Source organism: Bos indicus x Bos taurus, chromosome 21, assembly GCF_003369695.1.
Source record: "Bos indicus x Bos taurus breed Angus x Brahman F1 hybrid chromosome 21, Bos_hybrid_MaternalHap_v2.0, whole genome shotgun sequence".
NCBI lineage: Eukaryota > Metazoa > Chordata > Mammalia > Artiodactyla > Bovidae > Bos > Bos indicus x Bos taurus.
Window position 1 is genome coordinate 63,945,970 of NC_040096.1, and position 253,165 is coordinate 64,199,134.

Here is a 253,165-nt window from a genome sequence, read left to right on the forward strand (position 1 = left end):
CCACATCTCCTGCATCTCCTGCCTTGGCAGGTGGATTCTTTACCACTGAGCCACCCATGAAGCCCTCTAATGACATTACTGATTTCTAAGTTAGTAACGACACATTGTAACTTGCACACTCCATCCGCACCTTAACTCAAAGTTGCGTCATAGTGCTTATAACTCAGGGCTCTCAAGCTCCATCTCATTTATAGGAGCATGGTTATTACCAGGGGCCATTGGCCTAGAGGGCTGAAGCTCACCTCAAAGGAGATTTTATCCAGGAGCTTCCTAATGCAAACACTACAGAGGGACTCAGTAAGTATCTGTGGGTGGAGAAGGAAACAGCAACCCACTCAGTATTCTCTCCTGGAAAATCCCATGGACAGATGAGCCTGGCGGGCTACAGCCCATGGGAACATGAGAGTCAGACATGACTTAGTGACATAACCACCACCACCGAGTATCTGTTCCAAGAATGAATGAATTAGCACTATCATATATTTCATATCATTTAATAAGAATGTTGCTCATTATCATCTCTGGGCTTCAGTTTCCTAGCCTATAAACCAAGCATACTACCTACCTAAGAGTGTTACAAGATTGTTGCTGTTGTCCTTCAGTCGCTAAGTTATATCCGACTCTTTGAGACCCCATGGACTGCAGCGTGCAGGCCTCCCTGTCCCTCCCAGAGTCTGCCCAAGTTCATGTCCATCGAGTCCGTGATGCCATCCAACCAGCTCATCCCCTGCCGCCCTCTTCTCCTTTGGCCTTCAATCTTTCCCAGCATCAGGGTCTTTTCCAGTCAGTCAGCTGTTCACCTCAGGTGGCCAAAGTTTTGGAGCTTCAGCTTCAGCATCAGTTGTTCCAATGAATATTCAGGGCTGATTTCATTTAGGATTGACTGGTTTGTTTACCTTGCTGTCGAAGGGACTCTCAAGAGTCTTCTCCAGCACCACAGTTCAAAAGTATCAATTCTTCTGCACTCAGCCTTCAGGAGGTCATATATGTACAAGGTCTATGCATCTTCAACAATCAATATATATTCAACTAAGTTCAGCAAATATTTAATCACCATCATCATTGTTATTAGTGATCATTTGTTTAGCAACTGCTAGAGGCTTCATACGCTTTCTAATCCTCATAACAATACTTCAAGGTAGAGAGTAGGCTCAGCTTTATTATGCAGTATTTATGAGAGCTGAGGAAGTAAAGAGATTAGCACAGAATAATAGAATAATTTCCGCTCTGGGAGTATGGCACACCGAGTCCTCCATGGCACCCTCTCATGTCAAAAAAAACAATTGTCCTGAAAAATGTTCACTTTTGACATACTGCTAGCTGGTAGGGCATGTGGAAGCCTCCAGTTACTCCCCAGAATGTGAGCTAGACCCCAAGGTAACAATGCACAGAAAGTAGGAGTTTGCTCGCCTCGAGAGTGAGCATCAATAATCATACTGCTTTTGGAATCCTAACACTAAGGCCAAGAGCAAGACAGAGGAGGTAAACGTGGGAATCTTGGAGATCTGAGATGCTCAAAGGTGACATCCGTGTCTCCAAGTCTTTGGTAATCCAGGCTCACAAATGTCCCAGGGATTAGGACTAAGCAATGACCTCACAATGAAAGGTCACAGAAACAGAAGGAAGTAGGTGTCCATGAGTGTCTCAGTGGTAAGGAATCTGCCTGCCAGTGCATGAGACACAAGGGACATGGGTTTGATCTCTGGATCATGAAGATCCCCTGCAGAAGGGAATGGTAACCCACTCCAGTATCCTTGCCTGAAGAATCCCGTGGACAGAGGCGTCTGGCAGGCTACATAGTCCATGGGGTCACAAATTCAGACATGACTTAACGACTGAGCACGCACACACAGAGCATGCCCATGAGTGGCAGTGAGAACAAACGTGAACACCCACAGATGGTACAGCCTGGTACCCAGTATATAACAGCAGTGGCTGAAGTGTATAGAGAAAGGTTAGAGTCAGGAAGGTGAACGATCCACAAAAGATGATCAGCAATGACCAAACAGGTTTGAAAACTAATTGGAACGTCTAAAAATAAAAATGTTAATTAATTTTCAAAAAAAAAACCTCAATGGGTGGTTAATTATGCACAGCTAAAAATAAAATGTGTGAACCCAAGAGTCTGACTGAATTACCAAAAAGCTGTACCAAGAGTCAAAGAACTAGAAAATATGAAGGAAAATGTAAGAGTGATGAAGAGGAGAATGAGCAGCTCTAACATAAACCTAGTCAGAGTCCCAGAGGACAGTCCAGAGGTATTAAATCAGAGATCATATTTGAAGAGATAATAGCCAAGAACTTTCTAGAACAGATGGGAGATGTAAATCCAAGATTCAGGAATCACCATGTATTCCAAGTAAAATTAAATCTCTTAAATCCTCTCCGATATCCTATAGTGAATCTCCAAAATACCAAAAATAAAAATAATATTTTAAAAGCAGCCACAAAAAGAAGAGGTGATCTTCAAAGGAATGATAATAATGCTGAGACCAAACTTTATAATGCCAAAAATGCAGCCAAAAGTCACAGAATAGAGCTTTTCACAAGTGGAAATGCATTTATTGCTAACCTAGAATTGTGTACTTCACAAGACCATGTACCCAGAAACAGTAAACCTGAAACAAAGTTATATTCAGATATATTCAGTTGGTGGTAAACCAGCAGAACTTCCCTAAAGAAGGAAAGAAAATGGTTTTTTTAAAAAGACTGAGATGCAAGAAGAAATAGTGAGCTAAGAAGCTGGTGAACATGTATGAAAACTTACAAACCAATGTTGTCTAAAATTACAATAGTCTTTTTTATAAATTTAAATAAAATAACAGAAGTAAGTGAAAGCAAAAGTCACTTATTCATGTCCTACTCTTTGCGACCCCATGGACTATACAGTCCATAGAATTCTCCAGGCCAGAATACAGGAGTGGATAGCCATTCCCTTTCTCCAGGGGATCTTCCCAAGCCAGGCATCAAACCCAGGTGTCCCACATTGCAGGCAGATTCTTGACCAGCTGAGCCACCAGGGAAGCCCAAAATAACAGAAGGAAGATATTAAACAACAGTAACATATATATCTTGAGAGAATGGTGATCTTATTCTGGATATTCCAAGGTCCTTTTATTCCACAAAGGAGTTTAAACACATTTTTTAATTTAGTACATTGTCAAGTTAAATATGCATGGTAAAGTGACCAGGGAAATCAGAAAAACAATAGGAAAAAAAATAATAAATCTGAAAGCAATAGAGGGAGATTAAAAATTAAATAAAGAAAAAGCAAATGGAAAAATTTTTAAAGATGATCAAAAAGCAAGAAAGAAGAGAATCATAGAAAAAGTGGAAAAAGGGAAATCACAAACTAAGACAACTAAGAAATAATAAAAATAAATCAATAATCTAAATGAACATAAGTGGGCTAAACTACCCAATTCAAAACAAGATTGTCCAAAAGACCTTTCAAAGCACAATATGCAGGTATAACCACCACATAGTTTGAGAAGTAAACTATTATCAGCAAAATTGAAGGATCTATGTACCGCTTCCTAGCCCCACTCTCTCCTCCCAGAAGAACAGAAAATGCCTGATTCATTATTTATCATACCATCCACTCCCATTTATTTTACCACAACTGTATATATCACTGGGCTCCAAAAGCACTGCAGGTGGTGACTGCAGCCATAGAATTAAAGGACTCTTGCTTCTTGGAAGAAAAGCTATGACCAACCTAGACAGCATATTAAAAAGAAGAGGCATTAGCTGGCCAACAAAGGTCCATCTAGTCAAAGGTATGATTTCTCCAGTAGTCATGTATAGATGTGAGAATTGGACTATAAAGAAAGCTCAGCACTGAAGAATTGGTGCTTTTGAACTGTGGTGTCAGAGAAGATGTTTAAGAGTCCCTTGGACTGCAAGGAGATCCAACCAGTCCATCCTAAAGGAGATCAGTCCTGAATAGTCATTGGAAGGACTGATGTTGAAGCTGAAACTCCAATATTTTGGCCACCTGATGTGAAGAGCTGACTCATTTGAAAAGACCCTGATGTTGGGAAAGATTGAAGGTAGAAGGAGAAGGGGAAGACAGAGGATGAGATGGTTGGATGGCATCACCGACTCGATGGACATGATTTTGGGTAAACTCCGGGAGTTGGTGATGGACAGGGAGGCCTGCGTGCTGCAGTCCATGGGGTCGCAGAGTCGGACATGACTGAGCACTGAACTGACTGACTGACTGACCGATTGTATATATCACTACACACACACACACACACACACATTTTTTCTGCACATCACATTTTTTCTCAATATTGTGTTCACAAGGCTTGTCCATTGTGATAAATGTAACTTTAGTTCATTAACTTTTACTCCTACATTATTTTTTGTAAGATTATCCACTCTCCTGTTGGTAGGCATAGCTATTATAAAAAACTTATTTTGCCAAAGTTTGTCTCCAAAGTAAATGTGCTTAGCTGTGGAATTTCTGGGTTGTGGAGTGCAAATATCTTCAATTCCCCTAGATATTGACAAGTTGAACCTAGTACCAGATTGCCGCATTTTTGGCAATGGAAGACGAGGTAGGTAGGACAAACTTTCCCCCTACAAAACCTGGAAAATGTGGATAAACTTTCAAATTAAAAATTAAAAGCCCGAAGGTATTGGAGAGTTTTCAAGACAATGAAGAATTATAACTAAGATCCAGGAGAAGAAAGAAACTCAAGGAGACAAGCTTAGCATTTAGACAGTTTTTCCCTGTAGGTGCTCCCTGGTTCTGGAGGAAGAGGCAGAAAAGCTGAAACTTTGACAAGTTCATAGAACTATGGGGACAAAATTAAAGTTCGGAAACCATTAATAAGGGGGATTCATGAAACCACCAACACCAAAAGCAGTATCCATTTTTTCTGATTCTCTTTTCTTTCTTCCCTCTTGTGGAGGCATTGATTGGGTTTTCTTCTTAACTGACTCTAAAAGGATATACTTTAAGAATAAGGGCAAACCAGAAATATTTTGTCCTTCAGAGGATGGAAGCCCAGTTTAAAACTTCTCCATCACTAATTAGATTAAGGAGCTCTGACATTGCTAGGTCTCCTAGCGGGCCTGTGTCAGAATCAAATATTACACCTAGTCCCCAGTTTAGCTCAATAATGTTTCCAGCACTCAGTCAAAACCATGAATTCATGGAAACAAAATAGCATGTCTGAAAACAAAGAGACACAAAATGGTAATATGGAAACTTCCCACAGGACACCCAGATAATGGAGGTGTTAATATTAGACCTAGATTTTAAAAACAACTTGACTGATCTCTTTTATATCTTTATTTCCTTAGGTATTGTTTCTGTCTCACTCTTTGTCCTGTTCATCTGGGATTCCAATTACATATATGTTAGACATATTTGCAGGATCTCCTATGTCTTCTTTGAAAGTGAATGTGTTAGCCACTCAGATGTATCCAACGCTTTGCGAACCCACAGACTGTAGCCCACCAGGCTCCTCTGTGCATGGAATTCTTGAAAAATTATTATGTTCAAGGAAATAAAAGAAAAATTGAAAATTACATCAGAAAACCAGAAACTATAACAATGAATCAAATATAAATTCTAATACTGAAAAATAGAATAACTGAAATTTAAAATTCAATGGATAGGTTTAAAGCAAATAAGATGTGAAAGTGTTAGTTGCTCAGTGGTGTCCGACTCTTTGGGACCCCATGGACTGTAGCCCACCAGGCTCCTCTGTCCATGAAATTCTCCAGGCAAAAACACTGGAGTGGGTTGCCAACTCTTTCTCCAGGAGATCCTCCTGACCCAGGAATCAAACCCAGGTCTCCTGCGTTGCAGCCAGATTCTTTACTGTCTGAGCTACCAGGGAAGCCCTAAATCAGATATAGCTTATTAAATAATTTGTAAGTTGAAAGATACCTCAGAAGAAAAAATCTAGAATGATGCGTGGGAGACATGGGGATAGAGGAAAAGTATGGAAGACATGACTCAGATGGTAAAAATCTGCCTGCAATGCAGGAGACACAGGAGATGGGGGTTCGATCCCTGGGGCAGGAGGATCCCCTGGAGAAGGGCATGGCTACCCACTCCAGTATTTCTTGCCTGGAGAATCCCATGGACAAAGGAGCCTAGTGGGCTACAGTCCATGGGGTTGCAAAGAGTCGGACACAAGTGAACAACTAAAACTTTCACTTCCGTGGAAGCCACATGAGATCCTGCAGAAATGTCTAACATACATGTCATTGGAATCCCAGATGAACAGGACAAAGAGAGAGAGACAGAAAGAAGTATCTAAAGAAATAAAGATATAAAAGTGATCAATCATATTTCGAAAGATTCAAAAAGCACTATGAATCTCCAAGCAAAGTAAATACAAAGAGAACCACACCTAGGCACATTATACTAATGCTACTGAGAGCCAAGGAGAAAATCTTAAAACTGGGGCAAGGGATTGGGGAAAGGCATTACCTTCAAAAGAACAAGAATAGCACTGACATCTGCCTTCCTAACACAGACAGCAGAACCAGCAGACAATAGAATGCTATCTGCAAAGTACTGGAGACAAATTCACCAACCTAGAATTCCCCAGCAAAAACACCTTTCAACGATAAATACGAAATAAAGGCATTTTCAGATTGGGAGAAATATATTTTCAAGCTGAGAAAATGCACCCCAGCAGTCCCCCACAAAAGGAAATACTGAAAGGTACTCTTCAGAGAGAAGCTTAGAAATGTAGGGAGGAATGAAAAGATGACAGAAAGGCAAATGTGGAGATAAATTAAAACGAACACCAACTGTATTAAAGCAATACTAATGACTTGTAGGGTTTTGAATAGATAGATAAATACAATAAATGAAAACTATAACATGTAAGTAGAAGTAAATGAAGATGAAGCACTGGAAGGCCCTTGCATCATTCAGGAAGTGGAGTGGGTACTGCCCCACTAATTTAAAAAAAATTAGACTGTTAAAAAAAATTAAAGATACTTTTTGTTGGGAGTGGGGAGAACAAATTGGGAGATTGTAATTAATATATACACATTAGTATATATAAAATAGATAACTAATAAGGACCTACTGCCTATATAGAGCACAGGGAACTCTACTCAATGCTCCGTAATGACGTATATGGGAAAAGAACCAAAACCAGTGTGGATATCTGTGAATGTGTAACTAATTCACTTAGCAGAAACTAACGCAATATTGTAAATCCACTATACTCCAATAAAAATTAGTTTAAGAAATGAAAACAAAAGGAAGAAAGTAAAACATGTTAAAGCGTTGACTAAGGAAATATAAAATAAACATAGAGTAATAATAATCCAAAAATCAATAATCCAAAAAAAAGGATGCTTGTTGTAATCTCTGTGCAGCAGTTCTCAAAATGTGCTTCACCGAGCCCTGGGAGTCCCAGAGGGGTCAATAAGTAAGGCATTATTTGATTCTTTGTACATCTGCACCAATGGTGCAAAATTACAGCAGATGAAACTTCAAATGCTGGTTGCATTAGTGCAAGTCATGGCCATGGCAAGAAAACACACAACTAGTCGTTACCATCTTCACTGCCATGCACTTGCAGAAGAAAAAAAAAGGAGCTCATTTCATTTGACTATCCTTGATGGAGCAGCATTCTTTATACTCTATTTAATGAAGCGGAACACAGACATAAACCTGAGCTACTGCATCTCGAAACAAAAAGTCAGGACAAGGAAAAGCCCTTAAGCAATTAGGTCATAAGGTGAACTGGCCACCTTTTAATCCAGCACCATTTTCCCTGGAAAGAACAACTGACAGACAAACGATTATTCCAACTTGGGTATTGGGTGGGCATCCCCTCAAAACTTAACAAAGTGACTCTGTCACCTGAAGGGAAACAACTTACAGTATGTGTTGCTGGTGATACAGTTTGAGTTTTCAAAGAAAACTTAGAATTTTGGAAAATCTGTATTGGCCATCTAGAGCTTAATGGCTTCCTGACATGTAAAAATTTTTCTAAGGACTCCCCCAATGGTCCAGTGGTTAAGAATCCACCTTCCAATGCAGGGGACATGGGTTTGATTCCTGGCCTAAGAAGATGTCACATGCCTCAGAGCAACTGAGTCCGAGCACCACAACCGCTGAGCTCAGGTACTGCAACTGTGGAAGCCTCTCTCCTGGAGCCAGAGAGCCCGAGAGAAGCCACCACCATGAGAGTCCCTGCCCTGCAGTGAAGACCCGGCACAGCCAACAGACAGACAAACAGATCTTTTTAATAAAGACTTTTCTGATAAGATCAATGATGATTATAAACAAAAATAATTATCTCATCTTATATAATCAAATGTGTCAACAGTTGGAAGACCTACAGAATACAACAAAATAATATTTTCCAAATGACTGATACACAGTGTTATGTTTAGAAATTATGCATAAGAAGGATCTATTCAAATTGTAAGAGAGACTAATGGATTTAAGAAACAGAATATGAAAAGTTTATTGATGTGGTTTCAGATTCCAAATTGTAAATAATATTTAAGAAACTTTTACTTGTTAAGTTTTGATATAGGATCAAAGAAGAATATCTATAACACTCTGAAAAACCTGTTAAAAAACTCCTTTTCTTTCCAACCACATATTTAAAAGAGACTAGATTTTCTTTGTGTATTTCACCCAAAGCAACATAGCACAAGAAACTGAATGCAGAAGGAGATATGAAGTTATAGCTGTCTTCTAGTAAGCCATACACTTTTTAAAAAGCCAAACTAGAAAGCAATTTCTATCTCCCCAATTTTTTGTTTCAGAAAAGAGAATTTTCATAAAATAAGTTGTTTCTATTTCCAGTATTAATTACTATAACTTCTAATAAATATTTTAATGTTTAATTATGCTGCTGCTAAGTCGCTTCAGTCGTGTCCAATTCTGTGCGACCACATAGACAGCAGCCCATCAGGCTCCCCCGTCCCTGGGATTCTCCAGGCAAGAACACTGGAGAGGGTGGCCATTTCCTTCTCCAATGCGTGAAAGTGAAAAGTGAAAGTGAAGTCGCTCAGTCGTGTCCGACTCTTAGCGACCCCATGGACTGCAGCCTACCAGGCTCCTCCGTCCATGGGATTTTTCAGGCAAGAGTACTGGAGTGGGGTGCCATTGCCTTCTCCAATGTTTAATTATAATGCAATAAAATATCAGTAGGTACATAAAATCACCTTGGAGTTCTCAACAATTTTTAAGAGTGTCAAGGAGTCCTAGGACCAAACACTTTGAGCATCATTATTCCAGGGTAACTATTAAAAGAATAGAAAAAAAATGTATTAAAACTATTAAAAGAAGCTGGGAGGGAGAGATAATAGTAATAATAAACTCAGTAAATCCAAGAGAAGGCAAGAGAAAAGAAAAAATGACATAAATTACAACATCTATGTCAGTCATTACATTAAGTGTAAATGGCCAAAGACTCGGACTGATCCAATCATATGCTGTTTAGAAAATACACACTGAATATATCAGGTTACAGAAAAGACGAAAGTAAAAGAATAGAAAGATATCTCAATGCAAACACTAACCAAGAGAAAACTGGTATAATTACATTAGTATTAGACTATGTACACTTCAGGGAAGAGAAGTAACTAAACATAAAGAGAGGAATTTATGAAATGCAAAGTTTATCAGAAAGGTATCATAATTCTAAATGTGCGCACACCTAATAACATGGCCTCAGAACACACAAGGCAAAAACTGGCAAACACCAAAAGGAAAACAGACAAAACCACTATCACAGTGAAAGCTTTCAGCACATCTCTCAGTAACTGATAAAGCAAGTGAACCAAAAACCTTAGCAAAGATTTAGAAGTTTTGAATAACATAACTGATAAATTTGACTTAATTGATGTTTGTAGAAGACGGCACCCAATAACTGCTGAGGATACCTTTTAAACATTTACCAGAATTGACCAGATGCTGTTTCAACATATTTGAAAGCATTAAAATCCCACTGAGCAGGTCTTCTGACCAGAGTGGAATTCCGCGAAGCATTAATAGTAAGTTTAAGTAGAATATTTGGGGAAATTAAGAATTCTGGAGAATTAAGAGAAATGCTTCTAAGAAATATTCCAGGTCAAACAAAAAAAAATCGTAACAAAAATCAGAAAACATTTTAACTAAATGGTAACTACCTTATATGAGGCTCAGACACCGTGTTGATAGGGAAATTGGTATAACCTTAAGTCTCTCTAGTTAAGGCTATGGTTTTTCCAGTAGTCATGTATGGATGTGAGAGTTGGACTGTGAAGAAAGCTGAGCACCGAAGAATTGATGTTTTTGAACTGTGGTGTTGGAGAAGACTCTTGAGAGTCCCTTGGACTGCAAGGAGATCCAACCAGTCCATTCTAAAGGAGATCAGTCCTGGGTGTTCATTGGAAGGATTGATGTTAAAGCTGAAACTCCAATACTTTGACCACCTCATGCAAAGAGTTGACTCATTGGAAAAGACTCTGATACTGGGAGGGATTGGGGACAGGAGGAGAAGGGGACGACAGAGGATGAGATGGCTGGATGGCGTCACTGACTCGATGGACGTGAGTCTGAGTGAACTCCGGGAGTTGGTGATGGACAGGGAGGCCTGGCGTGCTGCGATTCATGGGGTTGCAAAGAGTCGGTCACGACTGAGTGACTGAACTGAACTGAACTAAGTACGTATGGGCTTCCTTGGTGGCTCAGTGGTAAAAGAAACCGCCCGTAATGCAAGAGACCCAGGTTTGATCCCTGAGTTGGGAAGATCCCCTGGAAAAGGGAATGGCTACCCACTCTAGTATTCTTGCCTGGAGAATTCCATGGACAGAGAAGTGTGGTGGGCTAAAATCCATGGGGTCACAAAGAGTCAGACACAACTGAAGCAACTGAGCATATCTTTCATTGAACAGAAGATTTAAAATTTTTAAGGTGATCAAATATGTCAATGTTTCATTTGGTTTTTATGTCAAGTCTGTTTCTAAAACTCTTTTCTATACCCCTAAACTCGGGAAGATATTCTACTCTATTTTCTTCTCAATGTGTTAAAGTTTCTCTTTTCCTTTATAAGTCATAACCCACCTGAAAGTTATTTTGGGGACTGGATGAAGCACAAGCTGGAATCAAGATTTCCAGGAGAAATATCAATAACCTCAGATACATAGATGATACCACCTTTATGGCCGAAACTGAAGAGGAACTAAAGAATCTGTTGATGAAAGTGAAAGAGGAGAGTGAAAAAGCTAGCTTAAAACTCAACATTTAAAAAACGAAGATCATGGCATCTGGTCCCATCACTTCATGGCAAATAGATGGGGAAACAATGAAAACAATGAGAGCCTTTATTTTCTTGGGCTCCAAAGTCACTGCAGTTGGTGACTGCAGCCATGGAATTAAAAGATGTTTGCACCTTGGAAGAAAAGCTATGACCAACCTAGACTGCATATTAAAAAGCGGAGACATTACTTTGCCAACAAAGGTTTTTCAAAAGTTTTATGAATTGGAAGACTATCTATTCTGGATGCTAAACATCATGAGAAATGCTGTGCTGGAAAAGGCACAAGCTGGAATCAAGATTGCTGGGAGAAATATCAATCACCTCAGATATGCAGATGACACCAGCCTTATGGCAGAAAGTGAAGAGGAACTAAAGAGCCTCTTGAAGAAAGTGAAAGAGGAAAGTGAAAAAGTTGGCTTAAAACTCAACATTCAAAAAATGAAGATCATGGCATCTGGTCCCATCACTTCATGGCAAATAGATGGGGAAGCAATAAAAACAGTGAGAAACTATTTTTTTGGGCTCCAAAATCACTGCAGATGGTGACTGCAGCCATGAAATTAAAAGACATTTGCACCTTGGAAGAAAAGCTATGACCAACCTAGACTGCATATCAAAAAGAAGAGACATTACTTTGTCAACAAAGGTCCGTCTGGTTAAAGCTATGATTTTTCCAGTAGTCATATATGGATGTGAGAGTTGGACCATAAAGAAGGTTGAATGCTGAAGAATTGATGCTTTTGAACCGTGATGTTGGAGAAGACTCTTGAGAGTCCCTTGGACTGCAAGGAGATCAAACCTGTCCATCCTAAAGGAAATCAGTCCTGAATATTCATTGGAAGGACTGATGCTGAAGCTGAAGCTGCAATACTTTGGCCACCTGATGCGAAGAACTGACTTATTGGAAAAGACCCTGATGCTGGGAAAGATTGAAGGCAGGAGGAGAAGGGGATGACAGAGGATGAGATGATTGTATGGCATCACTAACTCAATGGACACGAGTTTGGGCAAGCTCTGGGAGTCGGTGATGGACAGGGAGGCCTGGAGTGCTGCAGTCCACAGGGTCTCAAAGAGTTGGACACGACTGAGCGACTGCACTGAACTGTGAGGCTGCTTCTGTTTTTACAGCAGGTGAAGCTGAGGTTCAGACTGGTGAACAGACTTCTCAAGTTGTAAATGGCAGAGCCTGGAAGCAAAACCCAGACCTATGGGGTCCAAACCACACGGTCTTTCCCGGCAACCCTCTGCATCCTGCAGAAGGCTGTTCTGTGCTGGGCTCCTGGCGCTGTGGACACAGACATTAGTTGGACCTGGGCTTGCTTGGAGGAGCTCAGTCTGCTGGGGCCCAGGGAATTCTTAGATTATTATTCTTGGATTCCTGAAGGGTGAGAAACGCCAAGGCCACTGCAGGACCAATTCAAGGCCGACAGGGGAGGCTGGGGAATCCCGGCCCCAAAGCCCAGACAGCACAGAGAAAGTGCTTATTTCCTAGTTACCAATGACACTCAGAGGGTTGAAGTAATCCGCCCAAAATTACACCTGGAAGGAAATAGCAGAAGTAAGCACAGAAGTTCAGGCTGTGGAAATCAACTCTAGCCCCTCTTGCTCTTTCAGCACCACTGTGCAGAGAGAAAGAAAACAGCAGAGGCAGCAGCTGCGGGGCAGCCCACCCACCCCAGCTGCCTAACACCCACCCGCAGTCTGGAGCCCAGGGCTTCCAGGTTCCACGGTGCCCTTGCAGCCACATCGGAGTTCTCACGTTTCCCAGCAACGCCCGGCTTCGCCAGCTGCAGCCAGGTGTTCCCAGCAGCCCACCCCCAACACACACACACACACACACACACACACACACACACGCACACGCACACACTGCCCTGAGATCTTCTGCCAGAGCCACACTCTTCCGGCCTTAAACCCTTAGCTCACAGGTCTGAGCCTTCACCCATCAGTTGCCCCTTCTGTCCAGCTGCCCAAGCTGCTCCCTGGCCAGTGCCAGGTGACCCCAAAGGCAGATCAGGCGCGTGTCTAGGTCAACAGGGACACACACACACAGTTCAAGTTCAGAGGGCTTATCAAAAGTTTGCAGACAGAAAACCTAACCAGAGGTCATTTTAAAACTCACCATACATGTAAGGTCTGTGTCGATATGAAAAGTGGACTGTGAGCTGGAATCACGTTGAGCTCTGGGAAGCATTTTTTCATCTCAGCTTAGATCTCAAGGGCTGAGTTTTGCCCTGCTGGTGGCTCAGCCCACAAGAATTTTTCCTGGTCTGCTTCTGAATCATTGCCTTTCTATTTTTCTCTGACCCTTCCTTTCAGTAACTTGCTCTCTGTTCTCTCCTTCTCTCTCTCATCGCTTTCACTCAGAACCACACGTAATCATCTCCAGCCCTAAAGCACTTCACCTTTGGTGCAGAGCACTTCACTTTCTAAGTGATTAGAGGTTGAAGATCCCCCGTTTAAAATTTAAATTAAACCAATTTAAATTACAGGAGCTCTTCGTGGGTTTTAAGCAAATAATTATTTTTTACATAGATCAGAAAAGTTGGGCCCAGCCAGGTACTAAACAGGAGTGAGAAGGTGGTGAGAGCTGACCTCTGGGGGAGCCAGGCTCCAGGGCTGAACCGCCAGGGCAAGCCCTGCACAAATGGTTCACAGCAGTCGCCCCACGTTCTGGGATAATGAAACCCCAGCCCACAGCAGTGCTCTTTGTGGTTTCAGAAACCAGCCTGAACTGGGCCTTCTTTCCCAGGTCTCTCAAAGAGTAAGACTTCAAGCACCTATTGGGGGCTTCCACGGCAAAGAGGTGCGCCTCATTCCCGGAGAAAGGGAGGTTTCACTCAGCTCTCATGGTCCCCACCCAGTCGCCTACATTCCCCTGCTATTCTCACGTGTCCCAGCAGAGAGGAGGTAGACCACAAGGTCATCAGAACGCAAAAAGGACCTCCCATTTCTCGAGCACGTTTTATATTCTGGACTCAAGAATGAATTAGCCAAGTCCCCACCCTCAAAAAGTTTACCCCAGCAGAGGTATAAAAATATCAATTACAGAAGAAGGCTGTGAGTAATACAGAAGATTGTCTGAGGGGTAAAAATAGCATGAAGATGGGAGTGATTAACTTCTGAGATCCTCTGGGTTGGCCTCACACACAAACGGCTTTGTAAGCAGGGGCTTGCAGGGTGAATAGGAGTTTTCAGCTGGACAAAGAGACATTTAAAAAGACCTTGACATCATATTCCTGCCACAGAAGGAAGAAGAGTAGGATGAGATACTTGAGTTTTCTTCTCTTACCACATTGGAAACTGAGTCTCAAAGGTTTGACGTTCCTGTCTGAGATGACAGCTAGAAAGTTGAAAGCTCAAATCCACATCTGATTCCAACATCTCAAATATCATTCTTTCCTCCTTTGTTGACATCTAGGCCAGAGATCAATATTTTAAGCCTTTTTTTTTTTTTTTCCTTCTTTTTCTTATTTTTGGCCAAGTGGAAGCCTAGGATTAAGACCATGAAACTGACCTGCCCCACAGCCCTGCCTCCCACCAACCCACATCCATACCCAGGCTCATGGGACAGGGAGTTGGTGGTTAAGCCTGGAAGGCAGCTGGAACAGAGAGGGAAAGAAAACAGTTCATGGTCGGCCTGGCCAAGGGAGACAGGCAGCCCAGCGGCGTCCAGGAGAGCCAGGAGGCCAAGCCCAGCCTAGACATTTCGAAAACAAACCTCCGTCCAGGTTTCCATCTCCTCAGGCGGGCCCCACCCTCCAGGAGGAAGGTAACTAACTTCAAACCGCTCAGGTTCCTCTCCTTCGGAATCTTTGTTTTGTCATTTTCCCTTTTCCCTAATTAGGTTTCAGAGACCAGAATTATCTGGGCTGTTACATGTGCTCAGCTTGGTTGGATGTGTGCTGCGGTGTTTATTTAAAAATATTCCTGAAGAGGGATCATGGTGGAGGGGCAGAGAGGGAGGCATCTGAATGAGGATTAGCCCTGGGGCTGGGGGGTGGCGATGGAGGCTAGTTATTATTCATAGGTACCCGGGTGTCTGATGGGGATGGCGGAGTTTTGGGCAGAGATGGTGGTGAGAGTTATGCAACAGTGTGAATGTACTTCAGGTTCCTGAATTGAATACTTCTTGTTACTGTTCAATTGCTAAGTTGTGTCTTCCTCTTTGCATGTCAGGCTCCTCAGTCCTCCACTGTCTCCCGGAGTTTGCTCACATTCGTGTCTATTGAGTCGGTGATGCCATCCAACCATCTCATCCTCCACTGCCTCCCTTCTCTGTTGGCCTTCAGTCTTTCCCAGCACAGAGTCTTTTCCAATGATTTGGCTCTTCACATCAGGTGGCCAAAGTATTGGCACTTCAGCTTCAGCAACAGTCCTTCCAGTGAATATTCAGGGTTGACTTCCTTTAGGATTGACTAGTTTGCAACTTAGGGATGGTTAAAATGATAAATATGACGTTGTGAATAGTTTACTACAACCATAACTGATCCCGCGATGCCTCGTGAATGGGTGAGAAGTGAAAAAGTCTTCAGTGATAGTTATTTTGCCACAACAGCAAGGGGGAAACAGTTCCTTGTTTTATTGATTATTGATTAGGTGATTGATTGATTGACTCTTTGGGGAATGGCAGCCACCAGCTGTCTGTACAATCTGGATGAGGCTGTGAAGCAGAGCACCTCTGGAAAGGCCTCGTGCTCTGCAGACACCCACTTAACCTGGAGACCAGTGGAGCCATTTCTCTTCTTTCAAGGAGCAAACCACTGTCTGTGTTCACTGGGCAGGATCATGGCTCCTGGACCCTTCCTCCAAGCCATGCCCCTGCCTGCAGAGTAAAGAGGGAAGTGGAGGAAACCTAACTTCATTGTGCTGTGCAGAGCAGTGGGAAGGAGCTTGGCAGATGCCAGCCATCCCTCCAGGCCCAGCACCAAGATGGCACGACCTTGAAGAGGTCAGCAGGTGTCCCTGAACCTCACTCAGCATCTTCATCTTTTGAATGTGACTAGAATCCTTGAAGAGACTGAGTTCACACTTGGGTGTGTGCCTGGCACATGGCAAATGCTGAGCCAGGACTGCTTTTCCTGCTGATGCTCCAAAGAGGAGCCTCACTGGGCAGCGCCACAGTTCACTCTTGGGCACCAAGAGGGAGCCCCACGGAGGCGCAAAGCTGGCAGGAGTCCCAGGCAGGTTCAGGAGCCTCACTCTCACCCTTCCATGATCTGTGTGATCCTGAGCCCAGGGTAGGGTGAGATGGGAGGAAAGAGGATCGTAAAACCAGGAAGGAAACCACTTCTGCTGGGCCTGGGCTTCCTGGTAGTGAAGGATTGGCACAGCTACTCAGAGGGAGAGAGGCCTTGGGTGACAGGTCAGCCACTTGGAGGCCCCTGAAAGTTCAGCTCTGAAATCAGAGTGAGACGGGGAAGGTTGACCAGCAGGCAGGATGGCTCCCCTCCTGCTGTCCCTTCTCCCCTGTACAGGAGGAGCCACTGGCCCAGAAGGAGGGCCATCTGTCCCGCCCAGTCCAGAGGGTGCTAGAATGCCTAGTCACATTGCCAGAAAGACTTACCACCTATCCCCATCCCCAAACAAGCTGGGTCTTTCTCAGCCAAGACCACCCCCTTGTTTCAAGGATGGGGGACAGGGACTGTTGGAAGTCCACCCAGAAGCCTTCTCAGACGCTGTCATCTGCTGCCCCTCTGCACAGCAGGGTCCACTGGAGCCGTTGGGACAGTCCCAGGGGAGGTGACCCCTGCAAAGCATTTTGCAAGCTCATTTGACCTAGGAGTCTTTTTACCCACACTGTCTCAAGTTCTAGAGACATATTTTGGGAAATGTGGCCTTTATAGTTTTTTAAATATTTATTTATTTGGCCATGTCGGGTCTTAGTTGCATGATGTGGGTGGGATCTTTCATTCTGGCTCACAGACTCTCTAGTTGTTGACACAAGCTCCAGAGTACACAGGCTCAGTAGTTGTAGCTTAATTGCTCCGCAACATATGGGATCTTAGTTTCCTGATCAGGGATCCAATCTGCATCCTCCATGTTGCAAGGCAGATTCTTAACCAGTGATCAGGGAAGTCCCCTTTACAGTCCTGAACTATAGCTTAATATGGCAGAAATTTTTCTAAATTCTTCCTGTAGATGTGAGCAGCCTTGACAACTGAAGTTCTTGGAGCCTTGGTTTTGCCATCTGTAAAATGGGTATTATATACATATGGTATCCACAGAGACAACTGTTGCAGTTATAAACAAAAGTGTTTCACAGAATGCACAGATCAAGGTTGCCTACAGCTGCCTGGGGAATAATCCAGCACCTATCTGTTACCTATTGCCTATTCCTCTTACTTATTTACACAGTTAACAAATACTTACTACCTGACAGAGTGAGACAGTGTAATTGCCCCATTTTTGCCATTGCTGTTTGATTTGGGATGCAGAACGCTGAGGTCGGGGTGGAGTTGAACGTGCCTGGTGTGCTACAGCTATAAAATCCAGGGTCAAAATCAGAATCCTGGTCCATCTGAGCCCAAATGCGGGTGTTCTCCACCACACCAGCTGGCCTGGGCTCCTTCAGCCAGCCATGCAGATGCCGTGAGGAATGCAGTAAGGGGGACGTCAAACGTCCTTCTCCAAGGAGGCCACAGCTCCACAGAGACATGGAAGTCACCGTGGGGCCTGGGGGAGGACCAAGCCAGGGGGACAGGCAGGTTTGGAAAGCCCAGAAGAGGAGGGGCAGGCTCCTTCATAGAGAAAAATCTGAGTAAGGAAGGACCAAAGAGGAGGACCACATGCGGGGGAGGAAGAGACGGGGGCGGGGGAGGGGGGGAGGTGCTGAGCACGCCCATACATCAATCAGGATGGAGCCTGATGCTGTGGGTCTTGGAGACCTTTGGAGATTTCTGACTTGGGTCATCAGATATTGCAGGGGACCAGAAAGGCTTCTCTGAACACCGTGTGGAGAATCATCCTACATAGCCTGTAGGAACCCAAAATGGTGCAACCACTTTGGAAAACAGTCTGGTGGCTCCTCAAATGATTATACAAAGACTTACTGTAGAGGACCTTCCCTGGTGGACCAGAGGCTGAGAATCTGCCTGCCAGTGTAGGGGACAGGGTTTCAATCCCCAGACTGGGAAGATTCCACACGCCATGGGGCAACTAAGCCCAGGTGCCACAGCTAATGAACCCGTGCTCTGCAATAGGAGAAGCCGCTGCAATGAGAAGCCCGCCTCCTGCAACTAGAAAGTGGCCCTACCACCACCTGCTACAGCTAGAGAAAGCCCTAGTGCAGCAATGAAGCCCCAGGGCCACCAAAAATAATAATTATTTTTAGAAAAAGATCTACCGTATGTCCAAGTAATTCTATTCCCAGGTACATATCTGGGAATAATCGAGATATACAATCCACAAAATAGCCAAAAATGGAAACAACCCAAATGCCCATCAACTGATCAATGGATGAACAGAACATGGTCTATCCCTGGAACAGAACGTTATCCAGCCAGACTAAAGTATGGAGTACTGACAGTCGCTGAAAAATGGATGAACTTAGAAAACACTCGCTGAGGAAAGAAGCCAGTCACAAAAGACCACAAATATGATTCCATCCATGCATGTGAATATGGCCAGAATAGGGAAATCAATCAAGACAGAAAATAGATTAGTGGTTGCCAAAATTTGGGAGAACCGGAAGATGGGCGTAATAGCCAACTGGCTTCTTTCAGAGGTGGTGAAAATGTTCTGAAATTGACTGCAGTGGTGGCTGTACGTACCTGTGAATATACAAAAGCCATTAAATTGCAAACCTTGAATGGATGGACTGCACGGTGTGTGAATTAGACCTAGTAACGCTGTTTTTAAAAAATTTATGTTGTTATTGTTGTTCAGTTGCTAAGTCATGTCCGATTCTTTACAATCCCATGGACAGCACGCCAGGCCTCCCCATCCTTCACCATCTCCAGGAGCTTGACCAAGCTCATAAACCAAAATTTTATGGAGCCACAAAGAGTTTATATGTTAGCTTAGTTAAATGTGACCTCTGCGTGGGGAGGTTTATCTCATTTCCCATTTTAGAGATATGTAAAAAAGAAGGTTCAGAGAGGTCAAGTGACATGTCCCAAATCAGGGCTAGAGAATGGCCACTCCAGGAGTCCAGCCCATCCCCCAAAGCCCACACTCCGCCCAGGACAGTCATTTCAGTCCTTTAGGACTGCTGCCCTGTTTGCTGAAGGCCAAGGTCAGCAGTGATTTGCTAAATCCCTCCTAAATTCACTCTGTCGCTCAACCTACCTGGAGGTTTTCCCCCTCTTACTCCTCACCACACCCCAGGAGACGGGCTAGGGTGGGCTTTGCTTCTAGCTCAACTCTTTATCTTCAAAGGCGATTTCCGCTCCAAATATTTATGGCAAAATACAGAGCGAGCCTTTCGCTGGGGGCCCACGTTTGAAGCTGTCTTCCCAGTGTGCGGTATTTGACAGTCAAATCCCTCTGAGGACACATTAAGATCTCTTGGCGGCTGGTGCGCTGCCCTGGCACCCACCCACCCCCGTGAAGTGCCCCACCCACCTTCAAGTGGGGACACTTCCCTGAGTTTCTAGGATGCCACGCCCAGCGTGTTCCCGCGCTGACTCCGTCCGCTGGACCTGGTGGACCCAAGGTCAGGCCCTAGGCCACATGTCCTCTCCACGGTGGATCTTCAGTGCCCGTGAGACATAAACTCTAGGGCAGCCGATGGGAATCTAACTCCTCCATTTACCCGGGGTGTGACGGCACGCAAAACCACCTCACCCGGCTTACCTCATTCCTTAAGTGGGAAGTGGGGGCAACAAGAGTAACATCAGGATTTACAAGATCACGTCAGGATTTAACAGGATCCTTTCGTAAAGGGGTTAGAGCTTTGACTGTCCCATGTGAAGAACTCAGGGAATGTTATCGATGATCACTTTCTCCTCTTCCTTCTCTTTTCTTCCTTCCTTCTTTTTCATCACCAAGCAGGTACAAATAGACACACACGTTTACTACATGCCCGGTCATCCACATGTGTCCCTGCTTCTCAGAGGACCCTGCCGCAGAGGCCTCTTTAGCGGCTTCATTTGGGAGGACATGGGCTCAGAGAGGGGCAGTCAGTTGCCCAAGGTCACACAGCTAGTCACGCGTCCAAGGATTCAGAAGCACAAGTTGGTTCACCGTGGCTCCTGAGCGCCTCTTCCCCAAGGGTGACCACAGTAAGCCGGACTTAGAAATGGCCGTGGCCCGTGAAGGACTGGTCGGCCTTCTGAGTTTTGGAGCATATTGTGAACTGCCCATGCGGGTTTGGGGGACACGAAATTCCGAGCTGTCGGCACATTCCTGCGGTGGGAGAAGTCAGCCCCCGCGGATGACACAGCATGCACGGCCCCACCCTGCACCCCTCCCAAGGCCCCCCTCACCCCGGTGGCCAGCCCAGGTCAGGCGGGGCCAGGCCACTGTCTCAGAGGGCCCTGTGGGAGCAGCCAAACCCAGAAGATTTTCCAGGAGAGGTGGCCCAGGTCCAGGGAATGGACCAAAGGCTCCACCCCAGCCTCCGCGTGTCCAAGATCGCATTTTTGAGGACTGGTCAGGACAAGGTTGGGGAAGCCGTGCCAGTTCTCCCGGGGCTTTCGGAATGCAATGGAAAGAAAGCTCTCAGGCCCTGGAGGGCAGGGGTGGGACCTCTCATTTATGGAGAAGATTCCCAGCGCCGAGCCGGGCGCTGAGCTCTCCAGGTGTGCTGTTCAGGCAGGGAGCCAGCCCGTCCTTCCAGCGGGGCCAAGCCCCGAGGACAAGGGCTCCAAAGGGGCCGCAGAACAGCCCACAGCGGAGACCCAGTCACGCCATCTGGCCCGACCTCGCTCTGTACTTGGCTCCCAGCGGCACGGAGGCCACTCGACCTCAGGACTCCACTTGGTCCCCTCTTCGGTAGAAAGGGGTCACTGACAATCGACCACCTTGGGCTTGTGAAGACAGGCGACCCTCCCCAAGCCTCTCCCTTGCACTCATTCAGTCATTTAACACCTGGTCTAAGAACCACCTACCCTGCGCAGCTTTCTTGCCCCTCCATCGAAAATCCCCTCATTCAGAAAATGACTCTCACTTTCAACATTTCTCGAAATGCCCAGGCCCAGGGTGACTTCCGCTCCTTCTAAACTTCACTCACTTATTCATTTATTCATTTATCCATTCACTCAACAGAGATGTTAATTACCCCAATGTTTAAGTTTTTTCCTGTGTGTGAATTTCAAGCTAAGGGAAAACTAGAACTATGGTGATTCCTATGTGTATCTACGTGTAGGGAGCAGTAGCACACAGAGGTGGGTGAATTTTGAACTCATAAGGGAGAAGTTGGGATGACTTGACAGAGTAGCTTGGGAACATATACATTACCATATACAAAATAGACAGCAGGTGAGAATGTGCTGTATGAGGCCGGAACCCAAGGCCTGGTGCTCTGTGACAACCTAGAGGGGTGGGATAGGGAGGGAGGCGGGAGGGATGTTTGAGAGGTAGGGGACACCGGTATGCCTGTGGCTGATTCGTGTTGATGTATGGCAAAATCCAACATAATGTTGTAATGTAATTATCCTCCAATTAAAAAAAAAAAAATTTCCTAAATAAATAAACTCTAGCTTTAAGGGGCTTTATTGTCAAACTTTCTGCGACAACCATACCTCTTGACCCCGTGGCCCTGGATTGCCATCTTCTCTTCCTAAGTGGGAATCCACCTTAGAAATGTGTTTGGACTGGAAACAGACTTGAGAATTTCTCTTTTACAGGTACATCCTTTATGAAGACACACAGGGCCATTGCTCTTAAAAAAAAAAAAGTGTTTTTCCAAAGAAACTTAATGGCTGCAATAAATGTGTGCAAACAAGATCCTCGTATCTTAAAAAAAATTTTTTTAATCATAATAATAATCCCATTCACCACCTGTATCTGAGTCAGCATGCCCATTTTAAAGTGAGAATGCTGTGGCCTGAAGGCCCAAGCGTCCAATTCTATAAATACAGACAGAAGCTGCAAAGTCAAAAGGCCAGACCATCCCAATCTGTCACCCTTTCCAAGTTGATAAATTATGTACACCCCTTGGATGGATGCGCCTGGAGGCCTCAGGTCCTGTCTGGGAGTCAGCTCCCCGGTCCCACCCCCCCTGCCATCCACTCCCCACCCACCCAGCGCCCCCCACCCCCCCACTGTCTCCTCTGGGCAGACCAGGTGCGCTCCGTGATGGATTTCCCGCCAGGCCCCTGCATCCCTGAGGCGGCCAAGCCCGGGTGGCAGGAAGCAACCTCCGGCTCCATTTGACGGACAGCAGGCATGTCAACACTGGAAGGAAGCCTGTCTCGGGAGGACACTCATTTTATTTGAGTTGCAGGGGCCCCTCCCCAGCTTCTTCCTGACCACACCCTCGGCCCCCAATTCTCAGTCCCCCTCAGCCCTGTTCTGCCCTCCTTAGGGCCCTGAATGCATTGGGTGCGCATCTGAGAAGCTCATTTTAGCCAAAGAGCAAGAAAAAGGATCCAAGTTTTCTCCCATTTTAGAAGACTTTTCTCTGTGATCTTAAGACGAAATCAGAAGGGTGCCGTGTCTCCAACCAGCTCCTTAGAATTCAGAAAGACGGTTGCAAGTCATTTAAAAGGAGACGCAGCATCTTTAATAAATTTAATCCACGTCTGATTACAGAGCAAGAAAGCTCTCTTTCTCTCTCTTTTTCATCTTCCAGAGCCAGAATATTGCAATAACTGTTCCATCTGATTTTTAAAAAAATAAGATTTGCTAAAGGTCAATGTATCTCCTGGCCACATATGCAGCAACATTCAAATTTCCCTGGCCCAAGAATAAAAAGATTCTATCATTTAAAATAAAAGCATGAGGACCTCTCCCGAGCCCATGGGGGATTTTAGAAAGAGGAGACATTTCCTTATCAAGGCGCAATCACGAGATTTTTTAAGCAGTATCTCTAATCTGCTTCCCCCTCCTGCCCCCCACAACCCATCCACCCCCTGCTCCCCTCACATTCCCCCCTCCCTCTTTTCACATCAAGGTCTTTTTATCTTCCAATTTTGCATCTAAAGATGAGGTGAATACCATTAGCTCAATTCAACCTCAAGTGTAGTCAGATGGGCCTGTGATTTCTGAAAAGCACTCGCTAAGGTCACATTAAAATGTATAAGAGCATTTCGATTCCTGAGAAGGGGGCTTATTATCCACCCGTGGTGTAAAAGAGGAATGTCAGTGGCCACAGACTTGGGTGAAAACAAAAGAGATACCAGGATTTCAGTCTTTTGTCAGCAAGCTTCTCTCCTTTCTTTGCACAGCCTTCCCGACAGCCCTGCAGATAGCTCTGCAGACTGCAAACTTAGGCCTCTTGCAAAAAAAAAGAAAAACAAGTTTAACTGGCTCCCCTTGCCAATTTTTGTTTTAACCCTTCCAGCTACAGTCAGTCATGTCACTTGCTTTCAAATTATAAATGTGAATTTCCTTGAGAGAGAGAGAATTTGATGTGAGCTATTCTTGTGGGTTGTTTTTTTTTTTTTTTTTTCCCAAGTCTGTCCTTTCAGTAGACAGGAGTAAGCATGCAGCTGGAAAAGCATAGACTTGGGAGTGAGACAGACCTGAGTAAGAAGCCCAGTTTTGTCATTCATGAGCTATGTGACCCTGGATACTCACTCGTTCACTTATTCAGCAGAGATCTGTTGATCATCTGGTATAGACCAGACATGGTTCTGGGTTCCAGAAGCACACAGATGAACCAGACAGGCATGAGAGTTTGCATTCTCACCTAGGCAGGGCTTCTGTACAGAGGTAAAGCAACAAGGTAGGTGGAGATGGCTATTTTTGAGGAAATAAACAGACCACTTTAAAAGACGGGGCTTGAAGAAGGCCAACATTAGGTACGGTAATTGAGGAAGACCCCTCTGAGGAAATGGAATTTAAGGGCTTCCCAGGGGGGCCCTAATGATAAAGAATATGCCTGCCAATGCAGAAGACCTGGGTTCCATCCCTGGGTCGGGAAGATCCCCTGGAGTAGGACATGGTAATCCACTCCAGTATTCTTGCCTGGAAAATTTTATGGACAGAGGAGCCTGGTGGGCTATAGTCCTTGGGGTTGCAAAGAGTTGCACACGACTGATTGACTAAGCATGCACACTTCCAAGGAAATGGAATGTGAAGTGAGACCCAGAAGTCATGCCTATGCCAGCAATTCAAAGGCAACCCAGGCACTGGCTACAGGAAAGAAAAGAGTTTGTGTCTTGATTATCCATTATTTTGCCCACCAAGCACCCCACTCCTCCTCCTTCCTATCAGCTGTGCTCTGACCTCATCCAGCAAAGAAAAGGGTCCCTGACCCAAGACAGGCTGTCAGACCCTCACCTGAGGAGCGTCTGTCTTGCACACAGCACATACGATGGAGACAGAGGCAGCTGGTCCACCCCTTGGTGGTGCTCTGATGAGAAGGCTATTTGGTTCTGACTCTAAACATCCCTCAAACGTCTCTGGCTCCTTATTGTTCCCAAGTTCGATCCTTCTGCTTTCCTTTAGATTCTACAAGCCAGTCAACCTTCCAATAATACTCGTTTTGCTCGTTAGTCAGAATTTAATGTATGATTTGAAAACAAACACCATAACCAACATAGAAATCAATAGCAGAGAGTGAATCTTTAAGGAAAAGAACCTCTGGGAAAGGTAGGGTTTACCGTTGTGACTATCTGGCCAAGAGGATTCTGACTTACCTTGAGAGTGAGAACTTAATAACCAAGGGCAAGCAGAAATAAAACAGCTAATTAAGTTACAGCTTTGAGACTGTCAAAGAGAAATCAGCAAAGTGAAAGAGACTGGGTTAGTATTGAAAGTGTTGCTCTCAATCCATGGTTTTCAATATATCTAGAGAGATATAACCATAGACCTGGACATGGGTTTCTATGTGTCCACTAAGTGGACCTGGGAACAGTGACACTCAGTAGCAGTGAGCACACTTACACCCAGATCTTGGTTTCTAAATACCGTTCTCCACACAAAGGAACAAGGGAAATGCATGATCCCAGAGGTATGACGGGGAAAGTACAGGAGATACCTGGAACATCTTTTGCCAGAAAACAAGGAAGCATTCAAGGAATGAGAGGAACAGGTAAGAACAGAGACCAACCAGAAGAGGCACACACTGACCAAATTTTAAAATTCTTTTTTAAATTTACTCAAATTTACTGATGTAATTTATATACAGTAAAATGCACCTATTTTTAAAATTAACTTTATTGGAGTATAGTTGCTTTACAATGTTGTTTCAGCTTCTGCTGTGCAACAAAGGGAATCAGCTATCTGTATACATACGTCCCCTCTGTTTTGGATTTCCTTCCTATTGAGGCCACAGAGTATTGAATAAGGTTCCCTGTTCTATACAGCGTGTTCTCACTAGTTATCTATTTTATTAATAGTAGGTGTATATGTCAATCTCAATCTCCCGCTTCATCCCGCCCCCACTTGCTCCCTTGGTGTCCATATGTGTGTTCTCTACATCTGTGTCTCTAGTTCTGCTTTGCAAATAAGTTTATCTATATCATTTTTTTATAGACTCCACATATAAGTGATAGTATATGATATTTGTTTTTGTCTTTCTGGCTTACTTCACTCCATATGACAGTCTCTAGGTCCATCCACATCTCTGCAAAGGCGACAGTTTCATTCCTTTTCCTGGCTGAGTAATATTCCACTTTACCTGTATACCACGCTTTCTTTATCCATTCCTCTGTTGATGGACATTTAGGTTAAAATGAATCTATTTTTAAATTATAGGTCAAAGGTTTTTGACAAATATATGACTATATACAAGCATGTGGTCACCATTTTAATCAAGGTACAAAACAGACTCATTAGCCCCAAGATTCTTTCAGGGCCTTTCTTAACTCATCCCCTCCCCGAGGCAACTACTGATTTGATTTTTGTCACTATAGGTTAATTTTGCTTTTTCTAGAACTTCATATAAGTGGAATCACCCAGTATTGTGGAGTCATGCAGTATGGTTTTTTTTGGTGTGTGTATGTACTCTTTGGCTAACATAATGTATTTGAGATGTATTCATATTGCAGTACAGATGAGGAGTTTTTTCATTTTTGGTGTTGATATTTTTCTAATTTATGAAAAATACAACTGGTGTATTCAGCCACTTTTTGATGGACTTTTACATTGTTTCTAGTGTCTGGATATTATGAATAAAACTTGTGTGAATACTCATACATATGTTCTTTGTGAATATATGTATTCATTTTTCTAAGGTAATACCTATGAAGGTAATTCCTGGGTTGTATGATAAGATTATATTTACCTTCACAATAAATTTTTGCACTGCTTTCCAAAATGATGGCACCACTTCACATTCCCACCAGCGATGTTTGAGCGGCCCAGTTGTCCCATATCCTCACAGATATTTGTTATGTTTAACTGTTTTTATTTTAGCCTTTCCAGTCGATACATGGTGGCATTTCACTGTGGTTTTAATCTGAATTTTCCCATAAGCATTTTTTCATCACTTTATTGGCCATTCATGTAGCTCTTTTGTATAGTGTTTGTTGTTCAAATTTGTGTACATATTTATTGGGTTGTTTGTCTTGTAATTAAGTTGTGAGAATCTTTCTGGATACTAGTTCCTTACCGAATAAATTTGCAATATTGCAAATGTGTCCTGCCAGTAGAAACATGCTTTCCTTTTCCTTAATGGCATTTTTGAAGAGCAGAAGGTTTGAATCTTGTTGAAGTCCACTTTACAAATTTTATTTTGCAGTTTGTGCTGTTTGGGTCCTGAGTAACTATTGCATACTTCAAGGACAGAAATACAGGCCCTATGTTTTCTTTAGAAGTTTATGGTTTAAGTTTTTGTGCTACAGAACATAATCAAATTGGCTTTCATTACGATAAATGTAGTGAGATGGAGTCAAGCTTTATTTTTTCCATGTGGATATTCAGTTGCTCCAGAATGGTTTGCTGAAGAGATTATCATCATGAAATTACTTTTGCCCCTTTGTTAAAAATCAGTTAACCACATATGCATGATTGCACTCCATTCATCATATGTTTACTCCTGCTATGACTCAAATATCATACTTTTGTATTATAAACATTGAAATTAAGTTATACAGGCCCTCCAAATTTGTTCACTTTTTTGAAAAGTATGTTGGTTACACTAGGTCTTTTGTATTTCCATATAAACTTTATAATGTCTATCAATTCCTCCCAGAACTACACTGATGCACTGATTGAAATTACATTAAACCTATTAATTCTTTGGGTAGAAAATGATATTGTATTACGATAAGAAGTATATGTAGCTTTTGTCCCTGATTCCTGACACAGAGCTCCTAAAATTATTGGAATTCCCTGAGTGATACAAATGTCTTTTTGTCATTCGTAATATTCCTCTTCTGCTCACTCCAAAGTTTATGTTAATGGGGTAACTTAGGGTGGACCAGAATGGACGGGTCTAAGTCATCAGAGGATGGGAATTTTCAGCCCTACTTGTCTACCTCCAACCTCCAGGAAAGGAATGGGGGGAGAGCTGGAGATGGAACTCTATAAAAGACTCAGCAAGGTGATCTGGAGAGCTTCCAGGCTGGTGAATCACGTCAGTGCATTAGGTGGGTTGGTGCACAGGGAGAAGGCATGGAGGCTTCAACATCCTTCCCCTTATTTCTCCCTGTGCATCTCTTCCACCTGACCACCCCTGCATTGCAGCCTTTATAGTGTGAAAGCTGCTCAGTCATGTCTGACTCTGCAACCCCAAGGACTAGACAGTCCATTCTCCAGGGCAGAATACTGCAGTGGGTAGCCTCTCCCTTCTCCAGGGGATCTTCCCAACCCAAGGATTGAATCCAGGTCTCCCGCATTGCACGTGGATTCTTTACCAGCTGAGCCACAAGGGAAGCCCTATAGCCTTTATAATAAACCAGTAAATATAAAAAAGTATTTTCCTGAGTTCCATGAGCCATTCTTGCAAATTAACAAACCTGAGGAAAGGTTGTAGGAAGACCCAAATTTGCAGATGGCAGGGCAGAAATGTGGGTAACCCTTTTGCAGCTGGGGTCTGCAGGGCAGGTTGTCTTATAGGACTTAGTCTTTAACTTGGGGGGCCTGTGCCAATTTCAGGAGTTGGTGTCAGAATTGATTTGAAGTGTTGGACACCTAGCTGGTCTCAGAGAACCAGAAAATTGCTATAGAAAACCTACATACATTTAATGTCAAAAGTGTTGAGGGAAAATCCTTTCAGATACCTTAACACTGAGTCTTGCAATGTATCTCTCCATCATTTAGTATCTATTTCCATATATTTGTTGCTGTTGTTGTTGTTCAGTCGCTAAGTCACGTCCAACTCTTTGTGACCCCATGGACTTCAGCAGGCCAAGCTTCACTGTCCTTCACTATCTTCCAGAGTTTGCTCAAACTCAAGTCTATTGAGTCAGTGATGTCATCCAACCACCTCATCCTCTGTTGCCTGCTTTTCCTCCTGCTTTCAGTCTTTCCCAGCATCAGGGTCTTTTCCAATGAATCGACTCTTCCCATCAGGTAGTTAAAGTATTGGAGCTGCAGTATCAGTCCTTCCAATGAATATTCAGAGTTGATTTCCTTTAGACATATCTCTCCATATATTTCAGTTCAGTTCAGTCACTCAGTCGTGTCCGACTCTTTGCGACCCCATGAATCGCAGCACGCCAGGCCTCCCTGTCTATCACCAACTCCCGGAGTTCACTCAAACTCACGTCCATCGAGCCGGTGATGCCATCCAGCCATCTCATCCTCTGTCGTCCCCTTCTCCTCCTGCCCCAAATCCCTCCAAGCATCAGAGTCTTTTCCAATGAATCAACTCTTTGCATGAGGTGGCCAAAGTACTGGAGTTTCAGCTTTAGCATCAGTCCTTCCAAAGAAATCCCAGGGCTGATCTCCTTCAGAATGGACTGTTTGGATCTCCTTGCAGTCCAAGGGACTCTCAAGAGTCTTCTCCAACACCACAGTTCAAAAGCATCAATTCTTCGGTGCTCAGCCTTCTTCACAGTCCAACTCTCACATCCATACATGACCACAGGAAAAACCGCAGCCTTGACTAGATGGACCTTTGTTGGCAAAGTAATGTCTCTGCTTTTCAATATGCTATCTAGGTTGGTCATAACTTTCCTTCCAAGGAGTAAGTGTCTTTTAATTTCATGGCTGCAATCACCATCTGCAGTGATTTTGGAGCCCCCAAAAATAAAGTCTGATACTGTTTCCACTGTTTCCCGATCTATTTCCCATGAAGTGATGGGACCAGATGCTGTGATCTTAGTTTTCTGAATGTTGAGCTTTAAGCCAACTTTTTCACTCTCCTCTTTCACCTTCATCAAGAGGCTTTTTAGTTCCTCTTCACTTTCTGCCATAAGGGTGGTGTCATCTGTATATCTGAGGTTATTGCTATTTCTCCCAGCAATCTTGATTCCAGCTTGTGCTTCTTCCAGCCCAGCGTTTCTCATGATGTACTCTGCATAGAAGTTAAATAAGAAGGGAGACAATAGACAGCCTTGACGTACTCCTTTTCCTACTTGGAACCAGTCTGTTGTTCCATGTCCAGTTCTAACTGTTGCTTCCTGATCTGCATATAGGTTTCTCAAGAGGCAGGTCAGGTGGTCTGGTATTCCCATCTCTTTTAGAATTTTCCACAGTTTATTGTGATCCACATAGTCAAAGGCTTTGGCATAGTCAATAAAGCAGAAATAGATGTTTTTCTGGAACTCTGTTGCTTTTTTGATGATCCAGCGGATATTGGCAATTTGATGTCTGGTATTTAGCTTTTCCTTAATTTCCTCCAGAAATATTTTGTAGTTTTCAGTATCACTTTTATTAAATTTAGTTCTAAATATTTTGTTTCCAAGTACTCTTTCTATATTTTTTTTAATGTTTTATTAAAGTATAGTGGATTTGCAGTATTGTTTCGGGTGCACAGTGTAGTGATTCAGTATTTTTATAGATGATTCTCCATTAAAAGTCATTACAGGTCAATGGCTGTAATTCCTTGTGCTATACAATAGATCTTTGTTACTTATTTATTTTATATATAATAATTTGTATCTCTTGATCTGGTATCCCCAATTTGCCCTTTCCCTCTTAAGATGGAAACTTAGATCACTTATTTTCAATCTGTCTTCTTTTCTAATGTATTTTTTAAGAATTCTTTCCTCTCAAAAACATGACATTTTTTAAATTAACATTATAAATATTGATATGTTTGTTTTTATTTTCGTTCCATGCAAAAATATTATCTAATATTTCCTTTGATTTTTCTCTGACCCATGGGTTATTTAAAAGTGTTTTGTTTCATTTCCAAATATTTGAAGATTTTGCAGATTTACATTTCTAATTGTATTCTCATTTAGTGTCATTGTGGCCAGAGAATATACTCTATTGATGGCCATCTCTTCAGATTTACTAATACTTACTTTATGGTACAGCATATGGGCTCTCATAATGCGTGTTTCATTTTAAAGCATGCATTTGCTTTTCTCCAGCTGCGTGGAGTAGTCTGTAGACGTCAGTTAGGTCAAGTAGGTTGGTGGTTCAAGCCAGTTCAAGTCTTTTTTTACTCACCAGTTTATTTTATGTCGTACTAATTACTGAGAGAAGAGTGTTCACAATTTTCAATTAAGGTCATAGACTTGTCTATTTCTCATTTGAATTATGTCCATTTTTTCCCCTCATTTCCTTAGAAGTTCTGTTATTCTGTTATCAGTTACTGAGGTCAGCTTCCTCATCTGACTTAGCACAGTGCCTGGCATCTAGAAGGTTCTCCATATGTCAATGTATCTGGAACTGCATTTTTATATATGCAAAATATATAAAAGCATTTCAATTGCTACCATACCTTGGCTATTGTAAATAATGTTCCAATGAACGTAGGGGTACATGTATCCTTTCTTATTACTGTTTTCATGTGGAGTAGAACTGGGCCATATGGCCGTTCTTTTTTAATTTGGGGGGAATTGGCATGATGTCTTCCACAGTCACTGCACAATGTACCCTCCCACCGACAGTGCATGAGTGTCTCCTTTTCTCCACATCCTCACCAACAATTGTTATTTGTTGCCTTTTTTGGTAAAAAAACAAACAAACAAACAAAACCCATCTGGCAGACACGAGGCGTCAGCTCACTGTGGTTTGATCTGCCTTCCCCGATGGTTACAGATGCAGAGCGTCTTTTTGTGTGCTCATTGGCCATCTGTAGGTCTTCTTTGGAAAAACGTCTATTCAGGTCTTATGCCCAGTTTTTAATTTTATGTTGTTGTTTTTGTTGTTTTTAACTTTTTACTGTGTATTGGTGTATAGCCAATTAACAATGCTGTGACAGTTTCAGGAGAATAGCAAAGGGACTCAGCCATATAAATACCTGTACCTGTTCTCCCCCAAATTCCCTCCCATCCAGGTTGCCACATAACATTGAGCAGAACTCCATATGGTATATGGCTTTTTTGGTGTAGTTTGGATATTAGCCCCTTGTTAGATATATTGCCTGCAAATATTGTCTTCCACTCACTAGGTGGCTTTTTCGTTGGCTGAGAGTTTCCTTTACCATGAAACTCAAAGCTTTTGAGTTTCATGTAGTCCCATTTGTTAATTTTTGTGTTGTTTTACCTGAGGAGACATATTCTCAAAAAGTATTTCTAAGACCTATGACAAAGAGCATACTATCTATGCTGTCTATATTTTCTTCTAGAAGCTTTATGGTTTCAGGTCTCACATTTAAGTCCTTAACCCATTTTGAACTTATTTTTGCCCATGGCATGAGAGTAGTCGAGTTTGACTCTTTCACATGTAGCTGTTCAGTTTTCCCAATACAGGCTATTGAGTAGTTTGTATTTTTCCCATTGTATATTCTTGCCTTCTTATTTTTGTCTTAAGTAATTCATTTAGTAATTATAGTAGACAGCAACTACATGTAGTTTCTATTCTATGTTCTGGTTTATCTAAAAATATCTTTGCCATCCTTGCCCTTAAAGTATAGTTTGGCTGGGTATAGAATCATAGGTTCACAATTAATCTCTTTCAACTTCAAAAATATTTTTTGATTTCCTTCTGGTGTATGTTGTTGTTCATGACAAGTTGGCTAATAATCTGATTTGTGCTCTGATTTGTTGAGAGAAATTTATGCTTCATTCTCTGGTGATCTTCAGGATTTTTTCTCTTTGATAGTCTGAAATTTCACCATAAAGTCCCTAAGTGTGGAGCTTAATGGATATTTCTACACTTCTGAAAAATGTTCAGATGTTATTGTTTAAATTATCACTTTGCTGTTTTTTTACCCATCTCTCTCTTAAACTTTGAAGAAGTTTTATTTTCTATCTTCCATGAGTCTTAAGTGCTCATTTGTATTTTCTATTTTAATAAATTGCATCCTGTTAGATTTATGTTGAAGCTTCTCATTCTGTATTCCATTCTCTTTATTTCTGTCATAATTGTTATTTCTTTCATATTTGCCATCTCTTCCATATTTTCCATGCTATTAGTCATATGCAGCCAGTCCTGCTTTGGTCAGGTGAATGCAAGACACTTTGACTGATGGCCCTGTGCTTCATTCTGTCTTCAAATTTTCTTAAGTTCTCTTTTGCATTTTCTGTGCCTTTATTAGTTTTTAGCTCTAATTCCATTGGGCTAGATTCTGAAAGACTTAGTTTAATCTTCTAATTCATTTGTTATTTTCTCAGCTGTGTCTGGTTGATCATTTATTCATCTACTGAGAAGTTCTGGTTTTAATTCCAATAAATATTTCTAGTTTTCACCTCAGATGCAAGAGAGAGTTGTGCCAATGGTGATCCTCATTTGAAAGCAGGTTGCTATCATGCAGTTTTTACAAGGCCCTTGCTTTATTTTTTCCCTTCATTCCTGATCTCAAGTACCATTTTTCCTACCCACTGACAATCACTCTTTGGTATATAAAACACAGAATGTAATTTGGTTGGCTCATGATTCTGGGCAAATAGCTTCTGTTGAGACTGGTTGAATGCTCTTTAATCTCATTTCCACATCCTGAGCACTTCATTCCCCAGCTTCCTTGCAGTTAAGTCAAGGTCCTACAACTTCTTCTGATCAATGAAATCTGGATGGAAATGGTGCAAAGTAAAACTGTAGGCATGGGGAAAGGGGTGTGGGGGATGTCGGTTGCTGACAAGGCTGTAATTAACATCCACTGCCTTTGCCTAGAGTTTGCCCACCTGGCTTTCAGCCCCTTTCATGTGAGGGCATATCCTTAGTAATGCTCTAGAAACCCACCTGATCACCACTGCATGCAATCTTGACAGGACCATCTGTCAAAGTGTCTAGCATTCACCTGAACAAAGCAGGACTGGCTACATAATTTGTGGGGCCTCTTGTTCAAACATTATTAAGAATTTCAATATGATAGCAACAGAGTGCTGACCCAAGTGCAGAGCTCTTCTAAGGGCAGGACTGTATGAGACCTCAAAGGCTATCCACTCAGGAAAATTACCCCAGAAGCATCAGAATCTCCCTTCCAAAAGTGTACATCTTGACCAGAATGACGAGTTGGGAAAAAAGCTATAACTAATTTTACCTAGAGGATACCATTGGTTTCTGCTACTTGTGTCCCCAGGGAATTCCTGATTCCTGTCTTTTCTGAATCTGATTCATTTGCTTCTTTTCAATGGCTATCAGCCCTTCTGCCATTTCTTTCTCTTTGCTTCAATTAACTCTGGTCAATTTCTGATGGCTAAATGAAACAATACATTGAAGGTCAGGAAGGGCAGCAGTGAGGAGATAACCCTCGTCCAAGATAAGGAGCAGTGGCTACGCTTTGCTGGAGCAGCCGTGAAGAGATACCCCACACCCAAGGTAAGAGAAAACCAAGTAAGATGGTACGTGTTGCAAGAGGGCATCAGAGGGCAGACATACTGAAACCATACTCACAGAAAACTAGTCAATCTAATCACACTAGGACCACAGCCTTGTCTAACTCAATGAAACTAAGCCATGCCCGTGGGGCAACCCAAGACAGGCGGGACATGGTGGAGAGATCTGACAGAATGTGGTCCACTGGAGAAGGGAATGGCAAACCACTTCAGTATTCTTGCCTTGAGAACCCCATGAACAGTATGAAAAGGCAAAATGATAGGATACTGAAAGAGGAACTCTCCAGGTCAGTAGGTGCCCAATATGCTACTGGAGATCAGTGGAGAAATAACTCCAGAAAGAATGAAGGGATGGAGCCAAAGCAAAAAGAATACCCAGCTGTGGACGTGACTGGTGATAGAAGCAAGGTCCAATGCTGTAAAGAGCAAGATTGCATAGGAACCTGGAATGTTAGGTCCATGAATCAAGGCAAATTGGAAGTGGTCAAACAGGAGATGGCAAGAGTGAATGTCAACATTCTAGGAATCAGCGAACTGAAATGGACTGGAATGGGTGAATTTAACTCAGATGACCATTATATCTACTACTGTGGGCAGGAATCCCTCAGAAGAAATGGAGTAGCCATCATGGTCAATAAAAGAGTCCAAAATGCAGTACTTGGATGCAATCTCAAAAACGACAGAATGATCTCCGTTCGTTTCCAAGGCAAACCATTCAATATCAGAGTAATCCAAGTCTGTGCCCCAACCAATAACGCTGAAGAAGCTGAAGTTGAACGGTTCCATGAAGACCTACAAGACCTTTTAGAACTAACACCCAAAAAAGATGTCCTTTTCATTATAGGGGACTGGAATGCAAAAGTAGGAAGTCAAGAAACACCTGGAGTAACAGGCAAATGTGGCCTTGGAATATGGAATGAAGCAGGGCAAAAACTAATAGAGTTTTGCCAAGAAAATGCACTGGTCATAGCAAACACCCTCTTCCAACAACACAAGAGAAGACTCTACACATGGACATCACCAGATGGTCAACACCGAAATCAGACTGATTATATTCTTTGCAGCCAAAGATGGAGGAGCTCTATACAATCAACAAAAACAAGACCAGGAGCTGACTGTGGCTCAGACCGTGAACTCCTTATTGCCAAATTCAGACTTAAATTGAAGAAAGTAGGGAAAACCACTAGACCATTCAGGTATGACCTAAATCAAATCCCTTATGATTATACAGTGGAAGTGAGAAATAGATTAAGGGCCTAGATCTGATAGATAGAGTGCCTGATGAACTATGGAATGAGGTTCGTGACATTGTACAGGAGACAAGGATCAAGACAATTCCCATGGAAAAGAAATGCAAAAAGCAAAATGGCTGTCTGGGGAGGCCTTACAAATAGCTTTGAAAAGAAGAGAAGTGAAAAGCAAAGGAGAAAAGGAAAGATATAAGCATCTGAATGCAGAGTTGCAAAGAATAGCAAGAAGAGATAAGAAAGCCTTCTTCAGTGATCAATGCAAAGAAATAGAGGAAAACAACAGAATGGGAAAGACTAGGGATCTCTTCAAGAAAATCAGAGATACCAAAGGAACATTTCACGCAAAGATAAGCTTGATAAAGGACAGAAATGGTATGGACCTAACAGAAGCAGAAGATATTAAGAAGAGATGGCAGGAATACATAGAAAAACTGTACAAAAAAGATCTTCACAACCCAGATAATCACAATGATGTGATCACTGACCTAGAGCCAGACATCCTGGAATGTGAAGTCAAGTGGGCCTTAGAAAGCATCACTACGAACAAAGCTAGTGGAGGTGATGGAATTCCAGTTGAGCTATTCCAAATCCTGAAAGATGATGCTATGAAAGTGCTGCACTCAATATGCCAGCAAATTTGGGAAACTCAGCAGTGGCCACAGGACTGGAAAAGGTCAGTTTTCATTCCAATCCCAAAGAAAGGCAATGCCAAAGAATGCTCAAACTAACGCACAATTGCACTCATCTCACACGCTAGTAAAGTAGTGCTCAAAATTCTCCAAGCCAGGCTTCAGCAATACGTGAACCGTGAACTTCCAGATGTTCAAGCTGGTTTTAGAAAAGGCAGAGCAACCAAAGATCAAATTGCCAACATCCGCTGGATCATCGAAAAAGCAAGAGAGTTCCAGAAAAACATCTATTTCTGCTTTATTGACTATGCCAAAGCCTTTGACTGAATGGATCACAATAAACTGTGGAAAATTCTGCAAGAGATGGGAATACCAGGCCACCTGACCTGCCTCTTGAGAAACCTGTATGCAGATCAGGAAGCAACAGTTAGAACTGGACATGGAACAACAGACTGGTTCCAAGTAGGAAAAGGAGTATGTCAAGGCTGTATATTAAAAAAAAAAAAAAAAACTGAACTGAAATGAAACAATAATTCCTCTTGAGTACTCTGATCCTTGGTTTTCCACCTGAAAAATAGGAGTAATGACATATACCTGTGAGGACTCTAGTTACAATTAGAAAAAGGTAAGCAAATGTGATGTGCACAGTACAATCCCTTGCATATTCTAAGAACTTATTAAATGTAGATGTTTTTCTTCACCTTCACCTTTACTTCAGTTCAGTTCAGTCGCTCAGTTGTGTCCGACTCTTTGTGACTCCATGAATAGCAGCACACCAGGCCTCCCTGTCCATCACCAACTCCCAGAGTTCACTCAAACTCATGTGCATTGAGTCAGTGATGCCATCCAGCCATCTCATCTGTCATCCCCTTTTCCTCCTGCCCTCAATCCCTCCCAGCATCAGGGTCTTTTCCAATGAGTCAACACTTTGCATGAGGTGGCCAAAGTACTGGAGTTTCAGCTTTAGCATCAGTCCTTCCAAAGAAAGCCTAGGGCTGATCTCCTTCAGAATGGGCTAGTTGGATCTCCTTGCAGTCCAAGGGACTCTCAAGAGTCTTCTCCAACACCACAGTTCAAAAGCATCAATTCTTTGGTGCTCAGCTTTCTTCACAGTCCAACTCTCACATCCATACATGACCACAGGAAAAACCATAGCCTTGACTAGACGGACCTTTGTTGGACAAGTAATGTCTCTGCTTTTGAATATGCTATCTAGGTTGGTCATAACTTTCCTTCCAAGAAGTAAGCGTCTTTTAATTTCATGGCTGCAATCACCATCTGCAGTGATTTTGGAGCCCCCAAAAATAAAGTCTGACACTGTTTCCCCATCTATTTCCCATGAAGTGATGGGACCGGATGCCACGATCTTCGTTTTCTGAATGTTGAGCTTTAAGCCAACTTTTTCACTCTCCACTTTTTCATCAAGGGGCTTTTTAGTTCCTCTTCACTTTTCTGCCATAAGGGTGGTGTCATCTGCATATCTGAGGTTATTGATATTTCTCCCGGCAATCTTGATTCCAGCTTGTGCTTCTTCCAGCCCAGCATTTCTCATGATGTACTCTGCATAGAAGTTAATTAAGCAGGGTGACAATATACAGCCTTGACATACTCCTTTTCCTACTTGGAACCAGTCTGTTGTTCCATGTCCAGTTCTAACTGTTGCTTCCTGATCTGCATACAGGTTTCTCAAGAGGCAGGTCAGGTGGTCTGGTATTCCCATCTCTTGCAGAATTTTCCACAGTTTATTGTGATCCATTCAGTCAAAGGCTTTGGCATAGTCAATAAAGCAGAAATAGATGTTTTTCTGGAACTCTCTTGCTTTTTCGATGATCCAGCAGATGTTGGCAATTTGATCTTTGGTTCCTCTGCCTTTTCTAAAACCAGCTTGAACATCTGGAAGTTCACGGTTCGCGTATTGCTGAAGCCTGGCTTGGAGAATTTTGAGCATTACTTTACTAGTGTGTGAAATGAGTGCGATTGTGCGGTAGTTTGAGCATTCTTTGGCATTGCCTTTCTTTGGGATTGGAATGAAAACTGACCTTTTCCAGTCCTGTGGCCACTGCTGAGTTTCCCAAATTTGCTGGCATATTGAGTGCAGCACTTTCACAGCATCATCTTTCAGGATTTGAAATAGCTCAACTGGAATTGCATCACCTCCACTAGCATTGTTCATAGTGATGCTTTCTAAGGCCCACTTGACTTCACATTCCAGGATGTCTGGCTCTAGGTCAGTGATCACACCATCATGATTATCTGGGTCATGAAGATCTTTTTTGTACAGTTCTTCTGTGTATTCTTGCCATCTCTTCTTAATATCTTCTGCTTCTGTTAGGTCCATACCATTTCTGTCCTTTATCGAGCCCATCTTTGCATGAAATGTTCCCTTGGTATCTAAATGCCAGTTTCTCTGTTTTCAGGAAGAAGCATTACCCATCTGATCTAGGTTTGAAACTCAAGTGTTTCATATCCATCAGTTATTATGAGAACTTCTCTTGGGTAGACCAAGAGGGGAGTCGTCTGGGGCTCCAAGGAGTAGAAAGGAAAAAGATCCAAGAGTGAGTATGGTGGATTTGCAAGAAATTCAATTGCTCCATAGCTAACCCCACTGTCTAACAGCACATCAGATTTCTCTGGGGAAACCAGCTCTTCTTCACTGTGTGTTCTCTGAGAGGGATTACAGAACAAGCTTCCACTCTGGAAGCCTAAGGACCAGACCCTACATCTCCCTGCTCTGATCAGCCAGTCAGAGCCTGCCTTCCAGGATCTGAATCTTAAACCATCACATTAGAGTGGTGTGAGTAGAGAAGGGAGGTTTCATTGTAGTTGCAACACCGTAAAGGGGTGGCGGTGGCCTCTTGGCCAAGCTGTTTCAATTCTAACAGGGCATTTGTTCCTCGCTTCCTCTGCTTTATCCTGAGCCATCTGGTTTCCGCCCATTCACAAGGCTGGTTGAAGGGCTTCCCATCCATTTCAGGAGCTCCTCCATCCCCAGCACACAAGCACCCCATAATATCCTCTCACCAAAGCTCCCTTTGCTTAGGATAACCCAGTAAGTTTCTCTCTCTCTTGCAAGAAAGACCCCAGATTACTACAGAGAACCTACTCTCTGTCCTCCAGAAGAGACAATCTTAGCGAGCCAAGATTAGAAGAAAATCCAAAAGAATAAAGTTCAGGAAGGGGTAATGGAGCCCAGGGTCAGCTGCTAAATAGGACTGGACCCCACAGCCCCACCAGACACTTTGCAGGGGTGAGCTCACAGCTTCCCACTGGAATAGACAATATGATACCTATTTTTCAGAAAAGGAAACTAGACTTCATGAACTTGGGTGTTAACGCCAAGAGCTTGGAAAGCTAGGATTCTAACCAAAATCCCTGTAAGATGTTCTTATGTCCATTTTGACAGCTGAAGGATCCATATTTCCAGATGAAAGGTAACTCAGATCTAGTAAGCAACAGCCAAGTGCCAGGCTCTGCCCTTGAGCAAGTACTTCCCATGTGCTATGTCATTTAATTCAAATAACTCTAGGACTGTTTTTTTCTGTCTCTTCGATCACTCTGATGTTGTTGCTGTGTTTCAAATCTACTCTTTAAATATGGGCATATATAGTACCATAGGGTGTCCAGAGGAAGTTCAAATGGTTCTGTGCTGTTAGGAAACCATCCTGCTAAGAAATCCATGTTGTTGAGTCCACGCATGACATCTTTGGGGCCAGGAGTATAACTTCCATATCGAACATAACATTTATTGAAGGACAAGTCATAAAAGCATGTGAACTGAGAGAGACTGTGCTTAGACTCACCATTAAATGCAGCAATTGTTTAAAAACTTAGACCAACAAAAGAACATTTCGGGGAGAACTGTTCTATCCCCGACATTGTTTGGAATTGTCAGTGCACAGTGGTAATTAAAAAGCCAACTCCAGTTTGAGTCGCTTTTATTAGTTTGCTGAAATTCCCTGCAGACAATGCATCCCCTTCTTGCCTGCTCCCCCAAGCCCTGCCCCAGGCACCTCCTTTCCACTTCACAGATAAGAAAAGTAGGCTCTGGATGGGCTCTGCAGGGGAAGTCACTAGGACAGAGGGGAGGCAGAATCCAAAGCCAAGTGTGTAGGGATGCCAAGGTCGCCTTCTTTCCATAAGTAGCTCAGTGGTAAAGCATCTACCTGCCAGTGCAGGAGAGGAGGGTTCAATCCCTGGATCAGGAAGATCCCCTGGAGAAGGAAATGGCAACCCACTCCAGTATTCTTGCTTGGGAAATCCCATGGGCAGAGGAGCCAGGTGGGTTACAGTCCATGAGGTCGCAAAGAGTCCGAGGCAGCGAGCGACTGAGCACGGAAGTAGGTACTTCCTTCCACTCCGCCCCGCTGCTGCAGGCCTGAAAGCAGAGACTCCTTCCTTCCGGGCAAAGATGAACACCCCGGCCCATGCTCTCTTTGGTACCTTTGAGAGGGGTGCTCGGTGGAATCCTCCCAAGAAGGCACGCTCTTCCTGGAAGGAGGACAAGCTTCAAGATACAGAAACCCAAGAGCTGGGTTCCAGTCCCAGCCCCACCTCGGCGTCCTTTCGAGGGTCCCCTGGAGGTGCTCCTGCGTGCACCCCGTCTCTTCCATGCTTGTGCCACAAGGTCCCAGACTGGAGAGCAAGCGGTGAGTGGTGGCCCCGCGAGGGTCCGAGGGACCGACCGCCTCTGACCTGACCATCCGCATCTGCGTCCCTGCGTCCGCATCGTTCCTCTTCGAGGATTCTCCAGCCTGCCATCTGGAGGGAGAAAGCCGGACCCGGGGCGCCAGGCCAAGAAAAGCGTGGATGCCGGAGCCTCCCGGGAGCCAAGCAGCACCATGTGTCTGAGCATTATCATTTACACTGAGGAAGCGGGTATTTAGAAAACAGGGCTGGTCCCAAGCACGCCATCTGTGGCCAAGCTTTCCCGGCCCACCGCACCATATTGTGGAAGGCGCCAGCGGAAGGAAACAGCGGCCGTGGCGCGCAGTGTTTGTTTGGTTTGGGGCTTTTGTTGTTTTTTTTTGTTTTTTGTTTTTCTAACAAATTCAAATGTGGCTTCCTCACTTCGCGAAGGAGGCTGAATGGCCCCGCAAATCAGAGTCTCTAGAGGGAGAGAAGGACTGAGAAGCACGGGGTGCTCCACCGGCTCGGGGAGGTAGAGAAGCGCCCGCCCTTGGCTCACAGAGGTCTTGATCTCTGTCGGGCTCTTGGCTAAGGACGACATGTTGAATATGTATACATATTTTATGTGTACATCTAATTTCTATAATCTTCACAACAGACGTAAGTGCTAGATACTCTTCTGTTACTACTCCGTTAGGCAGACATGGAAAGGAGAACCCAGAGAGGTTAACTAACTCGCCTGTGGCCACGCGGCTAGAGGTGGAGCCCAAGCCTGGAAATAAGTTTAATCTGCATCCACCCTGGCCTTCCTCTGGGGTTCTTCCGGCCCTAAGATACACGGAGCTCGTTTCCAGGTCTTTCTGGCAGCTTCCACACCTCACTGGGTCCCTCTCTTTGACGTGGTCCCGCTGTATTTTGCTCGGGACACTCATCAAATGTGAAATCATCTTCCTGATGGATTTGTTGTCTTCTGTTGGCCTCACCAGACCATCGGCCCCTGACAGGCCAGACTGAATTTTTCATCACTGTATTCCCTGTAAATGGGGGTGCAGGGGCCACCCCATTACTCCAGATAATTTTCCTCATCCGGGTCTGGGTACGTGTGTATGCTCAGTCGCTCAGTCATGTCCAACTCTATGCAACCCCATGGACTGTAGCCCACCAGGCTCCTCTGTCCATGGAATTTTCCAGGCAAGGATATTGGAGTGGGTTGCCATTTCCTATTCCAGGGGATCGTCCTGACCAGGGATCATCCAGGGATCCAATCTGGGTTTCTTTTGTCTTCTGCATTGCAGGCAGATTCTTCACCTCTGAGCCACCATGGAAGCCCCTTTCTTACCTGTAAACTGAACACAATACCCATAACACACCTGGGCTTCCTCATCTATAAAATCAAATACCTGCCTTCGGGGCTGGGAGGGTTCTTGGTATGGGGGAGGAGTTCAAGGGCGGGCGCCCACTCTCACATAGCCCTTGAATGTCCACTCTCCAGTCCCTTGTCACCCTGCATTCACATATGCTGTGTACCTGGCTGTCCCCCACCCCAGGTGGGCAGAGCCATGTCAAAGCTTTTTGCTCCTCAGCACATAACATGTGCTCAAGAAACTACCACTGAATAATGACTAAAGAGCCCTCGTTCCCTCTTCCTTCCCTCCGCCTCAGGTTCCCCATCTGTAACATGACCCACTGGTCTTTAAAGCTCTGTGGGGCTCTGGTACCGTCTGGCCCAGCTCCTCCAGCCCCACAAGAGCCCTGGGCAAGGGTGATGAGAAGACCTGTTAAATAATGCAGGTCCCAAGGGACTGCCTCCCCCTGCCCCCCCACCCCTCCCCACACTTGCCAGGCAGCCACCCTCGGGAGGAGCCAGCCCATTAAAGCACAATTATCTCACCACTGTTAAGTGGCTGCATGAGAAATTGGGTCTGGAGAGTGGCAGGCAGGCTCTGCTTCTGGAGCACATGGTAAAATTTGGTTCAATTAGCAGCGAGGGAACACACATTACCACTATTATTATGTTTTCTTGGCACTCTGGCCCTGTTGCGGGCTGTCTCCTTTCTTTAATTTTTTTTTTTTTTTTTTAAGGAAGGGGGAAAAAAATGCTATTTGGGAAATGAAGCAAAATAAAATGCCAAGAATTAAAAATGCAAATTCATCCAAGATGTTTTCTGCCCAAGACGGCAATGGCCACATGGCTCGATAACATTTTAAATGTTAAAAAATGGGTAATTTTCAGTAAAAATCAAATTTGCCAGAGCCCAAGTTTAAACGAATCCCATATAGCACTCGGGCACCCAGCCAATATTCATGAACAACGAGTCCCTTCAGAAGGTTATGTACTATTAAAATGAGGAGAAAACACAAACTTCACATATGCACCGCTGGTCTTTGGGAATCCGAAAAGCACGGGTGGCTGGGTGTGGATCCAGTCTCGGAGATTTCCCTCCCTGCTCTCGGTTGTCCCATCTGTAAAATGGATGTAAAGAGAACCTAACTTTGGGCTTTTTAAAAAAAGAATATTTACTGTATCTTGATTAATTAATTAATTGGCTGCTCTGGGTCTTAGTTGTAGCACTCGGGATCTTTTTTTTCCTTTTTTTTTTTTAAAGTTGAGGCATTCCAACTCTTAGTTGTAGCACATGGGATCTAGTTCCCTGACCAGGGATCGAACCCCAACCCCTGCATTGGGAATATAGCGTCTTAGCCACAGGACCATCAGGGAAGCCCCTGGGCTATTATTAAGAATAGTAAGACTGTAGTAAACCTCAAATCAGATTTTCTTAATAAACGTTTGAGAAATGGAGTGTTCCTACCACATCAGTAAATAAGCAAGTCACAACCATCAGAGATTCCTGCCCTCCAAAAGTGAATTTCTGAGCCCTGAGGGCACCCAGGAAGGAGAACAATACCTGCGATCTGTCAGCCATTAGGCTGCAGCCACTCCCTGCACTCCGGGTGTGAAGAACTGCAAGATTCTGGTCCCAGACAGCTGAGATACACATGAAAGGAATGATTTCACTGAACCCAGACTCCTGCTTCTCCCCATACAGAGAAAAACACTAAATTCCTTAACTTGAGATATCTGGTTTTCTTTAATTCCCAAAAATACCTTTGCTATTCAGACTACCTGCCCCTTGTTGCAAATTTCTATATAACCTGACTCCTCCCCCCACCTCCTGGGAGCAGTTCTCTCAGGGTTACTTGAGATGGTTGGATGGCGTCACCGACTCAACGGACATGAATCTGAGCAAGCTCCAGGAGATGGGGAGGGATAGGGAGGCCTGGCCTGCTGCAGTTCATGGGGTTGCAAAGAGTCGGACACGAATGAGTGACTGAAAAACAGCAATGACAACTTGAGATGCTGCCTCCAGGGCTTAAGTCCTAAAAGTGTAAGTCGCTCAGTCATGTCCGACTCTTTGCGACCCCATAGACTATACAGTCCGTGGAATTCTCCAGCCAGAATACTGGAGTGTGTAGACTATCCCTTCTCCCGCAGATTTTCCCAACCCAGGAGTCAAACTGGGGTCTCCCACACTGCAGGCAGATTCTTTACCAACTGAGCTATGCAGGAAGCCCACTAAGCCCTAAAACTTTCTGCCAAATAAAATAGTTCTCAGCTGCTAGGTTGTGATTATGTGTTTTGAAGTCCACACCTTGAACAAATACCTTGCTAAGCAGAAGCTTCCAAGGACAGAGATGGGAAATCTGAGTTGCACTCCTGCCCGGCCTCAGTGATGACACTGCCCAGGCAGGGGTCTGGATCCTAAGCGATGGTCCGTAAGTGCATTGAGAGACATAGGGGCTCACCGTGTCCAGTACCCAGCCCCATGGTTCAAAGAACCCCCTCTAGCCAGAGGGACCAGGGCTTAAGACAAAGGCAAACGCCTCCCTCACCGTCTTCCTCATTATTTCGTGGCTCAGTTAGTTCCACCCACTGGGCAGGATGGGGCTGGGAACACTGGTCTTACCAGTGGGCAGGCTTGGACTCCAATCCCCCACTGTCTCATACTGGCCATGGGATCTTGGTAAAAGCAGTAAATCTCCACAGGCCTCAGTGTCCCCACCTGGAAAATGGGGACCACAATGGACCCACTGTTGGCGCTGTTATAAGGATGACTCACAAAGCTTTGAATCCCTGCTTGGCCCATGGTAAGTACTCAAGGTAGGAGGCTGTTTTAGTCAGTGTTAATGTCCTTCCTCAAAGTAACTGCCGCCCTGCTGTCCCTTAGTCCAAGAGGAATCTTGCATCTAACCTAGATTCTCCCCCTTAGATGGCAAACTAGGCGGGGACCATTCCCCAGTTACTGGGTCCTGGTCAGGGTCCAGGGGGAGACAGGACAGGTGCCCCTTCCACCTCCCTCGTGCATGTATGCTAAGTCGCTTCAATCATGTCTGACTCTGTGACCCATGGACTGTAGCCTGCCAGGCTCCTCTGTCCGTGGGATTCTCTGGGCAAGAATACTGGAGTGGGTTGCCATGCCCTCCTCTGGGGATCTTCCTGACCCAGGGATCGAACCCACATCTCTTATGTCTTCTGCATTGGCAGTTTTTTTAGCCCAAAGTCAGATTTGCCCCCTCCTCTGCCTGGAACCCACCGCCCATCATGTCGAATCTTCCAGAGCCAAAACCAGCCCTAACCTCAGCCTTCAAGGTCTTATTTGCTGTGCCCACCACCCTACCCTCCCTCTCCCATGACCCCCTGACCTCCCCTCCCCCACTTTCCCACACCAACCCTATGCCCCTTTGCCAGCACACCAGTCACCACCACCACCTCCCAGCCCTTGTCCTACATCCTGTGCTGGAACTCTCTCCCCCAGCTACCCACAGGGCTCACCTTTCGCTGCCTCCAGGTCACCTCCTCCAAGAGGCTTCTCCCACCCAGCTGGGTAAGATCGCAGCCCCACCTGCTCACGGCTGGTCAACAGCCGCCCATCATCTAACAGCTACTGGGGGTCCAGTTCCTTCCTCTCCCACTGCAGTGTGCGCTGGGAGGGCTGGGTCTTGGTCACTTAAGTTTCTTGGAAGACTGAAGGTGTTGGGGGAAAACGGAGTGATCTGCACCAAGGTGGGCAAGCGGACCTGCCTCATATCAGATTGGGGAAACGCGGGTGCAGAGAAGGAAAGGGACCTTTGAGACCGCACGGTGGGTCAGGGTCAGCCACCTCGTATTCAGTCTGTCTATGAGCTGATGCACCAGACGGACCAGGATGCAGGATTCACGGGGCACAACCATGAGGCAGCTTGAATTTGCCTCCATGCTACGTGCTAAGTTGCTTCAGTCGTGTCCAACTCTTTGTGATCCCCATGGAGTGCAGCCCACCAGGCTCCTCTGTCCATGAGATTTCCCAAGCAAGAATACTAGAGCGGGCTGCCATTTCCTTCTCCAGAAGATCTTCCCGATCAGGGATTGAACCCCTGTCTCGTTGGCAGGGGGTTCTTTACCACCAGCACCACCTGGATTTTGCCTCCAGTCGTACCTTTAAGACGCATTCAACAGGAAAAGCACTTTCCCTGCTCCTGGACAATCCTCAGAAAGCTCATGACGTCCCAGTTCCCTTGGGCAAGGAAAGCGCGATTGTCACTCTAAGTCACAAAATGCTGTGTCACTTTGGTTTTGTTGTTCATTTTTGTTCATTTGGCTGTACTGGGTCTTAGTAGCGGCACGTGGGATCTTTAATTGTGTCAAGCGGGATCTAGTTCCCTAACCCCTGCATTGAGAGCGTGGGGTCTTAACGCCTGGACCACCAGGGTCCTCCATGTGGTGTGGGGAGGGCAGGGTACAGCTCCTACCAGGCAGTCTTTCCCCCATATCTCTCCCTTTATTCCCCCCGCAAACTCTCAATGTGAGTGAAGAGTTTTACCCACTCAGATCAATTTCCCTTTGAAAATGTGATCTTGTTCTAGGATGCCTTGGGAGAGTGATATCTATTACACTTTGATGCTTGTGTTGAAACTTCCAATTTAACAACTTGTCTTCCATTGGTTGGTGTGTTTTTTGAGGGGGGAAAAATTTTCTTTTTGATGAAAAAGTTTATGACACTAACTGGGCAGATAATTTTTGCAAATTTTCTGAAATTAAATAATACCTGATTCGATGGTAGAGGAAGGCATGGCCACCCACGCTAGTATTCTTAACTGGTGAATCCCATGGACAGAGGAGCCTGACTGGCTACAGCCCATGGGGTCACAAAGAGACAGACACAATTAAAGCAACTTAGCATCCTGGAAACTCCCATGGACGGAGGAGCCTGATAGGCTGCAGTCCATGGGGTCGCTAAGAGTCGGACACGACTGAGCGACTTCACTTTCACTTTTCACTTTCATGCATTGGAGAAGGAAATGGCAACCCACTCCTGTGTTCTTGCCCGGAGAATCCCAGGGATGGGGGAGCCTGGTGGGCTGCCGTCTATGGGGTCGCGCAGAGTTGGACACGACTGAAGCGACTTAGCAGCAGCAGCAGCAGCACGCATACACATGATACGCTGGAGATGTGGCCTGAACTGGAGCATCCAAAAAGCTGCTCTGGTGTCCAGCTTGGAAGCATCTTCCCATGAACAGAAGTCCAAGCTGCAAGGGGCTCCCTTCCACCCCTCTTCCCAACCACAGGGCACTGGAGAGCTGCTGTGAAAACAATGGCATGTCCTGGGTACCCTGGGTGGGAGCGCGGGTTTATACACACTCACTTCCTGGGTGGTTACAATCACTCTCCTTTCACAGAGGAAACTAGAGCAGCAAGAGCTTTCTCATGATCACATAGCCATTTAGTGGACGTGCTGGGATTCGAACCCACAGCTCTGGGACCCCCAAGCCTGTGCTCTTTGCCCATGTCCTACTCCTCCTCTGCCTCAGAGGAGGAGGCCAGCAGTCCAAGAGCACCCTGAAATGAGATGCCTATTTTCTTGCAAATGTATCTAGGCCCGCCAGGTCTGGAGGTGACATCTCATTGGGAACCCCGCAACGAGAAGGAGGAGACAGGGAGGGGCAAGTGTGGCTGAACTTCCTTCTGCAGACCCCAAGGTGGGCACGCCTGTTCAGTCTACCAGCCCTCCGGGCCCCTCGCTGGGCCGGGCTATGTGAATATCATGGACAGACTGTGGTCCCACCTTTCAGAAGCCACATTCCAGTGGTGGCGTGGGCAAGTGAACCAAGGATGCCAGTTGATGGGGATTGCTGTCCGGGGCCCTGCCAGGTCTGTGAGTTATCAGGGCAGCCTTCACAGTGTAGAGGTCTGAGCTGTTGTGAGGGAAAAGCAGAGCTGGGTTTGCAGATGGAGGAGGTGGGAAGGGCCTTCCAGCATGGGGACAGTACTTCCAAACTTGTCCACCTGGGTCCCTTTGGGGGCAGAGGAAGGCAAACCTGGGGACATAGCTCAAAATGAACCACTGCCCCGGGAAAATACATCCAACTCCATTCTATAGCTGTGCTTGTCTTACTGTAAAAGCAGTACTTTACATGCTCTGAGCGTCCAGGGTCTGCAAGTTGGCTGGGCCAGGACAGGTCTGCTTCTCTGAGCTAAGAAAACAGGAGCAACTGGGGAGAGATAACGTAGTCACATTAGCAACTCAGAAAACAGACTTTTTAGCCACAGCCACAGCCACAGGGAGAGACTGGGACACAGAGACAGGGGAAGCAGTGAGGGGGCTGATGCTGAGGCTAAGGGCCCTCAGAATGGATCTGGGAGCCACAGCCTTGGGAGTGACAGGAGAGTGTGGGTACGGGGGCACCCACCACCTGAAAAGTCTGGGAACCCCTGACATCAAGACATGCCTGCTGCTTGTCACTTCCGGTCCTCCTCCAACTCCCAGCTCAGGCCCCACTTCCAGAGGTGTCTTCAGGGACTCCCAGCCAGGTAAGCGCTCCCAACCCCTTCCCTGCATAGGCTTTCGTAGTCATGTGCCTCCCAGAACTTACCCAGGGGGTGTTTCACATCTATTCTGTGAAGATCTCTCCCCTACAAGATGACAGGCTCCATTATTTGGCTGGTTATTCATTGGTAGATTGATTGGTTGGCTGGCTGGTGGGTAATCTAGATGGTATGTTAGTTGATAGATTGGCTGGTTGGTTGGTTGGTTGGTTGGAATGTTGGTATGTTGGTTTGTTGGCTGGTTGGTTGGTTGGTGGATTGGTTGGTTGGCTGGCTGCTTGGTAATCTGGATGGTATGTTGGTTGGTTGGTTGGTAATTTGGTTGGTAGATTGGCGGGTTGATTGGTTGATTGTTTGGAATGTTGGTATATTGGTTGGTTGGTTGGTTGGTTGGTTGGGTTTTTTTCATCATCTAGTAGAGCACCATGTACATAGTAGGCTTACAATAGGTATCTGTTGACTTCTCTCAGATCTCTATTATCTCACTTGATTCTTACAATATCTCAGCACTCTCAGCACAGGAGGACGAGATAATTTCTAAGTTACAGATGTGCATGCTACAAATCCAGACAGACAGACCTTCAATCAAAACCAGCAAAGCTGAGGCCGAGCCAGGCCCTGTGGAGCTCCGACTGTCAAGAGGCTCTCCTGCTGATGAATGAGAGGAAGCCTTCATGGCACAGTCAAAGAAAAAAAAAAAAAGGAGGGCAAATAGCATGTTTGTTCCTTATTACTAATCGTGCGGCCTTTGGGTTTTCTTAGTCTGTATTTTTGGTCCACTGGTTTTACATAAGCACATTACCCTCACACCACTTTGCAAATTCGGTTAGCTGGCCTGGCCCTCTGTCCTGCATCCTCACCACACACCGCTACCCTTGCAGCCTCAATGCCAAGGAGTGAATCCACCTAGTCACTGATTTCCTCCTGCCCCCAGGAGCTCCTGACCTCCTCTGCCAGCTGGAAGCATGCCCCCTCAGCACTCGCCTTGGGCTCACATGAAGTCAGCGGGCCTCACAGCGCACGAACACAGTCCCCTTGGGCCATGACGTGGAGGTAGTGAGCGCTCCCAGCTGAGACCCTGCAGGAAGGGATACCAGCTCCCCTCCCCTGGGGATCTTGCTGGCTTCGGTGAACTCCTGTCCTTCCTCCTCCACCAACTAGTCAGATGGCCTCGAGCAAGTCACTGGCTCACGCCATCTTCATGGGAATAATGAGAGTGCCCCCAGCATCACATAGCAAGGATGCCAGGGAGCTGTTTCCCACAGAATCGGGCGTGTGGTGGTGGTAACAGCCATCACTTTCTAAGGCTGATGGAGCACTGGATGCTTCTCTAAGAGCTGTCCATTCCTTCTCTCGCAAGATCCATGCCACGTTCTTACGTGGCCGGCTCTAACGCCTCCATCTCTGCTTTTCAGAGGAAGAAACTGAGACGCACAGTAACTTGCCCAGGATTTCATCGCTGGTGAGCGAAGGATCAGGCTGGTGCTGATGTCCAGGTTCACGGCCACTGCACTGCAGGCCCAGAAGAGACAGACCCGATGCACGGCCACTGTCGTTATGCCTTTAGTGTGGTCCGTGTAGCTGTCGGTTGGGCTCTGATGCTCTGAGTGGGGTTTTGATGAGGGCGTTCGGCTCTCTCCCCGTGAGGGATGAGAGCCTCTCCCTGGCACGCCGCCTTGTAAGCTGAGCTTACAAAATCAACCTTAAGAACACTGTTTCCCGAAGTGGAAACGATCAACAAAGACCTCCAGTGACGCGCTGCCTCAGCCCGGTCCCTGCCAAGCCCAGCCACCCAGCTCGCGAGCACACACGCTCACTGTTGCAACTTGCCCTCCGGTTCCCCTCCCCTCTGCCCATTAGAGGAGGGGAGACTAATCCTGGGCCCTTTCTTCCCAGCACGCGGGCTCCCAGCGCCAGGGCTACTCAAGGAGGGGAGGGTTCACTACCTCCAGCCGGTTCCAAGATAAACAGAAAGCTCCCGCCCCTCCGTCTCCCACGGCCTGTGAGAATGAGACATGCTTTCTCTTTTGCATCGTGTGTGTGTATGCGTGCATGTGTGTGTGTGAATGCAAGTGTATTTTTTGTGTTTGTGTATGTACATTTGTGAGAGTGAGAGTGTGGCTCAGTGTGCATTATTCATATGTGTGTGTGCCCGTGTGTATGTCGTGTGAGTGTGTAGGTGAGAATGTCAGTGCAGGGGCAGGGTTTGGAGAACTCCACCTGGAACACCACCGCTAAGGATCAGGAGCCCAGGGGTAAACCTGGACACTCTGAAGAAAGGCTCTCCCCGGGGAAATCCCCTCTCCTCTTCTCATTTCCATCTGTCCCCAAGCCCTTGGGGTCGAAAACCCTGAGCCCCTCCCAGCTTCTTTGTGCTAAATGGGCAGAGATACTGGAGAATAAATCTCTGCATGAGGATGAAGACTGTGCCCTAGGTCCAGCAGCTGAACTGGCCCAGCAGCTGATCCGGTCCAGCAAACCCCTCCGGGGTCAGTCGCATCACTCAGTGTCAGAGTCTGCAGGAGCATGTGCGGTCAAGCTGACCCATTTTACAGACGAGGCCACTGAGCGGGAGATGAAAAGAAAACTCAGCCCAGACCCAGGTCCTGCCAAGTGTCCGGACACCTGCCATCCCCCTGAGCCCTGAGACAGTCCTCTAAGACCAGAGTCCACTGCGTGGAGGAGGAAATGTAGACTCAAAGAGTTAGTTACTTGCCTTTAAAGTCACAGAGCCGAGAGGTGACCAATGGGAAGCCAGGCCCCTTGAATGCAGACCTGTCTGTGCGTTGCTCCCGGTGCCAGGGAGGCCCGGGCGGGGGAAGAGAGAGGCCAATGCTCTTCACCCGGCTTCCTGCAGCTCAAGACTTTCTCTTCCATTGGTGGTACAGTGGGTGTTCTGACTTGGGGCCTGGGTGGGGGGTAGGGGAGAGCACATGCTTTTGGCACGGTGGCTTTTATATAGGTTGGCTGTCCATGCAGAGCCACCCTGGGCATTGAAGCCTGCTGTCCCATCTCTGCCGATGGCCCTTTGGCTGAAGGTCCCAGTCAGTCGAAGCCGAGGACTGTGGGGTGGGGGAAGGCAGGTCCCCATGTGCAGCCCTGGGCCAGCTTCTCATGACCCCGCCTCCCTGGCTACTCTTCCAGCCCCAATTCCTGGCAAAATCCCCTCTGGAAGGCCCATGTGCATGGAGCATGGAGCCCTTTGAAGAACAGGGGACCACACAGAGGAAGGAGTGGACCGGGCTGACTGTGGGGTGTGGGTCCTTCTCTAGGATGGTCCCTGGGCCACATCCTCGCTTCTCAGGCCCTGCTGTGCTCCAGCCCTCTGCCTCTCTCTCTCCTTCTTTATCCCTTCTGCTCTGTCTTAGCATTTCTCTCTCTCTGACTTCTCCCTTCCCTTGGTTTCTCCCTGCCTCTGTTTCTGGCTTCATCCCCACCTGACTCCACCTTTACCTCCCTTCTGAATCAGGAGCTCTCGTCTGCTCCTTTCTTGGTCTCCACCACCGTTGTTTTTGTTGTTCAGTTGCTAAGTCATCTCCAGCTCTTTGTGACCCCATGGACTGCAGCACGCCAGGCTCCCCTGTCCTCCACCATCTCCCGGAGCTTGCTTAAACTCGTGTCCACTGAGTCTGTGATCCCATTCAACCATCTCATCCTCCACTGCCCCCTTCTCTTCCTGCCTTCAGTATTTCCCAGCATCAGGGTCTTTTCCAATGAGTCAGCTCTTCACATCACGTGGCCAAAGTATTGGAGCTTCAGCTTCAGCATCAGTCCTTCCAATGGATATTCAGGGTTGACTTCCTTTAGGATTGACTAGTTTGATCTACTTGCTGTCCATGGGACACTCAAGAAGCCTCTTCAGCACACTGTTCAAAAGCATTGATTCTTCTACCACCATTAGATGGGCTCAAGTTCAAATCCAGGCTCAATCACCTCCTAGCTATTTGACTAAAGGTGAATCGTTTTACCTGAGGGCCTCTGTGTCCTAATCTGTAAGGTGGAGATAGTCACACCAATCTCCCTGGATTCTTAGGAGGGCTCGAGAAGAAACAGGTAAAATACGGAGGAAACAGGATGCAGTTACAGCAGAGGAAGGCCGAGGCTGGTGAGGGGGTCCAGGCTGAGACTAGCAAGGCCTTCCCTCGGCTTGGAGTCCCGTCTCTGGCTCTGCCTCTGGCCTCCTCCTGCTTCCCCCTCACCACCTGTGCCTTCACTCCAAGGGGGGGACTCCATAAATGCCAGGCCATTGCCCTCTTGCTCATTGTCCTTGTCCCCAAGACAGAGCGATGCCTGGAACCCATTCAGCATAAAGCTAAGCCAACGGAGATTTCTCGAAGAACTCCTTTGCCCCATGGAAGGAGCCACTTCTTTACATCTTTACAGTTGGGAAAACTAAAGAAGACATTGTTAACACCCAGCTTAAGAAAGGGAGCAGGGGTGTGCAGACTCCACGCTCCTCCTGGGACGAAGGACCAAGACTGCTTTTACATCCTGCCGTGCTGTGTGCTGGCGCTTACTAGTGAGTGAATGCGACAGCAACAGCAAATAAACAGCATCACAGTATCAATATTTTGATAAAGGAGTATCCAAATAAGATTTTGTCCAGTTCTTATCAAAAAGCATCATAAAAAGATTTTTTCAATTGTTATTTAAAAAAATATCTTACGCTATACTTATTGTGTCAGCAACTGCCCTAAGCACAGAAAGGTTAAGTAAGTCTCCCAGAAACACACAGCTAGCAAGGCGCAGAGCTGGGATTCAGCACATACACGGACAGTACGTACCCTACACGCGAACCTTCAAGTTTCCAACAATGATGTGAACATGCATTCTCATGTCCAGTAGCATAACTTAGCTCATCTGTCTGGTGTACTTTTCAAGGCACTGAGCTGTAAGATTAAAAATGTTTTCTCTATCTTTTGTGTTTATTTGTTATGTAGTATTTGTGTGAAAGTATTATCAACCTATTACAGTACAGTACTATGTATAGCCGATTATGTTGGCTGGGTACCTAGGCAAACTTTGCTGGACTTAAGAACAAATTGGACTTATGAATGTGCTCCCAGAATGGAACTCATTTGTATTTAGGGGGCTCACTATGCAGTCATACAGTATATATAATATATAAAGCATATATCTAATTTTACATATTAACATCAGATCAGATCAGATCAGTCACTCAGTTGTGTCTGACTCTTTGCGACCCCATGAATCGCAGCACACCAGGCCTCCCTGTCCATCACCAACTCCCGGAGTTCACTGAGACTCACGTCCATCGAGTTAGTGATGCCATCCAGCCATCTCATCCTCTGTCGTCCCCTTCTCCTCTTGCCCCCAATCCCCCCCAGCTTCAGAGTCTTTTCCAATGAGTCAACTCTTCACATGAGGTGGCCAAAGTACTGGAGTTTCAGCTTTAGCATCATTCCTTCCAAAGAAATCCCAGGGCTGATCTCCTACATATTAACATACATATGTATAAGAACACAGAATGGACTACATATGTATAAGAACACATAGAGCATATATCCAATCATTAATATTTTATATATAATATATGTGCTTCCCTGCTGGCTCAGATGGTCTCTCTGCAATGCAGGAGACCAGGGTTCAGTCTCTGGGTCGGGAAGATCCCCTGGAGGAGGGCATGGCAACCCACTCCAGTATTCTTGCCTGGAGAATCCCATGGACAGAGAAGCCTGGCGGGCTACAGTCCCTGGGGTCACAAAGAGTGACTAAGAGACTTAGTCACTTAGTCACTTAGACTGAGAGACTAAGCGCACATACAACATATAATCTCCATATAATTTATAAACATACATACTTTTCTATATGAACAGATACCACTTTATAACTATGTATATATAAGATACATGAAGCATACAAAAATTTGCAAATGAGAATACTATAGCAGTATAAACTGGCTGGAAATGCCAACTTGGAAAGTAGTGAGCTCCCCATCACGGGAAGTGTGCAGACAGAGGCTAGAGGATTGCCTACTGGAGCTGCTTGAAAGGGGAGCCTTGTCCGGGCAAGGGAGGAATAGGGGACTGTGTGCTCAGTGACGCTGGACACTCCATCTGCGCAGCTGGCCTGCTGGGGTGGGCCAGGGAGGTACCCCTTGAATGCTGGGTGGGTCTGAGCCCAGGGCAGATGGAAGAGCAGAAGAAAGGTCAGGAGCCTCAGGAGCTGCCAGCCTGGTCTTTTAGTTCCAAGTCAGGGGCTTCAGGCCACCGGGGAACCCAGGCAGCAAGGGGATGGTCAACCTTGCTGCAGCATTCACCCTGCAAAGGGAGAAAGCGCTGACCACGACACCAGCCTGGACCCTCCACCCCACGGGGAACCCCACCCAAGCTCCCTGAGACTGTGACATCAGCTGGGAGCCCTAGGCCCCGTGGGGAACCCCACCCAAGCTCCCTGAGACCGTGACACCAGCCGGGAGCCCTCCGCCCCACGGGGAACCCCACCCAAGCTCCCTGAGACCATGACACCAGCCGGGAGCCCTCCGCCCCACGGGGAACCCCACCTAAGCTCCCTGCTCACCACGCCAGCAGCAGAGAACTAGTTCATCTCCACGGAGTCAGCCGAACACAGATCAGAGGACAGGGGACAGAAAATGAAACTGACACCAAGTAGGGCAGGCTCTGCTGGGAACCAGAGCTTGTGGGAACTACTGCTTCCTCGTTCTCTCTGTCTGGGGAGTCAGAGTCAGAAATACCTGGTTCTGAATCCCAGCCTTGCACCCATTGGTCTGAGTGAGCCCCTTGCTCTGTCTGAGCCTTACTTTTCTCCTCTGTAAAATGGGATAACACTAGGCCCTACCTCGCAGGGTCCTTGAGAATGTTCAAGGAAATGCTGATGAGATGATGGCCCGCTCGGAATCTGACACTACGGGTGCCCAGCAGATGTAAGCTTTCTTCCCTGGCTCCTGTGTGAGCCTGAGAAGAGGCGTGAGGTCCCTGATTATGGTGGCCCCCAAGCAGACTAGAGTCAGACATGGTTCTGATCCTAGGCTGGCATCTGTCTGCCTCACAGAGTTGAGTGACTTCGATCAGGGCCTTTCCCCTCCCTGGGCTTCACTTTCCCTTTGGAGGCTCAGACCTCAGGACTTCCCACAAGCAGCCCCATCAGGAGGCATCTATGGTGAAAGAAGAAATCTTTGGAATCAGTCCTTACGAAGCAGGACAGGGGAGCTGACTCCCAGAGATATCTGAGACTCACTGCCCGAGAGGATGCCCTGCCTGATATTTTATACCCGAGAGGCAAGGGGGCATGGGGCTTATCCCATTAAAGACAGGGAGGCAGAGGCCCAGGGAGGCTATTTCACCCCCCAGGTGGTTGGGAACACCCTTCTGTTGGCTCCCAGCTCTGCATTTCCCAACCCCTTTCTCCCTTTCCCAAAAAGATAAATAAAATCATCATAAGGTCATGACTCAGACACTTCTCTCATCCCCAGCCATAGGGCAGGGTCTCGCCACCTCTCAGATCCATCAGGTCAGCTGTGCAGCCTCATCCCAGAAGTCCTGTGGCCACAGCCTTCACTCTTCTCTGGGTGTTTCTGAGAGAGACAGAAGACAGGGCTCCTGTAACATTGGCGTCTTCCCTCCCTTGTCTCCAGTCAGAAATAAAAGTCCTTACTCGTTTTTGTAAGACAGAACCAAGGCTGGGAGTCACAGCTGAATGGGGAGGGGGGGGGGGGGGGCAGGGAGCAGCCTATTTATTTTCCAGTGGGGGAGGGTCCCAAAGAGGTGAGCACTGTGAAACCACCCACTCTGTCTCCCCCCAAAGCAGGTCCTTATTTGGGGAGCTTTTGACTGTGATCATGGCTCCATTTGCACAAGAAGTTTTGGGGAGGGAAGAAGGACTTGTCACATTTCTCCCACAAGAGTGTGTTCACACCAAGAACAAGGGAGACGCAACAGTGGCCTTTGCCGTCACCAGAAGTGGCAGCTGAGTTGAAGAATTCCTTCCTCTAGGCACAATTCCCCTGGTCTCCCGATGAACCGACTTCTCTCTAGGGAACGTGGAACTCACTGTCACCAGCGCAGCCTGCCCACGCCCGCCCTCCACGCTCAGCGCTCCAGTTAAAATCACGTCCCGTCTCTGCTACAGGTTTATGAGGCCCTGTTTCAAGGATGACAGGCTCCTCTCCGGGTGAGAACAGGAGAGCCAGGGCCAACTGTTACAAAACAAGCCTCTTGGAGGGAAGCCGGCGGAGGGGGTGGGGAGGGAGACCCACAGTCAAACTAGGACAGCGTTTCCCAAGAGGAGCCAAGCAAGACTCCACATGATTTCAATCAAGGAAGGACACCCGCCTGCTAGCCACTCCACCTCCCAACCAGAGCCAGACACATCCAGATGTCTGCATAACATCCTGTCTCCCCCAGGTGCCTGCCTCTTCCCACTGCTGGCCTTGCCTTGCCCCCGCGGGGCACACCTGAAATGCACTCCAGCCCTTGCTGCTCTCCAAGGCCGGTCGTAATTGCTCAAAGCACTCACACAGGGGTGCAGTTTACAGGGCAGTTTATAGCTCTCACAGCGTCATCCATGAAGTAATGAAACAGCACAGGCCCTGAGCTGCTCCCGGGCTGCTGCTCCTGGGGGGACGTTTCAGGGTGTTACACAGGAAGTGGCATAGTGGCCCTGTTTGCACTCAGTGGGGGGATGTGTTTCCAGACGGAACTCCCAGCAGGAAATGAAGTAAAAGCCCCTCCCAGTCAAGGAAGGGTTTAGAAGCCACTGCCACCAGCACAGCAAGAGGAAACCCTCCAGGCCTAAGAGACTGGGCCCTCAGCTCCCAGAGGCAGGGAGCTACAGCAGCACGCAGCCTTCCGAGCCTCCATGCTGAGACACTGCTGTGTATGAGGGGGTAGGGGATGAAAAATGAGGTTCAAGGGCAGACCCATGCCACTGGCTTGAGGCCAGGGCTACAGAGCTGATCCTGATGGACTCAGTGCAGTTTCTCCAACCTCTTAGGGTTAGCACGTCTTGATGAGGACAGACAGGAGCTCTCTGTGGAGTCCCCTCAACCCATTTAGAGCCTGTCATAACTGCAAGAAGTTCTCATTCTGGACAATGGAGTTTGGTCAAGGTCCACCCACCCTTGAGACATTCTTGTTAAACCCCCAGATTGAGAGCCCACCCAGTATTGTCCAGACGGGCAGCCCCTCAGAGGATTCCAGTGGCATGGCCTCTGCAGTGTGGCTTGGTGTCCACCTTTCTATTTGAACACCCAGACACTGCTACTCAAAGAAGGTCCTCCAACTGGAGGGAATGTGGGCTGAGTCCTTTCTCTGCTTCACTGCCTGCCCTCAACAGACCCCATCCTGTCTATGGACCACATTGTCCATGCCTGGTCCAGAGAAGCTCTGCCAAATGATGTCTGAGGCTGCTTTCTCATGGAAAACCTCCAGAACTCTGCCTTCTGAATTCAGCTGTAGGAGGAGATGGTTTCAAACCTCTGGCTCAGAGTAACACCCAGGGATAAGACAAGTTCAGGGCAAGGCAGATTCAGTCCTTTATCTCCAAGCAAAGGCAGGGGTTTTTTTGGACCATAAAGCTAAGCACCAAACAATTGATGCTTTCGAACTGTAGTGCTGCAGAAGATTTTTGAGAGTCCGTTTAACAGCAAGAAGATCAAATCAGTCAATCCTAAAGAAAATTAACCCTGAATATTCATTGGAAGGACTGGTGCTGAAGCTGAAGCTCCAGTACTATGGCCACCTGATAGGAAGAACCAACTCATTGGAAAAGACCCTGATCCTGGGAAAGATTGAGAGCAGGAGAAGAAGGGAAAACAGAGGATGAGGTGGTTGGATGGCATCACTGACTCAATAGACATGAGTTTGACCAAACTCCAAGAGATGAGCATGCTCCAGTCCATGGCGTTGCAGAGTCAGATATGACTAAGCAACTGAAAACCAGCAAAGGCACAGGCCAGGTCTCCCAAGAAGCCGCTCTCATTTTACACCTCTGGCCATGGACACTGGAAGGAGTGTCTGTTTTCTGCTTTGTCATGATCTCCTGTCCCCTCCGGTCTGTAACTCCCTCTTCTTGACCTTCGTCCATTAGAACTTCCCCAGAATGGCCCTGGGAGCACTCCCTCCCCTCCAAGATGAGCATGGAGGATGAACTCAAAGATCATAGAGGATGTCAATAGGGCTCCAATGGAGCCCAGAGCTTTTAGACCAGAGCCCCTTGACCTGGGGACTGGCGACAGCTCCAGAAAGGACAAAAATCCCCATGTGTGATTATGCCCACATGCATCTTCCTGGAGGGCTTGAGTCAAGTTCTGAAAGTGTTCTGTGACCCAGAAAAGCCTCGAAGTCAAAGCAGAATAAAAGGAGGAGGAGAAAGTTGGGAGTGTTCATACATCTGTTAGTTGGCCCATCATTCCCTTCTACCTCTGGAGGGCCTGCTGAGTGCCCAGGCTCTGTGCTGGGTGCTGAACATTCCATGGAGATTAAAAACCATGTTTGTGGTGCTTACAGGCTCCTATGGGGACAAGTATTAATCAAAAGCATACAAATGTAAAATGGCAACTCTGCCCAGAAGAGGTCCACCACGGAGCCCAGGAACTGGTGAGCAGCCTGCTATGATGGAGGTAGATTCAGGAAACTGAAGACAGAGAAACACCAGGATGATGCCAAACCTGAAACCAGAAACCTGAAACCAGAGCCTAGAGTAGCCAGCTCTGAGCCCGGCCTCTAGATGGCTTAGTGTAAAGAGAGAACAAAGGACTATGACAAGGCTGTATGTTGTCACCCGGCTGATTTAACCCCTATGCAGAATACATCATGAGACATGCCAGGCTGGATGAGTTACAAGCTGGAATCAAGATTGCCAGGAGAAATGTCAACAACCTCAGATATGCAGATGATACCACTTTAATGGCAGAAAGTGAAGGGGACTAAAGAACCTCTCGATGAGGGTTAAAGAGGAGTGTGACAAAGCTTGCTTAAAACTCGGCATTCAAAAAACTAAGATCATGGATTCCGGTCCCATCACTTCATAGCAAATAGAAAGGGGGAAAGTGGAAGCAGTGACAGATTTTATTTTCTTGGGTTCCCAAATCACTGCAGACAGTAACTGAAGCCATTCATTGGAAGGAAAACTATGACAAACCTAGACAGCATATTAAAAACCAGACATCATTTTGCTGACCAAAGTCCGGATAGTCAAAGCTATGATTTTTCCAGTAGTCATTTAGGGATGTGAGAGTTGGACTGTAAAGAAGGCTGAGCACCAAAGAATTGATGCTTTTGAACTGTGCTGCTGGAGAAGACTCTTGAGAGTCCCTTGGACTGAAAGGAGATCAAACCAGTCCATCCTAAAGGAAATCAACCCTTTAGGTGAGAGCTACACCAGCCTCTCATCTGAACTTCAGATAACATACTGCTTCTCAGGAAGCTCCACTGGACCGTCCACAAGTGCCTCGAACTCAGTATGGCGGACTAAACTTGTCACCTCATCCCCACCCATCCCAAACTGCCCTCTTTCCCTAGTTCCGTAAAAGTCCCACCTTCCAGCTGACCAGGATCACCTCTCAGTGGGCAGTCAAGACCTGCAGTCTTACCCTCTAACCTCGGACTCCACACTCACCCCTCTCTCCGTCACAGGATAGAATATTCACAGGAAGGACTGATGCTGAAGCTGAAGCTCCAGTACTTTGGCCACCAGTTGCAAAAAGCTGACTGATTGGAAAAGATACTGATGTTGGGAAAGATTGAAGGCAAAAGGGGAAGAGGGCAGCAGAGGATAAGATGGTTAGGTAGCATTACCAACGTAATGGACATGAATTTGAGAAAATTCTGGGAGATGATGAAGGGTGAGAAGCCTGGTATACTGCAGTCCATGGGGTTGAAAAGGGTTGGACACCACTTAGTGACTCAACAACAGCAAAACAAAGAGAGAGGGAACAGGCAGAGAACTAGCGGGAACATCATGGAAAGTTACACTATGATGGCGGGGTGAGTGGCTCCTGCCCTTGGCAGGAGAGAGAGCAGATGCGAACTTGGCAGATGAGAACACTGAGGCATGGGAAGTTTAAGCATCTGGAAAATGTCACGTGGGGTCCTGTTGCCATTTCACAGGGATCTCCAACTTCCAGGTACCCCCATAGTAGAACCTGGGAGAAACCCCACCCATCTAAATAAAAAACTCATCACCCAACCTCATAACCTGCTCCTCCAGGCAAATGTTGGGTCTGTAAACTTCTCAGAGGCAGGGCTTTCCCAGCAGAGTGTTAGGCACAAGATAGACAACACAGAGCTGCCTGGATGAAGAAAATCATTGTGGAAAGGAAGGTGGCTGTGGTCCCATCAGTGACACCCAGGGCCTCCCTCCTCACCTGAGGGCTGGAGATGACACAAGAGATTAGGTTCTGAATCTCAAATCAAACCCAGCCCCCAAACCACAGGATGGGAAATCAGTTCAGAGACAGACAAATTCATAGTCAAGAGGTGGACGTTAAAACCCATAGCTGAGTTCACGTAGCTGTTTTCAATGGACAGAGCCTGGAAGCATTGCTTTTTTCATTCAGAAAATATGGCCGCCACCAATTTCTGGAGAGTGGTTGCCCATTGGAACCACAGAATGCCGGTGCATTGCTCTCCTCACACGAAACGAGCAAACTCTTATGATTTGGAGAGAGGACTAAAAGCTCCAAATATGACATGTGAGAGTTGGACCATAAAGAAATCTGAATGCTGAAGAATAGATGTTTTTGAACTATGGTGTTAGAGAAGACTTGAGAGTCCCTTGGACTGCAAGGAGATCAAAACAGTCAATCCTAAAGGAAATCAGTCCTGAATATTCAGGGAAGGGCTGATGCTGAAGCTCCAATACTTTGGCCACCTGATGTGAAGAACTGACTCCTTGAAAAAGACCCAGATACTGGGAAAGACTGAAGGCAGGAGGAGAAGGGGATGACAGAGGATGAGATGGTTGGATGGCATCACCGACTCAATGGACATGGGTTTGAGCAAGCTCCAGGAATTGGTGATGGACAGGGCAGCCTGGCGTGCTGCAGTCCATGGGGTCGCAGAGTCAGACACGACTGAGCAACTGAACTGAACTGAACTGACTGAAGTATGATATGTACAAACAGCCATGCTCTGCCAAGATGCCTGCGGAACCCATAGTCAATAAACACCTAGAGGGTATCAGGAGGGGCTCCAAGGAAAGACCTCCTCTAAGGGATTAAAACCCAGCAGTCTGTGAGCTGGAACTCTTCCTCTCCATCCTGCTCACTTCCTCATCCATCCCCCAGCCCATGAAGCCAGGTATTCAGGGTGGATTTTGTCTCCATCTCTCACCTGCTCCCCCTTCTACATCACCATCTTCTCCCTGTTGCAGGAGCATCCTTGTTGCAGGGGCATCCTTGTTGCAGGGGCAGGCCACCCTGCCCCTAGGCCCACCCCTCTGCTCCAGGCTCCCTCTGTCTACTACACATGCAAATCCGACCACAGCACTCCCAGCTCAAAGCCCACCAGTGCCTCCTTGGTGCCTTCAAGATTAAGGCTGCAGCATCTCACCCAAGACTGGAATTACTGCAGCAACGTCCCAGCTGCTCTAAGCTCCACCAGCCTCTCATCTGAACTTCAGATAATGTACTGCTTCTCAGGAAGCCCCACCAGACCGTCCACAAGTACCTTGAACTCAATATGGCCAGACTAAACTTGTCACCTCAGCCCCACCCACCGCAAACTGCCCTCTTCCCCTGGTTCAGTAAAAGGTTCCCACCTTCCAGCCAACGAAGACCACCTCCCAGTGGGCAGGTCAAGACCTGCAATCTCACCCTCTGACCTCCGACCCCACACTCACCCCTCTCTCCATCAGCCCAGCTCCTATCACTTCCCGAAGCCCCACAGCCTCTCACGTGACTTTCCTACTCACAACTGACCCACTTCTTCCCCACAGCAATGCCAGCTGCTGTTAGAAATAAAAGCCACGATTTCAGAGGTCTAACATAATAAAACTTTATATTCCCACGTAGTTAAGGGGCCGGGGCCAGGGCTCCTGGTTACAGCAGGTGCTTTATCTGTAAATGGTGACTCAGGGGCCCATGTTCCTTCCATTCTGTGCCTCTGCCAGCCCCCAGGACTCAGACTTCTCTGGAGACAGTGGAGGAGCCCTCTGAGGCTTAGAGGCCAGGTTTATCTCCAGCATCCCAACCCGTGATGGACTGAGAGCCCATCACCAGGCTACTCCTGGAGGCAGGGGCTTCTGGGAAATGTAGTTCTTCCATAAACAGCCTCATCTGAGCCCTAACACCACACAGTGGGAGAAGGAGCTTGAGTTTCTTGGTCCTCGACCATCTCATACCCCACCCCCACCCCTGTGTAGAGTGAGGCAGGTCCAGCCTCCTTGAGGGGATAGGGGGTTCTCTGGACAGTGAGGCTCAGCTCCCCAGCCCCAGCCCCACTGCACATTTGCCCAGTGCCCCTAGAAGGTCCAGGAACACACTGACCTTCTCCTCTCTAGACACAAGGCTCCCTCTGCAAACGCCAGAACAGAAACACGAGCTCACTGGAGTGTGACGGTGGGCCTTCAGAGAGCAGACGTGGCCCCCCGAGCAGATCTTAGACCTGGAAAGAGCTGGATTCCAAGGTACGGCCCACGATGCTTTGTCGCACTCCTGGCAGGGCCAGCTGTAGGCAGGGCGTTGACACACCTCACCAGGGTCCAGGAAGCTGAAGCTCTGGAGGGCCGGGGGCAACCTCAGTGTCGCACCCATTTCCAGGGTGGCTTCAACGTGCTAGGAAACAGTGAGGACACCAGACTCAGGGGCAGGGCGCCCTCGGTCGGCACCGCCACCCCGGGGCTCAGCCCAGAGCCCGGACCCTACACTCTGTTGCCCGAGGCAGCCCTTTTCACCTCTATCACAGGCCCATGGGCTGCTGCTGGTCCACCCTCCCTGACTGACTGCTGCAGGTTTCATCCAGAAGGGTGGAACCACCTCTACCTGCTCCTGAATCCCACAGACTCAGCAGCATCCTGGGGCCAGAGACAGGGGAGATGGCACACATAGGGGCCCTGCAGCAGGCTGGGGGTTCAGCTCTACCTGAAAGCCTTTAACTTTAAGAGGGAAAGACCAGAAAAGTGTTCCGGGTGGAAGAAAAATGATGAAGGATGAAGGGAACTCAGAAAAGAGGCAGGATGCAGAAGGCCAAGTGTTGGAGAGAAGAAGCCCTGCACCTGGGGAAGGGGGAGCCCAGGACTGGAGGCCAGGTGTGGGGGCGTCAGGAAGGAACTCCGTGAAGCTGGCCAGCGCCCCCACCCCCAGGCCAGCATCATGGCTTTAACCAGAGCAGCGACGCGGTCACCACTGAATTTGTGGAGGAGAACAGACCAGGGGGCAGCTGGCCCCCCGAGCTCCCAGCCCTCCTGGCGACGATCAATCTCCACACCCCTCCCCCTCAGGAAGCCAGCCTGGGCTCGCTTGGAACAATCCCAAATCAATAATACATCTTAATCAAATAGTAGCAAATCTTTAATTGAAACCAATCATGGAATTGCATTCTCCTCCCATCCAAAGAGCTGTGCTTTTGATTAGGCAGACCGAAGACAGCATAATTTCCCACCCAGGGGCTCGGGGTCTGCCCCGGCCCCCCTTCTCTGCTCCACGGCTGAGGAAGATAAGCCCAGTTGGGGGATTGCGGGCGCCCAAAAAGCCCGCGGTCTGGGGCTGGCTGTGGTGTGGGTTTCCCTGTGTGGTCCCAGAGTGCGGACTGTTCTGGGGACATGCCTCAGATGGGGAGAGGCTCCGGGATGAAGCCTGGCTGGGGTGGCCACCAGATGGGAGCTGCCCCCACCTGGGCCTCCAGGCGCCCGGGGTTGAGTGTTGCTGTCTTTATGTGGTTGTTCAGTCTCGCAGTCGTGTCCGACCCTTTGTGACCCCAGGGACTGCAGCACGCCAGGCTTCCCTGTCCTTCACCGTCTCCCAGAGTTTGCTCAAACTCATGTCCATCGAGTCGATGATGCCATCCAACCATCTCATCCTCTGCTGCCCCCTTCTCCTCCTGACTTCCATCATTCCCAACATGTGGATCTTTTCCAATGAGTTGTTGGCTCTTTGCATCAGGTAGCCAAAAGGATTGGAAGGACTGATGCTGAAGCTGAAGTTCCAATACTTTGCTGTCTCTATAGCCCTAGGGTGAAGGACGGATGAATACCGTAGGGTCTGGAGGAGCTGGAGGGCCGCCCTGGGGGAATCTGCAAGTGGCCGGGAGGCAGAGAGCTGAGGACCTGGTGGACTGTCAGTAACTGGACAGGCCTCTGTGCCTCAAGGCCACTGTCCAATCAAGGTGTTGTCACGTCTCCCTGCTACCCCTGCCATGAGCATCCCATACACCAGATGCAGCTCAGCATCTTTCCAGATGTGAGGGGGTTGGACCTGAGTCATTTACTCTTTTGCAGGAAACTTTTGTGACCAAGCCTGCCCTTGGCTCTGGCTCTGGCTTTGGCAAGGTGACCCGTCCTCTAGAGTCCTGAGCCCCTGCACAGCCACAGTCCTGGGCTCACCATCCTCACCTCCATGGGGACCTTCCTGGAACTGGACGTGTGTGTGTAACCACTTGGTGCCCATTTGTGGAAATGGGTCTCCCCAAGCCAGGTTTCTCTTAGGCGTCCTGCTCACCTAGGCACCCATCAGGACTGCTGATTCTTGCTTTAGACAGTCAGGGACCCACCTGAGGCTGCAGAATAAACAGGGTTAGTTTGTGCTGGGTCTACACGGCCCTAATCCCCACCCCTCTTTGGCATTCCTTGGGAAGACTCCCCAAATCCATATGATACTATAGGATGACTAGTCATAGGTCCAGTCCTCCATCCATCAGAGGGGCCAGGCTGCCAGAGTACCTCACCCCAGGCTATGGCAGCTGGTTCAGGGACACACTGAGCCAGATGAGACCAATCATGGGCTTCTGCCAGGGCTGCTAAGCTTGGAGGATGTTGGAAGATGCTGCTGGGGTAAGCACCATCTCACCAGCTGGATGAAGTCAAGAAGTGGCCAACAGAATGAAGACATGCTCAAGGTCATGGGGAACTTGACAGCATTGCTTGAGGCCTTGAATCCAGCTGCACCTGGAGGCCCAAATGAGACATATCAGTTACCGGGACAATAAAGTCCATTTTTGTTTAAACCCATTTGAGTTTAAACAAAAATGGACTTTATTGTCCCGGTTGTCATCAAAAGACTTCTACCTAATATTCATGGAGGGACTTCTAACCTGATCCTGATAAAAATGTCATGAAGAAGTGTGAGCCAACGCTGGACTTAAAACCACCCAACATCACTACCCTCACAGTGAACTCCAGGGTCACTGGTTCCCAATCCCACTAAGGTTGAGGACCCCTTTACAATGTCCAGAAAACCTCACAAAGTTCCACAAAATAATACCTGCACATTTACTATCCCTGGTATGACTGCAAAAACACACAAATAATTCAGTGAACTCTCTAAATGAATTTGGGTTTTTTTCCCTATACCAACAGTATCTGTGTATGTCAGAGAAAATTAATCATGCAAGGAGATCAAGCCAGTCAATCCTAAAGGAAATAAATCCTGAATATTCATTGGAAGGACTGATGCTGAAGCTGAAGCTCCAATACTTTGGCCACCTGATGCGAAGAGCTGATTCATGAAAAAAGACCCTCATGCTGAGAATGACTGAAGGCAAAAGGAGAAGGGGGCAGCAGAAGATGAGATGGTTGGATAGCATCACTGACTTGATGAACATGAGTTTGCACAAACTCCAGGAACAGTGGACAGGGGAGCCAGGCATGCTGTAGCCCACGGAATTACAAAGAGTCAGACACAAGTTAGTGACTGAACAACAGCAACAACTCATAGGAGAATGTTCACTGTTATGAGTCCTGAGTGATGTTTTTGATCACATGGACTTGGGTGGGAAGTCTCAGTGGCTTCTGCCTCTCAGTCAGCCAGAATCTGAGTCTCCCAAGTCCTTCAGGGAGAGGCTGCCCATCTCAGGCTCCAGGCCCCTGCGCTGGGAAACTAGAGGATCACCACACTCTTATTCCTCTTAAGAAGCCCATGCTTCCCACAGCTCAAGGTCTGACAGCAGCATCAGGGGCCTGCTGTCTCATGCTTGTTTAAGGCAGTTCTTCAGGATTCCTGTCTTCAGCTGGTTTGTGCAGGAGCTTCATTTCCCCCCGACATGCTGTACACCAGGGCTTCTCGACTGTGGCATCAAATCTCGTGGGAGGTCACTGGAAATCCCAGACCAGATCCTGTATGGCCAAGAACTGGTATATCTATCAAGTGTCCGAGGAGGCCTCACAAATAGATGAGAATCAAAAGTCAAAAAAAGGAAAGATATACCCATTTGAATGCAGAATTCCAAAGAATAGCAAGGAGAAATAAGAAAGCCTTCCTCAGTGGTTAATGAAAGAAATAGAGGAAAACAATAAAATGGGAAAGAGTAGAGATCTCTTCAAGAAAATTAGAGATACAATGGGAACATTTCATGCAAAATAGGCACAATAAAGGACAGAAATTGTATGGACCTAATAGAAGGAGAAGATATTAAAAAGAGGTGGCAAGAATACACAGAAGAACTATGCAAAAAAGATCTTCACTACCCAGATAATCATGATGGTGTGATCACTCACCTAGAGCCAGACATCCTGAAATGCAAAGTCAAGTGGGCCTTAGGAAGCATCACTATGAACAAAGCTAGTGGAGGTGACGGAGTTCCAGTTGAGCTATTTCGAATCCTAAAAGATGATGCTGTGAAAGTGCTGCACTCAATATGCCAGCAAATTTGGAAAACTCAGCAGTGGTCACAGGACTGGAAAAGGTCAGTTTTCATTCCAATCCCAAAGAAAGGCAATGACAAAGAATGTTCAAACTACCGCACAATTGCACTCATCTCACACGCTAGCAAAGTAATGCTCAAAATTCTCCAAGCCAGGCTTCAACAGTACATGAACCATGAACTTCCAGATGTTCAAGCTTGATTTAGATCAAATTGCCAACATCCATTGGATCATTGAAAAAGTAAGAGAGTTCCAGAAAAACATCCATTTCTGCTTTATTGACTATGCCAAAGCCTTTGACTATATGGATCACAGCAAACTGTGGAAAATTCTTCAAGAGGTGGGAACACCAGACCACCTGACCTGCCTTCTGAGAAATCTGTATGCAGGTCAAGAAGCAAAAGTTAGAACTGGGAACAGACTGGTTCCAAATTGGGAAAGGAGTATGTCAAGGCTGTATGTTGTCACACTGTTTATTTAACTTATATGCAGAGTACATCATGTGAAATGCCAGGCAGGGTGAAGCACAAGCTGGAATCAAGATTGCAAGGAGAAATATCAATAACTTCAGATGTGCAGATGATACCACCCTTATGGCAGAAAGCAAAGAAAAACTAAAGAGCCTCTTGATGAAAGTGAAAGAGGAGAGTGAAAACACTGGCTTAAAACTCAACATTCAGAAAGCTAAGATCATGGTATCTGGTCCTGTCACTTCATGGCAAATAGATGAGGAAACAATGGAAACAGTGAGAGACTTCATTTTCTTGTGCTCCAGAAATCACTGCAGACGGTGACTGCAGCCATGAAATTAAAAGACGCTTGCTCCTTGGAAGAAAAACCATGACCAACCTAGACAGCATATTTAAAAAGCAGAGATATTACTTTGCCAACAACATCCTAACATCCAACAACATCCTAACATCCAACAACATCCTAAAGGAGACCAGTCCTGGGTGTTCATTGGAAGAACTGATGCTGAAGCTGAGGCTCCAATACCTTGGCCACCTGATGCAAAGACCTGACTCACTGGAAAAGACCCTGATGCTAGGAAGGACTAAGGGCAGGAGGAGAAGGGGACAACAGAGGAAGAGATGGTTGGATGGCATCACTGACCCGATGGACGTGAGTTTGAGCAAGCTCCGGGAGTTGGTGATGGACAGAGAAGCCTGGCATGCTGCAGTCCATGGGGTAGCAAAGAGTCAAACACAACTGAGCGACTGAACTGAACTGAACTGAATCTGACTGTGGCCTTGGCCACGTGATATTGCAGTTCAGCCTCAGGAACCTGAATGTTCCTAATATGCCACACCTTAGGTTCATCTGTGCCACATCCACTGTGGTGATAGGAAGGACACACTTGAGGTAGGGAAAATCACTTCCTGGTTGGAGTCCAAACAGGAAATGGTTCCGCAGCTTCCTGGGATGCTTCCTGTGCAACATCATGAACCTTCCCCTGGAAAACTGCTTGACCATGTCCTACCCAACACCATAAGCGAGGGCTGCCAGGCTCTCTAGGTCTCCCTCACCCACCACCAGACCTTATCTCTACTCCTTCACTCCTACAACTTGTTTGCTGCTGCTGCTAAGTCACTTCAGTCGTGTCCGACTCTGTGCGACCCCATAGACGGCAGCCCATGAGGCTCCCCCGTCCCTGGGATTCTCCAGGCAAGAACACTGGAGTGGGTTGCCATTTCCTTCTCCAATGCATGAAAGTGAAAAGTGAAAGTGAAGTCGCTCAGTCCTGTCTGACTCTTAGCAACCCCATGGACTGTGGCCCACCAGGCTCCTCCGTCCATGGGATTTTCCAGGCAAGAGTGCTGGAGTGGGATGCCATTGCCTTCTCTACAACTTGTTTAGCCAGAGCTAAACAAGTTGATTTAACAGCACTTTTACATTTCCAATTCCTGTGCAATGCCAGGCTTCCAACCTCTCTCCCCCTTATCCACCCCCCACCCCCACCTCTTTACTTTTCTTATCAGATTTCACCTCCTTGAGAAGCTTTGGCTCCACACACCATCAGAGTTAGTCTTTCTGTCCCCCTTGCTTCCTGGCCTTTGCACTACTGGGAATTCACACTGAAGGGTGAGGGGCTAGAAGGCGGGGATGGCTTTTATCCACTTCCACCGCCTAGCACACTGCCTGACCTGAGGTGGGGACTCAGAATCTGTTGATTTGAAGAGAACAGAGTGTCCAAAGTTTTAAGGCAGGGAGTTCTAGCTTTTAGAGCGAGAAAAGTGTGGTGCTCTGAGGACAGAAGAACAAAATAAGCTCGAAGGCCCTCAGGATGTAGGAACAGAAAGCACCTTGCCCTTTCCGCCGTTCCCACCGTGTTACAATTGTTGCAGAATTCTTGAGCCTTCCCTCCTGGAAAGCATAGTCTGTCCTTTACCTATTTGGTATTAGGAAAGGTATTTGTCCCGTTCTTCTCCTTCCCCACATAAGGCAAATATACGTAGCTTACCCAACCAACAGATGACTCACAAGATTTCTACCCCATTCCTTTGTTCTCTGGCTATAAAAACAGGCAGATGACCCATGTTCCTTGTTGGCTCTCCCTGGAGCCAGCCCTCTGTTCTAAACAGCATCTCCCACTCTGATAAATTCTGTTCTCTTCTCATCCTTCCTCATGTCTGGAAAGTCTTTTCCAATCCACACACGGACCATGACAAAAAGAGCAAAATCTAAAACCTTCATCATCAAGATGAAGCCACAGAAGCTCAGAGAAGTAAAGGGACTTATCTAAGTCACCCAGCAAGAATCAGAGCAGGGAGTCAAACTCAGATCTGAGTCCAGAGAACTCAGACTCTTCTGTCTTTCCAAGGTCGCCCCCTTGAAATGGTGTTTTCTGAGAAGGGATTTTAGTGTTGGGTCCCTGAACAACTGTTTTTACTTCTGATTTTAATCTAGAGGACACTGTAACCTGAGGAGGGCTTGTTTTGCCCTCTTTGCTTTGGCAGCTAAGAAGCTCAGAGACAAATTTCCAGCAATATAAAGGACACATGCCAGCATGTCATAGACGGGCACTTCTCTTTTTCCTTATCACCTTCCCACCCTGGTATCCTGTTTTACAATTCTTTCCTCTTGTACTGATTGTTGCACACCTCTAGGTAGAAGATAAAAATACCTGAATGGTGATGTCACACATATGGCAGGACTGGGATCAGAGCCTCCCCTCTACACCCCACCCTGGCACCGCTCAGGATCACCAAACATCCCTTGCCCTCAGGGAGCTGATGATCTTGGAGATCTCCTGACCAAATCCTGGAGAACTTTCAAAGGTCTCTCTGTCCTCATTTTGTTTATCTCAAACCTTGGATATTTCTCCGAAAACCTGATTAAACATTTTCCCTACACGCAGCACACAAAAAGCAAAACCTCCCCAGCCATTCATTTTGCCAGTTATTCTGGGGGAACAAGAAGAGTTCAAGGGGAAGAACACCAGTGCATTTCATTACCATAAGAAGACAGCAAGACCGGAATATGATTCACAGAGGTCCCTGAGTTCTGACAGGCACATCCAGCTAAACAATTACCTGTTTTGTGCATTGTCGTAAACCACGGCATCTTCCATAAAATGTCCAAATGTTACCGAGGGTGGAATTGGACCTTGGGGCCCTATTTCCTGCCACATTACAAGACGGTAATTAACTCAGCTCAGAGGTCCCGTTTCCCCCTCGGCACCTCCAGGTTCTGCCTTTCCTCGCTCCTTTCAAGACAGCTCAGTAGCTCACAGACTCAGAGCCTCAGGACTGTGTCTGTGAGAAGCTCCCCACCTTCCCAGACATCACACCTCCAGGCGGCCTGATGCACCCCAGTTACCTTCCACCTGGGGTCACCCACGCGGCAAAAAGGTTCTCAGAGGTACCATTAAAGGAACGCACACCAAGATTCCTGAGGAAATCCTATTCTCTTGGCAACACCAGGACACCAGACCCTAGCCCCTTGTGCTTTCAAGAGCCAGTCAATGATTCCCTAACCAGAGCCTGAAACCCAACCCCAGGAGAAGCATTCCAGCTTCCTCCACGACCTGATGGCTCCCTGTCTGTCTTCTTGTCCCACAAGTACCTACATCCAGCCTCACACAAGTGCCAGCCAGTGCTCTGAAGGTACCATGATGTCTATGCCTCTACCCATGTTAGCCATCCCCCATCTTCTCTTGACAAACTCACGCTCATCTGCAAGAATCTGCATCATCACTCGCTCCTCCAGCAGCCTCATGCCCATCCCCAACCATCAGCCAGGTCCTCCTCCTCCTCCAAGTCCCAGCTGAAGGCAGGAGAGGTTAATTCCAATCTCAAGCCTCAGAAGGAGGCAACATGGCTTGGTGTCCAGACCGTCTCATTCCCACTCTCACCAGAGTTATGGTTGGTAAATTCCATCCCTCCACACACATACAACAAACGACAGCTAACAAGTCACACTTTTATCAAACTTTTAACTGTTTTAGCTGTTGGGGTTCCATGTCAGATTTGTTTGTCAACAAATAATAAACACTCAAATCATCCCACCCTCTCCTCACCCACTGAGTCCAAAAGTCTGTTCTTTATGTCTGTATCTCCTCTGTTGCCCTGTACATAGGATCATCAATACCATCTTTCTAGATTCCATATATGTGTGCTAATATACAGCATTTGTCTTTTTCTATCTGACTTACTTCACTTCCTGGAGGGACAGGGTGGGGAGGGAGGTAGGAGGAGGGTTCAGGGTGGAGAGGACATGTGTATACCTGTGGCCGATTCATATTGACGTATGGCAAAAAAACAGCACAATATTGTAAAGTAATTATCCTCCAGTTAAAATAAATAAATCAATTTTTAAAAAATAATAAACCTATGTTAGTTCCTATCATATGACAAAGTGAATCAGCTACACATATACAGAGGTATTCTCTTTTGGGGATTTCCTTCCACAACTCTATAAAGCAACTATATGCCAATAAAAATTAATGTTAAAATGAAGCTAAAATAATAAAAATAAATTTGTTTTATGCTTAAAAAAATTATGCTATGAATTTGATGCTGGTTTTCCCAGAGTGGGTGGAGAACCACGCTGTCTGGGGCTACAGAGCAGAGCACCTCTTAGATGAGAGAGCGTTGAACAAGGCCAGCCTGGGGGAGCTGGGAAGGGCATTTAGAGTAGGAGGAACAGCATGTGTGAATACCAGACTTTGACACAGTGGTTCTTCTGCCAAAGGCCACAGCCTCTGTCTCTCTGCCTCTCTCTAGGGGTCCCTGTCCCCTTGCCCTCCCAGGCCTGGCAGGGGCTGCTCATCACGGGCCCCTGTCCTGGGACACTCACCAGCCTGTATTGGTTTCATTTAGCTTTGCCCACAACTCTGTAAATGTCCTCTCCTTAAACTCTCTCCAGCCCTTCTTCTGAGGGTGTCAACTGTTTCCCACCAGGACTCAGACCTTCATCGCCCACAGTCTTGATTCATCTGCTTAACCATGGGGAAGAAAAGAATGCGAGTATGGGGTATGCAGAGCACCCCCATCAGGCCAGATGCCTTGCCTGGGGCATCTCATTTGATCCTCCTAACAAGTCTGTGATACGTGTCATCGGTCGGTTTAAGTGAGGAGGAGACAGAGGCATTGAAGGTGACGTGACCCATCTGAAATAGCATGCCTTTTTTCTTTTAACCTTAGAAGCATCTTTCTAAACCTCTCTCTTTCACTATGAACTGACGTGGCTAAGGACCACTCACTCTTCTTCCTGGTTTTTGTATAAAGAGAATCTTGAATGATGGCCACAATGTTAATGATGCTTGTTTGAGGGTGGGGTGAAAGACAGAATTCATGAGGTCTGAGATTGTATTCCTTTTACGTTTGTACTTTTATATATTGCTTACATTTTCAAAATAATGAGCATGTGTCATTTTACAAAAAACCAATGATAATTATTCTAAAAAATAGAAACTGGTGCCTAGGAATCAGTGCATAACAGTCAGCCCATAAGGAGCATTTCATTCATTTCTCTCTCATGACTGCCTGCCTGGAAAGGTGGGGTGTAATCCCAGCATCACCCTGTTATCAGACATTGAATCAGTCCACCCAAGTCTATCCCACACATTGACATGGGTACCAGGGCTACACTTGTTTATTTTCATCTACTCCAAAGTAATTTCATAACAATATTTATGAATTAATTTTATGATCTAGAAATTTTCCTAATTAATACAAGGTCATAAAGATGTTTCTCCTATTTTTTTTTAAGTTTTATAATTTTAACTCTTACATTGAAGCCTGTGATCTATGGTGTTAATTCTGAGGTGGGAAGTAAGAAATGAGGTTCGTTTTTGGCATACGGATATTACCTTGGGACCAATGTCAAAACCTGAGTGAATATGTATGTGTGGTTCTATTTCTGAACTCTGTATTCTATCCCACTGATCTACAAATCCACTTTTATGGCAATACCAACACTCTTGATTATCATAACTTTAGAGTAAATTTTGAAATCAGATGATGTGAGTACTCCCAATTTTAAAAAAAATATTTAAGCTGAGTCCTTAATATTTCTACATAAATTTTATTTATGTATTGTTTATTTTGTTTCTAAGAGTTATATTGGCCAACAATTTTTTTTGAACATTTACAACATGCCGGGGAAATGTTTTAAACCTAATACGCTTAATTCTGTTATCTTGGTCGGTAGTGGAGTAGCCAGCCTTCAGGAGGGCCCCTATCTTGTAATAAATTTTTTTGGTTTTGGTTGCACTGGGTCTTCTTTGAGGCACGTAGGCTTTCTCTAGTTGCGACTCTCAGCAGTTTCTCTCGAGTTCCAGTGCAAGGCCTTCTCCTGTTGGAGAGCACAGGCTCTAGAGCGCGAGGGCTCTGTATCCGTGGCGTGTGGACCTAATGGCCCCACGGAAATGTGGGATCTTAGTTCCCCACCAAGAATCAGACCTGCCTCCATCGCATTGGAAGGAGCGTTCTTAGCCACTGGGCCACCAGGGAAATCCCATCCCAGTCATTTTTTAAATATTTATTCATGTATGTATTTGGCTGTGCCAGGCCTTGGTTGCTGCTCACAAGATCTCCGATCTTCACTGTGGCATGCAGGATCTTTGAGCTGTGCCATGCGAACTCTTGGTTTCAGCATGTCGGTTCTAGTTCCCTGACCAAGGATTGAACCCGGGCTTCTTGCATTGGGAGCGCGGAGCCTTAGCCACTGGATCAGCAAGGAAGTCCCTTTACATGAATCTTAGACTCAGTTTGTCAATTTCTATTTTAGAAACCCTGCTGCAATTTCAATTAGGATTGTTTTGAAAACAGAGATACATATAGGGAGACCGAATAGTGAATTTTGCCATCTGTGACCATAGTATATTTCTTCATTTATTTCAGTCTTCTTTAATGTCTCTCAGCAGTGTTGTGTAGTGTTCAGTGTATGCACATGCATTTTTTGGTTAAATGTATTCCTTGAAATATCTTGGTTTGATATAATCGTACATTGGCAGACCTCGGAGATATTGCTGGTTCAGTTTCCATACCATCACTACAAAGCAAACATCGGAATAAAGTGAAGTCGTGTGAGCTGTTTGGTCTCCCAGCGCAATACAAAAGCGCTGCTGACACCATACTGCAGTCTTCTCGTTATCGTTCAGTCGCTAGGTTGTGTTCCACTCTTTGCAACCCCGTGGACTGCAGCACGCCAGGCTCCTCTGTCTTCCACTATCTCCCGGAATTTGCTCAAACTCATGTCCATTGAGTCGGTGATGCCATCCGAACATCTCATCCTCTGCTGCCCCCTCCTCCTCCTGCCCTCAACCTTTCCCAGCACCAGGGTCTTTTCCAATGAGTGGGCTTGTCACATCAGGTGGCCTAAGTATTAGAGGTTCAGCTTCAGCATTAGTCCTTTCAATGAATATTTAGGGTTGATCCTTTAGGATTTAGGATTCTAAATTCCTTTAGGATTCACTAGTTTGATCTCCTTGCAGTCCAAGGGACTCAACAGTCTTCTCCAGCACCACAATTCAAAAGTATCAGTTCTTCAGCACTCAGCCTGCTTTACGGTCCAACTCTCACATCTGTACATGACTACTGGAAAACCCATAGCTTTGACTGTCCTGTTCTTGGTCAGCAAAGTGATGTCTCTGCTTTTTAATACACTGTCTGCGTTTGTCTTAGCCTGTCTTCCAAGGAGCAAGTGTGACCTGCGTGGTGTGACTCAGCTTCGTTGAGTTATACAAGACCCTTCACCATGACAACGCTGTGATTCATGAAGGGGATACTGTAGTCTAGTAAGTGTGCAATAGCATTATGTCTTTAAAAAGCACATACTTTAATTGAAAAACAGTTTTACTGATGAAAAACGCTAACCATCATTTGAACGCTCAGCAAGTCATACTAACATCAAACATGACTGATCACAGATCACCATAACAGATTCAATAAGAATTTAAAAGTTTGAAATATTGTGGTAAGTATCAGAATGTGATGCAGAGACTGGAAAAGTGAGTAAATGCTGTTGGAAAATGGTGCCTACAGACTCTCTGGGTGCAGAGCTGCCACAAACCTTCCATTTGTGAATGGTGCAATGTCTGCGGAGTCCAATAAAGTGAAGCATGATGAAACAAAGTATGCTTGTATTGCTTCTTAAAATTTAAATGGCAATTATTCAATGGTATTTATAGAAGTATATTAACCTGATATTCTGCAACCCTATCCTTCACTATCTCCCAACGTTTGCTCATATTCACGTCCATTGAGTTGGTGATGCTATCTAGCCATCTCATCTTCTGACGCCCCCTTCTCCTTTTGCTTTCCATCTTTCCCAGCATCAGGGTCTTCTCCAATGAGTCAACTCTTCACGTCAGGTGACCAAAGTATTGGAGCTGCAGCTTCAACATCAGTCCATTCACTGATGTTTTAATTCCAGGTATAAAACCCACTTGGTCACGATGCATTGTCATTTTATGTATTACTGGAGTCAGTTGGTTAAAATTTTGTTAAAGATTTGTATATCCAAAAAGGATATTAGTCTGTAGTCTTCTTTCTTGTAATATCTTTAAGTAGTTTAAGTATCAGGGTAAAGCCGGTCTTATGAAATAAGTCATATTATCCCCTCTTCTATTTACAGCAAGAGTTGTATGCAATTAATATTATTTCTTTTTTAAATGACAGAATTCACCAATGAAGCCAGCTGAGACTGGAGGACTTTTTGTTTATTTTTGTGGAAAAGGTTTTAACTATAAATTCAATTTATTTACTAGATGTAGAGTTATTTAGCTTGTCTATTTCTTCTTGAGTGAGTTTTTGTAGCTTGTGTATTTTAAGGGACTTGTCCATTTCATGTAAGTTGCGGAATATGTTGGCATTAAGGTGTTAAGGTGCATTCTCTTGTTATTATTTTAGTATCTGTAGGACATGTCGTGATGCCTTCTCTCATTCCTGATACTGGTAATTTGTGTCTTCTCTCCTTTTCCTAATGAGTCTAGCTACAGACTTACCAATTTTATTGATCACACAAAGAACTAGATTTTGGTTTTCTTGCTTTTTCTCTATTGCTTTTCTATTTTCTATTTCAGTGCTTTCTGCTCTTATCTTTATTTTCTTTTTTCTGATTATTTTTTGTTTAGTTTGGTATGCTTTTTCTAGTTTCTTAAAGTGGAAGATTAAGTTGCTGATCTGAGAAATTTTTCCTCAAATAAATATTTAACACTGTAAATTTCTCTTTAATCACTGCTTTAGCTGTGTCTCGCTAATTTTTATGTTTTGCTTACAATTTTATTCATAGCCAAATATTTTTAAAATTTCCTTGTGATTTCTTCTTTGATACATGATTCCTGAAGTGTGAGATTTACTTTCTATGTATTTAGCAAATATTCCAAATCTCTTTTTGTTATTAACTTAAATTTAATCCTGTTGTATTTATAAAACATATTATTATGTTTTATAATCACTAAAATTTATTGGGACTTGTGACTATAGCCCAGGATATCTTCTATCTTCATGAATATTCCTTATGTTCTAAAAAAGAACATGTACTTTGCTTTTGTTGTCAACATGTTCTACAAATGTCAGTTAGGTCGAGGTGATATTATTTGTTAGTAGCAAAGTCTTCTACATCCTTTTTCACTTTCTATTTGTTCTATCCAGTACCAAGAGAGAAGTATTAAATTTCCATCATAATTATAGATTTGTGTATCTTTTTAATTGCTTCAGGTTTTCTGCACATAAAATTCTACTGTTAAATACATATGCATTTAGAATTGTTACACCCTCTTTATAAATTACATTGCTGTGCGTACACTGTTGGGAACTTCTCTGGTAGCTCAGTCGGTAAAGAATCTGCCTGCAGTGCAGGAGACCCAGATTCTATCCCTGGGTTGGGAAGATCCCCTGGAGAAGGAAATTGCAAACCACTCCAGTATTGTTGCCTGGAAAATCCCATGGACAGAGGAGCCTAGCAGGCTGCAGTCCTTGGAATCACAAGAGTTGGCCATGACTTAGCGACTAAACCACCACCACCACAGTGTTGAGGGCTATCATGGACACATTTATAGATGACTGTCAACTTTTGTCTGAGGTCCACTTAGGTGGAATAAATGATCTTGAAATTCATTACCCTTCCCATTGCCATCTTCCAAAGCAATCACCAAGAAAAAAAAGATTAACAAAATGAAAACCTAAAAGCTATTCTACCAATATATTTACCAGTGTGAAACTAGAAACCACTGAAAAGAGCATGAATTTAAGACCACACTGATAATTCACAATAAAAAATGTATCCGGCTTGCTTAGTCACTAAGTCATGTCCGACTCTTTGCAATCCCATGGACTGTAGCCCACCAGGCCCCTCTGTCCATAGGATTTTCCAAGCAAGAATACTGGAGTGGGTTGCCATTCCCTTCTCCAGGGTATCTTCCCAGACCAGGGATCAAACTCTTGTCTCCTGCATTGGAAGGCAGATTCTTGGCCACTGAGCCATCTGGGAAGCCCAAATTAAGGAAATTTCAACTCTTTACCTAAGTTTGATCTACAGGAATTTGGAATATTGGTGGGAAGTCAGGCTCCTTGATGGAATGCTAAGCTCTTAGTCAACTCCAAAAATGTACTAAATTTAATTTATAAGGACTACATTTGGTAACTTTTAAGAACTCAATGCATTACTGATAAGTAAACATCAGCCATGCATAACAACAAAAATAAATGGGCTTGTGCATCATTCATGACTAAGAACTGGACTAGAATGTGCATTTCAAATTCGTTTGAGACATTCCAGGAGCCCCTTGCTTCCCACCAATGGACAGTGGACCACACACTGAGAAACACAACTCCATACAAGGATTCATTAGAGAGACTGTTTTCAGGTTAAGGTACAGGAAACACTCTGCTTACCTTGAAACACTACGATGGCTCTTCTCACACCAGCAACACCAATCAATATACGCCTTTTCTCTTTGGGAGCCAGGAAGCTCAGAGACAAACTTGCCAATCAAACTTTAGAACCCTGTGTCTTGAGTGTTTTTATTCTCACTTCCTCTTTTTAAAGCAGCATTTGCCCTAATTTCATTACTCATATTATTCTAGTTTACTAAATGTCTTTCTTATCATCCATCTCTTTATTTTTTTTCTTATGTGTGTGTGGAACAGTGCACTGAAATGAATAAATCATTGACTGTCTGTGGGTCACATCAGATATTCCCACTAACCTTCCATGCGAAATTCCTGACCTCAGCTTTTCATTTTGTTTATCCACTCCAGCCCCTTGCAAGCTACTAAAAATACCATTGGGTATTTAACAAGCCTAACTCTTTTAAGTTAGAAGAGCAACAAAGTCAGCTCCCTGCCAGCCATCTCTGAATTGCAGACTTGGCCAGCACCTGGTGGGCATGAAAGTGAAAGTGCCAATCCCTCAGTCATATCTAACTCTGTGACCCCATGGATTGCATGCAGCCCACCAGGCTTCTCTGACCATGAAATTCTCCAGGCAAGAATAATGGAGTAGTCTTGGTAGCCATTCCCTTCTCCAGGGGATCTTCCCGACCTAGGGATCGAACTTGGGCCTCCTGCATTGGCAGGCAGATTCTTTACCATCTAACCCACCAGGGAAGCATGGTGGGCATGAGACGATGGAGAAATGAGAACTTGTCCTGGCCCCACCAAGACAGTCATGCCTTAGATATGACTGAGGCATGGCAGTGGAAGCCGGCTGCCGGGGGAATGCCTGGTGTGTTGTGCTAGAGTGGTTACCGGGGTCTGGAGTCCCAGCAAACATGACATTGTAATCTCAGTTATGTTTTATTTATGGGAAGTGGTGGCACAGCGAGGGTGTGTTAACAAACAAAGATGATTGCTTCTGAGCCACTCTCGTCCTGAGGTAATTAACACACAGTAATGCACCAGTTGGGGGATTCAAAGAGCCGACAACCTTTTCCATAGGAAAATGATCTGCAACACCCAGGCCGAAAGGGTGGAATCTGGAGGAAGAAGGACGTGTTTTATCTTTGGTTAAAGGTGTCTCATTAAAAAGCACTGGCATAAATTACCCTTCCTTTAAAAAAAAAAATCCATATAACATTAAGAAAACTACAGAGTATAAAATGTCAGAGGCAGAGATGTGTGGATTTGCAGCTGTTGGTAAAGTGGGCCGGGGGCTCCCTGTGTATCTTGCATGGCATAAATTAAAAATATTGACTGCAACCCAAATAGCATTTGCAATCAGCTCAATGTGGCAATGTGTTATACAGACCATTTGCTTTTAAAAAAATTAAAATATGAATCAAACTTGGATGACAAAGAAGTTCAACTTCTCGGGAAAAATCAAATACATCATCAAAAGGTCACAATTCGTAGACAAATTGCTGTTAAAATTTATGACTTGTTTGCAAAATGTACTGTTGATCATTGGTAACTGCTAAATGCTTGGGCGCCTTCTGACAAAATAAATAAATAAATAAAGCACTCTGCATTCATTAGGGAGAAAAATATGAAAAACTACCTGGGATGCTAATACCTAGCTGAGGGAGGGTAGGATGAGGCTGCTAGTCTGGGCGGAGGAGGAGGAAGGAATCCAAAAACAAAGAGGAAGGAGCCACGGTCAGGCGAACACACGATCGCCCCTGGGGAAAATCTGAGATGGCCAATTGTCTACAAAGCACAGAAGTCAGAGCATCCGAACATTAAGCAGCAAGGTTCCTTAGGCCCCAGGGGACGTGCTTAGAGATTCTGTGCCATTCTACCCTTCCCAAGGGTGCCCCCGCTGACCCTCGTCTGGGCCGGGTTCTCCGACGTCATTCCCTGCAAATCTCCAAAGTCGCTGGTGGCAGAGACCATGCCCAGGTCAGAAGGATTCCCCACCAAACCCAGTGCCCAGCAGAGGACCCAGCATGGAGCAGGGCACACCAGAGGGCTGTGGGATCTCTCGCCAGCGTCTTCCGCCCTTCCCTCACTGGGTGGCACCTATAATCTGGGGTGGGGTAGAAACTGCCCCCCTCCATTCCCATCCTAGCCTGCCCCGCACCTTGCCAGCTGACTGATTTAGGAAACCAGGATTAACCAGCACCTGACTTTCTTCTGGCCCAGGAACTGATTCAAGAACCACCACGCGGACCGACGGCTCTGCCTTCTCTCTCAGGCGGATGAGAATGGAGGGAAAGGCGGCTGGGGAATTCTAGGAAAGACGGTTGCTTCCTCTTCTGAGAGAGCCCCTGGGAATCTGTGCTCTCCCTCCTGGGGACCACGTGAGGTGAGGCTGAGAAATGAAAGGGAAGGGGGTGGAATGGGGCAGGTACACGGAACCCAGCAGTGACAGAGAACTCCACAGTGAAGCCCCCGCGGTGCCCTCTGAGGTTAGGTTGAGGCCGTGTCATTCGGCCTGCTCAAGGGGATATGGGGACAGAAATGATAGTCTCCACCCCCAGCCCTGACCCAGCGGGGCACCTGTGTGTCACTCTCCATATCTCCCAATGCTGATGGCTCAGCACCGAGGATCCAGCAAAGACCCCTGAGATCCAACAGAGACCCCTGAGAAGACTAATCTTCAGAGGTGGACATGTCCTGTGTAGGCTGCCCAGTTTGATGGCCACTGGTCACCTGTGGCTACTGAGCCCTTGAAAGGTGGCCAGTGCAACTGAGGAACTGAGTCTTTAATTTTATTGATTTAAAAAATTAATTTGGATTTAAGCATTTGCCGGTGGCTACTACAGTTCTAGAACATGTCAGCAAAGCGAGAAAGAACGGGCTGGAATCCCTGAATCTCTCCATAGGAAGCTGCCCAGCAGCCACTTTATGGGACTGTGACATTAACAAGAAATCAACCTTAATTATAATAGAATGAGTCACTGGGATTTTGAGATGGTGTCAGCAGTGAATGGTCCTGACTGATGCTTATTGAGTGTTGACTCAGTGCCCTGTGTGAGCACCTTGCATGCCATATCTTATTTATGCATGGGGCTCCCCTGGAGGCTCAGCTGGTAAAGAATCCACCTGCAATGCAGGAGACTCTGGTTCTATTCCTGGGTCAGGAAGATCCGCTGGAGAAAGGAAAGGCTACCCATTCCTGCATTCTTGGGCTTCCCTTGTGGCTCAGCTGGTAAAGAATCTGGCCTCAATGCAGGAAACCTGGGCTCGATCCCTGAGTTGGAAAGATCCCCTGGAGGAGGGAAAGGCTACCCACTCTAGTATTCTGGCCTGGAGAATTCCATGGACTGTATAGTCTGTGGGGTCGCAAAGAGTGGGACACAACTGAGCGAATTTCACAGCTCACAGCAACAACTGGAGGACATCAGTAGCATTATTACCCACGTGTTACAGATGAGGAAACTGAGGCCCCAGGTGGTCACTCGTATAGAAAGAAGCTGAATGGGATCCCCACCCAAGTCATCCAGCCTCAGAGCTAAAATCAAGGGACTCATGATGGATGCTGTAGTCGAGGCCCAGAAGGAAGGTAGTGGCTACAATGGAGATGATCCCCAAATGGTTCTATCATCTAAGGGGGATCAGAGAAGAAGGCTCATGGCAAAAGAGGTGCCAGGGACCTGGTAGTCTCGGCCCTGGCTTTGACCTCCTCCCTGCTGCTGCCTCAGAGGGACAGGCAGCTGATTCCTGGGGTTTTGCACTCCCCCTACAGCAGGTGGGTGTCCCTCCACTGAGGACAGTGGGACACCTCCTCCTTCCCGAACCCATAGCCCTTCAGGACTCAGGGTGTTAACCGCCACAGGGGACCACGCCAGGGCTTAGGTGTCCATAGGTGAGAAAGCGTCAGGTGGTCTGCCAAGCAGGAGGTCCAGGAGGGGGCCTTGAGCCATGAGTCCCACAGGACACGGGAGGGAGGAAGGGACAAGAGGATGCAGGGACATCATGGGAAAAGACTGGATGTCTGGGAAGAGCCTGCGGTGTTCCCAGGGGCAGGAGGCTTCCTCTGAGGGATGCACAGAGGCCAGTGAGGTGGACTCGGGGTTGTCATTCAGTTGCTAAGTGATGTCCAACTCTTTGCAACCCCACGGACTACAGCACACCAGGCTTAGGGAAGCCTGTCCTTCTCTATCTCCCAGAGCTTGCTCAAACTCATGTCCATTGAGTCAGTGATGCCATCCAATCATCTAGTCCTCTGTCGTCCCCTTCTTCTCCTGCCTTCAATCATTCCCAGCATTAGGGTCTTTTCCAATGAGTCAGTTCTTCGCATCAGGGGGCCAAAGGATTGGAGCGTCAGCATCTGTCCTTCCAGTGAATATTGAGGGTTGATTTCCGGGACTTGGGGTAGCCATTATTTATGTGGTTGTTTATTTAATACATCTGGGCTTCCCAGATGACTCAGTGCTAAAGAACCCACCTGCCAATCAGGAGTCCTAGGAGATACAGGTTTGATCCCTGAGTCTGGAGGCTGTCCTAGAGGAGGGCGTGGCAACTCACTCCAATATTCTTGCCTGGGGAATCCCATGGACAGAGGGGCCTGGTGGGCTATAGTCCATGGGGTCGTATAGTCGGGCTCGACTGAGCACACACATTTATCATATCCATCACTTCCTACCATATATCTAGGAATGTAAATCCTTCAGAGCCTTTCCTCAAGCATCAATTCATCAATCCTTCAACCATGCTGTGGGGGGAGGGGACACACATCCACCCAGTTTGCACAGAAGGAAACGGGCTGATGGGACTGGCTGGAGCAAGACCTGGGAGAAAACACAGATGAGGAGCCAGGAGGCGTGAGCTGGCAGGGGCGGGGTCTGGGGAGAGGTCAGCTCTGAGGATGAGCACTCATTTGACCCACACGGGGCTTCTCACCTGTGAACTCCCCCAAATATCCTGCATCAGAATCTCTCAGGATTTATATTTAAAATGCACATTCCAGGCCCCAAACCTGCTGATAGAGAATCTCCAAACAGCGTGAGCTGGGAATCTGTATTTTAAGTGCAAGCTCCATGGGTTTTTGTGTGGGCGCTTTCCAGGTGGCACAGTGGTAAAGAACCGCCTGACAATACAGGAGACACAACAGTCGCAGGTTCGATCCCTGGGTCGGGAAGATCACCTGGAGGAGAAAATGGCTACCCACCACAGTCTTCTTGTCTGGAGAATTCCATGGACAGAGGAGCGTGGCGGGCTGCAGGCCCTGGGGTCACAAACAGCTGGACACACTGAGCGACTGAGCACCACGGGCCATACTCCTACAAGAAAGAGTGTGAGAACTGGCATGTGGACCAAGCTTGGGGGCTCCATGTCCTCAGGGAGCCTGTGGGGCTTTTTCCAGGGAGGAGCAGGCTTCTGGACAGGGCCACCGGTCCCTAGAGCCCTCAGGATGACCCAGATGGGTGTTGCGCAGCGTCTTTGCCCAGAGGGACGCTCCCTGAGGTGTATGCACTCTGGGTGTGCGGTGCAGGGGAGGGAGGAAAGAGCAGAGATGCAAGAACAGAAAGAGAGACGGAGGCAACTCAGCAATGACAGACAGAGCAAGAAAGCGGAGGGCGAGGGAGGCGGGGGAGCAGGAGAGAGACAGGAAGACAGAGGGAGACTGTGCCACGTGATGGCTCCCATCTGCCAGGCCCCGGCCCCTCCCACGAGCAAGGGCAGGCCAGGCAGACCCGCACCCTGCCCACAGAGCAGCCCCCACCCCACATGCCAGCCACCCCCTGCCCAGCTGCCAGGCGCTCAGGACTGGGCCACGTGGGTGTCTCCATGACTATGCCCAGCGAGGCGCCCCCAGACACACACACAGTGGGGGCGGGGCAGGAGGGGGCAAACCTTCCCAGAGCCCAGGAGTCTAGGGTGGGAGACTGCGGATTCTCTGCAGACTGAGGAGTGTGGGCAGGGGTGGGAGGCAGGGGGCAAAGAGGCTGGGGTGTGACAAGGGGCACGGTCGAGCGCCTGCTGGGAAGCTGAGACCATGACCCAAAAATGAAAGGGACAGCAAGTGGAATTTTGTTAGCCACCTTCAGGTATCAGGGGCCTTGGCTACCTTATGCTATTCGACCCTCACAGTTCTGCAGTGAGGAGATCTTGTCCCCATACTGCAGATATGAAACTGAGTCCAGGAGATCACAGACCCCAGAGCCAAGACTCAGTCTCAAGTGCTTCCAATTCTAAATCCCACATTCTTTCCACTGCACGCAAGTTTCCAAGTTCACAAGACAACAAGGAACAGTACAGGAGACTTTGGAAACAGTTGCGATTCACTATACCAGGGCGATCACAAAGTAGTCAGGACCAACCATAGACAGAGAAGTTCAGGGGTCTGGGGAAGCAAAGTAGTTTCAGCAGAATGTCTTGGGATGGCCCCAGGGGTGGAGGGAGTTATCTATTTATTTATTTACAATTCTCTATCTTACCATCTTCTAAAAAGTATTGAGGAGGTTACAATAAGATCACATGTCCACGGTGCGTGCTTAGGCATCAGTCGTGTCTGACTCTTTGTGACCCCATGGACTGTAGCCCACCAGGCTCCTCTGTCCTTGGGATTCTCCAGGCAAGAATGCTGGAGTGGATTGCCATTTCCTCCCCCAGGGGATCTTTCTGACACAGAGATGGAACCTGCGTCCCCTGCACTGGCACTCTGATTCTTTACCACTGAGTCCCCTGGGAAGCCATTACATGTCCAGTGAGGCTACCAAAATAGAAACTCCAAAATAATATTGAAGGAAGGATATGTTTTTACATCACCACATGGATCAAAGGAGGAATATCTTTTTAATCTCAACCTAATACCAACTCTGTGACTGAACATTAAATTTACACGGAGCTTCCTGGCAGCCGTGGCATGAAAGGAAATGCAACACTTCACATGATTCAAATACAAATGAACTATATGGACTTATCAAAAGAGATATTTATTTCCCAATGCTAAGTCCCAGAAATCAGGGATAAGGGTTCCAGATGAATAAAATGTCACAAACATGTGTTTTCCTGTTACATTTTTATATACACAGACTTACATATACACAACTACATACATAAAAGATATGTATATAACAATAGAGTAGTTATATACTTGTATATATAACTCTGTGTATGCTTATGGTTTCATATATATGATCGTACAGACCTGTATAGCTTTATATACAGCTGTAGTTGTAGAGTTATACAGTATATAGTTATATATAGCATATGCATGCATCTGTGTGTGTGTATCTAAACTCAAATAAAGGGAATCCTTTCACGATAAACCATAATAGAAAAGAATATGAAATGAATACACGTGTGCTGCTCTTAGTTGCTCGGTGGTGTCTGACTCTTTGTGACCCCACGGACTGTGGCCCGCCAGGCTCCTCTGTCCATGGGATTCTCCAGGCAAGAATACTGGAATGGGTTGCCATTTCCTCCTCCAGGGGATTTTCCCAACCCAGGAATTGAACCCAGGTCTCCCTCATTGCAGGTGGATTCTTTACCATCTGAGCCACCAGTGTGTTAGTTCCTTGTGTGTATATATAAATCACCATGCTATACACCAGAAACTAACACAATAAAATCAACTGTAATTAAAAAAAAAAAAAAAAGAAGTTGGATGTAACTTGCCTTCCCTTGTGGCTTAGTGGTAAAAAATCCATCTTCCATGGAGGAGATGCAGGTTGGATCCCTGGGTCATGAAGATCCCCTGGAGGAGGCTATGGCAACCCACTCCAGTATTCTTGCCTGGAGAATCCCATGGACAGAGGAGCCTGGCAGCCTACAGTCCATAGGGTCTCGAAAGAGTGGGACATGACTGAGCAACCAAACAACAACAACAAAAATCGGGAATCCTGGAAAGCAAAAGGAATCACAGCCAAAGCAGAGAGAGCGGACTCCACAGCAAGTGGGTTGCCAGTCCAGGAACAGAACCTGAACTAAGGGGTTAGAGTTCTGGCATCCGTCCCCATGACACTGGGCACCTAGAATGGATCCTTCTTCATAAAGCCTGGATTCTGAAGAACTGCTCTGCCAACAAAAGCTGGACAAGAAATGCTACACCGTCTGGAACACGAGGAAGAAGTGTGCGATCTCTCTGGACTTTGGGTGGAAGAAGTCACTGGGGCCAAGTGTATGTGGGATCCAGGTTTGCACTACCTTTCCAGACCAGCTGAAGACACTGGGGCCCTGCAGAAGCAGCCATGAATGTGTGCTAAAGCAGCTTTTATAGCAGAAGTCATCAGATTCACCCAGAGGGGAACTCACAAAGATGAACTCAGTCGGAAACCACAACCACCGCGGAATCGGATCCACACCGACACTTAGCTAGATCATTTGGAATCACAGCATATGAATGTTTTCTCTTCTTCTAAAAGTTGACATCATCTCAACTATTACCAAAGTCTTCAGCCCCCTCATTTCCAATGGATATAAATATTCCACTTGAACAAACTCTTTTTCATTCTCTCACTCCTTTTTTGTTGAATACAGAGGCTGCTTCTAACATCTTGCCATCGTGTATGTCATTCACCAGAATGCCTTCTCCTCATGAATAATAAGCGACGTGTCTATGTTTCTTTTTTCCCTTTAGGTACCAAGAAATGTGGATTCAGATCTATGATTTGAGTGTAGCAGCATATAGCCTGCTTCTCTAGGCTGTAATTTTACATAGGTGTATATGCCTAGCTCATCGTTTCATCTCTTATTTATTTATAACCCTGCTGCTTATTTATATTTTATTATGCTTCCTATTGGCCTCCTCAGAAGTTTGTGGACCTGTTACAAAAGAATTTAATGAAATGTCAAAGTGACCATCTGTAGGCATATAACTCTTCCTCTCTCTAGGAATTGTTTGGTGGTTCAGATGGTAAAGAATCTCCATGTAGTATGGGAGACCTGGTTTCAGTCCCTGAGTTGGGAAGATCCCCTGGAGGAGGGCATGGCAACCCACTTCTGAATTCTTGCCTGGAGAATCCCATGGAGAGAGGAGCCTGGTGGGCTATAGTCCACAGAGGCTAAGCACAGCACAGCACATACTTAGTACAGTTGCTGAGAATAACATGACCAGATCAAATGACCACAATATCATTTACCTCTTAATACACACAACCCCAGAGCTTTCAAAAGAAGATAGAGGAACATGGTTGAAACATGATAGAGGCAACAAAATGGAACCCTCAATTACAGCACCAAATGCAGGCCCAAAGCCTGAGTCAGGCTGGTCTCAAAGATGGGGTTGGAGGGCTGGGAGCCTCACCTGTGGTCTGCCTCTGAATTTCTCTCTTTCATTTACCAGCTCCTCACCGTACCATGGGGCGTGGAGTAGATGCTTTGTACAATCTTGTCAATGGAAGGAAGGAAGAAGAGCCAGGAAGAAAGAAGGGGAGGGAGATACCATCTCTGATCCGCAGTAGCTCCTGGCTTTCCTGCACGACCTGCCTACCCTTTGGAAATTTCAGCCTGCAATGCATTTTGAGCCAAAGACATTTCACATGGCTTGTCCCATGAGCGACATGTCAGGCTCGTTATAGCATCGTGGGGCTTGAACAGAGACAGGGACCACCCACTTCTAGACAGGACCTCTGGGTTCACCTCCTGGGATATGTCCCACACTAGACATTTCTCAATTTCATAGTTACACATTAAACCTCTCTTAGCTCCAGAGAAATGGCACCCTACTCCAGTACTCTTGCCTGGAAAACCCCATGGACAGAGGAGCCTGGTATGCTACAGTCCAAGGGGTCTTGAAGAGTCGGACATGACTGAGCAACTTCACTTTCACTTTTCTCTTTCATGCACTCACTGGAGAAGGAAATGGCAACCCACTCCAATGTTCTTGCCTGGAGAATCCTAGGGATGGGAGCCTGGTGGGCTGCCATCTATGGGGTCGCACAGAGTCGGACACAACTGATGTGACTTAGCAGTAGCAGATGTTTCTTATTTTTTACATCTTTGATTATAGAAGGTCACGGGACACAGGTATATTTCGATCATGTCCTGTGAGAAGGAAACCACAGTAAAGGGAAACAGTTTGGATGGCGGCAGGACACATGGATGCCTGGGACAAGGACGGGGTTTCCTAACCTGTAACGAAGGACACGTCTCCTCCAGCCTCCTGCTGGACTCTGTGCTCCCATCCGAAAGACAGAACTCTTACTGTCGGTTCACTCACTGCATCCCCAGCTAACTGGGAGTCATCCAAGCCCTGGACTGCATCTCCAGGGCCTAGGAGTATGGAGCACTCAGGAGGAGCTCTGGGATCATTAAGGAAATAAACAACTGAATAGATGGGTGGATGTCCCCTTCTGCCCACTAAAAGGTAAACCCCAGGAAGGCAGGTGTGAGTCTTGATGATCTGTAACTTCTGAGCAGAGTCTCTGACACAGCATAGATCTTTGATAAATGTTAATTAATGAACAACTTGTAGATGGTTGGCTGGATGGATAAATAAATGGATGGATGATGGATAGAATGGTTGGATAGATGGACGGATAAAAGGATAAGAGGGTAGGTGGATGGATGGATGGATGGACAGGTAGATGGGTGGATGGATAGATAGATAGATGGGTGGATAAACAGACAGGTAGACAGACGGATGGCTGGATAAACAAACAGATGGATGTACTATACTTTAGGGTTTGGGAGAAGATACCTGTATTAGACGGATTTGTACTAGATGCTTTTCAGGGTCCAACTAACTATATGACTTTGCTTCTCCGTGGGCTTTACTGTACTTTCCCAACAACCATGTATTTTCCTGTGCCATAGCCTCTGCAAGACAGGCCATTTCTCCTCACCTGTGCTCATCTTCCTGGTGAACCCTTACACGTTTTTCAAAGAGCAGCACAATTTCCCGAATCCTCCCTCTCCACAACTGATCACTGCCTCCCTCCTCCAGGCTCCTCTCTGCCCACGTTGCCCCATCCTGCAGCCTTGTTTCATAAGGCATTTCTCTCATTAAACAAGGAGGCCCCCAAGAGCAAAGACCAGGCCTGACCTCCTGTGTGCCCAGGCCTGACCTGCAGCTCAGTCTTGGCTTTGGGAACTAAATAGACTTTTAAGCTCGCTCTGCTTTGACTTCTTTAGCACATCCTAAACGGTCTTTAACCAGAATCCTATAAAATTGTTTTGAAGGTTAGGCAGAGCAGGCAATTAGTGACTAAGATTTTACCGGCACATAAGAAAGTCAGAATTTCATCTTCCCTGGCTTGAAAGTCACAAGTTTCATTATCTGTTTCATCACATTAGCGTTTTTTATAAAAGCTCTATTCATTTTGTTTTACCTCCAAAGTAGAAGAGGATGTTTTCCAGCTTTAGTTGCTGAACTTACAGCTGAAGAGTGAGCTGTTCAGCAGCCTGCTCTGAGGTCCCTGTCATGCTTGGGACCACCTGGAAAAAGAGGAGACGAGACTCTATGACTTGAGACTGGCGACTCCGGGGTACAGCCACCAAAACCACGGGATTTTCTGTTGAGAACCCATTCTCACCCTGATTTTCACCAGCTAAATACGGAACATTTCGGACTTTAACTTTCCCATCAAATTTTGTTCCTCTCTGTGCACACGGCATGCTGATCTGAAGGCTAAACGGGTCCTTCCAGATGACCTTAACGCTCCATTTTACAGATAGGGAAACTGAGGCCCAGAAAAGGGAAAGGATTGGCCTGAGGTCCCAGAGCCACTGGTGAGACAACGAGGACTGAGTGGAGCTTTTCCTGTGTTTGCCCTGCTGGTGATCTCTAAACTGGGCTTCCTTAGAAGGGCTGGGCCGGAAGGGCCCTGCTGAGTGTGAATGACACGTCATCCCAAGCACTTTTTGTGCTCAGATTAGGTGCTTGTTCCTCAACGTTCAGATGGAGGTTCTTCCCCAAATGAGCACGTTCCCTCGTGCCCTAATCAGAAGGCAGCTTAGCATTTCAATTCTGCTATTTGCTCAGTTTTCTAGGCAGGAAAAATCACATGGCTCAGACAGGCATCCTAAAGCCAGTGAGAGATAGACTTGGAGCCCAGGACCTACAGAAAAGAACATAATTCTTCACAGGGAGTTTTTATTCTCAACACCCTAGAAATTTTGTTCATTGGAGGGACTGATGCTGAGGCTGAAGCTCCAATACTTTGGCCACCTGAGGCAAAGAGCCAACTCCCTGGAAAAGACTCTGATGCTGGGAAAGACTGAAGGCAGGAGAAGGAGATGACAGAAGACAAGATAGTTAGATGGCATCACCAACTCACCAACGTGAGTTTGAGCAAGCTCTGGGAGATGGTGAAGGACAGGGAAGCCTGGCGTGCTGCAGTCCATGGGGTCACAAAGAGTCCGACACGACTGAGCGACTGGACAAACAAACAAAACAAAAAAACAGCCTAGAAATCAGGGCAGGGCTTCTCCTGAATGGTTACCCACTCCATTTTGGGTGCTGGACTTTAAAGTTACCCAGCACGTGCATCTTTAACCCTGTATCTGTCCAGTGCTTAGATATGTTGGGAGAATGGTGACTTTCTGGAGACAGGACACAGAGGCACATATGGCCCTCACTCCTGCGATCACCTCTGTGGGCAGAACCCACACGGCATCTTCATAAACATAGCTCGGTGTTGTTTTCATTTTTTGCAAAGTCTTTTGCGAAGATTCCCAGGCTGCCCACCTGGTTTGTGAATGGCGTCCAGTGAGTTTGCAGAAAAGTGACTTGAGTGGAACATTTTTTGTGTCTTAAAGAGCCAGAAACCTGAGAAGAGTAGTCAAGGGGGACTTCCCTGACAGTCCAGTGTTTAAGACTTCATGCTTTCACTGTGGAGGCCGCAGGTTCGACCCCTGGTCGGGCAACTGGGATCCCACATGCCTTGGGATGTGACCAGAAAAAAAAAAATAGTCGAGAACTCAGTGGGTCTTTGATCCCTTTTCACTCAGGGCTGGGCTCTGCCTCTCACTCGTAGAAGGAAAGCAGTGGTTTATTAAGTGGCTGAAACCCAATGGGAAGCTGTCATCTTCCCCTTCCATCTTGCTGACTGCTCCAAGCCCAGCACTGGGAAAAGCCCAGTGAAAGGCTATTTCCTTCCAAAAGACCATGCCTCCTCCTCTGGATCTGTGATATTATCCCCGAGAAAAGCATGCTCCAATCTATCAACCTGTCACACAGCGGGCAGGAAGAAGGTGGTGCTCCTGTGTGATTCCATTCAAACTCATGGATGGGTGGAGATGCTCTGTACTCAAACAGCCTCCCTTCACGATGGGGACCCAAGGGTACCAGACCAAGGACACAGGGCAGCCAGACCTCTGTCCCACTCATTTCTGACCCCTCACCCAGTGGCTCTCCCTGGAAATTCAGGAAATGTTAGCTGAAAGAAACTAGACCCAAGTCTTGTCATTCCCAGACGAGGGCTTTTACTTTTATACCACTTGGTCTCAAACTTGGCTGTTTGCGAGTCACCTGGGTCATTTTCAAAAATACCGATGCCTAGATCTCGCCTCGAAAGAATCGGATAGAAATTGGTCTGGGGCGGGGCCTGGACACAGGGATTTTGAAAAACTCTCACGTGATTCCAATGTGTAACCAGGAGTGAGAACCACTATTCCGAATCACAGCCTCACAGAGGTCAAGAAAAAAGCACAGCTGGTCTCTCAGGCCACTACTGCCTGTGCTCTCGGATACGAGAGTAACGGGCCTGCGTCGGGAGAAAAATGGAGAGAGACCTTTAATTCACCCTTGGAAATAAGCTGTCCATCCCCTACCCTGGAAAGACACAGAAAAGGACAAGGTTTGGAGATCAAGTTAAATGTCCAATTTATTTTTATAACTTGAAACCAGAACAAACTTGGTTTTGAACAAGCGTACAAATGAAATGGCAGACACATGCTGAACAGAACATTGTGACATTAAGGGAAAAAAAAGAGGCCCAAAATCTTGTACAGAGAATAAAAGGAACAATAAATATTTTACTAAGCCATATTGAAATGACCTCCTGTCATCTCAACATTTTATCCATAATAAAAAAAAAAGTGCCCGTTTCTTAAACAGAGCACAAATACCAAGCAATAATAAATAGTTCCAAACTTGTAGTAAAAGACAGAACCTCCAAGTAAACAACAAAAGCTCATACAATAAGTAATAGAAAAGGTAATAAAAATATTTCGCCTTGCCAGTACAAATGCAAACAACTTAACTCAATGTAACTTTGCTTCGCAGAGCTGATACAAGGAGCACCAAAATTCATGGGTTTGCCTGTGTTCCACAAAAATCCTTGACCGTCACTTAGGACCAGAACGAAAGGCTGACTTCCCTACTTTTCACATTTTTGCTTAGAGGAAGTCAGCCTCCTCCTCCTCCCCCATGAAAGACCCTCAAATGGCAAGTGGCAGGTTCCAATTGGGGGCATCTTTGAATCAAGTTGTGGCAGTGTGGAAAACCGGCCTGGGGTCGGCGGGGTCCCCCCAGGGCCCGGGGCCTCTCTCACTGGGTCATCTGCTTCAGTGTTGGCTTTTTAAACACAAAAAAAGAGAAGCAAAAATGCTCATTTCTCTGCAGTCGACAGAGACACAATCTTTGTGCTTTAGGATGGCTTGATTCTGGCATCGTGGTGACTTTGCGGAAGCTGGTGAGAGCTGGCTAGCTTTTGTAACTACAGGAGGATTGCCTTGGAGGCTGCTCAAGGACCTCCCCAGGGCACCCGGAGAAAAGGGCAGCCCGTGGGGCTTCAGGTCAAACAGGCAGGAAACAAACATCTCAGCTTGATCTTCTGCCTCCTCCCCCCTTCTTTTTACTTTGCAAAGGTAAGTGGCAAGGAGGAAAAGCATATTAAACAGAAAAGCGCCCAGAAGAGAGATTTCTGCATTTGGTAAAGAAATTGCCCGAAAGGATGCTTGCTTATACTTTCATAACCTGAAATATAATGGTTTCTTAGAGTTCCTGAAATAAAAAATGGCTTCCTGATATAGGTATTTTTTTAAAAACGTATTATTCCCTCATCCAAAAAACCACCACTTTATTATCTTAAAGCTACTTGGCTTTACAAAAAAAAAAAAAAGAGGGGCAGGGCTGGGGGGACAGAGAGGGAGAAATAAATCTGATAAACATGAGCACATCGAGGACCGACAGAGGTGGGAAGATGGAAAGGAAACACGTGGGAAGGAAAGAGAAAGAACTATGGAAAGGCACCGAATTCGTCCCAGGCCCTAGGCATTTGGAGACTGACGAATGTAGGTTCTGGAGAGAAAGCAGCGGAGCAAGTAAGAAAGACAGCAGGCCACCACTCTCCACGGATGAAAAGGTCCCGGCTGTGATGGGGACCCCTTCCTGAAATTCAATTTGCACTGGTCCCAGCCGCAGACCACGTCACCTGCGCCTGGCTGATACGCCAGCTCCCTTTATCACATTTTGTTTTGTTTTGTTTTGCTTGCTTGTTTGACGTTCTCTCAAGGACTAGAGAAAGCTCGGTTTGCATTTCTTTCTGCTCTGAAGGGTGGGAGAGGTGGTGGTGGTGGTGGTGGTGGTGAAGAGAAGGCGTGCGCTCTCTCCCCCACGTCTGACATCTTTACAGATGCCTCGTAGAGAAGGGAGGGCTCTGTGAAATGGTACCGACATCTTGACAAAAACTGATTTCTCCACTCAACGCGAATAAAGAATTTCCCATCCGGTCTGCTGTGGCCACACCAGGGAGCCTTGATGCAAGGTTCAGGGCATTCAGACTGAAGCCCTATTTTGAACAGTCCTTGGTAGAGGCCAATTCTGACAAAAATATATACAACTAAAATGATTTGTGAACCAAAGCATTTAGCTACTTCCTTTTGTTTCTTTTCCTCGAAGGTTGTCAAACAACCCTTTTTTTTTTCCTCCTGTACAATAGGACTTAACATACAAATTTTTTTTTTGCAATATTTTATCCTGCCAAATTAAAAAAATATATTATGGCAGCCTGCTTGTTTTTGTTTTTTTTTTTTCTTTTTATTTCCAAATTCACTAACAAAAAGGTACATTAAATCCCTTTAAAAGGACAAGCTTACAGTTAAAAAATTACAAGCTCCAGTAAAAATACAGCAAGTGCCTACATCATATGAACCAACCAATATATCCATTCCAGAGGGAGGTGGGAGGAGAGAATTAAGCACAGATCAGAAATGTGGGGGTTTTTTTCTGCAAAGCAATAACAATATTAAGCACTTTTTTTTCTACATACTTTTTCTACATGGTGTAGCAATCCCCTTTTAATCCCCAAATACAAGTTTCTATACATTTTTTGAAATAAAAATTCAACACCCAAGGCAGAAAAAAATTTACTAAAACTCCGACTTTACAGTTACTGTGACAAGAACAAATTATTATAGACCCACCATTTAAATTTTACTGCAACATTTTCAAGGAAAAGAAAAGGGTTTTTTTTTTTTTCTTGTTTTGTCAAATGCCCAGGCATTCTCGATTATTACAAATACTGGTCCACTTTTACAGTAATCAAGAAATTTTCATATATATAATATATACTAAAACCCCGTCACCAAAAAAAAACAATATACACGCAGCCACTGTGGCATTTTTTTTAATAACCTATTAAGCAAACTTTGAAAAAAACGATCGCTCCAACACACATACACACAATTTTTTTTTACCCTTGTATGTATCCAATACTGTAAACGTATTTTTAAGACAGAGTGCACTAAATTTAACTTTAGAAAAAAATTAGCCATTGTTCCTGAATTGTTTTTTCATTCAACAATATCAACTTGTACCTTGTGTCACTTGAGTTTTAATTCAGCAGTAAGTCACCTCCACTCCACATCTAAGCAGCGTTGTCCCACAGGCAAAAGGGGCTGAGGTTAATTCAGCTAATGGATATCCAGGGTTGTGCTGGGTTTATTTCTTCATTTGATTGGGTCTTATGGCATTTTCACGTCTTCAACCAGGATTTTTGAAAATTTATTTAAAGTAAATGTGGCTTTGTTTCTAAAGAAATGTACTTTTCTCGTTTTTTTTTTTTTTAAAGTCTTTTCATTGCAAAAGAAAAAAAAAAGTTTTGCATTTGTCTCAAGAGACTCAAATAGGAAGATCAGTTTTCAAGGCACTCACATCAAATTGAATGGCAGTAGAAACACTGTCCAATAAATTATTATTTTATTTTGTTCTTTATAGTGCCAGTACTGTGAATGCCACGCTTAGCAATACTGACACTCAATCTCAGCCATCCCTTACAGTTTAACCCACCTCTGGGCCAAAAAGAAGAAGATGCTGCAATTTCTTGTTGAGAAGCCATTTAATTTAAATGCAAACAAAAGCTTTAAAGTGCGGGTCAACAGAATTCAAATGTCTAATCTGAACAGTCCAATGTTTAGTACCTTCCAACCTAAGGGGATAGAAAAAACAAACAAAAACGAAGTAGCGCTGGGCACCTTCAGATGGAACTCTTCCCACTTTGCAGTAAAAGGGAACTGAAATTGGCAAGATTCCCCCCACCCCATCTGTATAATGTCATCAGTGTGCAGAGGGAATACTAACTCCCCTCCAGTCACCATCAGGACATTGTCTGCTTGAGAAACGGTCTGTTGTCACTGGTAGCAACGTATGACTTAGGATTTCTGTGGTGAGGGTGATAAAAAGAGAGAGAGAAACTGTCAAGCCAGAAGAAGCCTGAAAGAACACGGCTGGTTTCTTTCCTTTCTGTGTTATTGCAGGCCACCACCATCTATCTACCCCCCAAAGTACCTTCAGCCTATTTTATTTAGTCTAATCTATGGCAAATAGCAGAAATGGCATTCCACGGCACACCGACATTCCAAGAAACGGATGGGATCTGCTGGGAATGCACAATTTTAGACTGCTCTTGGGCCATTTCCTGGGGCAAAGTCCTCAAAAACTCCTGTTTCTCTGGCAGTGCTGAGTATTTTGTTGTTGGGGGGCGGGAGGGGGGCGGCGGGGAGGGAAGGCCCACCATTCAAAGGTTTCCTTATGTATGGCAAGGTTGAAGTCAACATAGAAAAGGCCTCCCTTACTCAGGACATCATCAGTGCTACATCTCCATTCCAATTCTGAAACAAAGTGCTACAACTTTAAAGATTGTTATCCGCTGTACATCCACCCCCCTCCCCCCCAAAAAACGCATGCCACTTTTTATTTCAGGACAAAAAAAAAAAAGAAGGAATAAAAAAGTAAACAACTTTAAAAGTCATTTAAGTGTTGGCTTCTTCACAAGAAATTACACATGCTTAGCTTAGATTTCAAAAAAAGCAGCGCCCTCCCCACCCCCCAAATTATAATTTAAAATATAGCTTCCCCTCTACAGAGCTCAGGAGTCATCGCTCAGGCTACTACTGGGTTAAAGGAAGGAAAAAAAAAAAAAAAAAACTAAAGAAGGGATGGATACCCAACAAAATCTCTTAAAGGAATTTCAACAGAAAGAATAACAATAAAAAGTACCTGCACATGCCAAAAAAATTACAAAACCCAATAAATACAGAAATTATTGCACAGTTAAAAGGCTCCACAATTTTTTTTTGTTTTTACTGCCTTAATCAACCCTCGGGTTTCCATAGGACTTCGCAGACACAGGTTAGGTTGGAGGGCCACCTCCCCTGGGCCCCGGGGACCCGCGGGGGGCGCCGAGCGGCGGTGACGCGGAGGCAAGTGTCAGGTCAGCATTCTCTCGCTTGGCGACGGGGCGACTGTACAGGTGCGCAGGGTGGGGCCCGGGCCCCCGCGCGCGCGCGCACACACACACACACGCGCGCACACGCGCTTAGCTCCTCTCCGCCTGCTCGATTTTGACGTCGTTAGTCAGCAAGTGCTCGCCGTGCCACTTTTTCATGTGTTTCTCCAGGGTGCTATAGACGCTGAAGGGCATTTGGCAGATGTCGCAGCGGTACACCTCCTTGCCGATCTGCCCGTGCGTCTTCATGTGGCGCGTGAGCTTGCTGCTCTGCGCGCACGCGTAGTTGCACAGCTCGCACTTGTAAGGCCGCTCGCCGGTGTGGCTCCGTCGGTGCACCGTGAGGTTGCTGCAGTTCTTGAACACCTTGCCGCAGTACTCGCACGTGTCGCTGCGCCGCCCCTCCTTGGAGCTCGGCCGCCCGGGGCCCGGGCCGCCCAGATGCGGCGTGCTGCCCCCGCTGGCCGTGCCGCTACGGCCCGACAACCCGCCATCCAGCAGGTCCCCGGGCGGCGTGGAGAAGCGCAGGCTGCCGTTCTCGGACGAGTGCTCGGACGACGTGGCGAAGGGCGACTGGCGCGCGTCCGTGAAGCCCAGGAAGGGGTCCTTCATGAAGTGCCGCGACGCCGCGTAGCCCACCAGCCACTGCGAGTACACATTCTCCGACGGGATGAGCGCGGCAGGCGGCAGCTCTAGGTCCTTCTCCACCTTGATGCGCTTGGCCGCGCTGTTGAGGCCGGGGCTGGGCAGCGGTGCCGGCTTGCGCGGGAAGAGGCCCGGGAAAGGCTCGGTGCCCGGCGCGAAGCCACCGCCGCGCCCGTTGACCGCGCCCCCGGGGCCCGCGTCGCCGCAGCCCCCGGCGTCATCGTCGTCGCCTGGGTCCCCGCCGCCCCCACCGCCGGCCGCGCGCTTCAGGAAGGCGCCGCGCTTCTGCTTGTCAGCCAGCAGGTCGCCATAGGGCGGCAGCGCGCCCAAGCCCACGTTCTCCATGACCTTGCCCAGCACCAGCGCCTTCTCGTCGGCCAGCGCCTTGGCTGCGGCGCCGCCGCCCGCGCCCGGCACGCCCGCCACCCCGCCGCCACCGCCGCCGCCACCACCGTTCTCCCGGTTGCGGCTCAGCTCCGAGTCCATGCTGAAGCTCGACTCGGGCCGGCTCTCGTTCTCCAGCAGCAGCTCCTCCTCCTCCTCCTCCTCCTCTTCGTCCTCCTCCTCGGGCTCATGGCCCAGGGAAGGGTCGCTCTCGTGGTGGCGGAAGTCACCGTCGGCCGCCTTGAGGCCCTCGCCGGTCAGCTCGCTGGTGCCGGGCTCGGGGGAGCTGGCAGCCGAGAGCCCGTCGTCGGAGCGGCCGGCCAGCGAGCCGGCCTTGTGCATGTGCGTCTTCATGTGGCGCTTGAGCTTGCTCGCCTGCGAGCACGCGTGGTCGCACAGCTGGCACTTGTAGGGCTTCTCGCCCGTGTGGCTGCGCCGGTGCACGATGAGATTGCTCTGGAACTTGAACGTCTTGCCGCAGAACTCGCACGACTTGCTCTTGGCCGGCGGCTGCGGCGGCGGCGTGCCACCGGGGGGCATGGGCGGCAGCGGCGGCGTGCTCAGGAACGGGGACTTGGGGCTGGGCTGGAAGGGGTTCAGGAGCCGGTGCATAGGGTTGCCACGGCCCGGGGACACGGGCGGCGGCGTGGAGCTGTTGCCCGCCAGCTCGCGGAGCCGCCGCGAGAAGTCCATGGCGGGCGAGTCGATGGCCATGGGGTTCAGGCGCATGACTCGGTCGAAGGCACTGGGGTGCTGGGCGACGAGCCCCATCTCCTCGGCGCTGAGGCGGTGCGGGTCCAGGTGGTGGCGCGGCGGCGGGCTGAAGAGCGGCGGCGTGCCAGGCAGGCGGCCCTCACCGAAGCCTGGGTGGTCCCGCAGGATGGGGCCCGTCATGCGCAGCAGGTTGAAGGGGTTGCTGTCGCCCAGGAAATTCATGAGTGGGGACTGGGCCACGGCCTCGGGTCCCAGCGGCGGCGGGATGGTAAGCCGCGGCGTGAGCGAGCTGCTGGCCGGCCCGGGCTCCAGGTAGATGCGGAAGCCGTGCGTGTTCTGCGCGTGTTGCAGCAGGAACCACGCGCTGTTGAAGGGCTGCTTGCATGTTGTGCAAATGTAGCTGGAAGGCTCATCTTTACCTGGGGAGACACACGGACAGAAAGAGGCAAGAGAGACGTGAGATGCCGGCGGCGTCGCAGCTCTCAGGGGGTGGCACCAGACCACTGCAGAGCAGGCCCAGGCCAGCGACCCCCTGGCAGACCCCCTGGCGGACAGGCTAGAGAAGCCTCTGTGTGGCTGTTTCTCCAATTGGTAGACCTCGCTCTGTGCCCTTATAACATGGTGTCTTTAAACCCATCATCTCAGAAGCCAAAGGAGATGTTATTTGTGAGAAAGCCTGATTCCAACAATGGGAAGTATACAAAGGCTGGGCTGCCTAAAAGATAGCAAGGCAAAGTTCAGCCATCATATAGATCCTGATAATTCTTTGGGGGTGGGTGGGCCACCTCATGCCAAGAGCTGACTCATTGGAAAAGACTCTGATGCTGGGAGGGATTGGGGGCAGGAGGAGAAGGGGACGACAGAGGATGAGATGGCTGGATGGCATCACTGACTCGATGGACTCGAGTCTCAGTGAACTCCGGGAGTTGGTGATGGACAGGGAGGCCTGGCGTGCTGTGATTCATGGGGTCGCAAAGAGTTGGACACAACTGAGCGACTGATCTGATCTGATCTGGGGAGTGGGAGGGGTACTGCCCTGGGCCTTGTAGGATGTTTGGAGGCATACCCACTAGAAGCCAGTCACACTCCCTCCCCTCCCAGTCATGAGGATCAAAAATCTCTCCAGGCATTGCCAAAACTCTTTGGGGGCCAAAACAACTCTCCCCCTCTCCACCCAGTCATGACTAGGCAAATCTTCGATCCAAGGAAGTTCTAAGAAACACAAATCAAACTGAATCACCTAGCAAACATTTTAAGAGCACTAGCTGATAACCTCTGCGTCATTTGGGAGTTGAACTACCGGAAATCGTAGGGTTTCATACACCAGTGTCTGTGCAGAAAGCACCGTCCAAGTTAAACAGGGATGCGTGTAGGAACAGGACTTCAGCATCGTAAGAACATCACTACTGGCGGACAGCTGCCCACCGCCCCCCCCCATCACTGCCCTCGTGGCCTCATACACCCACATGCACATACACACACACACACACCTAACCACAGCATGGAATCTGGCCTTGAGACCCCCCGGGGCGGGGCACTGGCCTATATGAGGTCCCTTGCCAGAAGGCTGAATGAAAGAGTGTCACCTCCGACAGGGCGATCAGGATGAACAGTGGCAAGTGTGAGTTTGTGACAAACTGGGCTCTGGCATTGGGAGCCCAGTGTTCGTGGACGCTGGTGGCATGGAGCCGAAAAACCCTTGTCTTTGTCCATCATTGGGGGCGGTCACAAAGTGGGAGCCTGGACCTTCCAACCAGCACCTATTTCGTGGCCGACATCCTCAACTTGCGGGTAAAACTGGCTGCTTCTCCAGCCTGAGGCTCTCCTAACACTCCACATGAAACGGGACAGGTATGGGCAGGCCCTGCCCTGCCCTGCCCCCTCAGACTCGCTCACTGGCCGGAGAAGGGAAAGGGAATATGGCATCACAGCCGAGGTCTTGAAAAAAAAAAACCCTTTTTGTTTTTTCAGACTTCCTTGTACCTGGAAGATTTTAACACTGATAAAGTACAGTAGCTGCAAACTCCCCAGTGAAGCCAGAGGTGTGTGTTAGTTTCCAAACCCGGGATCAGGAAGGGAAGGGGAAGTACAGTCCCTCCTCAAAAGAGGGATTTCCGAAATCCCATACAGAGATGGAGTTTTTGTTTCTTTGATTCCCACCCGAGAAGAATGTTTCTTGGGGGTTTCACCCTTAGCAGTCAAAACTCTATGGACTCTGAGAACAAATACCCCAAGTTCCTTATGGGTTAGACTTGATGGCTTCAAAGGAGCCTGGACCTCACTGAGCCATGCAGTGTTGGGGGGGCCTCCAGGAGTCAGGGGTCCGCGTGGAGATTCTCTGCAACACAGAACCAACTGGGCCAGATCACCCCCGCTGGGAACTAAGACATGCCTTCCAAGCCTGGTGGTCCACAGTCATCACTGCACACTCGTGTCCAACAGGACATGTGTCTCCAGGTTTGGTAGTGCGGAGACCAGTGGGTGGGTGATGGGGGAACGGACAGAAAGGGAAAAAGGATTCCAAAGCTCAGCTTCCCCTCGTTTTTAAACCCAGCTCCAAGAGAACTTCTGAGGCCATTTTCTTTCTCCAGGGTGTCTGGGAAACTTCCTTCTCCCAGCATGTCTGCATTAATTCAGTTCCCCGTGCTGGAGCCCCTCGGGAGAATCTCCCCCCGCCCCCCAGAAACGTGCAGGGAGGCCTTCCCAAGGCCCTGGGCAGCTGTGTTCCTCACTTTGGGAGCAGTAAGGCCACACCGACACTTCAGCCTTCCCTTCCTGCATGCCTCCCCACTGTCGCAACCAAAGGCCATTTTTTGGGGGGTGCATTTCATGGTCACATGACCACTGAGGGAGGCCAGGCCAGGACCACGTCCCTGCTGGCACATGATGATGCTACAGCCCAGAGATGCACAGCCTTCTTGGAGGTGCCATCTCCTGTCCTGGCTTACTAGGTGATATATGTGGGGAACAACAGAACGGTTCACCTCAGTCTCACGGGAGAGCTGGCCAGACGCCATAGTGTTTTGTCCTCCTCAAATCCTTTTCTGGAAACAAGGCAGAATAAATAAGTAATAAATAAGACGATAAAGAAAACATCCCTCTCTGACATCAGGAGCTAATAACACAAATGAAGCACCACCTCCCACAAGGCCATAGATCTTCCAATTAAAGAGCCCTGGACTTCCCTCGTGGCTCGATGGTAATGAAGCCGCCTGCCAGTGCAGGAGACGTGGGTTCGATCCCTGATCTGGGAAGAGCCCACGTGCGGCAGAGCAACTCAGCCCGTGCACCTCAACTACTGAGCCTGTGCTCTGGAGCCCAGGAACCACAAATACCTACCGAGCCCATGCGCCCTAGAGCCATGCTCTGCAACAAGAGAAGCCACCACAGTGAGAATTCGGAGCACCGCAACTAGAAAAAGAGCGCACACAGCAGCAAAGAACCGGCACGGCCAATAAACGACTTTAAAAATCCATTGGTTTCAACTGTAATTCAATAAAAATAAAATAAAAAAGAGCACTCTGGACTCTGCACCTGGGCTCCAGCTACTCTCAGTAACCGAGTTCCACACACACAGCAGCTCTGGTTCCTTGTATTTTCAAGTTGGGCCACCTCCCTTCCCCTAATCTCTTTTTTCATCATCTTCATTTCCTTGGGTCTCTCTGGAGCACTTCCTGTTTCTTGTTCTGATGGCCACACACTTTCTAGAAAGTTCTATTGCCCCTGAGGAATGCGGGTATCAAAAGACAGTGCAAAATTCTCAGGCAGGCCAGGAATGAAATGGCTGATTAAAATATATTTTTTTAAACTCAAGCAGCAGCTGCTGAGAAGCATGTAGCTGCACGTTCTGAAGAACTCAGAGGTTTCCATTTCTTGTATTTTTTTTTACAGACAAAACAAAAAGAGTGGAAGACATTTATAAGACTCTATCTTAGAAAAGTCTAAGGAGGAAGTTTTGCTTGCTGTAGTTTCGTCCTTCAGTCCTGTCCAACTCTTTCGTGACCCCATGGACTATAGCCAGCCAGGCTCCTCTGTCCATGAGATTTCCCAGGCAAGAATACTGGAGTGGGTAGCTATTTCCTCCTCCAAGGGTTTCTTTCCGACCCAGGGATCAAACCTGTGTCTCCTGCATTGGCAGGCGGATTCTTTACCACTGAGCCACCAGGGAAGCCAGAGGAGGAAGTTAACCTGTTTGGAATTTATCATCAGGTGGGGAAGAGCTCTGTGCACCCACCAAATCGGACTCCAGGGTCCCAGATCATGCCAGGGTAAACGCTTTTCCTTGCCTTTGAACAATCTGGTCCCCTCACTTCCCTCCACACCAGGGCAAGATTCACAGCAGGGGACAGTCTATCCCAGGATCTGACAGCTTCCAGTGTTTTTAAATCTCCCAGTCCTCAAAGGCCCTTCCTATACAATGCTCTTTCCACTCTCCCCCGTAACTTTCTTTTTTAAATAAAATGTTCATTTCCATACTTCCACTTCACGGTTATCTGTTGCCTAGAAGTAGCCTTGAGCACTGGGACTGCTCACTTTTGAAAACTGAACAATGTCAGAAAGGCTTTGAAGAGCCACTCAGAACATTCTTCTATTCAAAAACTCACTAAATATTTTAAAAGGCAACACACAGTCACGGACGGCTCATTTTTAAACATGGCAGAAGCCCCTTGGTGAGAGGGCTGCTTCGGATGCGGGGCTGTCCCTGCTCCTGGAGCTCAGGGCCACTTGCCCAGAGGTGAGTTGGAAGCTCCAGCTGGTGCCAGCTTTGCTGATGGCCCAGACAGGGGCCATGCCCCAACACGCTGCCACCGTGGCTGCCACCAAGGTTCCAACCGAGAGGTCAACGCCTAGATTATTTTGAAGCAACTTGGAAGTTGCAAAGTGTTAGTTGCTCAGTCGTGTAGGACTCTTTGCAACCCCGTGGGGTGTAGCCCGCCAGGCTCCTCTGTCCATAGAACTCTCCAGGCAAGAATACTGGAGTGGGTTGCCATTCCCTTCTCCAGGGGATCCTTCTGACCCATGGATAGAACCCACATCTCCCGCAATGCAGGCAGATTCTTTACCATCTGAGCCACCAGGGAAGCCCTGAAGCAACTTACCCAGCAACATCAAGCCTGGCCTACAGACCTAGAAATGTCAGCTGCATTGGGATCACTACATCGGGCTTGGCGACTCAGAACCCAAGGCCAGCGTGTTTCCTTGTTTGCTTCCTTCCCTTTTCCTTCCTCAGACGTTTTTGGTATCCGTTGGCAGAAACCCACACCGGATCTTCTTTGCTGTACTGGCTTTCAAGAGAGACCCTGTGTTTTTCTTTAATTCAAAACCCTCCCTGAGATCACTGTTACAAGAACCCTGAACAGCGGCACGAGTTCATACCTTGCCATTCCCTGCAGGAAGATGTCAATCAAGGGGCTTCCCAGGTGGCTCAGTGGTAAAGAATCTGCCTACAATGCAGGAGACACAGGTTCAATCCCTGGGTCAGGAGAAGGAAATGGCAACACACTCCAGTATTCTTGCCTGGGAAATCCCATGGACGGAGGAGCCTGGCAGGCTATGTGTGTTGTGTCTGTTAATTGCTTAGTCGTGTCCAACTCTTTGCAACCCATAGACGGCAGCCCACCAGGCTCCCCCGTCCATGGGATTCTCTAAGCAAGAACACTGGAGTGGGTTGTTATTTCCTTCTCCAAAAGGAACTATAGAAATAAAGAAAGTGAAGTCGCTCAGTTGTGTCCAACTCTTTTTGACCCCATGGACTGCAGCCTACCAGGCTCCTCCATCCATGGGATTTTCCAGGCAAGAGTACTGGAGTGGGGTGCCATGCCTTCGTCCACGGAGTTGCAAAAAACGAGTCGGACATACCTAGCAATTAAACAACAACGACGTCAACCAAGTCACTTTACCTCTCTGAGCTTCATTTCCTCATCGGTAGAACTGGAGAAGGCAATGGCACCCCACTCCAGCACTCTTGCCTGGAAAATCCCATGGATGGAGGAGCCTGGTAGGCTGTAGTCCATGGGGTCGCTAAGAGTCGGACATGACTGAGCAACTTCCCTTTCACTTTTCACTTTCATGCATTGGAGAAGTAAATGGCCACCCACTCCAGTGTTCTTGCCTGGAGAATCCTAGGGACGGGGGAGCCTGGTGGGCTTCTGTCTCTGGGGTCGAGCAGAGTCGGACACGACTGAAGCGACTTAGCAGCGGCAGCAGCAGAATGGGAATAGCATGCCAGCTTCCGAAGAGGGCTGGGGGAGCAAATGAGATCCCACGCGATCCCTATAAAATCCACACATCCCCACGCATGCACGTATTATGGTTGGGCTTTGTATGTTTCGTGTTTTATTATCTACCTTGCACCTCGCAGTGGATGTTTCAGATGGTGCCCTTCTGTGTAACTCTGGCTGTAATAAAACCCTGGAGGAATTTTAATGCAGCCGGCCTAATGCATTAGAGGTTCCAGGGAAACAGAAACTTGCAAACGTTGAGGAAACATCATTTTTTATTGTGACTCTTGGGAACCAACACACAACTGGGCTCCTGCAATGAAATGCTGCTCTCCCTCTGCTAGCAGGGGTGTGTGTGTGTGTGTGTGTGTGTGTGTGTGTTTGTGTTAATAAGCACTGAAATAATTGTTCCTATTATGCTGGTTACTCTAATAATACCAATAAAGGTATCAGGGATGTTCAATAAAAAGCACACCTTTAATTGAGTTATTATTCAATAAAAAGGCCGTAATTGAGAGCAATAGTTTAAAAGGGCTCTCCTAAGGCCGAGTGATACCAGCTAGAAGGGTACTGCTGCCTGCGGGGGATTTAGTGGTTCAGGGCTTCTCCAGAGCCACAAGCAGACACCGCCACCCAGCTCAAGTGGGGCCTGCAGTGATCGTCAGCCAGGGCCTTCCTCTACCCAAAGGTGGAGGCAAAAGTGAGAGTCCTGACACTGAATGCTGAAGAACGAACTGAGTCTTGGCTTCACATGTCCCTCTATGGCTTGTGAAGCATTTGACAGTTGGTTTGGCATTTTAACAGCCATCAAGGCATTTCGCTCACATATGACCTCTGAGGGGGCCAGGCCAGGTCCACATCCCTGCCGCACACAAGGATGCTGCAACTGAGAAGCAAGAGCCCCCTCTCCCCTCAAGAGCAAAGGGAGGGCCACGCCCCTGCATAGGCTTCCCCACCCCTGGCTCCATCCCAGCTGCCCCCCAGCAGCACCTGAGAGATGGACTGTTCTCTGCACACTTGTCGGGGCCTGTTTCACAATGAAAAGGTCCTCCTGCCACACTGTGTGTGTCCTCCCAGTGAAGGACATCAATTACCCTTTGGTGGAAGCCAGTCAGGTCCACTACGGGCTTGTCCCGGGAGTGGAGATGTTTCACAAGAGCAGGTGAGTCCCCAGGACAAGAGGCCACTCAGGACCTGGAGAAGAGGTGATGAGATGCTGGGCAGTCAGACGGAAGGGCAGGCTGCTGGATCCAGGGTCCCCCACCCTGGCTGCTTTCCCTCTCTGGGTTTTACGATGCCCAATGCCCAAGAAGAGGGCTGGATTTACTGGCCAACCACCTAGTCCTCCAACAGAATCTATGCCTGCTAACAGTGCCGTCTCTTCAGTCCCAAAATGATAATAATTATTATCACTATTATCAGATCCCCTGGATGAGGGCATGGCATCCCACTCTAGTATTCTTGCCTGGAGAACCTCATGGACAGAGGAACCTGCTGGGCTACAGTCCATGGGGTTGCAAAGAGTCGGACACAACTGAAGCAATCAAAGGACATTATCTCTAGATACATACACCCCTTATTAAAGAGTGTCTCCCCTTTCATGATCCCAGAAATAAAACTGTCAATTGGTTTCCTTGGGTCAGGGGGAACCTTTGTAAGTTTCATGTTCATATCATTTCTGAGCATAGTCATCTACAAAATCTACAAGCATCCCTGCTCGTTCTGAAACAGTTCGGTTCAGTCGCTCAGTCGTGTCCAACTCTTTGCAACCCCATGGACTGCAGCACACCAGGCTTCCCTGTTCATCAGCAACTCCCGGAGCTTGCTCAAACTCATGTCCATTGAGCCGGTGATGCCATCCAACCGTCTCATCCTCCGTCATCCCCATCTCCTCCTGCCTTCAATCTTTCCCAGCATCAGGGTCTTTTCCAGTGAGTCAGTTTTTAGCATTAGGTGGCCAAAGTACTGGAGCTGCAGCTTCAGCATTAGTACTTCCAACACACGCTACCAAACAAACCTCAGCCTCTCCAAGAGAAGTGGTGGAGATGGGGGGAAATAACGGCAGCAGTAACAATCAACCGTCGTTAAACCCTTCCATGAGCCGCACACAACTAAGGCGGACTGTCTTCACAACAACCCTTGAGGTCAAGGACTGTCATCAGCACCACTTCACAGATGAGGAAACTGAGGACTGGAAGAGAGAAGGTGATCCGCCCAGAGCCACACAGCCAGCTGTGGTCTGGATAAAGGCCTGGTCATGAGAGGAAAGGGTGCAGACTATGGGGTCGCACAGAGTCGGACGCGGCTGTGCGACTTGGCACACACGGCAGTGGTGCTGCTGCCATTACCACCAACCGGCACCGACACCCAGCAGAGCACACCCACTGCTTCTGCACTCGATAGTCAGCAGGGTTTCACTGAGCTGTTGCAGTTCTCGCCAAGAACAACACGTCTCCACATCGCCTAGCATGTGGCTGGGAGGAAAGGTAAGCGATCCCAAGGTGTACACGGCTGCCCTGTCTCCTGCCCCGGGTCCCCTGACTTGGGACCCTCGGAATCCTCTTGAACCCAGAGCTCTGGACAGCTGCGACTGCCATCCCTGGACCTCAGCTCACACAAGCCCAGGAAGTGGGGAACCAGGATACAGGGCTGAATGGGCAGGAAGCAGGGTGTGGCCTACACTTGCCTTTCATTCACTCACTGAACAAGCAGGAGCTGGCCACCCTGGATCCACCAGCTATTCTGCTGGTCTCCAGGGATGCAGCTCTCGAATCCCGGAGGAGATGAGAGTGCCTGGTAACCCTCTCGATCATTTCATGAAAAATATGAGTGCTAGGGTCAAGTTCAAGGTGCCGGGAGAGAGAAGCATGCAAGGGCTTGGCTGACTTGGGGGCTGAGAACCTGCATCACTCCATGTAGTCCGCCAACTCTATGCCTGTGATCATTTGCGATAGAGGCGGCTCAGAGAGCGCAAGCAAGCTCTGCGAGGTTATTTAAAATCCATCACCGGAACGGGAGTCCAGGCTCCCTGAGAACCGAGCTGACCCTGTCCACTGCCAGGACTCTGGCCACGCACAGGGTGATGAACGCACACGTGCTGCAGAGTCAGGCGTGCCTGTGTTAGCTGGGTTCTGTCTGCTTGCTCCCCTGCAGTCGGGGTCCCTGGAGTCATCAAAGGTAGGAGAAGGGCATCTGCCCGGGTTTGGGTGAACCTGCCCTCCAGGTGAGGTCCTCTGGGCGAGGCCGCCTGGGGAGCAGGGCTCAGCTCAGCATTCAACAACACCCCGCTCCCCTGGCTTGCCAGGCAGAGCCCCACCCAGCATACCCACGCCTCTCTGCTGGCTGTGTTCCACCCACCGGAGCACGCTGGGATCCAGGTGACTCCAAAGAATCTAGACACTCTTCCATCGCCCCGACCCACCTCTGAGCCACCCCAGCAGAGTGGGCAGGTAGGCGGGCCAGCAACCCTCCTGAGTCACAGCCTTGATGGTCCTGCTGCCCAGAGGAAGCACCAGGCACTCAGCCTTCAGCATATGGCTGGACTCACTGCCCACCAGTGCCCTGGCCCCCCCCCCCAACCCTCCTGGTGCTTGCCTTGCCCGTGCGTCTCACAGCTCCGTGCAGCTGCCATCCCTGCCACCTGGAAGACCTGCCCTTCCTTCTCACCCTGCAAGCATCTTCTGAGACCCGGCCCCAGGACAGCCCCTCTGTATCCCCACAGCCTTGCAGGTTTAGCTGCTCAGTCATGTCCAACTCTTTGCAACCCTATTGACTATAGCCTGCCAGGCTCCTCTGTCCATAAGATTTCCCAAGCAAGAATACTAGAGTGGGTTGCCATTTCCTCCTCCAAGAGCTCTTCCCAACCCAGGGATCAAACCAGGGTCTCCTGTGTCTCCTACTTGGCAGGCAGATTCTTCACCGCTGAGCCACCTGGGACGCCCCCACAGCCTCAGGGGATTGCTACTTGACGTTCATCACTGCCTGCCATCACCTTTCCTTGACTTTGGTGGGCTTGACCCACATACAACCCGCACGAGCCAGTGGTGGCCTTGTGCTCTCCAAGGGGCACTCACAGAGACTCTGAAAAGTGGGTTCTAATCCAGGTTCTGCATAAAAAAGAAACTCAGTCTCATCACAGTTAAGTGAGGGGCCCCAGGGCAGACAGCTGGGTCGCAGAGCCCAGATTCACACCTGGGTCTGAGCCCCGGGCCTGGGTTGTATCCGACACACACCTGGCTGCCCCTCCACCGGGCCTGCAGACTCTGCTGTAACCCGCCTTGAGGTGGGGCCTGAACCCACCACGGCAAACCATTCCACCGGCTTCCGTGCACCCCGGCGAGCTGACCGGTGCCGCAAGCTGCAGGCTGTGTGCAGGAAATGCCACGCGGAGCCTGGCTGAGAACAGAGCGGCCTAACATGTGAGAAACCTCACTCCACCGCAGTCCACTCACTCTGAGAGCATCCTGTGGCAGAGGTCACCTCTGTGCTCCAGGTGCCCGGAGTTACCTCGGGCTGGGGGACTGGGCCTCCAGCCTCCACCACAGCCTCACACTGAGGCCCCACCGTCCCGAGACGGCCCAGGTGCACAGAAACACCAGCGGAGCGAGAGCGGCATCTTGGGAAGTTACTCCACCCAAGGAAATCTAATCTTGTCCCAAACGGTTTAGGGACAGGCCTTTCCCATGCATTCATTCATTCATTCGCTCATCCATCCAGTCGCCATGTGCTGGGTGCTAGGACCCACAGCAGGACCTACTTGGAGGGATCAGCCGCGACCCCTCCCCACCCCCAGGAGACCATAGGTGGGGACCGGGGAGCAGGAGTGTGCTAAGCAGTGACACAAAGGATTCTGAGGCACACCAGGGCCTGCCGAGTGACCTCAGAGCATCCAGGGAGCAGGCAGGCAGGAAACACCACGTGGAGGTGAGTTCCAGACAGACAGAGGGAAAGCGTCACCTGCCCAGATCCAGGGTGGGGGGCCGCGCACGAGTACCTTTGGGTGAACTGAACAGAAAGCAGCTCTGGTGGCTGCAGACGGAGGCAAAGGGGAGCACCAAGGGAGAGATGATGAGGAAGGCCAGGCTCTGCGGAAAATTCTGCGGGCGTTTTCATACGAGGCATCCCCCGCTGGCTCTGCAGGGTTCCAGCGCAGGGCTGTCTGCCCTCACCCACACACGCCATCCAAAGCCAGGGCTAAACGGTCAGTGTGAAGAAGGTGCCCAGCTTTCAGTATTCTTAGTCTCCTCCTAAAAAGCCAGGAGCCCTTCAGGACAGCACCCAGAGTCACACTCCATCTCTACCCAGAGACCATACTGAGGAAGCAAAAGCCAGGAGGCTCTTCTCAACACGTCTATCCCTTTGTTCCTTCCTCCTTTCTTTCCTTCACACAGGCAGGCAGTATGTTCTGTGTGCCAGGCCGAAGCTGAGCAGAGGGATGCCCACACAGAGCCTGCACTCCAGAGCAAGAGGCTACTGACTCCATAAGCATCCACTAAGGCTTAGACCACTAGGTCACCAAGAAAACATGTGCCCGGACCCAGAGGAGGAGAAGGTAACAGGCTGGGAGGACGAGGGGGACTTCTCCCGAGAGGAGACCCTGGGGCTGATCTCAGAAGGAAACGTGAGTCCACGCTGCAGAGAAAGAAAAGAAAGGGTGTGCCCCGCAGAGGAAACTGCAGGCCCGAAGGCATGGCGGTGGGACCCTGGATTGACGGAGGGGAGGGCCTGGATGTGGAACTGAAGAGTGGACGTGGGAATCTGTCTGCGGAGGCTCTGAAAACAGGCAAGACACTGAGCTGCAGAGAGACCACATTCTACTGCAGCGAATTCCATCACGATGAAAACTTTTTTTTTTTTTTAAATGAAGATTTTCAAGCCCATACTAGAGGCCTTACTCAAATCACAAACTGTTCAGTATAACAAAATCTCAGGGCAACGAAAGGATGGAGGTGAACCTCTGGGAGAGTTTGGTTTCAGACCAGACCTGCCCAAAGTATCCAACCGTAAGGCATAAAGACATGAAACTGGGGCGGGGAGAGGGGCGGGTAGAAAACACAAAGAGAGAATTTCAAACCCCATCTGTGAGAATCACTAGCCTAGGAAGCGAGGAGGCTTCTAAATCAGCCTCCCCCGTGTCAGTTCTGTTATGCCAGCCAGCCACTTATCCGAGCACCAAAGCCTGTGAAGCCACCTTCAGGAATGGCTCGGTCCAGACTCTCAGCGGAACAGGGAAGGATGAAAATTGAACCACAGCTGCAAGCACCATGCACCCCAGATTTTCCCCAAACAGTCTCGATTTCAACTGCTCGATTTTGTGGTCACACCAGGTGTGCAGTTCAGGCTCAGGAAGCAGCCGGCCGGCCCCAAAACAAAGCGACACGGCTAACTGTGGGGACATCTTGGGGCTGGGTGAGACCTGTGGTGTTCGCTCTTCGACGGAAGAGCCGGAGGCAGGACCCACGGAGTCATTTTGTACGTGGCAACTCACTTACAGCATTCTCAGAAACCTGTGGCCCGTTCCCCCAGACCATCTTTATACAGTACCCACGCCCCACGTTGCATAGGCATGCAAAGGCATTGGGAATAACATGTCTTCCCTGAGACAGACGAATACATCATCAGACTCCCCTGAAATCTGCTTTCTGTAGACTTCACTGCAAAGAACCTACACTTTCCCAGTGGGTGCTGATAAGCTGACAGATGTATATATTCTTCCCCCCACCCCAATATAAGGTTTTCTGAAAGGATTCTAGAATGCTAGGGACAGGAATTTAGCACAGAACATGAAGAGGAAGCATAGAGCAGATCATCCTTATCACTTAATGAAAAAATACAGAGCAAATTAAGAAATTAAGAGGCAAAACCAATCATGCGGTGAGCTGCTTGCATGCGTGAATGCTAGCATGTACACACGTGTGCACAGGCCAAGCACATCTCACGCACACGTTCTGGCTGACACAGGAAGTCTCCTCTCTCTGAAATTCACGACTTCCTTCATGCAGCAGGCCTCCATCCTCCATTTCCTTAAATCCACAAAAATCTCCACATTTCACCCCAAGAAGTATTACAGGGGCAGTAAATCTCATTTTAATGGAGTGTACATTTAGCTCGGAGGAGATAATTGACGTTATGGAGAGCCTCGACGCTGAGCTATATAGGTTAGCTGACGCAGAGGGGACTCATAGCCACACACCACAAACAAGCAGTAATATATGTATATTGTTCTGAGTGGCGTTACAGCAAAAGTGTTCGGGTCCGCGGGGATTGATAAAACACAAGGAAACAGCAGACACGCACTTGTAAATTTGCCTCATTTGTCTCTGAAGTTAAAGGTTATTCCCTTGTTCTGAATCTGTAATAAAAACACGCTAGCCCAAGGTTTGTGGAGAATGTTTGAATATTTAAATTGTGTATAATGATGGGCAATTATAGGGTAAAAACTGGACCTTATGAATGGGGCAGCGCTGTCTGGATCACCAAGTGTTTCCCCAACCAACGACTCATTTATATTTAATGCATAAGCACTTCCAACCCTCCCCCTTCCACCCCCACCCGTCTCCCCCACGCCCACCCCACCAAAGAGCTTGGAGGGACTGTTAACAGATCTCACCACCACTAACCGGTAACCAACCAAGCTGGGCTTTGCCTGGGTGAGCAGATTCCTTTCTTTCTCTTTTCTTTTCTCTTTTTAGTTCTGTTTTCTTAAGTATGCCTAGTACGTCCCTGCAACCAAGAGCTGAGACTGAGGTCATGACTCTCCAGGACAACTTCCGAGGCCTCATCTTTCCCGGGCGGCGGGTCAGTGCCTTTGGGCTGCCTGGGAGCCAAGGCCAGGAGGGTGGTGGGGGCGGGAGGTCTCCACCCCAACGTGGGCGCCTACTCCCCGGCGCCCTCCCTGGAGGAGAGCAGGGGGCCCTGCAGGGAGCCCCAGCTGTGCTGCCCTCTGAGGAGGCACCTTGGCTTCTGGGCTGGAACCGAGGTGCCCGGCTGGCCCCAACCAGGTTAACCAACTGCAGTGTTAGAGTAACTGCAGCCAGCTTGTCACCGAGCACAAAAGTCATCAGCAAGTGAATGTTCTTTTCTGCACCACAATTAAGACGAATCAATACGACGTGCCACAAATGGTATTTTACTCTCAATAAGAACTCGAGCTGAGTTTATTCAGAATATTTTAGCGCTTCCCCGGGGGATTTTGGGCCGACGCAGATGGCAAATAAAGTACTCAGCCTAAGGCTACAGCACATTATGGTAATTCTAATGTCAGATGTACTTTAATATACAGCTCTATTTAATCACCCCATTATTTCACATTTCCATATGAAAAACCTGCGGCACTTCTGCGACGCCTCGCCTCTGCCACAGTGCCAGCTCCCTCCAACCTGCGGGCAGCGGGGAGATGGTCATCCTCGCCAGGCCCGGCTTCCAGCGCCGGGGTTTCCGGATGCCCTCCGCACAGTGGAGCTGCCCGGCGCGATCGGAAGTCAGAGGGTTCGGAGAGGCGCCAGACACCTCGGGAGGTGAGGGCAAAGAGGAGGCCAGCTACGCACCTGCTATACACAGGTTCACGCAAAAATGCAGGTGTACACACACACACACACACACACACACTCAGGAAGGGGACAGAATTATACCAGGCTAACCCTCAGCCACTCTCCAAACACCAGCATCGAGGCTGGATGGCCCAGTAGCTAGACCCAACCAAGGCTCTAGCAAGGAGGCTGGCAAGACATGCCTCCTGCCCCGTGGCTGGCACAGCACCGCCCACCCACCGGCCCCACGAGGGCAGAGGGAGGCAGCAGCAAGGCCAGGGGTGAGAGGAAGTACGCAGGGGCGAGTGGAGGCTGTCTGGTGACAAAGGAGGTGGGGAGAGCGAGCGTGAGGCAGGCATGTGGAGCAAGGGGGCTGCCGCCCAACCCGCCTGTGTGCCTGCAGGCACGAGGCCCCCAGGACAGTCCTGTGGGCTTTGCGCCGGACAGTCTGAAGCGGAGGAGCCCAGGCCCCAGGGGAGGTGGAGCCCCGTGGATTCTGAGTGGCTCGGCACCTCAAGGGCTGGCTCGGGCGGCCAGCTGGCGGGGAGAAGCCGGCGGAAGCCTGGGCTTTGGCTGAGCCCAGGAAATCGCTCACACGCTGTCACATGCAGACTTGGCCACACGGCGCTGCAGAGAGGCCCAGCACGAAACCCGCTGCCGGCCCAACTCGAGATTTCTCAAAGATGGGCTGCTGATGGGCGAAAGCAAACCCAGCACCTGGCACCTGACCCTATTGGGTGCCCCGTGAACGAGTCAGCATTTAAAGGCACAGCACAGGATTCCTGGAGACGGTTACAACAGATGTATCCACATGAGACTCCAGCCTGCGAGCAGGCGAGGTTCCACTCCTGACACGTGCATGGGAGGGGTGGGGGGGAACCGCCTCTCAGGGAAGGAGGGAGGCGAGCAGAGAGGAAGAGGTAGGGGGACAGAAGAAAGAAAGAGAGGCAATATAACTGAGACAGTCCTAGCATGTATCACCAGAAACACTAGCAAATTCCTCAGAACTGTCCATTTACCAATAAGGCGATCAGATACCTAATTCTAGCAGATATGCCTCGTAAGCGCAGTCAGCGAAAATTTTTTCTCGAGGAAAACTGCTCGATGACTTGAACGTGCAGATTCTGGCTATTCCAAATCCTGCAGGTACCAGTGTGACCACAGCTGACCCGCCGTCCACCACCTACCATCCACCACCCCTCAGAGTGGGATCATCCTGTGACTTCTTTATAAAACATACTTCGAGGGGGGAAATTCAACAGTGGGAACTCACTCTCGATATCCAAGGCCTTTGATTCCACCCTATTATTATTGGTGATTCGTGAACCTAAAAATAGATGCTAATATTCCCCAGTTCTCTTCCTGGTTGCAACAACTGCCGGTTTGGGGGTGGGGGGGAAGAGCTAGAACAGTGGTTCTAAGTGACGACTATTCTGCCCCTGTCTAGGATTTTGGCAATGTCTGGAGATATTTTCGACTGCCGTGATTAGGAGGCTGGGGGTGCTACCAGCATCTAATGGGCAGAGGCAAGGATGCCGCTAAACATCCTGTGGCAAAGAGCGGTCCAGCCCCAAAGGACAGCAGTGCTGGGGTGGCCAGTCCTGAGCGAGATGCTCCACCTAGGTTAACAGGGCTTCCCAGGAGCACCGTGGCTGCACCTAGGAAAGCTGACTGCAAGAGCAAAGTGGGAATCAGGGTGGGGCAGAGTGAGCAGGGGAGGAGAGGGAGGGTGCAGAGAAGCTCTGAGACCGGAGGGGAGAGAGAGGAGGGGCCCCCATCACTGGCTTTTGGCAGTAAGCAGACTTGTGGAATCCCAGTCAATGTCATCATTATAGAAATCATGTGAATTCCAGAACTGCCTGGAGAATGCAAATATCCGGGGCTCCTAGGGAGCTCTGTGCCTCGAAAAGGGGAAATGCCACCCTGGACAGGCAGAGGGAGAGCAAGCAGCCAATGTGTTAGCATCCTCTCCCCCCAGCCCACCACCAAAAAAAAAAAAAATCCATCAGTGACGGACACCTCCCTCCAGAACAGGGCTCAGCCACCGATGAGTGCCAGGATGTCAGGGGCTGCCCTAGATTCGGCTGCTCAGACGTGAGCCTTGCAACAGCGGCTGCAGGAGATGAAAACCCAAATATACTTCCTGAAGTCAAAGAGATAAAAATACAATTTCTGCTGCGTACACCACTCTTTAACGCCGGCAGCAATCCTGACACGTGGGGAGCAGGGGGAGGGGGAGCGGGGAGGATGACCACGCAAGCTTAAGTCCATTTAAACACATACACACACACGTACGATCTGGAGAGATTAAATAAAAAGTACAATTAAGGACCACTCAGAATCCCAAGGCCTTAGAGGACGTGCTGCCTCCAGAATATTTTTAGAACAATCACTAGAGTGATTCTTCTTAGTTGCAGAAACACTCCAAATCAGAAAGTCAATTTTTCCTCTATTTGCAGAAGTGAGCTGGCTCCACTGGACAGAATGTGTGTGTTTTGCTTGGCGGCTGTTCACAACGCTGTCTTGGCAGCGTTTCCTTGGAGCGCGCACGGCGAACCTGGCGCTCACACAGTAGCACTTTCATCTGAAGCGCCCGGGCCACGCTTCCCTAATAACAGCCTGGGAGCTGCAAAACCCCTGCAAGCCCAGCCCTTCGCACGGGGAACAGAGCAGGGCTTTCGGGGCCCCTCTCGCCACAATCGGGACTGTAAACTGGGGCTGGTGCTTTGAACAAAACTACTAAAAGGCGGAAAAGAAAACAATGCCAGCGCATTCTGGCTACCTTTCGCCTCACCCCCTGCCACACACACACACACGCACACACACCCAACCCCAGTGGTTTCTCCGTCCCTCCCGCTGCCCACACAGGCACCAGATTATCTCTGGATCTGCTGAAGTTTGGATGGGAAGGGACACGGCCGCTGCAGAACCACACTGAGGCTGGGTCCTGGGGTCTGACAGATCTGGTTCTCCTGCTTGGTGGCCTTGGCTGAACATGAATGCGTGAACTCAACACTGAGCTCTGGTTTCCTTCTCCACCAATGGGGTTAATACCTGTCTTGAGGATCTAGAGCAGGCGTGTCAAGAATCTTAGCATCGGGTCAGTGCCCAAGAGAGGAAGCTCTTCAAGGGTAAGGCTGTGAATGGGTGAGTCAGGGAATGAATGGAGGTACAAGTGAATTTATGAGGGAAAGAATGAGTGGGTGAATAAATGAATGAATAAATGAGTAACTGAACGAATGAGTGAATGAGCAAACGAACGAATGAGCGGGTGAATGAATAAACCAGTGAGTGAATGAATGACTGGGTGAGGGAGTGAATTGAGTGAGCAGTGAATAAATGAGTGAGTGAATGAATGGCAACAGGAGGGGCCAGGGGGAGGAGCAGGAGGAGAGGGAGTCCTCAGGAGCCCACCCTGCTCCATCACTGATCAGGAGCCAGGGTCCCGCCCTCCCCATCAGGGAGCTGCCACTCAAAAAAGGGACTTCAGGTACCATTTCCGCCCTGCCCTGGCTTCAAGAAACGTAGTTATTTTGGCCTCTTAGAACTGGCTCATCATCACTGTCTCTGCTTCACACGTTCCTCTTTCTTTCTCTCTGTGTTGTTTACAAAGGTTTCATTATGTTTTCAACTAATCAGAAAGGCCCCGCTAATACACAATTAACATGTGATTATAAAAAAAAATTAAAATAGCTTCCAGAAGAAGGAAATGTAATTAAGTAGAGAATGCTTTTCAATAAGTGCTTGCTTTAACCCATTGTCAGAACACAGTCTACATTCGTCCACAATGCCTGGAACAGATGCCAAGGGCAGAATGTTAAAAGCAAGTTTAAAAAAAAAAAAAGGTCATTATTTTCTGGGGGAATAATAACCATCAACTTGGCACAACATGCTAGAAAACTCAGATTCTGGCTGCAGAGGGCTGACCTCCCCCCACCCCAAATCCTCTCACCACCCTTTTCTGCAAAAACGCTTCCCTTCTAAAATATAAGATAAATGATTAAACCCAAATCTAACATAATAAGTGAAACGAAGTGAAGAAACAATAGCCAAACACACACATTTACAAACTCCACCATTAACAGAAGTTCTGGTCCAGACCCTGAAGAGAGCTTGACATCAGCACTTTTTAATCATGTCTGGGATCATTTTATTTCAATTATTTCAGCCAAGTTTCAGAAGGAATCTGTCTTTTAAAAAAAAAAAACCCAAATCTAAAATGGATTTTTAACCTCACGTTCAAGAAGCAATCTGACAAATCAAAGGGTTTTGTCTTCTCCTCCTTTTCCTGCAGCCACCCCAAATAATTTCTTTATGTCAATTTATTGGCCCCTATTGGAAAACTCCCTGATACTGGGAAAGACTGAAGCCAGGAGGAGAAGGGGATGACAGAGGATAAGATGGTTGGATGGCATCACTGACTTGATGGACATGAGTTTGAGCAGGCTCTGGGAGTTGGTGATCGACACGGAGGCCTGGCGTGCTGCAGTCCATGGGGGTCACAAAGAGTTGGACACGACTGAGCAACCGAACTGACTGACTGATGGGCCCCTATGTTGATGGTTTCTGCCGACCAAAATGGCGCCCCAGCAAACTGGAAGTTCAAAGAGTTCCCTTTTCCCTGAGAGGTCTGAGAAACGTGCATGTCCCTACACATGAAGCACCTGGTCCTCACCATAATTCTCCCAAAATAATGGAGAAGCAGCAACATGGGAAAGCTCAGGGCTGGTGGCAAAGCCAGCACACTGGTCACCTGCCCTCCCTCCTTCAAACCCGAGCACAGAGCAAACGCTCCCAGCCCCAGACTATGCCCAGATGCGGGGCAGGCAGGCAGTGAACAGCCCACTCCCAACCTGGGCGGCCAAGGGGCTGGGGCTTCTGGACATGCATCCTACCACGGAGGTCGCCTCTGGGCCCTTCTGGGCACCGTCCAGTGCTGCCCCCTGTACCCTGAGCTAAACACGAGGCACCAGGCTTCTTCTACTGGCATGGCAGCAGTTAGCTGGGCGACCCTGGGCGAGGTGCCCGACTCCTCTGGATCCAGCATCCGGTGAGACAGCCCCCATCTGTGAAACGGCCCCAAGAGGAAGCAAGTTTCTCTTACAAGAAGAAAAGTGAGCATCAAAAGGTTTAGGTGTTTGACCCGAGGTCCTGTAGGAAGTGAGGAAATAAGAGACCCAGGCCTGGACGATATGGCCCAAGAGCCTGTCTTCTTAACCACGGGGCCAACTGCAGCCCCCTGGAGCCGACAAGACCCTCGGGGGTGCTGGGCACCCACGGGCACCACGTCAGCAGAACCTCACGTCATCCCACGAGGTTTGTGCTCTCACTACAATCCATGGGTGAGGAGCCCGCCCCTGAGGGTTTATTTGTGTCTGCCCAAGGGCCACCCGAAGTGTACAAGTAAGGAGGTGACCGCAAGGTCACTCAGCCCTCCCCATGGTACCAGGTGGGGAAACTGAGGCTGTCCATTGGAAGAAAGACTTCCCAAGTCACACGTGTGTTCAGCGAGTCAAGCCCTGGTTCCTAACCTGGCCTTCTGAATCCCTTGGCAAACTCACCCCAGGCACCAATAGGCTGGTCCACTCTGACCCAGGGCTCCCTTCAAAGAAAAGGAGGTGAGGTCACCAATGGCTCCCCACGCCTTTTCTGTGAGGCTCCCCTCAGCACTCCCATTTCACAGGTGAGACATGAGAGAAGAAGGCGCACAGCAGGCCCACAGCCTGCGCTTCCCACCCAGCTCCCTGTCACCACCCCACTCCACACCCACGGAGACTCAGGACTCTTCCCTGGAATCCCTGAGACTATGACCTGCATTATCTTCACATTTCTTCACTAACTCCTATTAGGGTCACTGCCTTGGGTTCAGATGGAGAATTCCAAAGCTCAGAGAGGTAAAGCAACCTGCCTGAGGTCACACAGCTGGAACCCATCCTGGGGCCAACAGCCCGGATGACGCTCAAAACCAAATGCAAATACGTTTCCCAATAACAGCACTCCCAACTCTCCCCTAAAGGACAACAGGTCTCTCCAGAGTGGGAGCCTCGATCCATCCATTCCTGAATCCCTTCATCACTCAGCACCATCTGACACATAATAGGTGCTCTTCCAACACTGGCTGGACCGAATCCTGCCCACCATCCAGAAGAGCTGTTAAAATTCTGCAGCCGGCGCCTGCCCCGCGCGTCTGCACAGCGCAGCAAGAACTGACAATTCTTCCTAGATAAATATCTGGAAAGAAGTCGGGAAACAATTAAAACTAGAAGCTAATAAATGATGGAGAAGCCCAGGAGCCAAGTCCTGGCCCACGTCCCAGTCTTCATTCATGCATCAAAAATACCCCAGCAGTCCGAGGCTTCGAGAGGGCAGCTGGGCAGTGGGGCTGTCCAGCGTAATATAAATGGGAATTAGATATGATCGAACGTACTCATTGCATTCCCAACGGCAGACACTATCTCCCTACTCCCCCTCCTGTCTCTCCCCAGCCAAGCCCCCTCCTCGGGAACTCGTGACAGATGATCTTGTAACCAGGCAACCAGGAGGAGGAAAGGGTCCCGAGTTCCTCCACTGGGACGCGGACGGCTGCGTTCCGCTGAGGGCGCTCCTGGGATGCAGGGCCGTGACACCCTTTTGTGAACTTTAAAAAGTGGGGGGGAGAGGGGTGCACAAGCTATCCCCCCACCATGAAAACTTTAGTGCTCTGGCTTCCTCCTTCACCTCCTGAGCCAGGCCAGCTTTGCAGGGAGACAGGTTTCCGTGTCCCCCACCCAATGACAAGCATAGCTACTGACGGACTGGCAACAGAAGGTCCCAGGCCACACTCCTTCCAGAAAAGACTCTTGCTCTGCAGCGGCCCGGCCACCTGCAGCTGTCTTGACAAATGCTCCCAAGGATCCCAGGGAGCCTCAAAGGCTCAACCCAGTCAGCTGCACTCTGAGCAAATACGTGACTGCAAAGACAGCACTCTGTGTTCGTGGGAGCACGCATGCTTACTCCCTCAGTCGTGTCCAACTCTTTGCGACCCTATGGACTGTAGCCCACCAGGAAGAATACTGGAGTGGGTTGCCATACCCTTCTCCAGGATTCATGGGAGGAGACAGAAAAAGGCTCTCGGGGTTCTAGACCGATGAAACGGAAGCTCTGTGAGCAGGGCGCACATATGCCCATCCGCTCTGACAAGTCAAAGTACTTTTGAGGCTGTGTTAGACACCTCGAGAGCTCTTTCGCTGGGCATCAGCCAGGTGTCTTCACATCCAAGGTGATGTTGGTCCTCACGGGTTAGGTGGGTGTCGTGGTTATCACGCTGATGGTGCTAACAGAAAGGATCGGGGCTAGAGAGCAGAGAAGGAACATGTAGCACGAGCTAGGAACTGGTTAGGAACCTGGCTGGAGGGATTTGCATACATAACCTCGTGGACTTTATTCTCAGCCTGGGACGATGCTGAGACCCAAGATCTACAACCAGAAGGCAACTGCATGGCTTCCTGCCTTCCTCACTTGTGCCCTTCCCACGGTTCAGGACAGAGCTTTTTGCTACCAGTCAGTCATCTTGGGTTAGGGAACTGTGCAGGTTTATCGTTGGTGGCACCGAACAGAGGAGTGAGAAGAAGACCACGGGCAGGCGGGCACATGTACACAAAGCCCAGCGCCCGCCAGGCACCACCCCAGGGTCTAAAGAACCCTCAGCCCCTTCCTGCCAGCTAGCTGAAGTCGGTATGCAAAGCAGGGTCCAGATGCTCGGAATTCAGGGCAGAGCTGTCATTTTCCTTCTTTCTCTCCAATAACCATGGTGCACTTAATAAAGAAAAGGAGTGAAGTCGGAAAATTGAAAATTGGAAAAAGAATAATTTTTTTCCAGGAGGCAAGCCTGTAGGAGGTTCCTGTGGGTATCAGAGGGTAAGGGGCACTCAGGGAGGAAATGAAGACCCTGTCTGGGGGGTGGATATGATCCAAGTATCTAATAAGGCTCTTCTGACGATGCTAAGATACACACACAGCCCCGCACGCTCCCTCTTCTGAGCTGCATGAATAGATGCGAATCTTTCTAACATCTCTATCGAAATGGAAATGACCAAAGACTGAGCAGACGCTGGAGCAGAGGGGAAGCAGAGACTCGGGTCCATCAACTCCACAAATGTCCTCACCATATGCGCCCCAGTACCTCTGGACCAGACAGCCCCAGAAGAGGAGGCCCTCTGACTCCCAAGTTGGGGCCACAAGAAGGGAATGGAAATCATGGCAATAAAAAGAAGATACCTCCCAAACGCACATGCCTCCAAGCCTTCCGTGTTGGTGAGCCATCCATCACCACCGGGCTGACACGAGTGTTTTCAGCTTGTATCCCCCTGTTTCATCTAAGGGCTGGATGGTTTTCTGGGAAGTGGGAGGAGCTAATAAAACCACAAGCTTGGCAGAGCCTGAGGCAGGGTGCCCGGCTAAAAACTTCTCTTTCCAATCAGCCAAAGCCACCACAACTTTAAATCAATGTCACTGCATCTTCTGATTTTTAAAGGGACACTTTTTTCTTGTATTAATAGAAAACTTTACAAATATAGACCAGATACAGAAGAAAAATAGAAACCATCAAAGTAAACTGCCGTTAACAATTTGGCTGTCCCTACAGGTCCATTTCCAGTGGACTCAGACACACAGACAGCTACCGATTGAGCGCTTACTGTGTACATTTTTGGTCTGTGCTTTTCTCTCTTGATATTACATTGGACGCATTTCCCCCACATCTCTGGAAACACTGTGATGTCATTACTTTTCATTGCTACGTGATGTCCTGTCGTATGGCTGGAATGCTCATTACTTTTCATTGCTACGTGATGTCCTGTCGTGTGGCTGGAATGCCGTTCATGGAATTATTCTCCTCCTTTTGGAATCCACTTGCTTCCAAAACTTTCCACTATGCCAGGTGGAGCGAGTGGTAAAGAATCCACCTGCGAATGCAGGAGATACAAGGGACGCAACTTCAATCCCTGGGGCTGGGATGATCCCCTGGAGAAGGAAATGGCAACTCACTCCAGTATTTCTTGTCTGGAAAACTCCATGGACAGAGCTGGAGGGCTACAGTCCACAGGGTCCCAGGGTTGGACATGACAAGGACACCACAGGGACATGTCCACGTTATCAGGCATATCCCCGGTTAGTCTTCAGGATGGTGGCCCTGAAGTAATAATAGAATTCCTGGTTCCAGGGGTTTAAGGGATCTCGTTTCTTATTCCCAGTTATGCCTCCGACCCTCCAAATACTGCCCTGCTTGTCAACTCACCCTTAAAGGGCACAGGAATACCTACACGTTCTCAAGTCAAGAAAGCTTTCCGTTTTTTAGTGTCTTTTTTTTTATGGCTGCGAGACATGTGCGATATTCATTCCCTGATCAGGAATTGAACCGGCAACCCCTACATTGGACGGCAAACTCTTAACCACCGGACCACCGGGAAATCCCTGAAAGCTTTCCATTTGATGGAAAATTTGGGAGAAAAACTTTCCCAGCAGGGCTGGCAGGCATGCACGCACGCTCCTGGTCCCTGCCAGTCTGACATCTATGGTGCGGTTGGATGGCATCACCGATTCAAAGGACATGAGTTTGAGCAAACTCCAGGAGATGGTGAGGGACAAGGAAGCCCAGTTGCAAAGAGTCGGACACGACTTGGCGACTGAACAACACCACCACCACCATCGTGCAGGACAGCTGTCTTCCCCAGGGCATCCCGGAAGCATGCCAGGGCACCCCGGAAGTGTGCCAGGGCACCCCGGAAGCACGCCTAGCCCCAATGACCCACCAGTGTGCCTCTCCGGACACCCTGGACACTGCCTCCCTCCCCACGGAATGATACCATTGTCCACAAACAATCACTTTTCAAAAAACAAACAGAAGGAGCATGTCGGCCCGATACTTTTGCAAGATAACTCGTCCGCTTCCTGAAAATGCGAGATAATGAATAAAAATGTTCATTACGGAATTATTCACTTTCCTCCCCGATTCACGTCTTGGTAATTACCGTGACCAGCCTAATAAAAACTGCTACAAACCGAAGGTCAACTGGCAGTTAGAAGTGTTCATTTTCATTTCAATGTATTCATCTCTGGCTCCTAATGGCCTCATTTTCTCCCATGCTCCTTAATAAATACCACTGAATTACAGGTTAAATAGCTAAATTAAATTATTGCAATTACAGCGTGCAGAGCCCTGAATCTGGGTTTACCTTTCCCAGTTCAATTAGAGGCGAAGTTTCAACAGCCGCGGAATTCTGATTGCTGTCAATATTCTCAATTGCTGAGAATCGCGCAGATGCCCAGATATTGGGTGAGAGGGGCTTTTTCCCCCCTGTTGTTTCCAAGGGGCTGACTGGAGCGCTCTAGACTGAAACAAAATCACACCATCAAAAGTGGTTTTTGGAAAGCGACCACAAGGCATAATTGATTCTTTTCGAATGAAAAGAGAAAAAACTTAGCAGGGTTCTGGCTAAATGTTCTGTGTGTGTGTGTGTGCGTTTGTGTCTGTGTGTGTGTGTGTACACAAAAGAAAACCCCATCTTCTGAAGGGGAAAAGTACATTTCAATAAATCCTGACCCCCCCATCCACTGGCCCACAGTGATTTTACGGGTCCACATTAAAGAGCCTCCTCATTATTTAAATATATTCGAACGCTTGTTGCTATTGTCTTGCCACAGGATTAATTATCCAACATCCCTTATAAGACAGAGTGTCTTAATAATACGGAGTGCCTAGGAAGGAAAAAAAAAAAGCCCTCACCAGTTCCGTTTCCCCAAATCCCAAGATATGAATGTCTATTTCTTGTGAAACAGCTCCCCCTTACTTCTCCATCCCTCTGCTTCGGAAGGCACCACATTCCACCACGGACAGGGACTCTCAGCTCAGTGGGTTTGGTTTTGTTTTTGAACAGTCTTATTAACACACAGCACGGGTGAGCTCGGAAACCCGCTAGGCCCACCCATGAGTGTTTAGAAACCTGTGACACTGTGGGGGTCCGCGTCACGGAGAAGAAAGCCCACCCACTTCCCTGCCCCGCTCCGAGCCCAGGGATGGTCAGACCTGAAGGGAGGACCAATCCCACCTGGGTGGGCAGGTGGGCAGGGGAGGGGGATGGGGGGCGGCTGAAATCCCATTTGGAGCTTTCCTGTCCCTGTTCTGAAAGCCCACGGCTGAGTGGGTGCCAAGCACCGCCAGGACCAGGGGGTGTGGGTGGCGACTGAGACCCCACCCACATCGGCTACCAGGGCCAGGGGTCTGCTCCCTGCACTTGGCTCGAGAACCCACATCTGGAAGCCCTCCCACCACGACAGACGTCCTCCAGAGGCCTGGGCACTTGACGGACGAAGCTCTGCCCAGGGCCCCAGGAAGACACCTTGCCCATAAAGCTGGCATGGGGGGTGGGGGTGGAGTCTGTGTTCACACCGCAAGGCCCACCCCTCCACCCAGGATCGTGGTCAGGACTGCCCTGCAAAGGCCTGGGCCTCAGCCCACCGGGGCCACATGCCCCAGGGCACAGGGCAGGAGGCTGGCATGACCGCTTCCAGGTCAACCCAGAAAAGAATCAGAAGCAAGGAGTCCAGACTGGGAGCTCCCCGAGGGTGGGCCTGCATGCGGGTCACCTCTAGGGCCTTCCCCCAGGCCTGGCACAGAGAGGCCCTCGGTCAATATTTGCTGACCCATACTGAATGGGAAGCAGCCTCCCAGCTGTCCACGGGCCGGCCAGACGGAGCCAGGCCTCCCTGCCCACAGCCAGCTGCCTCAGGCAGGCCCTCCACCCACACCAAGCTTTGCTGACATAGGGAAGTGGGCACAGCCAGGCCCGGCGTGGTGAGGAGAGGCCTGGGCACTGAGACAGATCAGAGAATGGACACACATCGTCCCAACTTTCCAGGCCTCCAGCACTTTCCTAAGGATGGGATTAACACCACAGAGCATCCAGTTTCCCAGGAGAGGTGGCCAGCGGCCCAGGCAAATATTTCTACAGAGGAAAACATAACTCCAGCCAGGGATTTCTAACCCTAGAAGCCAAACCAAGACTCATTTTAAAGAATGCCTAAAAAACAAATTGACCATTCACTGCTTAAAGCGGATCAGTAGTTGAAAAGTCGTCACATATAATTAACACGTGAAACACTGGGGCTTTGCAGGGGCAGAGGAAGACACTGGAGATACAGCAGCTCTCCCGTGTACTAGGCTGGAGCCCACCTAGACCCTCACTCGAGCCTTGCAACAATCTGAGGACGCATCACCATATCACCATCATCCTCCAGTTTTCCGACGACAACCTAAGATTCAGAGAGGGGCAGGGACTTATCCAAGGTCACACAGCTGGGGGCACCCCATCTCCCATGGGAGGGCTGCCCCCTGGAGCAGAACCCCCCAAGCCTGGAACCTGGGTACCTCTTGATGTGCTGCCAGCAGCCTGCTCCGCCCCCTCTGCACCTTGGCCGGGCCCCGGAGTCAAGCAGGCTGCATGTAGAGTAGGAGAGCCTTCTCCCTCATACCCGGTGAGCCGTCACTCATTCCCTCTGCCTCCAGCGGCCTCCCATCCTCCGTGCAGACTGGGGAGGGACTCATGGCTGCCTTCATGTCCCAGGTCAGACATGCTTGCAGAGCTCTCAGCCTCCCTTGATGGTCTCTGGACCCATCACACAGTTTCTTGGTCCTGTACCTGCTGTCTCCAGGGATCACATCCCTTGTCTCCGCATCCCACTGCCCAGAACACAGAGGGGCCTGAGCAAGACCCTTCCCCTCCCTGGGCCTGGGTCTCTGGCTGCAGAGGGAGCCAGGCAGACGAACCCAGGGCCCCACAGCCCAAGTGCTCTGGGGCAGGGGCAGCCACTGCAAAGCTATGTCCAGGGAGAATCACGGGGGCACCCCTGGTCCCTGTCCTCTGCTGGGTCTTGGACAGAACAGATGACAGCTGCCTTCCCCAAGCCTCCAGCACGCCCAGGCACCAGGCTGGGCCCTTCCATACGTCATCTCAATTAACTCCCCACTTCCTGGAGGAGGAAACTGAGGCTCAGAGATGGGAAAAAGGTTCCCAGCCACCGAGGGGGAAGGCAGCGGCTGCTCCACTGCCCAGCAGCCCCCTCTCATCCCTGAGGCCTCAGTAGGCAGAAGAGGCCTCGACGGCCACGTGAGCAAGGACCCATCAGACGGTCCGCCTCCGCACATACCACCATCATGGGTGTAGCCAGTTAATTACTCAGTTCAGTCTCGCAGTCGTGTCCGACTCTCTGCAACCCCATGGACTGCAGCACACCAGGCCTCCCTGTCTATCACCAACTCCCGAAGCTTACTTAAACTCAGTTCCATCGAGTCGGTGATGCCATCCAACCATCTCATCCTCTGTCGTCCCCTTCTCCTCCCACCTCCAGTGCTTCCCAGCATCATGGGTATAAACCGTGTGTAAACAGCACAGACGTCCCCAGGCTCTGAGCTGGGCAGGGCATGCAATTATACCAGGACACCCCCCAACACACACGCATTACACACGCGTTACAGCACGGCAGGAGGCAAGCACCTCTGCCCCTGGGGACCTGATACATCCTTCTGCCGCACCCCCACCCCAGCGCCTCTCACCCCCATCTTTGGGCCAAAGAACATGGCCAAAAGGTCCCAGGTACCACGCAGCCACCCAGTCTTCCCAAGACCCTGCAGATGGAAAGGCTTCTTCCCCCTGGTTGGGATCACTGGCCCTGCCCCCAACCTCCAGGCTCTGCCCAGTCCTCAGAGCGTGGGCCCTCTGGGACCCCACTCAGTCCAAGCTAACCTTGGAACAGAAAGTCTGCATCGGGCAGGATGGTGGGGTGTGCGGATAAAGGAGGGGGTGATAGTTCGGTCCTGGGCGGTTGCTGTAGACAGGATCCAAGCCTCAGCTGTGGAGTGGCCCCTGGGGAACTCTGGAGAACTGGCCATTCCCGGGAGTCTGGGGGTGAAGGCTGCATGCTCCCTGGCACAGGACAGAGGTTGAGGCTCCGGTGAAGCCCCAGCTGGCCTGAGCTGAGTGCCCTGGGCTGAGCGCCCTGAGCTGAGTGCCCTGAGCTCCCCCTGTCTGCAGTGACAGAAGGCATCTCACCCTACAGCGCAGGGTGGGCACAGAGGCGTGGAGCCAGGGAGGCAGGTGGGGGACCAAGGAATTTGCTCCCCCCACCCTGGCATTTCATCCCAGCAGCACACAGGTAAGGGCTACACGGAGACCCCTTTCCCCGCCCAACAAGGCTCCACACATGTCCAGCCAGTGCCCACCTTGACCCCTGAGCTGCTCACCCCAGAGCTGCTCAGTGCATCCTCAGTGACGGGGCCAAGGCTGAGCAGCTAGGAGCCAGACACGGTCATGTGCCTAACAGAGTCTTGACCCTTCTCCCTGAAAGGTGACTGACTGCCTTCCTCCCATGAACCCAGGCAGAGGGAGAGCTTGAGCCCAAGTGGGGGAAGAAATGTTTCAGACTAAACTGAGAGTTAACATCTTCCTCACTCCCTTGGGCCCCTGAAGATGGTCATGAAGTACATTCCTTGTTCAAAAAGGTCAAAAACGCTAAAAAAAAAAAACAAAAAAACACCTTAATAAACTCATGAACTCATCCCCAGTAAGGCCACACGGGGAACATGAACAGTCACCTGAAGAGAAGTCGCTCAGTCGTATCCAACTCTTTGCGACCCTGTGGACTATAGCCCACCAGGCTCCTCCGTCCATGGGATTTTCCAAGCAAGAGTATTGGAGTGGGTTGCCATTTCTTTCTCCAGGGGATCTTCCGGACCCAGGGACTGAACCCATGTCTCCCACATTGTAGGCAGACGCCTTTCTGTCTGAGCCACTAGGGAAGTACAACAGTTACTTGGTTTGGGCCCTAACTTAAGCCCACGTGGTGTGACAGCCTCTCTTATCAAGGGTACCTGGGACAGGACAGGTAAGCCAGGCCCCAGACCTGCGGGCAGGTGTTCAGAAGATGCACCTCCATCAAATTACTTTTAAAGGGAGGATGAAATGATTGTTGCTTAATGAAATGTGATTTTTCACAGCAGCAGAAAGGGGGAATTAAAACAGGTCCTTGAAGGAACAGTGGGATTGTCCCGGGAAGGTGAGCGTGAATTCTGGGGCTGGTAACCCTGACTGTGCTTTATTCTCGGGCTTCTCTTCAGGGTGGTGTGGCCAGTGGTTCTCCAGACCCCGAAAGTGAGAATCGGGGAACAACTCTTAACACAGACACCAGGGCCAGCTGGGCCCACGGAGAGCTCCCATCCACTCTGGGTGCCCCATCCAGGTTGCACACAGTCTGGGGGAAATTCACGGATTTTCCCCAAAGCCTGTACCAGCCACTTCTGACAACAGTTAGCTAAAAGCAGCCACTCTGCAGGGTGTCGGCCACACGGACATCTAGGGAAAGGGGAAAAGTCAACTCCCGCACCTCCTATGTGCCAGGCCCCACCCCAGAAGCTTTACAAACCTCCACTTTCCAGAGAAGGAAAAGGAACTCAAAGTATATCTATGCAGTCCTGCCCCTTCGCAGCCCTTATAGAATGAGGTCAGAAATAAGTTAATAAGCAAACTGAGTGTAACTGGTAATGAGCAGAATTCACAGAAATCTATTGCCTCTAACCACCAAAAAAAAAAAAAAAAAATACCAGCCCAACTACCTCTTAATCGCTGTGGAGCCATAAAGCCAGCCCCAAGGTCTTCCTTCAAACACCTTTCCTTTGCAGAACAAGTTGTTGAAGGAACGTCAAGGTCACCCCGCGAGGGGAGCCAGGAAGCAAGCCTGTAGGACCGGGGCTGCAGCTCTGGCAAGGGAGCACACGAACCAGCGAGGTTCACCTGCCCGGAGCTGGAGCCACTGGCGTCCTTCACCGGATTCTCTCTCTAGGGACGAAGAAGCAGAATGGCGTCTGGGGATGCGGAATAAGAGCACCAGACCCCCCAGAACACGACGGCTCTGACGGTGCCATTTAGTGTGTGCATAACGTTTCGTCTCAACATCTGCCGGCGTCAGTCTGAGAACGTGTCTCCACTTCTGTGTGCAAAAATGCCATCGCAATCCGTCCCTGTGATACTCACTGTTCCTTATCTCGGGGATCCTCGAACTACAAGTCATGGACTGGCTGCTATTTTTGCAAATAAAGTTCTATTGAAACAGCCACCCTCATCCAGTACACATCATCCACGGATACTCTTGCCCTGTGATGGCAGAGCTGAGTAGCTGCAGCAGAGACGGTTGGGGCCTACAGAGCCTAAAATACATACTATCTGGAACTTTATCTCAGATAAAGCCCTATCTTATCTAAAAAAAAAAAAAAAAGCCCTGTGATCAAGTCTCCCAGACTTGAAGTTGATGCAAAAAATCTTTCTATCCTAAACCATTATGCTTCCTTACATAAACAAATCAGAACTCATGATGTCTCCCTTTTTGCCAAGGCTGCCAGGAAGCTCAGAACTAAAGTCTGTGCTCCACTGAAGTGTGGGTTACTAGAACAACCTTTCCCATCCCTTGAAGGTAGGACTCCTGTTGTTTCATCATCATTCTAACACTTCTGTTACTGGTTTACTTACAGTAAGAGACTCCATATTCCTTCGTTATGGAAGCAGCTATGGTGTAAATATTAAACAGAGAAGGAGCATGGGGACAGGAAGACGCTGCAGCACAGGGGTCCTTCTGCACCCCATGATAAGCCTTTGCAGAGACCCCATTCTCAGAATTCACCCAGGGACAGGAACCCCATTCCTTCCCTTTGAATCTCAACTCCCTCCAGCTGAGTCTGCTGGACCAGGAAACCCTGCATGAAGCTGGGTGAGCTCCGGGCACTTAGTGGTCTTTTCCAGTGCCCTACCAGCTTCTGAAGGGCACACTCATGCACTCAGACCCTCCTGGGCAGGGCCTGGGGGATAAGACCCGGGGACAGACACACAAAACACAGAGACACAAACACAGCCCACGCCCTGGGAGCCTCCCGCTCCTCCCCACAAGGGCGCACAGTGAAGGGCTCAGTCCAGAGGTGTGTATTGAGTGCCGCCCAGCGGAGCCAATCCCATTCCAGAGATGCGTGTCTGTGGGAGTAAATGGGTTGCCCAGAGTGACTCCGGAGCTCGCCGGGCAGAGTGCAGCCAGGCCAAAGGGCAGAGATACCCAGGGCCCAGAAAGGAGCCCCGGAGGCCAAGCTCAGACACTCCCCAACCACCACCAGTGAAGAACGATGGGGTTCTGGCCAAGCTCCAGCATCTCACAGCTCCACTTGGAAACCAGGTGCATGGATGGGGTCACCCTGAGCTAACGCCCTCACACCAATGTCACAGCAGCAGCCTTCGGAACACTAGAGTATTTCATCAAACGAAGCTACAACAGGCGGCCTGGTACGAGGGGTGGAGCCCAGCGGCAGCTCTGGGAGGTGAACTCCAGAGGCTCCAGAGAAGTTTACTTCCCCCTGAGCACCCTGGAGGGTCCTGACACTTAAAAGCAAGAGCTCAGGGTCCAGTCCCTTGTCCTCCTAAGCAGTACAGTTTGAACCTGAGCTCAGCCAAGGCTGCCATCCCTTCCCCCTGCAGAAAAGCCCATAGGGAGTCACGAGGGTGTCAGCCACAGGCCCTGGGACTTCACTGAGCCCCGGATCCCAGGTGTGGACAGGGGCCTACCCCCCACAGAGGCCAGCGTCTCTGGGGCCATCGTCCACCAATCACCGCGTTGCTTACTCGGAGTTTATCAGGCGGTTGCTGCCACTGCTTGCTGGCAGGCTCTTCTGTTTACACCTAGCTTTCTCCAGCTCTCCCCAAGTGCAGAGGTAATAAAAGAGCCATTCCTTCGCAACGGAGACAGGGAGACTAACCCAAGCAAAGCCTAGCATGGGGCTGTGTTTAACAAGAGGAGAGGGGCTTTTGGGCTCCTTCTGGCTCGACTTGGGAATTCTGGTTAATAGCGCTTGCCTGGGAAGTGACCTGCCCAGCTGCCTCCATCCCATCCAGGGAGGCTGGGGGCACAGCCTCCACCCAGAATTCAGCCAGACTTGTTTGAGGCACTCCTGGCCCAGGGCACCATGGGTGGGAGAAAGGGGTGTTCGATGGAAGGACCACTCTGCCTGTCCACCCACTCGTCCCCCAGACCTCAGCAGGCCCCTTCAGTGAGCCAGGCAGGATGCTCACGTCGGAGAGGCAGAAGTGACTGAGTGGTCCCTGCCTCAGTCTTGGGGCAGGGGGCGGAGCGGAGATGGGACACACAAGCAGGAACCTACACTGCAGCCAGCAGCCAGGCCAGGACACCCAAGAGGAGAGAAGGAGCGGCTCCCTGCAGGCAGAGAGCAGAGACAGCTGCACAGGAGGGAGGCGGCTTCAAACCAGGTCTGAGTGAGTGAGTGAGTGAGTGTGTTCTCAGTCGTGTCCGACTCTTTGCAATCCCATGGACTGTAGCCCACCAGGCTCCTCTGTCCAAGGGATTCTCCAGGCAAGCATACTGGAGTGGGTTGCCATGCCCTCCTCCAGGGGATCTTCCCAACACAGGGATTGAACGGGCATCTCTTGTGTCTCCTGTGTTGGCAGGTGGATTCTTTACTACGTCTAGAGGGAGGGAAAGAAGGGCTGGGGCCCTAGAAACCTGGGACGAGCCTCCCTCTGCTGCTTCCTCATACCCTTGTGGTTCTACAGGAAATCCTTGACCTGTCTGAGCCTCAGTTTCCACATCTGTAAGATGGGAGTGGCCACCGCATCTCAGGGAGGCTATGATGAGGATTCAGGAGGTAGAGGGTTGGAAAGATGGGCCCCATGGAGCCCCCATCTCTCTCAGCTCACATTCCTACTGGACCCCAAAACTCTTCTTGTTGATCAAAACATACAGCCTCCGCTGACATCAGCAGGGAATTCTCAGGCGACTGAAGAGCAGGCCACAGCTCTGGGGTGGAAACCCCTGGAGACCATGGAGGCCACGTGACAGAACAAGCCGAGTCCCAGACCAGGATCAGGTCAGTGGCAGGGCCTCCCCAGCCCGCAGCAGCTATGACGAGCAGCAGAAAGAAGCAGGAGGCCGCACTCCCGCACCCGCCCCCTAGGGCTCATGGTAATCTCAATCAGGGACCGGCGAACACAGGTCCCCAGGTGCCGGGTCAGGGGAATCCTCGGCCTCGGGTGGATTCTCCAGGCCTCCCACTTCTCCAGGCAGCCGAGTCAGAGCAAGATCCGGGAGGGCAAGGTTGGGGCCAGGACGCCAATGAGCTCACCTGCAGCTGAGGAGAGAGGCCCAGGATTGAACTGGCCAGGTCAACCATCCTCTCTGCCTCTCGGTCAGTGCCCTTCAGAACATTCAAGTAATTTATCAAACGAAGCTACAACAGGCGGCCTGGAGCAAGGCGTAGAGCCCAGCGGCAGCTCTGGGAGGTGGGAGAAAAGGCCAGGCCTTTCCCTCTCTGCATGTTGACCGCATCGCTGCCCCAGAGGGTCAGACTGGCCCCAACACACGCCGGCCCACAGCGGGGCAGCCATCATCTTTACAACTACATTTAAGCCAAGGCCTCTCAACTACCTCCTCCAAGATGTCCAGTGAACCCAGAAAGACCCACAAGACCCAGAGGTTCCCCTCAGGCAATGAGGAAATGGGGCAAGGTGCATCTCCTCTCCCATCATATTCCCTCACAGCAAACTCATGCCAGGGTGGAAATGAAATTTCAACTTCTGGGCTGATGTGGTCAACTAGTAGTGACTGCCCTTCCAGGCCCAGGCCCAAAGGACAGAGGTGCTATGATTGACTAGTAATGTCTGCCACGGGTACAGCAAGGGGCAATGCAGGCACACGTGCTATATACACACCTGATCTTAACACATCTCTGGACAACAGCATTCCTTCAGGGAGAAATAAACACAGACAGAACACGGATAACAGAAAATAGGAAAGCTGGGACAGCTGGTCCAGAAGAATGGCCAAGACCAGGGAGGGGAGGAAGAAGAGTTGCCTATAATTTTCATAAATCTCTGAACGACTGTGGTTCAGTTGCTCAGTCATGTCCAATTCTTTGTGACCCCATGGACTGCAGCACACTAGGCTTCCCTGTCCATCACCAACTCCCAGAGCTTGCTCAAGCTCATGTCCATTGAGTCAGTGATGCCCTCCAACCATCTTGTCCTCTGCCCGCCCCTTCTTCTCCTACCTCAATCTTTCCCAGCCTCAGAGTCTCTTCGCATCAGCTGGCCAAAGTATTGGAGCTTCAGCTTCAGCATCAGTCCATCCAATGAATATTCAGGACTGATTTCCTTTAGAATTGACTGGTTGGATCTCCTTGCAGTCCAAGGGACTCTCAAGAGTCTTCTCCAACACCACAGTTCAAAAGCATCAGTTCTGAACTTTACCAGCCAACAATAAACGCAAGGCCACGGGTTTTCTAGTCCATCTTGCCTGCAGAGGTGTTTACAGAGAAGGTTTTCTCCCTGGAGAATAGACCTCTCTGCTCAGCTAGCCACCTCCCTGGCTCCAGCCCCTTCACTCTGGGTCTGGAAGAGGCTCCCAGAGGAACTCAAGCAGCTTGCACCCAAGGACCAAGAAACCACCATCCTGAGAACTGGGCTCATGGCAAAGTACAGATGGCCTCTCAAGGGTAGAGACACAGGCAGCAAAACTGGGAAGCTGGCAGAGGGCAGGGGCTCCCAAGCAGGGTACTGAGGGCACAGCTTCCCAAGGGGCACGAGGAGGTCCAGGCGAGCCCCTCAGAGCAGCTCACATTGGTCCAGCAGGGGACACTTGGATACTCTAAAGCCTGGAGTCTCCACACACAGCATGGGGGCAGATTCCGGGGCAGCGGCCCAGCCTTCATCACCACGCCCTCCCTCAGCCCAGCTACCCCCAGCCAGGGTCACTGTGGAGAAAGAGAAGACAGCTTCCCCTCTACCGACAATGACGATGATCATCCTAGGAGAACGGGCAAAGATGCCCTTCCTGGGGCCTCAGTGGCAGGCCCCGTGCTAAGTGCTGTGCACACACTGGAACCTAGGTAACTCCCTCCCCTCCATTCAGTAAGTGAGGAACCCAGGCTGCAAGACCGAGGTGAAGGGCCACCCTCACCCAGTTAGCAAGGGGCAGAGCTAGGACAGGCCCACGCCTGGAGACTCCCCGGTAGGGCTCTCTGCTCACCCAGCTCTGCCCCTGAACACACCAGCAGGGTGCTTTCAGCCAGCGTGCACCAGGAGAGAAAGATCCAGGGTTCCCAGGAGGGCCCGCGGTCGTGCACGAGGGCATCATCTGGGCACCTCACTCCCTCTTGGTCCTGTGCTTGTCTCACTGCTCCCTGGCCCTTCGCAAAGCATCAGAGAAGCCGGCAACGGACCCTGGTCCTCAGGGTGGAGCGTGGACGCACCATTCATGCACACATACACATCCATGCATGCAAACACACAGACATGCACACACACGGATACACGGATACATACGCTTATGTGTACATGCAGCACACGCACATGCCTCCTTCTGGATACTCAAGTCCACAGCCCTTACTCCCCAGGCTGACCTTCCTAACATAAATAGACCTGCTGCTTTGGGTCCAAAGGCTCTGACATGCTGGCCTATTTCCCACCCAGAGGTTCTCTTCAAACACTAACCCACCGTTCCATCCTCCACCGTGGGTACCTCCTTTCTAAACCCTTGTTTATTTTCTGGGAAATTTAATGGATAAACAACCTGCTTTGCCAGCCTGTGCTTCTCATGGTCTACATTTCTTCTTACTCATAAAACCAGGAAACTTCAACTTGACAGAGATAAATGAACTTGAACCTGTGCCCACTCTTACTCCACCACATACATCCCCCCAAAGATGTGATGATTCCAAACTTAAGAAATCATACTCCATGTCCAATTCCAAAGCAAGAATCTTCCCCTATGCTGGTCACTAACTTCAGGTCCATCTTCCCTGTCCCCTTCCATCTCGGTCTGTCTCAAATGTGTCCCAAAGCACCATCCTCATACCCGGGGGTTCACCTGAGCAGTGGGCAGGCTGGAGCACCTTGCAGAATAAAGGGAAGCGGAAGCAGAATGGACCCCTCACACACACTCACACACACAAAGACTAAATTTCCAAAAAATCAAGCGGTGCACCCAAGCCGGAGACGCAACTCCAGGTTGGTCTGACAGCTGCACCCTACGGGGCTCAAATCTCAGGTTTCTTCAATATGCAAGGTTGCCGTTTACCCGGCCCGGGCCCAGCCAAGACTCCCCCGAGGACCCCGCCTCCCTCCCTCCCTGCCCCTGCAAGCTACATGTGGGGCTGGAGGCCAGCCCGCCTGTTGCCCGGGCCCCTGGTGAGAGGGTGAGCAGGTGGGCAGCACAGGAGACCACAGCCCGGGTTGCTAACCCCAGCCTCACTGCATTCTCCATCCTTCCCGCCCGCCTTGGTGTTGTTCCCCCAAAGTGGGGTGCAGACAAGAAGTCTCTGGGTCCACCCCTTCCCTCCAGGGACACCTCTCCACCTTGGTTTAGGACTTGAACACTGGAAACTCCCAAGAAAGATATACCAAATCCAGAGGCCAGTTTCTTGTTCGCTTTCTCTTTTTTACTTCAGGCTGCGCTTGGAAGCTTGCATGATCTTACTTCCCCAATCAGGGCTCAAACCCAGGATCCAGTGGTTAAAGAGCAGAGTCCTAACCACTGGACCACCAGGAAACTCCCAAGACCAGTTTCTTAGAGGGAACAAAACCTAGCCTGTTTTCTGCACCCACCACCTGAGCAGGAAACACATGAGGGAGAGGGGACCCTGAGATTCTGTGTCGGGGCCAGGCACGGAGCAGGGAGCCCACTGCACCCCACGCCCATCTGCTTCCAATTCACATAAGCAGACAAGATAGGGAGTCTTTTCAACTGGACATTAATCATTGGCAGCAATTAGATCCCCGAGACCTCGCAGTGGGTGTGCAATGAGTCCAGGAAAGCAGGAGGCCCTGGAGCGCTGAACAGCAGGGCCGTGCCAACCTAGGTGCCCTGACACCCAGGGAAAGAGGGGCCCCGGGTCTGCTCTGCTCAGGTGCCGCCTGCAAAGCCCCGACTGTAATCAGATGGCAGAGGGCTGCGATGCAGAACGCCCGGCGGATTATTCAGCAATAAGGTGTAATTGAAAGGATTAACGTGAATGCGAGGTTTCCCTTCCAAAAATTCGAGGAACGCCAAAGCAACTCTCATCTGGGCTGGTATGACTCATGATTTAATAGAGGAACTTAATTTTCACTTCTGAGGAATCTGGGCTCCGGGAAACATTGTCTAAGAAACACTCATTTTGCTCCGCTGACAACAAGTACCGCCACCTCGAGAGTAAAAATAAAGATTTCCCTAGCTGGTCCCCTCCCCGCCGCCTCCCAGAATCCACCGTCAGCCACCGGGTGGACCCTCCATGGGCCTGGGCAGAGGCCAGGGTGTCAGAGGAAAGGGTGCGGTCTGAGGTCCACCAGGCAGGTCCTAACTCGATGGGGTGGCCGGGGACCAAGCCCTTCCCGTCTCGGAGGCACTGCTCAGGCTGGCCCGCCTGGAGGCACCTGGCAACCCTGCGCAGGGAGGGCCCCTGGCACAGCGCACCGCGTGGGCAGGATGCGAGGCTGCCCACCAGCACGACAGGCACAAGGGCATCTTCCTCCTGATGCCCGAAGGCTCCAGATGATGCAGCTCCCGGCACCTCCTGAAGACAGAAGGGCTCAGTGCCTAGAGCCCGAGGCACCGTCCTCCCAGCAGCACCGGCTCCAGGAGACAGAGCCCAAACTCCCCACCCCCTCACTGCCTGACACTGGTCCTCACACACAACAGGGGCCCATGGGACCAGGGCTCAGAGGTCAGAGTAACCTGTCACCACCCACCAGCTATCTAGTTAGTGGAGGTGGGATTTCCCACCTCCATGACGAGAAGCTGGAGAAACGCCCAACCCCTCCCTCCTGGCTCAGTCCCTGTGCCCACACCCACAACGTCCCTGCCTCCCAGGGACCTTCCAGACCGGCCCAACTCTGCTCCAGATTCCAATGAGCATCGAATTTTACGGAAAAACTGGACCCATGGTGAGCATCTGGGGTGCAGATTTCTGCAAGCAGCGGTACCTGGCAGGCCCCTGTTATCCTGCCTCTTTACCATCCCAGCTGTATGTTCTTATTTACATGGCCCCAGCAGGTCCCCGTGCCCACAGCTTCCAGCTGAGGGATGGTTCCTGAAGGGGAGGAGAGATCAAGCGAGCTAGCTTGAGGCCACAGCACCCGAGTACCACCATCACACCACGGAAGGGCCCCGCAGGTGAGAATTTCCCATCAAGCATGACTAGACACAGGATGCTCCAAGATACCACAGGTCCTCAGATGCTCACTGCCGCATCCTGGCAGCTCTGTCACCCGGCCAGTTGCAGCCAGGGTCCCTTCTATATCCTGTGCACCACTCACCGAGGTTTCCACGGGACCCAACGGTGACCAGGATGGGGGCCGCCACCCCTGCCCCGACCTTGCAACGGAGAACAGATACCCAGACCCCCTCCCCAACTCTTCCCCACCTCTGCTCAGGCCAAGGGAGAGGCACTCATTTATAAGTTGCCGATAATGTCACCCACCATTCATCCAAATGTGTCACTTACATCCCATTAGACTGTAATTATTTTTTAATTAAAACTAAGAAAACTGGCATGCCTGTGCCGACTTTATGCATCTGTTATGGGTTAAAATAGCTTTTAAAAAATGTTTCGGAGACCGCAGTCTATTGTGGCCACGGCCTCTGCCAAGGAAAACGCAAGCTTGCTTATTTTCTCCGTGGGGCGCGAGAGCGCCTGTGTGCGCCGGAACAGAATCGGCTGGCCGTGAAAAGAATTCTAAATAAAACACAAACATGGAATTTGGCAACGCCACAGAAGCAAGCTTAAGACTAATTCCAGCATGCGGACGGCTCTCACATAGTAAGTCTGGCTCCAGCATAAATGAAACCAGGCACTGTAAAATACCAAGCAAGTTGGAGTCTCAACTTAAAGAGACAGAACGCTGGTTCCAGGTATAAAAGCTTATTAAGCTGGGCTTGCGCTGGCTCCATAAATCCATAGGTTATTAGCTGTTTGCTTTCAGCCAATCCCTCCTTTCAGAGATGCATATGAGGAGAGAGAGAAAGAGAGAGAACAAGAAATGAAAACCATCACTTTGCACTTGACTTTTAGTGCAGCGGTTCTGGAAATACTGTGTTCATTATCTCGATTAGAGGAGAAAGATTATCAAACCTCAAATACACACAGACTGAAAAGGGAGGTGGAGACGCAGGAGGGACTGAGCGATGCAAGGGAAGAATGCCCGTTGCACTGGAAGGATGAAAACGGTCCTCCTGGAAACCAGAGGCAACAGGAGGCAGGACTCGGCCACCGGGGGAAAGCCACGTGGGTGCTGGAGTCCCTCCACCCGGGGAAACGGCAATGGTAAGCCTTGTGATAATAAGTAGAGTTACAGCAACAATAAAAATAGTAGAGTAATACCTGCTACTACCCCTCCCTTTCATATATCATCTGCAGTTGAAGCCAGTATAGAGTTGATAAAGCAGGGATGGTTCTCAAGTCTAATCAAGCGGTTAAGGGCTCTGAAGTCAGACTCGCCTTGGTTTCCAAGTCTGCAAAATGGGATAACAGCTTGCCCTCCTCACAGGGCTGGGCTGAGGGATACTGAGGATGGAGCCCACAGTGAGCATTTAGCAAAGCACCCCTAACAGAGTCGGGACTTTGAACCCAGCTCTCCAAGGGCAAAGTTGGACACCCCCTTCACCCCAGCACGCTCTCCTGGATGGGGCACCCTCCAGACTGGCCAGGTTTCCCAGGACTGGGAACTTCGGGCTCCCTCTGAGACTGGGGTGGGGCTAGGGACGCAGTCTCCTCCATAAGGCCCAGAGAAGGGCACTTCATCCACAGGGAGAGACTTGCCCTCAAAGTCTTCAGCGGGCCTCACAGCTGAAACTTGATCACACACACCGCGATCCAGGAAGAACTGCAAAGTTCAGGGAGGAAAAATAATCAGAAATGTCTCCACCATAAACACCCAGTCCTGGGCGAAACAGGGGCTCAGGGGAGGGCCCTGTTCTATGCTGACAGTGCTTCCATGCCACCACACACACACACATATGCACAGACATGTACACACACGCACACATATGTACAGCCAAATGCACGTACAGACACATAGACTCACATATGAACACACACGTATACACTTACCTACCCTCACATATAGGGCTTCCCACATGGTTCAGATGGTAAAGAATCTGCCTTTCAATGCAGGAGACACAGGTTTGATCCCTGGGTCAGGAAGATCCCCTGGAGAAGAGAATGGCAACCCTCTCCAGTATTCTTGCCTGGGAAATCCCATGGACGGAGGAGCCTGGTGGGCTGCAGTTCAACAGTCTCAAAGAGTCAGACACGACTTAGCACTAAACAACAACATTCACGTGTACACAAATACACGCGTACCCATGAACACACAACGACACACATTCACATACAGGCACATACACACAAATACACACCAAGGCACAAACACTCAGGGCCTTCTATTACGGAGTCTGTGCCAGGCCCCAGGACCCTGGCAGAGGCAATGGGAAAAACCAGGGAGAAAATTACATGAGGCAACGTTTGGCTCTGAGTGAAAACGCCACGGAACGTTTTCCCTCTGGTCTTGGTGATTCCTGCAGGTCCACTCAGACCCGGATTATCACAGCCCTGACCATCTTGGTCCCAGAGCTGAACCAGCGTCAGTCCTCCCAGTGGACCAGGTGTGGTCACAGTCAGGCCACGCAGGGACTATCCTCCCAGCAAAGACCCGCACGGCTACACGGCTGGGCTGCCGACGCTCTCACTCACCCACGACCCGCCTTGCTCCCAAGGCCCCTGCAGCCTGACATGGTGACATCACACATGTGCGTCTTCCTAAAAAGATGCTGGACGTCTTAGAAGATGCACACTAAAAATACTCCTGGCTTCTTAGAGGCGGTTTACAAAAATAATTGTATTTTCTTTTAAAAAAAAATAATAAGATTATAGGCAAGTATGTGTCCAGCTATTTTTAGCTTCTATTCAACTCTACTAATTTTTTGTCTCATAACAGTCATTGCAGACTAGTTTTTAAAGCCACCCCCTCTGTTAATATGTGTGTTCTGAACTGGCATGAGGCCAGAATTGGGGGGGGTAGGGGGCAAGGGGCGCACAGCCTTCCATAAACCACGAAGGTCTGAGTGCTGTCCAGAGAGGACCCTGTCAGAGAATCATCGCCTCCTGGGGAAAAGAACATGTGGTCATTCCACTGAAGGTCAGCTCCAAGTTCAATCCACCACACATTTGGGGGGGGTGCCCTGCCTGTGCCTGAATCTGTGCCAGGCATTGGGAGTTCACAGAGGGCACCAAACTGGGGTTCCTGCCCTGGAGGGGCTCACAACCCGGGAAGGGGACGTGTTGTGGGTTGCATGGCCACCCCTGAAATGAAGCGTTCTTAGATGTTTCTAACCAAATCCTTAGAATCTGTGAATGTGACCTTATTTGGGAAAAGGGTCACTGCAGACAGAATTAAGCTCAGGATGTGAGACGACATCATCCCAGATTATCCGGGTGGGCTCTAAACCCAATGACAGTTGCCCTTTTCATTTTAATTATCCCAGAGAGCAGACAGATCCCCAAGGAGGAGGCCACGTGACCACAGCGGCAGAGACAGGAAGGATGCGGCCACAAGCTAAGGGACGCCTGGATCCCCCGGAAGCTGGAATATTCTCCCCTTTGGAGGGAGCGCGGCCCTACTGACACCGCGCTTGTGGACTGGCAGCGTTCAGAACTGTGAAATAACAAACTTCTACTGTTCGAAGGAACCCAGACTGTGGTCATTTGCTTCAGCAATCCTAGGGCCACAGAGAGAGATCACAGCTCTGCGTGATAACCCCCACCCTATCCCACCAGGGCTTCCCTGGTGGCTCAGGAGGAAGAGAATCCACCTGCAATGCAGGAGACCCAGGTTCGATCCCTGGGCCCGGGAGATCCCCTGGAGGAGGGTATGGCAACCCACTCCAGTATTCTTGCCTGGAGTATCCCCATGGACAGAGGAGCCTGGCAGGCTACAGTTCACGGGGTCACAAAGAGTCAGATTCGACTGAGAGACTAACACGTTCACTCTTCCGCCTTTAACAAGGACCCGAGGCCTCTTGATCAGAGGAGCAGACGCAGGGCGTTGCCCACAGTCCAGCTCAGGATGCCTGTTCTTCAACCCCTCCCATGCCAGCAAGGCTGGTGTGACGAGGACCCCTGCAGACAGGAGAGGTTCAGAGAGGGGCCACGCGGACCCTCAGACACCAGCCGGCTCTCCCTGGCCCCCAAGGGTCCCCACCCTAAATACACGCTCTTCCTGCTGACCTGAACCCAAATCAACACCCTAAGGACACAGCAGAAAGGACAGTGTAAACTGTCCATTTGCAAATCTTCCCCCCAAGGCTCAAGCTAACAGAATGCGTAGCTGACCGCTGAAAACCAGCACCCGGGCAGATGGGGCCACTGTGGGGAAGCCTTTACGAGTGACGTTAGAGACCCTCAAAGGGACCGAAGACACTGGCCCAGGACCACAGCCGCAGGCACCAAGTCTGAGTCCGGACGCCGGTTCCTGCCCGGACTCTCAGGTTTACTAACCACATAACCTGGGCCAGCTGGTGTCCACATCCCTGAGGCTTGGAGTCCTCAGCTATAAACCCCAACGGTCAGCTACGGGTGAGGAGGTGGAAATACTGGGCCCCTTGAGCACTGCCGGCGGGAATGTAAGAGGATGCAGACGCCGTGGGAAACAGGTGGGTGTTTCCTCAATGAGCAGAATTACCGTGTGATCCAGCAATTCCACCCTGGGTACTCGACCACCCTGAAAGCAGGGTCTCCAACCATTACGCACACACCCGCGTTCCCAGCAGCACTATGCACGGTAGCCAGAGGTGGAAATAAACCAGTGTCCAGCACAGGATGAATGGCTCAACCGTGGTCCATCCACACAGTGAGTATGAGTCAGCCTTCAACAGGAAGGTTATAACACATACGGGAAAAGAATCAGAAGGAGAATTGGTATAGGCATGCACTCAACTGAACCACTTAGCTGGACACCTGCAACTCAGAGAACATTGTAAATCAACTATACTTCAGCAAAGCAAAGTTTAAAAGGATAGATAAAAAGCAAGGTGATCCGAACACATGCCGTAACATGAATGAACCTTGAGGACACGGTGCTGAGTGACCCGCAAGACCAGTACTGCATGATTCCACTCACGGGAGGCCCGCAGAGCGGTCAAGTTCAGAGAGACAGGAAGGAGTGAAAGGTGGTTGCGGGCTGGGAGCGGGGCGGATGGGCAGAGTTTCGATCTGGGGTGACAAAGTGCCCGCGATGGACAGCGGTGATGGTAGTAGAAGGAGGTGAATGGACTTAATGCCACTTGACTAAAAATGATTAAGATGCTAAATTTCATGCTTTGTGTCATTTACCACAATAATAAAAAAATATTTTCAACACACACAGCCTCACACTGTTGTGAGAAAGAATCGGTGGAGACGACTGTATGCAGCCCGAGCACACAGTGGGTCCTCAGGCCATGGTTTCCCTGCTGTTAAAGCAAGAGAGAATTGTGCATGCCAGCTCACTGACTAAGTCACATCCGACTCTTTTTGCAACCCCATGGACTGGAGCCCACCAGGCTATTCTGTCCATGGAGTTTTCCAAGCAAAGAATACTGCAGTGGGTGGCCATTTCCTCCTCCAGGGGATCTTCCTGACCCAGGGATGGAACCTGCATCTCCTGCATTGGCAGGCGGATTCTTTACCACTGAGCCACCAGGGAAGTAAGAAAAAACTGGATGCTGGTTCATAAAACACCAGGAAATTCACGAAGAGGGCGCCTGCATCAGGAAACACTGGTTACACACGGCTCCAAGGCCGACTCAGGCGCCAAGAGCCTGGTCCCACCAGCCCTTCCTCACCTGTCGTGAACAAAAGGCCATCATTAAAAATGTCTGGGCTTAGGAAAAGATTCCAACTGCTCCCGTCTCTGCAGGGAGTGACTCCATTGTTGCATTGACCTCCTTGGAGAAGAACTCCCGAGCCCTCTGACCCCTCGTGCTGAAACCATAAAACACAGGTCCTCCAATCGGCCCAGGCTTGGGCCAGCCCCGAGCGGCTCCCCTGATTCATTACCTTGCCCCTCTCCCTCACACGTGCCAGGTGGAAGGCCAGAGGGGTGGGCAGTCCAGAGCCAGAAAGGGAGAAGAGCAGCGTGTGGCCCCCACACCCAAGGAGACCTGGGTTCAAATCCCACCTCTGCCCTCTGGCAGCTGTGCTATGTGAGGCAAGTCAAATCACCTCTCTAGTCGAGGTCACCTCACGGGTGACCTACAGAGTAGGTTACCTTCCTAAGAGAGATCCTTAAGTGTGTGGGAAGGCCCCCAGCAGAGAGCCTGAGGCTGGGGAGTAGGGGGGAGGGACACACAGAAATGATGACCTGGCCGTGACCTGATGGCCCCCTGCTGCACGTAAGGACCCCAAAGGGAGAGGAACTCACCGTGGTCGCCTCCCCCACCCCGACCACACACATGGTCACACGTCATCCCCCACCCCGGCTCTCGGATTATTATTAAATAACGCCCCCAAGGAGGGGGTGGGCGCCTCGGGCAGGCTACAGATTCCACCCCCCCACCCCCGCCGGTACAACGCTGGGTGGCAGAACACCACAGAGGGACCCCTGCCCGCCAAGGGTTTCTTCCCACTGCTTTTTGGATTAAATTGGCCAGCCCTGATTATGTTTGGATAAACTTTATTTCATGGTTTAGACGATTTTGGTTTGATTGTGAAATATGTACAGCACGCAGTCCCTCCTCTGCCCCGCCCGGCCCTCGGGTTTGAAAAGTCAAGGACATCTTGTTCCCCCTACCAAAAAAAAAAAAGCAGCCACGAACACCTCCAGCTATAAGGACGACAAAAGTGGGTTTCTTCTGGAGGAGAAATTGCTTCCAGGAAACCACGTGCAAAAACAGGAGCGCATCGCACTCGCGCGTGCCTCAGTCTGCTTGCGCTCACAGATGTGAGCACGCCTTTGTGGGGTCTCAGCGTCCACCAGCTCCAGAGGGCCGGGCCAACTCAAGTGCTGGGAAGACTGAGAAGGGGCTCCAAGCCAACCTGGCACGTGAAGGAACTCAAGGGCAATCTGATGACACAATCTTTCCCCACACTCCAGGCCTCGTCTTCAATGTCAAAACTTCCCCATGGGGGGTCTGAGGGTTCGATACTCTGTGCTTTCATAAGTCACTAACAAGTCGGACCCCTTGGGGGCCAGCTGGGGCTACAGGGGGGCTCATGGGGTCAGTGGGATCCCCACGCACACATCTGTCACCCGGCCACGCCTGGGAAGGAGTCTGTCCCCACCCACCTCACCTCCACGAGGAGAACCCAGTGGTCCTCCGAGACCCTCCCAGCTCCCACGAGCCCAGTTGCGTAATTTCCCTCAAGCAGAGAAAGGCCTTAAGGAGGGTGTGCCTCCCAGTGTCTGTCCACCCCCCACCACCACTGTGAGGTCCTCCAGGGCAGAGTCCCCAGGGCGCTCATTCCTGGACCTCCACGTCCAGCCCAGATCAGGCAGCGGCATGACCCTCGGAGGAAGGAAGACACAGGGGACTCTCCCAGGACCATATCCGAACGCGACCTGGCTTCCCATGGGTGACCTGCCTTTCTGTCGCCTGCCTCTGAGCCACCAAGCAGCCCAACAAGGCAAAGCTGGAGGGACAGCCCAGAACACGACTCCAGGGTGGGCCAGACCCACGTTCCAGTCTCAGTTCGGCTCTTTGTGTGCTGTGTGAGCCCTGGTGCGTTGCGCAGCCTCTCTGAGCCCCAGTATCCTCATGAGCAAAAGGATGGGGCTGGACTCCCTGTGGCCCCGCGGTTAAGACGCTGCACTTCCACTGCAGAGGGCTGCAAGTTCAGTCCCTGGCCCGGGAACTAAGATCCCACATGTCACATTAAAGAGAAAAAAAAAAAATCTGCAAAACAGAAAGGATGTGGCTGCCTTTCCTTCCAGGTGTCACGAGGATGGGTGCCTGAGTGAGGTACATACGGTGCCCAGAAAGGTGCTGGGTCCTGTCAGGCCCCTGAGACACAGTGGCAAGTCTTAGGGGCAGTGATGGCACTGGGCCTTCCTCCTCTTTCATTCCTGCTAAGAAAACCTCCCAGGACAGACGTTCAAAGAGATAGCAACCAAGTCACCGGAGTACAGAGCACCCAAGGCCAGGCTTCTCCTTCCTGCCCCCCAAACTTCCCTTTGTCTGTGCTTCCCCACATGCTGGCAATCAGCTGTGACCACCCCAGGATGGAGGCCAATCAGGGGACCCTCCAAGGCAGGGATGAAGAGTGGGTACTTCTAGGGTTCCCATTTCTCAGATGGGTAAACTGAGGCTTGGAGAAAGACAGCGGCTAGCCCAGGGTCACATAGTAACACCAGCGCACCTTGAGAACAAGGAACGAGCGCGGTTCCGTCTCTGGAGCCTCCCACGATGCCTGCAGCACTTCCACCAATGTGTGTCCACAATGGCATTTAATTTCAAGCATAAATCCATGCCACAGAAGAGATGAGCCACAGAAGGGACAGGGCAGCCAGCAATCAAAGGACAATGACAGAAAGTCTCAAAGCTGGGACGCATGGACGCAGGTCCCCACCGCAGGTGGCAAAACTGGGGGTCCAAGAGGCTAGGTTCAGGGCTCCCCAAAACAAAAATTCTAGCAGCTGCCAAATCTAACTGCACGTATCACATGGCTTCAGCTAGATGATAAGTTTCCCTCTCCAGTTTCCAATATGAACTCAAGACGGGCAGTGATGTCTAGTGGGCAGAGGCTGGGGAAGGACAGAGCTGTGCCACAGCACATCTTGTGGCCTCTTCCCCCATCTATACCTCGGTGCCCCCCCTCCGGACGATGAACAGGTTGGGTAAGATGATCTCTCAGAACCCCTGGTCCCAGATCATTAAAAAATTAACTCAAGTCTTCAGGTCACTGGAGGCAGACCCATTTCTGGGCCACTCCATCCATGCAGAGGGCGCCCAGCCTCCTCCGCCCTGTTTGGATTTCCTTTCAAGCTGCAGAACGTGGCCGCCCTGCTCTGAGATCTGTGATGTCGGTGGCCAGTGCTGGTCCTTCTCATCCACTAACAGCTTTAAAGCGCTGCACCCAGCGCTGCATTAAAAATTAATTACACATGCTATTTTATTGCCAGTGCATAATGTAATGAGCACCAGCTGTGCTAAACAGCCAAACTCCTTTTTAAGACAGCTATAAAAAAAAAAAAAAGGAAAGAAAGAAAGAAAGAAACTGCACTTCCAAATGCCTCTCCTGTCAGAGCAGAAAAACAGCAACATCTTGTGCGGATTTTGAACAGAATTCTTTGATTTAGCTCTGCCTTCAGAACGTCTGAAGGGCCGGCTCGGAGAGGCAAGTGGAATCTGGCGAGGCAGTGCAGCAGTCTCCACTGGGGATGTTGCTGGGACCCCCCTTTTATCTAAGGACAGTCACATGAGTAGGTGCCCCAGACCCCTACTAGGCAGCATGGGCCCCTCCTGGCCCTCAAACCCCCTCTGATGCCTGGTGGTGTCGAGATCTGGGTCTGCAGCTCTGGGGGACAGGGGACTTCCCTGGAGTCCACTCAAGCACTGCTGCCCTTGGCCACCTCCCCCAGGCTGGAGGGGCGGCTTCCTCTGACCGGGGGAGCCGTGCAGCCCCCAGGAAGCCGGCAGACAGACACCAGAGCAGACGCCAGTCACCACTGACGGTGGGACAGCCGGCCCCCTCCAGCGATGGAGACATCAGCGCAGGGCATACAGATGACTCTTTACATTTTTAATAACTCCCCTGAGAGCCCTTCCTCCAACAGTGAGCCAACCCCACCACAGCCCCTGGGACCTGGTGAGCCCAGAAAGACCCCACAAGGCACGTGACTCTGCAGCGAGAATCAGGAGAAAGGCAAAGGTGTGTCTGGAACCTTCCGGGACAGAGGGCTTCTGTCCACACACGTGCACCCACACTCAACTTCTCTTCCTCATCCCATACTCACCCCTCCCTCCAAGGTCTCCATGGAGGCCCCCATGCCCCAGCAGTGCGCCTCTGCACCCACCCCCGCCCCAGAATGGAGGCGGTGCCCCAGCGGGGGCCTGATGAGCACTGCCATCTTGGTCCACGTCGCCCTGTGGCTGCCCACTGATCCTCCGGTGTTAATCAAACCCAGTCCGAAATGAAACTACGGCTTGCTTCTCGTTCTAGTATGAAATGTGCAAAGCGCAGACCATATCATTAACATAAAACTTCCAGAAATAAGGCCACTTTCCAGACAGACTGTATTAATTGCATCAAGCTTCCACAGCTAGGGTGGTCTCCTTCACGGCGTCCCATTGGAAGGCTCCAGTTATAAAAACCAACACAAAATGAACACTGGGATATAATTGAAGGAGGAGAAAAACGATAGATTCTACTGTGAAACCCTACTATTTACTTACAGGTATTCTTTTATCTTTATTGTCCTTTTAACCCATGCCAAGAAACCCCAGACTGGTTAAATAACACAGCAAGCACAATTTCAGTAGAAAAGTAAATTGAATTTAACTTTACAAGATTGCCCTGTGATTTCAGCATATACTAATGACTGCAACTGACTCCTTCTATTAAATCCAAACACTTCACTTCCCCGAGCCGGGATCCTGTGTGTTCTTGCTGGAGACCTTGAACTTCACCAAGCGCATGTATTAATCACTGTGGCTGATGACCATTTGCGGCTTTTAAATATGCAATGAAGTTTCTCGGTTCCTTCACCACCTCCCAAAGCTGGTACACCGCCTGAGCCAGCCAAGAGGCTAAATGCCTTTAAGAATGGAAACTAGGGATCCAGCTTCAAGTAAGATTCCAAATGGAGCCAGGCAGGTAATGATATAATGATGTGAGACTCATCCTGCTTGTGCATGAATCAGAATGTCTGGAGGGTTCGCTCAGCAAGAGGCATTGTTCTCAGCACCTGGCGAGCATGACCTCATCCAAACTTCAGAACATGCTTTCAATGACCCCATTTTACAGGTGAGGAAATTGAGGCAGAGGGGTAGAAATGATTTGTCCAAGGTCACACAGCTATACAGGACAAAGCAGTCTTCACTCTGCAGTCTGATACTCTCTCTAATGACTGCCTCCCCATCATGGAAGCCTCAGAACAGGGAAAGGTTTGGGAGTCCAAAACCCAGTGGTTCTCTGAAAACCCCAGCCCCACCTCGGGAGCCCTAGCCAAATCCCACACAGGCAACCCCAGCATCTCAGGAATCGAAACTGAAGATCAGTATGAGAGAGGAGCCTTGCTTTTAAATGCTACACATGTACCACATGCAGAGAAGGCACTGGCACCCAACTCCAGTACTCTCGCCTGGAAAATCCCAGGGACGGGGGAGCCTGGTAGGCTGCAGTCCATGGGGTCGCAAAGAGCGGATACGACTGAGCATCTTCACTTTCACTTTTCACTTTCATGCACTGGAGAAGGAAATGGCAACCCACTCCAGTACTCTTGCCTGGAGAATCCCAGGGACGGGGGAGCCTGGTGGGCTGCCGTCTATGGGGTGGCACAGAGTCAGACACGACTAAAGCGACTTAGCAGCAGCAGCAGCAGCAGCAGCAGCATGTACCACATGGGCTTCCCTGGTGGCTCAGTGCTAAAGAATCTGCCAGCCAATGCAGGAGACACAGGTTCCATCCCTGGTCTGGGAAAGTGCCCTGGAGAAGGAAATGGAAACCCAGTGCCTGATTCGTGTCTGGAAAACCCCATGGACAGAGGAGCCTGGAGAGCTACAGTCCATGGGGTCACAAGAGTCGGACACATATATACAAACATATATATATATATGTATATGTATATATATGTATATATATGTATATATATATATACACATACTAAGTCACTTAAGTAGTGTCCGACTCTGCCAGGCTCCCCTGTCCAAGGGATTCTCCAGGCAAGAATACTGGAGTCGGTTACCATGCCCTTCTCCAGGGGATCTCCCCGACCCAGGGATCAAACCCACATCTCTTATATCTCGTAATTGGCAGGCGGGTTCTTTACCACAGGCGCCACCTGGCAAGGCCAGAAGGGGAAACTGACGTCCAGAGAAGGGAAATGACTTATTCAAGGTCACCAGCCAGGTGGAGTCAGGGTCCAGACCAGAGCCCCAGACCTTTGACTCCCCAGGCACCTTGGAGAAGTTCGTATGTGGAATTTCCCAGGGAACACATTTCAGTTTCCAGGAACACCCCCAAGTCAACAGGCATAAAGCAAAGGGGACCCCTAGTCCCTTCTCCTTCCTGTGACGATCAGAAGGTCTGGCATTGGGGTCCTGGGAGGCAGGGCTGTTTAGGATGCTCCCAGAGGGAAAGGTACACACACACACACACACACACACACACACACACCTGTGTGGTTTTCGCCCCCATAAAATCTCATCCTCCTATAAATAACCTTGAATGCATTCACAGGCATGCGATTAACCTGGGTGAACACAGTTACACCAGGGTTTCCCATATTAATTTGAAGACAGAGGTTCAGTGCATCCTGATCCAAAAAGGGACAAAACAAAGTTAAGGACGGCAGCCCCTTTCCGTCTTTACAGAGGACCGCTTCTTCCTAACGGGTTACTGGGAATTTAATGACTCCTTTCAAACTACTAATTAAACAGGCACTAAAAACACTTTAGCAAACAGTCCAGTGCCAGGGACAGAAGCCACAAAGGGACAAGCATCACTGGAATAGGATATTTTTCAGGTACTGACACTGATCTGAAAACATGATGGCACAACCTGACCCAGGCTAATTACCGAAGATCCAAGGAGGAAAGAGCGGGACTAGGGATCGGGGCAGAGCGTCCGAAGCTGAGAGCCGACCCCTGAGCAGGCCATGAGGAGAGGCCCAGGGATCCAAGGGACAGACACGGCCCCATCTCGCCCCGCCCCCCCCCCAGCACTGCCAACAACCACAGGGGCTGCTCCCAAGTTCTGAGCCCTGATGGCATCAAGTTCTGAAGTCCAGGAAGGCCTCTGAGCCAGGTGAGCCAAGGCCAAAGGGGAAGCGGGTGCAGGATGGGCGGCCGGGGATCAAAGCCCACCTCTGCCCTCCCAGCCCCTCCCTCTGGTCCCCATTCCCGCTCCACCACCTGGCCCATCACACTGCAAAAGTTACAGGAGGGCTGGGACCCGCCAACTGCACCTCAGTTTGCACAAGAATGAGTGAACGAATGAGTGAACGCATGAATGGGAGCCTCGATACCTCACGTCTACGGGGCTCATCCACAAAGTGGGAACAGGAAAGCTACCTCCTAAGGTGACTGTGAGGATTAAATTCAAGAAGGCACACCACATGCCTAGTACAAGGCAGCACACAGTAGGCCCTCAGTTCACGTTCCCTACAAGGAAAGCAGGCTGCACTGTGGCTAAGCGGGACAGAGTAAGAACATTCCCCAGGACGTCAGCAGAGGGGCATGGCCCAGTGGGAAGAGGGGTGGCCTTGTTGGGAGACGGCCTGGTGGCAAATCCCAGGTCGCAGCCCGGCCCAGCCACTGGCCCCCCCACCCCTGAGCCTTGGCTTTCCCATCTGTAAAAAGGGATTAATTAACTCACGCTCAGCCATAGCTTCTAAGCAGAGCCAGAGATTAAGCACAGCGGAAGGCTGAGCCAAGCCCTAGGCAACTCCACTGCCAGGGAGAGCCTGTTCCTGCACCAACTTGACCGAGTCCAGTCATGAACACTCAGGCTGACCGTCAACAGTACGACCCCCCGCCCAACAGCTGCAGCACGAATTACGGGAAGTCAAGAGAGCCATGCAGCCACCCAGACGGAGTAGGTGCCCTGCACTCAGCAAGCAGGGGTCACAGCACAGACCCACGGAGCTAGGACAGAATGCCCCATCGCCCTGGGCACCCGGGCGGCTCGGGACAGGGAGCCACCCTCTTTGCAAACTGTGCAGATGCCTTCCTGGGTGATTCAGTCTCTGCTCTGTGCATTCAGGACCCAAGCCCAGTACCTATGACATCAGCATCTGTCACAGGAAGGGGCACCGAAGGCTTCAGGCCACCATCCCACCAGCAGGAAGGCCTGGGGCTGGGCTGCCCACGGTCCTCTGCAGAGCTGCGTCTCTAACAGGGGCCACCCCTTGGGACAGCTTCAGCTAAAAGTAAAACCTGCCCCCCAAAAAACACAAGTCTCTTTTTCAGTGCTCGAGTCAAGAGAAAGCCAGCAACACGCCTAGTGCCAAAGCAGGGACACACGGAACCTGCCCTGGCGGGGCACTCACCCTGTCCTTTCCTGGTCCCTGCGGGGCACCCGCCACCACCCATGTCTGTATCAGCATCAAGGCTCCTGCAGCCTCAGTGTCTTTTACATCAGGCTCTGCCGAGATATTAAGCAGGAGAGGCTGGGATGAGGGGTCCCCGCCTGCACATTCCAGGGACCCCAGGCCGGAACAAGAGTTTGGGTTTTGTTTGTGGAGGGAGAAGGGAGGTATCACAGCACAGGTCGAGTAGCTGCATTGCCCTGTCTGCCCATCTGTATAATAGGTGGCTACGCCAACCCCGCCCCCTGCCCTGTGGGCGCCGCCCCCCTTACTCCACACACCCCAGAATGTTTCACTCCCTCCCAGAGCCGAAGCTAAAAGGCTCCTCCAGATAAACTTTTTTCTAAAAGTTAATGGGCAACATATTCTCGCAAAGAGAAACTCAGCATTTTGGAGGGCTCCGGCGATGTACACAGACAACCAAAGGATCATCTCCTGACCTTGTATTGGAGGGAGGGGCGGGGCGGGGGCGGTGGGTAGTGGCTGGAGTGGGGAGAGCAGTGGCGAGGGCAGAAGAAAACCTCAGATGTTGAGCGTTATCCAATTAAACTTTAGCTAAACAGCCGGAAGAGATGAAATTTGGAGACTGGGAGTGAGATCTCGGAAGGGGAGGAGGCATGGTTCGGGGGGAGGACCACCTGACCAATGGGGACCGGGGCTCCGGTGTAGAGTTGTGTCATCAGCCTTGGCATCTCTCCCCTGGGCCCCCACACCTTTGCCCCAGCCCACCTGCGAGAGAGGCAGCCGACAGCCCTGCCCACGGCATCCCCGCACCCCCGGGAGCCCGCCCCTACCCCACCGCGGCGGTCGGTTACCTGACAACTGACACTGACATCCAAAGGGAGCCTCCGTCTGACCCTCACCCTGAGTCCCGTCACCCGAGCCAGGGAGCGCGCTGCAGCACGGCAGGGGGACGCAGGGCGGCAGAGCGCCCAGGGCGCGCAGAGGCGAAGTAATCGCGGATGGGTGAGGGTGGGAGGAGGTGGCAGCTATGGGGGCCATCGCTGGCAGCTGGGCAGGCCTGCACGGCCCTGGAGAGAAAACAATAGAAAAGGCTGGTCAGTCGGACCCTGGACTGTGCGAGGGCTTCGGGGAGTGGAAGGAACGGGGCCCGGGGCAGAGAGGGCTGCAGGCCGCCCTTGCAGGGTAAGGGTGCAGGGTGCCAGCCCCTGCCGTGGGGGCGGGGTGGGGGGGAGCAGCCAGGACTAGGGGCGGGGTCAGGGAAGTGGGCGGGGCCTGACGGGGTCCTGCGGCTACAGCTGCCATATGGGTACCAGACTCCCATCCCCGGGAGGTCTAACGCCGGGGCTGGGGCACCCAGGGGCCATCAGGACCCCTGATCCCGGGAAGGTCTCCCCAGGTGGGGGCTTCTGGTGTGTCCCGGAGCAGACTCCACTGGGATACTGTTTTCCCCCACATCTGGGCCACCCCCTCTGGAAGAGCCAGGAAGTCCCAAGCTGCCACTGTGCGCTCTGTCAGGATGGGCTGTCTGTGCAAGCCTGGGGCACCCCCAGGTGGTCCCCTCCCAGTGCCTGGGCACTGCCCAGCCTCCCGCCTGGAGGAAGGCCAGCCAGTGCCCTTTCCAGCCCAGAGCAACTGACACCAACACACAGCACCCAAGCCCCAAGGTCTTTTCGAAGGCTTTGAACCCCGTCCACCGCCTCGCCCCAGAGAGCCCTGGCACCACTCAGCACCCCCTCTTCACACCTCCCCGTTTCTGACAGTCGAGACGCCCAGCCAGGGGCCTGCCAGTCTCCACCCAGCCCCACAGCTAGCCCGGGCTCCCCGGCAAGGCCTGCATTTGATTTGGCCGTTTATCTTAAATGGCTAAGAGACCACCAGGGCAAAACATTTGTGTGAAGCCCTTGCCAAAACCACAAGTGAAGAAGCCCAAATTCCCTGGGTAAATAATTGAGCGGGGAAGCATCAGAGAAACAAAAGGGAAACATCAACAAGATGACGGGCAGCTGGGCTCCAGGGCCGGCTCTGCCAGGGACGCTCCCCTCACCCACAGGCTGCTCTGTGCCCTGCACAGGTCTAGGGGGGTGGGGATGTGCCCACTCTACAGCCATCATGAGGGAGCCACAGAGCCCTGCAAACCCTCTGTCAGCCAGCAGCCTGCCAGTCTTCATCATGAGGGAGCTTCCCAGCATGCCCTGGGGGCAGGGCTCAGCAGACCCACTGCACAGACCAGGAAACTGATGACATGACCACAGAAAACTGCAGACAGCGGCAGCCAGACCCACCAAAACCCTGCTGGCTGTCTGGCTCCAGAACCAGGGCTCTTTCTCAGTACCTCATGGGTCTCCAAAATAGGTATTATCTTGGACCAGGGGTATCAGAGCACGTGAAGACCGCTTGCACGTGTTCTGCCAAGAGGCCAGAGCTTAACACCCACACCAACACCCAGTCCTTCTGGGCCAATGAGGACCGTGTGCTAGGCTAGGCTCTGGGCCGAGCCATTTCTGAGCCCATGACAGCCCTGGAAGGTGTGGCCAAGACCTCGTGTGCTGTTCCAGCCACAAATGTGGAGCAGAAGGCCGTGCCCGAGATTTGATGCAGGAACCTCAAGAAAGGTTACCTGATCTGAAACCAGTGTCCCCGGCCTCCTCCCAGAAGCCTGCCCTGCCCGACCCTTGCCCGAAAGTCCCTGGGGCTGGAGACAGCACATTCATCCTGTCCACACCTGCCCTCACACCACGGAAGACACAGTGGCTTTGTGCCAAGCACCTGTCCCAAGGAGCTGGACTCATTTCACCACGAACACCCCGCTCCACAGAGAAGACCACCTCCAATCTAGGGGGTGGGGCTGAGGGGGACTGAGGCTTGGGGAGGTCTGGACTTGAACCTGGAGTGTCTCCAAAGTACGGAAGTGCCCTGCCTCCCCTAGGGGGTGAGGAGAGTGCTGCAGCATGGATGGGGGGACCAGAGTACCCCAGGATCCTGAGAGGTAGGGCCATGAGGGTTGGGAGGAAGCCAGAGGGTCCTTGGGCTGAGTCGGGCCTCCAGAGCTTGCAAAGAACAACTTCTGGCCCCCAGGTTCTGGGTGAGGCCACAGCACACAAGCCACCACTGTTTCCCACGGCTGAGAAAACCAGCTGGAGCATCCAGGTAACAAGCATCCAGTCCCAGGCTCAAAGGGAGCAGAGCCTGTGTGTCCCTGGTTGGGAGGAAGGGCCAAAGGGCAAGTCCAGTCACACCCCTCTCCTTCTGGAAACGTCGGGCTTCGGGAGGCCAGAGTCTACAGGCAAAGTCATCCTCCAACTCGGACGGGGGCGGGGGGCCGGGTCGGCCCCCAGAGGGGCTCCCGGGTGACCTCATTAGACTTCTGGCCTCCTAGAAGTCCACCTGCTCCGAGGAGCCGCTTCATGGAGGCAGAGGAGGGCGCAGCAAGGGTGAGGGGGCTTCCAATTCTAAGTGGCCCACAGAGGCCCCCCAGGGTGCTCTCACAAGACCCCTCTGCCCTGGGGGAGGTCCCCCTATTCCACCCAGACCAGCTTAAACCAGAACCCCGCCCACAGGCGGAACTCCAAAACAGCCTCTATCTGAAGCTGCAAAAGCCAAAGATGATACGAGGAGCCACCTATTGTATGATGACAGGAAGTGTCCAGAAGAACAAATTCAGGGAGACGATGGAAAAGGAGAGGAGTAGCTGTCATGGGCCCGGAGCTGGGTGAGCCTCGGGAGGTCAGGGCTAAAGAGCGCAGGATTTCTCTGGGGGTGATGGAGACATCTGGCATCAGAGACTGCTGATAGCTGCACAGCCTTGTGAACAAACTCCAAACCACCGACTGCGCGCCCTGAACTGGTGCATCTTACATTATGTGAACCTTATCTCAATTTTTTTTTTTTTAAGCTCGACATGAAGACTGGCCACAGCATCTGTCCCAGACCATCTCCCATCCCTGGGCGTGGCTACCTCGCAAAGTGCAGCCAGGGAATCCAGAATGCCCTGGACAGAGCCCTCGAGACCCTGTGACCAGACTATGCACCTACAGGTGGGCAGAGCAAGCGCTGAGCGCAGAGGCCCAGCTGCCTCGGAGTCCGGCTTCTGCCCTGCCATCTCCCGGCCTCGTGACCTGGGCTGAGTCACCGTCTCAGAGCCTCGCCTTTTAAGGAAGGTCAGGACACGCCTGGCCAGAGCCAGGCTGCCAGTAAACACCCAATAACCGTCACTATCATTCATTTACTTTCCGTTCTGGAACTTTCCCTAACTCCCTATGCCCCTCCCCGAACCACCACCACCACCACCGCCACTACAACCTGGCAGCGATGGCCCCCTACGAAGCCCTGCAAGTCACTCCTTTTAAAAAGACGCTTTCTTCTGAGGTCCAGGCCAGCTTCCCTCTGGACCTGTTAAAGACACACGTGCACCGAGGTATGTGGTGGAGGGACGCCCAGACGCCATCTCGGCTTTACGAGGGATCCAAGGTGGCTTAGAAATAAGACCTCTGCTGGCTCCACTCCTTGTCGTGGAAGTTCACTTTCCTTAAAGGAAAGAGAAGCCAACAATGGCTGCGCATGTCCTCTCCTTGAAGCCCAGCAGCTTTCCTATCAGATGGCTATCACACGCCTCCTGTCCACAAACAAGGAAACTGAGGCTGGATGTCCGAAACCACAAAGCCCAGAGGGGTGGGACTCTCGCTCCATGCATACAAGGAGGGACAAAATGTCCAGAAACAGGACCTCTAAAACGTTTCCGAAGCTTCAAATCTGGGAGATTCTGAACGCCTCCCTCCGGTGGGGGAGTCTGTGACCATGTCCCTTCTGGAGGGGGGCCCTGCAGATGGTCCTCCGCCCTCACTCCGCACACATGCGCAGTACCCAGCAAACACGCCCACACCGACCGAGACAGACACAAAAAACTGCCTGGAAAAGCCCCAGCCTGGTTTCAAGGCGAAGGCTCGCCTTTTTCCCATCGCTGCATCCTCGTATCCCCTCCCACATGGGAGGATTACAGATCTCTAGCTAGCAAAGAGAAGCTGTAGAATACACGGGTGCAGGAGATGTATATTTTTCTCCCTACTGCTGCCTTTCAATTGATACATTTTTTAAGCCAAGAACTCCTACCCGTAGTGCAAAAATGAGTCATAGATCAAGGAGGGGAGACAGACAGGGAGCGAGTGTGTGTGAGTGCGGACCACTGACAAGGAGACCTGACAGTCCCCGCGCCCCCTCCCCCCATGCCAAGACATTAATTCTCACAAGTCAGAGAAAATTACTATGCATGAATGCAAAAAGCATGATCAGGAGTAATTAACATGGCTTCATATGCAAATTTTATTAATGCAGAAGTACAAAGTCATTATGCAAATGAGACTTACGTCAACTCTCTTGACAAATATTCATCTCTGAGGCTCAAGTTTCTTCCTTTTTATTTATTTATTTAATTTCTCTCTGCGCCCCCCCCCCAACACACACTTTTTTTCCCCTGGTTGTTTGGTTTGGTTTTCTTGTTTTGTTTTGTTTTTTTGCAGGTGGGGGCAGGTAGCGCTGGTGGCCGCTTCAGTGGCAGCAAACCATGAGGACTGTTTGACAAGTTTGCAGAGTTGTTTTTCAACCAGAGAAATTTATTCTTGCATTGTTGATTTTTTTTTTTTTTTAGAGGTGGGGGGGCTGCTGCTGGCAGGTACAAGACAGCTCATAGGAGAAGAGGAAAAAAATTAAAAAAAAAAAAAGCTCTGGGCAGCAGCAGCCAATCACAACGCCAGAGCCTATAATGAGGGCGATTGATGGCTGTTTGGCTTTTACTGCAGGGTAATGAACGAGACACCAGTCTGAGGAGGGGGAAAATATGAATATTCATGAGACTGTGCTCCTGCCTTTGATGATTAAAGAAATTTTTAATATTCAAATAAGCACTTGCCAAGTGATTAACAAAGAACATGCACGCAGAAATATGGAAATGGGAGCCGGGAAAGATTTGAGAGGCGAACAGACTGCAGGAAAGGCAGCCCCGAATTTCATAAACAAGATAGGCAGATAACCCAATTCGCACGCGGGCAAATAAAAACATTTCTTTCGGATCGCTTCAATATTTTGCCAGCTACTTTGTCTTAAGGATGATTTAAAAAAAAAAAAAGCTATGTATTAAGCAGGGCAGAGGGGGTCGAGGGGAGAGAGAAAGAAAGAGGAACCACAGGAAGTCAAATGCTGCGCTCTCACTGAAGAATCCTGGTTCTGGTCCTAGCCCAGCCCCCCTCCAACCCTGATGGGGAATCGGGACTCCTTCCGGTTAGGTAGTGGAGAAGGAAATGGCAACCCACGCCAGTAGTCTTGCCTGGGAATTCCCACAGACAGAGGAGCCTGGTGGGCTACAGTCCACGGGGTCGAAAGGAATCGGACCCAGCTGAGCGAGCCGCTGGTCCGGTTTGGTAGAGAGGGAAGACAGAGGGAAGCCAGCTCAGACTTGAAAACCCAGCGCTGGAGGTTGTGGCCTGCCTGTCTGGGGCACCTCGTGGCGGGGATACAGCCTGGGGTCGCCAGGTCTATCTGCAGCACATGGTCATTTATTGCTTCAAGGCCAAAGGCAGGGGACCATGACGTCTAGAGCAAGAGAGGGTGTGATTCTCGGGGTCTTCAACCCGGAGAGCTCAGGGCCTCCTCTGCTGAGGCCCTGGTCAAATCACCTAAGGTAGGTGGTCACTGGGGAAGATGGGGACCTCTCTGGGAGGCGAGTGGACTCAGACTCCAGCACGGAGTCCGGCGTGGCCCCTATGGGGCCACAGAGGGAAAGGGCTCCATGGATCCCGAAGCCTCCCTGAGCTGTCTGCCAGGGCCACAGGCTCCTATTTTAACAGTTCCACCATGGGTTCACAGTGAAGCACATAATAAGGGTATTAGCTGGTAAAACGATCCTGCAGTTAAAATACATCTAATTAGCAGCCAATGACATCCACTTTGGCAATTTCCTATTTGAAAGAAGCAGAGTGCTACCTTAAATGAGACAGGCAGCGGGTACTCACCCGACAAGCCCTAGCTTTCCCATCCTCTGTGTTCTTTCTCTGTCTTTCTTTTTGGGGAGGAACAAGGGAGGAGGCAGGGAGTCGGGGAGTGGCGGAGACGGGGGAAGAGACAAGACAGAGCCTAAGCAGTCTTTGTTACTCAGTTTCAGAGCTATATGGGTCCCCGGGGAGGGGTACTCGGAAAATAAATTCCTTCACTCTACAGGTATTATTTCATGTCTTTTTCTTAGTTTTTAATAACCAAGTTCTGGGAACCAGCAAAGACTAGAACTCGTTCTGCATTTCATTATAAAATATGTAACAGTAAGTCAAAGCAGAAAGGGAAGTGGACGTGGTAAGTCACCATGAGAACCTGCAAGCCCAAGGTCAGGTCCCCAACCCTGGGTGAGTGGGCGTGAGGCACGGCTGGGTCACTGCACCAGAGCGTTTGGGGGACCCGGAAACCCTCTATGTGAGCTGGGACTTGGGGAGTCCCAGCTCCCACTACTGGATTCAAATTTAGTCACGCGAGTCTGAGCACCCATCAGGTGCTTGACTGCCATGGCCTTGGGCTTGGGGATACATGGGTAAGTATCCTTTAGAAAAGAAGCAAGGAAAGGGAGAAATGAAGTCTCACAGAGTGTGCACAGCTATGTTTCAAGTGTTCCTTCAGGGTCATTCCAGGAGGGGCATAAAAACATAGCTCCCATCCATTTTGGCCTTTACTGGGGCCCCGTGCTGCAAACAGCCACCCTCTACCTGGCTGGGAAGTGGGAATCCCAATGCAAGTGGAAGGGGCTGCTTGGAGTCCCTCATCGCAGCCTGGGTTGGGCCGGGCTTAGAGAGGAAAAACCATGGGTACCCGATGCCAGGCAGCAGAGAGGGAGGAGCCTGCAAGAACATCTCTGGGCTTAAGGCCCCGTCCACTGCCATTCCCCCAAGGACCATCCAGAGACCATTCGGAGCCCACAGTGACCTGCCCGCACATTCTCAAGAAGACCCGGCCTCTTCGAGGAGGTCAGAAGCACAGCCCTCCTGACACCCCAAGCCAGGCAGCCTCCCGCTGTGTGCGCCCCCACCACCCGCCCCGTGCACTCCTGAAATCCGACACGCTGAATCACCCGCTTCAACTATTTTTGCTTCCCGCACCCCAGAAAAGGGAGAAGCGAGGACAGGAACAACCGTGCCCCCCAAACCCACCACCAAGCTCGCTGTCTTCCCTCCATCAGGGCTCAAAACGGGAACACCCCCCCCCAGCAGCTGCGTCTTGCAATTAGAAGCAGGCACATGGTTCCCCCCGCCCCGCCCCCGCCAGCTCCAAAAGCAACTGTTCCAGTGCCTCCAATCCCAATCTCCGCAAGACGCCAGCTGCTAAAATACACCGGGCGGCAAAACCCTTCCCACGACCTGAGTCAAGGACTGGGGAGCTGAGATCACCAATTCCAGAACCTTCGATGGCCCTTCCAAAGGGCCCAGTGAGGGACAGAAGAGACTTCAGGCGCTGCTGGGGAGGCAGGCTGAACCACACCCTGAGGACCATTCGGGGTAAGACAGAGGCAGCTGACCAACTACTCAGGGCTGACCAGGCCAGCCCCCAGCGGGCACCAGCAGGAGAGAGCACACAGCTTAGACTCTCCTTTTGCTGTCTTTTGCAGAAATCTGTGGAGCTCTCCGAACTGCTGGCACGCCAGTAAAGACAACCACTTGACCGCCAACTGGGAGGTGAGGCCTGTGTACCATAGCTTCCAGCCACACACAGATCAACAGGTATGAATCCTCTGGGGTGACCTCAGCAGGAAGGGTCGGCCAAAGGAGGACCCACAGTCCTGGAATGGGCAGGCCTGGGGACAACAGAAGGTGAAACCACATGTCTCACTAGCTAGAAAAATGTATGCATGCACATCTATTATAGAGAGATTATACATACACGCATACACGCACGCACGCGTGCATCAGCAACATGGACATGTTAAAATGTCTGCATGTATTCCATGCAAACTACAGAGGCCAACGACAAACCCAAATTGACAGATTCTATGAGTCTCGCCAGCAAAAACAGCCGACCAATACCTAGCAGAGGACCGTCCCCTTCCCCCTGATCTGGGCCTTCTGATCAGAAGCTGGGCAGTGGCTTCCATCTTTAGCGGTTTCTGCCCTGAAACACAACACATCCAAGAGCCTCCAGCAATTTTTTCTTGGGCGGCATCAGGAGCCACAAACAGTCGACTACACATATCTTCACAAAGCAACGCTGGCCAAAAAGCTCAGTCTACATGTGGAAATCAGAAACCGGTTAGATCATTCGGATTTCAAGCAGGAAGAATCTGGGACTTGGGGTCAGGACACTGTGACTCTTTCCCTGATGGCCAGGGTCCAATGACCAGCTTGGCCAGGCAGGCCTTAGACACGTCCCCATTCATTTAAGGCAGAGGGGAGGGGTGGGGAGGAATCCACAGCCAAGGCAGAAGTCACGTGTCACATGAAGGGAAGTAAGCCAGGAAGTGATTCTTCAGATTTGGTGCCTACAGTGGGTTTTCAACTAAGGGCATGTTTATCTTTTGCATCAGCATCCACTGGGCCTGGCACGTGAGGGAATCCTGGGAATACTGAATCCTGACACTCGTTCACAAGCTGGTGAGCTCACGGGTGGTCATGGTTTGCAGATCCCACCAACTCCAACACCGGCTCTGCCACGCACAGAGTGCATGATGGCATCACAAGGACGGAGTCTGAACTGTGAAAGTCCCAGAGAAGTTAAGAACAAAAGCAAAGCAGCACAACCAATGAGAAGAACTTCAAGTCAGTGCAGCGCCCAGCAAGGAGGTTCCCACGATCACTCAGTCCAGAGGAGCAGGCAGGCAAAGGGACCAGCAGGTGCAGATGGAGTTGTGGGTTTGAAGAAGGTAGGCATCGTGAACCTCCCAGCTGGCTCAAGAGTAAAGAATCCGCCTGCCAATGCAGGAGATGCAGGTTCGATCCCTGGGTCGGGAAGATCCCCTGAAAAAGGAAATGGCCAACCCACTCCAGTATTCTTGCCTGGAGAATCCCATGCACAGAGGAGCCTGGCGGGCTACAGTCCATGGGGTCGCAAAGAATTGGACACGACTGAGCACGCACTTGCACACACGAGCATCATCAACCGCTTTTTATGATCAGACCACAAAACTTTCTACCTGGGAAGTAAGAGAATACGCAACCACAAGGGCCAGCAGAGGTCCTTGTTTTATAAGGACTAGAAATTTAACTCGATTAGTGGAATGCTTAAAAAACAATAAATAGTAAAGGAAGGGAATAAGAGAAGGAGTAAGGAAAAGGGAAAAAAAAAAAACAGAAAAATCTAATTGTATTTAAAAAATTTTTTTAAACCTGCTATAGCAAAAATGCCTTTTCTGGTTTTAGCTCTATTTATTAGAGTTACATGCAATTGATCTCTACTGTTGTAATAAAACCCCAGCTCCCCACTTCATTTGTTGCTGACTGAGTCTATTTTTTTTTCCTTTCACTTCTTTTTTACCTTTTGCTAATGGACATATAGAATGTGAGGTTCAATGCTTTGCATCACGTAAGAACAAAATCTTTCTATGGCCTCTTTATGTTTCTAAGCCAAGTCTGAAATGTCACCGACTAAAACGTGAACAGGCCTGTAATTACTTTCAACAAAGTAGTTCCCTTTAACTGAGTTTTCTGTATGTAGATGGCATTTCACATACATATTGTGAGCCTTCCTTTCAACGCAGGTAGCATTTGATGGCGAAAATCACAAATTTCTCTTCTAAGGGAGCCGTCTGACAGCCACCTTCTTACTTCCTTTTTGACACGAAATCATTTTCCTCTCCCAACACACCAACGGTGACGTACAGTGTGTGCACAACAAAATTTGTAAAAATTAACACTTCGCAGGATTAATTTAATAAAGATTGTTAGCACATTAACACCAGTAACACTGCTCCTTGAGATTCAATCTAGCCTCACTCGCAGTGCCGCTGTAACAGGGGTTTACATTCAGCTGAGGTTTATACCGCTATTTAATGTAATTAAAGAAACCGGTAATGCGGTCCTCAATGGAAATATCATTTCTGTTGCAGAGTATTCCCATTAGAAACTGGGGGGAAATCAGAGCACGCTGACTTTGATTTTGTTGTCATTTTTTTTTCCCCTCGGCTGTCTTTGAAGCAGAGCCGATGTCCTGCACTCAGACTGAATTAACTGCAAAGACTCCTTGATAAGACCAGCCCGACCTCCTGGCAGGAACACCCAACATTTCTGTACCACTGTTTTGATTTTGAAACTTTAAAAAAAAAAAAAAAAACCTGTATTTTTTTTAATCTGTAGTTAATATATTCGGCTGTAACTCTCTGCCCAGCAAACAGCCTCACACGGTGAAAATGACTTTTCAGAGACCGACCAAACAGCATCGTGGATAAAAACCCAGAGGAAGGGACGCCTCCCTGGCTGCTCTTCTGTATAAACAATGATAGTTTAGCTAGAATCCCAACAAGTTCCCCTCTCCGAACCTGGACCAGACTCGAGCTTACAACCTGAGGGTGATCAGAGCCAGCACTGCTCAGGAGGCCTCTGAAACTAAACAGATACAAAACCAACCCAAAAACAGGGGAAAAAAAAAAAATCGTGTACCACATCATCCAAAATGGCAGAGAAAATTAAGTCTTGGGGCTGAAATGAACCTGACTCAGCTCTCCGGGCCGAGACAGCCCCTTCTCATCCACCGGCTGCCTCTGGCCCCTGGGGCGGCCAAGTGCGAACAAAAGTGAGACCCTTTCTAAATCTGCTAGCCGCAGGTCCCCATGCTGTGGGGTGGGAGTGACTGGGTGGGTTTTTTTCCGCCCTCCCCTTCCCTAAAGTGCATTTTAATACCCTCAGTCTACATCCTAATTTCTTTGGGGAGGAAAAAAAAAAAATTAGTGTCACTTAAAAACCGTCACTCTGTTTTGCAAAATGCAGCAGCTTCCTTGGCAGAGAGAGAGGCTGGCTGGCATTATCCCCTCGTTTGAGAAAACTACTATTTCTGGGCATGTGCTCAAAAACAGGTAGGAAGCAAATGCTGAGAAATAAGGAAGTAAAAACAGCCAACAGATTTTTCACTCCCAAGAACGCCAAGCGTAAACATGATTTATTTAGCTGTGCTTAGCGTCTGTCCTCCACGCAACTACGAGCCCACTTGGGTTGGAGGAAGGGGGTGGGGGGAAGGGAGGGGGACAGTGGGGGACAGAGAGAAGACGGGGGGCGGGGGGGGGCGGCGGCGCAGCCCGGAACCCAGGATAGATGAGGACTTTCTGAATGGTTTCGTTCAGAGTTTTAGGAGAACAAGACTCTTTTTGCCCCAAAATACATGCATGTGTCAAAAGAAGGCAGCAGTAATCGGCTGCTTAATTAACGAGCTGCCACTAACAAAAGATAGAAGACACAGTTCATACAAACAGTATTTACACGGGTGCAGCACGATCCTGTACACCGCCCCCCCACCCACCCAGCCACCCATTTGCCTTCCTCTTTTGCAAAACAGGTGAGCTGGGTGCAGGGACCAGGGAGGAAGCCCTCCGGGTTGGGAGGTTCTGGGCTTCCAAATCCAAGGGGAAATATCAGTGCCTTCGCTGCCCACCCCTGCATGCCCATGTGGAATTGACTGAGATCTGTATTCAATTAAGGAGCACCAGCCAGCTTCTGGCTCCAAGCCTGCACCAACACAGGCTACGCGGATCTGCCATGCCCCTGCCACCCGACTCCAGCTCCCACGCCGATGCCAGGGAACCAGGGCTCCACTATGTCCCCCGTGGAGAAAGCAGAGTGCCACACTCCCCACAATCCCACCCTCAAGTCTGGGGTCTTGGCCCTCCTGGAGGGAACCAACCAGATATACCAAGAAAGCATTGGTATTTTCCAACTAGCAAACTTAAAAAGCCAGAGGTTTGGGGCATTGCCAGAGGTGATTCCTATTAAAAATCGAATTCAGGTCATTCAGGATTTGCTGGAAAAAAGACTCAAAGCCTCACAGAAAGAAAAACAACAACAAAAATGTAAGAGGAAGCCCCAACAGGACACGTGGGCCTCCCATTTCCCTTGTGAAGGTACCATTTCAGGGGAGCCAGCTGTGTGCTCAGTGGGCATAAATGCCAATTTCTGTTAGCTTTGCAATGCAGTGGCATAGCAAACCGAGAATTTCCTCACCAGTCTGCACCGAGCACTTTCCTCACCTGCACCAAGCAAGACTGTGCACTTACAGGCTGCCTGCTGTATGCATTCCTCCCCAACCCAAATCTACACTCTCTTTACGCTCCTCTCCTGGAGCTAGACACAGAATATCAAGAAAGACACCTTTTCTGAGGTGCTCAGGTCAAGGACAACAGCTCTGTACTAGGCTTCTGAGTCACATGCCAGCCCCCAACAACAACCAGGAGCTGAGGGAGAGGGGGCAGCTCCTTAAAATGAAAGAAGATGAGGAAAGGGGTCTCCTATTGCTATCAGGTCCCTCAATTGGAAATTCAAGTCCTGCCCCTCACACCCCTCCTCAACCCCCTAAGTCCTTCCCCTCGTAGAGAATGACAGGCTATACAAGTAGCTGTTTGGTTCCTTTCCCTTTTGCAAATTAGTCACCCTGCCCCCGTGGATTAAACAAAAACAATCAACACTTTCATGATGTCTTTGCAATCAGCAATTACTGTACTTCACTCCTCCAGAATGGTGTGTTTTCCTATCTGGACGGAGGCAGGAGTGTAAACAATGGAATAGCCCCATTTTACAGATGAAGAAATGAAGAGATGAACTGGTCTGCCCTGGGTTGTTTAAGAACAAACCCATTTCAGCCCTGTAGGTGTTTGTGTCTCTACATCAGGGGTGCTCCTGCACACGTCAGCACAGGGCAAAGACAAGCTTAACCCAGAGTCAGATGCTGCCTTGGAGGCCACGCTCCTAGAAAACCCTCTAAGAAAATCTAGATTGCTCAAAGTAGTAACACTGAAGATGCTTAATGTACCTCTGGAGGAGGCCTCCCTGGGTCCCTCTGGCTACCAATTCCACGGGTATTTCAACACGATCCAACCCACAAAATCCCTCATTCTCAAGCAAAGCTTCCACACATGACAAGGCTAGCCACTTGGGCCCTGCAGACCTGTCCCACGGCTCAGAACAACATGCCTCAAAGGCAGCCCACCGGCCACTTGGACACAGAAAGGTGTGTGTCCACCAGAGGAGGACGAGGACTCGGGGGGCTGTGGGCTCACTCTGAGGATTCTGAACAAGAACCTTCCACCACTCTGCCCCAAACCTTAACCGAAATCGAGAGGGAGAAATCACTCATAATTTTCCTCACTGTTGAGTCGTCAAAATAAAGAAATCAGAAACAAGGTGGCCTCCCCCTCCCTGTGACAGCCATTAAATCACCAATCGCACGTTTACCTGTCTCGCAAGCAAAACCTGAACAGTCACCCCACGCCCCTGCCCCCCACACACACCTTGTCTCCAAAAATCCCGAAATGGACATCTCTCTAAAGGAACTGCACAGACCCAGGACGGGGCCCCTGGAACACACACCCATAATTAGTGTTTCTTCTTTCTTTTTGTAAAGGAATCCGGTAACATAAATATTAATCAAACACGAGAATCTGCCTCTTCAGTCTTGGACCATTATGCGTGCGGGATTGTGATCTTTACCCGTATTTACAGATATTCAAAGGCAGATTCTATCTTGTTAGAACTGTTATAAATGGACGTCTGAGAAATCAACGAGCAAGTTCAGGCACATAAGAAAACCTTCCTGTCCAGGACTGGCAGCGGCTTTGAGTTCCCAAGTGTTGAATTTGTTACCTTTTCCGTAGGCCTTTCAAAAAAAAAATTGACAAATGCCTTCAGATTCCTCCAGCAGAAAAAAAAGCAAGCTGCTCAAAAGTTCGGGTAAGCTAAATATGAGATTTTTTTTTTAAGATCAACTCTTACTCAAAATGCCATAAAGGCATTGTTTACAAAAAACGTGAGCTTCTGAGAGCAGAGAAAGTGCCATATTAATATTGTTATGATTTGGGCCAGCCCAAATCATAAATATATATGTATATACATATTTTTTCAAATTATCTTGACTCTCGTTACAGCAAATATATTCTGCTTGATTCAGACCTATTTCTGAAATAATGGAAAATAGAGACATGGTTCCAATTCTAGCTAGAAAAGCTGTCATGGTGAAGGTAAACTTTTAATCTTCTATAGGCAAACAGCATACATTTTTATTTCCAGAGCAACAGCTTTGGGAAAATGTTTGAACATTCTCTTAAGAGCTTTGTGGTAAATACATTGGGCGTCCAACCAATGCTTTTCTGGGTCTTTAAGGGCCTGTTGGAGTGCTTTAAACAATTGGAGGCCAATTTTTAGGAAGCAAAAATAAAGAGAGACTCCTAGCAAGGTGACCATTTGCATTCAAATTCTCTTTGGGGGAGTTATTGTAGGAGGTCGGCCTGGAGGAAGGGCTGACATTAATTCCCTGTAATTCCAGGAGGCTTTGTGCCCCATTCTGGTGGAGGGTTGCATTCCCACACAATTGGGAAAACACTTTTGTTCTTGAGTGTTTTAAATCCCAGCCCCAGGAATTCCCTCTAGAAAAGCAGGCTCCCTCTCCTCCCCCACAAACACACACACACACACACACACACACACACACACACACACACACACACACACACACACACTACGAAGAACACCACTTTTGGACAGGGCTTTTTGGCTCCGGACGGACACAAATTATGCACAACGGGACTCTTTGAGGAAGGCGTCTTCCAACCGAGCCTCACCTGAATGTAGGGAACCGCCGGGCTCTGTTGGGCCAAGGCGGGTGGATGAGGGCGGCACGACCCTCCAGAGCTTGGGCAGCAGGAGGAGAGGGGACCCCCCCTAGCCCCTCCCCAAGATCTGGGACCAAAGCCCGCGAAGGAACGCCACCCCAGCCCAGGAGGCCCGCCCCTTGAGCACGGCGGCTCGGGGAGGGGGGCCGCTCGCAGGACTTTTCATGGGTCCTGAAATACAATTCCCCACGCCCCAGGAAGGTCACCAGCGCGGGCGCCCGCCAGGGGTCCGGGGAGGGAGCAGCGGCAGCGGTGGGAGGAGGGGGCGGCCCAGAGCGCACAAAGGGGCCCCCCGGCCGGCGGCCTCCCCGCCCTTGACCTTGGGTCTCCGCCTCCATCCATCTCCGAGCGCTGCCAGGGAAAGGGGCTGGCCCGGGGCCAGGGGCGAGCTCGCTGGGCGGGTTCGGAGCAGGGGGCCGCCAGGGGGCCGCCTGGGGCCGGGGGTGGGGTGGGGGGGAGGGTCTCGGAAAGAAAGACTCCGGGACAGCCAAGTGCTCCCAAGAAACCTGCATTCCAACTCCGCGCCTGGTGGGTCTCGGATACACTGCACGCCTCCGCCCCCAGGGAAAAGTGGCCTGGAGGCGCCAAGGAAGCCCCCTTCCCCTAGGCCGACCCGAGAACTCGGCCGCCCCCCGCCCTCCTCGGACCCCGGGCCCCGAGGGGGGAGGGGAGCTGTCACGGGAGGAAGAAAGGAGCGCGCCTTCCCGGTGAGGCCAGACGCGGGCAGGGTCAGCTGCGCCTCCTCCGCCCGCCCCTCGCCGCCCAGCTCGGGCAGCTGGTCCATTAAGCCCCCGAATTATGCATGGGCCTGGAGCCCCCCTCGGCCCTCCCGCCCCTGGAAGACACAGGCTACGCGCGCCGCCGCGGCCCGGGACCTGGAGGGCAGGGAGGAATGGCTGCTGGTCGCACAGCCCGCGCGCCCGGGGCGCAGGCCGGAGTGGCCGCGGGAGTCGGCCAGCCCGGCTGCCGAGAGCGGGACCCAGACGCGCCCAAAGACCCTCGAGCGGAGCCTCGGCATGCCGGATCAGGAGAGGGGCACCGGCCGCAGGGGAGGCCCCGGAGCCATCAAGAAGTTGCCAGAGTGTCCGCCCATTTCCCGTACGGGGTCGAGGTGGAGCCCTGCGCCCCCGCCGGAGCTCGGCGTTACCCGCCACGGAAAAGGCTATTGTGTGCCTGGTCTCGGCTGGGAAGAGGGACTAAGGGACCCCCACCTTGGAGGGCCCCCCGGGGGGCGGGGCCTCAAGTGCTGTCCCCGCCCCCCTCCCACGGGGGAGCGGATGATTTGCAGGTGGTGGGCGCCGTCGGGGGAGGGGAGGGAACCAGGCCCGGGGGTGGGGGAGTCACTGGAGACCCTGAGGGGCGGGGGGCGCGGCCAGAGGCGTCTTACACGTGGCAACCATCCGGACACACGGACAATTGCATTAGTGGTGGGGCAGGTGGCGCCCGGTTTAGGAGAGCGGGAAAGAGGTTCAGTCTCAAGAGTTGGGCGGAGTTAAGATGTCCATCTTCCCACCCTCCCTGCTTGAGGCCGACGACCCAGGCCCCACCAGCGACCCCGGCCCCAAAGCGCGGGGGCAGCCTCGCCCGACTAGGGGAGCCAGGCATTCCCCGCACGCAGCAGGCTGCTTTCTGCATCTGGGACCGCGGGGCCGCGGGCGGCACGACCCCGACGCCAGAGCGCGGATCTTGTTTGTGTCTTAGGCCCCGTTTGCGTGTCTTCCCCTCCTTCCCGATCTCAAGCAAAGGCCAGGTCAGGAAAATTACATACTTCTTTTTCCCCGGGGAATCAAGTCGCCTCGCCTCCTTCTGCAGGGAAAGTTTTACAAGCCAGTGATGTCAACGATGCCGGGAGAAGACCGCACTGTTTAGATTTCTTAATTGGCTGGCTTTGAACTCGGGGTAGGAGGGGGAAAGACTCCACTGGCTCCCTTGGAGAACTTGGTTTTGTGGGGTCTAGCAGCCTCAACCTTTTCAGCCAGTCTCTGGGGTGGGAGGGGGCCATCAAAGGTTTGTCCTGCTTCTCCTTTGAGGAAGGACCCTAGATGACTGTGGTGATACTAAACCCAGGACAGGCAGTCCCTGACCCCCAGCCCCAGGGGAGGACCCCTAGAACCCTGCTGGTTGTGTGGGGCAGGGGCGGGGGGGGGGGGGGGGGGGGGGGAGGGGGCGGGGTTTGTGCTAAACTCTCCAGATGCCATTCTCTGGCCCAAAAAAGCCAGAGGACCAGGTACCAAAAAAAGCAGGCGGGCTACCCGCTTCCAACGCAAGGGATGTGGGTCAGATCCCTGGTCCCTTTATTTTTTGAAATAAAGCCAGTGCTTCCTCTGCTACTTTCCTGGATCCCTTTGGTACCTGGTGTCAGGGGTGACAAGCATGTTTTCTGGACGCGGCTGGGTTAAACAGACGTACTCCCCCACACACCATCGCTTCCCAGGCACTGGGGCTGACAGGCTGCGGGTCTCTGCACATGAAGTTTCATCGTGGGTGGGCAAGGACCTGTTACACCTTTGAATCTGGACTCACCTGCCTACACCTAAGGCTGTGTCCACACTGGCAACATGAAGGCCATGGATGCTGCCCAAGGGTCAGCAGCCCTGATCAAACAGTGCCCTGACTTAGAGATCGAGCTGGCTGTCGCAGGCTGGGGGGTCCACCCGCTTTGGAAGTCACATCCAAGTAACTGCCCTCTCCTCTCCACCAGGAAGGGAGGATTCTGACTTCTCACCTTCAACCAAAGACCCTTGCATTGCTATTTTTCCACCCCAAGGAGCCTGGGGGTCCCAGTTTCCATGCTGTCTGAACAGCAACAGGCAACCCCTCTCCCAGAAGGGTCTCTCATTCACAAGGTCCCACCTCTCCTCCCCAGGCCTCCCCCTCCCACATGATCCAGCCTCCCCACAGACTCCTCCTTCCTGGGGACGGCCCCCTCCCCCAGGGGCGGAGGGAGGAGGCCTCCAGATCAAAACCAGTAGATGAAGAGTACCCTAAGGAAACCCACTTAAAAACAAAATAAAGCGAAGCCTTGAGAGGTCCCTGGCGATTAAGACTCTGTGCTTCCAACGCAGCGGGTGTGGGTTAGACCCCTGGTCCACAACCAGGATCTTGTACGCTGCCACAAACAAACAAGATGAAGTCTTACATTCTCCAAAAAGGCCTCCCCCAGCCCCGAGGCCTGATCCACCGTGCCATCTGCAGCGCCTCCCTGGGCTCAATTCCAGCAAAGCTGACACTCCTACCCGCTTAGGTCACTGGTTGCCGCTTAGCAGTGCCTGGGCCAGGGTGGGTCCAGATTTTGTGGGGCCTGAGGTTTATACAATTGGGGAAGGAGAGGTTCTCTTAACAACCACACCACCAGCCCCCATCTACAGGATGAGGGACAGTGCCCAGAAGGGGCCAGGTCACTCGAGGGACCGAGTCTAAACTTGATGCCTGTCACAGGGCAGCACCAAATCCTCCCAGAAGAATCGTCACAGCTTGGAGCAGAAAGAGACCCTATGTATCCTTTAATGTAATACTTATCATTTTCAGTCACCAATATCTTCTAAGAAAAATTACTTCCTAAGCCCACTATGTAACAAATGAGGAAGGTCCTGGAATGAACTTTCTTTATTCGATAAAATTAAACTTCTAGGCTTCTTTAAAAAAAAGGGGGGGGGAAGGGAATTTAGGTGGGAAGTTGGAGTCTGCCCCTCACCCTGCACAGGCTCTTGCACCTGTTAGAAACCGCTGGTCACTCCTTTTCCACTAAGGAAGCTCAGGCCCAGAGAGGGGGAGGGTCTGCTCAAGGTCACACAGCATTCAGGGGCCTGCCTCTCCCCAGGCTTCATGCAATAAATCCACAGGGCTGTTGCTAACCCAATCCTGACCCTGGGGGTCAGCTCCTAATAATATGGCTTTTGCACAGATGGCAGAAGGCACAAACAATCCACAGACAGGCACAGGACGGCAGTGGGGTGCACCCCACACTGCACCCCGGGTTCCCTCATCTGCATCCTTGGGAAACTGGGAGCAGAAGGGGCCCTGCCAGCCACAAAGACCCACAGGAACCCCGGGTGCCTGGGCTCCCCGGAGATGACCGGGTGAGGACCCCCATGCCACCCTGTGAAGGTCACTTCCTGGCTGGAAGTCAGGAGCCTGGTTTCTAGACACGACCATGCCGCTGACTCACAGGACATGAGCAGGTTAGGCAGGCATCGTCCCTCGCCCTCCGACTCAGCACAGCACAGGGTGGCTGAGCAAGGCGCCTACCCTCGCTGTGACTCAGTTTCCTCATCTACAAAATGAAAGTAGGTCTGATTTACCGCCCTACTGGGGTGGAGACAGTGGATGGGAACGCGGGATGAAATATGACCACGGGCAGTACAGGCTTCACCACAGGAAAGAACACGACTGCCGGAGTTCACACCCGGGGCCCTCGCTCACTGGCTATGTGGCCCTGGGCCAGGGACTTCAGGTCTCTGTGCTCTAGCTTCCTCTTCTGCACAGTGAGGCTGCTGGGAGGGTCACATCAGTTAACATGTGTAAAGCCCTTCAAACAGTGACTGGCACGTTGTAAGCTCTAATGAGGATGTGTTAAATTAAAAACCCAAATACGAAAAACTCAGATCTTTTTGTCTCCTCGGTGAAAGAGGACTCCAAGGGCACAGGGTGACATCCAGGCTGCCTTATTTATGGAGCCGTCTTAGCCCACTCCTGAGAGATTCTGGAGCTGCTGGTTATGCATTAGTCAGCCATGAAAATTAGGGAATGGGGGGTGGGGAGCTGTCAAAAGGCTAATAAAAAACTTAAGTCAACTGCTAACTATTTACTGCCAAATAAAAACCCTAATAATAATAATAATAATTGAGGCTGAATGTTGGTTAGGTTCTCCTCTTGAGAGCCCAGTGCCTTTTTCTCTCTCTCTTCCTTTACTTTCCTTCCCCTTTTCTGCACTCCTGCTGGAAGTATGGATCCACCTATATAAATCAGATTGTAAGGTCCCTAACCTAAAAGGGGGAGGAACTGACCCTTTCACTGACCAGTATTTTGCATCTCCTTCTTAGTTCAATACAACTTCCAGCTACGACGTAGTACTACAGTCATGTTGTGGAGCTTACTGACACTCTTTGCCATGGTGTGAACAGATTACAAAGGTTACCTGCTGTCTCCCACCTCCCTGAGACCACCCATCCCCGTTTACAGGAGAGGAAACCAAGACTCCAAGAGAGGAAACAGTTTGGCTTGAGCTGCAGGGCTGGGCACCCTGGTGTGGCCAGAGCCCTGCCGACAACCAAGTACGCAAGCTCAGACATGTCTCTTAACAGGCGAGGATGGGCAAAGGCAGAGATCTTTCCAGCTCAGGCCAGAACCCCGCTCACTCCACTGGCGACTACTATTTAACAGTTACAAATGCATAGGGACCTAGCCATAGGCGTGTGTGTGTGTGTTCCTGTGTGTGTATGGGTGTGTTCTCAGTCACGTCCGACTCTTTGCAAACCCATAGACTGTAGTCCGCCAGGCTCCTCTGTCCATGGGATTCTCCAAGCAAGAATACTGGAGCAGGTTGCCATTTCCTTCTCCAAGGGAACTTCCTGACCCAGGGATCGAACCTGCGTCTCTTGCACTGCAGGCAGATTCGTAACCACTGAGCCACCTGGGAAGCCAGTATACACATACGTTGTCTAAACCACACCTTAGAACAAGCCTGACAGATAAGAAAGGTTAACTCCATCTAACAGGAAACTGAGATTTGGACAGGTGGACACTTAGCTGAAGGTCCTACAAGAAGTCACCGGCAAAATACCAGTTCTAGCCCTGGTCCATCTGAATTATTGATTTTATGTTATTGCTTTTCTGCCACCTGTCTCTCCAAACCTTTACCGGCAAGTGTGGGCAACTGTATTGAGCATGCCTGGGACTGCATCAAGGTTTCTGGGGGCCTCAGGTTTCCTGGCAGTGTTTCCAAGGGTCACACCTGAGACAGGCTTCAAAGAACACCTTGAATGGGGTCTGGAGATAGTGCCTGCCGTCAATGGCTCCACCAGCCAGGCAAATTAGAATCCCTCTCCCTAAAAGCCTCCATACTCTGTGCTATATGAAGAAGCCAGGCAGACCCAAGTCTGATTCCACTTTGCTGTGTGACCTCGGGCAAGTCCTTAACCTCTCTGAGCCCCAACTCAAAGTGGGATTAGAAACATCTATTTCAGAGTGGTAGGTTAACAGTATCTGTTTCAAGGTGAGATTTCAACCCAAGAAAAGCACCTAGCTCAGTGGGTGGCCCCTCTTACCCACCACCCACCAGCCCTGCCCAAGCTCTGAGGTCAGTCCTGCAATGCCCAGCTTATCCCAGCCAGAACCTAGGGCCATGTCCGTCAGACAGAACAGTCCACAACCCCTTGGTGCAGACAGAACTAATAATTAGCTGTCACGATTTAATAATAAAAAAATATAATCCATGCCACAACACACATGGATTTAACTAATCTTAATTTGAAGGAAAAATAACAACTCTAAATATATCAAATGCAGGGTTTTTTTTTAAGACAACCTGCAAGTGGGGTTTATCTCCAGTTTCCAGCACGAGCAAGTTATTTAGTTTCTCCCACTGGCCAAGCTAATATTCTTTTCTCACACTTATTTTATTTATTTTTTACAGTCTGAAACGAACGTTCTCCAAGCAGCAGTGTAAATCCCCTGGCTGAGCAGAAGCCCTTTTCTGCAATGCATTTTGTCACCGGGACCCCAAACCGAAGCCCTGGTGCGTGCCCTGCCCGCCACGTGAACGCTGCCCTCCACCCCCAGGAGCATCTCCAGTCCTTCCCTGCTGCTGATAAAGGAACCAGGTGGAGCCATCACGGCACGGACCTGCCCGCCACCTCCAGCCCAGGGGGGCCTGCCACCCGCTGTTACCTGCTGCTTGTCTCCGCATTCCTCCAGAAATCTGACACTTGGCGTTTGGGGGAAGGAGCAAAGAAAAGGCCCACCTATGGCTGACAGCTGATGGCTCATTCCTCCCTTGATAGCTTCATTTGGTTGTGGTAGGGGTGATAACGCGCAAAAACGAAATACCTGTGATCAGGGGTCATACAGTGGGAATTCTAAGGCGGAATGTGGAGGGAATGGCTGAGAGACATTCATTAAAAGTTTTAAGGACACTGACTCTGAAAGGCAAGCATCTCACACCACCAGGCGGGGTCCACGCTCTTTTCAAAGCTCTCCAGATGCTTCCATTTCTCAGGGGTCTATCTGAGCCCAGACCCTGTGCCGGGTGGGCGCTTAACACTCTCATCTCATTGACTTCTAAGCATGAAGCCAAAAAAGCAGGTGCAGACGAGGAAACTGGGATCCAGAAAAGTGAAGCGACTTGCCTGGGTGGGCTCAAAAATCCCACCCTGGGCGACTGGCACCAGAGCAACTCTCACCTTCAACCCTCCACACCGCTCCTCCTAGGCAACTTGCTCTCAAGTTGTCACCAGATGACCAGTAATGTGACCGAAGACAGGAAAGGAGGGGCCACACACCAGACGGGACACGCAACTGTCGTCCCGTTGTTTCCGACGGGCAGCCTCAGAACCCAGTGGAAATTTCTCCCAGATCCCAGGGAGACCAACAGTCACCATTCTAACACTGGGAGATGATGGAGCCAGAGAGAGACAGCAGAGCATCCCTGAAGGAAGAGGGGCCCACTTGTTTTCGCAGCATGCATGCCACACACACGTCCTTTCTAAATGTCACAATTATCGTTAGGTAGATGAGAACCCTGCAGCTCAGAAGGGCACGTCACACTGCAAGTGGCCGGCAGAAAGCAGGGTGGGCCGCAGACTTGAGCTCCCCGGTGGGGATGGCAAACCCAGACACCCCTAACCCCGCTTCACGACACCCCTCCTCGGGACGCTCATCCCAGAGAAGAGCTCAGAGACTCATGCTCTTGGCAAAGCCTGGACCTTGCTCACCTCCCCTCCCAGGGTTCACTGCTCCTGCTGCCCTCGATGGATGGGTCCCCGAGTTCCATCAGAACCCTCCTCAGAGGCAGGGATGATGTGGCGGGAAGGGATCTTAAGAAACAGGAAGAACTCCTATACAGGTAGACGTGTATCAGATGCCTGCCCCTGGGTCAGATCTCCAGCCAAAGCCCCTACCTCTGGCCAGCACCAGCCCTCCATCTGCAGGGGGACCTTGGACAGAAGCTCGAGGGACCGTCTCCAGCCCCGGCACACTGTCAAAAAGCAGCACCCCAGAACTCGACCGTACACATCAAGGCGGGGCAGCTCACACCCTGCTCCCACCATGCGCCTGCCCCATGGGGGCTCTTTCCAGTGGGGATGTCCAGGGTGGCGGAAGGGCAGGAGGTTCTAGTTGAACGAATGAAGGAATGCAATAGGACGGGGTCCCCAACCTCCAGGATCTAACACCTGATGAGCTGAGGTGGAGCTGATGTAACAATAACAGCAGCAAAGTGCACAAGATATGCAATGTGCTTGAATCATCCCCAAACCATCCCCCCCACCCTGGTCAGCGGAAAAACTGTCTTCCACGAAATCAGTCCCTGGGGCCAGAAAGGTTGGGGACCGCAGCCCTAGGAAACAAGGCTTCAGAAACATCCTCTCTCCACTCTCCTACCCCTCTATCATTAAAAAAAAAAAAAAAAGTACTTAACTAATCTCTTTATACCCATCTCCAGAATACCATCCCAAGGAACGAGTGCCACTCTGGGGTAATGACTCACAGAATTCCAGCTCAGTTCTCACCCTGGGGATGTCCTTAATAGTGGAAGTGCACGCGTGGCTCAGTCACTTCATGTCCAACTCTTTGCAACCCTATGGACCACAGCCTGCCAAGCTCCTCTGTCCATGGGATTCTCCAGGCAAGAATACTGGAGTGGGCTGCCATGCCCCCTCCTACAAGGGATCTTTCCAATCCAGGGATCGAACCCATGTTTCCTGCATTGCCTATATTGGCAGGCGGATTCTTAACTACTGAACCACTGGGGAAGCCCCTAACAGTGGAAGGGACCCCCCACATATTTACAGATCAGCCCTGCCCAGCCCATCTCTGGAGCCCAGCCTCTAGAAGCACTTGGTAGGAAGAGAGTTGGGACGTGCCTGTATGGACCACGCTCAGACTGTGGGCTCCAGGAAAAGCAGGACCCTCACGGCCACATGGGTGCCCCGCCTCAGACCACCAAGCCAGAGGCCAAGTCCTAGGAATCAGCACCACCCACACCAGCTACCACAGGGGTGCATGGACAGGCTGGAGCATCCCCTCCCAGCCACGGCCAGGAAGCAGGGACAGGAAAGGCCTGGGTAAGGCCAGCAGTGCCCGGGGCTGGGGCAACAGCTGTGTAGATTTCCGGAAGCCCGGGCAGAGAAGCGCCTGGAATTCCTAGTCCCCCTCTTAAAATATAAAGACTCAATTATCTTTGAGCAGCTTGCTTTACACATGAATTGACACATTTATTTTACAATAAATAACTAAAAGTTATCTGTGTTTCCTTTACTGTTAATCTACACAGAGAAATAATAAACAGGGCTTGTCTACAAAAATGCAACCACCGCAGTCCTCAGAATTCAATTAAAGCTAAAATAATTAATGCTCCCACCATATTAAATGACTTTAAACATTTAGCTACTGAAGTTTTTATTCTTTAATCTTTCCTTTTTATTAAATTTTTTTTAAAAAGAGAAGAAGAAGGAAAAACTTGGTGTCAAAGTAGGGAGGGGAAAAGGCAAAAAAGGAGCCTGGGAAGGAAAAATCATGACGGGCTGTTAAAACGGAATGGTCGTCTTTAGCTGACACAGCATGGAGACTGTCTCGTGCCTTTGATTAAAATAACATTTTAAATGCTTTGAACAAACATATCTCCTTAGACTTCTAAGGGATTATTTTACATATTTTTTCGAGGATGAAGAAATCCATTCGTCCTGTTGCTGAACAGAAAAGGCCAAGAATATCTTTCGTCACACACAGAATAAAAATACTGTAGGCCGCTGCAGTATTACAACCCCGAAAAAGGGAGGGGTGCAGAGGGCGGCGGGGGGGTGTGGGGGTTGAGGACAAAGCCGCCTTGGAGATTAACTTTGCCTTTTATGAAATCATATTTAGTCGCTTTCTTAAACAAACCTACCCACAATGATCTGCAGCCTCTCATTGGAAAATACCTTCCCTGTGAAATGAGGATTTGGATGGGCCCTGGCGAAAGCAGAAAGCCTTCCCATTGAACCATGAATGGGGCCCCTCTCGCAGGCAGAAGCCACTCCCGAAAGGTCTGTGTGCCCTGATGCCAGGTGTCTGTGCCACCGGTGAAAACTGTCTCTCAGCGTCGGACAAAGAAAAGAAAGACAGACACAGGGGCCCAACACCTTCCTCCGCGTCAGGGCTCCGGCCCTAAGGAAGGCGGGACCACTCAGACCTGCTCTGCGCTCTGAGAAACCGGGGCTGACGGGACTTTGGCCTGAACACGTCGGACACTTTTCTCAACGCCCTGGGCAAGTTAAGAGTGTGGGAGATTTCACGCTAGGACGCCCGCCAGAAGGCCAGCCCCACAGGCCAGTCTGGTTGCACAGGGTCTCCCCAGGGCCCAGCCCATGCTTGCAGGACTCGGCACTCCACTGCAGGCCAGAGACAGAGTTCATTAACCCCATTGTACAGATGGGCAAAGGGAGGCTCAGGGTCACAGAGCTGCCCAGTGGCTGCCCTAGAGCAGCTGGGCTTGCTGCGTCACCAGACTGACTGCCTCCTGGGTGATGGCAGGGTGGGGGTGGGGGTCTCCTGGCCACGCTCATATGTCCCACCCATGGGAGCAGAGTGTCCTGGTTCCACCAAGTTGGGTGAACCCCACCCCAAGTAGCACCCAAAGCCTCAGTCCGCCCAGCATCTCCGCTGGTTTCCATGACCCAGACGCAGTGGAGATGGATACAATCTTCTCGGCCAGCCACCTGCTTGCGGGTGCGGTGCCAGAAAGTACCCCCAGGAGAAAAGCCCCACTGGCAAAGCATTTATGGAGCTCCTGCTCTTTGAACCTACCCACCCGGCCCGCCAGGACTGTCCCTCCTGGTGACACCAGGAGAAACTGAGGCTCAGACCCCGAAGGAGCTCGTCCGAAGTCTCCTGGCAGGATCTGAGCCCTGCACGCGCTCCGAGAGCGTCCCGCCGCTTCTAGGAAACCCAGGCCAAGTTGGGCCCTGAGCTCAGGAGGACAGACCGGAAGCCACCACTCTGTGCTGCATGGAGCACAGGCTCCCTGGAGGAGGCCCTGGCGTGCCGTGGCCTTGACCCGAACAGAACTTGAGGCCAACTCCCCAGGCCTGCCCGAGGACACCAGCCCCTGCACCTGTTCTTCAGGTGATCAAAGCCAGCCATCCAGGTGGCCCACCAGGTAGGCGTGCCAGAGGCAATGGCCAACCTCCCCCAAGGAGCACCGGCTCCAGCCAGGCTCCCACGAGCCCCTCCCTGGGCCCACAGCTAGCACCAGGCAACATCAGAAGGGGCCTCTTTAGACAGATGGGAAACTGAGGCCAGAGAGTGGATGAGAAAAATGAGGGCCCCCAGCAGGCCCTGCCCCCACGCAACATCTCATCAAGCCTCACAACAACCCTCAACAGATAGGTCTCATTCACTCCATTTCACAGATCGGGAAATTGACTTTGTCCAAGATGTGAAGAAGAGATTCCAACGCGAGACGGTCGGGCTCCAAAGCCAGAGACTAAGCCAAGAACACCAGCAAAGTCAGGGCCAGCAAGCCTTCCCAAGGTCCGTCCTGCCCTCCCGGCCAGCTGTGAATAAGGCCCCCACCACGGAGTCCGTTGCCAAAAGCAAAGCAACCCTCAGCCCGCTGGGCCTCTCCGAGCCCCAGGCCTCTCTCCCGCTGAGGATCACCCGGATGGCAGCCCCTCGGCAAGGGCAAGCCCATCCTGATAGCCCCGTGGGCCCTCCCAGCACCGCCACCCTCAGACAGAGGGTGAGCCCCTCCCCCGGCACAGCGAGGGGCGAGGGCGGGCCTGGGACCCGAGGGGTTGGGGTGGCTTCTACAGCGGCCGGGCGAGGGCAACGTTCCATACCTGCGAGGTTCTCCTGCTTGGGGCAGACGCCTTTCGTGGGTGACAGCAGGTGGTCATCCTCATCGGGGGTCACCTGGATCCCGATCTCCACCGGCTCGGACACTTTCCTGAGCTCAGAGCGTGAGGAGGGCGGAGGGCTGCCCTTGTCCAGGCCTTTGTCATAGCAGGCCCCCAGGCTGCCGCCACACTGCTTCTTCTTGTGCTCTATAAAAACCAGGATGTCTCCCAGGGGGAAGTTCATCTGACACTGTCCACAGGTGAGCAGGTCAGGGTCGGGGCCACCCACCATCAGCCCCAGGCTGCCGGGCTCCTCTATCTCCAGACCCTCGTCTTCCTCGAGGATGGCGGCCTCCACATGCTCAGGCTCTGCTGGAGAGAGAAAGCACAAGGGGAGGGGCAGAGAAGACAAGATGGGCTTAAGGAGTCACAAGACCCATCGTTCATTCCAACCCTTCCCCACCGAGAGGCAGGCCCCTCCGCTGCGGGATGCGAAGGGTTCACCACGTTCCCCACCCAAGACTCCTGGAGGTAAGGGGTTCGCCATCCTGCGTGCCACAGATGGGCAAACTGAGGCTCTGGGCACAGCCCTTGCAGCTCCCAGAGGTTGCCCCTTAAGCGGTACGGATCTTACGGCTTTCTAGTTTATTTCCTGCCAATTTCCCCTCAGTTCAGCATAGGGACACGCGCATGACCGCCTGCACATCCGCACAATCCTGGTTCCACCGGGGGCTGGACCATCCCCAGCCTGGTGGCAGCATGATGGAGAGGCATCTCGAAAACTCTGCAACATCTCAGAACCACCTGGGAGCTTTGAAAACCCCCAGGCACCCAGGCAGTACCCCAGACCAATGACACTGGGAGTCAAGCTTCAGGCTGTCTTTTTTTTTTTTTTTTAAAAAGGCTCTCAGGTGATTCCAATGGGCAGCCAAGGCTTAGAACAGTGAGCCAGAGCTGTTTCTCCCTGCTCTGGCGGGAGTCGCACACCCCTCTTCCCTCCCACCTTTCATTCAGGTCCTCCCCATTCATGAGCGCCCCTGCTCGCATTCCTCTACCTGAGACCTGGCTGCACACCAGACAGGAAAACAGAAACCCAGACGGGCGTCCCGGGGCTGGTCTTTCCGAGAGAAAGAAAGGACCGGGGCTCAGAAAGCAACAAGTGAGCATTGGTTCAGAAAGAAATATCGAAGGGGAAAAAAAAAAAAAAAGCAGGGAAAAGACGCGGCTAGCCGGCTGAACGAGGCAGCCGGCTCCCCTGCCAAACACTCTGCTCCTGGTCAGACTTCCATCGCTTTGTAGATTTTGCCGACACTCACCAACTCCCTACTGTCTTTTTTTGTTGGTCGGTTTTTATTTCACTCCCAGTAAAAAGAAAAGAAAAGAAAGCTCTTCAGACTCCAAAAGCATTTCTTGGCAGATGACAAACCACACTTGCAATGGGCTGAACGTTTTCATATTTCTTTAGCAGCCAATCTACCTACCTCCTTTCATTTTTGTTTTGTAGGGGGCAAGGGACCCAAATATTTTGAAGCTAATAAACACCTCAAAAAGCAGCAACCCCCTCAGGAAAACCTGGGAGACGCAGCCAACCAACAGGTCATAAATAAGGCAACTGGACAGCAAGGTTGCATCCACGCTCAGGGTCTGAACAAACTCGAGGTGGGATTTGTCAAGAGCAAATGTCAATGGCCGTGTAGACAGCACCAGTGGGGGGGGTCTTCCGAGAAGCCAGGGGGCAGCCAGGGGTCTGAAACCCGAGGAGGCAGGTACGTTTTAAGTTGTGTGGCATTTAAGAAAGGATGATGAAAACCACAGAAGAACAGAGGGAAGAAACAGAGTGGAGGAAAACACATTCCGTGGCAGTGAAGTTATTGACGGGCCAGAGCCAAAGAACAGATAATTTAAGGAAAAAATCCTGTGGCATCTTCCATCCTACATTATAAATCACGGCTCTGTGTGTTCTGAGCACAAGCTTCTTCAAGGCCTGTGAGAGTCTGTGTGGAAGACCCAGCAGACGGCACAGGACACGGAACACACATGAACCATGCATGCACGGGTAGGCGCCCAGGTGTTGCGGAGAAGGGAGGTGACAATCTGAGATCCCACCCGTGCTTCTAGAAAAGCAAACAGAGCCCTCGATGAATTACATGTAGAAATGCACTGGCAATGTGGCTGCCCAAAAACACCCCACAGACGAAGAAATCCAAAATCTCTTGTCTGCATACCTCTAACAAAAAAAAAAAAAAAAGGAGCCTAGAAGGTCAGAGAAAACTGTGCACAAAGGCGGCCCCAGAAACCATTAATTATACTTTAAAAAGAAACCAGAGTTTACTTAAAAGGGAGTTGGAAGACAATGCTACATAATTAATTTACAAATTTATTTTATGAAAAGATGCTTTGCTATGGTTAAAATGTAATCACAACCCTCACGCCGAACAGTGTTTCTAGGGGTACCCGGTTCCCCGCACACGATTTGTCAGAATGTTAAAGGTAATTATTCGGTGCCTCTTTTCCCTTTAATGATCTAACATTGAGCAATACTGTTTATATTGAAAAGCTCGCACCTTTAATTACCAATTACATATACATAATTTCAGAGCCAAAGGAGAAAGGCTGTGAAAACAGTTCTTTAGAAATATAAGGACGTATTGTGCACCATTGCTAGAGAAGGAACTCTTAATAAATGGGAGGAGGATGTCAAAATATTGTTTTGTTAAAAAAAAGAGAGAGAGAGAGAAAGAAAGAGAGGCACAAAGGAAATGAGCTGAAAAAGCAAAAAAAAAGGACAAAATGAAATTGAGAATTCAAATCAAACAGGGGTGAGTTCTGTGGTAGGAAGAGTGGAGGTACCTGGCCCTCCTGAGCGGACCTGGCACTCGGCAGCATCTGTTAGGGCATTTGATAAAAAATAAAAGACAATAGTTCATCCATCCGAACCGCAACCTGATCATCCTTTCTGTGGACAGGGAGATGTTTTCTGTCGTCTAATTTCATCTTGGCTTCCCCGTTTTGGTTTTGCTTTTCATTAAACTTTTTCAGCCGAGTCCATCAGTCCGTTCTCCCCGGTGGGAATTTTGAGAAGAAGCCTGAATAGTTCCTCTCTGCTGGGGGATTTTAAACTACATAATCTCAAACTTCTTTTCTCTTGCAAAAGAAACAGGCTAATTTAAAAATGAGCAAAGTTCACGCAGGCCTGTTCATAGGTATTCATCCTTCTCCTCTCCATCTTTTGCTAAGGGACTCTGTACCAGCACTTTTTCATTTTCCTCCTTTTTTTTGTTTTGTTTTGTTTTGGTAACATCTGGTATTCCTTCCTTTATTTGGCAGTCTCTGCCTTTTCACTTTCCTCCTGCTGCAAGCCTCGTGAGCCCCAGTAATTGAGTTCGAAAGTATCCGAAGCCGTTGACTGGGCTGCAGGTCTGAGTTCTGCCTCCAGGCCTCTTGCAGCCAGCCAGCCTGGGCAGCCAGGCTCCGCTGGAGTCCTATCCCTAAGACTGCTCTGAACTCAGGTCCCTAGACCCAGGGTCCAGCCCTCCGCCTCCTCCAAAGGGACCCAGGAGGAAAAGAAACAAAAACATCTCCCTCCCCTCCCACGTGCGGTGCTGAAAGTAAAACTCCTGGAGATGACAGGGGGTGTTCACCCAACTTCAAGGATTGGGGTTTCCTCTGCCCACCCCACCCCACCCCACCCCCTCGGGGCGTGGAGCCCTGGGCTCTGGCTGCTGTGGGAGGCACTTCCCAGGAAGGCAGCAACGTCACCCCAAACCCCCAAACTGTCAAGCTTTTAGGTCAGAGCGGGTGGACCAAGACAGTTTGCTGAATCTCATGCTTGAGGCCTTCGGAGACACCCCCAAAGGCGGGCTGTGGTTTCATTTCCGCTGGCAGGCGGATACCGAGCTGGGCGTAGGGGTGCATGTGTGTGCGTGTGTGCCTGTGTCCCTTCTTAGAAGCCGATCGCTCACAGAAGAAATAAAAGGAGAAAGAACCACTTGCCCAGGCTCAGAGAAGGGCACAGCGAGATGGGGCCTGCCCCCCCAAACCCTCCTTCCTCAGTCCTGTGGGCGCGGGTGGAGACCCACTATCCCGCACAGGCTCAGAGGACCGGGCCCCTGCCTGACAGGCAGAGTCGCCCAAACTGCCACCCAGAGACGAGAAAGCACCAGGAAAGAGAAAAGTCACACATACACAAAACAGCCTTTCAAACTCCCAGACCCTACCAACCAGCCCCTCTGGCTGCCTCGTCCCACAGACTCCAGCCTTTTAAAAATAAAAATAAAAAAAGAAGGCAAAGATGAGGTCCTTTCCTCGGAGAGGATTTCCGCTTTCACGCAAAGCTCCCCCAAGAGTCAGCAGCTCTGGAAAACCCTGCTGCCCTCACTGTCATGAGCCGAATAAAGTCGACGGATCGCTGAGACATTTGACTCAACAGGAGGAAAGATGACTGAGTGCAGCTGATGACTTGTCCCAGCAGCAGGTACCTGGCTGATGGGTTCTGAAACGTGACATCCTGAAGCACATGGACAAACATATATTTACACACACACACAGTTACACATTTGTTGTCATTTTCTTTTACAACAAAACCACATTTCATTTACAAGGCGAGGCCTCCTCCCAGCTCATCAATACACTTAGAAGCAGTGAAATCAGGGTTCACAGATACTAATGGACATTCCTGTTAAGTGGACGGGGAAACACTTGACCCTCGGACCAGTTCCCCCATGCCTTGGGCTGGCCGGGAAGGAATTTGGGCAGAAGACAGAAATGGAAAGACATCATTAACACCAACCAGGCCAAGCAGCCCACAGGCCCCCCCCAGCAGCTGCAGAGGCTTAGCGGGCCTTACCTGGCCAGGGACCCCCACCCCCCTCACACGCTGGGCTCCAAGGGCCCTGCCCGCCCTGGGTCTCCTCTAACAATTGCCCCTGCAGCTGCCCTTCGGGGAATTCCAACCAAGCGGCCGGCCTCCTGCTGTCCCCAGAGCCCAGAGCATGTGCCCTGCCGCACACACAGCACACAGGCCTGCGTTCCCTTAACCCTGCGTTGATTCAAATCCAAATCTCTGTCCTTAATGGCTAAGCCACAGACCAGGAGAAACCCATGGAGAATCACTGTTTCGGTGATGGGGGTGGGGTGGGTAGGGGAAGGAGGTGGGGGGAGGGGTGCCAGGCTCTCAAAATCCTTTGCCACCGACGTCACCGCCGCCATCCTATTTGTACGCATGTTTACAAGAGACGAGCATCCACGCGCCGGAGCGCCGCATCCGAAGGGAGGACACGTTACACCTGCTTCCTACGAAGACAGCCTCTGCCAGCCAGCTCCAAACCAACAATCTGCGAAAGGATTTGTCACTCTCCTCCGCGTGAACGTCCAAGGAGGGGCCGAAACCCCTAAACGCCACCAAAATGCACCCCTCGACGGAGCACACTTTCTGAACCGCCATCAACGTTTAATTTATTGGATCCAAGAGAAAATGACAGTCGTTGCAGGCGGGGGTCGGGGGTGGGTGGGGGGGCAGTGGAGACGGGAGAGAGAAGGAATCAATTCCTGGCAGAGAAAATAATCTATGACTAGAGGACGCCTAAAGGCTCGACAAGAGGTTTACGAAGTTCTCCGCTCGGAGGGAATCACGCGGGGCCGGCAGAGGAGTCGGAGAGGAGCCTCAGCCGAGCCAGGCACGTGTTTCCAATGTCCTCAAGGGGCCACCAACGCAGCCCTGTCTGGCCTCCAGAAAAGGCCTGGGGCTGCTGCTGGACCCGGGGAGGGGGCAGCCAGGCTGGTCCCAGGCAGGTCCCACAGGTCTGGGCTCTCTCTTCCTGGACCACCTGTCCTCCTGGGAGGAGCAGGACGAAGATTCCAGCCTGCCCCAGGTGTCACATCGCTGGGGGCCCAGGCCCCGCGCCACATTCACACTGGAGGGAAGGGCACAGGCCGGGGCCCGCCACCAACCCCACCAGGTCCTGCCTGCTCCGTGCCAAAAGCAGCACCCGCCTCAAAGTGAAATCTTCCATATTTCTGACATCTGGACAGAAAGAAGGAGGCCGGGGCACAACCTTATCTGTAATGTGGATTTCCCTGTCCGTGAAGATGACCTGGAGTCTGGCTGACCGGGCCTGTCGCTGCAAGACCCAGGCTTGACCTGCATTTCAGGAAAGTGGGGACTCCTGATCCGAGGAGATGTTTGGGACGCAGGAAGAACCCAGTCAGCACTCTTCAAGAAGTGGGGGGGGGAGCGTTCTGAGGGTAAGAGGAACACCCCCCACCACATACACACACTGTCCTCTATGCCCCCAGCCTGGTTTCAGGATACTTAAGCATGTTAAAATCGGCTCCCTGAAAACTCCCCTAACTTGCTCGACAGACTTAGTCCAAACTCCCCACCTCCCCCAGTGTGCCCGCCTCTCCAGATCCCCCGAAACTGAGCTCCAGAGGCCGGGTCTCACATCCAAAAGCAGGAAAAAGATGCCACAAACAAGGGAAGCACCGCTCAGGTGTATTCACAGAGCCCATCCACTCCTACAAGATGACTGAGAAAAAAGGCAAGCCCACGATGCCAGAGCATGGAGTGACCTATGTTTTGAGAAATCAGATAGTTCTTTAAAGAAAAGTGCTTTGCTATAGAAATCCTTCTAAACACATTCAGAAGAGTCAATAAACCTGCAAACACCTTAAATTTTCAGACACGACAGAGCTCATAATAAAACATAGAAAAGCACTCTTCGAGGCCCAATGAAGAGATTTGTTTTATTTAATGCTGCGCCTTTTCAAAGGCGTTAAACAGAAGAGAAGGACCGTCCACACAGGATGCTGAACTGAGAGCCTTTAACTGGAGGCGAGGCTCTGAGGCTCACAGCAGAACAGCGAGAGTGGAAGCTGCTTCCAACATCTCGTTTCCAAGGTAGAAATTTAAACCTGATTCCCCCGCTTTTTAATTCTCAGCAGTGCATCCATTTCTGAGGCGCACGCTCATCACAATAACGCTGGCACTCAACTTTCCTGAGTCATTTTTGCTTGCTGTTTTAGTATAGAACTCGTTAGAACATTCTCAACTGTATTTGCATTTCAGCAGTTCAGTCGAAGGGGGTCATAAAAAAGTTGTGTAAAACAGAGGATTTTTTTTTTACTTTGAAGTTACCTAATTCGGTGTGGTCTGGGATTTCATTATCGTAGCAGAGCTCGGGCTGGCTAATTCAACACCCAAGCAGATTATCAGCTGCCTCAGAAAAAAAGAAATAAAGAATGAATTTCTTGAATTTCAGCAACTACACAAAAGACTTGCATATGTCAAAATGCCGGACGCGAGTCCCCGTGAATGTAGCACCATTAATCAAACCGAGATCTGCTGTCCCTTTTGCCAGTAAAAAAACGGTGCTTCTCCCCTGGCTCCCCTCACTGGCTCGTGCGGAAGACGCTCCAAGTGTGCCCCTCTGCTTTCGCGTCTCCAAATAGCCTGCTCTCGGCACTTTTTATACATGCCTGGGGAAAACCACTGCTCAAGGGAGCCGGTCAGCAAATGGCTTTTCTTGGGGAGGGGACCACAGCTCGGGTAGATCTCACTGACGTTTGGCTGTCCCGGAAGGAAGGGTTGTGGGATGAGGAACAGGGGCTGGAGGACAGAACACTCAAGCCCCCAGGCCCCATCGTGGGATTAAACAGAGAGCTGGAAAGTGACAAAGCCACACTCACAGCAGCCGGGTGACACAGACATCCACCCCTGATGTTCTGCCGTGCCCTCTCCCTTAAAAAAAAAAAAAAAGCCAGTAGGCCCAAAGCTAACACTACCTTCAGAGAAGGATGCGTGGCCAGCATCAACAACTTGGCTGTGGCCACAGTCCCCAAAGAGCATTTACTTTCCCTCGTCCTCCCAAATGTGACAACAGCATCAAACCCAGTCCAAAGTGCTTGGAGAGTTTTAGCTAAAGGTAGGCCTAACCAGACAGCCAGAGGGTCCTTCCTTAAGCCATAGGAGATGCAGGAGATGGTCCCCAAAGGTCAGGAACCCCATACTGACCCTCCTCCTCGTATAATTATTTTCTTCACACGCTGTCGAACCTGTAGTCTGTATTTAGTTACAGCTTGTGAAACTCCCCCAAGTTCCAAGGCAAAGGATTGGGGATTTTTGAAATGACTTTCTTTTTTTTAACGGTTTTCTGCAGGCCAGAGGCCACGGCCCCAGCCCAAGGGTTCAAGACAACAGTGGTGCTTTATCTCTGAGTTGTCAAATGAGCTCACTGCCGCATTGTGCTTACAGCAGGCTTGATTCAAACATTAAATGAAGTAGAGAAATCATCAGATAAATTGCTGGCCCTCTGTACTGCAGAGTGAAGGCTCTTTCCCCGGCTGATGACAGCGCTAGGCTTTTGTCTGACCTAATTTATTTCTCTTTCAGGTTAGAATAAAGCACTCCTTTCCTGTCTCCACGTAACCTCTTTTGCCCATGGACCGAACTCAATACAGGAGACTCAGGGTTAACTGTGCTGTCTGCAGATTTCTTGAACTTGGAGAAGAAGACATTATAGATCCAGAAATCCTGTGATCAAAAGCACCCATATTCCCTAGCACGAAATTACACGGTTAGGGGAGAAATCGTCTCATTAAAGGCCGTCCATTAAGGGCACCGTTCAGGGTGAAAAGCATTAGCAAAGCTGGGTCTCGCAAGCACATACTCCTCTCAAACAAAGTTTTACATGTTATTTGAGTTGGCATTTTATCTCTTTGGGGACTGATGCTTTTTCCCTTAGTACAGTGGGAACATTACCTAATAAATGGAATTGAGAATCCGAGTGTTATAAAATCTGAGCTGAAAGGATTTCCATTCATCAAGCTGTTTTAGACACATGACTCCCCAAGGCAGCGGCAGATCCCGGGGTCTGTGACATACAACACAGGAACGGACAAAACAAGCTTCACGTTTCCCAGACACTCCCCCACAGCCCATCCCGTGTGCCTCGACGACCTAATGGAATTCATAAAGTCAAGACCACAGAGGAACCAGAGGAAACACACCCGTTCAAAACTAAGCATTGCAATTGTTTTCCAAAAAAAAAAATTAAAAATTGTCCCCCCATCTGCCTAGCGAAGGCTTGTAAATCAATGCCGATAGCTTGAAAATAGATTTCTCAAACTTATATTCTCATTTTGTCCTGCTCGACTCTCTGCAGGAAAATCAATATTACAACTTCACACTTAAGACATTTTGCAGCAAGTAAACGGCTCTCGCGGCTGATGGAAGCCCGGTCCGGCCCCTCACGGCGCCGGCTCCGCGCATGACACGGGCACCGAGCTCCCCCTAGCTGCCAAGTGGCGCCAGGCGTCGCTGGGCGTTGCAGCCTTGCCATCCACCAAAAGCCAATTCAACTGAAAGTTTATTTTGGAAAGTCTTTTTTATCACAACAAGCAACAGAGAATGCAAAGCGATCGGAGAAAGGAGATGAAAGGAAAAAGGGAAGGTGAGGGCAAGCCGTGTTCTGAGCCCAAAGGCAAGCGCCAAGAGCTCGATTCTGACAAGCAGCTAGAAACTTGGTGCGCTCTGCAGCGGGAAACTGGTAAGTGGGAACCCAACTGCTCTGCCTGTTTCCAGTTCCCCTGAGACAGAAGGCTAATTACTGCCCAGTGCACCCGAAGCTGGCCTGCCCTTTAGAACCCTAAGACCCAGTTAGCCCTGCACAGTGGCCACCAAAGCATCCCTGACCTCAGCCTCCATCCATGTTCCAAAGGCCGGCTTCCCCAAAGCAGCTGTATTCACTTCGGCGTTTGAGAAATGACTCGCTTTTCTCTTACGACATATTTTGAAGGCCAGACAAAAATCGCCAAGGCCAAAGCACAGACAGAGAGCAACACCCCACCCCCCACCTGACCTCCCACCCTCAATTAAAAAAAAAATGCCACTGTACATAATTTTCAGGGAGGGAAAGACTACCCATTAAAAATACTAGGGGTTGTTAAAATATGCTCATGGCTGTCTCCTCTCAGGTGTGAATTACAAATGAATAAAATCAGCCTGGCATAACACCTTGGATGAACACGGTTTTACTCTCCCTTAGAATCAGAGCAGCTGACTTATGTCACACTTCTAATGATATGGGGTTCCCTTCTGTGCAGAAGGGGGACAAACTTCACCCCCGCCTCCCAGAATTATCAAAAAAACAGAGGGGCCCAGATCTGATGAAATTTATCAGAGGCCCAATTTTGAAACATACGTGGACACCTGGAGATACACTCTACCCTGGGGAGTTAAGATAATTGTAAGCACAGCGGCCTTCAAAACATACAGCTACAGCAAAACCTAATTTAAAAGGCAACCATGGAATTAACACGGTGAGCCTAACTTCTGCATCAAATCTTGGGTCTCTCTAGTTGTTTTGCAAAATCGTGAACTCATACGGAAAATTACTAATCTTCCAAGGAAACCTGTTGGGGCGGGGGTGGGGGGGTGTTGTTGAAAAATAAAATCACCTGCACTGGAGCTGAGTTATCTACCCCGGGCTTGTTATTTCCTTCGGGAAGTCTCAGGCTGGGGCTCATTTGCCTCTCCACTCGCCCTGCCTGGCACAGCCGGCTCATGGCCCTTCCCTCTCTGCCTGGTCAGTCCACTGTCCCTCATCCTCCCCTCTTCACTATTGTCACTGAGTTGTTTGTTTGTTTTTATTAATAGCTGTGTCTGTCCTCTGGCTTTAAAAGCCACATCCATCTGGGTCAAACATTTTGAAACAAACCAGAAGCCTAGGTCTTCATCCCCAGCTGTCTCCCACACTCTCCTCCCGGGCTCCTCTTCTCTCTGGCCCTGTCTGTAAATTTAACTAGCTCATTATGGAGTCCTTCTCCGCCTTGCCAGCCCCCCACCCCCACCCCCAAGATTATCGACGCCGTTTGTGTGCTCTTCTGTGTCTCAGGCCATCGGTTATCCCAAGTTGCATCATCTCGAAAGAACCTGAAGCCAGCGGGCTGCCACCCAACTAAAGATGTACCACGCTTTAGGTGATTTCTTTCCACATTTACAAGCTAAAACGTGGGTCCCCGATCAGGGCTGTGACAGACCCATTTGGCAGGCCAGGGCTCCAGAGCACCTGAGACCCACAACTCCTGCATCGTTGAGGAGACACACTTGAACAGGCCCTAAGCCTAAACTGCATCCCATTCTTGCCTTTCCCCTGCCTGCATTCCCACCTCCTGGGTGACACAGGACAGACAGAAAAGCCAGCTGCTTTGGGGATAATAAATAGCCTTGTCTGAGAACTGGTTGGACCACTCTCCCTTCTTAAACCCCTGCACATGCCCTGGACTCCATGGGCCCCTGAAAAGCAGGCAGGATATCCTTTGCCCCCCACCCCCTGGTCTCCTTCTCCCCATCTCTCCTTCCCAGCCACTGCTCCAGCGTCAGCCGGGCTTTCCCTAGCACTGCTCTGAGCAAGGCTGAGACAGCCATGGAGCCAACGAAGGAGGGAAGGATGTCGCACCAGGCACCCCTGGCCCCCCACGCCACCCAGCCGCCACCAGTGCTCCCGGCCAGGGCTTGTTCCCGAGGTCCCAGGAATGCCAGAAGGGGAGAGAGTAAAAGCAAAGCGAACCTACCTGCTTCTTTCCCCCTTTACACACGAGTGCAAACACTCCTGGCTTCTTCGCTGCTGCCAGCTTGGCAATGCACCCCCCCATAACTCCCCCTTACCAGAGCACCCCCCCAACTTCCCCCTCCTCAAAAACAACCCTTGCAATTATACAGAGGTTCTGTGGGGCAAATTGTCTCCTGGAGAAATTAGGTGTCTGCAACTACAGACATCCTAACAGCCGCTCCACCATCTAAAGGGGGGAGTGGGGGTGTAGAATAAGAGATTGCTAAAGGCTCCATAAAGGACTAAATGTCAATGGGCGAAAAGGACCTTGATCAAACCAGGCTCAAATCTGGTTGCAGAACATTTTGTTTTAAATGCAACCAGCAAGTCTTCTTTGATGTAACAATGGTGAAAAATATAGGAGAAGCCCTCTTCCCTCCCTCCAGAAAGGCGTCCTTCTCCCAAGGCAAGCCCACTTTCATATCTATTCCCCTCCCCAAAAAATAATCATAAATCCACAAATTCTTACTAATGTATGTGCTGTAACAAAGGAGAGATGGCAGCAGCGGAGGCTCCGAGCAGATGGCTCCTATGCTGGGTTTTCCGGGGAGGGGAGAACCCCTTTATATATTTATTTATTTATTTAAATTTTTTAAAATATAACATAAATATTCGGCTCTCGGCCGCCCCGCAGCCAGTCCTCGGCGACGGATGGGCGCACAGCCCTCTCCAGCTCCGCGCCGGCAGCCGGGCCCCAGCCTGACAAGGTGATCTGAGGATGGCAAGGAACACAACCTGCCCGCGGTTTCGATGGCACCCAGAGGATGTTTTATTTCTATTGCAATTTAAAAGAAAAATTAAAAAAAAAAAAAGCAACGGCGACTCGGCACCGCGAAGAGGGACCGCGGGGAAAGGTTTGCGCGCGGCGGAGCAGCGGCCCCGAGGGCTGCGGTGGGCAGGGAGAGCGGCGAGCCGACCTTCCCGGTGCAAGTTGCAGGCACCCGGGCGAGCTCCCCTGCCAACCCCGTACCTGGCCCGCTCCCGCACGCTTCTTCCCTTCGCTAAATAAACCCGACCGGGACGCTGGAAGCGGCTGCGTCTCTGCCCCCTTGCCTGACTTTGCCTTCCCCGCCACTTGCTTGAAATCCACACGATTTCAGCGGGTGGATTTCCACTGCGACCTGCCTTGTTTATTTAGATAGGGGAAGATGAAAGATCTGAGATAGGCGGATGGGTAAGAGATGGATAGGTCTCTTTCCCTTTTTTTCCTCTTTTCTTTCATTTTTTTTCCCACTATTTTATAAGCACGTCCCTCTCTTCCCACTCTGAGCTGACAACCCTTTCCCCCCAGCCCCCTCGTGGCGGGGATTTTTCACCAGCCCCCGATGTCCCCCACCTTTTTTTTTTTTTGGAGTAGGGGGGGAAAGAAGACAAGAACATCCCAGGAGACAGACGGAGGTGGGGAAATGGGGGTGGGGGTGCAGGAGCCCAGCAAACAGCCGCGCAGCTGGATTCTTTTGCAAATAGCACGAGGAGGGGAGAGAAAGGCGGCAGCGGAATCCGAGAACCGGCGTGGCCGGCGCCCTGCCCGGCCGGGTGCCGCGACTGGGGGGACTCGGAGCCGGCGGCCACCCCTCGCCCTGCGTCTCCCCCAGGCCCGAGCGCACCCCGCTCCCCTCCGCCCGCGCCGTCAGCGCGGACCCACGCGCTCGCCAACTTTTCCCCACTTTCCGGCTCCCCCCTCCCCCTCCGCTCCCCCAACCCCCTCCCCCCTCCTCTCCAAACCCCGCCACCAGCGCCGCCGCCGCCACACACGCCGCTCGGAGGGGCGAGCGTCCAGCCGGGCTCCGCGCGCACACACACCTCCTCCAGCCTGCGCGCCCCCTCCCCGGCCCCGGAGCCCGCTCCGCAGGCCCCCGAGCCCCGGGCGCATCGGACTGCGCAGCGCCCGGACTCCCCGGGCTGCAACGAAACTTTCCTAAGGCCCTCCCGCCCCCCCAACCAGGCTCTGGGCCGACGCCGCTGCCCCTGTGCAAGCCCGCGGGCCGCCCGGGCACCCGGCCCGGCTGTGCCCGGCTCGGTGTCCCCAGCCCTGGGCGCCCGGAGCCCCACGCTCCGGCCCCTCGCACGCACGCCGCAGACACTTACGGGTGATGATCTCCCTCTGGGACAAGTGCTGCGGGTTGCCCTGTTTGCGGCGGGACATTGCCCCGGCATCTATTCTGACATCGCCCGGAGAGCTGGACCGATGCGGGGAGCCGGGGTAGGGGGTCCGAGCCGCCGCCGCTGCCGCCGCGCCGCTGCCGCCGCCGCGCCTCCTCCTCTGCCCGGGTTGGTGTTTTGGGTTTTTTTTTTTTTTTTTTTTTTCCTTCCTCTCTTGCCCTCTCCTCCTCCTCTTCTTCTTCTTTATTTTGCGCTTTCTTCTATGCTGTTTTTTCTTTTAATTGCAAAAAGAAAAAGAGAAGGAAAAAGAAAAAGCAAAACCTCTCGATCTAAAATAGGAGAAAGGCAAAAAAAAAAAAAAAAAAATCTGCTGCTGCTTGCCGCGGACTGGCTGGCTTCTTCAAAAATATATTCTTTTCAAGGAAAAAAAAATTGCATACACTTCTTCAAACTGCTTGGCCTCCTGGACTTCCAAATGTCTCGAACTTAAACCGGGTTTTGCACCGGCTCCTGACACTTTCAGGGTCTGGTAGGTGTAAAGCGCACTTCTACCAGGAAGGGCGGGGGGAAGGGAGGGGGGGGGAATGCAAACAAATAAAAAATAAAAGAAAAAGAAAAGAAAAGGAAAAAAGCCAAGAAAACTTGAGGACTTGTCTCGTACCCCCTCACCCCGCCCCCTCAAAAAACCCAAAGCAATGTAAAACTGCCCCGGTTCGGTGGTTTCTGGGTTTTCTGCGGGCTGCCTGTTTTTTTCTCGGAGACTGACCCTTCCGAGGCTCTGGGGGGACTCCAGGAGCGGCTCCTTCCCAGTTCACCTGGCAGGCTGGCGCCGGCCGGAGAGGCTGCCGGGTCCCCGCGAGCGCTCCCCAGCGCTCCCCTGGAGCCGCTGGCCCGGGGGGAGCTGGGCTGCGGGGCGGCTCGCCCAGTGCGCCTGGGTCGGTGCGGGCGCGGACTGGGAGCTATAGATTGCAACGTGAAGATGGCGGAGTCCGGGTTCTCTGGGAGCTCTCGGTCTCTCTATGGCTGGGGCTGCCTCTGTACAATGGGATAAAATTCAAGTTCAAGTGCGGACGTGACGTTTAATCTGCACTAGAGACAAAAAGACCCAGAGAGTCGGAGCACTGGGGGCGACTAGCGGTGGCTTTTTAACATTGTACCCTGTAAGAGAACAAGAAAGCACACACACACAGAGACACACTCGCGCGCGCGCGCGCGCGCGCACACACACACACACACACTCGCCCGTGCGCACACCCGCAGTTCAGGCCGGCCACACGTGCGGCGTTTTGTGTGTGTGTGCGCTCCTCTCCTCCCGGTGCACTGGCAGCGCAAAATGGGGGGAGGGAGGGAGGGCCGTGGGCAAGGTATTTTTAAATAAAAGAAAATCCTCTCCATCCCTCCTCCCCTCTAGGGAGCTGGACCCCCAGAGAAGGGGGGCGGAGTGCGGTGTGCGTGGAAGTAAGTTGAAGCAACACAAGTCCCCACCCCCTCATTCGAAAGCTCTTGGGGGGTGGGGGATGGCTATGAAAGAGTGTTGGGGTCTACACGGGGACTAGGACCACATGGTCAATTACTCCGTCTCCCTAGGAAAGTAGTTTGGTTGTTTTCACTTTGATTTTATTGAGGGGTCGGGGTTAAACTTCCAAAAAGTGTCTCCATATAAATCCTGATATTTCAAACTGGGAGAGCCAAGGGGACAAGATAAAAGATACTAAGAGGAGAGAATTCGGGGCACATTGAGGGGCGGGGAAACGTGAGACCTTGTTTGAGTCCCATTCCGAAGGCATGTCCACCCGAAATCTTTGCGCTCCCTGCACCTCATCCCATTCAGTCTCGGGGTCAAACACGGAGCCCACCCCTAACGCCAAGGTTTCTCGGAAGCATGGGGGTGAGGGGCAGGAGTGCTCCACGTGGGAGAGCGTCTCATAGTTGCCGACCCAGAAGTAGGTGTGGCCGATCTTTGGACACACTCGCGTGGGTGACCCCCCTCGTCCCCCAGTCCCCTCCCACCCCTTGACAATTACTGCAGCCTGGAAGTAACGCCCCCCACCCCCAGGGCTCCTCCGCCCAGGGCAGGACTTGAAATCGCCCGTCAGTCTGGAAAGGAAGGACACAGCTGCCTTGTCAGCCGTTTGATCTCCAGCCGGCGAGGCTGAGAGGAGGTGTGGGGGCCTGTCCGTGGCCCGGGGACAAGGCCAGGACGCGGTCCGCGGGGACATCCACAACCCTCTCCCCCAACCTCCCCGTCCCTCCTCCGGCCACGGCCAACTTCATCCGTTTCGCGACTTGACCTCCCGGCTGGACGAGCCACGCGGCCGGCCCCCTCGCCCTTCCCAGGTTTCTCGGGTCTGGGCCGGGAGGCGGCCAGGGCGGGTCGGGGCCTGGCTCGGGGCTGGGCTTCGCGGGCGAGCCCAGCTGCACCCACCCCACCCCGCCCCCAGGCCGGGCTCTGGCGGCCTCCTGGGAGCGCGAGGCTGGGCTGTGACGCCTCCGGGCGCGCCGCCTCCCTCGGGGCCTTTTCCTTGGAGGGGTACGGGGCGGGGGCGGGAAGGGGGGCGTTGTTCGCCCCCAAGGTCTTGGGTGGGGCGACGGCACCAACAACTTACCGGAGCGCAGCGCCCATTAGCGAGGACAGAAAGAGCTCCCTGCCCAAGCCACCCCCCACTAAAAAATAACAATAAAATATGTTGTAGCAGGCAGTTTTGCGGACCGGGCTGCAGGGTCGGGGGACGAGCTGGTAGCCTGGGCGGAGGGGGGTGAAAGGGGGCGGGCGAAGAGCCAGTCCGCATGACCTCCCCACCCGGGGCTGCATGCCCACCACCCACCACCGACACCCCACCTCCACGTGGTCCAAAGTCTGGAAGCACCTCCCTCTCCTCCCATCCAGCCCGCCACGAAAATCTTTCCAGGAAAGTGGCCTAAGAAAGAAAAAAAAAAAAAAAAAAAGCCGACACGCACCTTTAATAAACTTCTCAAGAATACCATACACCGGCCATCCCAACTCGCCCACGTTCTTAAACTTGGGAGAGCTTTTTTTTTTTTTTTTTTAGCTGAGAACTGTCGGTGTGAAGTCCAGAGAGGGTGAGCGTGTGGCCCAAGGTCACACAGCGCACGGAGGCAGGTCTGGACTCAAATTGCCGGCGGTTCCCCACTGACTGCGCCCAGGCGCCCGAAATCCCAGCATGCCGACCCTCGCCCTCCGGGGGTTGATTGCAAGGATGGGGACTCGGGTCTGCGGGCAGTGGGGGTGGGACTGGGTACCCCCCTCCTAAAAAGGGACCCCCCCCTCCTGTGGACTGCACGAGGCGCCCGGGGTCGGGGGTTTGGGGGCGCAGCGGCAGCTGCCAAGTCGCGCGCGCTCGAGCTGCGGCGTCTGGGGAGGGGGCACCTCGCCCCACCCCCAGCAGGAAGTAGCGGGCGAGGGGCGGCGCGGGCCGCGACTGACCCGGGGAGCACTTCCTCATTGGCCCCGCGCTGCCCCGACGGCGGGAAGAAGGACGCGCGGGCGGGCCGGCGCAGGGCTGGACACGCCGCCGCCCGCCGGCGCGCTCCACCTCGCGGCGGCCGGGGAGAGGCTGCCCTGCCCCTGCCCGGCCCCTGCGCTGGCCCCTTCGCCTTCCTCCTCCTCTCGGGAGAGGCGGCCGGGCGCAGGCAGCAAGCGATCCCAGCTGCCGCTCCAGTCTCCTTTTTTTCCCTCTGCCCGTCTGGCACGGGCATCATTAGCGCTGAAAGCTGTTAATGTCTGGTCTCACAGCTCCCCCTTTAGTCTTGCTGGGCTCCCTGTCTCGCGTTCCAAGCCGGATCAATAGCCGCCTCTCCGCCGACCTTGACCTCTCCCTCGACCCCGCCCGACTTCGGCTTCGGCAGCTGGCCCGCGCTAATGTTTCCCCACTCGCTTGATGCCCAGACAACAGGCAGGCGGAGAGGGAGGCGGGTGGCGGAGCTCGGGCCCCAGCCCCAGCCCTGTTACCCTCCCCAGGACCCCTGGCAGGCCAGCGATCCAAGATCCTTCTGAGAAGGTTACTGCACACGCGCGCGGGCGCGCGCGCACACACACACACACACACAAACACACACCATACCCTGATCTACCGAGGCTTTGTTTAGAATAAAAGTCACTCCCTTCCCCAAAATGGAGGGGAGGGGGTGCAGGTGCTTAACATATGAAACTAAAAGGGGAAAGTGCAAGTACAAATATGGCGCTAAATACCACAATACTTCCAACTGGGTTCTCCAAAACCTGCTGCAGACCTACTGTGTGCCGGGCCCAGAGCTGGGTCTTTGTGCAGACAGGAATCAGATGGAAAGAAATGCCACATTTTCTGCACTCTTTTAAAATAAAGAAGACGGTGTCAGAAAGCTTTTTGAACTCACAAATATTTCTAGCTTCGCAGTGCACTCCAGCAGATAATCCTTCATATTTTTCAGTCTCTTTAAATTTCTTTATTGAGGAATAGTTCGAGAATCATAAATCGTTTTGTCAAATCAAAGTGCATTTTTATTAACCTTGTGTGGGGCTCTGGTTCCCAGTGTGGCTGCAGGGCCCAGGCCATGCAATGGGGGCAGATTAAACAGTCACATGACACCCCCTACCCCCAAGCCAGGCTTTTTAAAAATTCTTTGAACAATTCACAGTACTTAACTCTTAGCACTATTTGAGATTCTGCAATGTTATCTTTGCCTTCTGAGCAGTTATATTTTGTATTACGGCTTTACCAAAAAACCGGAACCAATAAAGATGTGTAGTGTCAGTAAAAATGGGAATTCTCAAAATTTCTGCAGAAAGAAAATGGGTGTTTCATTTGTTTTTTTACACAAGGCTCCACCCTCTAAAATGTAGTCAGATAACTTTGTGGCAACATAAAAACTCAACGTCCTGTCTTATCAAATTATCTTGGGCTTTATTTCTGGTGCTTAAAAAAAAAAATCCAGGCAAAGAGAAGGCAAATCTTTTCATATTCACAGGTGGGCAAACTGAGAAGCAAACTGTATCTAGTGATTTCTGTTCCTCAGCGTCTGTAAACGCTATTGACTGTGAAGGTGACGATAAATAAAATGCATCCATCTGATCAGTGGATTGACTTGTTTTAAACTTTTTAGGAAACCACAGTGGAAGTCCTAAGCAAATCATATTTACGTACATATTAATAAGGCCCCCAAGATGGTCCTTATCCCCTTCCTCACTGTTCGCGAATCTCTAGGAGTTTTCAATTCCAAAAGACAAAAAAGATATCTTAAGCTTCCTGGCATATCTTCTAGAATTATTTTATGCCATTTCTGAATATTACAGCAAATTTCTGCGACCCAATAGCTCTCAATGAAAGCTTTGCTAGATTTGGAGTTTGGTTTTTGTTTTGTTTTGGTTTTTTTTTTTTTTTTTTTTTTTGCATTGTCACCTTATAGCAGAGGCTGAACCACAAAACTTGCCTTCCAACAAGTGTTGGGTTGATTCTTTCCATCCACCGAATGTAGCAGCATTGCTTTTCTTAAAGCATGACATCATTCACACCTTCTTCGTTTCTGCAGTAATACCTGGGCTTGATACAGTTATAGATTTCTGACTCCCGGAAGGATGGAAGCTCTTGGAAATCTGTGAGGCTTCCCTGCCTGCTGTTTTGATAGCTGCAGCCTATGAGGGGTTAAACCAAAGTCGCTGTTCCTGATTCATGTATTATTTTCCTTAAAAAAAATACTTACCCAGCTCTCCGTATATGAAAAAGACTTACACCCACATCGAATGTTCCTAGCTCTGTCCCTGTCATCAGAAATGATATTGAATGGCTCAGTACTAGGGGATCTGGAACTATTTCTACAGCTTTCTCACCTCATTTGGAATTTTCTTGCCTTGCTAATTTTAATTCTTTAGTTGAGTCATCAGTTCAAATTTGGTCGGGATTGGCATCACCCAGTTGGTCGTTTTGGTGGGAATACTGTTCACAAGGATGGTCAGACTTCACCAGACCCCACCCACCATGTCCACAGAGATCAGTGCGGCTGTGGTGAGTGTGTGTGTGTGTGTGTGTGTGTGTGTGTGTGTTGCACAGAAAGGGTCTCTCCGCTGCTTTCTGTCTTGTCATCAACTCTCCAAATTGCATATCTGAAAATGCAAAACACACACACACAGACACCAGCTTGAAGTCAGTGGTTTAGTGACCGTCAATCTACCCTCTTTAGAGCACAGACTAGGAAGAGAGAGTTAAAATGGTTCATTTGGGGAAAGAACTGGGATTCAGAAGAGCGTTTTCAGACCCAGCTCTGGCTGTCAGAGGCTGTCGCTGGAACTGGAGCTACAGTGAGGTGTCTGGTGATAGGAAATGGTGGGGGTGGCCGGCAAAGAAGGCAATAATGATCACCTTCTTAACAAGGCTTTTATGAGGCTGTGAGGATTAATTAGTTTGTATCCTTAAGCAGTTTGAGAAAGAGGAAGTTTCAGTAAATGCTAAGCTGGAGTTGTAGATGCGTCTGAGTCAGTTGTGAGCTCGCCCCCCCACCCCCCAATCTGAACGCAGGCTTTGAACACTCCTGTCTGCGCTGTGATGCTCTACAAAGGAAGTGGTGAAAAAGGGAAGTGAGGGGGAAGCACTCACTTAGCAGGAACGGAGGAGAGCGAGGCATGAGTCAGGCAAAGGCACCGCTACTGAAGATGCTGCAAGGGGGCGCTTACCAAAAAATAAAACTAAAAACCGGCCAACACCTCGCTTCGGCGCTGCCTTCCAGAGCTGAAAAAGACAGGGGGATCTGGGAGACCTCATCTGCAGTCTCGTAGTTTTAGAAGCAGCCACGTACGCTTTCGAGTGAATTCAACAAAGGTAGCTTGTATCCTAGAAAATATTTAAGGGCCATTCCCTCCACTCACTAGAGGAGGGTGAAGGCTGCAAGCTGACAAATAAACAAACCTCTGCAACTCAAAGTTTGAACTGCAGACGCATTGGTAGAGATGGAATAATATGTCTACAGAAGGTGGAAGTTGTCAAAGTTCTTGCATTGTGTGCATTCTAAAACGCTGCCTCTTCTTGAAGACGCACAATCTACAAAGCTCAATTTACAAGGCAGACAATTTGCAACAACAAAAGGTAATTAATGCTGCCCAGGGAAAACTGAGATGCTGGATTGCTGTGCATTCTGGTATTAGTTTAAACTGGGTCCTTTAAAAAAAAAATTATTTCGGTGTGATTCTAAGCCTTTGGAATCACTGAAACAAGAATGGCTTCTAAAATATGGATGTGGCAGTAACGTTTCCCATTTGAACTTGCGACAAAGCCACTCTGCTTCTCCCTCTGCCCATCTTTCTCTCTCTCTCTCCCTCCCACGTGTCCTGAAATGGAACCCTGCACAGGAGCAAAGACACCGATCTCTGACCTGTCTCTGATGGTCTACACACACACGGCAGATTTATGGTCGATTTTTTGCCACATCTGAATTTGGACCTCCGGATTCCAACGCATAGATTCATCAGCTGCTAGGATTTAGCACAGGCATCTGCAGTTTCATTATTTGTATCTGCTTAACAGGAACAATTAGAGAACTGAGGAGTGAGGACGCCTGTTTGGGGACCGCTTCGGTATTGTACCCAGACCACACATTCCAGCCGGGTAGGAACACAGTAATGTAGAAAGCATTAGTGGATTTAACGCTCTGCATCGTGTTTGGGGAATCGAATTGTCGTTGTTTCTGGCAAGAACTCATACTTCAACTGATATCTATCAAACACCTTAATTAGCTCCAGTGGCGCTTGTGGTAAAGAATCTGCCTGCTAATGCAGGAGATGGAAGAGACGTGGGTTCGATCCCTGGGTGGGGAAGATCCCCCGGAGGAGGAAATGTCAACCCAATCCAGTATTCTTGCCTGGAGAATCCCACGGACAGAGGAAGCTGGTGGGCTATGGTCCATAGGGTCACAAAGAGTCAGGCACGACTGAAGCAACGTGGCCCGCACACACCTAAAGGCCCCCAACCCAAAGCAAGCCAGATAGCAGGAGGAGACAAAGGCAGGAGCTGTGCAGGGGTGCCCAAGCCTCCCTGACTTCCCCAGGGTCCCGTGGCCTCAGTTTGGGGACTAGGATGCACAGGCCATGGTGCAAAGTCAGACCAGCCCTGGCTCTTGCCGCCACAGCCACAGGGGACAAGCTGGAGGGTGTTTGGACGGTTTGATGGGTGTACGCCACCAGGGTGGGAAGAGGCCACAGTGACACGCGCCGTTGCCGACGGTAACTGAAGTCTTTTCCTCAGCCAGCCGTTCCACCTGGACTTCAGCACAAATTATTGTTTTCAATTACCACCTGTGTATTCCTTCCCATGCAACTTATTGATGTAAAATTACAGCTACACCGGTATAAATAAGTTATGCTGCAGTTGTAAAATGGAAGAAATTTTGTTGTAGCAATTATGTTCAGCAAGATGACAAAATAAATTTCCAGAGCTGTGCCTGCAGTAACCTGGGGAATTTAAACCTCATAATTTCCATTCATTTCAGATAATTTGGAGTAATTTCTATATGTAATAACTTTGTAATGAAAAACACAGCGGTACTGAAGTGATTTCGCTCCGTCTTTTTTTCTTCTATGGTATACATGGCACAAAATAAATGATAAAAATAATATTTCCTTTTTATATGTGTGTGTGTTGAGTAATTCCTTCAGCAAAAAAAAAAGAATCATAAACTAATACCCAGACTAAATCTCTGTCCACAAAATGAAAAATAAATTGAGTTAAAGAAAGTGAAAAAGTATGAAAGGCTTTGGATGTTTTATTGTGACTTTATTGAATTGTCTTATTCCCAGGTTTCTTCCGATCTCTAAGGGTTACACTTCCTAAGTAAAGGGGTAAACGCAGGCCAGCCCCCAGGTTCCCAGGAGAGGGCCACAGGGAGACTCCCCCCCCCACCCCCAAAAGCTGGAATATCCAGACCCGGTGGCGATGTCGTTCCCGGAAACTGTTAGGAAAGACAGTCTCGTCCTGAGATGAGCTGGGCTGTTCTGAGGTGCTGCTTCCCATCAGGTCTTTAATAGCAACTTTCTCCGCAACTGGAGACAACTTATTAGGCTGAGCAGTGGTCACAAGAGGGCCTCGTTTAATTAAAGACGTGGCCAGAAGGTGCTGCTTCCCTGGTTGCCCCATGCCCTGCCCGACCTCTGACAGTGACACTCACCAAGAATGCAGATGGCCCCCGAACGCCTGGCATGATCCCCCGGAAGCTCCCACTGCGTCGTTAGAGGTGACAGGAATTACAGCAGCCGCATCGCTCCCAGCGCCGTGCAATTCGCCTCCAGCGCCCATCAAGGCTCTCCTCCACACGAAAAATGGAGGCTGGTTCTGGATGAGTCATCGGCCCCTTAAACGCTGCCTGCCAGGAGAGAAGGCCAGACCTCTTGTCGGTGCCCAGGAGAGCTGTCTGCCACCTCCAACTCAAAGTTTCTCCCTCGGATCCTGCCGCTGCGTGCAGCTATGGGGGGTGGGGGGCAGACCTGGGGTCTTGGGCTGTGTACCAGGTGCCCACGGGCCGGTTGGTCCAGAGAGAGGGGAGAGGACCTTCCTTCTCAGCTCAGTGACCTCCCTGGTCCGATGGAGCTCCAGAGCACCTGTGGGCTGACTGTCTGAGCAGAGGTGAGCACTGGCCGGGTCGCTGGCACCCAGCAGTCAGCCCACAGCATCACTGTGACTCACGCATCGACATCACACGTGGATGGCGTGGATGGGGGGCTTGCCACGTGCCGAGCACGTCCGTGGCACCGAGACAGCCATATGGTTCCTCATCCAGACAGACCTGAATTTGCTCTCCACCCCTGCTCCGAGGACTGTGCAGGGAAGCAGACACAGGATAGGACCACAGTGGCCTGTCACAGCCCACCGAAGGTTCCCATGGCCGTGCCTCCCAAGCGCCATGGGAGCAAAGCAGGGGAGGGGTCAGGGGTCCTAAACACCGAGTACAGAGTTCTTCCCAGACCCTCAAGGCCTGCTAGGTCAGAAACTCGAGAAGTTTATCTTATCTGATCCTGGGAAGAGAAGGACCTTCATCCCCAGGAAGTCCAAGGCCAGTCTCGAAGACACAGAGCAAGAATCACTGCGGGGCTGGTGTCTGGTACAAACATGCCACCAGCCTCCGGCCAGACTGGCTTCCCAGCCACCCTGCAAGGCGGCCCCTGGGGGCCCCGCTGGGTGTGGGATTAAGTCAGCAAAGGAAAGTGAGTGCAGGCAGGACCAGGACCCAGGGAGAAAGAGGAAATGTAAAGAGGACCAAAGATGAGGTTAGGAAAGGAATCCCCCACACATACCCTGGGGAAACAGCAAAATTCAGAAAACATGACCACGGCTCTGAAACCAAATCATCTAGAAATGGGACGAAGGAGCAAAAATAATAAGGAAAATAATAAGCAAAAATAATAATAAGGTCTGGAGATGCTGAGTGTCATAAAGGACTCAGCAGAGGAAAGGGGCTTGACGTGCAGCACAAGAGAATGGGGGTGGACAGAGGGGTCTGCTGGTTAAAGTCTAGGTCAGACAAATCACTAATCCTGGCACAGATTGTTACAGAGTGCACAGCCCGGTCCCTTCCCTGACTTGGATCTGTGCCTTCCAGCAACCTCGCAAGATGCACAAGCTTCTTGATCCACACCTCCGAGAAGCACAGGGGTTGGGTCCCCACTACCCCTGATGTTTGCTGGGAGACCTCAAGCGAGCTGCTTCCCTTCCCAGCGTCCCAGGTCCTCCTATCCCAGTCCTCCAAGACTCTCAGCAAGGATTACATCACATAATCTGTTTGAAAGCTTGGAGCATGGGACCTGGCCCATAGTAGGAATAGAGCAAATTATAGATATTATTATCATGGAGCCTTAAGCTGAGGTCAAGAGGAAACTCACATCCAACCCAACCTTTGGTATACACTGAAGTATTTTGTTTCAAAGTGAAAAGAATAAAGTTCCCTGGACTTCATTCATGAGCATATTTATGTTGGTGAAGCACCTGTTATGTACTGGAGACCGTGTCTTTATCAGCACGCAGGCTGTTGCAAATCACTGGGCTCTGAGCTCCTCAAAGCAGATGGCAGGATCTGCCTCCTCTCCTCGGACAGTGACAGACACATAGTGGCTTTGAACGAACGAGGCAGCAAGACCTAAAAATGCCTGCACAGGGGCCCTGAAAAAGCCAAGCGCACAGAACTACGGCTGAGAGGTTTGCGCGGCGTCATCTCGGAGATGGGGACCAGAGGCTCACCATTCACTTCCTTCTGTTAATCTCCAAATTCCCCAGAGTCGACATTTACGTTTTGATAATCAGCCACAAGAAATTAAAAATTAAAAGTTGTGGCTTCTATATACTTTGTGTTAGGGAGCAGGAAGGGAGAAAAACTGACCACCTATGAAAAAAAGACTGGAGTGACAACCACTATTGTGTTAGGAGGGCTTCCCTGGTGGCTCAGACGTTAAAGCGTCTGTCTGCAATGCAGGAGACCCGGGTTCGATCCCTAGGTTGGGAAGATCCCCTGGAGAAGGAAATGGCAGTCCACTCCATTATTCTTGCCTGGAAAATCCCATGGATGGCGGAGCCTGGTAGGCTACTGTCCATGGGGCCGCAAAGAGTCGGACATGACTGAGCGAAGGGAAGATTGTGTTAGGATGATGGGATTAGCAGGGCTTTAAAAAGGGCTTCCTAGTAGCTCAGAAGGTAAGGAATCTGCCTACAATGCAGGACCCTGGGTTCAATCCTTGGGTTAGGAAGATCCCCTGCAGAAGAGAATGGAAACCCACTCCAGTATTCTAGCTTGGAGAATTCCATGGACAGAGGAGGCTGGTGAGCTACAATCCATGGGGTCACAAAGATTTGGACACTACTGAGTGACTAACAGCGCTTTTATAAGAACTTATTATTTCAAACCTTCTAAAATGTCATAGAAGACCTACCTTGCATTTTTTGTAAAAGAATCAGGGGAGTAGTGACTGAACTCTGAAGAGCTCTGTGGTGGTGGGGGGCGGGGGCAGGGGGGGGAGTGTGGCATGCACCTGGCTTTGAGATGCAGTGAACACTGTCCTGGCAGGGTACCATCCTGGGGTCAGGGGCCACTGAGGGATGAGGTTAGGTGGGACCCTTTTTAAAAAGCTGCCTTTCCCAGCTTCTTTCCCTTCTGTTTGGGGGCCTCCGTTGCCTGATGCCGCATGCCAGATTCTCTGAAGTCCAAAGGGGCAGGTGTTAAAAGCACTTCTCCCCACTGGCCAGGGACACTAAGAAGCTGGGGCTGTCCCCTACCCATCAGCGTCCGCTGCCTGGCTGGGCTCTGTGCAGGGTTTGTGCTAAGTGGGGCGGGGGGTGGAGGGGTGCTCTTAAACATGCACAATAAAGAATGTCCTCTCGAAGCTTCCCCCTCCTTCCCACCTTCTGTCATCCGGGGAGATAATTCATTTATGCAGCTTTCACAGAAGACTGACATTTTCGACTTTTTTAGCAGAATAAATTTATAAGGTAAATTAGGGGGTGGGAGCCCTAGTGTCCTAGGCAGATTCAAACTGGTAATTACAGAGGGCCTAATTATGTATTCACCGTGGATCTTTCTGGAACTGGGAAGGCTACAGGGTGGCTCTTGTTCCTCCTGCAGAGGACAGTCTCCCCTGGAAGCTTCACAACCAGCGTTTGAGATGCTTTTCCTTCCAGCCCCAAGCCGTCGTGCGGAAGAGCTTCTGTGAGCTGTACCCATGCCCTGGTATTTGCAGAGAAAATCCGGATCCTAGTCAGGCCACCCAGATTTTCCCCAGAGATTGTGAGGTCAAGTATTCTTCAGATCAGGGTAGGGGGGCCTGACTTGGATAAAATAAAATAAAATTTTTTTAAACCGCAATTTTTAAAAAAACCCTGCTCTGCCACATCTTCCCGTGATTCCACTTCGAATTGGAGACTTACATCTGCAGCCTGTGGTATCAAAATTACCATCCCAGCCATCTTCCCTGCTTGGCTGGGAGCTCCTTGAAGTCGAAACTGTATCTTTTACTTCTCCGTCTCATTAAAACTCGGCTTGGGGTCTGGTCTCTCTATAGTCACTTAATGAATAGAAAGGCCTAGAAAAGGGCACACGTGGCTCTCGGAGGGGAAGGACCCTGGGCCTCCAAGTGGTGAACTGGGTGAAGGCCAGCCTTTCTCAGGCATCCGAGCACGTGTGGTGTTTGGACATATCTGAGCCTCTTAGTTGCAGAGCCCCCCTGTCTAGAGCCAGCTGCCCCTCATTTTCCAGAGCCCTCTCTGCTCCCCTGGTGTCTGATCATTCACTGGGTAAATATGGGCTGTGCCCTGTTATGGATTGAATTGTGTCCCCGCCCACCCCCAAATATGTTGAAATCCTAACACCTGTACCTGGGTATGTAACCTTATTTGGGAAGAGTCGTTTTAGATATCACTAGTTAAGGCAACCTTACGCTGGATTAGGGTGAACCCTTAATCCAACATGACTTGAGTCCTTATAATAAAAGGAGAAGACGCACAGACAGAAATACAGAGAAGGCAGGATGTCCATGGAGACAAAGATCAGTCCAGCAGCCATCTGAAACTAGAGCGGCAAGGAAGCATCGTCCCCTAGACCTTCAGCAGGGGCATGGTCCTGCTGACACCTTGATTTCAGACTTCTGCCTCCCCGCCCAGAACGGTGAGACAGTAAACGTCTGCTGTTGTAAGTCCCCCCCGTCTGTGACACTTTTGTCACGGTGGCCCTCGGAAGCTGGTACACACTCCCATCCTGTGCCAAGCCGGGATCGAGGCACGGAGAACAGAGCAGAAGCTGAGATGATGTACGGCAGGTCCCTCCTTCCATCCTGGACCCTCAGGTGTGCACCTCTGCTGACCTCTTATTCCCGCTTGGCACTTGCACGAACTTCAGACTCCCATTATAAAGGCAGAACTTGGGGAAGGGCAGAAAGTCAGTGGGGGAAATTCTAGGGGTGCAGAAGGGCCTTCCCATCAGCCTTCAGATCACACCCCCCCCAAGTAAACTCGCACCCAGCACCTCCACAAAGTTGAGTCTAAAACATGAGCCTGCTCCTCTGAAATCCTTCAGCCACTCGAGGTGTTAGCTTAGCGTGTGGTTTCATTTTCATTTGGGGGTTTAATAAACAAAGAATTTTTAAAATTCAGAGACAACAGAGAACTAACTACTTTGCAGTATAGCCGACAACCACGCAGGACTAAGGATATGGGTTTGGATAAGAGGTGGGTCTCTGGAGTTTTACTGAAAAGTATTTGGGGTGAAATAGAAGACCCACTGCCCTCTCCTCCCCCACCAACCCCCACACTAGTGAATCATCCAAGCCAACAAGACCAGCCCAGCTCCTACACGTGCCAGATGGGAAAGAAAATTCTTTTCTTCCCAGCACCCTCCCCCCTTCACCTCCCATGGACCCCTCTTAGGAAAGCTTTAGCCTGGGCAGGACTGATCCGGATGGCTCTGCCACCTTCCAGCCTGTGTGTGCAGCCCTAGGGGAGCCGATTGGAGAGTTCACACTTCTGAGAAGTGCTGGGTCCACGCCCAGACACAGGCGTCTGCAGCTTTGACCAAACGCAGGCACGAATGACGTGGATGTAACAGGACTGTCTTCCTGTTAGGCTGCGAAGGAGTGGAAACACAGGGATGGGCTTCCAGACAAGAACAGAAACAATCTGGGCCCCTACTATGCGCCAAGCATGGGCTGGACTGTTGACATCTACCCTTCCAATGTCCTTACCCACCAGTTGGATATCGCTTAGTTTCCAGGAGGGGAAACCAAGTTCCACAGCCAGCCCAGTGCTCTAGGCAAGAGTTTCAGAGTTAGGACTCCCAGTCTGGTGATGTGGGTACCATTCATTTCTACATCCTCACATTAGTCAGCCTCAGACAGGCTGTGATGCAGAAACACAATAATCGCTAATGGTAAGAGCTTGACACAAGAAAGGCAGTTTCACTGATTTCCTATACTTTGCACGTTAGCAGCCCTCCTGACTCTCTAAGCCACTCCTGGTGGCCTCCAGGGCCATAGCAGGAGAAGAGGGATATCAAAAGTCCCACTGGCTCTTAAGTGCCACAACCCAGAAGGCACACATGTCACTTTTACTCACAGCCCCATTGGTCAGAGCTAGTCACGTGACCCAACATAACCTCAAGGGAGGCTGGGAAACATGAACCAGCATCTGGAATGCTGCAGGGCTGTGCCTGTCAGTCACCATAACCAGAAATAGCATGAGCCTGAATAAAAGGGCAAATGGACCTTAACTGGAAATACCTCCACCGGTCAATTTGGGGAGCAGAAGTATGGCTCCACGAGAATAATAGAATGCCTGATTTGTTACATAACTGTACTTAGGATGCTTTTTCTGAGCTTCCTCACACCCCTCCCCCCATCCTCTGATATTTACTGATGGCACTGCTTTTTTATCCATCTCTCACTAAGCTTGCCCCCATCACACTGAAGACATGAGGGCCTTCAGAGTAACACAGAGATCTTCTTCACTGTGCAACTTCCCACTGGGAGCAAACAAACCTACAGGATGTAGAGGGGACTAGTCAGCTCCTCAGAAGAAGAGGCTCACGAGACAGAGCCCCTCTGGTCCAGAACTGTGTTCGTTTGAGACGGTTGTCAAAAGAGACTTTCAAACTCTGGAAGGTGTGAGATAACTGCTGTTGTTCAGTCTGAGAGTCATGTAAGACTTTTTGCGACCCCATGGACTGCAGCACGCCAGGCTCCTGTGTCCTCCAGTATCTCCCAGGGTTTGTTCAGATTCACGTCCACTGAATTGGTGATGTTATCTAACCACCTCATCCTCTGCCACCCCCTTCTCCTGCCTTCAATCCTTCCCAGCACCAGGGTCTTTTCCAATGAGTCAGTTCTTCGCATCAGGTGGCCAAAGAATTGGAGTTTCAGCTTCAGCATCAGTCCTTCCGATGAATATTCAGGGTAGGTGTGTAGGTTGATGTAAAACACCCAGGCTTCACTTCAAAACCCTCAAAATAGTGTTTGATGGATGGATTTAGATCAGAGAACTTTTCAACTGGGAGGAGCCAAGAGATGATGCAGTCCACCTACCTCAGAGGGAATCTGAGGCCGGGGAGGGGCTCACCCCCAGAGGGAGACCCCGAGCTCTGGGGGTGGCCCCCGCCCCTGGCTCCCAGGCGGTGGCCGCAGCCCCAGAGGCCCCAAGTCCCCTTTCCAACTGTCAGTCAACACATGAGAAATGATCGCTTAAGAAGCCACAGGACTTTGTCTCCCGTAAGCCTGACAACAGCTTAGGAAAGCTCACAAACCTCAGCCACCTCGGATGACAATAGGTGACAGGAAAATGAAGGGCGTGATGGGAACCTTCCATCTTCAGGGGAAGGAAAGGGCAACTCAACACAGGGCTTCCCTCCCCCTACGTCCCCCCGCATCCACCCCTGGGTGCCACCTGCGCCCTGCTCGAGGTCAGACAGGCAGCCCTCACCTGAGCAGGGTGTTGCCTTCAGGGAGGCCACCAGGTCCTAAAGAAGCGAGAACTGACTCAGGAGGGACAAGGGCATGGAGGTGGGGGGTAGGGTGATATCCGGGTCGGGGCAGGGGTCTTGCCTTGGCGCGCAGGCCACCCAGAGGCGAGCCTCTCCACTCTGCCATGTCCCTGAGGGTCATGAGGCCCAGCATCCCTCCAAGTGAGAAACCGAACCCCCAGACTGCCCCAGACTCGCCATCCTGACGGGTCGGAATGGACACCCTGAGAGCTGAAGGAGTCCCAGGATGAGTGGCTGAGCCTCAGTTGGTGACAGATGGGGAAACTGAGGCCCACTGAAGCCGCATCCCCAGCCGGGCCACACCCTCCCTGCAAACCAAGCCCGGCCTTCCTTCCTGCACGCCTTCCCTCTCCCTGGGGTGGAGCAAGGGGCTCCGGCCCTGCTCCTGCACCTTGGAAGCCCGTCCCCCTCACCGCCCCCCTCCTCAGGGGCTGGCTCCATCCTCCTGCCTCCAAACCTCTTAGCCCTGCTCCGGGGGCTGCCACCCCCACCCCTTCCCAGTCTTCAAGAATTTTCCCTCGGCCCAGATTAACCGCGGGCAGAGACCAGGGTTCACTTGCCTGCGTGTGGCCAGCCTTCCTTCCAAGGAGGCCCCTAGGATTAATGAAGGGAGCCGCGAGGGGAGGGGCAGCAGGTGGACGCGAGGACGCGGGGCTCCAACACGCCAGCGGGGGCGGGGCCGGATGCGGGCCGGACGGGAGTGACTCAGAGCGGGGCTGCCCTCCCTGGAGGAGGAGGCAGTCTGCTCCCTCACCAAACACAGCACCCAACACCCCGCATGATCGCAGCTAAGAAAAAGAAGCGTATGAAGGAAAATCTTCTCGGTCATTTTTAATAAAAGGAAAAGAAAGAAAAAGAAGAAAGGGAGAGCAAGATTTAAAGGCAGAAAGAAGGAAAAAGGAAAGAAGGAAGGAAGGGAACTTCCCCTCTGGTCCAGTGGCTAAGATTCCAAGCTCCCAATGCAGGGGACCCAAGTTCAACCCCTGGTCAGGCAACCAGATCCCGCCGCCACAACTAGGAGTTCGCGAGTAGCAAGTAGCGGTCTTGCAGACCACAGCAAAGACCAAAGAGCACGCGCGCCGCGACAAAGACCCAGTGCAGACAAATAAAAGTAAACTTTTTTTTTTTTTTTAAGAAAAAGGAGGGGATGGAGGAGAGGGGAGGGGAGGGGAGGGATGGGGAGAGGCCACACGGGGCCCCCTGGAGTTAGCTTCAGTTTTCCCCAAGGCTCACTCACCTCTTGGCGCAGGCTACCAGGTATAAACCACTCAGCTCCCCGCAGCAGGTCCTGTGAAGGGTTACCAGGGATGCAAACCTCCTCCGAGCTGTATCTGTGCAGCCAGGAGACAGTCTCCTCCTCTGGCCTCTGAAAAAAAGCCTCACTTCGTTTTTGTGTCATCTCAAAAAAAAAAAACCAAACCATTTCCTGAGCCCCTGCTATGTATAAATTCCTTTGACGTGAAGTACAAAGGTTGCTAGATAGGGACCAAACCGAATTCGTATCAGAGCTGATACTGCCTGGCAAGGGGACCTCGGACAAGGCACTTCACCTCCAGCATCTAAGTTTGCTCATCTGTAAAGCTAGAGTCTTAACCAGACCTCAGAGCCCCTGAGAACTCACCAGGCTAAAACAGGGGAACGTACTAAGCATCTGGGTATGGCAGGTCCTGTACACATACGTAGGCCGCAGAATGAAGCAAGTTCCAAGTAGCTGAAGATGCGGGATGCTGTGCAAAAGGAAAGGCACGATACCTCTGCGTAGGCAGGTCAGGGAAGGCTTCCTGGTGGCGGGGGCTCCTTGCCTCCCTTTCAAGACTCAGCACAGTGCCACTTCCTCCAGGAAGACTTCTGTGCCTGCTCAGCTGGGTCAGGCCCCTCTACAGGGCTTCCGCCAGCCCCTGGGCTTCTTCCCTCTCACCCCAACCCGCCTTGGGGTGTAAATCTCTGTAGGCCCATCAGTGCTGCTGAAGTGCATGGAGGGGCAGAGATGGTGTCTCCTTACCTCTGAGTCCCCAGAGTCTCATGTGAATGACACATCCTAGGTGTGGAGTAAACAGCTCCTGTATTGGGGGTTATAATTAAAACATGCTGTGATTTCCGCACACCTCTCCCAGGGGACCACCCCATTTCTCCAAGAAATGCAGATCTACTCTTATTCAGTTGAGTTGCTGCCTCCCATCCCCTCCAGAAGCCACTCCATCAGCTTTGGCTCAGTCAGCTCCAGCCAGCTGCTCTTGACAAGGTCACACTGCCCTCCATGCTGCTAAACCCAGTGGTCACGCTCGGTCCGCATGGTACCAGACCCCTCAGCAGCCTACAGTTCAGCCAACCACTGCCCGTTCTTCCGTGGGCTTCCAGGAGGCCACGGGGCCCCAGTCTTTTTAAAACCCATTGCACTAGCCAGCGGTCTTCTTTCTGGTCCCTCCCCATCTCTCCACCTCTGGACACAGAACAACCCCAGGGTTCATGTCTTGGACCTCTTCTCAATTCACTCACCCATTTGGTGACATCAACTTTACAAGTCCTTTCAAAGCTACATGACACTGACTCCCAAATTTATATCACCATCCCCTACACTCTGACTCCATCCACCCAAACACCTGCTTGATCTCCTCACGGGGTCCCTAACAGGCACCTGACTCTTAAGCTCTCCAAAACTACGTCCTGAACGTCCTCCCCAAACCTGTCCCCCTAACGGAGCAAATGGTTATAGCTCAGGCTAAAGTCCAGAGAGTCCATCTTGACCTCTCTCTTTCTCCCAGACGTGACATCCACTCTGTCAGTCCATCCTATCAGTTCTACCTTTAAAGTCATTCCAGACAAGACCAGTTCTCACCATCTCCTCTGTTACCTCCCTGGACCAAGAGCCTTCCTCTAAGCTTTCCCTCTCTACCCTTGAGTCTGCTCCCAATAGCCAGTCTGACTGTTTGAAACGTAAGTGAGATCTCAGCTTATTCTATTCAAAGCCCTCAGTCACTCAGAGTAAAAGCCAAAGACCCTGCAGTGGCCTGGATGCTCACAGGTGGTCTGGACTCCATTACCTTTCTGACCTCACCTCATCACTCTTCATCTCTCTTGCTCTCCACTGGCCTGCATTCTTGTTTTCAATTTACAGGGGACATGCAGGCCTCAGGGCCTTTGCACCTCCTGTTTCCTCTCTCTGCTATACCCGCCCCCCTGCCCAATATCTGCCTCCTTCCTTCAGGTCTCTGCTCAGTGAGCCCTGCTCCTCCCCACCTCCGGCCTATTTTTACATTGAAACACAGATAACTTAGATGAAATGAACTAATTTCTTTAAAAACACGACAACCGAAATTGACATAAAAGCAAGCAGAAAATCTCAGCAGTTGTGTCTATTAAAGATTAAATCTGTACTTTAAAATCTTTCTCCCCTCCTGCCTCTTCCCCTTTCTCTCCCCACCCCAAGCAAAAACAAAAACAAACCTTTAGGTCCAGAAGAATTCACTGGTGGATTTTTCCCAACATTTAAGGAAGAAATGGTACCAATTTCACACAAACTCTTCCAGGAAACAAAGTAAGAGATAACACTTCCTAACTCATTTGATAAGGATAAATATAATGATACACTTGATCTTAGACAAAAGGCCAAGAAGCAATAGGACAAATAATGCTCATAATTATACCTGAAAAAGATACTATAAGAAAAAAAATGACAGTCCTTTATCCCTCATGAACACAAAGGTGAAAATTCTAAACAAATTATTAGAAAACTTGATATCACAATGTATTCAAAGGAAAATACACCATGACCAAGTGGAATTTATTCTAGTAATGTGTACTTGCCTCCTTATTCAGCAATTGATGTACTGATGTGGAATGATGTCTAGCATATAGTAGAGGGTGATAAAGTAAAAGAGTATCTATAGTATATTACATTTGGTGTAAAAGAAAGTGAAAAATAAGAAAATATACATTCATCTGCTCATCTGAACAAAAAGAACAGGAGAGATAAACCAGGGACCAAGAACACTGATTACTGTACTAGCTTTCTCGGACTGTCATCACAAAGTACCGCAGACTGAGGGGCTCAAACTATTGACATTGATTTCCTCACCAATCTGGGGGACAGAAGTCCAAGATCGAGGTGTCCTCAGGGTTGGATTCTTCTGCAGCCTCTCCCCTTGGCTTGTGGGCGGCTGCCTTCCCTTGGAGGCGTGTCTGTGTTTCACTCGCCTCTTTGAAGAAGGGCACTAGTCCCATCCACACGACCTCATTTCAGCGGAGTTATATCTTGAAAGGCTCTGTCTCTGAATACAGCAGGATTCTGAGGTACTAAGGGTTAGGACTTTAACATAGGACTTGTAAGTTTTGCAGTTCAGTCCGTGACAGTTACCTACAGAGCCTGGGTGAGAATGGGGTGGGAAGGATGGAGGGGATGGCAGATGGCAGGAGAACATTTCTGAGTATGTGTGTGTGTTAGTCGCTCAGTCACATCTGACTCTTTGCAAACCCAGGTTCTGTAGCCCACCAGGCTCCTCTGCCCATGGGATTCTCCAGGCACGAATACTGGACTGGATAGCCATTTCTTTCTCCAGGGACCTTCCCCACCCAGGGATGGAACCCGGGTCTCCTACTTTGCAGGCAGATTCTTTACCATCCGAGCTACTGGGAAACCCTTCTCTGAGTATATTATTTTATATAATCCTGACCATATTAATGTTTCACATTCTCAAAAAAGAGATGAAAATCAACAAGGATGGAGGGAGAGACCTAAATTAGAATAGAAATCAAACAAGAGCTGTATTTAAAACAAACAACTACACTGAAGGGAGAGAACTAAGTAACTTCTGGACCCAGTATTTGCATTACATGCCCACAGACAATAGAAAAAAGAATCTGAAGCAAATATTGAATTCTAATTAGGAAACTTCCTTTTTTGCAGAGGTGGTTGTTGTCGTTCAGCCGCTAAGTCATGTCCGACTCGTCGCGACCCCGAGGACTGCAGCTGCTGCCCATGGAGTCACAAAGAGTCAGACACAGCTTAGCAACTGAACAACAGCAACCGCTTCTGCAAAAAGGAAGCTTACTAATTACAATTCAGTGTGGGTTAGCAATTTTGAAACTACTCTCCGCACATTCTAGGATGGGACAAATAAGTGAGTAGATTATTGATAACAGGAGCCAGGCTTTCCACTGTTGAGAAGGGAGTTACAAATATAGAAAGAGGGAGGGGAACTTCCCAGGTGGTCCAGGGGCTGAGACTCCAGGCTCCCTATGCAGGCCGCCCAGGTTTAATCCCAGGTCAGGGAACAAGATCCCACATGCCACAGCTAAGAGTCTGCATGCTGCGACTCAAGATCCTGCGTGCCGCAACAAAGATCAAAATCCTGCATGTGGCAACTAAGACCCAGTGCCGTCAAATAAGGAAAGTCATTAAAAATATAAGTATTTTAAAAATACAAATATGGAAAGAGGGAAAGGACATGAATATGAGATACTGGTGGAAATTGGAGTTGTTAGTGTGAACTCATAGTTTTTAATATATGTATAGGTAGTTAAATACAGAAGTATAAAGCCATGTGGACATGTGTGTGTGTGTGTGTGTGTGTGTGTGTACAAAATTTCCCAGCTCTGCTGATAACAGAGCTGAGTAGCAATGAGCATACACCAAGATGAGATCTTGTTTTATAAATAATATTCTCCACTCAAAGTTACCACTGGCTGATTCCACTGGTTCAAGGGAAGCACAGAGGAACAACTTATAGCAAAAAGCAAGAAAATGTTCAAAAAAATGATGGAGGCATGTCAAAAGTACAAAAACCAGACCAAAGCGGTTTCCACTAGGCCAGTCTGGGACAATTCAAGCATCAAAATAAATAATGACAACAAATGATTATAACCTACAGAATAAAGTAAGACTCTGAGTCCATATGATTCATAAATAAACAAAAAGAAGGACTCCCTTACAGTAGAAAGTCAACTAATAAAGAAAGAAGACATCGTTAGAAAATCACTATTTGGTAGTAGTAATAATGATAACAACCCATTCTATCAGTAGAATAAATGCATAGAATAAAAACCATTTTAAAACATAAGTGACCTGTGCTCTTTAAAAGTATCAGTGCCATAAAACAGGAGGCTGACTGAAGAGGCGTGATAAATTTGTCCAGTAGATGACCTTGGGTTTCCTTCTAGAATAAAGGACATTATAGGGACAATTTGTGAAATGGTGAAATCTAAACGATGATTTAGATAACAGTTTTGCACCAATATTCATTTCCTGATTTTGATGACCGGACCGTGGATACATATACATATGTATAGATGGATACATAGATATATAAATACACTGATATGTATCTGTATATATATGTATACATGAGAAATTCTTATTTTTAGGAAGTATAGACTCTGAAATATTTAGAGATAAAAAACCATCATATCTACATCTTACTGTTGAATAATTCAGGAGAGAGAAAGAGAGGGACAGAGAAATGTAAATGTAGCAAAATATTAGCATTTGAGGAGTTTGGATGAGTAGTATCTGAAAATTACTTGTACTGTTCTTACAATCTTGCTGTATATCTTTGTTGCTGTTCAGTCACACAGTCACATCCGACTCTTTGTGACCCCATGGACTGTAACTCTTAAGTTTTGTTAAGTAATTAGTCGATATAGTAAATTGAATACCATTCTTGACACTTTCCATCTTCTTCCTGTGCTTTCTTTTCTTCTGTAGCAGATATCGACATATATCAGCGTAGTATATTTTACTAATTTTGTTTGTTGCCTGTCTTCACTTGCCAGAATATAAGCTCATAAGGGCAGGAAGTGCGATCTATTTTGTTCTCTGCTGTGCCTCCAGCAACTAAAACAGGGATTGCCACAGAATTTTAACAATAAACGTTTAAATAAATCATTTGCCCAGAGTTGTGCTCAACATATAATTGTTGAGCGCATTAGTAGGGTGGGGGGGAATGAATTAAGTTGGGCTTGAATGCAGCATTCATGTGGCCTCAAGTTTAACATCTGAATGCAAAGGTTAATGGAAAGCACCCTCCACATTCCATCGGGCTTCCCAAGTGGATCTCTAAAGAACCCGCCAGCCAATGCAGGAGATGCAATTTCGATCCCTGGATAGGGAAGAGGCCCTGGAGGAGGAAATGGCAGCCCACTCCAGTAGTGTTGCCTGAAGAATCCCACGGACAGAGGAGCCTGGCGGGCTACAGTCCACGTGGTCGCAAAGAGTTGGACACGACTGAGCTATTGAGCACGCGCGCGCGCGCGCGCGCGCACACACACCACATCCTGTCCCTGGAGCTTGCTCTCCAGTGCTGCTGCCTAAACCTGGCTTTGATGAGTCTATTCCCACCTCCACGAGGGCACTGTTAGCCCCAGAAGAAATGTCTGAGACTTAGCTGTCCTTAGCTTCCAAGGTGAAATGGAAATAAATTCTCTAGCAGCCACCAGAACTCACCAAGATCCAATCACAATCCCAGGACTATGAGTCAAACCTCCCCAAATATTCTCTCTGAGTGTACTCACTGCTTCTCCTAGTAGGCACGACTGGAGGGCAAAGGAAGATCTAAGAATGCCTGATTTCTAGCACAATTTGGGGAACAGCTTGGGAAGATGCAAAGGGAACCAAGGAAGTGAAGGTAGCAGAAAAAAACACCTGCTCCCTCCTCGCTGTCTCCCCTCCTGTCCAGAAAATTTGTAATTCCTGGTGTTTTAGCATTCCTAGTCAGTTTCTCATCATAACCTCCACTCCTATTTTAAAACAGTTGTTCTCCAATTTGTAGGGCTGTGAGACTCACCTTAACTTATACGCAGAGTATATCATGAGAAATGCTGGCCTGGATGAAGCACAAGCTGGAATCAAGATTGCCGGGAGAAATATCAATAACCTCTGATATGCAGATGACACCGCCCTTATGGCAGAAAATGAAGAAGAACTAAAGAGCCTCTTGATGAAAGTGAAAGAGGAGAGTGAAAAAGCTGGCTTAAACTCAACATTCAGAAAACTAAGATCATGGCATCCGGTCCTATCACTTCATGGCATGTAGATGGGGAAACAGTGGAAACAGTGGCTGACTTTATTTTTGGGGGCTCCAAAATCACTGCAGATGCTGTTTGCAGCCATGAAATTAAAAGATGCTTACTTCTTGGAAGGAAAGTTATGACCAACCTAGACAACATATTAAAAAGCAGAGACATTGCTTTGCCAACCAAGGTCCATCTAGTCAAGGCTATGGTTTTTCCAGTAGTCATGTATGGATGTGAGAGTTAGAGTATAAAGAAAGCTGAGCACTGAAGAATTGACGCTTTTGAACTGTGGTGTTGGAGAAGACTCTTGAGAGTCCCTTGGACTGCAAGGAGATCCAACCAGTCTAATCCTAAAGGAGATCAGTCCTGGGTGTTCATAGGAAGGACTGATGTTGAAGCTGAAACTCCAGTACTTTGGCCACCTGATGTAAAGAGCTGACTCATTTGAAAAGACTCTGATGCTGGGAAAGATTGAGGGCAGGAGAAGAAGGGGACGATAGAGGATGAGGTGGTTGGATGGCATTACCGACTCAATGGACATGAGTTTGAGTAAGCTCCGGGAGTTGGTGATGGACAGGGAGGCCTGTGTGCTGCAGTTCATAGGGTCGCAGAGAGTCGAACACGACTGAGCGACTGAATTGAACTGAACTGAGATACACCTCAGATACTGATGCAATAGGTCTAATGAGAAGTCCTGGAATGTGTATTTTTAACAAGATAAAGGACCAGAATTCAAATCCAGGAATCTGCCTCAGAGCACATGCCCTCAACCACTATGCTATGCTCTTGTAATAGAATTTTTTTTAAAGGGTGCAAAAAGTAATTACTAGGATGTCCACTACAGGATTTTCCAATATTACAAGTACTGGAAACAAACTAAATGTTTACCAACAAAAGAGTGATTCATTAAATTACGATGCAGTGGGATTCTGCTCTCAGGATGGAGAAGCTTTCAGGAGACCAATGTGTCTGTTAAGAACAAGTATAAAATCCAGATAAAATTTTAGAAATTCTTCTTAAAGGCATCATGGCTATAGGCAAGAATGTAAAGCCATTCTCAGCAAATCTGAAAATACTAAAGTCATTTACAGTTTGTTCTTGAACAATGGTGTAATTAAGTCAGAATTCAATAACAACAGAAAAACCTGAAATGCTGAAAACGAAGCAAGACATTGAAAGGTTGAAACTTCATGACCTAAGTATCTATTTCAAGTTAGGAAAAATAAAAGCATACTAAACGCAAGGGAGTTGGTGATGAACAGGGAGGCCTGGCGTCCTGAGATTCATGGGGTCGCAAAGAGTCGGACACAACTGAGCGACTGAACTAACTAGTAAAGAATGAAGCAGAAATAAAAAGAACACAAGCATATACTAGAAAATTGGCAAAAATAAAAATTAGTTCTTTGGAAAAAGATTAAAATGGATAAACATTCAGAAAAATCAATCAAGAATCAAAGAGAGAGAAAATTAATTACCAACATTAGAAATGAAAAGAAGACTTCAGTACAGATCTTATAGGCATAGAATAATCATTTTCCAAAATATTTGAATGCTTAGATGAAATGTCCAAAGCCCTGGAAAAGTGCAACTTTTCAAAATGACACAAGAAGAAATAGAAAATGTGGCTAGTATACTAATATTTTTTCATTGTTTTGTAATTCAAAATCTTCCCCAAAACAAATATCCAGGCACATATAGCTTCCCTAGTGAATTTTTTTGAACATTTAAAGGAGAAGTGATGTCATCAACACTACACCAACTTTTCCAGAGAACAAAAATAGGGAGATTACTTCCCGACGAATTTTATAAGACCAGCTTTATCTTGATGTCAAAACTCTGATGAAGGCATATCAAGAATATAAAATTTTAAGTCAATTCCTCTCATGAAGAGAGATGCTAAACTCCTAAACAAAATTTAAGCAAGTTGAATCAAGTGATTCATAAACTGGCAACATGTGATTTATCTCAAAATTGCAAGGATGGTTTAATGTTTGAAAAGTAACCAATTTGATTCACTAAATTCTCAGAAAATGTGGCAAAATTATAATATCATTTGATAAAATTCAGCATCCTTTCCTAAGGAAAAAAAAGTCTTAGAATTCTTAGAACACAGCTTTCATATCCAGATAAAAATCATCTATAAAAAACTGATAGTTACAATCATCTTTATCTTTGCTTCTTAATATAGAAAAGAAGACAAGGATCTCACTACCATTTATATCAACATGGCTCTGAAGATTCTAGACAGTGTGATAAAGAATGACAAAGAAATAAAGGATATAAGAATTGGAAGAGATGAAACAAAACTGTCATTTTTCTCAAATAACACAACAGTATATGTAAGAAATCCAAATACACATATGAACTGTTAAAAGTAAGAAGGGAAGATGACAAGACTGTTAGATACTAGCTCAGTGTGCAAATATCATTCTTACTTCTATATAACAGCAGCAAACAATCAGAAAATGAAATTTTGAAATGATGCCACTTATACTTCTGGCCTGTTGTAATGGCAGAGGTAATTGGTTTGGCAACTACTCCCAAAGATAACAATTGTAAAGCCTGCACAAAATTTATTAAAAGGAAATCTATTTGAAGGTATTTTAAAGTGATAAAAAGGAAACAGAGACAGGAAGAGACTTTGGTTAGAAAAGAGCCCACTGCAATGGGATAAAAATGGAAATATGTTGATTTTTCTCCCTGATGTGACTGAGAGTGATCTCCAAATCCCCATACAACCTATGGCAGAAAACTTCAGATTTCCAGGCTTGATGAGGTAGAGGAGCTATTTCAGAGACAGCAGAGTAACTAAAAATTTAAAGGGGGTGGGGGAAGTTCCTAGAAGCAAGAGAACAACAGAAAAAACAAGGCTCAAAATCTAAGTGTCAACTCTGCCCAAAAACCTGGGTGATTGCTCACTTTTACATGCATACTGAAGAGCCCAAGGAGCTTAGTGAAAAATCACTTGGAAATCAGAGAAGCGCCTCCCTTTGAAAGACAGAACTGCTCTGGAAGAAATTTGAAAGTTTGTTGCATTTTTTTTTACTAAGGCTATTCTTCAGTATGCAGAGCAGGCTTTAGAAAGTTGAACTGTTACTGAATATAGAGATCAGAGCTCAAGGTTGGAAAAACAGCTGGAAATTTAAGACAGAAACCATAGGAGCAAAGAAGTCAGAGAAAGAGTGATGACAAATTATGGGTGTGTCTAAAAGCTATGGTTTTTCCAGTATTCATGTATGGATGTGAGAGTTGGACTAAAGAGAGCTGAGAGTCGAAGAATTGATGCTTTTGAACTGTGGTGTTGGAGACGACTCTTGAGAGTCCCTTGGACTGCAAGGAGATCAAACTAATCAATCCTAAAGGAAATCAGTCCTGATATTTATTGGAAGGTCCTGATATTATTGAAAGCTGAAACTCCAATACTTTGGCCACCTGATGGAAGGAGTTGACTCACTGGAAAAGACCGTGATGCTGGGAAACATTGAAGGCAAAAGGAGAAGGAGACCACAGAGGATGAGATGGCTGGATGGCATCACCGACTCGATGGACATGAGTGTGAGCAAGCTCCAGGAGTTAGCGATGGACAGGGAAGCCTGGTGTGCTGCAGTCCATGGGGTCGCAAAGAGTTGGACACGACTGAGTGACTGAACTGAACTGAACTTTCATAATTTGGCTAACCACCAACTTAGGCTGGTACAGGGAAGACTCCAGAATCCAATCTAAAATTATAGCAGCTAGAAAGTTGAAAAACTAAGGATAGAGATAATGTTTTAAGATGGAGACCTGGAAGATTACTGATGAAAGTGAAAGTGAAAGTCCCTCAGTGGTGTCCAGCTCTTTGCAACCCTGTGAACTGTACAGTCCATGGAATTCTCCAGGCCAGAATACTGGCGTGTATAGCCATTCCCTTCTCCAGGGGTTCTTCCCAACCCAGGGATCAAACCCAGGTCTCCTGTATTGCAGACAGATTCTTTACCAACTGAGCTATCTGGAAAACCCTAGATTGCTGATGAGCTAGAACCAAAATACAACAATCTTCAGAAGAACATAACAGAATCTAAAATAATGTGTTATCCATAGTGTCTGCTGCTGCTAAGTTGCGTCAGTCGTGTCCGACTCTGTGCGACCCCATAGGCGGCAGCCCACCAGGCTCCCCCGTCCCTGGGATTCTCCAGGCAAGAACACTGGAGTGGGTTGCCATTTCCTTCTCCAATGCATAGTATCTAGTTTTCAACAAAAACTTTAGATATGCAAATAAGCAAGAAAATATGACATATATCCAGGAAAAGTTAGTCACTAGAAAACAACTCCAAATGAGCACAGAAGTTGAATTAACAAAGACTTCGAAGTAGTTATTATAAATACTTAACAGAGATCTGGTGTTTTAAGAGAGTAAATGAAAATGTGACCTTAATAAGTAAACAAATAGGATATTTCAACAGAGAAAACAAAACTATTTAAAAAGTTAAATCACTATTCTACTGTTGAAAAATACAGAGCTGAAAAGAAAAATTTATTACATGTGCTTAACAGCCATTTGAAGATGGGAGAAGGAAAAATATCACAGAACATGAAAATAAATGACTAGAAGTTATACAATCCAAAGCAATGAGAAAAAAAAATTGAAGGAAAAGGAGAATTACAGAAAAATATCAAGTCCAATATACAAATCAAGGAGTTCAAAAGGAGAGTAGAGAGAGAAAATTCTAAAAAAAAAACAAAACATTTTTTTAAAGAAATAATGATCTAAAATTTCCTATATTTGGTGGAAAATGTTAAGTTACAGAGAGAGAAGCTAAACAAACTCTAAGCAGGATAAATACAAAGAAAATGACACCCAAGAACGTCATAATGAAAAGGCTGAAAGTCTAGATAGAAATTCTTGAAAGCTGTCAAGAAAAATGGTACCTTATATAGCAAGGAAAAAGAATAAAAGTAAACAATGCCTTTTCATCAGAAGCAGTGATGGTTAGAATATATTAAAATTACATTTTCAAAGTGCACAAAGAAAAATAAAACTACCAACTAAAAAAACACCTGTCCTTCCAATGAAAGCAGCGACTTCCCTGGTGGTCCTGTGGCTAAGACTCTGCCTGCCAACGCAGGGGAGCTGGGTTCCATCCCTGGTCAGGGAACTAGATCCCGTGTGTAGCATCTAAGAGTTCACCTGCCACATCTAAAGATCCACATGCTGCCGCTAAGACCTGGAGTAACCAAAAATATATACAAGTATATATGTATATTTTTTAATGAAAGCAAAAAAAGCCAAAAAGAAAAGAAACAGTCCAACATTACAAGAAATGCTAGAGGAAGCTGAAGGGAATTGACACCAGATGGTAATTTATATCTATGTGAAAGAATAAAGAATAAAATGCACCAGAAAAGGCCATCATGTGGGTAAATTTTAGGACGTATTTATTTCTTGTCTTAATGGCTTTAAAAGGCATATAATTGTTTAAAGCAAAGCTAACAACACTGTATTATTAGGTTTATAATGAATACAGATGTAATATATGTAATAGCATTAAAGGAAACCACTGTCTCAAGGTTCTTCCACTTTACCTTGAAATTGGTATAGAAATGCAAATTCTAAGCAGATAGAGATGCCCAGTGTAATCTCTAGGACACCCATTAAAAACAAAGTTGATATATATAGCTATAAAGATGAATTCAAATAAAACATCAGAAAATTTTGTTAACACAGCAAAAGAAAAACAGAACAACAAAGAAGAGATACACAGAAAACAAATACCAAAATCATAGACCTATCCCCTACCAAGTTAGCAATTAGCTTTCTAAAAAATGGGTCACACACTAAAATCAAAAGGCAAAGATTGTCAGACTAGATGAAAATGCAAAATCCAGCTAAACGCTGTCTGCAGTAGATGTGCTTTAAATGCAATGATAGTTTGAAAGTAAAGTCATGGCGTGAAAGGTACCACGCATATAGTGAGTATAAGAAAGGTGGGGTGGCGCTATTAACATTACACAAAATAGACTTTACAAAAAGAAGTAGTACTGAAGTGAAATCCAGTACTACTGGATTTCAGTAGTACTGCTAAAAGAATCAATAAGCAGAAAGGTGTAAAAATTATAAACATGTGTGCGTTTACAATCGGGGCTTCAAAACAAAAACTTATAGCACTAAAGAAAGGAAGGCCACAGCTGGAGGCTCAGGGGCAAAGAATCCACCTGCCGATGCAGGAGACACAGGTTCGATCCCTGCTCAGGGAAGGAGCAACCAAGCCCGTGCACCCCAACTGTTGAGCCTGTGCTCTAGAGCCCAGGAGCCACAGCTACTGAGTCCACACGCTACGACATTTGAAGCCCACTTGCCCTAGAGCAAATGTTCTGCCACAAGAGAAACCACCGCCGTGAGAAGCCAGCACCCTGCAGCTAGAGCGTAGCCCCCTCTCTTTCCCTAGAGAAAGCCCCCTCACAGCAACGAAGACCCGCACAACCAAAAATAAATGAACTAACTAAATTGTTAAAAAAGAAAAGCAAGTTATAAACCAAATCCCTTATAAAAATACACAAAACCCTTGATAAATATTAGCAATCAATTCTAGCAATATATAAAAATGATAATACATCATAACCAATTAGAGTTTATTCTAGAAATGAAACAGTTTAAGATTTGAAAATCAATCAATGTAAGTTATATTAATAGAATAAAGAAGAAAACTGACATAATTATCTAAATAAATGCAGGGAAAGCATTTGAAAAATTTCAGGACTCATTTTTGATTAAAAACTCAGCAAACAGAAGGAAATTGCCTCATCCTGCAAAAGGGTATCTACAAAGAAAAACAACTATAGCTAACACCATACTTGGACTTTCCTGGTGGCTCAGTGGTAAATAATCTGCGGGCGACAGTCACAAAAGAATCAGACATGACTTAGCAACTAAACAATAACAACATCAAACATCATGGTAAAGACTAAACGCTTCCCCCTGATAAACAACCCAAATGTTTTGGGTTGTCTGTCAGTGCTAGAATGGATAAATAAATCTTAGTATGGTCATACGACAGAAACTACAGATCAATGAGCAAATATTGATGAAGGAACCATTGAAATACGCAACAAAAGGATGAATCTCATGAAACCAGATACAAATTTTTACATACTATGTGAGTCCATTTCCATAAAGTGCAAAAATAAGCAATTAAGCCACAGTGATAGAAGTCAGGATAGAGGGCTGACTTCACGTGTGAAGGAAAACAACGGCTTCTGGGATGTTGATGATTTTCCATTGCTTGACATATGTGGTGGTCACACAAATAGGTTGGCTTTTAAGAAATTCATTAATTCATACCATTGTGGTCTATGTATATTTTTTTATGTATGTTACATCTCAATTTTTAAAGTTACTTTAAAAATGATGGTGCCTCCACTCTATAAAATGCCAAGTAACCATTTTTTAATGAGGTAGCTTTTCCTACATGTACTAATTTGAAAATCTCCTCAAGACACCTTAAGGGAAAAAAAAAAAAATCACATAGCATGAGAGTACATTTTAGAATGGGCTATTTATTATGCATGTAAGTGCTGTGTGTATATACACACATTCACATATATTTTAGATGGATAGATAGGTATAGAAAGATAGATATTAAATTGAAAGTTTTGAATGAAGCATGAAGATGGAATAAATTTGAAATTCAAAACTGAGAGTCCCAACTGAGATGAAAATTTTCAAAGGAAATACTAAGTCAGTGGCATATCATAGTACCAAGTGTGGCCCCATGAGAGTAGTCCACTCTGTGTGCAGACAATTGTCTATACATAATTTGAAAACAATAATAAAACTAAGTAAGCATTACTCTGCTTTTTATTAACACCATGCATTGGCCATTCTAAATAATGCTAGTAATAAAATACTTCTCCTGCGAGGGGGAAATCTTTTGTTGATCTAAGTTCTAAATAATTGTTACTATCACATTTGAGTTTTAATAATATGTAGACAAGTTTAAAAATTAGCACATTTTATAATGTACCCTTTATTAAATATTGTATCCTACAAGGAAGTTAATGCAAAGAATTTCCAGTTAAATGGTTTATACCCGCGACACATAAACTCAGTTCCATGTGTTCATTTGGAAAGTAAGTTCATAATGGTGGGAATTATTCAAGCTTGCAAACTGAGAGATATGGTGTCTTTGACATGAGCATATTTTAGCTCATGAATAAAAGGTTTTACTGAATTTAAATGTGCTTAACATTGGGCTTCCCTGGTGGCGCAATGGTGAAGAATCCGCTTGCTGATGCAGGAGACACAGGTTTGATCCCTAGTCTGGGAAGATCCCGCATGCCATGAGGCAACTAAGCCCTCGCATCACAACTATTGAGCCTGTGCCCTGGAGCTCAGGGACCACAGCTACTGAAGCCGGTGCACACTAGAGTTTGTGCTCTGCAACAGGAGAAACCACGGCAATGAGAAGCCCATGGACCACTTCTAGAGAGCAGCCCCCTCTCGCCTCAACTAGAGAAAAGTCCACACAACAGCCAGGATCCAGCACAGCCAAGAATAAATAAATAAACAAATTATTTTTTAAAGTGTACTTAACATTGATAGTTTCTTCTTATGGTTGTTAGTTTTTAAGAACCAAATAGCAACCAAGAAAACAATTATCACTGATTATTATATGATCATAACTAAACATTTTATTATGGTGAAAAAGCATTAAAAATCTTTGACTTCAGGTGTTAACTACACTAAGTATGATACTGACCACAAGGATACTATAAATATTCAAAAAGAAAATATATTCAAAACTCATGGCATGGTGCCTAGTATATAGTAGATGCTCAATTCATGATACCTTTGTTATTAACATTCATAAGTGATTGATCCCCATTCATCTTCTTAAACCACATATCAGTTTCCATCCTTTGAGAAGTTGAGATTCAGACTGAGATCAAAATTTCAGTCATGTGCCAAGCCCTGTGATTAATGTTTTATATGCATTGTCTAGTTTATTACCCACAGAAATTCTCAGTTCATTCAGTCGCTCAGTCGTGTCTGACTCTTCGCGACCCCATGAATCGCAGCACGCCAGGCCTCCCTGTCCATCACCAACCCCCAGAGTTCACTCAGACTCATGTCCATCGAGTCGGTGATGCCATCCAGCCATCTCATCCTCTGTCGTCCCCTTCTCCCCCTGCCCCCAATCCCTCCCAGCATCAGAGTCTTTTCCAATGAGTCAACTCTTTGCATGAGGTGGCCAAAGTACTGGAGTTTCAGCTTTAGCATCATTCCTTCCAAAGAACACCCAGGACTGATCTCCTTTAAAATGAACTGGTTGGATCTCCTTGCAGCCAAGGGACTCTCAAGAGTCTTCTCCAACACCACAGTACAAAAGCATCAATTCTTCGGCGCTCAGCTTTCTTCACAGTCCAACTTTCACATCCATACATGACCACTGGATAAACCATAGCCTTGACTAGATGGACCTTTGTTGGCAAAGTAATGTCTCTGCTTTTGAATATGCTATCTAGGTTGGTCATAACTTTCCTTCCAAGAAGTAAGCGTCTTTTAATTTCATGTCTGCAATCACCATCTGCAGTGATTTTGGAGCCCCAAAAAATAAAGTCTGACACTGTTTCCCCATCTGTTTCCCATGAAGTGATGGGACCAGATGCCATGATCTTCGTTTTCTGAATGTTGAGCTTTAAGCCAACTTTTTCACTCTCCTCTTTCACTTTCATCAAGAGGCTTTTCAGTTCCTCTTCACTTTCTGCCATAAGGGTGGTGTCATCTGCATATATGAGGTTATTAATATTTCTCCCGGCAATCTTGATTCCAGCTTGTGTTTCTTCCAGCCCAGTGTTACTCATGATGTACTCTGTATATAAGTTAAATAAGCAGGGAGACAATATACAGCCTTGACATACTCCTTTTCCTATTTGGAACCAGTCTGTTGTTCCATGTCCAGTTCTAACTGTTGCTTCCTGACCTGCATATAGGTTTCTCAAGAGGCAGGTCAGGTGGTCTGGAATTCCCATCTCTTTCAGAATTTTCCACAGTTTATTGTGATCCACACAGTCAAAGGCTTTGATATGCTTTGACATAAAGCAGAAATAGATGTTTTTCTGGAACTCTCTTGCTTTTTCGATGATCCAGCAGATGTTGGCAATTTAAACTCTGGTTCCTCTGCCTTTTCTAAAACCAGTTTGAACATCTGGAAGTTCACAGTTCACATATTGCTGAAGCCTAGCTTGGAGAATTTTGAGCATTACTTTACTAGCCTGTGAGATGAGTGCACTACAGAAACTCTAGGAGCGCTATTTTTATTCTTAGCTAATATATTACAAAACTAGAGAGTTTTTCTCAAACTTACTTTCTTCAACTCATCCGCTAATGTGAAAGCGTTAGTTGTTCAGCCATGTCCAACTCTTTGCAACCACATGGACTGTAGCTCACCAGGCTCCTCTGTCCATGGAGTTCTCCAGGCAAGAATACTGGAGTGGGTAGCCACTCCCTTCTCCAGGGAATCTTCCCAACCCAGGGATCGAACTCAGGTCTCTCGAATTGCAGGCAGATTTTTTATCATCTGAGAAATGTAATGATCAAACCTGCATTCTTCTGCTATTAATCCTTCACTCTGTCTATGTAACCATCCTGCAATTGTTATATCATGATCATCACTCCTACCACTTATGAGCATCACATACCAGATACTCTCAGACTTTGTTTGACATTGTCCATATAAAACAATTTGGGCGGGGGCTTCCCTGGTGGCTCAGAGGTAAAAAATCCGCCTGCCAATGCAGGAGACATGAGTTCAATCCCTGATCTGGGACGATCCCACGTGCCATGGAGCAACCAAGGCTGTACACCGTAACGATTGTGTGTGTGCTCTAGGCCTGAGTGCCCTAGGGCCGTGCCCCGCAGCAAGAAAAGCCACCAATGAGAAGTCCACATGCCACAACTAGAGGGTTGCCCCCGCTTGCCACAACTAGGGGAAAAAAATCCCATGCAGCAACAAAGACCTAGCACAGCGGGGAAAAAAAAATACATTTTTTAAAAACACAATTTTTAACCCACATTTTACCCCTTTCTTGGATCTTCCTTCCTTCATGCAGTGCATATCCTTCATGGAATCATTTTCCATCTGCTTAACGTATATACATCCTTCAGAGTTCTTTTAGTACAGGTCTATTGGCAAATTTTCTGGTTTTGTTTACCTTAAATAAAAACTGTATTTAATCCCAATTACTAAACGATATTTTTGCTAAGTATAAATCCCAGGTTGATTTTTTTCCTCTGCACATTTAAGATACCATCCCACTGTCTTCTGACTTCTATTGTCTCTGCTGAGAAGTCAACTGCCAGCCTCTATCTCCTTTGTGTGTATGTGTGTGTGTGTTAGCCACTCAGTCGTGTCTGAATCTTTGTGAGCTCATGGCCTGTAGCTCACCAGGCTGCTCTGTCCATGGAATTCTCCAGGCAAGAATATTGGAGTGGGTAGCCATTCCCTTCTCCAGGAGATCTTCCCAACCCATGTCTCCCACATTGCAGGCAGATTCTTTACCACTGAGCCACCAGGAAAGCCCTTTATGGATTATCTATCTTTTCTTAGAAAATCTTCTAGAATCTTTTCCTTGATTTTGGTGCCCTGCAGTTTCATTGTGTTATGTTTTATTTCAATTTGCTTCTGGGAATTGTTCTTTCCTCAATTCTGGAAAGTTCTCAACAGTTATCCCTTCACACTACTGGCTTTGCCCCATTCCACCCCCCACACACATCTCGTGTACTTTCGTCTCCCTCTCTCTCATCTTTTCTTATCTTCTCTTCTTTCTTTTTTAAAAAATATTTGCTTATTTATTTAGCTGTGCCAGGTCTTAGCTGTGGCATACAGAATCTTTGATCTTTGTTGAGTCATGCAAACTCTTAGCTGCTGCACATGAGATCTAGTTCCCTGACCAGGGTTCGAACCAGGGATGGAACTCAGGCCCCCTGCATTGGCAGCATGGAATCTTAGCCACTGGACCGCCAGGGAACTCCCCTCCTTCTTTTCTTTCTTTTTGCAGTTGTGATTAGACTACATTTGGACTTCTTTATCTTTTAGGTCTCTTACACTCTTGTTCACATTTTCTGTATCTTTGTCTCTGAGCTAATTACCAGTAATTTCCTTATTTTTATCTTCAAATTCACTAATTCTTTTTATAGTTGATTTACAATGTCTCAGATACATTCAGTTATATATAACCAAATCGCTTTGCTAAACACCTAAAACACACGTGTGTGTTTGTGTATCTATGTGTGTGCATTCTTTTTCAGACACCAGTTCTTTCTTAAACTTTTTCTGAACTGTTATTAAATCTGTCCACTGAGTTTTTAACTCCAATTCTTATATATTATTTACGTTTCTAGGAGTTCATTTTATAACCTGCTTTCTTCCCACTCATTTCTAACTTCCTCTTATTTCTTAAATATATTAAACACAATTTTGTGCATTTTTTACATAATATTGGTATCTGAAGTTGTTGAAAGATTGATTATGCAGTACCTGATTTTGCTTTCTCCCTCCCCCTCTCATTTTCTTGTCTATCTAGTGAATTTTACATTGAAGTTGCTCATTTTCCATGGAGAGATGGAAAGTGTTTAAAAACCTGGGATGAAAGCGATTTCCTCTGGAGAGCATGTGTATTCTGTCCTGTCAGGTCCCTGGAATCACTACCAGTCTGGGGCCACTTTAAAGTCTCAGCTTGAAATTCTTTGGGCTCCCAGACTGTGTGAATTCAGGCTACAAACCCTCCTTGTCTGCAGAGTCTCAGAGGAAGCTTCATTTTCCCTCTCATCCAGCCCATATCTTCCCTCTCAGTCTCTGGAGGGGAGCACTGATTTCGAGTCCTCTCTTACAAGAGGGTGTGCCCTCCTGTGCACCTAACTTCAGAACAAACTTCTCATCTCGAGCAGGTCCTGAACTATGTCCTCTTACTCCCCGTTCTCAGGATATATAAGGTCGGTTTTCAGCTTCACCTGGTTCAATACATGTCCCCAAGGCAAAAACACGCTTCAGCCCTCTGTGACCTTCCTGAGTCTCCATCTTCACTCACAACCTGCCCTGATAGACCTTTTCTCACCATCTCAAGGACACATTTAAGATCTTTTTTCAATCCAAGATTTGTAGTTGTTTCCAGTAAGAGAAGTGTCCATTTGGTCCACAGTGTTACCTGAAGTTGAAGTTCCTGGGCCTTAATGTTCCTATCTTTAAAACAGGCTACTACCCGTGCCCCCTGGGGTCATTGGGAAGACCAAAAGGGCTAACAGTTTTTAAGATTATTAGTAAACCAATGAATCCGTTGTGAGAAAACAGAGTCAAATACCTCAGAAAGCCATGAGGGTGCCCATGGAGACGCACAGTCCAGGGTTCCAAGTGGATCCAGCTCCAAGGAAAGGCCGTCATCCAGTGCACTCAACCCTCAGCGTCTTAGTGCCATGACACTCCCTTCCCTGCAGGTAAAGACGGGGACCCAGGCTTCAGAGACGAGGCAGTGTAGGTGCCGACCTTGAGGGGTCTTCAGGGGGAGCTGGGGAGAGACTAAGGGAGAGCATTCCAAAACGGAATTGCCAAAAGCACATACACGTGTCTTGGTCACTCAAGTCATGTTTGACTCTGTGCAATCCTTTGGACTATAACACACCAGGCTCCTCTGTCCATAGGATTTTTCAGGCAAGAATAGTAAAGTGGGTTGCCATTTCTTCCTCCAGGGGATCTTCCCAACCAGAGATAGACCCCGCATCTCCTGTGTCTCCTGCATTGCAAGCGGATTCTTTACCCGCTTAGCCATTGCGAAAGCCAGACAAAAGCACAGAGGCCTGCAAAGGAACTTGCCCGTGAGGGCAGTGAGGACTGAGGTTAGAGAGCAAGGCTGAGCTGGATGGCTGAAGCCTCGGTGGCCAGGCTTACCAGTTCCCACTCTCCCCTCGGGCATTGGGAGTCCATGCAGGTTTATGAGTGACATCATCAGGGAAACTCAGGAAATTATCAGTTTATGTCCAAGAGCAGGCTGCAGGCATTCAACAAACGCTTGAAGAATGAATGGACAAGTGAATGAATGAATGAAGACTGTTGGCCTGGTCTCTTTAAATTGCGGCCACATTATAGGTCTTTGCGAGTTTAGTCTGGATTTGTTTGGAGCTACAAATGTGGATGGAATATTAAATAGCTTCAATAAACATTTACAAGCAGGCATTCAAATGTTCCAAGTGATCAATGCTGTCGTTGACAATGTACTGGCAATTCCTGAATTCCCTTCTTGTCCTTGAAGAGCTTCTCTGGACATTCTCAGGCAATTCCCTGGACATCTAGCCACCTTCCTGACAAGCTTCATCTTGTTGCTGTCTTTTTCAGTCCAGCCCAGTTCCTCAATTGGGTGTTTGGGGAACAGATCCCATCCCCTAGCTGATGGGATGAGCCCACAATCCAGGCTGAGCCTGCTGGTCACCATGATTGGTCCAGACATGGCCGTAGGATGTGAGGCCAGTCAGGGCCTCCCCCAGAATGTCTTCTGGATAGACCCAACAGAGAAGAGTCATCTTTGCTCTCAAGTCACTAACTGAGAGCGTGTGATCCCAGAACTGTCTGGGGCCCTATATTCCTCCCCGTCTGTTCTGCACATACATGGAAGCAGCGTGCAGAGAGAGGCTGAGATGATTAAAAGATGGAGGGAGAGAGCCAGCCAGCAATGCTGACCGAGCCCCTATCTCCGGGCATTGCAAGGTCATCAGTCCCCTGTCCTGGAAGGCGTTTTAGTACCTGAACTCTTTTACACCTCGACCCAACAAGAGTTGGAATTCTCTCATTTGCAATCAAAAGGATTTCAGCTAATTTAGAACATTCCGCATGGCGTGCTACTCTGAGATTATTCATTCACTCGTTCATTTATTTATTCAACCATTTGTAGACTAAACGCAGGCAGTTTCCCACAAACTGCCTCAGGCAACTGGTAGCACAGAACTTTTCCAGATATCATCTCCACCTGCTCTTCTTCCAGAAGCCTGTATCTGTCAGGACCCCGGGCCAGGTGTGCTGGCCATCAAGGGACACCTTGATGATGGGTGAGTAAGGACAATCTGGACACCAAGCACCACCTGTGTGCACATGTGTGCCATACGTATTGTGAGTGTGCACAAGGAAGTGCTGAGATTTTCCAAGCTACTCGGACTCTGAATCCACACACACACACCCCACACCTACATACACACACACACACACACACACACACTCAGAAACCTGGGTTGGGGCAGCTCACCCTGAGGAGATGCCCGTGGTTCCACCAAGGTGCAATCCCCTCGTCTCCAAGTTCACCCAGCAAATATCAGCAAGGTGAGCTTATCACACCTTCCCCTCATCTTCCAAGTGAAAACACCGAGGCTCAGAGAGGTTCAGAATGGGCCCCAAATGACAAAGCTACCAGGAGATGGAGCTGGACACCGAGTCCAGGTTTCTCAGCTCGCATCCAGGGCATTTCTTCTGGAGGCTGTGAGGTTTGTGGGTGAAGATGAAGGGGGAAGACGTGGATGCAGGCAGCACCCATTTGGATACTTACTGCTGAGTGAGCCTCAGGTCATCACCCACCCTCTCTGAGCCTCAGTGTCCACCTCTGGAGAGCACTGGGGTGTGTTTCGCCAGTGCCTGGTACAAGCTAACCACTACCGCATGGCACGTAGACGGGGAAACAGTGGACACAGTGGCTGACTTTATTTTTCTGGGCTCCAAAATCACTGCAGATGGTGATTGCAGCCATGAAATTAAAAGACGCTTACTCCTTGGAAGGAAAGTTATGACCAACCTAGACAGCATATTGAAAAGCAGAGACATTACTTTGTCAACAAAGGTCCGTCTAGTCAAGGCTATGGTTTTTCCAGTGGTCATGTATGGATATGAGAGTTGGACTATAAAGAAAGCTGAGCACCGAAGAGTTGATGCTTTTGAACTGTGGTATTGGAGAAGACTCTTGAGAGTCCCCTGGACTGCAAGGAGATCCAACCAGTCCAATCCTAAAGGAGATCAGTCCTGGGTGCTCATTGGAAGGACTGATGCTGAAGCTGAAACTCCAATACTTTGGCTACCTGATGCAAAGAGCTGACTCACTTGAAAAGACCCTGACGCTGGGAAAGATTGGGGGCAGGAGGAGAAGGGGACAACAGAGGATGAGATGGTTGGATGGCATCACCGACTCATTGGACATGGGTTTAAATAAGCTCTTGGAGTTGGTGATGGACAGGGAGGCCTGGCGTGCTGCAGTCCATGGGGTCGCAAAGAGTCAGACACGACTGAGCGACTGAACTTGTATTTACAAGATGAAGAGTAAATTGGTTAGGGTGGGGGTGGTTGAAGACAGCAGCGGGTGATGGGGGGTAGGACTATAAAGGGGAAGCACAGGGGGGTCCTTTGCCACAAGAGAAGAGGTCTGACCTAGAGTGTGACAGTGGCCATACGAATCTACACGTGTGATAAAACGTCATAGAATTACAACCAAAAACAAGCCCAAAGGCCAGTGCAGGCCAAAAGTGGCGCGATCCAAGTCAGGGTTTGTACTTTAGCTCATCACCTGTGCCAACCAATTTCCTGGTTTTGATAATGGACAGAATTATGATCACATTTCTCCATTGGAAGGAGGTCGGTGATGAGTAAACGAGACCACTCTTCTATTTTTGCAATGTCTTCTAAGTCATTACTTCAAAATAAAATTTTTTAAAGAAAAGAAGTATAGGCAAAAAAAAACAAAAACAAAAACCCACAGAGGTACAGATGGTTCCTGTGACTTTGCAGTTATAGATATCTCGCAATATAACTTTCACTCATCACTACTTAGAAATGACAGTAGCTGGTAGATCTAGGCATTGGCTAGGTCTTGGAACTGACATGCATTCATAAAGAAGCACGTGTCTTTCTGTATCTCACGTTTGCTTTCAAGTATCTTGATAGCTGTATTTCAGTCCAGATTTATATCATGCACTAAGACCCTCTGCTTCCCCAGCTCCATAGCACAGAAAAGATTAGGAACCTTGCCTGGGGCGTGGAGTGTAAGCTAGCCATGGTCTAGATGAGGAAACTAAGGCCCAGGATGGGGGGTGGTTAGCAACATCACAAGGTCTCCGATACCCAGCTCACCTGGAAGGAAGTCTCCCTGCCAGGAAAAGAAGACAACTGCTCTCCCTATTTGCCATCAGCCACCTCTGGGGGGAGGTGTTTACTCTGCCAGGTGGGGTCCGTCTGGGTCCACTCTGGGGCCGCAAGGTGGCCTTTGAGACCGAGAACAATGCCACATTGTGGCCCTGGCTCCAGATAAAAGAGAAACTTGGCCCAACTGCCCAGGCAAGAGTGCCTGTCCTCTTAATATTAATACACGGAGGGTGTGCCCCCTGCCCACACCCTCACCACTTTTGCCGTTGGCAGTTGTATAGAATGTGATCCCACTGCCTTCTAATGGATGGTCAAAGGCCAGTGTGCCGGGCACTTTATTGTCAGCTGCCTCAGTAATCTTTAACCTCCCACTGGCCAAAGGGCTGAAACCCAGAAAGACAAAACAAACATGGGCTGGGCACCAGAGGAGTGATTCAAATGATCCGGGGCTGGAGGGAGCCAGCTCACCCCCCCAACCAGCTCACCCCCCAACCCTGGCCAGTCTGGATGCTGGGGTTCAAACGCCCCAGGCCCACCCTCCGGATGCCATCAACGTCTCTCCCTCGCTGGTGGTGGGAAGCAGGACTCCTGGTAACAGTTGTTAGCTTGTCACTGCAGCTCCGGGGAAAGACAGCAAATGCCACGTCAGCCACGGTCACCCCCAGCCTCTGGCCAATGTGTGAGGACGGCTGGGCCCCTCCAGGAGCAAACGCTTCCTCCGGGTCAATCAAGGAGGGAAAGAGGCTCAGCGGGCAGTGGGATATGTGTGCATCAGACGGGCTGGGGCCGACCCAGCCTCACCATTCACTTGAACCTCCTCTTGGAGCCTCCGTTTCCTTGCCTGAGAAACGGGGACACTGACATCTCCTCTCGGCACCGGCACCATCTGCTGCCATTTGCAGAGCACGTGCCACTGCCAAGGATGGAGTTGACTCCAGTTCTCACAACTCTGGAGAAGTGGCCTCCACTCTCCCCTCTCTGCAAACAAGAAACCGGAGCCCAGAAAGGTAGACTTGCCCAGTGGCAACACTGATGTCTGGACCAAGTCCCCGTGATTCCGAAGCTGTCCTCTTTCCACTCGAAAGCACAGGTGATGGCCGTGAGGTAGGAATCTTGGCTCCATTTCACAGATGAAGACACTGAGGCTCAGTCCCTGCAGAAAGAAGGAGTGAGTTCTGCCTGAAGCCCTCATCTTTCGATTCCATGTCCTCTTACTTCCTCTCAGACTGAGGAGGGGCTGCCCGTACCCATGGGGCAACTCTTCTCGGCACTATCAAGAAAAGCTGTGGACGCAGAGCCAGGGCCTGAATCTATCTCCAGGTGCAAAGACAGAGATCTAGGAGTCCCCAGTGGCCCCTGGTGACACGGGGCAGATGTCCCTATCAGTGGCCTCGCTCTCTGATCAGAGCTGTCGTCACTATGCAGGGAAAGGTCAGACAAGGAGAAAGCAATGGAATCCACTCCCCCCAGTTCTTGCCTCTAAGGAGCAGGGATTGTTAGTCGTTCTGTCGTGTCTGACTCTTTGCGACCCCTTGGACTGGAGCCCACCAGGCTCCTCTGTCCGTGGGATTCTCTAGGCAAGAATACTGGAGTGGGTTGCCATTTTATTCTCCAGGGGATCTTCCCCACCCAGGGATCGAAACCAGGTCTCCCGTGTTGCAGGCAGATTCTTCACCGTCTGAGCTATCAGGGAAGCCCTGTGGACTGAGGACAGGGGAAAATACGCTGGAGGTAGGCAAGATGCTATCAGTCTGGATTCAAATCCTTAATTCCTTTCTCCACAAGCTGGGCAGCTCTGGGTCCTTGCTGTGCTGGCAGAATCCGCGCCACCCCCCCACCCTTCTCTGACCATCCCAGGTTGGGGCCCCAGCCAAGCCCTCACCAGCCCTGCTAATAAAGTTACCTTCTGTGCGTGGGGCAGAAGGTCAGGAAAAACCAGCAGCGGTTTGAAGAAGGCGATGGTCTCGCGATCTGCAGCAGGGTGGGGCCTGGGGAGGGAGCAAGATAAGAGTGGACAATAAAAGATAGGCAAGAGAGACCAGGGCGGGGGCGGGGGGGCGCTGGCACAGGACTGCGGCCCCCGGCGGTGCCATCTCTTTATGACCCATAAAGGACACACACGCTGGCACCCGTGCCAGCCTTATCTCCCCCTCCGGATCTGTAAATGATCACCCAGAGGCCACCACTGGCCTCAGAAACGACAGTTGTGCTGGTCACACTGTGGGAAGCGAGCCATTGGGCAAAGGGGAGCCCAGGATGGAAGGGCTCTGCTGGGCTCTGCCCATGGGCTGGGAGACCCCGGCCCAGCCAAGCAGCCCCACTGTGGGAGGCGCCAGGGCCCATGGCTGCTGAGCAACAAGGCCCTTGAGGCTTCCGTTGCAAGAAGGTGTGTTACAGGTCAGGGCTATCCTGGTGGCTCAGATGGTAGAATCTGCCTGCAGTGCAGGAGACATGAGTTTGATCCCTGGGTCGGGAAGATCCTCTAGAGAGGAAATGGCTATCCACTCCAGTATTCTCACCTGGAGAATCCCATAGACAGCAGAGCCTGGCGGGCTACAGTCCATGGCGTTGCAAAGAGTTGGACAAGATTTAGTGATTAACACTTTCACTTTCAACAAGTCAGGGCAGCGCCCCACCCCCGCCCCCCCAACACACACAGGTGATGGCCCAGGTGGGGCCAGGGGCTCCTTCCCTTCAGAGGGTGTCGGCCATCGGGGGTCAACATTTGTAGTGTAAAATGTCCCTGGATGGCAAGGATCACGCTGGAAAAATTAACCCCTGTTGTGTGAGAGATACTTTTTTTGTGCATTTTTTGTGAATAACTTAGCTGCGTCCAAAACGGTCCGTAGGATGGCATGAGCACATGATACATGGTGAGTGCTGTTATCCTCGTAATTCACACAACAGGCCTGCGAGATGTGCCTTCTGTCTGGAGCCCAGGAGAACACGCTGTGCAGGCTCCAGGCTCAGGGGCTCCACTGACCTGCACCTCCCCCAGCCCCTGCAGCACCCTGGAATTCATCATCTCTGCATATGCAGTGGGGCCGAGGCCTGGCTTCCCACCGGCCACTCCCAGCATGGCAGGGTCCTGACAGGTCCCTCAGAGGCAGGCAGGCATGGAGCCCTCTCTTCCCAGGGTCTTTCTGAAATACCAGGAATGTCATGGATATTGTTGTTATCGTTCCGTCGCTCAGTTGTGTCTGACTCTTTGCGACCCCATGAACTGCAGCATGCCTGGCTTCCCTGTCCTTCACCATCTCCTGGAGCTTGCTCAAACTCATGTCCATCGAGTCGGTGATGCCATCCAACCATCTCATCCTCTGCCACCCCCTTCTCCTTATGCCCTCAGTCTTTCCCAGCATCAGGGTCTTTTCCCATGAGTCGGCTCTTCTCATCAGGTGGCCAAAGTATTGGAGCTTCAGCTTCAGCATGTGTCCTTCAGATGAATATTCAGAGTTGATTCCCTTTAGGATAGACTGGTTGGATCTCCTTGCAGTCCAAGGGGCTCTCAAGAGTCTTCTCCAGCACCACAGTTCAAAAGCACCAATTCTTTGGTGCTCAGCCTTCTTTACGGTCCAACTCTCACATCCATACATGACTACTGGAAAAACCATAGCTGTGACTATATAGACCTTTGTTGGCAAAGGAAATGGAGTGGGGATGGAGGCCGGAGCAGGGGGCTTCCCCTGGGCCGGGCGTTAGCAGTCAGGGCCCAGAGCCGCCCGAGCCTAGGTGACTGATGGTGAGCCTCTTCAGGTGCAGCAGCGGCTCATCCACAAACCAGTGCCCGCCCCTCTCTGTCTGCCCTATGCCCTCATTTCCTGTCGGGCCCAGCCAATGGGAAACCCCAGTTGGGGACGGGAGGGTAGACAGAGGGGGAGGCTAGGTCTTTCTTGCCTTTTTAAGCTTTGTCTCAAGCGACTGGGGTGACTGTGCCTCTGTCAGGCACCTCCCCTCCACTGGGCTCCCTGCTTCCCCGAGCTGCTGCTCCTGGGTACAGCAGTGTCCTCCTGGCTCCTTTATCCCGGCTCACACCTCTGTGAAACGTCCCAGCGTCACTTTCCCTTTCCGCATGGGATGCCGCTGCCTACGTGGCCTTGCTGGCTGAGGACCAAAGCCCATTCTCAGGGAGGCCGGGCAGCTGGCACCAGGTGGTGGGGGGAGGGGTTGCCCTTGACCATCACCCCCAGGCAACCACAGGAAGTGACCACTGCCCTCCCCCAGCTTCCTGCCAGAGCTCCTCTGGCACCACTGGGGGCAGTAGGTGGGCCACCCTAGAGGGCCTCTCCAGGGAGCTGAGAAAAACAAAGACAGACAGACCATGGTGGAGAGGAAGCAGAGGAGGACCGTGAGGGGGTGAGGGGAGGGGCATGTGTGAGTCTCCCAAAGGCCAGTGATGGGGTCTGGGCTCCTGCTGCCTCCTCACCTGAGACGGCCACCTGGGAGAGAATGGGTGCTGGCTGGAGAGTAAGCATCCCGACAGGGCCAGCCGCCCAGGGGACACCAGGTGTCCAATCAGAGGGGAGGGGAGCCCTGACCTGGATGTGAGACTGCGGTTCTCTGCTGCCCTGGCTTTTGACAAGGGTCCAAGAGGCTAAAAGAGGGCAAGGGTGAGGTGACACCATCCAGACGGGGCCAGACAGTGCAGAAAAGCTGAGACGTTTTTGTGTCTGGGCCCAGCCCACCTAGAACTGGTCTATAAACCAGACACTTCGGGCCAGGTTCCCCGGCTTATTGAACAGAGTTTGAAACACCTAAGCGGAAATGATCCCAACCAGTGAAGCTGGTTGGATGGCATCACCGACTCAATGGACCTGAGTCTGAGCAAACTCCAGGAGATGGTGAGGGAAAGGGAAGCCCAGCGTGCTGCCATCCAGGGGGTCGCAGAGAGTCAGCGGCGCCTGAGCGACTGAACAACCGCACAACCGCAACAAAAGCTGGAAAGAAAACAATGACTGTGCGCCTTCTGCCTGCCCCCTCACCTCCTTCCTCTCTGGGTTCGGTCACCTCCTAGGGGCACACGTCCCTGCATGCCCTGTCCTGTGCTGAAGCCACGGCTCCAGAGGAACAGACGCTGTTGCCAGCGCTGCCCGCGCACAGGTCCGGCAGAACCAGCTACAGCACAGGCCGCCTTGTGACCACGTACAGCGCGCAGCAAGGAGAGCGCCCCCCAGAGGTCAGAAGAGTTAGACGCAGGTTATGGAGAATCTCTGTACCCATCTCCTTTTTCTAAAAAAAATCTTTTCGCTGCTCCGTGAGGCATACGGGCTCCTAGTCCCTGAACAAAGGGTTAAACCCACATCCCCTGCATTGGAAATGCGGAGTCTTAACCACTGGAGAAGAGGGTGTCAGAGGATGAGATGGCTGGATGGCATCACCCATGCAACAGACCTCAACTTGGGCAAACTTTGGGAGATGGTAAGGGACAGGGGCTTCCCTGGTGGCTCAAAGGTTAAAGCGTCTGCCTCCAATGCGGGAGACCCGGGCTTGATCCCTGGGTCGGGAAGATCCCCTGGAGAAGGAAATGGTAACCCACTCCAATATTCTTGCCTGGAGAATCCCAAGGACAGAGAAGCCTGGTAGGCTACGGTCCATGGGGTCGCAAAGAGTCGGACACGACTGAGCAACCTCACTTTCACTTCACAAGGGACAGGGAGGCCTGGGGTGCTGTAGTCGCAAAGAGTCAGACGTGACTGGCCAACTGAACAACCGCGGGACCACCGGGGAAGTCCCATCTCCAGTTTTTAAACACTGAATGCAAACCCGGGACACATCAAACACCATCGAATCCTTCTACACACGTTATCGCATTTCATTCTCATCACAGCCCCAGGGCCTGCCTCACTGCATGACCCTGAACCTCAGGCCCTGCATCTATAAAACGGGGCTCCTAATACCTACGTGACTGTCTTAGACTGCGGGTTAAGGGGAATAGCATCCTGAAGGCTTTGGAAATGGAGCGTCTGTGAACTTCTGTTCCCCGATGGGCCGTGAGCCCTCTGAGCACACAGACCTGCCCTATCCATCTTGCTACCCAAGTTCTGTGGATAAAGCCAGACATGGGGCTAGGGGAACCCCTGGGAAATTAATTTACTTCTTTAATATAAATAATTGGGGGGCTGTGATTTTACAGGTAGACGTAAGAAACATGGGTTCGATCCCTGGGACGGGAAGATCCTCTGGAGAAGGAAATGGCAACCCACTCCAGTATTCTTGTCTGGAGAATCCCATGGACAGAGGAGCCTGGCGGGCTACAGTCCCTGGGGTCGCAAAGAGTCGGACACAACTGAAGCGACTTAGCATGCATGTGATTTTAAAATAGATCCAAACCACTTACAAAATGAACTGCCTTTTATAGAAGGTCAGTTGGCAGGGCTTTGCTGCAGCGTGATGGAACAGAAGTCTCAGTAAACGAATACAATTGGAATTAAGGTGAGTCGCGTCCCCCACCCTGCCCCATACACTCACCCATTTTAAAGCTCATCAAGAAATCATATAGAGTCAGTGGGGGGAGTGGGCAGAAGGCACTCTAAACTGTGTTTGTGCTCTTGCCACACGGGGGCGCCACCTTAGCTGGTAAACAGTCCTCCTGGTACCCTGGTCTACACGGGGGCCCTGGCTGGAGGGAGGTCTGTGGACCCCGAGCTCCAGGGGACCAGCCACCCTGTGCTGAGAGCCAGCAGGTGGTGCCAGGACACCAGGGTGGGTGGAAGGCCCTCCTGGAGGGGCTCAAGGAGGACCAGACCCACCAGTTTGGTGGGATGGACCAGGACAAATTGGCCAGGAAAGGTCAGTCCCAGAGGTCAGGTGGCCCAGGAGCCCCCCAGGCCAGTTTCTGATGTGGTCTGAGATGCTGTCACATGAGCCCTGCAGAGGAGATCCCTTCCCCCAGTCTGGGGGCCAGGGGGTGGGGTGGTGCAGAGGGGTGACCTTCCAGAGCAAAGCCGGGGCTGCTGGCCGAGAGGCGGTGGGCCGGCTTGGCAGGGCCTTTGCGGAGGGGGAGCCGAGCCTGGGCTGGGCTCTCACCTCCGCCCACCCATTTGCCCCCTGCTTCCCTTTCCTCTTTGGTCTGTCCTCAGCCCTGACCCTCACTCTGGGGGTGCCCTTGGGAGGAATCCAGACCCCCCCACTGACTTCCTCCAATGCTCCTGTCCCGCCCTCTCTGCTCAGCAGACAGGCCACGGGAGCCCAGGGTCAGACGGCCAGAGACACCTGGCCCTCCTGGTCCTGTGGATGCTGCAGCCACACAGCACCAGCACCAAACCACCGGCGTCGGCTGCCCACACGTGGGTGGTCAGCATGTGGCAGGGCACGAGCTGCCACCCCGACCGGGCGCACGGCCAGCTGTCCGAGAAGCATCTGGGCCCTCGGACACACCTGGGCGCCACCAGGGCTGGTCTGCTGGACCTTGGCCTTCCACGCGCCCGCTCACTCACCGCCTGTTCCTAGTGTGCTGGTGGACACGTGCACACGCACAATCGCACCTGGGTTACACACTCACACGTGCCCCGGGCACTCTGAGCACCTCAGGGAAGGGGTCTGAAGGTCTCCCGGGCCCGCTGCATGTGCGTCTGGAACCCCATCCTCCGTCTCCCCCTCCCATCCCTCCACTCTCCTTCCTCAGTCCAGCCCCCGAGAACAGAGGGGGTCCCCTTCCTCAGTCCTCCCAGGGTCCTCTACTCTCGTCACACCCCAGCATGAGCAAGACACGCCTCTGCTGGCAGCCTCCCCGTCACCCCGGGAAGTCTCTTTGGGAATCAAGGTGGCGCCATGTGCCTGGACATAGACCCAGGCCTCAGGCTGGTCGCCTGGGTTCAAACCTTGGCCTCACTCACCTATAGCTTCCCATGTCAACTCCGGGAAAAACTCCCCTAACACCTCTGAACCTCCATCTCACTGTGTTTCAACATCTCAGATACACGCCCGAGTGGAAACACCCCTCCCACTCTGGCTTAATTCCAGGTGCTTCATCCACCGCTTCATCCAGGAAGCACTCCTTGAGCTCTCCAAGCAGAGTCTGTGCCTTTCCCCGCTGGCCACATTTGTCCTCTCCCCACCTCCCATCTCTGTGTCTCTCCACACGTGCTGTAACATGTGATAAGCGGGGACTGCGGTGACCCCAGGGCCCACGGCTGGAGGCCACGCAAAGCCAGACCAGAGGGACCCCAGTCATGTCCCCGGAAGGCCCCAGAGGGAACAGGGAGGAAACAGAACGGCAGGCTGTGGCGGGGTGGCTGCCGCTCCCGGCGGCAGGCAGCATGGAAGACACTGGGTTTTCCATATGCCGTGCGCTTCTCCCCTCCACGGCGTTCGCCTGGGAGCAAACTTTGGGTTTGGCAGCGACCCCAGGACTCCGTGTTTCTCCTGTTCCTTCCAAAGCTCCAGGAAGCATCCTCCTGCCCAGTGACAGAGTTTGGATCCTGGGGACTCTGTGAAGAGGCTCCCCTCCCAGGGCGGTTCTCCCCCCCGAGGGTCACCCTCCCCAGGGCGGTTGTCCCACCATTGGTGGGAAGGTCCAGGGAGGGTCCACCTGACCTGAGCCAAAAGCCCCTGCCCTGGCCGTGCCCTGGGAGGCCAGCCCCATCTGGGGGACCGACGGCCCTGCCTTTGTCCACAGGTCCTCCAGCCCCTCTCCTATCCCAGCACTGGCACCGACTCTTGGCTCCTGACCTGGTCCTGTGGCTGTGTCTTTGCTCCATGAACTCCCACCCGCTACAGCCCTGACCCTGGCACCAGCCTCTAAAACCACCCTGCTGGAGTGGAGAAAGCAGGGTTGAGATTTGGGGTTGATCTATTATGTCACCACGGAGCCTGGGCCTCAGTGTCCTCATCTGTAGAGTAGGGACACCAGCTCCAGCACAGCAAGGGCTGAGGAGCCTGTGTGCCCGGTCCCACCCGTCCCTGCACGGTGTCTCTGTGGCCCTGACTGCACCTGCCAGCCCACCCACCCCTGCACCCTGACTCTGGCCAGGCCCAGCCCGGAGTGCCCTTTTCCCTCCTCCTCCATTCCAGCGTCTCCTCCTCCAGGAAGCCCTCCTGTGGCCCAGCCTCAGGGGTGGCTCTCCCGCAGGGCCCTCAACCTAGCATCAAGCCTGAGTACCATCAGACTCCCTGGTCCTTCCCTCTGATCATTTCTTTTCTTCCCATCTCTGAAAGCAAAGACGGGCTTCATCCACATGCCAAGCATGCTGCCTGGGTTGTTAGGGGTGTCCCGGGCCTCAGGGGGCTGGAGAAGCCTGACTCTTCCCCTTTCAGCAGCCAATCACTTCCCCTCTCTGAGCCTTAGGTTTCCCCATCTGTAAGAGAGGGATGAAATGGGTGTCGCCTTCTGGAGTGTGGTTAGAACTCCTGGAGGAACACATGTGAGTGTTCACCAAGTGTTTCATAAACGACAACTGAGAAAACAAGCCTCTTCCTCCTCCACCTGTCTTCCCGGACATCAGGTCCTGTTGTTTGGGCATAAACTCCTTGAGTCCCCATCCAGGGCCATCTCTGGTGACATAGGTAATTCTGGCTGCCCACCGGCCCGTCCCTGCTCTGGGCCTCTTCCTGTGAGTCTGGGCACTCCTCCTGGGGCAGTTGAGGCAGTGGTCAACAGGCACAGCCCCATGACCATAATTTGAGTCCAAGCTCCTCTGTTTCAGCTGTGTCACCCAGGGCAAGTTACCCAGCTTCTCTAAGGCTCAGAGTCATCATCCATAAAATGGAGACAATAGTGAAGATTAAACGAAAGAATGTATATACAGTGCTTAGCATACATAGCACTGGCCGTCCCTGGCGGCTGAGATAGTAAAGAATCTGCCTGCAATGCAGGAGACCCAGGTTTGATCCCTAGGTGGGGAAGATCCCCTGAAGAAGGAAATGGCAACCCACTCCAGTATTCTTGCCTGGAGAATTCTATGGACAGAGGAGCCTACAGGCAAGCTACAGTCCATGGAGTTGCACAGAACCGGACACGACTGAGTGGCTAACAGCTTCACTTCCAGTGCTTAGCACAGAGACTGAGCACTGGTTACCATGGCTATCACTGGTGTCATCATTAGTCTGGAGGATTGCAGGCTTGGCTTCCAGGGCTCTTTTGAAGGACAGAGAAGCCTCCTGAGGAGGACGTCAGGCCCTGGAGAGGTGTGTGTGAGCACAGGATGGTGGGTCCCTGTCACTCTCGCCCTGGGGACCTACAGCTGTGCCCAAGATGTGCAGAGTCTTGCCAAGACTGTGGGGTGTCACAGAGAGAGTCAGCCTCAGGGGTCAAGCAGCACAGGTGGCCCAGGCTCTGGCAGCCACACGAGGGTGTGGCTCAGGGTCAGTGGTGTCTGAGCGTCCCCTGGACGGGGGTGCAGAACAGAGAGGAGGAAATGGCAGGCACCAGGGGGCCACTCCTGGAATCATCTAGGAACCTTCTTAGGGGACTTCACTTCCTGTTGCTGCAGGTAGAGCTGAATCAGGGAAATACCGTCAGACTGTGCTCCCGGATTTTATTAATGGGGAACTTTTTTTTTTTTTCTGTTTTAGAGGAAACCAGGTGAATTGGGCGATTCACTGTGCGCTTCCATGAGGTCTGTGCAGCCGCCTCCTGCCCTCTGTGTTCCTAAGGATGCCTTTTCTCTAGACTTACAGAGAAGGGTGTCATTTGTTTACCCGAGTATTGACTGATGGCCCTGCAAGTGCCAGACCCTGGGGATTCTGTGTGGAGCAAAGCCGAGCCCCAGTCCTGCCTGCGGGAGCTGACTGTCCATCAGGGCTCCGGCTGCCCAGAGCGAAAGGAGGGCAGACTCAGAATCGACCACAGAGACTCCAGTTCAGACCCCATCTCCACCACTCCCTGTGCCGTGACTCTGCATGACCATCTGTGAAATGGGCGTGCAAGCTGATACATCAGGCATCCTGAGAAATTCACCCAAAGATATGCTTTTTTATGACATTTTTTGAAAAAGTAAAACTAAACAACATAACTTTTCTAATCCTCACATGTGAAAAGTGATTTGACTTTCTTTTTAAGTTTTGAACACAACATTCAGGAGTGTGGTCTCCTGGGGAGGGAGAGCAGAGGCCCTGCGTAGAAGCAAATTATAAACAATGTTCTTGTTCTCATGTTGGGTGGCTGGTCCTTGGGCTTTATTAGTTACAGACTTAAAATATTAATGAAAACATACTGGGCCAGTCATGAGCATCTGGCATGAAGCAAGGACCACAGTGACCAAGTCCTGCGTTCAGGTCCACACAAGGGTGAAAGCAGAACCATGCGGTGTCTACAGAAAGCCTGGCTCAGAGGAAACGCTTCGTAAATGCCTCCTCCCCATCTTCCTTCCTGGAAGATGACATTTCCCTTGCTTTTAAAAAGCAGATTTATGCCATCCCAGCAAATTTCAGTAGAAACAAAGAGCACGTCTCCCTGGTGAAGAATCAATCTGCTTCCTCCTCGAAGCAGCTCCGAGAACCCCTCAGACATCACACAGGCAGGTGATGTCTGTCCAGGCAGAGCCATTAGGATATACATCTTTATATAAAGAGGTTTATTACAATGCATTCTTTGTCATGATTATGGAGGTGGGCAAGTCTGCAGTCAGCAAGCTGGAGAGTCAAGCAGCGCTGACGTTTCAGTGGGAATCCCAAGGCAGAAAAAGCTAACATCCTAGCTCAAGAGCAGTCAGGCAGGAGGAGTTTTCTCTTACTCGGGGGAGGGTCAGCCTTTCAAGCTATTCAGGCCTTCAACTGATTTGGCGAGGCCCACCTTAGGAAGAGCAATCTGTTTTACTTTCTTTTTCTTTCCAGTGATCTGTCTCTCTCTCTCTCTCTCTTTTTTTAAGTGTACATTGGAGTGTCATTGATTTACAGTGTTGGGTTAGTTTCAGTTGTACAGCAAAGTGATTCAGGTATACATTACATGTATCTATTCTTTTTTGAATTCTTTCCCTATTTAGGTCATTATAAAATATTGAGCCAAGTTCCTTGTGCTATACATCAGGCCCTTGTTGTTTACCTATTTTAAATATAGTAGCAGTGTTAGTTGCTCAGTCGTGTCCAACTCTTTGATACCCCCATGGATTGTAGCCCATGAGTGTCCTCTGTCCATGGGATTCTCCAGGCAAGAATACTGGAGTGGGTTGCCATTTCCTTCTCCAGGGGATCTTCCCGACCCAGGGATGGAACCTGGGTCTCGTGCATTGCAGGCAGATTCTTTACTGTCTGAGCTACAGGGAAGTCCATTTTAAATATAGTAGTGTGTATATATGTCAATTTCAAACTCCCAATTTAGCTCCCCCCCGCAACGTTTCCCCTTTGATAACCATACGTTTGTTTTCTCTGTGCTATTAAATGTTACTCTCACCCCAAAACATCCTCACAGGAACACCCAGAATAGTGTTAACCAAATGTCTTTGGAAACCCATAAAGTCCGCCATCACAAGGGTCAAGAGCTCACCCGCGGCTCAGCACCCAAGGACCACCTCACCTGGACCCTTAGATGAGGCCTCGCTGAACTACACTTTGGCATCTCCCCCAATCCAAGACGATGTAAGACACTGCTAGGAAAGGGAGCCGGCACCCTGAGTGTGCTGACAGCGCACCGTCCCATCTCCTTGGGGTGTACTTTGCCAGACTTGGTGAATAAGAAGGCAGCAGGCCCCTCTGACTGTGAATTTCAGAGCACTCGAAACCACTGCTGTAGTGTAGGTGTGTCCCAGGCACTGCCACAACTCCATCTGACTTCCCTACTGTGGTTTCTTCTTTATTCTGATTCCCTCTCTTCCTTCAGGTTTGGGAGATGAACAGAGAGACTAAGCTTGGGGCTGGCCCCCCTGCCCTGGTTTGGTTCTGTGTGAGTCACCCTCAGAGTGACCACAGTATGCGTGCAGGGCCCCTGTGTGGCTTCCACCCTCCGCCTTCCCCTCACAGAACCCTCTCCCTCCCTCCCTCCCCCACCCCCCTTCATTCCCTTGGATCAGAGCATGGTTACTGATCAACGTCACCTACGTCCCCAGCACAGGGCCTGCGACTCCTGTTTCATGAAGACCAAGCTGCTCCAGGTCACATCCCCCAGGGTGTTCACATGACCCCAGGGGCACCTGAAGGTCAGATGCTTAAGCCCAGGGTGTGAAGAGCCTGAGACCAAAATGCTGGTGCCAGGGCCACCCTGCCGGCAAGATGCTTCTGCTTGGGAGACGGACCTACCCGCCTCGAAGCCCTTCAGATAGGCTTGCGGGCTGGAGTCTGATCACAGATAAGAGTGTCTGCCCTGAGAGATGGGAGAACCAGGCTGCATCCCACCTTCTGCTCAGGCTTCTGTGCCATCTTCAATGATCTGCTTCACCTTGCACGCTTGTCTCCTCATCACCAGAGTCCTACTTGTCAATCTAATGTTTGTTCTTCTGCCCAAAATCCTGTGACCTTTACGGGTAAAACAGATAAGCTGGCTGGTGTCAAGGTAGGCAGGGTAGAGAGGCTCATCCAGCCTTCAATCTGCCCCCAGAATAAGCACTCATCCGTTTGTTCAGCAAACAGAGAAGGTTTGCTCGTTAATGGCACTTGGAAAGCGTCCCCCGCTGACTTCCAGGGGTGCGAACTTAACGGTGAAAATACTGGAAAGAGTGGTTTGGTCTTCCAAGATCAGATGTTGGCCAAAGCCGTCTGGTTAACACCAAAAGGAGCTGGTTGACCGTGACATTGGCAGGAGCCCACATTTTGCCATTTTATGTGCATTGTGCTTAGCGGGAAAGACAGAAGAAAGAGGGATGGACACAGAGATACAGAGGCTGAGAGATGGCTGGTGATAGAGAACCTCTGGCCCTCACCTGTCCCTGCCTGGACCACACGGACACCCGGTGAATCCTCGCTGGACGGGCATCTACTGGGTCAGCCACCAACTCCCTCCACAAGTTAAGTTCGACATCATTTTGCTGCTGCCAAATCTTTCCCCCAAATGACAGATTATTATCAGGTTCTCCATTAGAATAGCTTAGAAGGTCTTCAGACCCTCCACCATAGTAGTAAAAGTCATTCAAGCTGTAAAGAACCATTAAACTTCAAACTGGGATATTTCTAATAAATCACCTATGCCCAGTATCTTAGTCCATGTTGAACAGATGGGGAAACTGAGGCTCAGAGAGGGAATGTGATTTGTCAGGATTGCACAGACAGCCAGGGTGGCTGTCAGAGGACAACTGTGGTCCCTGAACCAGATGAAAAGACTGTAAAAGCACTCTGGGGCCTCGTCACCGGATGCCTGCCCCCTAGACACCAGACTCAACCAGCCAGTTCAGAAAGCTTCTCTGAAGTCAGCAAAGCCCTGTCCGTCTGCCCCTGCTTTGGGCTATGTGGGGGCTTCTACCTTCGCAGGACAGTGGATGTCCCCGTGCCAGTAATTATCAACCCTGTGGCTCCAGAAACCAACATCAATTACAAACAGACCTTGCCTCCAGTTTTCAGACAACTGGATGCTGGAGAGAGTCTGTGCTGAGACCACACGTACATCCTGAGGGCTCTGCTGGCCTCTGAAATCCAGGCTGCACGTGGAGCCCAGCTAACCCCTCCATCAAGCCCTAACATGCTGCCAGCACCTCCCTGACTCCGTGGCTCTTGTGCTTGATAAAGGGATGGCCCAGGAGACAGAGGAGATGAATTCCAGGAATGTGATCTTTCAACACCCAAGGAGCTGGAGCCTGGGGTGAGAAATTCCTTCCTGCCTCTTCAAGTGGCTTCCGTGCTCCTAGTACATGACAGGGCCGGACCTTCTTCTAATCCGTTCTCATTCACCCATCCAACCGCTAAGAGGCAGAGAGCACCCACACTGTGCCAGGCCAGGGGCCGTGGGGGCTCCAGCACTGTGTCGCCCTGCTTCCCCACCACACCCCGTGCTCAGGACCCTGTGTCCACCCTGTCAGGACACACATCTCCTAATCATGTGTCAGATGATCCCCACCCCCTTGCACCTGCCTTTGACCTGTCTGAACTCCTCCCCAGACCGTGACACCCATGGGAGACACACAGAATAAGGTCTTTGCTGTTGGCCAAGTTAAGATGAGGTCACGAAGGTGGACCTTAATCCAGTATGCGTGCACGCATGCTCAGTCACTTCAGTTGTGTCTGACTCTGTGTGACCCCATGTAGCCCACCAGGCTCCTGTGTTCATGGGATTTTCTAGGCAAGAATACTGGAGCGGGTTGCCATTTCCTCCTCCAAGGGATCTTCCCAACTCAGGGATCAAACCTGCATCTCCTGTATTGGCAGGCAGATTCTTTACCCCCGAGCCACCAGGGAAGCCCCACCCAGTATAACCATGTCCTTATAAAGTGGGAAATGTGAACACAGATGCACACACACAGACAATGCCACATAGAGTGATGTGTCTATGAGCCAAGGAATGCCAGAGGCCGCCAGCAACCAGCAGAACCCCAGGGGCAGCCCTGAACAGACCCTCAGTCCCGGCCTCAGCTGGCGGACCAGCCCAGCCCACACCTTGGTCTTGGACTCTGGCCTCAGGAACCGTACACGGCTGTCATTTAAGCCGCTCAGTGTGTGGTTCTTGTTACGGCAGCCTTGGCAAATGAGCACAGAGTCTGGCAGGAGTTTGGAGGGAATCAGCGTGGACAGCAGTGAGGCACACGCAGGCTCCCTGCTCCCCAGGAACAAGGGGGCCCGTCTACACAGCAGACACCCTCTAACCCCTGCCACAAGGCAGGTGATAGAGCCGCCTCTACTTTGAGATGGGGGAGGGAGACAGATGGGGGAGGGAGCCAGGTGAGGGAGGGGGCCAGGTGGGGGAGGGGGCCAGGTGGGGGAGGGGGCCAGGTGGGGAAGAGGGAGTCAGGTGGGGGAGGGAGAGAGATAGAGGAGGGAGCCAGGTGAGGGAGGGGGCCAGGTAAGGGAGGGGGCCAGGTAGGGGAGGGGCCAGGTGGGAGAGGAGCCAGGTGGGGGAGGGAGTCGGGTGGGGGAGGGAGTCCAGTGGGGGAGGGATGTGCCCAGGACTGAGCCTGCAGAGGTGACCTCCCTTGGGGCGGGAGGGGGCGGTTGTCGACAGGACGAGGGCACGAGCCCAGAGAGCTCCCAGATGAGGCCGAGCATGCTCAGGGCCACCGAAGAGCGACAGCAGGGCAGCAAACAGGTGGGGCCAGGTCAGTGCAGCCACCTGCAAAGGTGTGGTCACACCTGGCAGGAGGGCTGCCTTTTTTGGCCCTGCACCCTCTGACCTCAATGGGCTGGGTGTTCCTGGTCCCCAGGCCCCTGGAGGACCAAAGTGCCCACTGCACCACGCCCCTGTTCACCCTGGACTTTGCCTGGAGGGGTCAAGGCCCGTCCCGACGGTTATCTGCCTGAATGTGTCCAGAGATAGCTCCGGAGGGGCGAGGGTCAGGGGACAAGCGTAGAGGTCCCCTGGGGCCTCCGGCCCACCCCCTTGCTTCCCGCAGAGGGGTCGCTCCCTCCTCTAGCACCCTGCTGTCCTTGCCAGGAGCCCCACTGGGAAGGAGCCCAGCCCCCACTGCTTCAGTTGTCCTTCCAAAGTGAGGCTCTGGCGAGGAGCAGACCCACGACCCCAGGGCGTCCTCAGGGTCCTCGGGAGAGAGGCCAGACCCTCACCTGCTTCCCAGCCTCCACCGCCGCCACTGCCGCCATTGATGGGGCCCCTCCCATCGCGCATGAACGCCCGACGCCCCCACGCACCGCTAGGTCCGCCTCTCCCCGCACGGCCTTTGCGCCTGCAGTTTCTTCTGCCCAGACGCCCTCCCTGCCCTCCTGCACCTGTGCTTCCCTCATTCACTCAGCAACCCCCGACCTCTGGCGGCTGGGCAGGTTGCCCCAGAACCCCAGGGGTCTCCCGCCTCCCCACCCGCTCTACGCTGCACCCCACGGAGGTCCCTAAAATGTGCCAAAGAGCAAGTGCCTCTCCTGCTCAGAAACCATCCATGGCTCCCACTGCCTTCCCTGAGTCTGACCCCCACTGTCCACTCCTCTCAAGCAGGCCCTGAGTTTGTCCTGTGCCCTTCTGGGGGCTGGATGCACCTGGGTTTCACTTTCTGCTCCCATGTGACCTTGGAGGTGATACCTGCTCACTAAACAGCATCCCCCCCCCCCCCACCAAGCTATCAACGGGAAGCTTGAACCACAGGTGTCTCTGAGCTCCCTTAGGGCTCCCAGGTCTCGATGCTGGAGGAAAAGCACGTTGAGAACGTCCCACCACGCCCTCAGGGAAGGGTCTGGCTCCTCCTGCCTGCAGCCTCCGAGCACTGGTGCCCTGACCCTGCCGTGTGATCTGCAGAAACCGCTAACCTTTGGAGTCTCCGAGAGGATTAAAATAGGAAACTCTCTCCGCCTCCCACATGGGGTAGACGGTTTTCACAGTTCACACAGCACTTTGGCTCAGCGAGCCATGGCTGCCGTTCCAGCATTTTCAGACGTGACGATCAATACTTAAAAATGGATAAAAAAGAAAAGAGAGAGAAAAGGTGAGTGGTGGTGGCGACAGGAGGTCTGCTCCCCGGGGCCTCCACGTGCCACCAGAATGCATCCTCTTGCTTCTGAACAGGTCTGAGGTGGGACGTGACACACACACGAGTGAACGTGCATGCAGACATCCCAAGTAATGCCTGTAAACACACAAATGCACCAACATCCACAAACCCGCACACAGCCAAACACTCGCCACCCTCTGCCACCCACAGGCGCGTCGACCGGCCACACACACGCGCATACCCTGAGTGCCTGCACCCGTGTGCTTCTGCGCACACCTCCCCCTCCTCGGCGAGCTGGGCATCCCCTTGTCTGACTTGCCTCTGAGCGAATCCACGGGGTGACACGCAAAGACACAGGCCCACACAGCCCCGCGCCTTCTCGGCCTCCTGAGAGGCGCACAGCACACGGGGGCGCCCATGTGAACCCCTCCGTGGGGCGGGTGTTCTGCGGGGCGGATGGAGCTCAAGCTTCGGGGCTTGAGGGTCCCAAGGGTCCTGGAG

At 49.8% G+C, this 253,165-nt stretch overlaps 1 protein-coding gene and 2 long non-coding RNA genes across 6 annotated transcripts; all 3 read right to left on the minus strand.

Annotated features, from left to right (window-relative positions):
- Positions 1-92,357: 92,357 nt before the first annotated feature.
- Positions 92,358-193,794, minus strand: BCL11B (BCL11B, BAF complex component). Of its 4 annotated transcripts, none has more exons than XM_027521533.1 (4): positions 193,573-193,794; positions 179,879-180,244; positions 152,869-153,084; positions 92,358-99,390 (listed from the first exon to the last, which is right to left on the minus strand). In XM_027521533.1, exons 1-4 carry the CDS (start codon positions 193,628-193,630, stop codon positions 97,319-97,321), a joined length of 2,712 nt encoding a protein of 903 aa, XP_027377334.1. In that variant the 5' UTR covers positions 193,631-193,794; the 3' UTR covers positions 92,358-97,318. The 4 variants fall into 4 exon arrangements, with proteins under 4 accessions (XP_027377334.1, XP_027377333.1, XP_027377336.1 ...); XM_027521532.1 differs by having other exon boundaries at positions 179,879-180,247; XM_027521535.1 differs by lacking the exon at positions 152,869-153,084.
- An 8,534-nt stretch (positions 193,795-202,328) lies between these two features.
- LOC113879989 lies at positions 202,329-211,433 on the minus strand. The gene is made up of 3 exons (XR_003507556.1): positions 211,310-211,433; positions 202,735-202,929; positions 202,329-202,628 (listed from the first exon to the last, which is right to left on the minus strand). It is a non-coding gene; the product is annotated as an uncharacterized LOC113879989 (long non-coding RNA).
- A 24,085-nt stretch (positions 211,434-235,518) lies between these two features.
- LOC113879981 lies at positions 235,519-237,295 on the minus strand. The gene is made up of 2 exons (XR_003507551.1): positions 237,124-237,295; positions 235,519-236,373 (listed from the first exon to the last, which is right to left on the minus strand). It is a non-coding gene; the product is annotated as an uncharacterized LOC113879981 (long non-coding RNA).
- Positions 237,296-253,165: the final 15,870 nt, after the last annotated feature.

Bases quoted from the DNA above. Each gene is read 5' to 3' on its own strand.
- BCL11B (XM_027521532.1), bottom strand. From the start codon at position 193,630: ATGTCCCGCCGCAAACAGGGCAACCCGCAGCACTTGTCCCAGAGGGAG. The intron at 153,085-179,878 runs GTATGGAACGTT...TTTTCTCTCCAG, and splicing joins CAAGCAGGAGAACCTCGCAG to GGCCGTGCAGGCCTGCCCAG. The intron at 99,391-152,868 runs GTAACCGACCGC...GTGTCTCCCCAG, and splicing joins ATGTCAGTGTCAGTTGTCAG to GTAAAGATGAGCCTTCCAGC.